Here is a 281,438-nt window from a genome sequence, read left to right as displayed (position 1 = left end):
AGAGGAAGGAAGGAAAGGAAGGAAGGAGAGGAAGGAAGGAAGGAAAGGAAGGAAGGAGAGGAAGGAAGAAAAGGAAGGAAGGAGAGGAAGGAGAGGAAGGAAGGAAGGAAGGAGAGGAAGGAAGGAAAGGAAGGAAGGAAGGAAGGAGAGGAAGGAAGGAAGGAGAGGAAGGAAGGAAAGGAAGGAAGGAAGGAAGGAAGGAAGGAAGGAAGGAGGAAGGAGAGGAAGGAAGGAAAGGAAGGAAGGAAGGAGAGGAAGGAAGGAAGGAAGGAGAGGAAGGAAGGAAAGGAAGGAGAGGAAGGAGAGGAAGGAAGGAAAGGAAGGAAGGAAGGAAGGAAGGAAGGAAGGAAGGAGAGGAAGGAAGGAAGGAAAGGAAGGAAGGAGAGGAAGGAAGGAAAGGAAGGAAGGAGAGGAAGGAGAGGAAGGAAGGAAGGAAGGAGAGGAAGGAAGGAAAGGAAGGAAGGAAGGAAGGAAGGAAGGAAGGAAGGAAGGAGAGGAAGGAAGGAAAGGAAGGAAGGAAGGAAGGAGAGGAAGGAAGGAAGGAGAGGAAGGAAGGAAAGGAAGGAAGGAAGGAGAGGAAGGAAGGAAGGAAGGAGAGGAAGGAAGGAGAGGAAGGAAGGAAGGAAAGGAAGGAAGGAAGGAAGGAAGGAAGGAAGGAAGGAGAGGAAGGAAGGAAGGAAGGAGGAAGGAAGGAAGGAAGGAAGGAAGGAGAGGAAGGAAGGAAAGGAAGGAAGGAAGGAAGGAAGGAAGGAAGGAAGGAAGGAAGGAAGGAAGGAGAGGAAGGAAGGAAGGAGAGGAAGGAAGGAAGGAAGGAAGGAAGGAAGGAAGGAAGGAAGGAAGGAGAGGAAGGAAGGAAAGGAAGGAAGGAGGAAGGAAGGAGAGGAAGGAAGGAAGGAAGGAAGGAAGGAAGGAGAGGAAGGAAGGAAGGAGAGGAAGGAAGGAAGGAAGGAAGGAAGGAAGGAAGGAGGAAGGAAGGAAGGAAGGAAGGAAGGAAGGAAGGAAGGAAGGAAGGAAGGAAGGAAGGAAGGAAGGAAGGAAGGAGAGGAAGGAGAGGAAGGAAGGAAGGAAGGAAGGAGAGGAAGGAAGGAAGGAAAGAAGGAGAGAAAGGAAGGAAGGAGAGGAAGGAAGGAAAGGAAGGAAGGAAAGGAAGGAAGGAAGGAAGGAAGGAAGGAAGGAAGGAAGGAAGGAAGGAAGGAGAGGAAGGAGAGGAAGGAAGGAAGGAAAGGAGAGAGGGCAAGAGGGGAAGTTCTTGACCAGGGCCACTTTCTGTCTGGCCAGGCAGATGCACCTAATAACCCAGCTTCTTTGGCTACCGAGTACTTGTGGGAAAACAGGCAAACGAGCAAAGGCATCTCGGTGGCCTGGTTGGCAGCTGTCCTCCTTTGGAAAAGTACGTTTCAGGGCTGGGTTGACAGATCACGAACAAACAGACCAACCTCAGAAGACCAGAGGCCTCGATGATCCCAAGTCACGTAGGTTTTGATTCAAGATCAACATACTTTTCACCACTTACTGAGCTGTGTTTGTGGGTGGATTTTTTTAAAGCCAGATTCACAGTGTGTTTGCATTTTGTGCTTTATCACAGACTCTTTCTCTGGGCACATTATTTTCTTTGCCCTGTGCCTTGAAGGTAAGTTGGAGACATCATGTCCCCTACTCTCTAGACACTTCTAGATGCTTCAGTGGGCATTTTCTTATGAATGGGGACATTATCTTACATAGCCATCAATGTGCATAACACTACAGTTCTCAAAATCGGGACATTTACCACGGATAAAATATTATTATCTAATCCATAGTTCATACTTGCTATGGGCTGAATGCCTGTGTCCCCCCTCCCCTCCCCCCCCAAATTCTTATGTTGAAGCCCTAACCCCCAGCGTGATGGTATTTGGAAGTGGGGCCTTTGGAGGTGATTGAGTTGAGATGAGGTCACAGGGGTCCCCATGATGGGATTGGGATCCCTTATGAGAAAAGACACCAGAGCTCTCCCTCTCCCTCTCCGCCTGGTGGGGACACAGCAGGGAGGTGGCCATCTCTAAGCCAGGAAGAAGGCTGTCACCAGAGCCCGGCCGCGTCAGCACCTGATCTCAGATGTCCAGCCTGTGGTGTCTTATTATGGTGCCCTGTTCAGATTCCATCAGTTACCCAAATAATAACGTCCTGCTGACATGCTGCCTGGTCCGGGACCCACCCCGGGGTCACGAGTGGCACTTGGCTGTCCTACCCTTTTAGCTTCCTTTCATCTGAAACAGCACCATCCCTCGATTTGGGTCGTTCTGATGTTCCCTCAGGATCGGATTTGGGGTGTGCGTCTTCGATGGGAAAACCACAGAAGCGACGTGTGCCCTTCCCAGCGTGCCCAGGTAGCACACACGGTCGATGTGTCCCGAGCTGGCCAGGTTCTCCCCCTGTGATGTCACGCGTGATGGTCCAGATCCACGGGCCATCCACGGATGGACGGATGGCACTCTCCCTCTCCCTGTGACCATGCATGGATGTCAGCTCCGTCCACCGCCCTTCTGTACTCGCTGACGTGAGACCATAAAGAGAAGTCTTCCCTCCACCCTCTTCATTTTCATGTACTTTGGACAATTCTCTCACCTCCAGACTCACTTGCGAACATCAGCACAGACTCAACCATGGCGATGTTTCAGACAGGGTGCCCGCTGCCTCCTTAGGGCTGGAAGACTCCAGAATTGTGGGAGATCACTTGCTTCAACGACATACTTCTACAGATGGTGCAGCTGGGTCTGGGCAGAGAAGGGACGAGGCCAGAGTCACGCGGCAAAAAGGCACAGCCCCAGGGCAGAGCCGTGAGCTGTGGTGGGGACCCTGCCCCCTCCTAGTGATGCGGTTCCTGAGCCCGAGTTGATGGAAGCCCCCCGGCCGGGGGCTTTGCTGTCCTCTCCTCTGTGGCCTCAGAGCCATGTCGCTGACCCACGACCTCGGATGCCCTCCAACGGTGGTGCATGGGGCCGAGGAACCAGTAATCGCCTGCCCGAATTTAAGAGGACCCGGATCGATGCCAGTACTGAAGAAATCCACGGCCGCGAGGCAGAAACCAGGCGCGAAACAACAGAAAGCCTGCAGCGTAACCAGCTGGGACCAACTGCCAATGATGGTGGGAGCCGTCGCCCGCTTCCTTCAGATGCATCCAGGAGCTGACGTCCAAACTGAGCCCCCCAAGTAGCCCTGATAACGCGCAGGCAGGTGACACGAAATTCTTCAGGCTTTGCCTTCCCCCAACCAAAAACGACAGCAACGGATTTTATTAGCTCGAGGCTCCTGCCCCAGCCCTCGGGTTCCGGAATCTAGGACTACGATCTACCCGGGACCTTACTGGGTTTAATTCATGCAGAATCCCTTATGCAAAACCGAGACGTGATTAGCCCCGGCAGTGGAAGCGGGAGCAGAATTGTGATTCCTGCCTCTTCTAATTGTTCTTCTCTTCTGCACATTTTCACCTCCCCTCCCCAGCCTTGGAGGAACATATGTTCTACACGCACGCGGACAAATAGAATCACACTGGGATAAATGAGCGTGATGGGGTGGGGGGGGGTGGCGCTGAATCTCAGCCAGCTGCTCCCTGGTTCCCTCCGTGGGTGTCTCTGCACTGGGGACAGAGGTACAGAATCCTGTCGCCTCGCTTGCAGGCACAAATGTGCTATAAAACACCCATAAATTCTCCTGACATTCCAGTGACCTTCGTGGGGTCTGGAAGAGCCACATTTCACACCAAAGATGCAGCTGTAAATATTCTGTCTGTGCAGTAAACAGGGAGCTGGCACCTTGCTCGTGTCCTCTCTGCCTGCCACCTCTCAGAGGAGAGATTTATTTACTGCTGTGGGAAATTCCGGCCCCGAGGCAGGCAGCTTGCTGCTTACTGCTGCCTGTTCTCTGTCTTACACACACACGCACACGCACACACACGCACGCTCCCTCCCGTGATTCTAAACCCGGGAGCAGGAAGGCCCCCGAGCAAATTACACTCAAACGTACACTATATAGTCTTATCAGTCTTTCCTGGGAGGTGATTTGAGAAGGGTTTGCATTTTCTTTTTCTTGAGTTGCTAGTCTTGAGTTTTATTTTGTCTGCGGGAGTCAAATCGATCTTCTATAATTTTTAATTTTTCCAACTGAAATATGTATTTCAAAGCGAGAGCTCCCCACCCCACCCCCCCAGGAGAAGGGGGGTCTTGGAGAAACAGGTCGTCCCCCGCCGGGCCAGCTGACCTGTCTGGGATCACCTGCCTTCAGATGAGCAGACGGGCCAAGGGGAGACGTGTGGGTTCTTGGCCGAGGAGGGTGGTTCGTGTAGCCTCTGCCTCGTACAGCCAAGAGGCACCTATGCTTTTCAGAATAATTTCACGGCGGAGTCTCCAAGGTGCTGGGTCTGCCCAGCTGGGAAAGCCATCCATGCTCGTAGCGCCGTGCGGGGAGAGAGAGCCAGACAGATGGCTGGACCATCTCCTGTCTCTTGTGGCCTCCCAGAAATCAAATCCCAGCCTCTGAAACCACTGAAACCACTTTGGCCCCCTGTTCCCTCCCCGCCACCCAGAAATCAGGGCTCCCTGTAAGCTCCCCACCTGCTTCCCAGCTCTTGCCCTCTCCACCCCCCAATTTATCTCTGCAATTGTAATTAAGGTCCTGACAGAGCGGGTTAGCCGCCCGAGTTGTTTGTTCAATTTATTGATTAGCTATTTCTCAGAAGTTCATTGCCATCTTGAAGCAGGGGCTAAGGGAATTGGGTCTCTATGGTTTCTCGAGGCTTGGGCTCTCCCGGTGATTAAGCGCAGGCACGGCACATCCATCCTGGCAAGCAGCTCTACCCAAGGTCAAACATTCATGCAAAACGGGAGGCAAGACTTGCATGTGTAAATGCCAGCGGCGGGAAGGCCTTGGAAGTCGATTCGGAAAGGCAGAAGAAGGGGAAGACGGGGGTGGGGGGGGCAAGACAGGTAAGCACGGTGGGGAGGGCGGCTCCAAGGACAAGCGGGAGGTGTGGTTACAGTGATTCGTACAGGGGGACACCCGTGGGAACACCTGGGGTGCCCCCCACCCCCTAAACAAAGGCTGCAAAGGGGGCTTTCTACACGGAAGCCGGAGCATCCGAATAAAAAGCCAAGTTGGGGATTCAAAACCTCGTGTCCCAGCTTGGGTGACCCAGAAACACAGCCTGAGTCAGGCTCGTGTGGGAGGACCTGGGGACAAGTCGGACCTCAGGGGGCAGGCGGGAGGGACCCAGAAGCGAGTGGCCGCTGTGCGGAGCCATCTGACCTCAGCACACGGGCCTGAAGCAAGTCCCAGGGGGGAAAGGTTGCCCTCAGGGCAGAGACCCCCACCCTGCTGGCGGGCACAAAGCTTCGCCCAGGTGAGATGATGCCGGGGTGTCCTGCCAGCTGCACGTGAGCTCAGGGCAATGACAGGAAGAGGTGTCAGTTACAGCCCTAAAGCCTACCTGTTCACCTGAGCAGATCTGAGCCCCTGCTGGGCCTGCTGTCACCAGAGCCACAGCCCAGGGCTTTGCAAAACGAGGCCCACCTCGCCCTCAAGGTGTGCCATCTGGTTAAGGGAGTGGGGATGTGCATTCATCACATGACCCCCCCCCTTGGGGCGCCTGGGTGGCTCAGTTGGTTGGGCGTCCGACTTCGGCTCAGGTCATGATCTCGAGGTTTGTGGGTTCAAGCCCCGCATTGGGCTCCGTGCTGACAGCTCAGAGCCTGGAGCCTACTTCGGATTCTGTGTCTCCTTCTCTCTCTGTCCCTCCCCCGCTCGTGCTCTGCCTCTCTCTCTCAAAAATAAATAAACACTAAAAATAAAATTTTTTTAATGGCCCCTAGATCCATGAAAATGCGCTGCTGTGACATGGGAAGGAGGGCCAGGGGACTGGGCGCCCAGAGAAGCACAGGTGACCCCGTCTCCCCCCAGAGGCGGAGGGCCAGGAAGGCTTCTCCGGGCAAGGTCTCAAAGAAGGCGGGGGCTTCCCAGGGGAAAGGGCAGGAGGCATCCCCAGCCTGTGCTAAGGGTAGCGGTGGAAGGGAGTGGTGTCCACGGGTGGGTGGGCTTTGTCTCCAGAGCGATGGGGACCCGCCAAGGGCTTCAGCATGGGGTAACGACATGATCAGAGGTGCACTTTGAAAAATGTGCTCTGGCTACTTCACGGAGGACGCGTTAGAAAGGAGGTCAGGATGCCAGTGCCGCTGTCCCCTCAGCAGGCGGTGGTGACTCCCATGGAGGTGGGGAAGGAGGAGACAAGGGATGGGTGAGAGGTCAGGGGGTAAAATCAGTCCTGGTGGTGGGCTGGACAGGGCGTGGAGGGAGAGGGAGACACAAATGCCCATACGGCCAGGGGCCCGTGAAAGAATGGGTCACGGCTCTTACGAAGAAGGAAGATCTCTGGGTGCAGGCTGACCGCGAAGACGCAAGCAGAAGTCTCAAAGGCTGGGCACCTTTCAGGAGGAGATAACAGTGGTTACCTCCAGGGGCGGGGACAGGGACGGGGAGAAGGAAGAGACTCCCAGTGTTCATACTACAGACTTCTAAAATGTTTGGTTCAGGAGTTGCTCATATATAATAATTCAACTTTTTAAATAATTATACAAGGGGGGCGAGATGAAAAGATGCTCAGCGTCATTAATAATCAGACAGAGGAAGCCAAAACCTTACTGGCTAAAATCAAAGGTTGACAATCCCAAGTGTCGACAAGGATACGGAGCAACCAGAACTCTCAAATACCGTCAGTGGGACTGTGAAAGGACACAGCCACATTGCAAAGGTGTTTGGCAGTCCCTTGAAAAGCTAAGCCTACACTTACCACGTACCCCAGAAACCTCGCTCCTACATACTTGCCCGAGAGAGATAAAAATATGTCTCCATACAAGGATCGGGGCAAGAATCCTGATGGCGGCTTGATTTATAATGGGCCGAAAGTTTATTATCTCGGGACTCGAACCCACAAACCATAAGATCATGACCTGAGCTGAAGTCAGACACTCAGCCACCCAGGTGCCCCTGATGATTTTATTTTTAAGTAATCTCTGCACCCAACATGGGGCTTGAACTCACAATCAAGAGTTGCTGGCTCCACTGAAAAAGCCAGCCAGGTGCTCCTCAAAAGCTTTAGACTAAATGAAAGAAGCCAGAGATAGAATAACAGCCCAAAGATGGCATAATTCTGGGATTCAGTTGATATGAAAATTCTAGAGAAGAAAAAACTATAGGGACAGTAAGCCTGTGGGGAAGGAAGGGAGTGTCCCCAAAAAGACACAAAGGAACTCTAGGGAGTGAGGTAAATGTTCTGTATCTTGACTGTGGTGGTGGTGGTCACACAAGTGTACACATTTCTACTTTTAGTTTTTGTAAAGACTTGAAGAGACACTTTAGGTTTGCAGCAAATTTGAAAGGAAGGCACAGAGATTTCCCATAAACTTTTAAGCCCGGACACACACACACACACAACCTTCCCCACTATCCACATCTCCCACCAGAGAGGGGCGTTTGTTACAAACCGTGAACCTCCACTGAAGCATAATATCACCGTTAAGTCCGTAGTGGACATCGGGGTCCCCTCTTGGTGCTGTGCGTTCTGTGGGTTTGGACAAATGTGAAATGATAGGTGTCCATTATTATAGTATCATACAGAGTCGTTTCCCTGCCCTAAAAACCTGTTCGTTGCCTATTCATCCCTCCTCCTCCCAACCCCCTGGTGACCCCTGATCTTACTCACTGTCTCCATAGTTTCGCCTTTCCCAGAAGGTCATACAGCTGGAACCACATAACATGGAACCTTTTCAAATCGGCTTCTTTCACTGAGTGATATGCATTTAAGGTTCTTCTGTGTCTTTCCCTGGCTTATTAATTTATTTCTTCTTAGCACTGAATAATAGTCCATTATTGGGTGGACCGCACTTTGTTTACTGTTTATCTTCTGAAAGACATCTTGACCGCCTCCAAGTTTTGGCATTGATGAATACAATTGCCCTAAACATCTGCGTGCAGGGTTTCGTGTGGATATGTTTTCAGCTCCTTTGGGTGGATACCGGGGAGCATGATGGCTAGATCGTATGGTAAGAGTGTATTTCGTTCTGTGAGAAACCGCCAAACTGTCTCCCAAAGTGGCTGCCCCAGTTGGCTCCCAATGGCCGAAGGGGGAACCATCGAGCAACGAAATACATTACGCATTGGATTATAGCCCAAAGTATAAAGTAAGCATCCATGAAGACGTCCATACTGGCATAAATAAATGACTGAATTCATAAGTAAAAGGTGGAGAATGGACAAATCCCCCTTGCAGGAGAGTTCGTAATATAGTTTCTGTGGAAGCTCTGTCCTCCGGTAAGCGGAACACGACTCCCCATCACTTCAGCGTGGGCGTCGCATAGCGTTTTCCTCCTAAAGAGCACAGCACGGAAAGGGATGAAACCAGCACCTTTCCCTTGAAGAAACCAGAGAAACAGTGCCTCAGCCAGCTGGTCAAGGTCCTCATCAACAGCCACGAGTCACGTTGACATGACAGGCACGCGTCTTGGCTGCTTGATAGGACACAACGTGGCACTTCAACTCTGGGCTCTGCCTCCCCTAAACCCACAGACTCAGTCTAATCCGGGGGAAAATGGCAGACACATCCCAACTAAGGAACATTCTACCGCGTGCCTCGCGAGTTATCCACAAAGCTGTCAAGGTCATCAAAAACAAGGCAAGACGAGAAACTAGCCCAGACACGGGCAGCCTGAGGAGACATGGCTCCTGAGTGTGAAGTGGGGTCCTGCATGGGATCCTGGAACAGAGAAAGGACACTGGGGGCAAACCGTGACCATCTGAATAAAGCATGGACTTCAGTTAGTAATGTCCGCATTGGCTCGTTGATGTTAACAATCGTGCTGTACTAGTGTGAGATGTTAATGGTAGGGGAAACCAGGTATTGTGGATATGAGGATTCTGTGTTATTGACCCTTTTTTGGGTAAATCTAAAACTATTCTAGAATAAAAGATTTATTAAAAAAAAAAAATAGGTGGTGTGAAAATGACTCTGGCATCGAGGCATCCCCGGTGGTGCGGCCCCTTCTGTGTCCCGGGCGTCTCTCTCCGTGTCCCCAGCAGGAAGAGCCAGAGGTCACGGGGCCATCCTGCTCTGCCCCTTGTTGGCTGGGTGACTTTGGCCAAGTCACTTCCCTCTCCAAGCCCACAATTCTCATTCAACGTGTGGCTGATGACACCCGTGTCACCAGATGTCCACGAGGACCGGACGGGCTTTGCAGTCCTGCCTGGGATGGCCTGGGGCGCTTCTCGGTCAGGCCGTGTGGCTCCATCACAGAGAATTGGGCTCAGCGGGTCCAGATAGGGCCCAGACACCCGCCTGTCCAACCAGCGCCCCTTGTGGTTCAGATGTCACCAAGGCCGGTCCTTTGGAAGGATGGCCGGCTTGCAGGTGAGGCCATTAGGATTATGGTGTGTAGTCATTCTTTTTCCCTGGTGATTTGAGGCCTGGCCGTGGGTCCTGAGGTGTTGCCTCTTCGGGCAGGTCTTGCAGTAAAGTGGACAGTGACCCACTGCCAGGCCTCTCGCTGGCCGAGGCCCGGTCTCAAGATGCCAGTGTGCTTGTGAGTATATCACCCTGAAGCTGCTATAACACAGGGAGGCGTTTGGGGGGGTGGGGGCTCTGCCCTGATCACCCTTCCCGCCACAGAGTCAAGAACCAAGACCCGAAACTGAACATGAGGCGGAAAGATGCACATAAATATACGCGGAAGTGGGAGCCCGGGCAGCTCAGTGGGTTGAGCTTCTGACTTCGGCTCAGGTCACGATCTCACGTTTCGGGAGTTCGAATCCCACATCAGGTGAGCTCGAGCCCCGAATTGGGTGAGCCCTGCTTCTCTCTCTCTTTCTCTCTCTGCCCCTTGTGGGATTCTCTCTCTCTCCCTCCCTTTTTCTGCCCTTCACTCACTTATCCCCTCTCTCTCAAAACTCTTCTCACAGATCAGAAGCCCGTCACCCTGAGCGACACCACCCTGACTCCCTTTCCCCCCCAACTGTGGATCTGCCGGTTCTGCCCATTCAGTCCTATGTCCGTGGGACAGACCTGAGCCCGGCCGGCAAGGCCGCTCCCACGGCAAGGGGCATCCAGAGGGCAGGCCACCAGCTCTGGGGGACCCCTCAGAAGGAAAGTCTTCTCATCAATCAGGAAATGCGTAACCTCTGGCCCTTCCCACCTCCTCCCCCCCGGTGTCAGGCCTTGGCCGCCCTGGGCACCTGTCACATTTTCATGCTCTGATGGGTCTCTCCTGGCGTCACTTTGAGAAGGAGGCAGGAGCTCGCTTCTTGGAGGCCGCTCCCCCTGCCCGGTTCCTGCCCTCTGCCTCGAGGACCCTCCTGTCCCCTTCCTGGTGTTCAACCCTCTGCTGAGCTAGAGCCCCCGAGAAGGTGCCCTCTTTGAGGCCAGGCGACTTCCCACGGCTTCGAAAGCCCAGAGGACACGGTAAACCCAGACGCACCACTGGGCAGGGGTGGGGGGTGGAGGGGAGACCGTGGGGCCCGCAGAGAATTAGAGCCAATGGTTTGTGGGGGGAGAAAAAAGGAGGAAGGGAAGAGAAAGTGGTTCCTGGGCCGCTTCCCTCCTGTTTTGAGCTCAGGCTGAAAGAGCATTTTCCGAGGCTGAGCCTGGGGCCCTGGGGAGGCGCTGTGGTGCGGGCTGTGGGGGTCCCACCCCGCGGGCTGTCCTGCCCCCCCCGCCCCGCCCCCGCACGGGGGAGCGTCAAAGCCAGGCCTCACCACAGTCACCAAAATGCGCGTGTGCAGGCCGTGATTGCTGTCACCAAGATGCACTATATGATGTGAGCCATGGCAAACACCATAATGACTAATTTCAAACATTTATTACAATTCTTGAGAGACTTGAAAGCTGTCCCCGCTCTTGATTTTAATAATTGCAGTCTCGAAGCAGCCGCTTATCAAAGTGACACAAATTGTGTGGTAAATAGATTATGGCACGGCTGAAATACTGGAAAATGAGATCAGAAATGCTCCTTCTCCCCCATTTAAAACTCCCTGCAATCCTTCAGCGAGCCACAGCGGCGCGGCCACGGGGGGCCTGCAGGTGGGAAAATGGTGCCTGGCCAGGCGGCTTTTATCAGCTGGCCCCCCAGAACCCCTGCTGTGGGACCCCCAGGACACCGGCTCTGGCCCCCCGGACCCCCAGACACCGGCCCTGGCCCCCCAGACCCCCAGGACACCAGTCCTGGCCCCCCAGACCCCCAGGACACCGGTCCTGGCCCCCCAGACCCCCGAGGACACCGGCCCTAGCCCCTCAAACCCCAGGACACTGGCCCTGGCCTCCCAGACCCCTAGGACACCGGCCCTGGCCCACCAGACCCCCAGGACACCGGCCCTGGTCCCCCAGACCCCCAGGACACCGGCCCTGGCCCCTCAAACCCCAGGACACTGGCCCTGGCCTCCCAGACGCCTAGGACACCGGCCCTGGCCCCCCAGACCCCGAGGACACCAGCCCTGGCCCCCCAGACCCCGAGGACACCAGCCCTGGCCCCCCAGACCCCCAGGACACTGGCTCTGGTCCCTCAGACCTCCAGGATACCGGCCCTGGCCCCCCAGACCCCCAGGACACCGGCCCTGGTCCCCCAGACCCCCGAGGACACCAGCCCTGGCCTCCCAGACCCCAGGACACCGGTCCTGGCCCCCCAGACCCCCGAGGACACCGGCCCTAGCCCCTCACACCCCAGGACACTGGCCCTGGCCTCCCAGACCCCTAGGACACCGGCCCTGGCCCCCCAGACCCCCAGGACACCGGCCCTGGTCCCCCAGACCCCCAGGACACTGGCCCTGGTCCCCCAGACCCCCAGGACACCGGCCCTGGTCCCCCAGACCCCCGAGGACACCAGCCCTGGCCTCCCAGACCCCAGGACACCGGTCCTGGCCCCCCAGACCCCCGAGGACACCGGCCCTGGCCCCTCAGACCCCAGGACACTGGCCCTGGCCCCCCAGACCCCAGGACACCGGCCCTGGCCCCCCAGACCCCAGGACACCGGCCCTGCCCCCCGGACCCCCAGGACACCAGCCCTGGCCCCCCAGACCCCCTGCTGCAGGACACGGGCCCTGGCTCCAACTCCAGCTCCCTTGGCCCAGCCTGAGCCAGAGGGGGTGGGGGTGCGGGAAGGAAGGAGAACCCGTGTTGTTGAGTCAGGGGTGGAAGGAGATGCTGGCTGGGGAGCCATGGGCAGTGACCTTCCCGGGGAAGCTTTGATAGAGAGAATCCCCTCCATCTTGTGTGTGCCACTAGTCGTGAGTTCTCACAGCCTGCCTGCTCCGGCCCCTCCTTCCTGAGTCTCTCCTTCCGCAGACTGGGCACCTACTATGTGCCGGGCATGGTGTAAAAGGTCGGGCACGGACAGGCGCAAAGCCCGGCAGACGCCCTCCAAGGGCTTCCGTCCAGGAGCAGGAGGCCGGCGTTCAGGCCCTGAAAGGAGGTGACAGGACAACCCATGTCGGGCTGTGCCTGCCGGACGGCGGGAGGCCCCAGGGCTGCTGTCCCCCTGCTCTGCCACAGCTGACCCAGCATCTCGTGGATGCTCCCCAGCAAGGGTGCTTGTGTGCTTGGGCCAGGACCCCGCCCTGCTCAGGATTCGGGCTCTGGTGTCCAGCTGCCCGTCTCTTCCTCTGAGGATAGAATGGCCAGGGCGAGCCCTACGCATACTTTTTTGTTCTGTTCTGTTTTAAAGACTTTATTTTTAAGTCATCTCTACGCCCAACGTGGGGCTTGAACTCACAACCCCGAGGTCAGGCGTCTCACGCTCCGCCGACCGAGCCAGCCAGGCACACCGAGCCCCACACGTCCTTAAAGGGCAAGAAAACCAGGGAGGGCTCACCCACCCCAAACGTTTCCCTTCTAAGTGTGTGACACGGTTAGAGCCAGGCCTGTGGGTTGTCACTTAGCGCCTGGTCTCTGTGAAAGGTAAACCACTGATCTTTGGGGAGACTCGTGGAAGAGCCCTCGGCCCGGAGGACGGCATTAGCAGGAATGATTTGTATCGGAATCCCAGGAGCAGCGTGGTGTTCCAGAACCTCACTGGTAACTAATCACGGCCTGTGCATCAATGACAATTTCTATCCAGATGGAGAGCTGGGTGCGTCTCTTTGTATGCAGTTTGTAAGAAGCCTGCCTCCTTCCTGCTCCGGCCTGTGGGGGAGGGGGATGGTCCACACCGCAGCGGCTACACCTGCAGAGGCCCATCAGCCACAGGACGTGCTCGTTGGGGATGCTTCATTGGTGCTCAACAGAGACTCGGTCTCCTTGGAGCCCCAGCTCCGGCTGAGTCTGGGGGACACAACGGGTGACCACCAACCTCCTCCAGATCGTCCCTCCCCCACACGCAGCCGGCCTGGGGCCCCCAGAGAACGGGGTGCGGGCACGGCCAGAACGTGCCCGGGCTCTGACGGCTCTAAGGAGTCATTCCTGTCTGTTCCACTTTTTAAACTAGGCACTGAATGAAGAAATTAAACAGTTTATGTATTTAAGCCCAAGTTAATAGGTATTAAATTTTACTATTTATTAAATATTAATAATTCATTAGGATTTTTCAAATTAAATATCAAACCTCCAACGAATTAAATTTAAAGAATTAAGCCTATTATTAGTGGAGAGAAATTGCTGGGGTTGGGGGCGGGGTGGGGAGAAACAGGTTCCAGAAACCATTCTTGTAGCCAAAAGGGCTTATCGCCGTTTTATAGATGGGGAGAGGAAGGCCGCCCGGAAGTTACAGCACCTGACCTTGAACACACAGCAGGTTCGTGTGTGAGGTGGGGATTCAGACCCGAGTCTGATGGTGTCCCGGATCCGATCCGCTGCTGAGAATACACACGTGCCCACCCGGATGGGAGAGCAGGACTTGCGGGGCCAGAGGAGGGCAAGGTGGGTATGCAGAGTACACTAATTTTGCAGGAAAGCAGGTCGTGGGGAGGGCTGGGGGCGGGGGGCGGCTGGGGGGTGTCTTGGGGAAGGGCGCTGACGGGCCGAGGAAGGCACCCCCTGGGAAGCTGGGTCCTGCCCCGCGCCCTCTCCTCCCCAGGCTTTGGTGGGTGCAGCGGCGCGCACGTGGGGTCCTCGTGCCCAGCCCCGGAACGGGCGAGTGTGTGGCCTTATTTGGGATAAAGGTCTTTGCAGATGGGGTCAAGGGACACAGTTCGGCTGAGATGCTGTTGGATCATGTGGGCGAGTCCCGAATCCAAAGACCAGCGTCCTAATGGGAAACAGAAGAGGGCAACTTTGCCAAGAAGCGAAACCATGTGAGGACGGGGTGCAGAGACGGGGCGGGGCGGGGAGGCAGCCACAAGGAGGGCCAGCGGCCACGGGACCTGGAAGAGGCAGGAAGAGCCCCTCCCCTGGGGCCCGGGGAGAGAGCGAGGCCCCCGGACATCTCGATCCCAGTGTTGTGGCCTCCAGAGCTGGGAGCGAACCCAGTTCTGTGGCTTTCAGCCCCCGGCTCGTGATGATTGTTTCAAGGGCCCCAGGAAACTTGCCCAGGGCCGAGGGAGCTTGCCCAGCCCCTCTCTGTGATAGTGTCAGAGGCGGGACACCACAGCCCCATCATGTCGGCTGCTGCTGCTGTCCTCCCAATTAGGGTCAACACCAGGGCTGTGAGGGACGCAGGCATCCCGACTGGGTAGGCAGGGGTGACAGGAGGGCCTGGAGGGGCTCTGCTGTCTATCTGTCAGGCTCAGGCCTGGGGAAGTGAACCGTCCAACGACAGCAGGACAAACACGGGTGACAGACGGGCTCTGATACTTTAATAGGTCTAAACAGGAGATTCAGCTTTATGAAAACATGGGTTGGTGGTAGTTCGTCTAATTGTAAGATGCTTTATAATCAGCTTCTTCTAAACAGGAAACCCCTTGGTCCATTTCCACTATGAGCGGATTTGTATCTGTTGCTCCCGGTAAAGCTCATTGCGGGGGGCCGGGGGGGGGTCCCCTTGGCTGAACAGCTAGACCCCCACCCCTAATTCGGGGCCACATCTCCCCTCTGCCTTGCTCCCCCCCCAGGGTCCTGGTCCCAGCTGCCCCCCTCCTCCCCCGCTGTCCCTCCCTTTCTGGTCCTACCCTGAGGGTGTCACTTGCGTGCTCAAAACCCTCAATGTCCCCACCGCCCGCCACACGGAGAATAGACTCGGCTGCCGGAAAGGTCGGGCCATCCACACGTGGCCCAGACAACCCTCAGGTCTTTCCTCCGGCCGCCCTCACGTAGGTGATGAGCTCCAGCACAGGGCGAGCAGGACACCCCCCACCGTCCCCTTGCTGTGCTCCCTCCAGGCTCTGCTCCTCCCGTCGCCCCCTCCGTGATGCCCTCCCTGCCTCGTCTCCTAAAGGCCACAGACCGGACGTCCTTCCTGGTCGTCTGCAGCATGACCTGTTACTTGAAGCCTTTCTGGGGTCCCTCAGGGCAATGCGGCCCCTCCTCCTTGGGCCCCGCACCCGCACTTGTGACCCTCCCCTGCTCATGCGTGCCTCCTCCGTCCAGCTCTTTTGGACACAGGCGGCCACCTGAAGGACGCAGAAGATCCAAGAGCCAACCCGGCCCTGCGTGGCTCATGGCAAGGGCCCCCTTAAGTCACGTGCCTCCCTTGGCCTCAGCCATCAGCCCAGACCGAGGGGTCCACCTTCCATTCGGCTGTAGCCTCTGATCTCCAAACAAAACCTTATGTGGCAGAGGACAGGCGTCTTATGGCCCAGAGTGCCCCTCCTCCCCTGGCTCTACCTGCGGAGAGAGAGCGTTGTCTCAGCCTCCCCGTCCCCCCGCCGCCCAAGATGGCTCAGGCCACCCCGCCGCCAGCCTAGCTCCTGGCCCCTCCGAGCACAGAATCGGCAAGAAGAAGAGAGGGACAGTAGACCACAGACATAGGAGGGAGGGAAGTGGATTCTTGTCTGTGGGGTCAGTTCCTGGGCTTCTGTTTGCTGTTGAAGAATCCAAGTAGTTGGTAAGGTGAGAGAAAAGTCCTGAAGAAGCTAGGGTGAAGAGACAGACAGACAGACAGACCCACAGAGCGAGGAGAGGAGAGAGAGAGGGAAAGAGAGAGGGAGATGGAGAGAGGGGAGGAATGAGGGAACTGGAACTGCTTGGCCAGCTGACAGGGAGATTGGTGTGTCAGCCAGGCTGCTTCGGAGGGAGATTTGTCTTCAGAAATTGGCTCATGTAGCCGCGGGGCGGGCCGGCGGGACGTCTGTAGGGCGGGCCTGGCGCGACTCAGGCAGGCGTCGCTACCTTGGTCTTGAGAATTTCTTCTTCCCGGGAAAGCTCAGTTTTGGCTCTTAAGACCGTCAACTGATTAGATGAGGCCCACCCCCGCTTTGGAGGGAGGTCTCTTTTACTTAGTCATGTCGATCGACGTCAACCACATCTTTCACAGCAGCACCTAGACTAACGTTCAGTTAAACAACCGGGGGCTGCTGCCTGGCCAAGCCGACGGGCAAGACTCAACAGCACATTGGTGACTTAGAGACTGTGGTACAGCCGAGGACCGGAGAGAGAGGAAGGAGGTTCCGAAAAGCACCGCTGGAGGTTAGGAAATGGATCCCTTTAATCCCTCCTGTCTGTCAGATCCACCTCTGTGGGGTCAGGCTGGGGCGGGCAGACCTGCTGTGCTGCCCCCTCTTGTCACCTCAACCGCCCCCTGGTCTCAAGGGTGGTCTTCCAGATGGACAAGCTTGTGCCCGGACAGAGCGGGAGAGCCGGGGAAACGGCCCAACTCCCCTGAGTCTGTAGTTCACTTTAGGACTGAGCACGGGACTCAGGCTGGAGCTCGGTTCTGTGCAGATTGCAGGCCAGGGGAGGAAGGAGCAGCCCAGGGTCCCTGCCCCCCTCACTCCTCCAAGGCTGTAGGTCGGCACGGGAGCAGAGGTGAAGCCAGCCCTACCGGCCTTCCCTTAGCTCCGCGGGGAGCCCCCGCTCGGTCCGTCGGGCCCCAAGTTGGCATTCGCAAGCTCAAAGGCAGATCCCCAGCCTCTCCCCACCACCCTCCACCCCAAATAAAAGTCTGCCAAGCGCTCTAGTCTTTGATCCATACATCTTCCTGGCACTTCCTCCCAGGAAGTAACTCTCAGGACGGGGCCCGGATTGGCAGTCGTCGCCCATCCCCTTCTTCCCCTTGCTGGCCCGGTTCCCCTCTTTGCTATTGGAGTGCCACCCAGGCCTGCGATGGGGGCCAGGAGGGGCAGAGCCTGGAAAGACTCTGGCATTAACATAGAGATGCTCACATTGGCTTATCACCATGGCAACCTGCTGGCTGAGTGGGGAGGCAGAGGGGCCAGGGCTGAGGGTCTCCACGCTGTGGGGGGTGGGTGGCTGATGATGAGACCTGGGAGCTTCTCCTTGGGGGGCCCGGGGAGGGGGTTGCTGCCTTGCCAATCTGGCTCAGCGTGGGTCTGGTCCCACCCCGAGGCAGGAGATGAATTGCATGGTTGGGATCACGAACGGGAGGAAGTTCAAATACTAACACGACCTGCGTCCCCGCCCCCTAGAGGAGAAGGGGTTCCCGTGCCCGGATCTGGAAGAGCCCAAGCCCCCCAGGAGGCAAGAGGGGTGCAGAGAGGCCAGAGACGGGCTGCCTTATCTCTGGCATTTCCCACCACTCCTCCCTGCTCAGAGAGGAGGGCCTACAGATGAATGGTTTCTGCCTCCGGTAGCCCAACCACAGACCTGCACCCCTTACCTGGGCCCTGCTGCCTGGCCTGCCAGATGTGGCAAGAAGGGGCCTCGAGGCCATTGCCAGACATCAGTCCACATCCCCATCTCTGCTCTCTTGGCCTCAGTTCCTGCCGGTGTTCTCATCGGGAGTGTGGACTTAGAGCCGGGGGTCTGGGCCCGGGGCTCGGGGTGTGGAAGGAGCAGGTGGAGGTGGGCAGGGGGCCTGGGCATCCTCCAAATGCAGCCGGCAGGCAGCATGCTCGTCCACCACGTTCCAAAACATTCTGGCCCCTCAAGAGGAGATTGATCACCTCGCTTAGGTAGGACTCTTCCATGGCTTGGATGAAGGCTCCAGAACATGGCCCAGGAGGCCTCTTCTGGGCCCTGTCTGCCCCCCATCCTGTCTTATTTCTGGAACCTTCTAACCACAGTGAAGCAGCTTCATGCTCTCCAGCCTTTGTACATGCTGCCTGCTCACTCAGCCCAGAACACTTCCCCCCTCCCTCTCCAAGTCCTAGTCTGGAGCTCACTTCTGTGAAACCCCCAGGCTTCGTGAGAGGGCACCTGCTGGGGGGGGCCCTCCCTGCCCCACTCTGCTCCCCCCTCCTTTTTCTTACACAAGAAGCACCCCCAACGTTATCACCCCTGCCCTTGCACTCATGGGCAGCATGTGCTTCCAGAAAGAGTAAGACTTTGACGACACATGGATGATGTGTGGCATCCCAGCCCCACCATTAACAGCTGCGAGGATACAGTGGTGGCCTTACCTCTGTGAGTCTCAGTTTCCACAACTGTGAGAGGGTGTGAGCCCCTGGTCTGGCCCCCAGCAGCCATCCACACACAGCCTTTGTTACACCCCTTACCTAGCTGCCTTTGGATGATGTTTGCTTTATTTCTCTCCCCCGGGGTAGGATGTTTTTGCAGATGGGGACTCTATTTTATCTGTGCCTTATTGCAAAGTAGAGACTCAATGGCTATTTGGGGATGGTGGATGACAACCCAGCCTCCAGCCAGCTAACAGGAACCAGATAAACATGACCCACAGAGAGGAGGAGATTTATAAGGCCACAAGCAATTACAGATGGTGAAGAGATAGAGTCCTTCTTGGTGTCCAGCTCAGGACTTAAGTCTTAGTTAAAAATATCTTGATTCGGGAGAACCTCTCAGCTACCCAAATCCAGCCTGCTCCCTGCCCAACTCACGGTCCTGCTGACAAGCCCCGAATGTCTGCGGTCTCCCTTGGGCCTGCCCAAGCCCCAGCTTAGCATTCTTTGTATCCAAGGAGGGAGGCTCCTGCTTCTCCCCCACCATCCCTTAGGTGAAGCTGTCCCTGATTCCTAGAGCAGCAAGCCTGCTGGCAAGTCATTCCTGCCTCACACAACTAGGTCTCACCTTCCACCTGTAATGCTGTCTCTCTTCAGACACAGGCCACTTTCTGTTTGCTCAGCTCCTAGGCCACAGCGCTCAGCCCCCGACTGGACACTGGCAAGGCAAGGTGTGGACAAGCACTCTCAAAGCACGTCATTACCTGCCCCGAGTTAAATGGAAGTCCTTCAAAAGGCATGTCCACCAGGCACCTAAGAATGTGAGTTTGTTTGGGAAAAGGGTCTTTGTAGATTATGTTATACTTATTAACAAAAGACTGAATGCTTTCCTGCTAAGACTGGGAACAAGGGGAGGATGTCTGCTCTTACCCCTCTTATTCCACATAACACTGGAAGTTCAGCCAGTGCAATAAGACAAGAAAAGGAAATAAAAGGCATACAGATCTGAAGGGAAGAAATTGAACTATCTATTTGCACGAGGCGTGGTTGTCTACTTAGAAAACTCCAAGGGATATTTAAAAAAAAAAACTCCTGGAGGAGCGTCTGAGTGGCTCAGTCAGTTAAGCGTCCAACTTCGGCTCCGGTCATGATTTCGCAGTTTGTGGGTTTGAGCCCGCATCTGGCTCTGTGCTGACAGCTCTGAGCCTGGAGTCTGCTTTGGATTCTGTGTCTCCCTCTCTCTCTGCTACTCCTCCACTCGTGCTCTATCTCTGTCTCTCAAAAATAAGTAAACATTTAAAAAGTTAAAAAAAATAAAAAATAAAAATAAAAAACTCCTGGAACTTATATGAGTTCAGCAAAGTGACAAGATACAAGATAAACATACAAAAAGTTTTCGTGTTTTTAAATACTAACAATAAATGTATGGACACCAAAATTTAAAAAAACAATACTATTTACAACCACTCAAAAAAAAAAAAGAGAAGAGAAATACTTAGGTGTAAATCTAACAAAATTTAGTGTAGGGTTTATATGTGGAAACTACACAACATTGATCAAAGAAATAAAAGAGAACCTAAATAAATGAAGAGACATACCATGTTAATGGATTGGACATAGCAGAGATGCCCATTCTTTCCGAGTTGACACAGATTTAAAGCAATTCCTATTAAGAGCCCAGCAAGATTTTCAAAAAATGTTTAATGTTTATTTATTTTTGAGAGAGAGAGAGAGAGACACAGAGTACATGTGGGGGAGGAGCAGAGAGAGAGGAGACACAGAATCCCAAGCAGGCTCCAGGCTCTGAGCTGCCAGCACAGGGCCCGATGCATGGCTCAAACCCACGAACTGTGAGATCATGACCTGAGCCGAAGCTGGACATTTAACCGACTGAGCCACCCAGGCACCCCCAGCAAGATTTTTCATAGCTATAGACAAGAGTACTCGAAAAATTTTAATGGAAAATTAAAGCAATAGCTAAAACAATTTTGAAAAAGAGTAAAACGAGGGGAATCGATGTACCCTATTCCAAGCCTACCTATCTGCGGTAATCAAGATTGTGTGGTGTTGGCAGAAGCTTAGACACATAGTCAACAGAATTAGAATAGATATGCTTGTGGCCCAGATTATAGTGATGGTTTCGGGGGTGTGTACGAATCGCCAAGCTCATCAAGTTGCATCCATTAACTATGTACAGCTTTTTATGTGTCAATCATGCCTCAATTAAGTGGTTTTTTTTTTAATGTTTATTTATTTTTGAGAGAGAGAGAGACAGAGCATGAACAGGGGAGGAGCAGAGAGAGAGGGAGACACAGAATCCAAAGCAGTCTCTAGGCTCTGAGCTGTCAGCACAGAGCCTGATGTGGGGCTCGAACTCACAGACGTTGAGGTCATGACCTGATCTGAAGTCGGTTGCTTAACCGACCGAGCCACCCAGGCGCCCCTCAATTAAGTGGTTTTGTAAAAATGAGCCCAAAGAGGGGCACGTGGTGGTTTGGTCGGTTGAGCGTCTGACTTCGGCTCAGGTCATGATCTCACAGCTCGCGAGTTTGAGCCCTGCTTCCGGCTGTGTGCTGACAACACCTGGAGCCTGCTTTGGATTCTGTGTCTCCCTCTCTCTCTGCCCTTCCCCCACTCACTCTGTCACTCTCTCTCTCTCTCTCTCTCTCTCAAAAATAAAACATTTTTAAAAATTAAAAATAAAAAAAAAGAGAGAGAAGGCAAAAAAGCACAATTCTCATCTTGTTTCTGCCTGTTCCAGGAAAGAGAATGGTCTCCAACTTGGCAAGGTTAAAACAAAGCAGAGTGTACGTTGCGGGAGCTCAGGAGCTGTGTGTTGAATTAAATGCAAAGCCGGGATTGCAACCAGATGCAAGTTAAGGAGCGAAAAATAGCCACCTGAGCTGCTATAAACGAGTCCCTTCCCCAGCCCCTGATGAATCGCCTTCCCGGGTGTTTAAGCAGCCATCATCTCAGAGCTACTACTGGTAATTTCAAGAAATTATGGAGGGTAAGGGAGGTGTTGAAACAGTGGCCATGAACCACTCCTGACCTGCTTCTCCAAAAGAAAGGAATGTAAGAAAATTCTAGAACTAAGGGGCCAGCAAATGTGTTGTCAATCTTTCGAAAAGGGCAAGACGATTACAGAGTCGGTGCGCGAGTGCATCAGGGGGGCAACACAAAATTGGAAAGTCGCTAAGACGAAAACGCACTGCGTGAATCTCGCTCCCATCTTCCGTGAGTTATCAGGCCGATAGATCCAAAGAACGTCTCCGGCAAAGACGCTGATTTGCATAAACATTTGTAGATTAGGTGGCCAAACAAAGGACTGTCGTGATGGAACCAGACAGAGAGCCATAGCTCGGTGGGCACCGTGCACAATGAGGAGGCCTGGAAGGAGAGCCCTAGCGGAGGGCCACAGGGCTCCTCTCTGTCCTGGTGCCCATCAGCACCTCTGCGGTACACGCGGGCAGACGTAGCTATGTGCTTTTCAAATTTGCAAACGGCATAAACCTGGGATGCTTAAGATGAAAAATGACAGAGTCAAGATTCAAAATTAATTAAACAAGAGGCCCCAGTGTGCAAACACCAGCGGGTCAAACGTTGTCAGAGAGCATTCGCATTTCATATTGCATCATTAGGAACCAGGGAGGCTGACCCGACAGAAGGAGGCCCCTGTGGGAAGCTGCTGGTAATACGTAGAAGGTGGCAAACTTCACGGGGGCCAGTGGGGACACCGAGGGGGAGAGAGGCGGGCCCACCCTGATCCGCATTAATAGCACCGCGGATCCAGCTCATAGGAACCGCAGGCCACTGGGCACGTCGCGGCCGGGAGCCAGCATTCGATGTAAGAAGGACACGAGCGAACGGGAACGCGTTCAGGGGAGAGGTCTGCAGGGTGAAGGGTCTGGAAACAGGAGTAATGATGAAGAGACAACGTCAGCCGGACCTGGAGGAGAGATGGCAGAGGCGGGGGGAGAGGGGGGACCTCACTGCAGGCTGCAGAGAAAACAGATGGTTATTGAAAAGCCGGAGTGAACGTGGCCGTCCTGCCTCCCAGGGAAGGTGGCATAAATCCCGTCTGCAGGAAAATACATCTCGCCTGCTCCCTAGCCTTGCTGAGGGATGCAGAAGAAAAAGATGGGCCTTAACAGGCTCTGCCAGTCCCCCTGTCCTGCTGAAGTGGGGTCCGAGGTTATCAGTTGGGGAGGGGCTCTGGCGATGCGGGGGGGGATGTGTGAAGACAGCAGGGGGTGGCGTGCATGGGCCTGAGAAATGCAGGGGGTTGAATTGCAGAAAAGCTGGCAGGGTGGAAGCAGAGGAATCTGGGTACCTGAGTCACCGGCGGGCGGACTGGCAGGGTTGGGTGGGGATCCCGGCTGGGGGTGGGGGGGAGGCCAAAGGAGGCTCAGGAAAGAGCTCTGTGTGGTTGAACCGGGGTTGACTGGCCGTGCTGTGGTGTGAACCTCCCTCCAGCCACGCAGCTGCTCACACACAAATGCTCCCCTGAATGACGTCTGGAGGAAGTGACCCCTGTTCCTGGGCCAAGGGGACGGCGAAGGGACAACGTAGGGGACCCTGAGATGTTTGTAGGCGGGACTTAGTCAGCAAAGGCGGGATGGAGGGGGAAACACGAGCTACTTTTGCCCCTCCCTGGGCCCCCTTGGCCCCCGGAATCAACAGAGGGAGGGGGGCACCCACAGGCCAATGAACCAGAGTTTGAGGCAAGCTTTTTCAAGGCTCGGTGGGCAAAGAGGTCTTCCCCAAAAGGCGTGGTGCTGCTCCCTAGAGAGAATCGGGATGCAGGAGGAGGCCACGGGGTGGGGGGGGACAGCCTTCTGGGAGCGCGGAGAGGGGCCTGACCGTGGGCCGGAACACAAGAGAACAGCCAGCCAGCCCTGGGTGGTTTTAGTAGGAAAACAGCAGTTACCCGACGTGGGTGCCGGAGGGACTCTTGATGACAAAGGACCCCAAGCTAGTTGAGTTGGCTGAAAGGAAAAAAGGAGGGGGCGGTATTTGGATCACACAACTGGAAAGTCTGGAATGTTCCACATGGTTGGACCTCGGCATGCCAACCTTGTCTTCAGGGATTGCTCTCTGTGTCTCAATTCTGCTTTCCTCTGAACCAGCTTCATGGTCACATAGACACAGCGTCTCCGGGCTCCCAGCCCACCAGCCCGGGCAAGAGTGGGAGAGGACGAGGCTTTTCCTCTGTCCCAGCAGGACTGACTCACCTTTGCCTGATCAGCCCGCCTTGGAATAAGTCAGGAGGGCGGGGCTCCCTGATTGGCCAGGCCTGGGTCAGGTGACCCCCGGAGCAGGTGTAAATATGAGGGTGATGTCAGCCCCCTGGACCTGGGGTTTGACGAGCTGACAAGTGACAAATTTCCATCTACACGAGTCTACAAGTCTACCTCTCGGTTATCTGTCCGCAAGGCCAGGACCCAAAGAGCCAAATACACAGCAAACACTGGGCAAACCGTGGCTTAGTTGCCGTTAGAAATACCTTAGCAGATTGTCTGTAGTTCCTTCCCGAGCGCATTCACGGGGCACTTGGGTGGTCCAGTCCATCAAGCATCTGACCCTTGGTTTCCGCTCAGGTCATGATCTCATAGTTCAAGGGATCGAGCCCTGCAGCCCCTGTGCTGACAGCTTCTCTCTTTGCGTGTGTGTGTCTCTGTGTCTCTCAAAAATACATAAACATTAAAAAATTTAATAAATAAAAATAATCACCTTCTTACCGGACTTGAGATTCACATCAGAGTCGCTTGTGCATTTTTAAATACTGCCCCTCCTCCCTTTAAAAAATAATTGTATAGGAAAGACATCGTGAGAACCCGTGAGGACACAGGCGCCAGACCAGAGCGGAGCGGGGCCATGGGCCTGTGACAGGCGGGACATGAGCCCCACGCCGGGCAGCGTAAAGGCTTGGCAGGAGCTAAGGGTAAAGTCTATGGGCAAAGGGGATGTTTCAACTGACATGTCATTTGGGGGGAAAAATGTATTCCTGGTGCAGTCAGCCTGTCAGAGAGAAGATTTCATTCCCTAATCAGTCACCAAGATATACCCACGGAAGTGCCTACGTATAATTTGCCATCCTTTCCCTGAACCCCACTCCTGGCTCCAGACCTCATCTTTCTCATCCAGACTCTTTTTTTTTCATTATTTTATTATTTTATGTTACGTTACGTTACGTTACATTATGTTACGTCATCTCATGTCACGTTATGTTATGTTATGTTATGTTATGTTATGTTATGTTATGTTACGTTACATTATGTTACCTTACGTTACGTCACGTTACATGATGTTATGTCATCTCATGTCACGTTATTTTATGTTATGTTATTGTATTTTATTTTTATTTTATTTTTTATATAATGTATCGTCAAGTCACCTAACATACAGTGTATACAGTGTGCTCTTGGCTTCGGGGATAGACTCCCGAAATTCATCTCTTACGTACAACACCCAGGGCTCACCCCGACAAGTGCCCTCCTCAATGCCCATCTCCCATTTTCCCCGCCCCTGCCCCCCCATCAACCCTCAGCTTGTTCTCTGTTTTTAAGAGTCTCTTGCGGTTTGCCTCCCTCTCTGTAACTATTTTCTTTCCTTCCCTTCCCCTGTGTTCATCTGTTTTGTTTCTTAAATTCCGCATATGAGTGAAATCATAGGATACTTGTCTTTCTCTGACTGGCTTATTTCGCTTAGCGTGATACATTCTAGTTCCATCCACGTCGGTGCCGATGGCAAGATTTCATTCTTTTTTGTCGCTGCGCGGTATTCCGTTGCGTACAAACCACATCTTCTTTATCCATTCTCATCCAGACTCGTAAATCCGCATTCTTACCCCCTCTACGGCTCCCCTGCCCCCTGCCTGTCACCTGACCACCCCCTGGGCAGGCTGTCTAAAAAGTCAACTGTGGTCGTCCGTCCTCTTCCGAAAACCCCTGCGTAGGTCCACCTGCCTTCTTCTTGCAAACCATTTTCTCCGCACGAATGGAAGCCTTGCTCGCGTGGGCAGTGCTCCCCAGTTCTCCCTCCTCTCGGCCCAGGCAACCACCCGTCAGCCTCCTGTCTCCATGGATCTGCTTCTCCCAAAGGGAGTTTGACTGACGGAGTGGGGCTGTGCTGGCCCGCTCCCGAGGGTGCGTGTGGGGAGGGCGTTAGAGACAAGGGGCGGCCCGTCCTCGTGCTGGAAAGACAACAGTGCAGCAGGAAGCAAGCAAGAAATGCTCAGGCGCTCATCTTCGCCGTTCACAGCGGCGACTAGGGAACGGAAGGCGGGGCCCCAGTTAAGTCATCAGGAAGGTGTCAGAGGCCAGGGGGGCCTGTAGTTGAGCGAGGCCAGAAGGAAGGACCTGCAGGTGGCCCCGGGAGGGAGGGGCAGGGGGGGCCTGAGGTCTGGAAGCACCAGGAGCTCTCTCAGAACACCTTGAGGTCACAGGTTATTCCCGCTTCCCACTTAGCGGATGGGAAAACTGAGGCCTGGGGACGGCAGAGAGAGGAAGTCTCCCGGGCTGGACATCAACCCTCCCGCCTCCCGATGGATTTGGCCACTCAGGAAGGCGGGTTCTTGCTCTCCCAGCCACGACCGGGGGGCGTCCCATCAGTCTCGATGCCTGAGCGCTGGAGAACTTTCTAGAACCGAAGGCACGCCTCGGCAGCATCTCCCAGGTGGCCAAGTTCATCCTTTCAGGTTCAACCTTTCAGGTTCCTGAAACCTCTTCAGCGGCAATTTATCCCGCCAGCGAGGCAGCCAAGCTCTGGAAATCAGACCCAGGGAAAGGACACTTCAGATTAAACACGAGACCGCAGAAGGTGTCCCCGTTCTCCAGAGTCCAAACCCAGCAGGACCCAGAAGCGTCCCGGATCTCAGCGTGGGGCTCGGAAGCCCACCTTATTTGGGGGTGACCTGAACCCCGCGTGGGGCTGTTGATTCCTCATCAGCCCGATCCAGCTGTGAACACGGCCCTGGCCCAAGAGGGCTCGCTCGGACCCCCCACCCCCGCGACTGGGCCGTGTGCAAAGGGTGGAAAGCAACTGAAAGGTTTTTGGACCTCAAATGGCTCTTACAAAACAACATTTTTAGGAGTTAAGCAATTAATCCAAACACACATGGATTCAATTTCCTTGAAGCAGGGATGGTTTCAAGACCGAGGGAGAAAAATGCCCAGGGACGGACCCCTCGGAGCTTTAGTGTGCCTCAACCAGAAAGGGCTATTACATTGCCCTCCGCTCCCCCCCTCCCCCCCGCAAAGTCACCAGAGCCCTCCACCCCCTCCTGCTTGGCGGAGGGAGAGGAGGCTCTCGGGTAACCGTGTGCCAGCCCGCTGCCCCCCGGGGGGGCCCTGGTTTGAGAAGGGGAGGAGCTCATTCTGGGGGGTGGGGCGGGGGGTGGTGGACAGGCAGGGACCCAGGCCTCCGCTTTCGTGTGGACGGTCTTCGGACAAAAGGGACACTAAGGAGAAAAGGCAGCAAAGAAACCAGCCCGATCGCGACACTGTTTCTCTGCAGAGCACTTCCTGCCTCTGGTTTTTCCTGGAGGCGAAGGAAGGGGCTTCAGGGCAAACGTTCGCTTCCCTCCTCGCAGTTTTATAACCTGGCCTCAACTGCTCGCTCGGGAGACAAGCGATTTAATAGAATTATGTGGAGACCTTTAATTGACCTCCCCAAACAAAGGAAATTAAACACAAGATGATGTTTACATAAAACTTCTACGGTCAAATGGGAAACAGGCCATCCGCTCTGGGTGCAGGAGGAACCGAGAGTTTAGAGCTCTACCCTCTCCGGGGTCCCACGTTCTGGGGAGAGGAAGGCACGTGGGTGGGGCCCACGCCAGGCCGGGCCACCGGCCTGTGTCCCCAGCAAATGGCGTCCCTCGGTTCCCATCTGGAGGGGTGGGGAAGAGACGGTGAAATAGAGGTGAGTTCCAAAAGCTAAATGTTGGGGCGCCTGGGTGGCTCAGTCGGTTAAGTGTCTGACTCTTTTTTTTTTTTAATTTTTTTTAATTTTTATTTATTTTTGAGAGAGAGAGACAGAGCATGAACGAGGGAGGGGCAGAGAGAGAGAGGGAGACACAGAATCGGAAGCAGGCTCCAGGCTCCGAGCGGTCAGCACGGAGCCCGACACGGGGCTCGAACCCACGAACCTCGAGATCACGACCGGAGCCCAAGTCGGATGCTTAACCGACTAAGCCACCAGCTGTCCCTATTAAGCGTCTGACTCTTGATTTTGGCTCAGGTCATGATCTCACGGTTCGTGGGATCGAGCCCCATGTCGGGCTCTGTGCTGACAGCTCAGGGACTCCTGGGGATTCTGTCTCCCTTCTCTCTTTCTGCCCATTCCCCATATGTACACATGTGCTCTCTCTCTCAAAATAAATTAAAAAAAAAAAAACATTTTTTTTTTTTTTAAAGAAAGCTTAATGTCTATGAAAGAACGATACCTTTGACAAACCATTCAGCCCCAAGCCAGTGTTCGTCACTGTTCCCTGCCAGGGGGTGTGGCTGTGCCCTGAGAGCCCCGGGCTTTACTTTCCACGCTCCTCTCTCTTTCCCTCCTGAGGAGAAAGCAAGCTCAGAGGGCTTCCTGGAGGAGCTCCACGCTCACTGCCGGGAAGGACGCGATCCAGGGTCCGAGGCAGGTCTCTGTCTACAGAACCGAGCTCACCGTAAGCAAGTGCCGAGCCACCCATCTCCACTTGGTCTCTCTCCCCGAGTCCCACACTCCCCAACCCAGCCATGACCTCCACAGTTTCCCTCGGACGCCTGCCGGCTGTTTCGGACGAAACAGGTGCAAACTCCTACCTGGCCGCCATAGCACAGCCACGCTCCAACCTGCCCCACCGTCTGGATTCACAGCATCTCCGGGCCTCCGGCTGCTCCAGCTGGAAGGCTGGGGCTTCTCCCGGCTCCTCTCTGCCCCTCACCCCCCACACGCAATCTGTCAGCAAATCCTCCCGGCTCCGCCTGGGACCCAGCCCTTTCCCACCTTGTCCACACCGGTCTGGCCGCCGTCATCTCCCAGCCACGCCCCGGAGGCTGTTCTCCAACACGGCGCTTCCCGGCTCTAACCCTCCGGTGGAGGGTTCCCACCGCCCAGAGGGAAGCTGCCGTCCTCAGCGGGGCCCCGGGCCTCACCCAGACCTGCACGTTCCCCGAGCCCTCACCTCCTCACCCTTGCTGTGGCCACACCAGCTCCCTTCCGCCTCCTGAGGGCCAAGCACCTTCCTGCCGCTGGGCCTTTGCACCAGCTATTCCCACTGCCTTGAACGCTGTTCTCTAAGACATCCTGCTGGTCTTTGCTCAAGCCTCCTTGTTCAGCTCCGTTTCAGCACTGGGTCCCTTCTGGCAACCAGGCCCGCTCTGCCCTCTCCCCGCTTTGTGTTCTGCCTGCAAACTCTCGCCTGCTGTTTCTTTTTCTTTTTTCTTTTTAGATTTTTTCTTTTATTTTTTAACTATTTATTTTGAGAGAGAGAGAGAGCGTGAGAGCACGAGAGGGGAAGGGGCAGAGAGACCGGAGGGGGGAGAGAGAGAGAGTCCCAAACAGGCTCCTCGCCATCAGTGCAGAGCCCGACACGGAGCTTGGCCCCACCAACTGTGAGATCCTGACCTGAGCCAGGACCAAGAGCTGGATGTTTAACCGACTGAGCCATCCAGGTGCCCCTAAAGATTTTGTGTGTAAGGAATCTCTACACCCAATGTGGGGCCAGAACCCACGACCCTGAGACCCAGAGTCGTGCCTCCACCGGAGGAGCCGGCCAGGAGCCCCCAGACCCTCACCCGATTCTAAGAAGTCGCTGTAGTCCGTCTCCTCCTCCGGTGTCAGCCCCTGGCTCGCGGGGCACCGAGGTGCCCTCGCTGGCTAGCACAGGCGTGTGATACAGGTTGAATGAATGAGTGAAAACACTGGTGAACAGGCCCCCGTCTGCTTGCTACAAGTGCTGAGCTTAGGGCCCGTTTGGCCCGTGGGGTCCGGCATCTTGGGGTCCTCCTGGGGGCGGGGTCCAGGGCGCAGAGCTCTCCCCAGGCCTCCAGGGACCCACGGCTCCCAGGGCACAAGTCGGCCTGTGACCCAACCGTCCCCTTCCCCGGTCAGGGGTCTGGGCCCGTTCACATCCCCGCTGTGTGAGCGGAGCCCCCGGGCAGTCCCTGTCCTTGTCACTTTGAGTGCCACCTGTTAGTGCACAGTCAGCAGCCAGAAGGCTGTCCTCAGGCTGCTGGAGGCTGGTGGGCGAGAGGAGCGAAAGCGCCTGGGAATTCACATCTCCCCCTCCCTGTGACCGATGGGTGAGCTGTGCCCTGTCGGCTCCCGGACCCCCAGCTGGGACCACACCTGGGTGGGACCGTTGTCTCTAAGTCGTGGGCTCAGCGTGATACTATCCCCTGGGGTGGCCTCTGTCCTTCTGTCTCACTTCCCACTCACCTGCTCTGCTTTCAAGGAACGCCTCCCAACCAGCTCCTGGGGCCCCCGCCTGTGACACACCTTCCAGAGTCACGCGAACGGAGCACAAGGGCACATCGCTGTCCCCCCCCCCGCCCCACCCTCTTTTAAAGTTTGTTCCTTTTAGGAGAGCGAGTGAGCAGGGGAGGGGCAGAGAGAAAGGGACACAGAAGCCCAGGCAGGCTCTGCATTGACAGTGGAGACTGACGCGGGGCTCGAACCCACAAACTGTGAGATCGCGACCCGAGCCGAAATCAAGAGTGGGAAGCGTAACCAACTGGACCACCCAGGCGCTCCTCGTGTGCCCCCTTTTAGAAGATGAGAAAACTGAGGCCCAAGGGCACCCAGTAAAGGCAGCAGCAACATTTGAATACCCAGGAACCCTTCCTTAAGTGCCGGAAATGCGTTCCCAGACTGCCCCTCCCCCCCGCCCAGGGGACCCCTGAAACCTCAGATACCACAGAACCCTCCGTGTAAATCCTCTATGATCACGTGGAATTTACAAATCCGGGGCAGTAACAGATGAACAGCATTACCTAACAATAGAAGGGAACAACTGTGACAATATTCTGTAACGACAATCATGTAAATGGGGTCTCTAACTGTCCCCCCGTCGCCCTTCCTCTTGCCACGGGGTCAGATGACAAACTGTCCCCATGAGACGGGAGGAAAGGGGGTGAGTGACTGAGTGACGCAGGCAGAGGGACACAACGTTAGGCTACTGTTGACCTCCTAATGCTACATCACCTCGGTGCAGACGTTGCAAGAGCAGGTGGGCACCCGGGATTTACCGCTCAGGTTACAACGTTTCAGATCAGAAGACAGGCGTGCTTTTTTCCCCTTCCAACCTACACATTTTTTAAAAAAAAACTTTAACGTCTTTCTTCTTTGCAGAATGAAACAGACTTGGCATTGTGCTCCCTCCCATCCCTGAAGGATTTGCTTGGCGAGAAGATAAAAAAAAAAGAAAGAAAGAAAAGGAAAAAAGAAAAGAAAAAAAAAAATCATCCTGCCGTATTTTTAACTGATTGCTGGCTTGTGCCTGTTTGGTGAGATTTATTCTCTCATTAATCACTGCCCTCCCTTCATTCATGTTAAATATAAAATTGATTAGGAAAGATCCCCATCATGGTTAAAAAAATAATTAGCTGCTACATCATGTTGCCCACAGAGCGACAGAAAAGAGTGATTAAATTAGGAATATTAAAACCCCATTAATCTGCACTCAACTTAAGCTCTGTTTGTTCATCTCACGGTGGGGCTTATTATTTCTGACGCTGAAAGATATTTGAATTACCGGCTGCAACGAGGTCACTCGCTGAAAGATGTCAGGCCAGCCGTTAGTCAAAGGGGACAGGGGCGACCCGAAGTGAAGGCTGCCGGGGTGTCAGGGAGGCCCTTCCCCACGGGTGTCTCTCGACGCGGTGACATCAGTCCAAAAGGTAGGTGCACCTCACGTCCGGGCTGACTGGCTGTATGAGGGCGCACCTGTTCTCTATCACCTTTGACGGGTCACCTGTGACTTTAGGGACCTCGTGGAGTCTTCTGGGCTGGTGTCCTCTGTCCCTGCCCGGCCGGGCCTCCTCTTCCTCCTGTCTGTGGGAGCCCGCGAGCGCCCCAGTCCTGTGACAGCCATCCCAGCAAGAATGGCAGGTGTCTCCTGTTGCACATGTGTCGTGCCCAGCGTGTGCTGAACGTTCCTGTCTTCCGTCTCATGGGGTGCGTCATGGTCCTGTGAGGCGGCCAGCTCGGCCGAGGGCGCGTGGCCGGGGTGAGTGGCGGCACCGGTGTTCAGGCTGGTCTGCTGGGCTCTGTCCCCAGGGACAGCCTTAGCCACTCGAGGGGCTCCTGCAGCCGACAGGGACTGGGTCCCGCAGGCCTCCCTTCGAGAAGGCGCTGCTGTGCAAGGGCCAACGGATGCGGTCTGCACAGCTGTCCTGTTTTGCACGACTCCACCATGAAATCGGCACAATCACAAGTCGCTTCCTGCTGCAAACGCCCAAGCTGGGTAGGAGGGAGCTTTCCCGGGAGCCGAAGTGAGGCCTGCTCCCCACGCCCCCCCCCCCCCACGCCCCGCACCTTCCTTTTCGGGAAAAATTTAGCGAATCTCTGCTTCTAGCTGTCTGCGTCTGAATTTATTTCTTCCCTGTTAATTCCACTTGCTACTCTGCTCAAGAGCCCGGTCACCCCAAACCCGTCGCTCCTCTGGCCGTGGAGGGAAGACAGGGAAGGGACTTCCCGTTGGCTGTCTTGTTCGCGCTGGCCGTCTGAGGGTCCCATCCCCCGGGCCCGTGCTGTTGCGGGGTCCGCGCTCTGGGGGCTCCTGGGGGACGAGACCCAACTGAGGTGTCTCCCCAGCACAGCTGGAAGCGGCAACATGGAGAGGGCAGGGGTGAGGGGTGCAGGGGGCAGGAGGGGAGGCATCCACGTGGGGTATCAGGGTCCGTGGCAGGTCTGCACAGGGGTCGGGAGGGCAGCCGCAGAGCATCATGGAAGCCGTGCGATAGATAATTCCCTAGAGGATGAATAAATGAGTGAATGAAGCCAGGCAACAAGGAGCTGGGATATCAGGATTAGCGCAGGGAGGAGGGAGAGATCCGGGGCCGGGGGGGTGGGGGGGCCAGGGGAGGGGCTGCTTGCGGGGGCATGCTGGCCTTCTGGAATCCTGGCCCTGGCAGTCTTCGGCCTTCCCACGCCTCCATGAGGCAAAACCGCTCCCCTCTGCTCCAGCCACGGCTCCCGTTCCTCGTGCCATTTCCCTTGGAGCCTTCCTCTCCGGGCCCAGCTGACCTCCGCGCCCCTTGCCACGCCTGATCCCCCCACCTGCAGGCCCCCCGGGGACCCCACTCCTGGCACCCGCCCCCTGCCTCACACCCCTCTCTCGGCCTGCTGCGTGCGAGGAGCCCCGGCACGCCATTGAGGCCGTTGAGCCGAATCCGGTGGGGCTGGAGACCCCTTGGGCTACGTTCCCCCCGTATCCCTGACGAGGAAGCAAAACCCGGCTGGTCACCGATGTGCGGGGCTCGCCCCGCGGGCTGTTGGTCATGGGCGCACGGCCCCCTGCAAGTACACAGACTTGACAGAAAGGGGCTTCTGTGACCGCGCAGACTGGGTTCCTCTCACGCAGTGCTTTCTGTCTCGGTTGGATGCTTACCAGATGTGGGGGCCAAGGACAGGCCCGGGGAAGATGCTTTTGGGCTTGGGCACCGCGGCTGGTCCCAGATGACCAGAGTCGCGTCCTGGCCACAGTGCCGGCGACAGTCCAGGGATCCTGAGGCCGGCAGGCCGGCGGCCCTGGCCTCCCGTCGACCCCTCCTAAAAGGCGGGGAGGGAGCTCCCCCACCCCCTCCAAGACCTCCCCTTGCTGTGGCCCCAGCCCAGAAGCGCTCAGCTGGATTACTGGAAAAACGAAGTCGCAAACCTGTGAAAACAGTCCACGCGAATTCCTGAGGCTGGCTATTTATAGAGGCGGTTTGGAACAGCCCGGAGCCCTCCCTACAGGTCTCCTCGGAGCCACCATGGAATCCGCACAGAGGGAGCATGTGACAGATTGGACAAAGAGTCTATTTGCGCAAGGGCTCTCGAGCCCCAGGCTAAGGCTGCCTCCGCCGAGCAGAGTATCGGATTTTATCTGCCACCGGCCGGCCGTTTTTAAGGGCACAGAGCACATCTGTGTCAGCACCGTTCTCCGGGATGAGGTCCGGAGCGGGGCCAGACCTCAGACTTCACGGAAAGCTGGCATCGCCCAGGCTGGGGACCAGGCCCGGCCACGTTTCAGAAGAGCGCACTTAGGCCCATCGTCTCCGGCACAAACACCAGGGGGAGAATTTCAAATGATCTGGGGACACCCGCTTGGATAGGTCTGTTTAACGGCAAAAATATCGCGGAGAAAAAGGATTTCGTAGGTGACTTCTGGGAAAATACACGAATCGGAGAAACACCCCAAAGGCGCCGTGAAAAGGGAGGGGGGCAGCCCAGCACCCCCTTCCCTAGGAGCACAAGGCTGGCCTTGTTTTTGGCCCTGGGATGGCGCGTGCCTGTCGTATTCTGGGGATCATGAGGTGGCCAGAAGGCAAGTTCAAGGACACAAGGCAGAGCCCGGGAAAAGTGCCCTGCCCTCCGACGGTGGCCGGAGGTCCCCGTGTTTAGCCAGAACCAGAAGAAGGAAAAGAAAATCAATGTGTAGCTTGCTCTCGGCTAATGATCTTTGAAGAAGATGGAGAATTTAATGCTTCTGTGTTCTTAGCAGGGAGGGGGACGTGGGTGGACAGGGGCAGCCCCAGAAGGTGACAGCTCAGATTTCAGAGGAGGAAGGGAAGGGTCAGTGCTGTCATTTAGAGTGTGATATGGGGACGGGGTTGTGGGAGGGCTGGGCTCCGAGAGGACCTTTCACACTGGGGTCCATGGGGGCAGGGGGTGGGCAGGAGAAAGGAGCCATGAGCATCCTTGCCTGTCGAGCCGGGCACAGGAGCCCCGTGCCCCAGGGACCTTCAGGACAGGGACCTCTGTGCCCACACAGGAAGGGGTCTGCCACCTGGGGACCTTGAATAGCCCAGCCTGGCACTAGGAAGCACAAGGGAAAGGGGTCTGAAAGGGTGGGAAGTGACACATAGAAAGTCCAGTCTGGACTGGAGGCCACTAACAAATGTTTCAAGTGAGCCCAATGTAGTGAGTGGGCTCAGACAAGCCCAGTAGACCCAGAGCAAGAACCAGCACTTGAACTTATAGGACATGGACCCCAGGGCGTCGCCCTGCCCTTTACAGGCTGTGTGACCTCCTTACAATCTTGGACCTCTGTTTCTGCACCTATAAAATGGGATGGTGAGTCATTGTGAGGGGTGAGTGAGCCTGGCATACAGTAGGTGCTTAATGAATGCCTAATGAGCCTGGGTCACCCCAGCTTTGTTTCATGTATATCCTAGGAGGGCCCATGCACTCTACCTGGGGCTTTACATTGTTACTTTTAAAATGGCACTGGGAAGTTTTCAGAAAGGTTAAAAACAAGATTCCCAAAGAAAATGGGAGACAGAGACTGACAAGAAATCTGGCCTCAGAGTCAGAAAGTTTCCTCAAAAGGGTGTGGTCAGTTGGAAAACACGCCCCCTAATCCTAATCTCCACAAGTGAGGTGTTATCTTATTTAGAAAAAGGGTCCTTGTAGGGGCGCCTGGGTGGTTTAGTCAGTTAAGCATCCGACTTCAGCTCAGGTCATGATCTCGCGGTTCATGGAGTTCGAGCCCCGCGTCGGGCTCTGTCCTGATGGCTCAGAGTCAGGAGCCTGCTTGGGATTCTGTGTCTCCCTCTTCCTCCGCCCCTCCCCTGCTCGATCTCTGTCTCTCTGTCTCTCTCTCAAAAAACAAACAAACATCAAAATTTTTTTTAAAGCAAAAGGGTCTTTGTAGACGTGATTAAGGATCTTTGGATGAGGAGATCATCCTGCATTCTGGGGGGAAAGGGACCCTAAATGCCATTGCAGGTGTCCTTACAAGAGAAAGGCAGAGGGAGGTTTGTGACCTCGGGAGGCAGTCACTGTGGGAACACTGCCACAGGCCAAGACCATCTGGAGTCACCGAGAGCTGTAAGAGGCAGGAAGGATCGTCCCCTGGAGGGAGTGAGGCCCTGCTGACATCTTGATTTCAGACCAGTGGCCTCGGAGCAGTGGGAGAATCAATTTGTGTTGTTTCAAGCCCCAAGTTTACAGTAATGTGTTAATAGCAGCGACAGGAAACCGATGCCAAAGGGAAAACAAGTTTATCTCCGGGAGTCCTACCCTTCACTGCGGAGGCCAGAGGAGGAGGAGACCTGACCCGCTCACCCCACGACGGCCCTGCTGGGACCCCTGCCCTCGCCCTCAACTGGAATTCCTCTCGGTGCACGTGCTTCAGGCGGGGCTGGCTCTCTGCCTCGGTTTGTCCTTCTGCAGGCACGGACTTCCGTACCCCCACTGGCAGGGGGCTGCTCCTGGGGGTGTTGCCTGCCCCCAGGGCCCCCTGCCTTAGCTCTGGAAAAGCCCTGAGCCAGAACACAGGAGGGCTGGAGGCACCTTCCTACACAGCGGGCCCACAGCTGGGCTCGCAGGCGGGCCAGAGGGATTTGGGCCCAGACAGCGTCTGCTATTCCCTCACCAGCCGCCTGACCCCAAATGGGTCCGTAGGTCAGGCATGCCCTGTGATTGTACAATCTGTCCAGTGCGCTGTGAGGAAAGAACAGGCCGTCTTAAAGCTGGTGAGACGAGGGTCTGGGCCGGCCAGGACCCACCATGAAAGGAAGCCCACCGGGGAGCTCGGAGAGGGAGGCGAACACACGCCTGGGCCTCACCATCTTGTTTGAGCACCAGGATCCACAACCCTTGCTTGCCCGACCTGGCAACGCCGGGCTGAGCACCTGTGCCCGCAACCGTGCGGGGCTATCGCGGTGCGGTGAGGCCTCCTGATGGTCACGGCGATGGGTCAGAGCAAGAACCGAGCTCCAGACGGCGAACTCCTTCTCGCCCAGAGTCCCAGAGGGTAGCCGCCAGGTCCTCTGTTCACTCCGTGGGGAGAGGGGACCGGGGAGGGAGGCGGGGGGAGCCCACAGGACCCCAATTACCACCTGTTGACTGGCTCAGCCCTGAGAGGCTGTTTCTCGCTCAGGGGCGGTCGCTGCCCTGCCCTCCGGGGCAGCCTAAATCTAGGTCACGGTCACAAAAATCATGCAGCATTTTATGTTATGGCTTCTACGAACGGCTCGCCTGGGCCTTCAGCACGCTGTTACCACTGATGAAGTTTTGCGGGGGGTGGGGGGAGGCCCGGAGCCGACAGCCGAGAAAGAGTTCTCGAGACGTCTTGGGTGCCAAAAGGCGTTTTGTTAAAGCACGGGGACAGGGGGACGGGACCCGTGGGCAGGAAGAGCTGCGCTGGGGTTGTGATGGGTGACGGGTTGTATCCCCTCGGGTGGGGAGGGGGGCAGGGACAGCGCACGTCTCTGAGGAATCCTGGAAGCAAGGTTTCCGGGACCTTGAGGGGCTAGCTGTTGCTAGGAAAACTCAATTTCTTACCATTTAGCAAAACCTCCGTCCTGAGACCCTTCAGATGTGTATCGGGGGCCATGAGCTCGGAGTGGGATTGCCAGCATATAGCTTGGGGCCGTCGAGATAAAGGAAGTTGACTTACAGGGTCCCCGAGGTTGGGATCACGTTAAGCCGAGATTCCCTTTTGCCCCCCGCAAAGTGTCACCGTCGAGGCAGCCGAGCTCCTAGAGGGTGGTCATTCTGCTGGTTTCCAGGACTCGTCAGCGGGCTGTAGGCAGTAAGGGAATTTAGTTTCTCCTCTGCCTCAGTTTCCCACGTCACCACGGCAAGGACTTTGACCCCTTTCCATCTCGATGAGGTGACATGAGGGCTCCAGGAAACGGAGTCGATCGGTTTCTGGAGATCAGGCTCTCGAAAAGATGGCCTTTTTCTTGCCGTTTACTAAGCTATCTGTCCGCCGAAGGAGACTCCTGTCCTGCACGACTGCGATACAGCTGCAGAGGCCCAGAAGAAATCCGGATTATCTGCCAAGCCCAGGCCGGGACCAGTCACGACCGACACTTTTCCCCGTTTATTCTCTTCGGAGGAAAAGGAAGGGAAGAAACGTTTTGAGTCTGAGGCCATTTTTGTATTTCAGAAACAAAACACACAGAACAGGATGAAAACCAAACCCCCCCACCCCACCCCCCTGCCTCGGCTCTCTTTTGTCCCAGCTGAGCTGCATCCAGCTGGCTCACAAGGCGGCAAGGAGACTGGAGTCGCGGGGCCAGCCCAGCGAGGGCGAGTAGGGCGATCAGCGCCTCCTCTCCCGTGCAGTCGTCCTGGGTTGCTGCATATTCAGGGCTGCCCCCCACCCTTCCGGCGCAGTGGTCTGCACGACCCCCCGTGACGCGTCTGATTTGCAGGGACATGGGCTCCCCAGCCCCTCGCCTGCTATGCAGACGCTGCCCGGACTGTAGGCTGAGGCGCTGACGTGACGGAGGAGAGGGAGGTCCTTCTGCGTCTCCCCCTCCCCTGTTCACACCCTGTCTCCTTCAAAAGTAAATGCACATGTAAAAAAAGAATAAAAAAACCAAAGCCTATTTTTGGGGTTTTTTTTTGGTTTTGTTTCGTTTTGTTTTTACCTTGCGAACAAGTGAGCCTATACTCCGATGTAGAGACCCAGCACAACAAGCCTCTATTTCTTCCCACGGGGTAGGGGAGCAGAACAAGAGAAATTTGGGGGCGACAGGATTAGCCACGCATCGTAGAAGAAAGTCCTGGGAACAACGGACCCTGCGCCCGACCGGGCAATAAAAGATCCACCACTGAAGGTATAAAGAGAAGCTGAGCTGTGGGTTCCGAGAGAGCCGGAAACAGAACCACAGGAAGCAGGTCTGTGCAAACAGATGTGGGGAGAGCGAGCTGCAACGGCCACACCACCGAAGCAGGACTCCGCCTGCCACGGCCTGGCTGTGTGGCTTTGTTAAGCCCCTTAACTTCTCCGGGCTTCGTTTTCCTCTGTCCAAAGACCTGGCCTCCTGTCTCCTTTCCAGCGTTAACGTCTTTGATGCAATGACTAGGAATCACGGAAAGCAGGGATTCCTAGAACACACAAAACCACCTGCTTGTTTCTTTAAACCTTGCTCTCCCCGAGCTATCTCTTAATTCAAATACTCAGGAATTTCTGTTTAAGTTATTAAGCTCATCATAACAAAGCGTTCAGTGTTTAAGTCATTTGATCTTTTTTTAATTATTATTATTATCCTCGATGTAGTAATTCCCCTTCTAGGAGTGTGAACAAAGGGTGAGCATTGAGGCACAGACTCATTGCCAAAGATGTGCTATTTGACCATGACCAGCAAAGAATCAGAAGACAAAGTCCACAAACAAACAAACAAACAAACAAAAAGACAACCAACAGATGAAGACAATCAAAATAAAGCGTAACTATTCGTGGAAATTTTCACAGTGGTATATTTTTAAACGATGAAGTATTCACAGTGTAAACGCACACACAGAAACACGCCCACACACACGACAAATATCGCCAATAGCACACGACTCTTTCCTCTTGGAGACTGGACTCAGGCTCAGGATCCTACTTAACACAGCCCTCCGAAAAGCCACCATCAGTTGGAGTCGGCGTTCAGACGAAACCTGCCAGCGACCTCAGTCTGAGACCCTTTGGCGAGAAGTCCAACAGTCAAGGTCAGGGTGAAAAAGGAAACTTAAATAGGAGCTTGGTGGAAGGTCAAATGAAGGCGAGTGCAGGGAAGTGATGGCCCATTAGGGACGAGAGAGTCACTTCCTAGGATGAGGTGGTTGGAGACTGAATACGTTTCCTGCTGCTTTGGTTGGAATTCTAGGAGCAGAAAGTTGTTCTTCTGAGGCAAATTAGAAGCTTTGGGGTTTTCTAGTCTCCCCATTCCTGGAGGGGGATGGTCCTGGGAGTCTTAGCTACTCGAAAATGCCAGACTCTCGGGGCTGAATGGATGCTGCTGCAGAGAGCATCTCTTAGTTGTTTGAGAATCGATAGGCTTTGGGGGGAAACTCCTTCAAAAGTAGGTCAACCACCGCGTGACGAAACATCACCATGATGGTGCCAGGTGCCGCCTGAGGGTCTCTGGGCTGGCAGAGGGAGGACCGGGGTCCCCCTGGGCACCTCGCCAAGGAGGCTGGGAAGAGCCATTCGCCCCGTCCCTCCTCGCGGAGGACAGATGCTCCGAGGACAGGGAGATTAAGGGGCTGAGCCATAGAAATTTACGGACCACGTGCGGGCAGGGGGACGCAATCTTGCTGCCCGGCGACACCTGGGCCCCATCGCCTGCATCCGAGATGACAGAGTGACTCCTCCCGGTGGCCACGCGCCCCCTCCCCCAACAGACGCTCTCCATTACCCTCGTGGGACTGCGTGATTTCCAGGACCGAGTTTCTTAGATTAAGTCCTTTATTAACCCTCGGGCGGGAGGGGGGGAAATGGGCGGAGACAAGAGCCTTCTCCGTGTCTTCATTTCCTCCCCCCCCACCCCCCATAAATCCATTCCGAGTCAATGACATTTGCAGAGTGTATTTTCACGGGTCTCCATAATCCCTTCAGAATATTAAGGCTGCATTACTTTATCTTTGGTTACATTAACTTCAATTTTCCTTATGAGTTAGTATTTGGCTAAAAATTAATATAGTGAAGTTGAAAAGAACCTTACGATAGGAAAAAGACTAGTTTCATCTCTGGCTGCTCAGATCCCGGAGTACACTGGGGTTAATGTAATTAACTTACAATTTGAGCCTGGGTTGTGTGTATACACTGAATCTCCCCACTGGAAACGAGATTAGATTTTATTACTCTATATATCCTGGTTATCTTCACTGTGCCAGCTCGGTGCCGCAATGAAAATGCAGAACCATCTGGTACTGAGCCCATGCAGTTTATTTAAGGATTTAATTAAATGCTCTAAATGGAGAGCTTCTCTGAATTAACATTTTAAATGTGACTTATTCCAGGTTTAATATTGTCTTAATGCCAACCTGGGAAACTCCGTGGTCAAGTTGTTGACGTTCGAATTGAATTCATTTGGGTGGCTCCGGGGGGATCCATTAATTAATCTAAACAACTAATGGGGATTGGTTCTGACTTTTGATGAAGATTATTTACTGAGACAATTTGCAATGAATAAAGAGTCACAGTAGGCAAATGCTTAATTGAATTCAAAAAAGTCTCATTGTGTTTAATATCAGGGACACATCGTGGGAGTGAGCTTTGAAATACCATGAAAGGGGCCATTGCTTCAGTATCTTCGTAGCTGTGCACTAATAACAGAGTGAATGGGTAATTACATTTTCCTGGGTAATTTGCTGCTTGCAAAAGGACAACAGGTCTGGCTGGCTAATCGCTTCCGTGGTAAGAGATTTCTAAAAGCACAAGCTTTGCCCTTGGAAGGCAAGGGACCCCACCGGTGGCCCAAAGGCAAAGCTATCTGACTCCGTCTCAGCCGCACACAGCTCTGTCCTGTCAGGAGCTCGGCCGGCTGAAAAAGCCCGCCTCCACCCCCACAAAGCCCCCAGGTAGCTACTTTGCCAGACGCCAGTGTCTCTGATGAATCCGGTTGAATTAAGTGAGGACGAGCATCCCCGGTCCGTCCATCCGTCTTTCCTTCGGTTTTCACCATCGGGGTCAGCACAAGTCGGACCTCTGCTTGGAGGAAAATGGAACGTTGCCCCAGCAACCAGTACGACACCCATCCTGCCCGGCCTTTAAGGCCCAGGGCTGTCCCTGCTCCACGCAGAATCTAAAGATCACCGCTGTTCACAGTGCCCTCTCTCCCGGCCGGTCAAGGGCTTGCCCCGGCTTCTCTGATGTAGCTCAGGTCCTGCAGCACCAGCATCACTGGGCGTGTTAGAAAGGCAGACTCCCAGCCCATGTCCAGAATCTGCCTTCGGCCAGACCCCCAGGGGGCTGTGCCCTTTGGAGTTGAGGCCACGTACCCGGGGCACTTATTCTGTGGGATAATTATGCCGCCCGGCTGAATGAGCTTTTCCTTCTCTGGTCCCCCTGGTGTCAGGGCTCTGCTTCTCTGGGATCTGCCGTGACCCCCAGGACCGGAAGAGACCTTGAAAAAGACGGAAGTGATTGGTGGTTTCTCCCCAAACCTCTCTCCAACCTGGTTGGGGGAGGGGAGCCGAGGAGCTGATTCCTCCGAACTGGGTACCACAGGAACTCAACCCTGCCAAGGCCAGCGAGCACCTGACTCCCACTGTGACCCCCCTCAGAGCCTCAGGCCTGGGGACACTCAAGAGTGAATGAGCGGTCGGTCATTACCGTGGGATGGATGCCTATAGCTCCTAGACGCCCGTTCTAGTCAATGGCTTGTCCTCAACAGAGCGGACTTGATATCCCCCGAAAAGTTCCCCGTGCTCTGTGTCCGGCCAGCCAGAACCCCCCCCCCCCCCCGCCTCCCACGTGCAGATCTGTTCACGTTTTGGTGGAAAGTGCACCTGGGTTCTGGTTGTGTAAAGCTGGGCCTAACGTGATTTTTGCCAAACAAATCAATGATGCAAAGGTGATCTGTGCGACAGAAGAGTTGTGTTCTGTAAAACGGCTCACCCCACGGAGGAGGCCTCCTCTGTGCACTTACAGTTTGTCTGAGAACACTGGAGACTTAAGCAAAGGCAGATGGCGGACGTGGGGTAAAGAAATAAAAGTGTCAGGGCACCTGGTGGGTCAGTCGGTTAAGCGTCCGACTTCGGCTCAGGTCATGATCTCACAGTCCGTGGGTTCGAGCCCTGCGTTGGGCTCTGTGCCGACCGCTCAGAGCCTGGAGCCTGCTTGGGATTCTGTGTCTCCCTCTCTCTCTGCCCCCGCCCCCGCCCCACTCACACTCTGTCTCTCAAAAAAATAAATAAACATTAAAAAAAAAAAAAAGGAAAGAAAAAGTGTTAAAAAGCCAAGTGATCAGAGCAAAGGAGACGATCCGGAAAGAAAGAAAACAAGCTGAAGGACGGCAGTGGGTATTTGCAAACCACACATCTGATAAGGAACCAATACCGGTAATACACAAGGAACTCCTATAACTCGATAGCAGAAAAACCCAAACAACCCAATTAAACCATGGGCAAAAGACTCGAATGGACATTTCTCCAAAGAAGACATCCAAATGGCCAATGGATGTATTCACGGGCATATCAAAAGATATTCAACATCGCTGATCAGGAAAATGTCAATCAAAACCATCTCACTGGGACCTGTTAGGATGGCCATTAAAAATATCTACATATGGAGAGAAAACACGTACTGGTGAGGAGGTAGAGAAATTGGGAGGCCCGTGCGCCATTGGTGGCGAGGTAAAATGGCACAGCCACTGTGGAAGACAGTGTAGTTTCCTCAGCCAGTTAAAAATAGAACTATCAGCAATGTTACTGGTGCAAATTTCTCCAAAAAAATTAGAGTCAGGATCTTGAAGCAATCATCGCCCTCCTACGTTCATCGCACCGTTATTCACAACAGCAAAGATATGGAAGCAACCAAAACGTCCACCGGCAGATGGACGGATACGGAAGGTGTGGTTCATCCATACGATGGGATATTATGTATTCAGTCTTAAGAAGGAAGGAAATTCTGACACCAGCTACAATATGCATGAGCCTTGAGGGTGTGGGGCTCCGTGAACTAAGCCAGTTTCAGAAGACCAAATACTGTGGGATTCCATTTATATGAGAGAATGAAAGCGCTCGAACTTGAACTCGTAGAGGCGGAAGGTAGAACAGAATTTGCCGGGGGCTGAGGGGAGGGGCAAGCAGGAACGTGACTCAATGTGTGTGAGGTTTCAGTTACCCAGACGAGAAAGGTCTAGAGATGTGCTGTACAATGCTGCACTTACGGTTAACAGTAGTATTCCATACACTTAAAAATTTGTCAAGAAAGTAAAAAAAAAAAAAAAGGGGGGGGGGGCGCCTGGGTGGCTCAGTGGGTTAAGCGTCTGACTTCAGCTCAGGTCATGATCTCACAGTCCGTGAGTTCGAGCCCCGCGTCCAGCTCTGTGCTGATGGCTCAAAGCCTGGATCCTGCTTGGGATTCTGTGTCTCCTTCTCTCTCTGGCCCTCCCCCACTCACGCTCTGTCTCTATCAAAAAATGAATAAATGTTAAAAAAATTTTTTTTAAAGCCAACCAATAACAGAATTGTACCAATGTTAACTTCTCAGTTTTAGCAAATGTCCCACGGTTATTTTAAGATGTTAACATTTCAGGGGCGCCTGGGTGGCTCAGTCAGTTAAGCGTCTGACTCTGGATTTAGGCTCAGGTCATGATCTCATGATTCATGGGATTGAGCCCTGCGTTGGGCTCTGTGCTGACAGCATGGAGCCTGCTTGGGATTCTCTCTCTCTCTTTCTCTCTCTGCCCTTCCCCTGCTGGTGCTCCTTCCCCTCCCCCCATCTCAAAATAAATAAATAAACATTTTTTAAAAAGATGTTACCATTCAGGAAGCTGGCGAAGGACATGTGGCCAGGCTTCTCCATCTCGGTTCTACTGACATTTTGAACTAGATCCTTCCTTGTGGTGGGGCCATCCTGTGGATTTTAGGATGTTTAGCGGCACCCCACTGGGTGCCAGGGGCAGTCTTACCTACCCATCCCCCGCATGTGACGACCCACAGTGTCCCCTCACCCTGCTGAATGCCCCTGGCGGGGACGCTCCCAATTAAGAACCACTGTCAAACAGAACCCTTTGCCCGGTCTTTGCACTGTTCTAGAAATCTAAAATTATTTCGAAATTAAAAGTTTATGCCATAACACCAAAAGGACAATCCATGAAAGAAATCCTTGATAAGCCCAGCTTCATTAAGATTAAAAACCACTGTTCTGCAAAAAGTGGGTTCAAAAGAATGAGGAGACGAGCCACAGACTGAGAGACAGTATTTGCAAAGGACACATCTGATAAGGGACTATTACCTGATATATATAAAGAACTCCTATAATTCAACAATAAGAAAACAAGCAGCCCAATTAAAGATGGGCCAAAGACTTTGACAGCTCTCCAAAGGAGATATAAGATGGCAAATAAGCATGAAAGTATGCTTTACATCATGTCATTAGGGAAATACAAATTAAAGCAACAATGAGACACCACTACATGCCTCTTAGATTGGCCCAACACCCAACGCCGGTGAAGATATGGAGTAGGAGGAACTCACTCACCGCTGGTGGGGATGCAAAATGGCGCAGCCACTGTGGAAGCCAGTTTGGCAGTTTCTTATGAAACTAAGCAGACTCTTACCACACGACCCAGCAATCGTGTTCCAGGGTATTCACCCAAAGGAGGGGAAAACTTACCTCCGCACAAAAACCTGCACGTGGATTGCTTATAGCAACTTGATTCATGCTTGCCAAAACTTGGGGGGCAGCCAAGATGCCCTTGAGTAGGTGAAGGGATAAACAGACTGCGGTCCAGCCAGACAGCAGAATGTTATTCAGCACAAAAAGAAATGAGCTATCAAGCCACGAAAAGAGACGGAGGAACCTTAAATGCATCTCACTACGTGAAAGAAGCCGGTCTGAAGAGAGTACAGACTGTGTGATTCTGTCTGACGTTCTGGAAAAGGCAGGACTATGGGGACAGTAGAAGGATCAGTGGCTGCCCGGGGTTGGCAGGGCAAGGAGGGAGGGATGAGTGGGGGGAGCCCTGAAGATTTTCAGGGCCGTGAAACTGCTCTGGATGATACCGTAATGGTGAAAACACGTCATTTTGCATTTGTCCAAACCCATAACGTGTCCAATACCAGGAGCGAAGCTTAATGTAAACTGTGGACTTTGGGTGATAGGACGCGTCCACGGAGCCTCATCCGTTGCAACAAATGTACGCTCTGGTGGGGGTGTTGATCACGGGGGAGGCTGTGCATGAGTGGGAGCAGCGGGTACGCAGGAAAGCACACGAGGCCGGGAAAAACGAGGTCAGAGCAGAGCCAGCACGGATGAACTTCCTCTAGCCCACAGGGTCTCAAATTAGCTCATACTGGAACCTGGTTGTTTCTCGGAGAGTAGCTGTTAGCAGGGTCCCACGAGACTCGGTTCCCCGGAATACACCTTGGGAAACGGTGTTCTCCATCCGTTGTCCTCAACCAGGCGCGGGCTTGCGCCCCAGCAGATAACTGACAACGTCTGAAGGCATCTGCGGCTGTCACGAGGAGTGGGGCTGCAGGCACAAAGTGGGTGGGGACCAGGGATGCTGCTCCCGCCCCGCAATGGGCAGGACTCTCCCGTCACACCTGTCAACAGTGTCACAGCTGCGAAGCCCGCTCCCCCCCGCCCCCCGAGTCACGGGACATTGGCATTTACGAAGCAGTACATTCAGCCGGCATAACTCCTTGGAAAGGAGAGCCCTGCGTCCACTGTTGCTTATCGACCCGAAGGTCTCTGGGAGCTCCCTGCTAGTGGAGGTGGCTGGGTGGGAGCCATGGGAAGAAAGGGACAGTTTGGTCGGCTTTGGAGACCAAGTGCAGGTCCGAACTCGAGGGAAAGCAGAGACGCAAAGGAACACGAACACTCGGATGTCAGCGGGCAGGAGACGTCCCTGTGCCCCTGACACCCGTGATTCTGTCCGCGGGAGAGATTTCACTTGCTCCCACTCACAGGTGCAGAGACCCAAAAGTGTGGTCCCAGAGGGGATAAAATGGAGCAGAAATATCACCCCATGGGACTCTGGGCTGACCCCTGGCTCTCTCTGGTCCCTAAGGGGCAGGCTGTCCCCTGGGAGTGAACCCTGCTAGACCAGCCTGCCCCCCATTTTTTCTCCTGCCACAACCCCGTTCCAGGGAGCTAAAGGGAAGCTTTGTGCGAGCTCCCATTTTACTACATTTATCTCATTGCCAACCTTCAAAATGCCAAACGCTGCCACTTGCCCTGGGGGAAGTAATTTCGTCTCCTACCCCGAATGTCACCGCAGAAACTCACTTCAGACCCCACTGACTGATCGGTTTCTCCTCCACCAGCATCCACCGGCACGCCAGGCGTCAAAGACAAAGGGACTCACCTCTGCCTCTCCACGCCCTCGGCTCTCTTTGGTATTAAAATCACAAGCTGCCACTTCCAGATCCTGAAAGAGACGTGGAAAATAAAGTATTCGCAGAAGAAGCTTAACTATGACGCGTCCACATTACGAAACAGTATGCAGCTGCTAAAACAATGTAAGCATGTATTGAAGATGGGGAAATGTTCACATTATGACGTCAGCTGGAAAAAAAGAAGAATACAATATGAGCTCAAGTTTGTGAAAATAAAATAGAGTAGAACAAAAACTAAAAAAAAGGAAAAAGGGCAGAAAAACATTATGTTTTATGTGCAGCCAGGAAACGTGTAGTTTGCTTCCTTCTTCTGTTCTGTACTGTTCTGTATTTTCCAGAGTACGTATGAATTCGATGATGTGTAATTAAAAGTTCATTTTTTAAAAATGTGTAATGTTTATTCATTTTTGAGAGACAGAGAGAGACCAAGTGTGAGCAGGGGAGGAGCAGGGAAGGAGGGAGACACAGAATCGGAAGCAGGCTCCGGGCTCCGAGCCGGCAGCACAGAGCCCCGACGCGGGGCTCGAACTCACGAACCGTAAGATCGTGACCTGAGCCAAAGTCGGCCGCAGAGCCCCTCAGGCATCCCTGAAAGTCCATTTTTAAAAGAAAGCTTAAATCCTAGCGTTCTCCTCAGGCTCGGGGCACTGATGCTCTAGTAAGTGACATCCCACAGGAAGGGGCCACATCTGAAGCCACCGGTCACCTTCTCCCCTGATGTATCGTCAAGAACCTCCCCACAATGAGCCCACAACAGTCATCTTCAGGGCGTTGCTTTCTGGGGGTCGAAGAGGGCAGAAGGGAGTCTCTGGGAAGAACACGGCATGGCCCATTGCCTCAAAGCCAGAGGCACAAAAAAGTTCTTCAATGGCACAAACCCATCCCGACCACAGAACAAGAGCCCCTTCCCCTGCCGTCCCACCCATTTGGACACCTATGGAATCTTCCAGAACCGACTGGTCTTGCAAGATGCTCCCTGGGCCTGGCAGCGTATCTTAGACCTGATACCAGAGTCCGGCGGACAGGGGGAGCGCATCTGGACATCCCAAACAGGAAAACTTACCCACCCCGCTCCCACCCTGACATACGCCGCCAAGCACGCAGGGGATCAATTTCTGGCGAAGCGAGCCTGGAGTGGGGCTCCCCCAATGTGCCTTTGCAACAGTCCCCAGGCGATGTGCTGCTGGTCAGGGGACCCCACCTGGAGAACCAGGGAAGCAACAATCCGGAGGCGGCCAGGTGGAAACACCAGCTCCTCCTTCTCGTGAACACGGTCGCAGCGCTCCGGACGGCCCGCCCCGGGCACGGATCCAGAGGGCGCGCACACGCCGCCCCGTGGGTGCGGACACGCCAGGCTTGTGGGCGGGGCTCGGCGCCCGCAGAGGGTAAGCCCCCTCCCCGGGGAAATCTTCTGCGTGGCTGGAGGGACAGGAGCAGGGTCCCCTCCTTTGTTCGTGCGGACGCCCGTGCCCAGAGCTGTGGTCTCCACTCAGCCCCAGCCATCTCCTTGGTGGCCAACTGGCGAGAAACTCATTGGAATTCAGGTTGCTTGTAAACACCTGCGGCTTTTGAGATTTTGCTGAGGTCCAGGGCTCGGGGATTTTGCTCAGGGAGTTTATCAGAGTTAAGTCGGTGTAGGGAAAAAGAGGTGGGTGTGTGCGGTGGGGGGAGATGGCGGGGATCAGTGAAGATTAGTAAATTATTCACACATCGCTCTCTACCAGAACGGAAGCTCGCCTTCCACTCAAGAATGCTTATCAACACCCTTAGGTTTGTTTTTCCATCCATGTTTAAAGGAGGTAGAAGGGAAAATAGCATCATTTTTAATTAAGAAATTAAGCCGTCCCCTTTCCCAAATATTCGGCTCTGAATTCATCACTTCCAGGAGCGGGGGGAGGGGAGAGCCCAAGCATGGCAAGAAAATGGTTTTTTCATCATCCGCAAAATCCGATGCCCAAAATAGCCCCTTTGTTGCCCTGGCAACTAGCATTTGCTCCCCCCCTTCCCCCCCCCCCCCCGTCCCTTTGCATATTGCTGCATATTTCTATCACCTCTTTCCAGGCACAGTTCATAAACAGGACGGCATAATAAAGAATGTTATCACCAATGACTTACAGCCCAGCTGCGCTCAGCGAGATAGAAGGCGGGAAGCAAATACAATTTCATGCAGCGAGGGTAACAGATTGATTGGGTGTCCTTCAAATGCGATGCCACTTCTTCAAGTCAGTCCAAATTCAGAAAGAAAGTTGGGCTCTTCCTTTTCCTGGCCGCGATAGACAATCCACGCGGCGATAATGCCCGGGGGTCTCATTAGGACTGGAACCATCCTGCCCCGAGACAGGGATTATTCCGACAGACTTAGCTCCTCTCTCTCCCTCCCTCCCCTCCTCCGCTCCCGTCAAAGGGCCGAGGCCCCGGGATGTGGGCCTTTGCGAATTAATTATCCTCTCTCGCTGAGGATTACTCGGGCTCCATTGCTGGGGGCAGTGGGGGCGGGGCGGGGGCTTTAGCTGATGAAGATCGAGTACGATTTTTCACATCCGTACCTGGATCCTCCCGTCTGGGGAGCGGCCGTGTCCGTTATGGGGTCTGTCTCTCTCCCCGGTTCAGGCAAGATCCCACTACGGGCCTGATATTCCTCCTGGGCCCTCGGGTAGACTTCTCAGAATCCCACGCCGTGGTGGGATTCGGCAGGGGAAGCTCTAAAGAACCTGGTCCCGGGAAAAATGAGCAGGAGAACCTCCACCATCGTCCCGGAAAAGCTTAGGGGCCGCCTGGGCCCCAGGCACCATCCAGAGCGAAGACTCCATCCTTCCTTGTACAGACACCATTTATGAAGCCGGCCTGAAGGTCGTCCCCGGGCCACTGCAGGAGAGGGAGGCAGAGAAAGCGGTCGCCTTTCTGAAGCCTGTGGAGGGGAAGAGGAGAGAGGGGCACCACGTCTCGTGGGCACCAGGGAAGCATCCCCGGAGCTCGGCTTCCTCCCGGCCGGTGGCCAAGGCCCTTGCGGGTGCCGGTTCCCATGCGGCGCTTGGCCCGGCCTAAAGAGTTTGGGCAGGTGGCTCTTTGGGGGGGGTGGGGCCCCGCAGGGGGGAAGAAGACGACTAGGGTGATGGGGTCGCCCTCCCGTGCCCCCTGGGTTCTTGGCTCCGTCCAGGCCGGTTCCCAAGGCCGGACCGGGAGGGGGTTTATGCATTACCTGATGTTCTCGCCAAGCCTTCGCTGCTGGGATGCGGGAAGCGAGAAATTCTGGAGGAGAATACAGCCAGCTCTGGTCCCATTTGCAGGAATTCACCTGGTGTCCGCCGGTTTCTCAGAGCTCACGTCTCAGGGCCCTACTGGAAGTTTTGTTTTATTGTATTTTCAATTGAGAAGCTCACATAACATAAAAGTAACCATTTTGTTATATATTTTTTTTTAATTTTTGAGTTTATTTTGAGAGAGAGAGAGAGAGACAGAGCATGCAAACCGGGGAGGGGCAGAGAGAGAGAGGGAGAGAGAGAGAATCCCAAGCAGGCTCCACGCTGTCAGCTCGAACCCACGAAGCATGAGATCATGACCTGAGCCGAGATCAAGAGCCAGATGCTTACCCGACTGAGCCCCCCAGGATCCCCTAAAATTAACCATTTTCAAGTAAATGGACAATTCAGGGGTTTTTCCTACATTCACAGTGTTGCACAGCCATCACCTCTATGTATTTCCAGAACATTTTCATCGCCCCAAAAGGAAACCCCAGACCCACCAAGCCATTATTCCCCATTGCCTCCTCTTTCCAGACCCTGGCAACCTACTGCCCTGCATTCTATCTCCACTCTCTTCTGGATGGTTCTTGGAAGTGGGATCATGTGGTAGGGACTGGTTGCTTTCACGTAGCATCTTCGAGCTTTACCCACATTGTAGCAGGTGGTCAGGACTTCATCCCTCGTGTGGCTAAATAATATGGCTTTGTCTGGATGCACCAGGCTTTGTCCCTCCATTCATCTGCCCACAGACGTGGGATGGTTCCCACCTCTTGACTTCTGTGAACAGCACTGCTGTGAGCACACGTGCGCCTGTATTGGTTTGACCGCGTGTTTTCAATTCTCTGGGGTCTATACCCTGTAGTGGAATTGCTGGGCCACAGGTAACTTTTTTTTTTTTATTTTGTGGAGGGAGAGAGCGCAAGCAGGGGAGGGGCAGTGAGAGAGGGCGACAGAGGATCTGAAGCCGGCTCTGTGCCGACAGGCTGATAGCAATGAGCCCAACCCGGGCCTCGAACTCATGAACCGTGAGATCACCGCTTAAGCCGACCTCAGATACTCAACCAACTGAGCCACCCAGGCGCCCCAGACCACAGGTAATGCTGTGTTTAACTTTTTAAGAACCCCCCCCCCCAGACTGTTTTCCAGAACAGCCACACCATGTCACATCCCCACCTGCAGGGCGCAAGGGCTCCCCTGTTTGAACACCCTGGCCGGCACCTGTTACCATCGGCCTCGATTCTAACCATCCCGTGGGCATGACGTGGTATCTCACTGCTGACTGGTCTTTCCCCGATGACCCATGACGTTGCGTGACCTCAGTGTGGGCAGTGGCTCCCGCCTGAACGTGACCCGTGTTTCTTTTCTTTTCCTCTCTGCAAAGAAACGGGGCTCTTGAATGAAGATCCTCACTCACGGCGTCCAAAAAAGCACAATGGGCCCTGGGGCACATGTGGCCGGGAACACGATCCCTCCGAGACAGACGGAGAGAGAGAACTTTCCATCTCTTTCCTCAGACCTCCCTGATCACAGAGCCGAGGAGAGAGAACCATAGCAGAAGGTGTAGAGAAATCCTTGACGTCAGAGTCTCTGCCGTTGCAGGAGCCTCTGAAACGCTCCACGGAGGGGAGTAGGAAGACACGTGCCCGTCCCTTCCACGCCAAAAGGAAGGTCGGAGACGGGGAAGCTCGTTTTCGTTTTCTTTACATGCGCAAGGAGGCTTGCAAATCCCCTGTATCCTCCTCACCTTGAGCACGTTTCCAAGAAAGGCGACACAAAACCAAGTTCGCCTTCTGCAGACAACGAGGAGTTTTGTAGGAGAGTAAGTTCACAGTTAATTTCTCCCTCTCCTGAGACCCGACGTCCTGACACCGTAAAACATGTCTATGGGCCATCAGATGATGGGGACCCAGAATCTATGGGAACATTAAATGGAGGGAAATGTGCTGAAAAATGACACTGTGTCGCTGCCCCTGCCCCCCTGCTCTGGGCTGTGTCATCACAGGTCAGACACCTGCTTCCTCTTTGTCATTCTCCAGCATGACAAACGCACCCGCACGCTGGCCCGCAGTCTCATCAGCCTGCCGGCCGACACAGCCTCACGGCTGGCCTTTCTCCTGGAGAGGAGCCCTGGTGGGGACAGTCTGTCCCCCGTCCTGTCCCCCACGGGCTCGCATCAGTCATTGGAGATTTCACTCTGGCCCAGTGTCAGACACTGGGGCTGTGACCCCAAGAGAAGACTGGGGGCCTGACCACGGGGGCAGTGAGAAGAGGGGCTGGAACTGGGCTTTAAATGGGAGGGAGGGTCGGCTGGGTGGCTCAGTCGGTTAAGCTCCTGACTTTGGCTCAGGTCACGATCTCGAGGTTCATGAGCTCGAGCCCCATGTCGGGTTCTGTGCTGACAGCTCGGAGCCCGGAGCCTGCTTCGGATTCTGGGTCTCCCTCTCTCTCTCTGCCCCTCCCCTGCTCACGCTCTGTCTCTCTCTCTGTCTCTCGAAAATAAATAAATTTCAATACATTTGAAATTCAAATGAATTTCAATAAATAAAAAAACAATACGATAATTTAAACAGATAATAAATTCAAGAAACAGTCCTGCCTCCTTGTCTCTGCTCAGACTGAGCCCCTTCACCCCAAGGCCATTCTCCTGAGGCCTCACTTCTCTGCTGCACCTTCGTGGGTGACCCGGAGCCTTCTGGAGCTCATCTGTGTGCCGCCCTGATGAGGGTGAGGGACAGGGTACCGAGGAGGAGGGCACAGGGGGAAGAGAGGGTACCAGGCTAGCCCTTCAGCTCGGTTACGGAGGACCCACTGTGTGCCGGGCACAGCGAGGGCTTCCCCTGTGTGCCCTGATGGGCTTTCGGCCACGGTAAGGCAAACACACGACACAGCTGGAGAAAAAAGGAGGCAGCACAGACACAGGGGGTGACACTCCATGATCACAGAGGCTGGGCTGCCTGATAACAGTGATTATCTTTTTTAATGTGTATTTAGTTTTGAGAGAGACAGAGAGACAGAGAGAGAGACAGAGACAGAGGGCCAGCAGGGGAGAGGCAGAGAGAGAGAGAGGGAGACCCAGAATCCGAAGCAGGTTCCGGGCCCTGAGCCGTCAGCGCAGAGCCCGACGCGGGGCTCGAACTCACGAACCGTGAGATCACGACCTGGGCGGAAGTCGGACGCTTAACCGCCTGAGCCCCCCAGGCGCCCCAACAGTTTGTTTATGACAACAAACCTTCAGACAATCCACAGGGCACACCTGCCATGAGCCAGGCACTGTCTGAAGTTCTGTCTGCGTCCTCCCGTGTAAGGCCCACAGAAACGGACAAGACAGATACCATCAGTCACAGGCGCCGTAAGTGGCGGAGCTGAGATTTGAACCCAGGACTCTCTGACCAGAGGCCTGAGTTTTTGCGCTACGAAACCACTCCTCTTCCCGATCGAGCGCCATGAGGCGGGAGGGAGAGAAGGGGGAAAGAAGACGGTCACTGCCCAAGGACCGACGCAGACACGCCCGTCACGGGGGGACCGTCCACGGGCCTGGGACGGGAGGTCCACGTGCTACGGGGGCCACAGAGGCGGGGGAGCCACTGGCCTGGAGTCCTAAGGGCACACGAACGGCCGCCGTGGAGGGAAACATCGTCAAGGTCACTGGAAAGGGCCCATGAGCACACAGGGCCGACGTCATCCACGCTGTTGGGAAGGCGCACGGTGTCTTGGGGTCAGGGTGGGGGAGGTCCGTCCATGCTGGAGGAGGGGGGACCGGGAAAGGTCCCCGCCAAGCGGCAACGTTGGCAGAGAGCCGGGAGGAAAAACTGGGGTTTCCACAAAACCAAAAACAGCCGTGCACTGGATATTGTAAGTGGTCGGGCCGGCCTAAGCCAGACCCAGGAGGCAGCCAAGCACCCGCCATCTGGGGGGCTCACCGGGTCCCACGCCATCACCGGAGTGTGGGGCCTGGGTGGGAGGGGACAGAAGCAGGCGATGGACGAGGGGGTGGGGCCGGTCCGAGGAAGGAAGGTCTCAAGAGCAGGACTTGGCACTTTGTTCTGACCTCTGCCCTGTGCCCGGCAGGAAGCGTCTGCTCCGATCGATCGGCAACTCAGAGATTCCTGAGCACCAGAGGCATAAGAGGCCCCTGTCTGGGACCCGGTGACAAGCAGCCTTGTGCCTGAGGTCTCGTGCCCTGCGGGGAGCCTACACCACGAGCCCCAGGGCCATTTGGGCTTACTCGAGTCCCCTGGGTCCCGAGGCTGGCTACCTCCCTGCCCACGTGGGTCGCCCCCCCGCCCCCGCCCCGGCCCCCAGCGGCTGGCCTCCTGCGCACGACTCTTCGTCCGCCCAGCCCTCAAGTAGCTGCCAGCCTCCTCCTCCTCAGGCCGGATCCATTTCTGTCTACCTCCCACTCACCTCCTGGGACGCAGACACAGTGATGGGCTCAGACCGGCTGGTGAGCACCAAGTCTGCAGCTGTCTTCCCAAGTCCACAGTCAGGGAAGCGTGAAATTGGCCGCGGTGGGGGTATTTACACCATGGGAATTGGCGAACATCAGAAAGTCAGTTAGACACTGACCCGCACACGGCCCCACAGATGATGCTGGCGTGGCAGGGCCACGGAGCGCTGACGAGCAGCGGAGACCCTGGGCTGGGCCGCTGAGTGCCTTCCAGGGGAAACGACCTTTCCTGATGAGGCTGCATTTAGAAGTTTCCAGGACACCACCCCCCTGGAGCTCTTTTTTTAATATATGTACGTTTTATTCATTTACTTTGAGCGAGAGAGAGAGAGACAGAGCTCGAGAGCGGAAGGGCCAGAGAGAGAGGGAGCCCCAGAATCCGAAGCAGGCTCCAGGCTCCGAGCTGTCCGCACAAAGCCCGACGTGGGGCTCGAACCCACAGACCGTGAGATCTTGACCCGAGCCAAAGTCAAGAGGTGGATGCTTAACCGACAGAGCCACCTGGGTGCCCCTCTTTATATATATATATATATATATATGTATGTTTTATTCATTTACTTTGAGAGAGAGAGAGAGAGAGAGAGAGAGAGAGAGAGACAGAGCTCAAGAGGGGAAGGGCCAGAGAGAGAAATACACACAGAATCCAAAGCAGGCTCCAGGCTCCGCACTGTCAGCACAGAGCCTGACGTGGGGCTCGAACCCACAGACCATGAGATCATGACCTGAGCCGAAGTCTGACGCTTAACCGACTGAGCCGCCCAGGTGCCCTTCCCCTGAAGCTTTTTATGTTGACTGCAGGTTCTGGAACTTTCCTCCTGTCTACTTTTCTAGGTCCCTAGAAGGCAGAGGGTCCCAACTATGCCACTAACTATACCACTCATGGCTCTGGACCTCACCTCTTGTCCATAAAAGGGAAGGCAAAGGGAAGAGCTCCGTGGGGGGCACTCTCAAACCTCAGGGTGCCCATGAGACATCTGGGACGTGCACTCCTAGGTCCAAGGTCGACCAGGAAAGCCCAGCTCTCTGCAGGGGGTGAGGCTGGGAATCTGCAATGAGTCCATTGTGGTCGTCTGAGAACCACCTCGAGTAATAGCCAGCCACCATCCCCCGATGTCCCACTCCCTGTCACAGAGGAGTGACGTGGTGACCAGCTGGTCGGGCATCCGCGGGAGCGATGGTTTTCGCCGTGGGCAGGTGCCAAAAATGCAACAGCTTCGTGGAAGGACCTGAGCCTCTTTGGCGCTGGGATCAGCCGTGGTTTCCCAGACCCCTTCTGGCCCGTGGTTCTGACCCCTATGCCGTGACGAACGGTCGCCATGCCCTCAGATGCCACTGGCCGATCGCCGGGCTTCACGGGGCCTTGTTGGCCCGCGAGCCCCATGTAAAACACTCGGAAAGAACAAACAATTCCCACACAAACAGCAAAAGGAGAGGCAATTTTCATCAGCTGCGGCGCCGTAAATCTTGATATATTTTATGACTCTCACTTACATTTCTTGTTCAACTTGTGCATAAAACTTCTCCAGATTTATACAAGCCCACTGCATAAGTCATTCCCTTCCCAAACGGGCTCTATATCTTGATGACCTTTTAGAAACCAATGACTGCTTTTCTGTTGTTATCCATAATTGGAAAAGCACCGGAGATAACAAAATTTATGGCAATGAATGATCTACCTGAGCAAAGCCATAAAGAACGCCGGATATCTAACAGAGGGGCGGAGGAGGAAGACACAATCCCCCTGTTTGTCAAACGTTATCTCCGTCAGCCAGGGTCTCCTGCGGCCGTGGCCCCCTCAGCTGACGCCTGAGACCCAGGGATATGGCTCACGTGGGGCCGGTCCGGCCACCGCCACCGGAGACGGTGGTCCAAGAGGGCCTCTGCTTGAAAAGGTCTAGAAACTCCTTAACCAAGGTCGCTTTCACGTCCGCGTCGATACAGACGGTGCCTCAGCGGAGCTAAAAGACGGGCGAAGACGAAGAGGTCGGTGGGGGAGGGCCACAGAGTATTTTCTTGTCCCCCGTCAGCTCCCTGTTGGTTTACTGAGGGCCTACTATGCGCCACCTGCTGTCGCGCGGGCGGGAGACACTCCGTGAACAAAACGTACGAGCATCTGCCTTTGGCGTACTTATATCCCAAGATGCCCTCTGACGGCTCCAGCCACAGAAGGGGCAGGAAATGACTCTGAATGGCTAGACAGGCACCAACCAGCCTTCTCTCCTCTGAACAGCCCCCTCCATGAAATTGACTGCTCCCCAGGCAAGGACTCTGAACTAAAGGAATTCACGATTTTCATCACAGCCGCCGGGAGAGCCGAGGATGTCATGCGTTGATGTAACCAGGATTCGTCAAGCACCTTTGGTACACAAAGGGCTCGGCCTGGAAGGCTCCGTTCTCAGACCCATGTGTCCAGGTCTCTGAGGAACGCAGGGTCGGTGGTTCACGGCGACACTGGGGCAAACGAGCTTGTCCCTTGCACAGAAGAGGGACAAGTGTGGCCTCTTCCCCGGAGCAGAGAGGAGCAGAGAAACAAGGACAGCCTTTGCTCCCCAGGGCTGGAAGCAGGCTTCACTCGCAGCAGGAGGAAGTAGGTCAACAGAGCCAAGAACTCTGGCTCTGCCCGGCCGCTCCAGCAGGAACGATCACTTGCTTCCCGAGCCTCCTGTTTCTGTAAGGGGAGCGGGTGGAGGCAGAGAGGAGTCAGGTGGCTGCAGGAAGAGGCACTTGAGACCAGGAGCCAACGAGTGACGACCCACCCATCGGGTGGCCCCACCGAGTGCTTGTGAGCCATGAAAGAGCAGAATGAATTCACTGGTGACTGATTGCATGACCGAGCTCGCCACTGGGCAAGTCCAGACAGCGGCGCTTGACCCCCCAGAATGACAGGGGGGCGTGGGAAGAGTGACGGATGGCTGGGAGGAGTCTGACCCCACTCCGGAGGCCCGCTCTGGGTCCAGGCTGGAACGTCCAACCGCGGCACCCTCTCACGCACACTCTGTCTGTGAGCCAGCAACTCGGGAGCCCTTTTCCTAACACCACCCGCCCAAGGAAGAGCCGTCGAGCCCCCCGGGGACATGAGCGGGCCACCCCAAAGCCCAGCAGCTGCAGTCACGGGCACTGAAGACGCAAGGGTCAGCTGGGAGCGACCTGCGGGAGGCGATGCACTTGGGGCTGAGAGTCGGGGGCCCAGGGGGCTGGGTTCCAGCCCACCTTTCACACTCACCTGGACTCTGAGCAAATCACCGAGCCTCCGTGAGTTCTGGAGCCTCCTGGTCTTTACCTGTAAACGAGACAGTCGACAGGGAGGTGCGAGAGGCCAGCGAGATGGCATGTGTCCCGTGCGTGCCCAGGGCCGGCGCCCGGCACGGGGCTGTGGTCACTACTCATCGTGGTCAGTTCCTCCTCCTCCCCCCCAACTGCCTTCAGAGACCTAAACCTTGGAGAGGGCGGAGAGAACCGGGTGACAACAAGACCGTGAGGAAGGTGGCCACTGCCCCAGGGCGACCCGCCCCGGCCAGTGCCTGGGACCGCGGGCCGTGCTGACAGGCACGAGGAAATTGCTGGGGCAACTGAAAGGCTCAGGGTCTCCCCGAGGGGCTGGACATCGGAGGGAAATGGGCAAAGACCTGACCCGACAGGGGCACCATCTGAAGTCAAGTGAAGGGCTAAGACCTCCGGAGCCAGACGGCCGGACTCCAGCCCCGTGTGACCCTGGGTGGGCCACCTGCTCTGGGTGTCACTGTCCCCTTGTGAAACATGGGAGTCCAGCAGTATCCCCCCCGCGGGGTTGACGCAGGGCCAGCTGGCTTGACGGGGTCGCGTGTTTAAGATGGTGTTGAGCTTGGGGAAGCCTCACGCCCTGGGGCCCCCTTGCAGGTGGGGGAACTCACCTGGGGGACACTGGGGGGCACCGTCCCTCGAGCCTCCGGCCCAGTCGGCAGAGGGACCCCAGTGCCACTGCTCCCGCTCTGGGAGGGGCAGGGCCCCCTCCCCGACTCTGGGCGACCCCTCCCTCCCCACGTGCCCCTTCGCAGCCGAAGAGCCTCGTAGAGGCTTCCTACGTAGAGGCCCCAGGCCCGTGGCCTCCCTACGCGTGGGGAGCCACCTGTGTGAATGTGTGGTGCGGACGTGTGAGTGTGTAATGTGTGTGGTGTGGGTGTGTGTGAGCGTGTGAGTGCACGTGTCCTAGGGAAGGGGCCGAGGCTGTCATCGGATCCTCCAAAGGCCACGACCTCCGAAGGCCGCTGCTCTCGCCCCATCACTTTCTTGGTGACACGTTGGCCTCCCTCAGGCTGGGGCAGAAACCCGGGGGATTTAAACTCCCCCTGAGCTCCAGGCCAGCTGGCAAGATGTAAAAAAGTGAGAGGCTCTAAATCCGAGGCAAGAAAGCGGAAATGGTCCCACGGAGAGACGGCGGGGAGAGGTCTTCTCCCGGTGCAGATGGCGGGCCTGTGGCTGCTGTCCTTGGATGGGCTCACTTGCAGGCCGGGCCCGCAGACTTCAGGGCCAGGCAGTTAAATGCCACCTTCTTCCACCTTCTCGTTCTATTCGGGCCCCCGGTGGAGGGGACGGTCCCCATTTGCATTGGGGCGGGACACCTGCTTTACTCATTTCTTCCAGAACCACCCTCCCGGACACCCCCAGAGATCATGTTTAACCAGTTATCTGGGCAACCGGTGGCCCAGTCAAGTTGACAAATAAAATTAACCATCACAGGGGCGCCTGGGTGGCTCAGTCGGTGAAGTGTCCCACTTCGGCTCAGGTCATGATCTCTCAGTCCGTGGGTTCGAGCCCTGTGTTGGGCTCTGGGCTGACAGCCCAGAGCCTGCTTCCGATTCTGTGTCTCCCTCTCTCTCTACCCCTCCCCCGCTCACGCTCTGTCTCTCTCTCTCTCAAAAATAAATAAACATTCAAAAAAATTAAAAAAGAAAGAAAGAAACACTAATACAGCCATGCACTCACTGCATATCCGGAACCCCTCCCTGGTGCGGACACGTTCAAAGCCGCACTCGTCATAGCAGCCAAAGGGGAAAACAACCCAAGCATCTATCGGTGGATAAACACAGTGTGGTCCGGCCATACGATGGAATGTTATTCAGCCTTAAAAAGGAAGGAAATGCCAACGCCTCCCGAACGTTCGGGATGTGATGCTCCGTGAAAGAAGCCAGACGCAAAAAGACAAATACTGTATGACTCCACTCACCTAGGGCGCTTAGAACAGCCAAATTCACAGAGACACAAAGTAGAGCACAGGTTTCTGGGGGCTGGGGGAGAAGGAAATGAGGAGGTAGTGTTTGATAGGGACAGAGATTTAATTTGGGATGATAGAAAGTTCTGGAGACGGACAGTGGTGCTTGCACAGCAAGGTGAATGGACTTAGTGCCACCGAACTGTCTACTTGAGAAATGGTTAAGAGGCGGCTCAGTTGGTTGAGTTTCTGACTCTTGATTTCAGCTCAGGTCATGACCCCAGGGTCGTGGGATGGAACCCTGAGTTGGGTTCTGCACTGAGTGTGGAGCCTGCTTGGGTTTCTCTCTCCTTCTCCCTCTGCCCTGTTGTGCACTCTGTCTCTGAAAAAAGAAAGAAAAGAAAAGAAGAGAAGAGAAAAGAAAAGAAAAGGAAAGAAAAGAGAAAAGAAGAGAAAAGGAAAGAAAAAGAAAAGAAGAAAAGAGAAAAGAAAAAAGAAAAGGGAAGGAATAGTTAAAATGGGAAGTTTTATACTATGTGCATTTTACCACAATAAAAAAAATTAAATAGCCCAAAGTAAATCACACTGGCCATTTAGCCCCGTCCCACAGTGTGTGTGTCCCCATCTGCTCCGCCCCAGAGGCCACTTTCTGCCCCTTGAGGGCTCCAGGCTTGTCCCCACCTCAGGGCCTTTGCATCTGCTGCTTCCTGGGCCTGGAAAGTTCTTCACGGGGCTGGCCCTGTTGATGAAGTCTCAAGTTAGATGTCACCTCCTCAGAGAGGCTCTCCCGACCACTCAGGTACAGGAGCCTCCCCCTGCCAGTTTCTGGAACGTCCCCCTTTTCACCGCCAGATTCTTTTCCTACTGTTTCTTTTCTGTCTCCACCAGCCTGCACAGAGGCCCCGTGAGGACGGGAGCTCGCGTCTGGCTGGCGGTGCTTGGCACACGGCCGGTGTTGAGGGGATTTTGGAAGGAGGGACGGAAGGAAAGAAGGTGCTCGGAAATCACACGCCGACACCCGGCCGTGGTTAGCGTGCAGAGACAGAGTGTCGGGGCGCAGGGGGGTCTTCTGTGCGCTTGGAGAGCTCACGCAGCCTCGGGGAAGACTTACCACCCGCCCTGGGAGCCCTGGAGCCACAGCCCAGGTGCCTTCCACCCCGCCCCCCCCCCCCCCCAGGGCACATGGGCCACCCTGTCCAGCTGCAGGCAAGGCCCCCGGAAGGGCTCCGCTGTGAGCGGGAGGCCGGTGAGCCCCAGCCGAGATCGGGCCCTGGGGACCGCCACAGCCCGTGCTACCCAGCCCGCTCTCATGTGGCCGTCACCTCATCCCTGAGGACAGCCCTTCCCAAATGTTTCCCACTGTAAGTGCTTTCTGCAGGCAGCAGTGAGGGCCTGGGAGTCAGGGAGGGGTGGGCAGGGGAGGGAGGAGTGAGTGGGCAGGGGACGGGAGAGTGGTCAGGGAAGGGAGGGGTGAGTGGGCAGGGGAGGGGAGAGGGGGCAGGGAAGGGAGGGGTGAGTGAGAAGGAGAGGGAGGGGTGAGTGGGCAGGGGAGGGGAGAGGTGGGCAGGGGAGGGAGGGGTGAGTGGGAAGGAGAGGGAGGGGAGAGTAGTCAGGGAAGGGAGGGGTGAGTGGGCAGGGGAGGGGAGAGGGGGCAGGGAAGGGAGGGGTGGGCAGTTGTGGGGACAGCTGGGGGCGCGAAGGAAGAGACAAGTAGGGGAGGGAAATGCGCAGGGGAGGGAGGAGGCGGGAGGGGGGCGGGATGCGGGGAAGGGTGGCCGGGGCACGATGGCCCGGCCTGGGGCACTTGATTGTCCTGTGGTGTGTTCGGCGTGTGTGTGCATGATGTGGGGGGTGTGCGTGTGTGTAGCGTGGGGCGGGTGTGAGTGTGGCAGGCACGGCGTGGGGTGCGCCTGCGTCACCGCGGAATGCTGCCAGAGCCATCTGGTTTCCAAGGCAACGCGTGGAGGTGCGGGGCGCCCAGCTGGAGCCCGGCCCACGCCGCCCGCTCGGTGCCCACAGCGCCCGCCGCGGAGCCGGGCCGGGGCAGGGGGGGCGGGGGCGCTGCGACCCCCGCCCCACGAGGGGCCCGGGCCGGGGCGGGGGGCCGAGGATTAATCCCGAGCGCCGGAAGCCCCCAGTGAGAGCCCGCATCCCCCCCCCGCCCCTGCCCCCTCCAAGCCCACCGTCCCCACCCCTGCAGGGTGGGGGAGCCAGGCAGGCAGCGGGCCATCCCGGGCCCCACTCCACCGCTAATTATTTTCCATGATGAACATGTTATTATGTCTTACACTCGAAATAATCAATTTGGAATCACCACTTTGATGAGTTAATGGGCACTTGGTGGGTGTCATTTGAGAATCTCTCTGCAAAGTACGGTTCTATTTTTACCAGCGGCTGCGCAGGGACACAAGAGGACGCGCCGTGGGCGCCCGAGTCCCCACCTCCCAGTCTCGCCCCCTCTCGCTCTCTGTGTCTCTCGCCTCCGACACCACCACCTCTGCTCCTCTGGGCTGTGGCCCCGGGACAGCCAGTGAAGGAGGTCCACACCCCGGGCCCAAATCGGGGTCGCCCAACCCTGGCTGAGCCCTCCGCGCGAGCCGTAGACGGAATGTTTGCGTCCTCCCGGCGCTCGCAGGTTGAGACGGCAGTTGGAGATGGGGCCCTTGGGAGGAGATTAGGCCACGAGGGTAGAGCCTTGATGAATGGGATTAGTGCCCTTATGAAAGAGACCCCGAGAGCTTCCTCGTCCCCTCCGCCGTGCGAGGACACGGCCAGAAGAAGACGCGCGTCTCTGAGGCGCAAGGGGGCCTCCGCCGACTCCGAATCTGCGGGCGCTTTGATCTGGGCCTTCCAGCCTCCAGAGCTGTGAGAAATACGGGTCTGTGGTTTCAGCCCCCAGTCCGCGGTGGTGTCGTGGGCGCCTGGACACGCTAGGGTGACGTGCGTCAGCCCCCCCCCCAGGTCCCCCAGACGCCCTCAGAAGGTAGTTTTGATCCATACGCCCGTTTCTCTTGCGAGAACACTGAGGCTCTGCCGTTTGAAGTCGGAGAGTGTGGCCTCGTGCCGTGGATGTCTGTCTATCCCAGTACCACGGCCTCGTGTTGATTAAACAAGCAGGAGAAGAATGCAACTGTTCCATCGCAAAGGCCGATGAAGGCAGAACTAGAGGAGAGCTGGGGACACGGGGGATGCGTGGGGACGGAGCCGGCTGAGCAAGGGGCTGAAAGCCATCGTCCGACGGCGCCAACAGCCCGTGGGGCAGGGCACCCACACCCCGAAGACTCACCACCATCTGCTCTTCCGAGGCGACCCTAGCCTGGCTCTGTGGGCACCTGCCACCGGCACACGACACGGGCTGTCACTCTCTATTTCCCATCCCTCTGTCACAGTGATGAGTCCAGAGGTGGGCACGTTAAGCGATCCAGCCTAATTAACACAAGCTCAGAACCTTCGCCTAGAATGCTGGAACACAGAGGCTCTCTCTTTCTTACCGGATGTGACCAAGAAAGCACGGGGCCCTGAGGACCGGCCTGCAATCATGTGGGACCTACCGGACGCAGAAATTAGAGAAGAAAACACAGGCACCCGCAGGCACACACACGCACCACAGCCGCCGTGGTTCTTGCGCGTTGGAGGGTCCTGGTTCCAGGGCACGCAGGCCCCCCCGCCTCCCCGGGAAAAGTGACCAGCAGTTGGCCCCGATGCAGCCTGTTCTTCAAAAGCTGGGCTTCTCCGTTGCAGAAGAGCAGGAGACGTCCAAACAGGCCAGAGCAGTGAGGCCTCTACGGCAACCAGCTCCTTAGGAAGCCAGAGGGCTGTCCACTGGTGAGAGAGGCCGAGGGAGAGGCCGAGGACTGGCCCCCTCCAAAGCAAATCGCGGCTTCCCTACAGCTCCACAAGTGGAAAACCAAATTCTCTGTATTGCCTGTGTCATTCCTCTGGTCTCTGGCCCGCATCCCACCCACCCCCGCTCCCAGAAAAGGAGCGTGGAGGTTCCTGCAGAGCAGTTGTCTCTAGGGTGCCTGAGCCCTTAAGCCTGCAGAGCTCGTAAAAGTCCACACTCGAGTGCTTTCTGGGCACCGGTGGGTCCACGGGGCTTTGCGGAACTCTCGAAAGCCAACGTACAGCGAGATTTCCTGGTCGCCTTTCCAAGAAAAGAGGTGCTGTATGAGAGGAAAACCAAAAGGCAGGGGGACCCAACTCGCAAACAAGTTTGCGCTTCTTGGCGTGGGGAGTTTTCGTGGCTGTCCCCCAAGCTCCTAAAATAAAGGACAGGAGATGACTACCAAAGTACGAAAAACCCAAATTCGGGATGTGACCCACAGGAAACCATGCCGGTAGGTGGGCTCACAGAGGAGCCTCATCTGCACATCCCAGGTGCCCAGGTGGCGCAGGTGTGGCTCTTAGTGAGGCTGTCCACGGGGACCCACAGGCTGGCGTCCCCAGAGCTGCCCCTGCTCTCGGTGCCTGCCGGGTGGCAGGACACTCTGTGTTTGGTACTGTCTGCGGCATTCAGCTCTGTGGTCAAAGACAGCCTCACTCGGGTTGGGTACAAGTCTCTGGGTTGGGTTGGGGGGGAGGGGACCTCCAAGGAGGAAGAGTGAAGTTCAAAGAAGCAGGAGCCTCAGGAACACACAATCTCCCCAAGAAAGGAACACCCAGAGTGCACCCACCCTAGCAAGAAACAGCAGGGAAACTGGGAGATACTATTTGAGAACATACACGTTCCCAATGTCCGAATGCAGAGATTCTCAACATCTTTTAACAGGTCGGTGGCGGCGGAAGGCTGTGGGCTGAATAGAAAATTCAAACACCTCCGGTGTGGAAGAAATCACATTTTACAAAGAACACAGCTATCGTCGGTATTCGTTCGCGCTCTGGCCCTCACCTTACCCAAGCACCACATTTCTGGTACGGTGTTCAGGGTCTAGAAAACCACCAGACGGGTGGAAAGTGCTCAGTAAAGTTGGCATCATTATTACCAAGAACAATATATCACTTGTTGGAAAATATCTCCTACGTGTGCATGCGCCCCAGAAGCAATCTCCTAAGAAGTTTTAAAATATGTTTCATAGGGAGAGTGTTGTGGGTTCTGAACTCATTTGTTAAAGATATGACATGTTAGCACACTTTCCAAGATAGGGAGAACAACCAGTTGGCATAAGGAAATGAAACCAACATAAGGAAATGAAACCTACAAACTTCAGTTAAAAAAAAAAAATCACACAAGGGTCGGATGGGATTGGAAAACAAGTATCTTGGTTTGGTAGCTGCAGCCCCCAGCTCGCTTCCTCTGGTTGGATCAACAAACCTTTGTGAGGCCTCCTTTCCACATAGGACCAACACAAACAAACACTGACATAAATGATCCAGAAGGAAGACATCACAGGGGTGCCTGGGTGGCTCAGCCAGTTAAGTGTCTGACTCTTGATTTCAGCTCAGGTCATGATCTCATAGTCTGTGAGTTCAAACCCTGTATCAGGCTCTGCACTGATAGTTAAGAACCTGCTTGGGATTCTTTCTCTCCTCATTCTCTCTCTGCCCCTCCCCTATACTCTCTCTCTCAAAATAAATGAACTCAGGAAAAAAAAAAAAAAAAAAGCATTAAGCCAAATGTTTCAAAAGTAGCGAAGCATGGTCGATTTATTTTCTATAAAGGTATGAAGGCATTTCGGTGGGGAAGGGACCGTCTTTTAAAGAAATGGTGGACCCCCTTCGGCAAGAAAGATGAATTTCAACCTGTATCTTTCACCAATAATAAAAACAGACTCACAAGCAATACTCTGGTTCGGCCGTGCTGGATGACAATGTGGAGGCATACGCTTATTTTATGACCCGGCAATCCGTCCCGGAAATGTGCGTCCCCACAGGAACTTGTATGTGTGTGTTTACAGCAGCTTTATTAATCATCCTCAAAAACCGGAAACACCCCAAATGACCTTCAACTTGGTGACGGATGAAAGAACCAGCAGTAAGGGGGAGCCTGGATGGCTCAGTCAATTGAGCGTCCAACTTCAGCTCAGGTCATGATCTCACAGTTTGTGGGTTCGAGCCTCGCATCCGGCTCTGGGCTGACAGCTCAGAGCCTGGAGCCTGTTTCAGATTCTCTCTCTCTCTCTCTCTCTCTCTCTCTCTCTCTCTCTCTCTGCCCCTCCCTAGCTCACACTGTCTCTCTCTCAAAAATAAACATTAAGCAAAGCAGCAGAAAACCCGTACAATGGGATACTGGTCCACAATAAAAAGGAGCAAGCCACCTTGCACACAACATGGCCGGCTGGCAAATGCATGATGTTATGTGAAGCCAGACTCAAAAGGCTGCATACTGTATGTTTCTATTTCTAGGGCATTCTGGAAAAGGTAAAACGTTAGGGAAAGATGACAAATTATTAGTCTCCAGAGACCAAGGGGAGGGGAGCTGTGGACTGGGCTAAGGGAACTAAGTGTTACACAGCTTGACTATGGTGTTGTGTACACGACTGAATGCAATCATCAAAACTCACAGGGCTGGTTCCTACCAAGGGTACATTTTACTATGCGCAAATTACACCCCAGAAACCGCACTGAAAGAAAAAAGAATACGATCCGATTGACCTCATTAAAATATAAGTTTGTGGAGGAGGGGGTGTGGGGGGGCTCAGTCGGTGAAGCGTCTGACTTCAGCTCAGACCATGATCTCACAGTTCGTGGGTTCGAGCCCCGCATCGGGCGCTGTGCTGACAGCTCAGAGCCGGGAGCCTGCTTCCGATTCTGTGTCTCCCTCTCTCTCTGTCCCTCCCCCCTCCCCCATTTGCACTCAGTCTCTCTCTCTCTCAAAAATAAACATATATATATGTACATATATACACATATATGTACATATACATACATGTGTGCGTACATATGCACATACATATATGTATATATACACATATGTATATGTATATATATACATATATATATATATATATATATAAATTTGCAACAGGAAGGCAACATTTATTATCAACAAATGTGGAATGTATTCAAGTCAAGGTGCAAACGCCAAGCCAAATAATTAATGTTAGTGATGCTCAAGTTACTTTCAAAACAATTTATTCCACAGCTGTGCCGTTTCGGGCTCTCAGGATGAGCCTTTTCCTCGTTCTAACTTAAACACATGTTGAGGGCAGCTCTTCATTTGCAAACCAGGGGCCTGATGGACTGGAGCGGCACCTCCTTGGCCTCTCTTCCCTGGAGGTTTATGCCGTCCAGAGAGAGGGTCGCTGCGTAGGACGTGCGCCGACGTCCTCGTGGGTCGTCCAGCATGCTGAGACTACTCCCTGGGGGCCCAGAGGGGTAACAGCTTAGGAGAGAAGGTGGGGGGTGGGGGGAAGGCACCAAACAGAGGCGAGGTGAGGATTTGGAAAAGAAAGACCGTGCGCTGAGAGGCGTGTTGAGGAACGGTGTGAGCCCATCACGGGCTGTCCATGTGGTCAGGATGACAGACGCAAGGCAGGCAAGGGGCTGAGGTCTAACTACCATGAGCCACTTCTCCCCCGACTGGGGATCGTCCTGGCCCATGAGCAAATAACCTAGTGACCCCATCACTGCAAACTAAAAGGGGTCACCAGCCCCTTGACCTCTGCGTAGTTTGACCGAAGACAAATAAATCGTCCTGTTTGTTTAAGGAAAGGTCTGCAAAGCCCAGAGCCCTGGAAAGAGACCTTTTGCCTTCCACTTAGATTAATAGACTCCCCGCACGTCCCTGGTGCCCGACCCCGGGGGCAGGTGCTGGGAGAGTGGGCAGAGGGGAGGCCCAGATCTCTCCTGTCCGTGCTTGGGGACACGACGTGGTCTCTGTTCTCCAAACACAAGCGTCTTGCCTTTAATGCAGTGTCACCTGGGGAGGATGGATTATTCCGGCTCCGAGGATGTTTCCAATATCCTAGCCCACAGCAGTGTTGGGGACAGAGGCGACGCTCTGGGAGCAAGCAGACAGAATGCCAAATGGACAGATGGGGGCACTACCCCGGGAATCTGCAACTGACACGCACAGAGATCGAGTCTTGCTCCGAATGGCTGGCCACGCGCCTACCTACAGAGAGACCACAGGACTGGTCAGGGGCCTGCTGAACTAGAGGGGCACTCGTGACTCCAGGGACACCTCCCCTTCTTACAATCAAAGCCCTTCTTGGTTTTTTTGAGCTGGTTCGGGCAGTCTCTGTTCCTTAAGGAGCTATTTCCTTTTTGCTGATAAGCTCTGAGACACTGGCCGGTGGAGTCACTAGTCCAAAGGGACACGATCAGTTAGGGGACAGCCAAGCCCCGATGGGTTTGAGTCTGAAATCTGTGTTCCCAAAACAGTGCTCCCGGCAGGGCAGCTTCCGTCGAAATCTCATTTCTGAACCCTTTCCAGAACCTTCCCTGGGGTTCTCAGCCCTGGCTGCCTGTCAGAATCCACCATGGAGCCTTGCAAAGGGACCTGATCCCTACAGAACCACCCACACACCTAGTCCTCTCCCAGAGGAGAGCACAGATCAGTCCTGGGAGCCATTGGACGCAGTCACTGGATCCAGCCTCAGCACGGTCAGCCGTCTCCATTTCTTTAGGGACTCCAGAACCCCAGGCCATGCCGAGGAAAGGGCAGGGAGGGGGCAGGACGGCAGAGGAGGGGGAGCTGGGAAAGCAAGGGTACACTCAAGGTGGCAGGCAGCTCGGGAAGGAGGGTGCCCACAGAGAGACCAGGGAACGCAGAGGGGCTGTGACCTGTTTGGAGGGGACCTCCTCCGGGGCCAGAGCCGGTGGGCGGGGCCTGCTTGAGCCGGCCCGCCTGGGGAAGGGGTGGGGCCTGGGGACCAGCTTCCAGGTGTTGGTGGCCGGCAGGCAGGAGGGAGGTGTCAAAGCTGCGGGTGAATCCCCCAAGGTCAGGCAGGGCCAGAAAGATCCGGATTGGGCTCCCCACCTGAACTCGCTGCCCCCATCCCGTACCTGGCCGTGGCCTTCAGCCTTTTGGGGCTGGGCCTGGCGGTTGCGAGGCCGCCAGTTCGTTCTCCAGCGGAAACACGAGGCTGGTCTCCTCCCAGCCTTGCCGGGTCCCGTGAGACCTCACCCAAGGCCACAAACAGGTGAGTTGTGCAGCACGGCTTCCGGAGAGGCCAGGGATTGCCGCTCAGCGGGGACGTAGTAACAAGAACGTTTCCTTCTAACTGCCAGCCAGACCTTGTCAGGAGGCGCAAAAATGCCTGTGTCGTACGGCTCTGGCTGACCCAGATCAGATGGGCTCCCCGCGAGCCAAGGCCCTGTACCTCTGGGTCAGTGACTTTGACACAGGAACTGCAGGGCCCCGGGGATTAAGCTAAGCTTCTGTTAAGTCCCTGACCTTGCAGATAACATCATCCAAACCAAACCCACGGGACACTCTGGCTGTGGATGCATCTTCGACTCGGCCAAGAGAGCTGTTGGCCTAACTTCCACGCCTGCCGCCAGCCCCTCTTCCTTGGGGACCCCTGGGGGTCCCCAGCATCGGGGACACACACACACGCACACCTGAGACCCTGAAGCTGAGGCTTGCATCTGAATCAGCCACCTCCGACCTTGGGGAGGGTTGTAACGACTGTGTCCTGATGACCTCTTCGGAGTCTCATCCCCGTGGGACAGGAGGCCCACCGTCCGCCCACGTGGGGAGGGGGAGGGTCAGGACCACCTGGGACCTTCTCTAAATACAACTCACGTCCCGCCCTTTCAAGCTCTCGATTGGCTGCTACAGTTGTCCATCACCAACCCAGGAAACCAATAGGGTGCCGGCACAGTGCACAACCTGGGCACCCGCGCGAGCGCCTCTCGCTGCAGTCACCTGACTGTTCCTCCAGGCGGAAGGCGGTGCGCGTTCCTGGCCCGGTTCCGGATCGCCAGTGGTGCGCGTCGCGCGGCTCCTGTAACCCAGTGACAGGTTCCAGGCGGCGGGATGCACCAAGTGGTCTGTCCTCACAGGAAGGCCAGGTTCTTCCCAGAGCGATGATGTCCCCTCCCCGCGGAGGGACACCTGTTGGCCACGTGTTCGTCTTCACACGCAGCCTTGTTTCTGGGCCCGGGGAAGGCCGAGCGGAGGGCCGAGCGGGGGGGTCCCAGCGAGGGTCCCCACGCCACCCCGGTCTGCTCGGTCTTTCACCTACAGCTTTAGCGTCGTCAGACAAACGCGGCCTTGCCATCACCCCGAGGCCCACAGCAGCCCCTTTCCATCCTCGGCCCATCCACGTCCTCAGCATTTCCAGACTCTGGGGGACTCTGCTCTGTTGACCCAGGCACAGGGTCACGCTGCACCCTCGCTCTGCCCGGATTAGCCCACGACCTTGGGCAGGATCTCCAATCTCCCTAGGCCTCCGTCTCCTCCTCCTCCGGGAGGTGAGTGGGGTTAGGCCTCGCGATTTCCGAGGCCGCTCTCATCTGCGAGGTCTGTGCGTTCGCAATTCCCGCACGTCTGTATCTTCTTCCTGAGTCCAAATCTGGAGGAGAGTTGGACGCAGCTTAAAACAATGCTCCTGTTTTCCAAAGGGACCCCCTCATCCCCTGGCGTCCTATGGTGCCGCTGATTTCTACCTGGCTCCCAGGGGAAGAATTGTTTAATCTCGTTGTTCGCTGTCCCGATCATTAGCTGCATTAGGCGACTGCAGAAATTCCAGCCATAAATAATAATGATTATAAATAATAATTACAGGCACAGTCCCCTCCCCATGCCAAAGCGCTGCTTGCTTCCTCCTCTTATGTTTTTTAAAATGCCACTCTGTGCCAAAGGCCTTCAGAAAAGGAGTTAATTAATATCCCTCGCTGTGGACTAATTCTCATTTCAACATGTGGTTGTCAGTTCCCTGTCATCATAGCTGATTTACAACAGGGTTTAATTAAATTCTCCGTACATTATTCAGCATTCTCCGAAGACAACGCCAGAGAGGCCCGGGGTATTTAAAATGTCACCTGCTGAGACATATCACCTCTTCTTAAATAAATATGACAGTGATCAAACTTTGGCTAATTACGGTGACTTAGTTATTTGTTTGTATGTTTTAATATTTAATTGCTTTCGTGTTCATCCAATTACTGAGCGACAGCAAATAGAAATTAACTTTTTATCAGCGTGTTCCCAGCCCCGTGAGGAAGGGCCCCCCAAAGCCTCCGGACGAGGGGCACCGCCCAACCTGAGAGACGGCAGGCAGACGTGGTCTCAGCTCGGCGCACGGGGCGATTAAATCAAGGGAGAACGTCGCGGCTCCTGCCCCAACTCCCAGCCTGCGTGGAGCTGCATGCCCAGCTTCCAGCAGCGTCTGGCTCCAGGCGCAAGAGCTGTTAGGGGAACACGCTCAGGGGTGTAATTCCACACTGCCACCCCATGGCCTCTGGGCGCAATTACCCCCGGTTGCTCTAGAGGCTCAGGATTCCCTGGAAGGCGATGAGAACTCTGGCAGTTTGTCTTGGCTTTCCCCTCGCCATGCAGGTGCTGTCTTCATGCTCCGCCAGCTTTGGGGGCCGTCGGCTCCTTGTGAGAAGTTCTGGCACCTTCTGCCAACCTCCCTGGGACAAAGGCAGCACCTGGGAACGTGTTTACTGTGTGCTACTTATGTCACAGTTTCAGCAGCCAGAATACGCACACAGCTTGTCGCGCATGGTGTTCTGATCAACTGCATTGGCCAGACCCCACCCAAGATGGCTGGCGGGGGCCCCCCAGAGCCAGTCCCTCTGGCGTTATCTTGAAAGCTCCCCCTTTGCTCCAACACATCGCCTGACATTTCGACGTTTGCTTTTTCTCCCTGTCCTAACCTCAGTATCTCAATCTCTGCAGAATTTAAAAAAAAAAAAAAAAAAAAGAAAAAAAAAGAAAAAAAAATGGTGGGGTGGGGGGGCGGAGGATGAAGAATTAAGCCCTTCCTGGAACTCTCTCAGCGATTCCAAATTGGATAAGCCAGTTCTACCTCCAGCCTAACCCCACAGCCTCATGGGATGTTGGTTTAAAACGTTCAACTTTCCAAAAATAAAAATAATCTTTTCATGTACTTACAGCTTATCTTCCCAGCTCAGCTGTAAGCTCCTTAAGGGGCGGGCCCAGAAACTAGCAGAGAGACTTAACCATGGTAAAGAAAATGCCAACTGGCTAGCCTTCTGCGAAATGGCCCATGAATGGCCTTGTGCAGCGTCTGTCTCCCAAGGGGGCAGACGGGTGTCATGGAAGGAAATGCATTCTTTCACTGAGCAGGTGACACCTACTGTGGGCTAAGCCTGGGCTCTCCAGGATGATCAAACAATGCAAAAGCCCTGTCCTTGGTGCTGGAGTCTGGGAGGAAACACAAACAATTACCAGCAGAGGTGTGTGGCGGAGAAGGCAGAGAACACAGGGGTGTGGACAGATCAGGGAACCTGGTCTGAGACACCAGCCTGAGCTTGCCCAGGAAGCCAGTGTGAGCACAGACAGCTGAGAAGAGACGAGCCTTTTTCATTGGGCAAAGAATAGGAGGCCTTCTGGAAAATTTGTCCTGGGGGCCCAGAGTTGATGCAAATGAACCCAGCCCAGAAAGAGAGGTTTTAATTGGTCCCAGCAGGTGCTTCCCTGGTCAGGGGTCAGCACACAGTTCAGCACCTGTGTGAACATCTCCATCAGGGTCCCTGAGGCCTGCACTGGCTGTCACACCCACTCTCTTCAGATCCTGGAGATTTTTACCTTAAATTCACATCAAGTCTCTATCCCCATTTCCTCTCAAGCTAATTCCCCTTGACAGTCAAGTCCTTAGAGGAAGCAACAAAGCTTCAGACCCCTTGGCTTGGTCAGGAACTACTGAGACACCGAGGCAGCAGAGAATACAGAGCAGTGAACCGAGACAAGGCATCAGGGAAGGGTCTGGACGTTAGGAACCTTGGAGGCCCTGCTGACATGGGGGTCCAGCTCTGATGGTCTCTCTGAAAGACAAAAGCACCTCTACAGAACCGAAGCCATTCAGTTTATCCTTATCAGAGCCCATCAGAACAGGGATCGTGGAGGACTCAGCTGCCCCCAAGCATTACAGGTTGTCACACAGACAGGATGAGGGACCAAAGACTCTGGCTGTCCCCACCTGAGCCCATCTGGAGGAGCGGGAGTGGCTGCATAGAACGTAGGAGGACGTGTAGGACATTTAGGACATAAAAAAGGGACAGCAGTGGGTCAGAGGGAAAAATCAGTCAGTGATACAGCTTCTGCCTGGCTCCCTCTCCCAAGACACACACCCTCGGAACCGAGCCACATGGAGAAACAACAGTCGAGGACCCAGATGACGGCCAGCATCAACCACCAGACTTGTTTTCTTAAAAACAGCCGATTTCACTTTTGTAAGTTTATTTATTTTGAGAGAGAAAGGGAGCACAAATACGGTGGGGGAGGGGCGAGAGAGAGAGAGCGAGAATCCCAAGCAGGCTCCCCGCTGTCAGTGCAGAGCCCGATACCGGGCTCGATCTCCGGAACCGTGAGACCATGACCCAAGCCTAACTCAGATGCTTAACCAACTGAGCGACCCACGTGCCCCAGCCGCCAGACTTGTAAGTGAACATCCCTTTAGATGATTCCGACCCCAGCCTTTGAGCCATCCCATCTGATGCTGAGTAGAGCGGAGAAAAGCTGTCCCCCCACTGCGCCCATGAGCAAAATTAATGCTATTATTGTTTAAAGCCACTAAGTTTGGGGTTATCACATAATACTAGGGAACCAGCACAAATACCCTTGCCGCTCTGATGGCAAAGGATATTACCCCTTTTACCTTCAAAATGTATTAATTCAGATACTTCTCATTCCAAATTCCCATATGGGCTAAGGTGAAGTGTATTTTTTCTGTGCCTGAATCAAGGAATTACCTGAGCAACTTAATAATGTACCCAAGATGACAGGGGAAAGTCTACTTTTAACTGAAACTGTCTTCAAGTACCTCTATTACAACATCTATTTGCACACAAAGAGGTAACATTCCAATATCACAAAGTAAACTTACCTGTTTGCTCTCATCCTTACCAAGTAACTTTGAGACACTTGAGTACATTAAGTAGTCACTACAGGTGCTTGAAAATAATCCAGCAGTGTTTCTTTAAAAACATTCAGTAACTAGGGGCACCTGGGTGGCTCAGTCGGTTGGGCGTCCGATTTTGGCTCAGGTCATGATCCTGCGGTTCGTGAGTTCGAGCCCCTCGTCAGGCTCTGTGCTGACAGCTCAGAGCCTGGGGCCTGCTTTGGATTCTGCGTCTTCTTCTATCTCTGCCCCTCCCCTGTTTGCTCTCTGTCTTTCTCTTTCTCTCTCTCTCAAAAATAAATAAACATTAAAAAATTAAAAAAAAAAAAGCATTCAATAACCAGCTCACCTCCCCAGCATTACTCCAAGGACCCTGAACCAAATTGTAAGTAAACCCTTGAACTTTCTCTATAGGGTGCCCTAATGAGAAGCAGCCCTGTCACAGATCCATTCCTGCAATTCATGAATATTGTCCTATGACTTTCCATTTTGGGATTTATATCTGTAACCTGTAACTGGTGTACATTTTCTCTGCCCTCAACATCTTAATATACTCAGCAGATCTCTACCAACAGTCAGGCAAACCTCCTTCTTATTGTACTTTTCTCTTCACCCTCTTACGTAGAATAACTGACTTTCTCTTTGGGATGCACCTTCAAAGGCCCAAGGAGAAGTTTACATCGACCTACAGCCTATATTTTAACTGAAATCACCATTATATGGAGATCCCAGAAAGCCCAGGCCTTAGGAGTAAAGACCATGTCTTAGAGTAAGGGCCACATCCTAGATCCAAGTTGAAAACCAAAATAGGTCTGCCCAAAGAATAAAAACAAACTTTGCAGGATGAAAAGCATTCACCAACAATCTAGCTACATGCCAAACAAAACTCAACATTTTTTAAAGGAGGGTAAGACCGTCCAGACTCCATACAACACATCTTCTGAAATGTCCAGCATACGATCAAAAATTGTCAGACATGTGAAGGAATAGAAAGCTATGGACCCATATTAAGAAAAAAGAAAAGAAATAGAAAAAGATCTGAGGTGATCCATTTGTTTGAATGAGCAGAAAAGACCTTTCTAAAGTAACTATTTAGAATGTGCTCACAAATGTAAATGAAGGTTGGTCATGAACAAAATAGGGGGGAATCTCAGCAAAGAAATAGAGACTATTAAAAAATAACCAAATTGATTCCAGAACTTAAAAGTAAACAATCTAAAATTCACTGAGTAGGAGATTGGATGTTATGGAAGCAAAGATTAGTAAGCTTGAAATCAGGTCAACAGAAATTCTTCCATATGAAGAATAGAGAGGAAAAGATTTCATAACAACCAAGAGAGACTTGGCGAGCTATAGGACAAAATTACGTGGTGTAACATATACGTAAGTAGAGTTTTTAATAGACAGGATAAAGAGAATGGGGCAGAAGAACTATTTGAAGAGATGATAGCTAAAATTTCCCAAATGTGATGAAACACGTTCACTTACAGATCCAAGAACCTTAGCAAACCTCAAGCAGTATAAATGCAAAGCGACCCATACCTAGTTACACTGTAGTCAAACTTCTGAAAAAAGAAAAACACAAGATCATGACCTGAGCCGCAATCAGATGCTTAACCGACTGAGCCACCCAGGCGCCCCGGGAGAAAATATTTTAAAGTACTGGGGGGGGGGGGGGGGTGAGGCATGGCGGGAGGGGGAATGTTGGCTCACGAGTCTAGATCAAGAGAATACTTCTTCCGAAAATGAGAATGAGTTACGCACATTTGCAGATAATGAACTCTGAGAGAATTCCTCTCCAGTAGACCCACGTGACAAGAAATGCCTAAAGCTGTTCCTCAGGAGGACAGGAGATAGTGCCGTACAGAATTCAGACCTACAAGAAGAAATAAAAAGCACCAGCAACGGTAAATACTACGGGTAAATATAACAGAACGTGTTGCACAAGGGCTCAGGTGTCCAATGGCCTGGGCTTGTGTCTGATTTAGTTTTGCCACTTCCTTAAAATAAACCTCAGTGCCCCCATCTGTAAAATGGGAATAATTCTAGGACTAACCTTGTAGCGTTGGAGAGGGATTAAATCAGAAAGCCCACGTAAGGAGTGTGGTGTCTTGTCTGATGCTGCCTTAAAGGCTTCGCGTATATAAGTTCTTTCTTAACCATTGAGCATCCTTGTTTGGTGGCTGTTATTCCCATTTTAAAGGGAGCCATCAGGTCACAGACCAGGCAGCTAGTCTATGGGACTAGGATGCGAGAGGGTGTCCAAACTCAGACACAACATAACCTCAGACACGCACACGCACACACACACACACACACACGCACACACTCGCTGTAATGCACACCAGTGGTATCTAATCGTGGCTCCGCCATGGACCCCTTCTCAGAATAATGTTTATAAAGGCATAAAATAATATACATAGAATTACAATGGTAACCAATGACATCGCGGGGGTGGGACAGAGAGAGGGGGAGACACAGAATCCAAAGCCGGGCTACAGGCTCTGAGCTGTCAGCACAGAGCCCCCACGCGGGGCTCAAACTCGTGAACCATAAGATCACGACCTGAGCCAAAGTCAGAGGCTTGACCAACTGGGCCACCCAGGCGCCTCTGGGTACCAGTTCTTAAAACACGTTTCAACGCTAGAGATACTCAAATATATGTGCCTCTTTATCAATGCAACAAATAAGGCACAGTTGCTGATTGAATAACCAACGTGATTTCTAAGTGATGATGAGCACAGAGAATATTTTGAGCTGTCTGCAACAACTTTAATGTAGTGAAGAAATAGCTGGGAAAATCGTGGTGGTGTGTTGAGTGCATTTATAATGGAAGGAAATGCTACATTTCAGTAGAACCTTGCTGAAACTGAACGTGTAAATTTGCTTCGCCCAAACTCCTGGACCCCAACCGGTTTGTGAACGCCAGATTGGGGAACTCAGGCCGTCCGGTCTGTATCGCTTTTCAACCAACATTAGCTACTATCCTTTGGGACATGGATCCCCTTCGTACATCTGCAGAAACCTCCCGATTCACTTCCTTAGGGAGAAACTAAATGCCTTATCAATGCATGTGGACACGCTTCCCAGACAATCGTAAGAAGTTCCAAGACCTTCAGAAGCCTTCCCTTGGATCCCGGATTAAGGAACCCTCCTTCCTAAGCAGATGTCAGAGTCCTTGTCTGTTCACCAGCCTCCTTCAGGAGGAAATTACCATGATCTCTCCCAAGAACACACAGTACTTTGAAAGAAAAAGAAAAAACAGAGGGGAGAAGCAACCGTTCAGGAATAGAAAGAAAACATCTTTTTTGGCCATCAAAGTCAGCAGGCAGTTGTGACCCAGCGTATCCCATTCGTGGGACTGATTACTTAATGGAACCCAGTTGCCGTTGAGACGGGGGGGGGGGGGGGGGTGAGGCCCGCGGAGGGCTGAAGGGAGAGGGGAAATATTATGTGATGCTGTTTGATCACACTAATTACTCATAATGGCCCAAACCAGGAACCCAACCACAAGCCAATTCATTGCAAAAGCTATATAATAATGTTTAGGATAAGGAATTAATTTTTATAGCCATTGGGGGCACTGAACTTCTACTGTAATGCAGATTTATTACAAATTAAATTCTCTCCTCAAGTGGTTAATGGAAAGACACTGGACGTAGCAGAAAGGACTCCCTGACCAGACTCACTTCCTCCTCCCGACTCTGCTGGAGACCAAGGGCAGGGGCTTGACGTCAGCCCCATCCACAGTCCACCGTTCCCCAGATGACACACAGCTCCCACCAAGTCCATTGCTTCCTGTTTGGTGTGGGGGGACGGTGAGTGGCACCCCCAGGCAAGGACATCTCCTTGCTTCCCACGGATGGGACCAAGGGCACCTGCAGGCCTCAGCCCTTAGGTGCCCCTTTTCCTGGCCGCCCAGTGCAGATCCCAGGAGAGGCAGCAGAAGGGTGGACGGGGGGGGGGGAGGGGGCATGCCGGAGCCCGTAGTTCCCCAGGCTCTGACTTTCGGCCTTGTGATGTCGGCCCCAGGACATTTGCATTCAAGGAATAAACTCTGGTTTACTCTGTACTGACAAGACTCCCTGCCTTTTCAGACTAGCCTTTGCCAGATGAGGCAGGTACGGAAACTGTGGGGTTCTCTGGCCAGATCTCCCTTCTCCCCCTCCGAGACAGCCGAGCCGGAAAGGTGTTCCTTGGCTGGGGCCCAGGCAGGCATGGTATTGGTGCCCCCCAGCCCCGACTCGCTCTCCCCGCACCTCCTCCCTGTCAACCTCAGCGGCACATCGGTGGCCAGAGCAGCGTTGAGAAGCAGCGTCCGGGGCCCCACGGTGGCGCTCCTGCTCGGCGTACTGGTGTGGGGCCTGGGAATCTGTATGTCAAAGCGTCTCTGCTGGTCCCGATGGTCTGCTCTGTAAGAAACCCTTCTCTCTGAAAAGATCCCAGGGCAGCCATTTGTACCACACACACCCCAGGGCAACTTTAATGGTCCACTTCCTCCCCGAAGTAAAGCAGCTTGCAGCCTGAGCGACACTGGGCCCGGGTAGGGGGGTGCCGAGAGGCGTAGCGGGGTGGCCAGGACACCTGTGCTTCCGAAACCTCCAGGTGGCCTCCTTCCGAAAGCTCACGTTCTTAGGGACAGCGTGGCCGGACTTCTCCCGTAGGGGCGGCTGGCTGTCGTCCGCACTCCCACAGGATGCAGGCGGCCCAGAAGCTGCGGCCAGAGAGGAGGCCACGGGCATTCAGGCGGGAATCAAATCCCCTTAAAGACGGCAGGCGGAGTAGTTGCAGATTTGGTCCACACCTCGGATTCTGGGCATGTAGCATTGTCCTTGACGCCCTCCACGGGCCTCAGATCACCTCCCTGCATCTTGGGCCTGTTGTCCTGGCCTCTTGTCTTCAAAGGAGAACATGAACGGAAGAAGCACCCGGAATCCAGGAGGCAGAGACATGGGGGGAAAGTCAAGTTCTGGCCGACTCACCCCTGGGATCTGGACTCGCACCCTCTGGGCCCCTATTATGTCCCATAACGTCTCAAGAGAGGCCAGGGGCTCCTGGCTGCCTCAGTCAGTAGTGCACACAACTCTTGATCTCAGGGTCATGAGTTCAAGCCCCACGTCGGAGGCAGAGCTTACTAAAAATAAATGGATAGATAGATAGACAGACAGACAGTGCTGGCTTAGTGTCTCTGGGCCACTCTCTTGCCTCCAACCCCCATGTTTTAGGACCTAATACTATGGGCCAGGCCCTGGGGACACAAGACCCAAAACACTGGCCCTCACGGAGTGGGGAGGAGAGACAGTAAACCAATAAATGAAATAATTATACATTGTTCAGGCCGGTGGGATAAAAAACTGTGGAAACAAGGCGGGGCCTGCAGATTGGGGGCGGGGGGGTAGGCGTGGCCAGGGAGGCCTCTTGATTTCAGCTGGGGACGCTGGGCAGGCCACTCCTGGCACATCCCGCTGCCTGGCCGGCCTCTCACCCTGTCTTGGGCAGACCCTTCCATGTGCTTGTGTAAGTATATCTTCCAAACTGTGTCTGGAAACCTTCGGGTAGATTCCCCCAGGTCCCCACCCCCCCTGGATTTAGTCTCCAACATGAGTGCTTTTCTCCTGCTCCTGAAAAGGTCCTAGTAACGAAGTGAAACTTTGTGGAGTTGTTTTTTTTTTTTTTTCCCTACCTGATTTTGCTAATAGGGAAAAAAAATTTTTTTCCCCATTTTCTTTGAGTTCAGCTTCTCTGGTTCCCGAGAAAGCCGAGGTCCCGAGAGCTATGGGCGCGTCACCCGCACCCCCCCCCCCCCTGCACGCACGCGCTCACGTGCCGCGGGGCGCGGCGACGCTGGGGAGACCAGAACCCACAACCTTTGAAGCGCCACACCGGATCGGCTAGAGGGCCGACACGCCGTCCGTGGCACCGCAGAGCCGGCCGCTGAAACCCTCCTCTGCCTCTGCGGAATCCTGCTCGTGTCTGCGCGCCGACTCTGGATTCTCCCGCCACTGCGTGGGCAGGGGTGTACCCCCCGCACCTCCGAACGCCCTGGACTGACGGCTCTGGACCCACCCCCGGCCGGAGGGCCTCCTCCTGTCCCCCGGGGTCTCCACGGCGCGGACTACAACTCAGCCGCCCAGAGCACACTTTAAGGGATTCGCTGTTCCAACGTGCCCTGTAGATAGGCTTTCCGGGTGAAAGCCGCCATCCCTGACCTACGCGGGAAGGATTTGGACCGATCGTGTTCTCAAAGCAGAATTTCCTGACACCGATAGCGGCGTGGCCCCCCTAGATGCGTGACCCCATTGCTAAATGGCTTCATGTCCCCAAATTTCCACCGTGGAATTTTGGGGAAGAGCGCCGGTTACGAGAGGCCTAAATACCGCACGTCCCTGAACTGGGCCACGTAACGGAGCTTCCCTGCCTCTCTCTCCCCGTCTGTAAAATGGGCATGAGGGGCCTCTTCATTTACTCTGGCGTCTAAGGTATGAGGTAAGGGCTCTGTCACTAGTAGTAAGGACATAGGACCCAGATTCTTTCCAAATTTAAAAGAGGGCAAAGGCACCCCGGGTCCCGGGCATCATCACCGAAGGTTCTGGGAGCAAAGGAGGGGGGGCTGTGAGACCGACAGAGGCCACGTGATTGTGCAGGACTCCGCGCCCTCTGCCACCCAGGTCCCCGGGAGCTAGCACCTCCCGCACATGGGTGACCACATGGGTGGCAGGGCCACACGGGCTGGTCCCCACACTGGGAGGCCCTCTCAGCAGGTGGGTCGCCGATAGGAAAAGCTGCAGGAGGCGGGGCGTCAATGGCCACGCCCCCGGGAAGGGGCGGGGCAGATTTACAATGGGGGAGGGGTGGGCAGGCACCAGGCTCGTTCCCCTCTCTTTTACTGGAATATTTCACCCCCATTCGTAGCTAGATCTGAAAGCAATGTGATATTATCATAGAGGTAAATACATAATTACATAGATGGTAGGCTTAAAAAAAAAAAACAACACCCAAGCTGATTATTTATCCAACCAACTGGAAAACACATGAGCGAAACCATGCCGTTCTGACAGGTGAACATAGTCATAATTGCTCTTTAAACACGTATTTAAGTGTCGATCTGTTGTGTAAATACATTTTTAAAAGAGCACCTCTTTGAGGGGGAGTGCGGCGGGCAGGGGGCTTGGAGCATGAAAACATCTCGGCGCGGGTGGTAGCACACATATTCCGGAACTTTCTCCTCCTATCAGAGCAGGTGTTTTTAGGGACCTGGGAGGTATCTTGCAGAGGTCCATCTTGCATTCGCATTTTCCAAAGACTCGGTGCTGGTCCGCTCAGGCGGGCTGGGCGCCAGAGAGTTCTTTTTCCCCCCATTCCGGAGGCTAGAACCTGAGCTGCAGGCGTGGGCAGCGGTGGTTCCTTCCGAGGCCTCTGTCCCGGCCTCACCGATGGCCACCTTCTCCCCGTGTCCTCACTGGGTCTTCCCCCTGTGTGTGTGTTCTCATCTCTGCTTTCTGTAAGGACTGCAGTCGTCCTGGATTAGGGCGACCCTAGTGACCTCGTGTAACCTTAATCACCTCCTCAAAGACCCTCTCTCCACATCCTGAGGTGCTGGGGTCACGGCTATCTGAATGGGGGGGGGGGTACGTGGTCCACACCAGACTCCGTCCGAGCACGCTGACGCTTCCCCGGGGACGAGGGGCTTCCTGAGGACCTGTGTCGGTCACCTGTCTGAGCACTCTCCTGTAAGAGCGCCAGGTTCCGGCCGCCGGCTTTATTTAAGGATAAATACACCAGAGGGTGGTCTTGAAATAATAATAAATACATGCCTCAATGCAGAGAAAACATTCCGGAAAGTTCCACACTTGAAGGACGGTCCTGATAAGAGAGGGCAGCAGGTGGTTTCCAGGGTCAACCTTAGACGCCCCACGAGGTGGCCGGGAGCGTAGGGGGTGAGGGCAGCCTCACCGCGGGGCCCCGCCAGCAGGCGGAGGGTGCCCACCGCCCCTGCCTGCTCCCCCCCCACCCCGGTTGGGCAACCTTCTGCGGGCTCATTAGTAGCCATGCTCAGCTTTTAGGGGCTGTTCTCGGGGCTCTGGGAGCAGCGGCCATGGCCGCTCTTCCCCTGGGGGGACGCAGGCAGGAGGCCAGGGTCTGTCTGACATGTGTCAGGTCAAATCACCAGCTCTCCCGAGAACATCTTCCTCTCTGTTACCCTCGCCTCTGGCCATGCAGTGCCAGCGGTGGATGGAGAGACAGGAGGCCCCCTAATGATGCCAGGCAGGCAGCCCCCAACAGCATGGCCCTCCCGGCTCTCCAAGGGCCGGCGGGACAGTCACCACCAGCGGCATGGCCCCTGGGGCCCTCACCCCCCCACACCCGAGAACAGAGTGGGGCTAAGAGCGAGGGTCCCCAGAGTGGCAATGGCCTGGCCCGGCTGGGAGGGGTGAGGACCCTCACCTTCCTGACTAGCCCGTCGCTTCCAGGGAGCAGAGAGGAAAGGAAGAACGCATTTCTCAGGGGACGGGCTCGCCTCTGTCTCCAACGCAGCCCCATTTTGTGTGCTATGACCATGTCTGCGTCCTATGTCGTCATCACCACAGCCACTCCAGCATTTCAAGCTCTGCGCCAAGACAGAGAACGGAAATGCACATTCTAGCCCCCCGTACGCCCCTCTACCCATTCTGGAATGCTCTCTGCTATTGTACGAGCTGGTGTTCCGGAAGCTCCCTCAGCAGGCCACGCACAGCGACGCACCATCCCTGGCCCTGGCCCAGGGGGCCCTGCCTGCGCTGCCCCCTGACAGCTGCCAAGAATGGCAGGCAGGCAGGCAGGCCTTCCTTCTCAACAACGGTCACTCTGCCCCCTCCGTCCCTCCATGTCCCCACCCCACCCTGGGAGGTTGTGGAAGGAGCGGGTAGTAAGGGGAGGGGGCGGAAGAAGGGAAGCCTACATGGTGTGACGGCTCCCAGTCATTCAGCGTGGCTGCTCGCTCGCAGGCAGAGGAAGGAGGGGCGCCAGCCAGGAGCATCCAGAATGCTCTTAGATTCTTCCCACCCTGCTGACCGCCTGGAAGCATCCAGAGAGATGGCTGGACTGAACCCCTACCCGGGCCGGCAGCACGGAGGCGAGGAAGCTAACACCAAGAGCCTTGCAGGAAGGAAGCAGTTAAAAAGCAGGGGAGGAGGAGGAAGGGCTTTTGGGAGGAGAGAGAAGGAAGGCGTCCTCTCGGCCATATTGGGCCCCAGAGAACAGCACAGGAGTGTACAAAGGCCGGGCCCTGGCTTGCCTCCCCACTCACGGCCCTCTCCTCTCCCCGCACCTTCCACCACCCACCTGCCTCCCTGGTGACCGTGGGGCACGCTGCCCGGCACTGCCACTCCGGGTGCCTCTGCCCCCAGTTTTTTCCTTCCTTTCTCCAAATAACCCTGCTTTGTTCTAAAGTGGAGGTAAGGTCCCCAGGGACCACGCCCAGACCAGGAGGGACATGACAGGAGAGGCTTGGTTGAAGCAGAGCCTCTGACCCTCCCCTTGGGATCGCCCCAAGACCACACACACACACACACACACACACACACACACACGCCCCACGCGCACTGCGCGGGCTCTGAGCAAAGCCTGGAGACAGCGCTGACACCCGGTGCCCAGATGCTGCCCCCTGGGCACCCAGAAGGGATTCGCCCTGCAAAACGGCCCTCAACAGCCCCACCCCCGCCTCGCTGGTCCTCCCTGTGGTCACTGAGCAAAATCTAACACCCCAAAGGCACCACCTCTCCTTTCCCTGCTGTCGTGCAGGGCGATTGGCGGGGCAGGTGTGGTTGTGGAGCCCATGGCGCGGGGAGGGAAGGAACATCACGGAGCCCGCTCTGGGCATTTCTGCAGGGAAGCCCAGCCCCCAGATCAGACCTGCCCGGAAACACCGCGCCTCCGCCTCCGCCTCCCCGCCCCACCCCCCTGCACCCCGGCACCCGGTCCCCGGGACCCCGGCTTGCTCTGACCGCAGGATGCAATCCCAGCCTGGCCCCTGCCCCAGAAGGGAGGCCGCGGTGCTCCCGGGCAGGGGTGGGGGGCTCGCCGGGGTGAGCATTCCCGCACCCTGCGACGGAGGCGGGAGTCGGCAGGAGGGCTCATTATACTCTCTCCTCGGAAAGCTGAGAGCCTATCACTGCTGTCTTGGTAGGATTTTTTTTTTAATCCTGGATATTACAAGAACATGAATTAAGCTCTGATGAATGCAATATTAATTAATTACATGAAGATCCACGTGGGGCCCTGGAGAGGGGGAGCGGAGGGCAGAGGCTGTGCGTGCAGACGGTGGGGAGGAGGGGCTGTGGTGGGGAGGAGGGGGCGCGGCTCGACCGGGGGCGTGGCTCTGTAAGATTCAAGGCGTGGCTCGCTCGGGGGCGTGGCTCTGTAAGATTCAAGCCCCGGACACCCGCGCAGACGAGGGAAGTTGGGGACCCCTACTGCACCTGCGTGCAGGGAGGAGGGGGAGGAGGGCCCTGGTGCCGGCCGCCATCTCCTCTTTCGGCAGGTACGGATTTGAAACCTTTGAAATCCGTTTTGGCACGTTCCTAAACAGCGGCTTGTCAGCCCTGAGCCCTGCGAGGGGCCGAGGGTCTGACGGGGCTGGCGTGCCTCCTGGGTTTCTTCTGTCCAGAACACGGAGCATAAGCATTGCAAGAAGAGTCATCATCGGCTAGAGGCAGACTGTCCCCCAAAACCCTTCCACGCCTCCCCCCCCCCTACTTGATCCCAGGGGTGGCGGCCACTGCCACAGAAACCTGGCAAAACAAATCCTTCTGAGGACGAATGTAGGACTAAACTTGAAAATAACAGCAGGTGGCCTGCATTTCAAGGACTAAACTTGAAAATATCAGCGGCCACTTCCCAGATGGCTTTCTGATACAGTCAGGGCCCCTTGGTGCGGCCAGCTTGACATGGGACAAGCACCTCCACGTTCGGGAGGGGGAGGGGGGCTTGTCCCCGGGAGCTGAGCAGGCCTCGGGCAGGATCTGGGTCTCCAGGCTGGGGTCACCAGGCTGGGCAGGGCAGTAAGAGACAGAAACAGGGCACACTGCTTCCCGGGGACGTTCCCTCCTCTGTAGGGATGTGCTCACATCCTGTTTCTCCTTGATACGAACGTTGGCAGAATTCTAGAGCCTAACGTGATGGTGAGCGACAAGGTCTCCCGTTTGTTTATTTAGACTGAATGTTTGCGTCCCTCTAAAATTCATTTGTTAAGTCCTAGTGCCCATGGAGGTGAGGGCTACCTGGGAGAGGTCCCGCGTGAATGAGATTCGCACCTGTGTCAAGGAGGCCCCAGGGAGCTTGCTCGTCCCTTCCACCGGCAAAGCCCGGCTGTAGACCTCCCACCAGGGGCCTAGGGTCTGCCCACGTCTTCATCTGGGACTTCCCAGCCTCCAGAACCACAAGGAACGAATGTCTGCTGTTTAAGAGCCACGCGGTCTACGGTGGGTTTTGTTAAAGCTGCCTGAACAGGCTCAGACAAGACTCCGCCACATCCAGCCAAGGCTTACAAGTTTTCCAGTACCGTCTGTGAGATGTCAGACGTTTCACGGGTGTTCTGGAGCCATTGCCTTTGCTTCGTCTGGGCCAGGGACCCAGAGAGATTCAAGACGGGCTGGGAGCTGGAGGAGACCTTGTGGCTCTGTCCAAAGACCAGGGGAGAATTTTTCTGCCCGTGTGTGCCGCCCGTTTCCTGTGGCGCCCGGGGTCCATTCCCACCGCTTGGCATCATGGGAGCCGGATGCACAAATCCTACATTCCCTCTCCCCATATCAAACCCGTGTGGGCTCGGAGTCCCCCGGGGTGGCTGTACGGTCGTTAAACCTCAGTCTGTCGGAGGTGCTTCCGGACGACGATGCTACGAGGTGGTCGGTGAATCCTCTCCCCAAAAAATCAGCGTTCAGCGGGCCACAGTTGTCAACGGTCCACCTTCTGGGCAGCGGGAGTCGACCGAAGGCGGACAGGATGCTGCAGGGTTCTTGTTCAGGTGAGAACAGCTCGGCTGGCCGTCTGCTCGCCTGGGTGCCCCCATCCTCCCAAAGCGAGGTCCACAAGGACAGCTGTGGGGCGACGCGATTGGGGAGAAGGAGGAACCCACAGTTTTGTAAGCTCCAGGCCGCGCTCCGAGCTGAGGCAGGCAGCCTGTGAGCCATCCATGCAGGTGTAGACGGAGGGCCCGGAGGACAGACACCGGGAGTTCATCACGCTTACCGGACACGGTGTCTGAACTGCCGGGTGCCCCTTCCTGGAGCACGTTTGTTTAACAAGTATTTGCGTGGGTGGAATACCTTGTTCTCCGCCTGGACTCATCAGCATCGGGAGCGACCAGCCCTCCCCTCCTTCTTCAGGCTTCTTTCGTGGCCGCCGCTGTCCGCCGAAAAGAGCCTGAGGCTTGTGGTGGCCAACGTACCTGAGGTCAACTCACAAGGAGAGGACCTACCGAGGAGCCAGTGCGGTGAATTTCAAATGGCCGTGTCAAGGGGTGCCGGGGCGGTTCAGTCGGTTAAGCGTCCGACTCTTGATTTCAGCTCAGGTCACCATCTCACGGTTCATGGGATCGAGCCCCACGGCGGGCTCCGCGCGGACGGTGTGGAGCCTGCCTGGGGTTCTCTCTTTCTCTCTCTCTGCCCCTCCCACGCTCGTGCTCTCTCGCTCTCTCTCAAAATAAATAAACATTTAAAAAAATATTTTTTGAGAGCGAGGGAGACAGAGTGTGAGTGGTGGAGGGCAGAGAGAGAGAGAGAGAGAGAGGGAGACAGAATCCAAAGCAGGCTCCAGGCTCTAGGCTGTCAGCCCAGAGCCCGACACGGGGCTCGAACCCACGGACCGCGAGATCATGACCTGAGCCGAAGTCGGACGCTCAACTGACTGAGCCACCCAGGCGCCCCCAGCCTTGCGATATTTGGATGTCAGAGCTAGACAGTGGCGTGAACAGCTTCTGAGAGGAAAAGAGACCCCTTGCACAGGACAGAAATGCCACAGCAGTGGGGGACTGGAAGACAAAAGAGCCATGCCTTTAGTGTTTCCAGAGCAGTGACTTTTCAAGGAGGCCCGGCACCTAGGCCAAGTGTGAAGGTGGACCAATGACACTGTCAGGTGAAGCCTCGGGACATGTACCTGTCAGGTGTTTTCGGGCAGCCCCTGGGAGACACCTGACCTGGGAAGCAGGCGTCATACGGAGGGCGGTAAAGAAAGAGAATTTGCACCCTGATGGGTGAGAGGGGTGTGGCAACCTCAGGGAACAGCCGGAGCTCAGAGAGGACGTGGCGGGGAGGAGGGGGTTGGGAATCCATCAGGTGGGGTGGGAGCGACTCCTCGAAGCACCGGATGTCCTAATCGTGGGGAAGGACAGAATCGAGTGTGGTGTTGCTGTGCTATCAGAGAATTTGGGAAGACCCCGTGACCGTGACCTAGTAAACCGTGTAGCCAAATAATAACAGCTACTCAAATATATATATTAACTCTAAGCAGAACAAGGGTACAGGGCAGGAAAGGTAACCGTAATAAGAGATTGTGCCTCGGTGGTGGCAATCAGGTGGCTTCTTCTAAGCCCTTACAGCATCATCCCAGTAAGGCAAAGGCGAAGGCATGGTTTTCACCCAATGGGGGCCATCTGAGAAGGAGGGAGAGCAGGTGAAGGGGTGGGGCGGGAGAGAGAGCGCCACGATAAATCTTCATCCTCTGCCACAGGAAGGTGAGGGGAATGCCGAGAAACGTCACACAAGTGCATTGTGGCAGGTGTGCACCGAAACCAAAACCAGGTGAGGCGTGTTTGAGAAAGGGACCGGAGAGGGGAGATGGGGCCGTGTCTTAGTGCCCTCCGGCTGCTGTAACAAAATGCCAAGGAAGAGGCGCTCGTAAGCGACCGAAGTGAGCGTCTCCCAGTTCCGGAAGCTGGAAGTCCAAGATCAAGGTGCCAGCAGGTTCAGAGTCCGGTGACAGCCCGCTGCCTGGTCCATGGATCACGCTCTTACCGTGTCCCCCGACGGCAGGAAGAGCTTCTGACGAAAGGGTACGGATCCCATTCCCGTGGCTTCGTCCTCATGACACAGTCACCGCCCAAAGGCACCACCACCTTGGAGGGTAGTATTTCCACGCACGAAAACATTCAGTTCGTTGCAGAGACAAAGGGCACGAAACGGGTGCCTTGTTGCTACTTTCCTTTTAATATTATTTAACATTTAAAACTACACACACGCTTTAGTGTGATGAAAAAATAACTTCAAGGGGCACCTGGGTGGCTCAGTTGGTTAAGCGTCCGATTTTGGCTCAGGTCATGATCTCGGGGTTCGTGGGTTCAAGGCCTGTGTCGGGCTCTGTGCTAACAGCTCAGACCCCAGAGTCTGCTTTGGATTCTGTGTCTCCCTCTCTCTCTCTCTCATAAATAAATAAGCAAACACTTTAAAAAATAATAATAATTTTGAAAATATGTAGATTTTAATGTTCTTAAGTTTACAATCAAATACAGAATTGATAACAAATACCTACAAATACTTAAGAGAATATACGAGGAAGGTACAAACACAACGTGTAGAGAAAAATCCAGAAGACTTAGAAGACACACACAAAAGAACAGAGAAGCAAAGCAGACAAAAGCATTAAAACCAAATGTGTTTGTTATAACAATAAAAGTAAATGATTAAAGCTCCCTTATTAAAAACAAACAAACAAACAAACTTACAAGTATATGCTATTTACCAGAGGCACATCCAAAACAAAAGAGAAATTAAATATTAAGGGGAGATTAAAATTTAAAACGGCAGGCCAAAATGATCAGGGAAAGGCAAATAAACAGAAGGCAGAGGCTGAGAATGTTCTTATTCATCGTCACAGCACCAGGAGCAGAAGATAGCGAAATGCACAGAGTTATTTTATATTGATCAAAAGTAGAATCCACAACGAAACCATAATGTCATTTGTCATGTTGCAGATGCATGTGGAATCAAAACATATCAACGAAACGTGGCCAAGTACAAAGAGACTCGGGATTACAGAGGCTGATGGGGCGCCTGGGTGGCTCAGTCGGTTAAGCGGCCGACTTCGGCTCAGGTCGCGATCTCGCGGTTCGTGGGTTCAAGCCCCGTGTCGGGCTCCGTGCTGACAGCTCGGAGCCTGGAGCCTGCTTCCGATTCTGTGTCTCCCTCTCTCTCTCCCCCTCCCCACTCGCACCCTGTCTGTCTGTCTCTCTCTCTCTCAAAAATAAACATAAAAAAATAAAATAAATAAAAAAAGAATTACAGTGGTTGACAATAGCCATCTCTCTTAGGATAACACGGACCAAAAAAAAAAAAAAAGAGTATTTTAAGAATACAACTCATAAGGTTAAATAAGTTTCCATCTATGTCTATGAATAAATCAAGAGGTGGATTGTGACGGTCAGCCCCCAAGAGGACTCCTGAGATCCCCGTTCCCGCTTGGTGCTGAGGCTACTCCGTGTACACGATGCCGATGTGTCACTTCCAAGGTTAGGTTATGAAACACATCCCAGCTGCTGTTCTGGTCATGTTCTTTCTCTTTTCCTTGGGTCACTCGTTCTTGGGGAGCCAGTTGTAATGTGAAGGGAGGCCCCCACGGCAAGGAACCCACATGGCTTCTGCCAACAGCCACAGGAATGAAGCCATCTGAGAAGCAAGTCATGTGGCCCCAGTCCAGCTTTCCCATGACAGCCACCTTGGCTAACATTCTATCACTTCATGAGAGACCCTGAGCGGGACCTGCTCTCTCCCTTCACTGTTCCTGAATTCCTGAGCCACAGAGACTGAAGTGAATAACAGCCTGTTGTTTTAAGCTTCTGTTGGGAATAATCTGTTATGCAGCCGTAGATGACTAACAGATCGACAGAGAGTTGGGGAGAAAAAGAGGTTCTTTATAACATTCCCACTTTGCAAACATCAATGGAAAGGTCACAAAATTGATTTTACGTTGGGTCACAACGTGGGTCTTTTCCAACTGCTTTCTTTCCTACCCACGTACAGGTCACATCTGATAAGGAATGTCGAAAACCCGGATAAAAAATGAAAATTATTGCCAGACCCCAAGACGGGGCCTTATGGTTGCCTAAAAGTCAAGACCGTAACATCTGGCTCTAATATCTGGTAGCAGTTGTATGGATTTATTCCCTCATTAAGGATATTTATTTTTTAAAAAGATATGTGGCTTGACTTCATATTACCGCTGACATAGCCTAAATATTTTGAATGCATAAAATTCTTTAACTGTTTCCATTCTTGCTACGTTCAGGTTTTCCACCCAACGGACACAACTGAGACGTGGTTATTTTTACCGTCCTCTGACCGCGTCAAGGCATTAGGCGCTGCATTTGCTAACTGAAGCGAGCAGTACATATTTAAGGGTTATGTCTGAGCCAGACACTAAACTATTCCCCAACAAACAGGAAAGTCTGCTCTGTTCACATGGGATAGATAAAACTAAATCCAGGATACAGCACGTGGCCAAGCTCATAGTAAAATTTAGGAAATACTGTCTGTATGGATTTTGGGCCACTAAATACCTACTGTACCTATGTGGCCTCCATAATAAGAATAAAAGGTTTATTGGGGCGCCTGGGTGGCGCAGTCGGTTAAGCGTCCGACTTCAGCCAGGTCACAATCTCGCGGTCTGTGAGTTCGAGCCCCGAGTCAGGCTCTGGGCTGATGGCTCGGAGCCTGGAGCCTGTTTCTGATTCTGTGTCTCCCTCTCTCTCTGCCCCTCCCCCGTTCATGCTCTGTCTCTCTCTGTCCCAAAAATAAATTTAAAAAAACGTTGAAAAAAAAAGTTGAAAAAAAAAAGAATAAAAGGTTTATTATACATGCAACAGTTTTAATTGTTAATCCTTTTAATGTTAATTTGTGTTATTAATTTTCCATCTTATTACACCGAAATCAGATGTAGTCAGCAATGTTTCTTCTTTGGGGATTTTATTGAGGTTTTCTTTTTTTGTTTCTTTTTTTTATTTTTATGTATTCTTGAGAGAGAGAGAGAGAGAGAGAGACATAGCAGGAGCAGGGGAGGGACAGAGAAAGAGAAGGAGACACAGAGTCTGAAGCAGGCTCCAGGCTCCGAGCTGTCAGCACAGAGCCCGATGTGGGGCCTGAACTCATGAACAGTGAGATCATGAGCTGAGCCAAAGTCGGACTTAACCGACTGAGCCACCCGAGTGCCCCTATTGAGGTTTTCTTTGTAGCATAGCTAGAATCAGCTTTTGTAAATGTCCATGGTTGCTTGAAGAGAAAATACACTACCTCCAGGGTATCTTTTTTATTTGTTTGTTTGTTTGTTTGTTTTGAGAGAGAGAGAGAGTGTGAGCTGGGCAGGACAGAGAGAGGGAGACACAGAATCCGAAGCAGGCTCCAGGCTCCAAGCTTTCAGCGCAGAGCCCAATGCAGGGCTCGAACTCACGGACCACAAGATCATGACGTGAGCCGAAGTCGGACGCCCCCCGGGGATCTTTAACATCCACCCATCAGCTCTGTCTAGAGCTGACATTTAGCATCTCTGCAGCCTTACTGGTTTCTAGTCTGCTTTTCCTCTTATGTGTTGAGAGAGGGGAGCCATAGTTCGCTAACCTGCTTGCTCTCCTGGCTCCTCTGCTCGGCCCTCTAGATCCCACGCCACGCTGTTTGCATGGCAGTCCCTTCCAGCAGGGTGGCCCCGTCGATCCGCTTAGCATTTCTGCCCTTGAGCTGGACGTTTTCCGGTATTAATATTACAACCCGGATACTTTTGTCTTTGGTCAATCTAGTATGTTTTTTCCTTCTTCTGTGTTTAACTTGACTGAGCTGCTTTGTTGAATATGTGTTCCTTACAAATACCATACAGCTGAGTTTGTCCTCCGATCCAGTTCTAGAGTCATTGCCTTTTAACGGGTGATTTATGCCATTTACGTTAATTGATATAAATGAAATGGGCAGTCCTAACTGTATTATTAAATATCATTAGCTTACCATTTTCAATGTTTTTTTTTGTTTTCTCTCTCTTACTCTAGGTCTGAATATTATATATATTTATATAATATATGTTTTACGTACATGTAAAATATGCCTGTGCATATTTTATATAATATATAAAATATGTTTGACATACAATAAATCATAAGAGTATTAATAATATGTGACATATATTATATATATATATATATATATATATACACACACACAAAATACATTTTAGTGTCTGTGTCTATTTAATATGTGTCTTGTTTTCTCTGTGATGCAAGACAAAGATACACCATCCACCCAGGCACATAGTAGAAAATCCGTAAGTCATTTAAGGTCCCTCCTCCATCCAAGCAATAGCCAATGCCTGATTCTTCTACGTGTCTCTCAAATCTGGCATCTCCTTTTCAGTCTCTGCCTCATGCCAGATTCTTAATGCTTCTCACCTGGATGGTCACATATCATCCTAACTGGCTGGTCACCTGCCCTCATCCCACATCCACACGGTCTTTGTGCAGCTGATAGAATACACCGTCTGAAAGTGCACTGTCCAATAGGGCAGGAAAGTTTACTTTAAATGAAATTAGGGGCGCCTGGGTGGCGCAGTCGGTTAAGCGTCCGACTTCAGCCAGGTCACAGTCTCGCGGTCCGTGAGTTCGAGCCCCGCGTCAGGCTCTGGGCTGATGGCTCAGAGCCTGGAGCCTGTTTCAGATTCTGTGTCTCCCTCTCTCTCTGCCCCTCCCCCGTTCATGCTCTGTCTCTCTCTGTCCCCAAAAAAATAAATAAACGTTGAAAAAAAATTAATTAATTAAATAAAATTAAAAATTCTGGGGCGCCTTGGTGGCTCCGCTGGTTAAGGGTCCGACTTCAGCTCAGGTTATGATCTCGAAGTTCGTGAGTTCGAGTCCCGCGTCGGGCTCTGTGCTGACGGCTCAGAGCCTGGAGCCTGCTTCGGGTTCTGCGTCTCTGTCTCTCTCTGTCTCTCCCCTGCTCCTGCTCTGTCTCTCTGTGTCTCAAAAATAAATAAATACTAAAAAGTTTTTAAATAAAAATTCAATTCTTCAGATACACCAGCCACATCTAAAGTTTTTAATAGCCACATGGGTCTCGTGGCTACCCCCTCTGGACAGCCTCCCCCCCACCCCGGAGAACACCCACATGGCTGCAGAAGGTTCGTTGCACAACAGTGTTCTAGATGCAGATCTAACCACATCGGGTCCCTTCAGGAAAGTCTTCAGTAGCTCCGGTGGTTTGCAAAACACAGCTCAGATTCCTCACGGTCGCCCTGAAGGCTCTTCTCGACGTGACCCCAGCCCGTATTCCGGCCCGTCTCCTGCCCATTTCCACATTTCCTCTCCAGCTCCACAGAATTATTTGCTTGTCTTTGACCACCAGGCACTGATTCTCCTTCACGCCCCGACGCCACCACTCCGTCAACCAAGTGCTGTCCCTTCCCAGGCCATGTCTCTCTGGCGTCCTTCCGCCCTCCCCACCCGGGGTTCCCGCATCCCCTGTGCTATCTCTGTCCTGAACTATACTTACGGGACGGTCATCTGTCTTCCCCGCCAAGCTACACGCTCCTGAGAAGAGGTCCTGCCTTTTGTGACTTAGATTCCGCACAGAAAGCATACTGCTGGCACGCGGAGGTTCTCAAAACAAACATTCCTTAAATGAACCAACAGGTGATCGCACGAACGGAGACCGAGGAGCCAAAGTGGCGCCCGTGAGCTCAGCGGGCCGTAAGGGGACCGGTTAATAACAGAGCCTGGGACGGGGGCAGATTACACCTTGCGGCCGGTTCGGTCCACACCGGTGATCAAACGAGATGCACTCGGGGCTTTGAAGGCATGCCCAATGGCAGAGAGCAAGATCGATTTCCTTTGGGAGCTGCCGAACGTTAAATTAACCTTTGTAGTCCCTGAAAAGTAACGCACACGAAGCCTGCACACTTTGTGGGCTTTGCAGCCGATTGGGGTGTGGTGGGAGCGGGGTGCGTGTGGGGGGACACCAGCCTTTGGAGCAGCAGAGAGAAAGCTGTGTAAGCTGTGTATTTTTTGAGAGAGAGAGAGAACAAAGAAGAATTATGAGAAGCCCCCAAAATTACAAGTGTGGGTTACAATAATTGCTCAATTATAGACTTCCAGCTTTATTAGACACACACCCCTTCAGCTTCCGCAGCTTTCTAGGGGCTGCCTTGAGTCGACAAAAGTCAAAAAGCTCTGTGGGAATTCTGTCAGGGAGCTGAGAGCGGGTGGTGTAACCCGTCCTGAGGGTGCGAGGCTGGGACGACGCAGAGGTCCAAGCCGGGGCCAGGGCTGTGTCTGTCTCCCGGTGGTGCATTCCCCTGGGGGACCGTCCAAAACCCTGGGGGGGGGGGGGGTTGGGGGACCTCCAAACCCTGGGGTTTGGAGGTAGAACTCGGCTGTTCACATTTGTCTACGAGGGGGAAGCAGCCGTGGCCTGTGGCCAATTGCTTTGGAAGTCCTGACGTATTTCTCAGGGTCCTTGAGGGCCCTGGATTCGGCAGAGAAGACCCTCCCATCAGGCTAACATCCATCATTATTTTCTCCATTTGCAGCGGGAACATCGAAGCTTCCAAGAGACGTCCTCTCCTCTTTGAGAATTCCCACCCACCTCCGCACCCTGGTGGCCTCCCGTTCAATAGCAAATCCCCTCCGTGCACCTGCCTCCAGCCACACCGGCCACCGACACATTTGGGGGACACGGGTATGCGGTCCGTAGCAGCTGGTGACCATGTTGGCTGACACCCGTGGAGCTGTCTTTATTGACCAGCCACCATGCTATGTGCTTCACAAGAACCGCCTCATTTCATCCCAACAGTGCTAGGAGTTACCAGGTATCGCTTTACCATCATTGGACACACGGGGGAACTGAGGCAAAGACCTCGGTGAGGTCACCCACCCAAAGTCACCCAGCTGGCAAAGAGAAGAACCGACATTCAAAGCCAGCTGCCGAGGACTCTGCCCTTGGGTGACCTTTGCGAAGGAACACAGTCCGAGGGCCTGCAAAAAGGAAGGGCGTAGGCAGCACTCAGAGAAATGAGCCTTTAGGAAAAGGAAACATAGATGAGACACTCCAGAGACCGCGGGCCGAAACTCCCTACCAAGCTCACGCTTGCTTGAGGGCCGAGTCGTACGGGGGCCGCGACGGCAGGAATCCTGGGTTCTTGGCCCGCTTTCTGTGCACAGCGGATGTGCCCTGGGTCTTACTGGGTTTTGCGAGGCTGGGGTTTGCCACGCGGGTTTTGTAACGCCTGCTGGCCGCGCGTTCCCGCGCGTTGCCCTGTAGCGCGGGCCCTGGGGGTGTGCGTGTTAACCCAAGCGCCCACACGTGTGCTCACAAACACACGCTCCCTGCTCGGAGGCCACAGGCAGCCCGGCACAGTGAGAGGTCGTCTTGCTGTGCGGCTCCTCCCAGAGAGGGGGGTGGCCGAGGACAGGGGTCCCCAAAGCGGCACCCAGAGAGCAAGACGCCTCGAGGAGGAACCCACCGGGTGAGGGACGGCGGGGGAAGGGGAGCTGCGTGGGGAAGGAGCTTCCCAGAGGATCCTTCCACACACCCACGGGCGGGAACCAGAGCCACCCAAGAGCCAGAATGGGGACCCCGTTTCCTCCTATAGGGTGGCATCCGGCAGGGGGTGGGGGGAGGCCGCGCCTGGGGCGCCAAAGGTGAACACCCAAAGGTACTCCTGAGCCCCTGTGATGAGCTGCCCGCCCGGGTTAATCTGTTTGCCAATCCTGGGACTCGGCAACCCCGCCCGAGGCCACGTCCGCACCCCCACAGCTCGCCCACTGGGAGACGCTGCTGGTCCTACCCCCCCCCCCAGCCCCCGTCTCTGCTTTCCCAGAGCAGCTGTCTGGAGGGCACGCCTTTCCTTCCCTTGGCAGAGGCCCCCTCCTTCCTCAGGAGACTCAGGGATGCACACTTTTCTCGTTGTCGTACTCGAACATGCCCGGAACCACATCCCCCGCCGTGAGACGGGCCTGTCCCAGACCCAGAGGGGCTGGGACACAGACCTCCTTTTTTTCAAAAAATATTTACTTAAAAAATTGTGCTAAAATATACCTAACATAAAAGTTGCCGTTTCAGCCTTTACAATTTTTTTTTAGTGTTTATTTATCTTTGAGTGAGAGAGACAGAGCGTGAGCAGGGGAGGGGCAGAGAGAGAGGGAGACACAGAATCGGAAACAGGCTCCAGGCTCCGAGCCATCAGCCCAGAGCCCGACGCGGGGCTCGAACTCACGAACCTGAGATCGTGACCCGAGCCGAAGTCGGACGCTCAACCGACTGAGCCCCCCGGCGCCCCTCATTTAGCCTTTTAAAAATGTACAGTCGGAGGCATTAAACACGTTCCTCCCGTTGTGCAGCCATCACCACTGGCCATCTTCAGAACTTTTCCTCTTCCCAGACAAGCTCTGTCCCCATAAACACTGACCCCCGCCCCCTGCCCCAGGCCCTGGTGCCCAAGGACATTCTGAGGGTGAGCCGTCCTGGAGCCGGAACCCCCTAGCCCCCTCCCCTCGTGGGGCTCCTGGCGGGATGCAGAGGCTGGGGCGCCACCCTAGTCCTGAGCGGTGCCCACCCTGGCCCGGCTAGCTGCCCCTAGGATTTCCCTCCGTGCTCCTGCTCCGACCCCTGGACTCAGCCCCACCTGGCTGGGTCCCTGGCCCCTCCCTCATGGGGTCCCTCCGTGTGGCTGTTTCCTTCAGGGGACTTCTATTTCTTCGTGGGACGGGCTCCAATAAAGTCATTAATCCGGGAGATGAAGGGGCCAGGGTGGGGGGGTTCTCCACGTGCCAGGACTTGCTGGTCAGCCTGATGCTGGTGTCCCCGGCACCCGAGGAGGGGGAGAGGAGAAGGGGAGAGGAGGGAGGAGGGAGAAGGGGAGGAGGGGAAGGGAGAAGAGGGAGAGGAGGAGGGTAGGGATGAGAGGAGGGGGAGGGAAGAGGGGGAGAAGGGGAGGAGGGAGGAGGGAGGAGGGGAGAGGGGAGGAAGGGAGAGGAAGAGGGTAGAAATGAGAGGAGGGGAGGGAGGAGGGGGAGAAGGGAGGAGGGAGGAGGGAGGAGGGGGAGGGAGGATGAGAGGAGGGGGAGGGAGGAGGGGGAGAAGGGAGGAGGGAGGAGGGAGGAGGGGGAGGGAGGATGTTGTGGGACCAGCGCAGGAGTTCCTGGCCCTGACAGTCTCCAAGTGATTAGTTTTTAAATCAAGCAAGCGGTTCAAGACCCACTCACTCCGGGCAGCTTTAATCACTCATACTCCCTCTTTATTCTCATTATTTACAGCCGTCCTCTCTGCCGGAAGGAAGGAAGGAAGGTGCTTTCTCCCTGGGCTCTGGGCACTCAGCTGCAGGCCCTCCGCCACCACCGGCCCCCTGCCCCAGGGGACCGGGCCGGCACTCTGCACGGGACCGCGGAGGGCTGCCCGGGGGCGCACTCCTTCCTACCTCGGGTGTCCCCGGAGCCGCCCTGCAGCCCCGCGGGAGAGTGGGGCTCAGACCGGAGGAAGGAGGGTGGTGAGGCCACCTTTGCGGGGCTGCACGGAGGGGCTGGGCTTGGGGGAGAGTCAGCCCCACCGACCTCTTAGCAGGTGTCGCTGATATTATCAGAGAAAACCCAGACCATCTTATTTTCTGGGAAGGCCGGTGCCCTCGGAGTAGGGGCCGGGCTGGGGTCTGCGGCCAGCCAGGGTCGGCAGAGGGTCAGCAGCCTTCCCGGAACTCTCCGAGGACGCGCTCTCGGGTTTGGACTCCTGGCAGCGACGTTTTCATCAGCGACCGACCCGTGTGCCGGTGTCAGGCCGGTACCCCTGACACGGGCGGGTTCCGATCCCCCGGGCCCCTCCTGGCTGGGCCTGGGGGCGGTGCACACATCTGGAAAGTGTTCTAGACGCCAAGGCAGGAAACGCATCTGGTCTGCACAGCGAGTCCCAGTCTCCGCCATCCGGGACGCCCGAGCTGGGCCTGAGCTGGGCCCAACCTAGCCTTCCTCAGGGGGAGAGGAAGGGGAGAGCAGGGGTGAAGGGGAAGGGCAGGGCGGGGGACAGAGGGCTCCTGCCCCAGTGAGGGACGAGACAGCCTCAGTCGGGCTCCCTGCTGGGTCGGAAAGGGGGTGGCTGGGGACCCCTGCAGGGTGGTACCTGAAACGGAAAACCTCCAAAGCCCTCAGCTTGCACACACTGGGGTCTAGCCCAGATGTCTGCATGGCTCCGTCTTCCCTCTCGCCCCCCAACTTCCTCTCCCCAGCACCCCCAAGCCCCGGGGGCCCCCAAATCCAAGTCAGGCAGGATACGAGACAAAGCACAGGAACATTAGTGCTATGAAACTCCGCCCCACCCCCCACCAGAGTTGGCACCAGGGAGGGGGACGGTGGGGCTTTTCGTTTCTTTGTGGCGTATTTTTGCTTCTGGCATTTTCCACGTTGTCTTTCCGCGCATAGGCTACCTTTGTAGTCGGAAAGGAATGTTTAAAAATGGCAGGGAGCACATCCATAAATACAGATCAAAAGGACACCCCTTAGCTGATTTCCACCTGGCTTCTTCCCCAGGTGGAGCCCACCTGCTCTGGGTCCCTCCCCACGGCCCCCCCACCCCCGCGGATGCAAGTTCACACACAAGGCAACTTCCCCAGCTTTGGAAAAGCCACAAAATTGCCTATTGATTTAATCATCTTCTGGCTTGTTCGGGCCCGGCAGGCCACAGCAGGGAAGACGTGAGCTCAGGACACCTGGGTGCCACAGCACCCTCGGGACGTCCCACCCCCACACAGGGGCTCAGAGCCAGCATGAGGCTATGGCTGGTCCTTGGGACCTCCTGCTCCCCCCAGGATGTGTCGGCAACAGCCTGCGCCTTGCAGCTCCTTAGGAACCCCTTGGGCCAAGGAGTCTGAGACCAGGGGCCTGAGGGGTGGGAGAAGGTGGTGTGGAGTCTACACAGGGTGAGCAACTTGTCCAGCTCGCCCAGGACCTTCCTTCCTGGTTTTAGCTCTCAAAGTCCCGCGTCCCTGGAAAACTGGGACAGTAAGCCACCTGGATCTGCAGCAGGGGATTTGCTTGGTTGGGGGAGGGATGGAGAGCCCCATCACTGCGGGCATTCACGGACTGCCCTTGGATGGGAGTGTGGACGGGGGTGTTCTGGTACCAGCCAGACGTGGTAAGTAGGCCCCCGGGGCGAGGAGCCTGATTCCTGAACTGAGACCAAGGCTGGGAGAGGGTGTTGGGCCCTGGAGAGGGTCAGGTCCAGAGACAGCAGCTGGTGCACAGGGATGTGCCAGCACGGGTGAAAATGGGGACGCTTTTCATCTGGAGGAGGGAGCGGGGCTTCAGGGTCAAGGAACCGCCAACAGCAAACAGATCAGAGCCCGAAGGGCCGGGCCCAGCGGCCCCCACATCTGGACTGACTCTCCTCCTCCTCTGGAGCCCAGACATCTGCAGTCAGTAACAGACCTCGGGATCCTGGAAGCAGGGGCCCCACGTGGCCACCGCCCAGTGAGTCATTTGGAGATGAAATCCGTTCTGCAAAATGAGCCCACCTGCCCGACAGAAGGGCTGGCTGGGGAGGTCATGCCGAGACCTCGCAGCTCGCGGGGGGCAGAGCAAACCTTGGACCCCAAATCATCGGAGTCCCAATGCGGGGACTTGTGCTTACCACCTTGCCCCTGAGGCCTGGGGACAGAGGGGGAAGGGGGTGCTGCGGGCTCAACAGCACCCACCCCCCTCCCAAATTCACGTCCTCTCAGAACCTCGGAGTGTGGCCTTATCGGGAAATGGCATGTTTGCAGGTGTAATTAAGGGAAGGACGAGCTGAGTCATCGTGGATTCGGCTGCACCCGAAATCCAATGGGAACGCCTTAGAAGAGGCAGAAGAAAAGGGGACAGCATGGCCTGCCGACCCCTCGGTCTTGGACTTCTGGCTTCCAGGATGTGAGAGGACAGATTTCTGTGGTTTTAGGACCCCCCCCCCCCATGTGTGGTGGTTTGTGATATACAGCAAAGGGCTCCAGGCCTCCTTCCCCAGGCCCGTGGGGGGTGTGCAGGGATCCCCCGAAGGCAGCCTCCTAAGCCCGTCTACTGGGGCCCATGCTCTCCAGAAGGAAGTTCACCAGTATGCAGTTACTGTCAAACACGGACCAGTTTATAGGGTTCGATCTGGTAAAATGAACTTTAAGAAAAACTTCCTTCCCAACGATACAGGGAGAGAAGCGGCTTATGGCGCCTTCCTGTGCAGACCTTTCAAAGCCTCCCGAGAAATGAATGAATTAGGAAAACTTTGCCCTTCACCTTCCACATAAGCAAGAGCTTCTAAGTCCCCTGACGCCGGTTCCCCGGCCAGAGACTGAGCGGGCCTGGAGGCCACGCTGATGCCAGCCAGCTTCCTCGCAAAGGGGAGCGGTGCCCCTGGGGTCAGGAAGAGAGAGAGAGACAACCAAAAACCCAAACCCAGAAGCCCTTTCCAGGTTTGCATTTGGAACATTTATTTCAGGAAATACATTTCCAACACTTTTGTTATTTATACAAAAAGACGAATTTCTCAGGAGGCACATAGCAGAGGGCCACTGTGGAACAGAGCCCAGTGAAACTCACAAGTTTTCAAAATCTGGCTACAGAGAAGGAAAGCGAGAAGCCACCCCAAGGCCGTGCCCACCGCGGAGGCCGCCCCGCGCCCCCGGGGCCCCGACGCTGAAGGCGGGGGTTTCCTTCGAAGTCTTGGGTCTTGGTTTTGGCAAAAACGCGGCAAGTCGGCAAGTCAACAGTTTCGCCAAGGGGTCCTTCCTGTCTCGGGTGGGGGGGTGAACGTGCAATGCAAGGACATCGTACGTGCACACGCACACGCACAGGCCTGTCCACATCCCCTTCCTCCCGAGGCTCTTCTCGGCGGCGGCAAGAAGCCAGCGGGGGGGTAAGACAGACGTGTACCTCGCCTGTGTCTCGTCTCGTCTCGTCTCATCGACCTGAGCCAGACCCCGCGCTCTCCGGGAGGCAGCGCGTGTGGTCTGCCGTGCGTGGCGCGGACGGTGCCTGCCGGTGGCCCCGTGGAGACAGAGCGTGAGGGGGCGGGGGCGGCAGAGACCGGCCGGGCCACCGTCGGGGAAAACCCGTTCTGCAGCCCGACCTTGGGCTGTGCACAGCTGACTCTTGACCTCTCCCTCTTTGGGGGTGGGGTGGGGGGGGTCTTTACCGTGGGCTCCGCGGTGGCAGGAGCCTGGGGACATCTAGGGCAACACAAAGCCTGGCCTCCCACCTCTTGGGGTCATGGTGTCAGCAAGGCCTGGGTCGGGGGGGGGCTGGATGTGTATCTGCGGTGACCACCCACGCAGAACTGAACCAGAGCATCTTGGGCCAGAGAGATGTCTAAACAGGCAGACAGACAGACAAACACACACACTCTCCCAGTCAGATGGCGGTGCAGGGCGAGGCCCCGGGGACCACTGGGGCCTCTCGGCACGGGCCCGGCCCCCTGCTGCCCGCACCTGCCACCTCTCTCTCCCCCAGATTCACTTGCTCGGACCTTCTCAGACGTGGTGGGGGTGGGCTAGAGTGGGGTGCATCCTTTTCCTTCCTTTGAGTGACTCAATCCCGGGGGGGAGGGGGGACGAGGGAGAGATAAGGACCCGTCTCCCTGTCTCCCTGCGCTGCCCCGAGTTGCGGTGGAGGGGACGGTGGGGCGGGTGGGGGGGGGGAGCGCTGGCTCGTGGACGGCTGAGATAAAGGCACTTTCTGCTCCAGGACGAGCGGGCAGGTGGGCGGGCGGGCAGCAGCCAACGGGCCTCCCCGTGTCTAAGCAACTGGCAACTTGCGTCTCACAGAATTGACTATTCTGCCCTCCGGGTGGGGCAAGGGCGGGGGCTCTGAGTTATGGCCCGGGCCTCGGAGGGAGGAGGGGGCAGGAAGGGGGTCCAGGTCACCAGGCCGGCGGCCGCTCACGGCCACCACGCTCGGAGGCTGTGGCCGAGGGCCACCAGGAGCCGGGCCCGGGGTTGGGGGCTGGCCCTCATCAGCGGGTCCTCTCCTGCTCCTCTTGGCCACGGGACGGCCAGAGAGGCAGCCTCCTCTCCGAGGCCCGCCCGGTCCGGGCCCCACAGTCAGCGGCTAACAAGGAACACACTCAGGAGGGCACACGCCATCTTGTTACTGGGCAGCGTGGAAAGGGGCGGAGAACGACGACAAAGGGAGGAAATTATATAAAATAAAACAGGGCGTGTGGGCGGGCCTGGGGGTGGCGGTGGAAGGGACTGGGGGGCGGGGTCCTGGGGGGTGGGGGTGGGGGTCTACATCTCCTGGGCTTCTGGCCCCTTCTCCTCGACGCCGTTGGACGTGCTGCCCTCGTGTAGACGCTTCACCCGGTACGCTTCGAAGTGGATGCTGCTGGTGATGTCCTTGATGTTCTGCATGTGTGTCCTGGGGGCGGGGGGCACGGGGAGGTCACAGGGCAGGCCACGGGTGGGGCGGGGGCGAGGCGGGCGCTGACCCAGGACTCCCACCGCCTGCCCCCTTCCACCTCCCTCCCCCCCCCCGCTTGGCTCTCAGGGGGCCCCCAGGAGGGCTCCCAAAGCCCATCAATGGGGCGGGGTAGGGGTGGAGGGGGCAGTCTCCGTGGCAACCCAGACCCTCTCAGCACACACTAATGCACACGCCCGCCCCTCTGTGTCAAGCCTGTGGCCAGTCCGGGCTGGGTGCACACTCCAGGGGACAGGGCTGGCCTGTCCTTGCTGCCACCCAGAAGCACCAGGCCAGTGGCTAGTGAAGAACCACCGGTCCAGGGGAGCGGCCTGAGCTGGGGTGCTGGTCGACCCTGCGGTCCTATGCTCAGGCTCTCCTCCCCCCACAGCCCAACAGGAGAGACTGGAGAGGGGGGTCAGAAGGGCTTACGGTAGGGGTCTTTTGCAGCCAGGCCCTCCAACATGGTGGGGTCACCCCTGGAAGCTACATCCCACCCCTAACCTGGGGGCCGCAGGGGCCACAGCAGGAGCCCCGCCCTCTCCAATCACTCGCCCAGGCCCAGCCCCCCGGCACCCTCTCGATGGCCTGAGGATGGCTGCTTCCGGGCAAGGAGAAGCCTCTGCTGGGTCCAAGCGGTGGGGTCCGGGGACACTGGGATGGTCGCAGGAGACACCACCCCCATGCCCGGCATACAAGGACCCCTCCCTGGGGCCCTGAATCTCACGGGCTCCGGCAGCCGCAGTCCGAACCTGGCCCCTCCCGTCCAGGGGATCTTATCATACAGATTAAGAAGGGTTTTCACTTCCTGCTTCATTTCCCCGGAGGCGTTTTAGACCACGGGCTTCCGAGGTCCTGGGGGGGGGGGGGGGGGATGTGCTAGCTGCTGTCCAGGACCCCCGCCTGCTCCCCCACAGTCCACGCTCCTGATTTAGGGCCTTCTGGGGTCTTCAGGGGGCCAAGGCCAGCACCCCACAGCCCCCTCTCACCTGATAAGGAGGTCCCGCAGGTAGGCGAACTCACAGTGGGTGGTGTTCTCAACTGAGGAGACAAAACGGGCTTTAGCGGCACTGGACGCCCCTGCCCCGGTCCCGCCTGTCCCCTGCCCCCCCCCCCCCCCCCAGTAGATCCTGGTGCGCAGAGGAGTCCCTGCTTCATCCCCGGGCACCGGGCGGCTGGCAGGCACCCGGTTCCACAGATCCCACCGTGGCGGGCCTGACCGGGCTCCTGTCCTCCAAAGGGTTCTGTCTAGCAGGGACACGGCCCAGGAACCAGCCGGGCAGCAGTGGGGAGAGGGCTCCTGTAAGGTGGGCCGCTGCTCCCGCTGGGGACCAGGGAGGTCTCCTGGGAAGAGCAGCCCGTCCCAGGGGATCCCGGAGGACAGGAGGGGCGGGTAACAGAGGCAGGCAGGAAGTCGAGCTGGGATTTTAAAGCAGCGGCCAAAGTGGCCCGCTGGGTGTCTTCCCCACGCACACACACAGGACGCACGGGGACGCGTACTGTGCGTCACCATTTACATCAAGCTCAGGAACCAGCAACGCGGAACACCCGCGTTGCCCGGTGACACCCAGAGGCCCCAGGGAGCGACAGGCCCAGCGGTCGCCGTCTGCCCTGAGGGCGGAGGGCGGAAAAGGCGCCCGGCCCTGCACATTTAATCCAGTCTTCACACACCCCACGAGATACCACTCTGGCTCCTCCTCTGTGGGCACGAGTCTGTCCCCCCCGCCCCCCCCCCAAGCCGGCAGGCAGGGTCGGGGCGCAAAACCTCCAAGTGCCTCCGCCTTGCCAAGCTTTCTGGATTTTACTCCCACTGCCTCTTGCCTGGGTTCTACCCACCTCCCCCCACGTCCCCACCCCCGCGGGGCTGGGCCCTTACTAGAACCTTCTGCCACCTAACATGGAGCAGCAGTGAGAGAAATGGTGGCAGGAGCGGAGCCCCGAAGCTGGGAATGTGAGCCTGTGGCTACTGCTTCCTGGCTTGGGGAAGTTCCCTGGCCTCTCTGACCCCCCGTTTCCTTGTCTGGAAAGCGGGGAGGAAATGTCACCCACCTCTCAGGGACACGAGAGGCCTGGATGAGCTAACTGTGTGCTTCGTGACCCCCCACCTTCCTCCCGAGACGCTGCAGGCGGTTTCCGAGGATGGGTAAAGTATCTCGGGAGGGCGCACAGCAAGTTGGAGAGAAGATCAAAGAAGCAAGACCAGGGATGGGGCAGGGTGGGCAAGAACGAGGCAAAAGCGCTTAACAACCACGCTTGCCGGAGGCGAGCACAGGGCGGCCGGTCCCGTGGCCAGTCATCAGTGCACAGGGTTCCGGGGATTAAGAAGCCACCTGTGTTCTAGGACGTGCGACGGTTCCGAGATGGGGCAGAAACCTCCTCCGGGTTCCTGGGATGGGAGACCCACCACCTCCCCGCCGTCCTTACGAGGTGCTGGGGGACGGTTTCCCAGAACAATGTCAAGGTGAGCAGGTGCCACGGCACACCGGTCACGGGATATGCGGGCTCGAGGCCCCAACACAGGTGCCGGAAGCAGGAACCAGCCCCACGAATCCTGCGCGCCTGAGCTGGCCACCAGGGGGCAGCAGAGGCGTGCCCGTCACTGGACTGCCCCTCAACCCTCTCGGAGGTCCCCGCTGGCCTTTCTCGTCGGACACCCCTCCACCCTCCAAAACACGTGCCCGTGAAAAAAGGGCCCTAAGGGGCAACGTTTCAGGACGAGCCCAGGTAAAGCCTGGTGGAGAGACTGCCGCGTGGGACACAGAGGTGAGCGGCCCCCACAGAGGCACGTCCGGGATCGAGGCCCTTAGACGAGGGGAGAGCTGTGGAAAGGCAGACCCAGCAGACGCTGGAGAACACCCAGGCAGCGGCTGGTTTAGAACACACTGCCCTGCACCGAACCCGCCAGCACCGGGCACCCCAGGAAGGTCTGGGGACTCTCCACGCTTAGAGCGTTTGCTGCCCCTAAAGCTCCAAGGTCTTTGGGACATTCTCCTGTTTTGCTAAAGTCTCGGCCCATAGTACCCATTTCAAGGATGGTGAAAACTGAGGCCACGGCAGGGGGGGGGGGTGGCTAAGGGACTTGCCCCATTTCACAGAGCGCCAGGGGCGGGAAGAACACAGTGGCCCATCTCAACCTGTCCTTTCTCCCCCGTCTGTTCTAAAGCGAGAGGAAGGAACAGAGTGGACGGTGGAGAAATGCCCGGGTACAGCCCACCTAGGGTGTTACCGCCCGAGCGGCTGACCTGTGTCTGCCAGAACCCCATACATACTTGTGAGCGACAGCTTATGTGGAGAGAACGTCTGAGGACGTAATTGAGGTAAAGAACCAAAGCGGTGGCCATCTTCGATTTCGGGTGGACACTAAGGCAATGACCAGTGTCCTTCCGAGGAGACGGAAAGACAGACATAGTCAGAAGGCTGAAGGCGGAGCGGAGACCGGGGACGCGCCAGGGGACGCGGAGGGTGGCTGGCAGCCACAGGAGGGAGGCCCGGAACACATCCTCCCTCAGGGCCTCCGCAAGGTACCAGCCCTGCTGACATCTTGACCTCTGGCCTCCAGAACCAGGAGGGTAAGTCTCTGCTCCAAGCCACCCAGTCGGTGCTAATTTGTGACAGCAGCCCCGGGACGCGAAGATGTGGGGGTCCCGGGAAATTCTGCAGGGGTTGCGGGCCGCCTGGCTCTCGGAGCCGGATGGTGCCGGAAGCCCACCCCCGCGCTAGGCCCAGAGAAGTGTGGTAGTTTGTCCAGGGTCACACAGCACGCCTCCGAATCGGCAGCCCCGGAAACCCAGAACTTGGCGGGATCACGGGGCGCCTCCTCTCTGGATGTTCCCCTGCCCCGTGGGCGGTCGGGATGGAGGTACGGTTCCATCAGCGAACGGCCGGGGCGCCCTGGACAAGCCACTTGCCCCCCTCCCTGTGGCTGAGTGGGGCAAAGCGGTAGACGCGGTCCCCAGAGCACCCAGTACCTTCGATGGTGCCCCACTTGGTTTTCCTTCCGAGGATCCTCCTTCCGTTCACTTGGTACTCGTGGTCGCTGCCCACCACAGCGAACGGGATCATCTCCTGCGGGCAGGACGGGCAGCGCGCGTCACGTGTGTGTGCACAGGCCGGTCCGCGCCCGAGGGCCCTGAGCCCGGGGCCCCCCACCACCGAGACGCTTGGCCTGAGGCGGCCACATGCGGACACGTGGGCTCTGACCCCTTCCGGCCCAGAGACCGCGTTCTCACGGCTCAAGGCCATCACACCCATGACCCCAGTCCCCCCGGACAGGGCTAGGAGAGCCCGCCGTGTCCTCTGACAGGAACCGAGGGGCCTCTGGGAACGGCGTCCGGCCAGTCTGCTCACCCGGAACTTCTCGTTCACCAGCCGGTCCTCCGAATCCTCGTCGAACTCCTTCTGGGGGTACACGTCGATGCCGTTGGACAGCAGGTCCGCGGTGATCTGGGGGCCCGGAGGGGAGAGATGTGGGCACCGTTCGCACAGCGAGCCGGACTGGCCCGCCAGTATCTGCCCATGCTGTGGCCTCCAGTAAGCGAGTGGCCCGGGCCTCGGGTCAAGCGCAGGCTCTACGGGGGCAGGTGACCCTGGTATCTCCAGTTCTGGTGCCTCTTGAGGGGAGGGGGGCAGCTGCAGGCCCACCAGGAGAGACGTGCAGCCGCCCGAGGGAGCCGGGTCACTGTTCCCGAGCCCCGGGCTGTCTACTCTCTCCAGCTCATCCCACCCCGAAGACAGCAGCTCAGGGTCGCGGCGTCCTCCCTCGAGCTCTACCTGGAAACCCTCTGTCACCGCAGGCCCCGGATGCCGCACGGGCCCGACTGTCACCGCCCTTTACAGCATCCGCTACCCGCCATGCACGACATTCCCGTGCACGGCCGTCATTTCTGCCCTAAGCACAGACCCACACCCGTGAGCAGCTTCAAGGGGCTTTCTCCTTCCTTCTCCCTCCTGCAGACACAGCCACAGGAGACAGTCCTTCCCTAAGCATGCTGGGAAAATCCCCAGCATCGGGGCCTGTGGAGCCTGGGGGATTAGACCGAAGGGCCTCCTCGCTCACGCCCACTGGGGCGGAGGCTCTGCGGGGCCCCACGCCTTGGTTCTCCAGGTGGTTCTGACGTGTGGCCGTGTGGAAGCAGCAGCCCAAGGCGCATCCTCCTGCTCGACAGCAGCCCGAAGTGGGGCCGCACGGCAGGGAAGGGAGGTGCGGCCACCTGCCCCCCCCCCCCTCCCCGGTGGAGACCACCCGTTTCGGATTTTTCTCCTCCAAGAAAAGCCCGGCGTGCTGTGTCTGATGCCCCCCGCGAGGAGGAAGGTGGAGAGACCTACCCGCTGTTTGAAGTAGACCCTCTCCTCCAGGGTCAGCGTGTCGGCCTTGGCGATGACGGGGACGATGTTCACTACTTTGCTGAGGCGCTTCATGAACTCGATGTCCAGGGGCCTGAGGCTGGAACAGAATGGCCTGGATGAGTGTTGGGCCGGCAGGGGCCGAAAGGACGGGCACGGGACGAGAGAGGGACGGCGGCCTGCTCCCGGGTGGGTGCATGTCAACAAGGCCAAGGCCGTGGGCTGAGTGCCGGCCAAGCAACAAGCGAGGGACGGCAAGAAGGAAGAGCCAGACAGGAGCGGGCTGAGGACAAGACCAGCTCTGAGCACGGTCCTGGGCGAGGAGTCCTCCCAGAGAGGGGCCGTCATTGCTCAGGTGGCGGTGGGGGCTTCACTCGGGAGGGAGAAGCAGGAGAAGCAGAGAAAGGACCCAGCAGCTCCGGGCCTCCGGGACAGGCTGGCTGGCTGCTATCCAGGGCACCCCCAGAACCTCGCCCACTGGCTCCGGCCTGCCACAGTCTGACGGAAGCTCAGCCTGACCCTCCACCCCCCAGCCCCTGACCAGGCACCTGCTCTCGGTGGGTGTGGGGGTGGCTTCGCGGGGTCCCGGATGGCGGGCACGTTCCCTCCCACCCCGGAGCAGAGCCGTGCCCTCTCTCCCCCTGGGGCGACAGCAGCAGTCACAGACGGGGCACGGGGTCCTGAACCGATGGGACAGAACCGCCCCCAACCCCTAGGCCCCGCGTGGGACGTACGAGTGGCCGGTGGCCGGGATGAAGTACAGGCAGCAGTGGACACGCGTGTCCGGGATGCGCTTCTTGCGGTCGATGCTGACCTCCTCCTGCAAGTATCTCTCGTACTGGTCGTTGATGAACTTCATGATGGGCTGCCAGCTGCACGGGAGGCCCCCGTCAGCCCGCACCGGGACCGGCGCCCGCCCCGTCCCCGCCCCCCCCCCCCGGCAGGCCCCCAGCTCCCCGAATCCCAGCCCGGCACCCCATCTTCTACCACAAGGGCCGGGGCTGCTGGGCTTTCTCAGCAGAGACCAAAGCCTTACCCGAGAGTCCCCAGACCAGCCTCCCACGCGGCCCTTCGACCCCAGGGGGTGGTGGAGGGAGGGCAGGATTCTCGGGGTTTGGGGGCCTCCGAGGGTTTAGCAGCACCGCAGGCCAGGGGCACCCGTGAGCACTCTTCTCCCAGGAGGAGAAGCCCCCGCAGATCCTCACCAGTTCTCATTGTTGATGTGGTCCCCGAACCCCGGCGTGTCGATGACCGTGAGCTTCATGCGGACGCCCTTCTCCTCGATATCTGCACAGAATCACAGCGCCCACCGAGCTCAGGGGGAGACCCCGGACCCCTACAGATACCCCGTGGGTCCCGCTTGCTAGGGACCTGACCGGTCCTACCCCGGGGCCTATACGGGGTGCCCATGGGTGGTGACCAGCGACGACTCCCCAGGTGATGCCGGGGAGATGACAGCCTCCAGGAGCAAAGCCCAGCAGGGGCCAGCGACAGTTATCCTGGGGAGCCCCCTGCCCACGGTGTCTGGTGGAAAACTCAGGTGTCTCCAGGGGGCTCCACCTGACCAAGGGCTGCAGGGGTCCCGGAGGGCATCCCTGAGCCAGACTTTCAACATGCCCAGCTCAGGGGACCCGGCGTCGACACCCCCGGCCCCCCCACCCCGGCACTCACCGTGCGTGATGGACTTGATCTCGATGGTCTTGGGGATGCGTTCCTCCGCGGTCGGCTGCACGGACTTCCGGCTGATCTTGGATTTGAAGAGGGTGTTGATTAAGGTGGACTTTCCCAAGCCGCTCTGCCCTGGGGAGGGGATGGGAGCCAATCAGCGGGCCCTGCGATTCAGCGATACCTGGGCGGTGCCCCCCACCCCCCAGCACCCCTCAGCGGGGGCCCCCGGTCAGGAAGAAGGGCCGGGATGCCCAGGTGGTGGCCCGGCTCTCGTGGTGGGTGGCTTGTAGCAGGGCAGGGACCCAGAGTACCCAGCAGGAGCTGAGATGCAGAACAGCACAGGGGAGGCCAAGTGCAGGGCCCAGAGCAGGGACGGCCACAGGCTGGTGCCCACACCAACAGACCCTGCAGCTGAGAGGCTGACTGGCCAGCGAGCCCCCGGGGCATCAGGCGGCCCCCGAGCCCCAGAAGCGCTCCTGGCCTTGCCGCGTGTCCAGACCTCACCTGACCCGAGTCCCCTCCCACAGCAGGGGGGATGTGCTGGACTCAGCTGTGGCTGGAAGGTCCCTGCTGCTCACAACTGTCAGAATCTAGGGCTGGCCTTGCTGCTGCTACTGCTGAGGACCCGCAGGTCCCGCTCACAGAGCCCTCGATGTGCACCGGGCGCTGTTCTGACTGTGGCTGTGTAACCCTCCGCATCCCGCACCCAGGTGCTGTCACCCTCCCATCTGATGGAGGGGAAAACAGGCACAGAGCCCAGCGTGGGGACCGGAATCCAGCAGCCTAGCTCCAGGGCCCCGCCCTTGACCTGGGGGCGCCCACAGGGACCAGCCGCAGGTGCTTACAGGGTGTCTACTGGGTGCGCGTGCGCACACAAGACCCACGCTTGCAGCCCCGTCGCTTTACCCCTTCCCTGAGCTGCCTCAGGCCGTGCCAACCAATATATTTAAAAAAATTAAATTACACCCATTTTCCGACTTTGATCATCTGGCAAGGAAAAGCGCGGGCTCCCAGGATGCTGGAGGCCGACGCCGGGAATCCCGGGAGACGCTGTCCAGCGGGCCAGGGATCGGCCTCCCCCGTCCACCTCCCCCCACGGACCACCACGCGGGGCGTGTCCCCGCCACGCTCAGGGGCAGAGCGACATCAAAGGTGCTGACGGCTCAGAGCCTGGAGCTGCTTCGGATTCTGCGTCTCCCTCTCTCTCTACACCCCCCACCCCCACCACCCCTGCTTCCGCTGTCTTTGTGTCTCAAAAATGAATAAATGTTAAAATAATTTTTTTTAACAATAAAAAGAAAAGGTTGGAACTGTTATTATTATCACCCTCAGCACTATTGCTTCCCGAGCGCCCATGACCACGTAGGGGCCACACACAATAACAACTGATTTGCCCCTCCCAGCCCTTTGGGGTCAGGATCACTCCGTTTTACGGATGAGAAAATCGAGGCAGGGAGAAGCCCCGGGGAAGACAGGACAAGCACCACACAGCTTAGTCCGGGCAAAAGTGGGATTCTACCCTGGGTCCACGGAACCCCCAAACAGGTGCCCTCCCACCCCAGCTGCGTCTCAGTGGTGGGGGCCCTGCCGTGGGAAGAGGAGGAGGAACTGAGCCCCCGCTCTCTCTGCTCTGTGAGCTGAGTCCTCGTCAGGCCCTCTCTGGGCCTCATCGCTGCCTATAGAGTGGGGCACCCTCTTCACAGGGTTTCTGCGAGGACTGAATGGGACCCCTAGTGGCCGTCCGGTTCTCGTGGGGCCACCGGGAAGCCACCAGCCAGGCCTGCAGAGCCCTACCCAGGGCTGGGCCTGGTGATGCTTCGGCAGAAGGTGCAGGCCACTGGTCGGAGACCAGCCGGGTGGTCTCGGGTTCTTACTACGAGGAGGCCCCCCCCTGAGGCGTGGGTGAAGCTGGGGCCCCCCTGGCAGGTACACGGGCACACACACAACGCCACACGCGCCCTGCAGGCCTGGCGTGTCCACACCCATTTTGCACAAGGGCAGACTGAGCCCCGGAGCCCAAGGGGCCGGCCCACGGGGCTGGGTCCCAGTGTGGGGCGCATGCTCACCGACCACCATGATGTTGAACTCGAAGCCTTGCTTCATGGCCTTCCTGCGCATCTGCTCCAGGATGGAGTCGATGCCCACATAGCCGAAGTCCGCGGGGGCCTTCTCGTTCCGGGGCGCGGGCACCTGCTTCAGCCCGGCATCTCTGGGGGTGTCGGCCATGTCGCCAATGCAGCCCGGAGCTGCCTCGGGGGCTGCGGAGAGAAGAGTGGGGGCGTTAGGGGGCCGGACACAACCATCGGCAAAGCGCCCGCATCCTCGGGTGGTTCCGACCACCGTGCCAGTTTCTCAGATGGGGAAACTGAGGCTCAGTTGCCCAAAGACCCCTTTGGAACACCCCAGCGCTAAAGATCCCCCCCCCCACACACACACAAGGCACGGGCCGCAGAGCCCTTCGCTCAGCTCCAGGATGGAGTTGACCCCCAGCCCTCCTCTTCCCAGCCTCCACCCTGCCCCAGGGCACCCAGGTGGGCCCTCTCCACCTCCTTCCCTGACTCAAATCGGCCCCAACACCTGCTGCAGCCAGAAGGCCTCAGGACCCTTGGGGTCAAACAGCCAAGTGTTTGCGGCAACCTGTGAGCCAGGGAGGGAGCGAGCATTGTTCCGTCACTCCTGTCATTCTCGGGTGACAGGTGTTCAATCCCAGGTACCGCCAGCAGCCCTGGACGCAGAGTAGGCTCCCCCCGGGGCCCATCTGTTCCCGGGCGATGGCAGGCAGACGAGGCCCTGTGGCAGCTCCCTACCCGCCCCCCCCCCCCCCACCCTGGACTGGGCCCGGAGGCGGAGGTCTTCTCCCTGCCCAGCCTCTGTGTGCCCCCCACCCTCAGACCAGGACGAGGTCTATGAACGGGCAGATGGGACAGAGCTTCTAGAAATAATTCCAGCTTCCTTGGTTTGTGGGTCAGAACCTGCCTCCCTGTCCCCCTTCCTCCCCTGGCCGCCCTCAGGAGTCCACACACTCAGGTCAGAGGCCTAGCGAAGGGACGAGCAGAAGGCACCCAGTGGGGACCTGAGGGGCACTCACCCAGTGGAACCGGTCCCCACCAGGGTGGGGCGGGAGCACATGGGCCGCGTCCCGGTGCAGCCCCAGACGTGCCACACACGCCCCACCACACCTCTGCTGGGCCAGCCCCTCAGCCCCGGTGGGGCCAGGCTCTTCCCGCCCCCCCAACCGCCATGGAGCCTTTCCAGGGCCGCTCATGGGTCTCCCGGCGCATCCCGAGCACACGGGAAGGAAGCACACTGGCTGTCGTGACCTGTCCCCTGGGCATCCATCGGCCCCAGGACCCTGGTGTGTGCTGGGGCAGGGAGGCAGGGGGAGGAGGCACGGCCGTGCCCTCTTGGCCCTGCCCTGGGAGGCAGCAGGCCACAGAGTCACCGCGGGGCTTCGGATGAACGGTTTCCACTTCCTGGGGAAGTGACCGGACTCTCCCCCTCCACCCCCGCCTCCAAACCCCAGTGGCCCCAGCCGGCTCGCACCTCGGCGGCCACACCTCTGCTTCACAGGCGTGTCAGAGGGAGCTGACACAGGGTGGGGGTGCCCGGCCCCCTTCCCTTCCATAACGAGGATGGTCAGCTCACACATTCCAGAAACGGGAGCGTGGGTGGGTCATCCGCAGGGTCGCTCAACTTCCCCGTGTCCTCAGCCACGCAAAGCGCAGTGATTCCTACCGCGCGGGAAGGGGAGCCAGCAAATAACAGAAGACACCGACGACGACGACGACGACGACGACGACGACGACGGCCAGGGACCGCCCGGGGCCACACTGCCCACCCCCGCCCCCCAGGCCAGGGAAAGGCCAGGGACCCGGGAAGCAGCGATGACAGCCGCGGGGCCTCCCCCCGAGCGGCGCCCGGAAGGCATCTGCCTCTGCTCCCTCTTGAGAAACTGTCCCTGCACTCCAGAATCTTTAAATAAACAAAGACAAGAGCTGCATCTGGCCTTGAACATGTGGCTGTGGGGCTGCTTCCTGGAGACAGACTTGGGGCCCCGTCTTGCAGGGCAGTTCAGCCCCGCCCCGCGTGACCGAAAATTGCTTCCATCTGCCTGCGGGGCCGGGAGCCCTTCCGTCCGGGCCTGGGCCGGACCCCCACCCCCACCCACGGCCCCCTCCGAGCCGCAGTGGTGGGGGGGCGCCCCCTGAACCCCACTCGGCTCTCTCCTCCGCCCGGCCTCTGCTCTGGCTGGGTCCCTCTGCAGGCACCGACACCCACGAAGCACAGAGCAAACATCCTGCCCACCAGGGCCCTGTCTGGGAAGTGATAATAAAGACACGCCAAGCCCCGTCCTTCCCACCAACCCACCGAGGGAAGGGCCTGGCCTCCACACAGGTGAGGATACCAAGGGCTGGGTTGTGCCCCGGCCGGGAGGCAGGCTTTGGAGTCCGGGCCAGGACCTGCATGGAAAGAGCAGAGGCCCCATGAGGCTAACTTGCCCAGAGACACTTTCTCCGAACACTTGCTTTCCCCGGACAGCCACCGGGGCCTGGCTGCAGGAACCCCCTCCTCCAACACCGTCCGTAACGACTTCTGTGATGGGAGATTCTATGCCTGTGCGGTCGAACCGGGTGGCCACACGGGGCCGTTTTTTAAATCGGGGTAAAATACGCATAACGTAAAACGCACCATCGATCCTTTTCTTTAGACGTACTCGGCGCCCTTAAGCCCAGTCACGTTGTTGTGCAACCAGTCTCCAGAACCCTTCCCCATGTCGCCAAGCTGAAACCCTCTCCCCGTTAAACACGAACTCCCCACCCTCTCCCGGGGCCCTGGCAACCTCCATTCTACTGTCCCTGAACGTGGCTACACTAGGGGGCCCCGTATAAAGAGGCTCTCGTGATATTTGTCCTTTTGGGGGTGGGTTTATTTCCCTTAACATAAGGTCCTCAAGGTTCACGCGTGCTGTATGTAGCAGGTATCGGGACTTTTTGTTTGTTTTTTTTTAAAGTTTATCGAGAGAGAGAGAGAGAGAGAGAGAGAGAGAGAGAGAGGGAGTGCACGCACACGGGCAGGAGAGGAGGAGAGAGAGAATCCCAAGCAGGCCCCGCACTGTCAGCTCGGAGCCCGACGCGGGGCTTGAACCCACGAACCGTGAGATCATGCGCTGAGCCGAAACCAGACGCTTAAGACTGAGCCACCCAGGCGCCCAGGATCTCCTTCCTTTTCAAGGCAAAGAGGTCCCCGTGTAGCTAAGGCACATTTTGTGCATCCGTTCATCCCTCGGTGGACACCTGAGCTGCTCCTACGTTTCAGCCCTTGTGGATGACACTGCCACGAGCACCGGCGTGCAAACATCGAGACCCTGCTTCCAGTTCCCCCGGGGTCACCCCGGAAGTGAGATGGCCACATCACACGGCAGCCGTATTTTTAATTTTTTGAAGACCCGAAGACCCGCCCACTGTTTTCGCCTGTGACTTCTGAGCACTTGAAATGTAGCCAGGCCAACTGAGGAACTGAATTGTTTGTTTTGTTTCATTTAAATTAATTTATGGGGCGCCTGGGTGGCTCAGTCGGTTGAGCGTCCGACTTCGGCTCAGGTCATGATCTCGCGGTCCGTGAGTTCGAGCCCCGCGTCAGGCTCTGTGCTGACTGCTCAGAGCCTGGAGCCTGTTTCAGATTCTGTGTCTCCCTCTCTCTGACCCTCCCCCATTCATGCTCTGTCTCTCCCTGTCTCAAAAATAAATACACGTTAAAATAATTAATTAATTAATTTAAATGTAAAAAGCTGCGCGTGGACAGCACAAAATTCTAGTCCAAACGACTCCTTTTACAAGTAGGGAAACTGAGGTCCCCAGAGTGATTTTTTTTCCTGAAACGTTCGCTTCTGTCACCTGTGATCACTGTCCGTGTCCCCCACACAGACCGGGAGCCCCAGGGAGGATGGCAGCAGACCTGGGGGGATGCCCCACGCCATACCTCTAGAAGTGTCCAGGGAGGGGACACTCGACACCCATGGAATGAATGGGGTCTTGGGAGTGTCCCCCTGGTGCAGGGTGGGTGGAGGAGGGCTCTGCGGCCGAGGCTGGCCCACAGCCCCTCCATGACCCTGGTCAGGCCTGTGTCTAATTCACACCCCCCAGTGACTTCTGCCTGGGGCCTGGGCCTCATTCTCTTTCAAATGGCCCTGTCACCTCAACGTCTGTTTCATACCCAAACTTCATGAGATGCTATTAATAGGAAAGGGGAGTTCCCCACACAGAACAATTAAGTTTCACATTTGTGTCCCAGATGACACTCACTGCACCCTCGTGAGCTAAAGGGAACCGCGTATTTTAAAAGTAGAAAAGTCAGGTTCAGAGAGGTTAAGTAACTTACTCAAGGCCACACAGCACCACCTGCCTTTTCTCATTGTTCCTGGCTGCCTCTTGGCCAGGAGGCGATACAGAGAGAGGACAAGCTGCCGCACCCTCACCCTCCCTATGCCGCCTTCCCGGGTCTTTCCCCTCCTCTGAGGATGGAATGTTCCCTGGGGCAGCCTCACCCCGTTCCAGGCAGCTTGGGCCAACAGCTCTGCCCCCAGGCTCCCAGGCCCAGGGCGAAGTCACTGCCCTCCATGCCCCTGGATCTCCCCGATGGAAGGAAGGCCAGGGACCACACAGGCTGAGGTGACCCTACACCCTGGCTTAAACTTTCCTCCAGCCTAATTATTTCCTTTGTTGTAACGGACACAGGACGTAAAGTTTTGACCATTTAAACCCTGTTTCGCTGTTTGGTTCGGCAGCATTCCCAATGACATGCAACCGTCACCACCATCAGATGGCAGAACCTTTTCGTCGTCCTGGATAGAAACTCTGTGCCCATCAAACACTCAGTGCCGCCCCGCTCCCCCAGTGACCTCCAGTGGACCTTCTGGCTTTGTGAATCTGACTCCTCCAGGGGCCTCATTCGGCACGGTCCTTCTGTGTCTGGCTTTGTTCACCGAGCCTAACGGCCTCACAGCCCGTTCCCGCCGTAGCAGGTGCCAGACCTTCCTTCCTTTTTCTGCCTGATAACATTCTGTTTATCCATTCATCCGTCAACGGACACTCGCGCTGTCCCCCCGTTTTGGCTGTCGTGAATAACGCTGCTACGATCACGGCTGTATGAGGATCTGAGTCCCCGCTTTGAATTCTTTTGGGCATCCAGCCTCCTGAGGAAGAGAAGCCAGTCGACCGTCAGCAAGGCTGTGGTTCGGGCAAGTGCCACGGTCATCCTGTCGTCAGAGCGAGGCGCGGTGATTCCCTGCAGACCGCACGGTAGGCGCCAGGGGCCTCGGGTCGTGGCCCCAGCTCCACGTGGCCTGTGGCCGGTCCCCTACCCTGCTGGCATTGCCCACCTGGGAAAACGGGCCACATGTGGTTCCTGAGCACACGGCCTCTGCCACTGCTCTCCGCTCTGAGAGCCCCTGGACCCTGACGCCACGGCTTGCTGGGGTGGCATCCCTAACTCCTAGCCCCGAGAGTGGCTCTCTAGAAATATGCAAAACATCCACCAGGACGTGGACGGATAAACAACATGTGGCAGGTATACCAGTGGCACATTAACTACAAAAGGCCGTGACGTCGTCCTCCCACCTGCCACGACACGGACGAACCTCGAAGACATTATGCTCCCTGAAAGAAGCCGGTCGCCAAAGGTCACACACGTATGATTCCATTTATGTGAAATGCCCAGAATCAGGCAAATCCATGAAGACAGAAAGCAAGCACGCACGGCCAGGGGCTGGGGGAGGGAGAGTGCTTGCTCAATGTGAAGGGGCCTTCTTTTCGGGGTGATGAAAATGTTCTGGATGCGGACGGAGATGACAGCTTGTGAATACAAGCCACTGAACTGGACACTCTCAACGGGTGGCTTGAGCGATGGGGGAACTGTGATCTCAATAAAACTGTCATATTACGAAAGGAAAGCAAAAAGCTTGCCTGGGGAGCTGGATTTAAAAGAACCCTACTGGGCCCACGAGTGCCCGCCGGCCGGCCCCACAGCACAGCGGGCAGCTGAGGCCCAGATGCCACGCTCAGGCCCGAGGTCTGGAGGCCGGGTATGGCCAGGTGGCACCCCCGGGGTCAGCAGCCCTGCATCTCCCAGGAAGGGCGATTTCCTGGGGGGGGGGGGGCGGGGGGGGGCGGGGGCGGGGAGCCAGGGCAGTGGGGAGGAAATCTTGCCAATTTCTCTCCACTGGTCCCCGTTTTGAGCCCTGCCCCACTGACCGCTCCCTTGCTGGGGAAGCCCCGCCACGCCTGCCCCCTCCTTCAGCACTGATACCTGCTGGGTGGCCTCTTCTCAGGAGTTGGGCGGCAGGGCCCTGAAGCAGGAAGGAAGCGCAGGGCTCCGCCCAGCCCCAACCGGCGACCTCGCTCTTGTGTGTGCCCGCAGCCGGGGCTGTGACTTGGGCGCCGAGTGACAAATTCTCCCCCAGCCCAGGGCCGGCCAAGGATGACGGGATCGGATGGTCGCCTGCAGCTCCCCGGGACCACCAGGGCTGTGGGCGCAGCTCTTCGGGCTGGGACACCTCTGGAGCCCCTCACGGCACCCCAGGCCTGATGGGGAAACCAGCACCCCGGGGTCCCCCCTTGGCGGCCTGCTGCCGGTCCCCACGAGTCCCATCCTCCCGGAGCATCAGTTGTCAAATGCAGATGTGGCTCTACTGGGGCCACGACCCCGGGCCACTGCCTGACTCTGCTCCCAGCAGGAGAGGGGCATCCACAGGGCACCAGGCTCTCAGGACAACACTCTCGGGGCAAAGCCAATGCCACTTCCCTATCTCACCCCGATCCTCTCCGTGCCTGGCTCCTGGAGCCGGGGGTCACTGATCCCGGTGTCTGAACGTGCCTTGCTCAGTCACCACCCACAGCGCCTGGGCAGAAAGCAAGGCCAACCGGTCCACGGATGCCTGGAAGGCTACCCAACGGCCGACAAAGGGAACCAGAGTCACCAAGGAGATCCAGGTAGACCCACTCGGGGCCAGATGTCGGGGTTCCCAGGGCACCAGGGACTCCTCTTGCCCCAAAGCCCCTAGACTTCTCTCCTGGAGGAAACCACATGTCCAGACATGTAAGCCTTCTGTCTCCCACCCCACCCTAGCCCAGGTGACCCAGCAGTCAGTCCAAGTTCACCGCAGAACAGTGTACACAGTGGGGGTTCTGGGACGGCTGCCCCCCCCCCCAAGCACGTGGAGTCCACCCTCGGGGACAGTGGCACAGGCTGCAGTGAAGGCTGAGGGGACATCTGCAGACCCCAGCAGAGCACTCAAGCCCATGGCCAGGACGCAGACAGCCCCTGCCCCCTGCCCCCTGCCCCCTGCCCCCCGCAAAGAGGCTTCTTGAAGGTGGGCGAGGACCCAATGCACGTAGTGCCCGGAGTGACCAGAGCTGCTCCTTCCCTCCCGTCTCCCTCCCCGGGTGGCTGCCCAGTCCGGCAGCTCCTGGCCTGTCCCCGCTGCTCTCCTGCTGAGCCCACACCCAGCCTTGGAGGTGTCTCCACAGTGACTGAGTAACGCTGTGTGTGGTTTCCTCTCCCCACATGTCCCCCGACGTGGCAGTCAGGAAACCAGTGCCCTCATCCGCCACGCCCACTCGTGTATTGCCACGTTTAGAGCGGTGCCTGGCACGAGGCAGGTCCACAACGCGATGCTGAATGAACGAAGGAACAAAGGGAGGCACTGATCACAACAGCCGATGTCTCCCGGGGACTAACCATGCACTGGGTGCTACCGTGAATGCCACACCTGCACTAACTCACATGACGTGCACGGCACAAGGACCGGGTAAGCTAGAGACGGGCATTACCCCAAGTCTCCGATGAGGAAGCTGAGGCCCACTTTTGTGGCTTATTATGACCCAGCGCGAGTGGATGGACGGCAGAGCCAGGATTTGAACGCAGGCAGGGTGACCCCACAGGCCAGGTCCTCCAGCACCACGGAAAAGCAGAAGGAGGGGTGCGTTCCTGACAGCAGAGCCCGAGCAGGTGCCGCTGGGGCAGGGACTGAAGCTCTCGCCCCCCCCTCTCCTCCCAGGAGCCGCCCATCCTGTTTAGTGAGGCACCAGGCCTCTCACGGGGCATTAGGAATTTTTTATTTTTAATTTTTAACGTTTATTTATTTTTGAGAGAGAGACACAGAGACAGAGCGTGAGTGGGAGAGAAGCAGAGAGAGAGGGAGACACAGAATCCAAAGCAGGCTCCAGGCTCCGAGCTGTCCGCACAAAGCCCGACGCGGGGCTTGAGCCCATGAACCGCGAGATCGTGACCTGAGTCCAAGCTGGACGCTTAACCGACTGAGCCCCCTCAGGCGCCCCAAGGGGCATTAGGATTTTAATCTTCATAAACCTGGGAGCAAAGTCATTCAAAGGTCAAGCCTGGTTGGGCAAGCTCTTCTAAAACAGCTGCAGGGAGCAGTGTGGGGGTCCCAGATTCCAGGGGACTCCAGGGCAGGGGCGCTGATGTAGAACCCTGGTACCGCAGAGGCCCCCCCGCCAGGGGCCCCGTCAGAGCTCCCAGATGGACCCATCCTAGCAGGCAGCAAAATGCCCATTTTCATCCTAAAACCCCAGCTCCTAGAGGCCGCCCCAGGTCCAGGTGGAACTGACAAAATTCACAGGGGCCTCCAAGATGACTCCCCACTTCTGGTATCAGTGACACGGGAGGGAGGCGCTATTCTTAGTCAACCTGGGGAATACAGGTGAAGGAAAGAGAATGGCAAGTCCGTGGGGCCAGGCACACCCACATTCGGGGGCTGCAGAAAGGCCCTGGACCGAGACGTCAAAGAAATGGCTGCCGACAATGATCGTGGAAAAAGATCCCGGGGCCCTAGGGGACCAGGACCACAATGTAGATTCACTCAACAAATATTTGATGGCCAGGGGGTCTCCCTCCCCGAGCTGCAACAAGGACCAGCGAGAACAAGCAGTGTCATTCGGGACGGGGCGTCACTCCTGCGGGGCTCTGAAAACAGGACCCTTTCCCATTCACTCGGCTCCTTCTTCCTCGGGTCCCCCATGCACCTACGCCGGGGGCTGTTACAAACTCCCCATAAATGTCGCAGGGGAACTTCCTGTTCCCTTCTAAAGATGGAAACACTGAATACAAATGGCCGAATTTTGCAAATTTGTGCGGGTGGGGATCGAGGAGGGAATCGGAAAAGCACACATGCCTCATCTGATTCGAGAAGTAATTCCACATCAAATTACACTTCACACTTTGTCCGGGGCAGGAAGCGGCTCGTCACAGTCTGGTCAGGAACGGGGCTGCCAGAAATCTGAGACTTTGCCCTCTGGCCTGAAACTCTGCTTTAGAAACGGAGCCCAGAGGCTGGAGCCTCTCCGGAGAAAGGAGGGATTTGCAAATGCAAAGGGCTGCATTTTCCCCCCCCCTCGGCCCTCCTTCCCTTTTCCGAGGAGACCGAAACTCCAGTTCTAAAGCTTCTGTGTGAGGAGACTCAGGGGAAGTGTGCATGAATAAACATCTCCAAGGACCCCATGCCCTTTGCGGACCCAGGAGGGGACACGGCAGGGACAGTGCCATCCCAACCCGACTCATTCATTCATTCATTCATTCATTCAGGGGCCCGAGGCGCCCCGGGGCGGGGAGGGGGGTTCCCCCACTCTCACTGCCCGCCAAGGCTCCTCGGCTTGGCTTTTCTCCCGCCAAACGCGTTCAAGCAAGCTTCTCCTCTATTGTGCAGGAAGGAATCTCAAGAAGCTCTCCCTTTCTGCCAACACGGTTTCAATTGGCCCAAGTCGGCGAAGTCAGATTTGGACAGCGGCCACCTCTCTCCCCATGCCGCCCCACCCGCTTCTGGAAGAGGCCTTCTTCTGTTCTCTATTTGCAGCCTGGCCACCTCTTTCTCCTCCTCCAGGGAGCTCTCAGCTGGGCTGGGCGGCCCTTCGGAGACCCCGGGCTTTGCTCAGGGCAGGCTCCGAGCTGCAAGAATGGTTCACTTCCTAAAAAGCAGTCTGCAGAAGGGCCAGGGCCAGGGCTGAGCCCTCCGACTCCCTGCATCAAGGATTCATTTTTTATTTCATTTTCCACTACCCACTGGCCTCGCAGGATCAGGGACTGTGCCCCCCCCCCACCCCCAACACAGAGCCTCCTCCCACCCCAGAGAACCTTCCAGCACAACGGGTCCCCGCCCCAAAGCAAACCCAGAATCCAACCCCGGGCCAGCCCGCCCACCGGGTCTGAAGGGGCCGGCTGACCACAGAGATTCTGTTAGTTCTTGGCAAATATTTGCCAAGTTAAAAGCAGAAAGAAAAGATTCTCCCCCCGTGGATGGGTGGAAACTGGCCATTTGTCACAGGGTAGAATTTCCTCTTATCAGGGATGTCCCGCTAAGGAGGGGTGGGGGGAGGCCTCCCCTCCCCCTGTCCCCTCTATCAGCGGGACTGTCAGCAGATCCTCACCAGAGGGACAGAGGCTGGGGGCGCTGGAGGTCCCGCCTCCCCCAGCTGATGAAGTCATCTGAGGAAACAGGGCTCCCTGGGGGCCACAGGACACCCCCCCACCCCCCGGCCAGGGGCTAAGCAGAAGATCTCCCTCGTGCCCAGGGTGCTGCAGGAGGCAGAGTGTGGCCCGCGGGGGCCATGCAGGGAGGGCCACATTCCTGGGCCGGAAGCCTGACCAGATGACCCCTGAGGCAGGGAGTCAGCAGCCCTGGACCCCCTTGAATCAGGTCCCCCATCCCTTTGTCGCTCTGGCTGCGGGCTGAGGAGTGGCGAGAGAGCTGGAGTCATCTTCTCTCCCACCTCTGGGCCCTTCCTGCTCAGGAGAGCAGAGGTTCTGGAAGCAGTGGGCTCGGGGCCTGGGGATTAGCAAGGACTCCTACTCGGACCGCGTCCCCCCCCCGCCGGCGGGGCCGCTCCGATTCCACATGTCCCAGACTCCACTGCTCCCCGGCGCTCTTACGGGAGCCACTCGTTCCGAGGATAAGCCCAAGAAAGGCCCTGTGAACTCTGAGGACACATCTGAAGCCAGTAGGGGAACGTGGGACGGGGAGCCCGCCCATCGGAGGAATGTCAGAAACATAGCCACCCCTCTACCTGGGGCCCTCCCCCAGGAAAAAGCCATGTGCAGGGACAGCTGCCCAGTTACCCCTCGGGGCGGACGTTCCATCGCCCTTGAAACACCGCCTGGGGTCGGGGGCGGGCGGGGGTCGCTGGCCGTGGGCAGGGTGCAGACACCCATGAGCCCAGGGCTGGGTCATACACCAGAGAGAAGCGGGCACAGCCCATTTCCTGTCTGCACTGGGGCGTAAAGCTGGGGCGTACTTCTGGACTGGTGGTTCTGAGTGCACACGGCTGCCAGACCTCTGCGGAACAAAGTACTGAGGGGTCACCCCTCACCCTACGTTGCAGGGAGTGAGCCCTGAGCACCCCAGTCAGTCTTTTCCTTCCTGCTACGCTCTCTTCTCTTAGCCGCGCAGGCCTCCGCTGCCTTTCCTCTGTCCGAGGCTGCTGGGGGGCTCAGCCTCTTTGCTGGCTCTCCTTCCACCTGGAAGTCCTGGCCCCCGGCTGGACACTCTCTCCAGGCGACTCTGCCCAGCCCCTGAGCGTCACAGGCCAACCTCTGTCCGGTTCACACACTGATGCCAATTGACCGTCCCTCTGAGTCCGTCCCAGCTCAGCGGAGATGCCCCGAGGCCCCACCGGCACCAGCATCTGTGGCTCCCGCCCAGTGAAGTCTGGAGGTCTCAGACCGAACGTGCCCCAAACTGAACTCTGACCCTCCAGGCCGCCCCCCAATCCCTCCACGTGAGTAAATGGCACCTCCAGGCGTCCAGTTATCACAGCTACAAATCTGGGGGGCCCAGCCTTGGTCCTTCCCCTTCCATCACCCAAACCCAACCACCTGTCCCAAAGTCCTACCAGTTCCAGCCCAACATCCCTGCAGGTGGCGGCCTTGCTTGCCCCCACCACCCAAGCCATCACCATGCCTGCCCTCCACCCTCACCCCCCACCATCACACTCGCTGTGTGACCCAGAGCAAGGAACTTAACCTCTCCGCACCTCCATTTTCTTCTGTGTAGATTGGGACAATACTACTGCTTGCCTCCCGAGAGCCCTGGGAGAATCAAACAAGATTGTTTACGAAGCACACGGAACAGTGCCCAGTCAGTGCTCTAAGTAGCTGTACCAAAAACAGAAGCCCATACCCAGCTCTCCAGCTTGGGTGAATGGACTGTCTCCCCAGCTCTTACCGGCTCTGCGAACAAGGCTCCTCACAGAGGTTCTCTCCTGCTCTGCTCCTGGAGGAACCCCTCATTTCCCCAGTTGTTGAATGAATGAATGAGTGAGTGAATGAACGAACGAATAGGAAACTCGCTACCCTTCCTTCCTCCTCTCTTCCCAGAACACTGTAAGGGGCCGGCCCCTGCTCCCCGGCCAAGCCGGGTGGCGCCTCTCGGCCCGGCCCCAAACTGCTGGCCCGCATCCTCTCCCACGGGCTTCCCCACGGCCTTCGGCATGTGGCAGGATGGGAATGGGATGTTAACCATTTCCAGTCTCCGTCGTCCTCTGGAGCCACAAAGCACCGAAGAGGAAGGATGGACGGATGGACGGACTTCCGAGGACAGCTCCTGCCCATTCAGGAAATTTTGCTCAGGAAATGGGGGGGAAGGGCGCCCGGAGGAGGAGAGGTGGGCAGAGACTGGGCCTGGGGCAGGCATGCCGGTGGGCAGGGGCTTGGACCACCCCGGTCACTGCCCCAAGCCGCTCCCCACCGCTGCAGATGGCCTGGCCAGTGCAACAGCGACAAGCGAGTCCCCAGCGTGGAGGGACCAGGCTGTCGGTCACCGGGCAACCCCGGAAGACATGCCCTCCTGGGAACTAGGGTCAGTCGGTTAGTTTCATAGCCCAAGGGTGACTCTTCCTGCTGTCCCCTAATCTGTGGTCCAGCAGCTACACGTGACCTGCCTCCAGCCCAGACTGAAGAGTGGTTAGAACAACTGGCAAAGAGAATTTATTAACTCTGACACAACCAGTCTTGGAAACATACCCAGTCCCGGGGCCCAGGGGCTCAGCCTGGACCAGACGCAAGGGGCCGGCTGGGCCCAGTGAGCAGCGCTGACCCCCAGGGCTGGGCTGGGCTTGGGCACTTCTCAGTCTGCAAAGCGCTCAAACTCGCTTTATCACACGGGATCCTGGGCTTCCGGGGATAACGGGCCGCGACTCTCGAAACGAGACCAAAATAACAAGATCCACAGGGCTCTTACACAGGTGACGACGGAAGAAAGTTAAACTAGGGAGCACACCAGTCCGGGGGGTCCCACCCTCACGGGACCCTGCCCGCAGGCAGACCCCAGGAGGCCCCGCACCCTCCACACCCCCCGGGGTACCTGCCGGCAGATGGGAACGGTCTGAGGCGTCCTCCCCGAGATCGCAGCAGCTGTGGAGGCCACAGGGGTGGGAGCCCGTCGCCTCCCAGGTCCCCTCCCAGGTCCCTCCGCCCCGAGGCTCCGGGAAGGAGCCACATTCATATGGTAATTTCTGCCTGTGAACTGGTGCGGCACAGAGGGCCCTCCAGCTGCGGGCCGGGAGGAGGGGAGCCTGGCCCGGGCCTGACCGCTCGCTCCCGGCCCTGCCAAGTGGGCCCTTCCTGGGGCGCTCAATTCGGGCCACGGGGGGAGCGGGCGCCTTGGTGCAGGCGGGGCAAAGGGCCTCGGCTTTCTGCGCTCACGCGGTGGTTTCAGATGACAATGGACACGGGTTTGTTTCACTCCACTTTTCGGTGGCTCTCTGCAGATGATGCCGTGGCCCTCGCCCCCTCCCTGGACCCCAGAGGCAGCCCCCCGCGCCTCCACCCTCCCTGGAAGGAAAGGTCTCCCCGGGGCCAAGGCCGGTGGGGGAAGGGGGAGCGCGTTCTCTCAGGAAAAAAAAAGGAAGGCCGCTCCCACACCCCAGTCCTCCTTTCCCTCAGCTTCCTCTAGGGGCGAAGGGGGAGAGGGAGGAGGAGGGGGTCACACAAAACCCAGCCACTCCCTCCACCCACTTCCTCTCTCACACTGCGGGAGTTCACTGCTGCAGCTGAGAGAGAGAGAGAGAGAGAGAGAGAGAGAGAGAGAGAGAGGAGAGAGAAAAGAGAGGAGAGGGGAGGGGAGGGGAGGGGAGAGAAGAGAAGAGAAGAGACATGCAAACCTTCCTTAGTTCTGGGCCCACGGAAACCAGAAGTCGGCTCCAGGACTCAGCTGCAGACCCGAACGGCTTCTCTGTGCCCCCACCCCCATCCCCACCCCCAAACCCATCCACAAGCCCATTCACCGCTGGATGCAAAAGGAAACAAAAGGACCCCTGGCGAATCGCCCAGACACAGACTCAAGACAGGTCATGGGGGAAAGCGCAGGAGAGAAAGAAGCGAGCAGCGACTGCCCCCTCCCCGCCGCCCCCGCCGGGGACACAGGGCGCGCCCCCGCCCGCGCTGGCGAACCAACTATCGCACGACCGGCAATTCCGGGGAGAGGTGAAAACCCAAGTCCGCACCAAGACAGGGGCACCAACATCGAGTGCTGCATGATTCACAGCACTTGAAAAACAGCGACAGCCCCGATGCCCGGCTACTGATGAAGGGATAAGCAGCACAGGACGGGACCACCGCGTGGAACACTATTCGGCCAGGAAAAGGAACCGAGCGCTGACCCCTGCTACCACGTGGACCTTGAAGACACCATGGCATAAAAAGCCACCTGTCCTCTGATTCCACATTTATAAAACGCCCAAAGCAGGCAAGTTCACAGAGGCACGAGGCAGCTTCGTGTTGCCAGGGGCTGGGGGCAGGGAGCTGTCCGTGGGAACAGGGTCTCTTCTGAGATGATGAGAATGTTCTGGAATTAGTCGTGGGAACAGGGTCTCTTCTGAGATGATGAGAATGTTCTGGAATTAGTCGTGATGACTGGGTAACGTTGGGACGCGCTAAAAACCTCTGAATTGTACACTTTAGACGACTGAATTTTAACGGCGTGCGAAGCGTATCTCAATAAAGCTCCTAACAACAGCAATATAACAGGTAACCTGCTCCCCAATGACCAGGGGTGAGGGCTGTGTCCTCGTCCATGGCCAGCTCCCAGCACCGATCCAACACCCCGCCTCCAGGTGCCCCCCAACTCTGCAGCCCGGCGAGTGGGGGCGCTGGCAGGCTCCCTGGCCCTGCGACTCCCCCCTTGCCCTCTCTGCTCCTGACCCCACCGGTGCTCATTAGGAGCCCCCTTTAATACAGAAGGAAACCAAAACCTCAACCTGAAGGGAGGGGAGACTGGGATTCAAACGCAGCCAATCAGCAACCACAGAGGGTCCCTGGGCAGGAGGGACAAGGGAAAACCCACTCAGCACTCCCCTCCCGGATGCAGGGACACCTGCGACCCCTTACACGTACCGGAACCAACTGGGTGAAGCAGCAGCAGCAGGCCCCAGGCCCCCCCCCACACACGCGCACACGCACACACCGGGCAGGTGTTCAGTCTTCTGCGCGGGCCCAGCCGACCCAGCGGAAATGATGGCAGGAGCCAGCAGCTGCCGGGGGCGGCCGCCGGATATCCTGGGCCATCTCTGGTACGACCCACCCCAAATCTGTCAGAGGCCCGAGCTTCGCCCTGTCCCGTCCCAAACCCGAAGGATGCTGCTGAACGAGCCTCCGTGGAAACAAGTCATAGAGAATTCACCGAAGCCCCGCTTTTACGGGGCGGCAAAGGCCCCAGAGAGGGCGGGGCGGGAGGTCTCTGGCGGCTCAAGGTTAGCGCCTGAGTTTCCGAGTGCCCCGTGGCGTTCGTTAGGGCTTTACTCCCCAGCCGTCCCCAGGGAACCCCAGGGCAAGGGGCCAGCTCAGGGCGGCACACACGGTGGGACTGTCCTCACCCCAACCGCCCCACAAACACGGAGGCCCTCGGAGAACCAGCCTCTCATCCCTGACTCACACGTCTCCCCCACAATCTGGGATCTAGCAGCCGACAGGTGCAGGGAGAGGCCACTGGCTCATCCTCCCGCGGGCCCACGATGGGCCCCAGGAGATGTGAGCAGGCCAGGCCTGGGTTTCAGGCCCAGAAGCATTTCTGCCCCTTCCTGCTGAGTGGTGTCCAAAACGCGTTGCTGGGCAAATGTATAAGGAAATAATGAAGACAGAAGTGGCTGTTGGCACACGGGCAAGGTGTGACTGACCAGGTGCTCCGGTTCTACTGTGAGCCCGGGGGGAGGCTGGGGAGGCAGCCAAGACCTTTGGAAGGATGGCGAAGGTCAGCTGAGGAACTCTGTGCAGGAAGAGCAGGAAGCAGGAAGCAGGCACCTGCTGAGGGGTGCCACCTCCATGTGGACAGGTGAGCACCACACCCCCCAGCCCCTCCTCTGCCCCACCCCCCCACCAGCCCCGCCCATGCCCCCGCCCCACCCCCACATGTTCCCTGAAATTTCCCCTGTGGTCCCAGCCGCCCCTGAGCTGCTCTCCTCTGTGTCTCCAGCGAAATTCCAAAGAGCCCAGAGGGAGCATCTCAACACTCCGGGCCCTGAAACCTTTGCTGAGTCCCAATTGCAAAGTAGCTGCTTCCTGGGACCCCCCCCCCCCCAGCAGGTCCTAGGACACCTTCCTAGAGCCTCTCATCTTACAGCTGGTGCATCTTTTTAAATGTTTATTTATTCTTGAGAGAGAGAACGCAAGCAGGGAGGGGGAGAGAGGGAGAGAGAGAGAGAATCCCAAGCGGACTCCAGGCCGTCCGCACAGAGCCCACCTCGGGGCTCGATCTCATGAGCCAAGCCAAAATCAAGAGTCGGACGCTTCACTGACGGAGCCACCCAAGCTGGTGTGTACTTGCCACCTAACTGGGATGGAAGCTTCTGGAAGGCCTGCCTCGTGGATCCCCCTACCCTGCTCAGCCCAGGGCCGCCCCGAGGTCAGGACTCATGAGAACGGCAGGTGAGGGGCTGCACGCACTTGGCACCTCCCCGTCCAGGTTCTGTGACCTCCGTGCTGACCCCGTGAAGCGGTACGCCTTCCGGAAGCCGGACGGCGGCTCAGAGGTGACGCGGCACGTGTGTAAGGCCGCGGGGCCATCGACAGGTGCACGGCAGGCACCAGGCGTCTCACTGGCCCCACGTGTGAAGCTCTCCCTGCAATGTCCATCCTCTCGCGGAATCTGGGGAGCGGGCCGCTCTCCCAGCGAGCGAGCAGGTCGACAAAGCAGATGTGGGGGCTGGTCAGGAGCCTCAGGAAACGCTGACCCGGTCATAGGTGGCCGGCTGATGCCAAGTTCACAGAGGTGGGGCTGGTCCCTGGGCCCAGGTCTCCACCAAAGAAAGACAGGGGTCTCCTGGCCGCCCCACCCTTGCCCGCCTCTCCCCTCACCTTCCACAGGAACTTCCGCCAGGCTCCTCACTGTTCCCCAACCTCCCGGCTTCCACCCAGAGTCACCGCCCGCCTCGCTGGGAGCCTCACCTGGGCGCTGAGTTCCCTTGGTTCGGAATGGCCCCCACATCCTGCCTCCAAGGGCCTGCGCCCGCTGGGGCCCTAAGAGGGGACTCGGGGAGGGCTCACTCTACACCTGAGTAGGGGACACATGGGAAGGTGGGGGGGGGGTGTCCCAGCTCCAGTGCTGCCAATCTGGCATCAGCAGATAAGTCACTGAACCTGGGGGCCGACCTGCTTCCCAGGCCTTCGTCCTGGCATCTGCCTCCAAGATGGGGAGGAAAGCACCAGAGGAGGGCACAACGGGCTTCTGCCCTGAACTGGAACATTCCGGACGTGCGGGAAGACCAACAGGAAGGTGCCAACAAGGCTTGTTGGGCACTATTCAGCAGCAGAGAGGAAGCATGAAGCGGCCCCTCGGCTGGCCAGGTGGGCTCTGGGGGGGCGGTGAGGAGGGCACTCGGATCGACGTAGGTCAAACCGGCCTTGGGCTGAGGTGGCATGGAGCAGAGGTGGCTCAAGGAATCAGCTTAAAACTCATTTATTCTGGGGGTGCCCGGGGGGGCTCCGTCGGTTGAGCGTCCGACTTTGGCTCAGGTCAGGATCTCGCGGTTCGTGAGTTCAAGCCCCGGGTCAGGCTCTGTGCTGACGGCTCGGAGCCTGGATCCTGTGTCTCCCTCTCTCTCTCTGCCCCTCCCCCTGCTCACGCTCTGTCTCTGTCTCTCTGTGAAAAAGAAGTAATTTTAAAAGACTCATTTATTCTGTAATAAAGAAACTTATTCCTAATAGGCAACCTTACGTGTTCCCCAAAGAGAAACTCTCTCAGTTTCCACCTGTCATGTAGGGCATGAGGCAGCCTCATCACCTCAATAAATTCTCCAAGAGGAAGACTGAGGGCTCCGCACACCGGGCCCGGAGTCAACTGTGGTCAGCAGGACGGGCCCTGTTGGAGGGCCCAGCCCTGCATTAGCAGAGCATGTGGTCTGCAAAACAGCAGTGACTCTTCCTCCGACCCAGGGGGGCCCCCGCCCCCCCCCCCCGTCATGGGTCTTTGGAGCCCACAGCTGATACCCGCCAACGGGTGGCAACGTGGATCCTGTCCTCAGTCCCCTACTTCCCCAGAACCAGGGCACAGAGTGGGGGCCGGGCCATCGGTCCAGTCCCCTGCACCGGGAGGATGTATTCAGATCCCAAAGAAAGAAACACTCCAAGGAGAGCACGTATAAAGACAGTAGGGCCACGGGCTGTTCTCGTAAGGCTCTCCGGAGCTGGTCGTACAGAAACCAGAGGATTTGGACAAAGGATGAAAAGCTTTGGGCAAACCGTGCTGACCGTGCATGCATTCAAACGTTAACTGAGCAAGCTCCTGGGAGGTCCGGGGCCCGCAGACAGAGATCAATAAAATGTAATCTCTATACAAGTCCACAGTCTAGGGAAAGACAGGACACAATGTCCCCGTCCGGTCTGTGTGTTTGTGTGGGGGGTGGGGGTGGGGTTCTCCACGCAGGAGAGTGAATTTGAAATCACCATCCCGCTCCAAGCTAGGAAAATCTTATCTGTGGTCCCAACGTCGAAGGCCTGGTGACAGGCACCTAGAACCTAGCCTGGGAGATAAGGGAGGAGATAAGTATCTGGGAGGTAGGACACACTCCGCTGGGGACATCAGCAAGGACACTCCAATGACCGTTCAGATGACTGGGCACTCGGTGCCTGGCATTTGCAGGGCAGGGCAGGGGCTGGCAGGCCTCTGGGGACACAGGTCCCGGAAGTGGGGATTGCAAGCCAGGTGCAAAATGGAGGAAATCAATGCCTGGTGAGCCCTTCTTCCCCAAGGCCAAGTGTGGGGGCGGGGGGGCGGGGGGCGGGAGGGAGGGGCAGGGTCAGTGTCAGTGACTCAACCCCAGCCTGGAGCTGGGGTTCCGAGGGCCACCTTGGCTGCTGGGGAGCCAACATCTCCCCAAGGGTGGCCCCCCCACCCCCAGCTTCAGGAGAGGCACAAGAAATTTGGGGGTGCCTCTGCCACGATCCAGCTAAACTAAAACGTTTAAAACTCACATTTCGGTTGGAACAGCCAGGAAGAGGGGAGTGAGCTGACGGGTTCACCCTCGCCTTTCAGACTCTTTGTGAGAAGCTGCAGCCCCCCAAACCAAGGCCCAGACCCTCTTCCTGGAAACCAGCTTCCGAGGGCTGAGCACCAATTCTGCTCTCAAGGTGGGAACGGGCTGGTCCAGAGGGCAAGGGCCCGAACTTAGAATCAGAACTCGGAACTCCCGGGCCCGGCGGCCCGGCCCTTCCCGGTGGCGCTAACAGAGAAAGAGAGGAAGGGGCATTTGGACCCCACTCACCCACCCCAGCCCAGGGACAAGCCAAGGCGGGCAGGCTGGAAGGCCTATCATTAGCTGTGGGCCTCCCCTGGCTTCCCAGCCTGCTCCTCGGAGAACGGGCTGGCCCGCACAGATGACTTCACTGCCTGCCACCCTGGGGAGCGTTCCTGGGAAGGCCTCGCAAGGCTCCACTGAGCGCCTGAGAGCAGGTCCCTACCTGTCCAAGGAACCAGGATGGCTCTCAATAAACAAATCAAAGCCTGCCGCTGGAAGGCAGAAGTCTGGGAATGGAGTCTTGGCCAAGGGCTGCGATTTCTGCTGGAAGCGTCTTCCCCGAGAGCTCGGCTGCGGGGAAGCGGGCAGCGGTGATCTCCGAGATCACCAGCCCTGAAATAAAGTCATCCCTCCTGTGCACCTGGCCAAGGAGAGCAGGAGGGAGCCCAGAACGCCTTGGGTGGCCTGGGAAAGCTGGCCCGAGCCTTAAATGTGCAGGGGGCATTGGATAACGGAAGCTCCTAAGCCTTTGACAACACAGGAAGCTAGGCTAGAGGCTGGCGGGGGTGCTTTCTTAAGGATAGGGTCTTCCCCTTCTCTGAAGGCCCCTGGGGAATGCGTCTCATCCTATCTGACAAGAACAGCTCAGGCTATGACACAACAGGAAGTGGGGAGGGTACGTGGCTGGGGAAGAGGGGAGGGGGTGGTGGGAGGTAGGTCAGCCCAGAGACTCTGGTTGCCTTAAGGGGTGCGGGGCTTCTGGGGCTTCTGTTCTCGAGGCTTGGGGCACTCAGGGAATGACCCACGGGCCCCAACCTGGGCTGTCTTTGGCTTGGGTGGGCGGGGCCTTGTGGCTGCCCCCTTCCCACGTCTCAGAGCACCCTGTGCCCCACACAGAGTAGGCCCTCCCCACACGCCAGCTGAACTGGCCACCGTCCCTGACACGATGCCAGTCAAACAGAGCAGTCTGTCGGAAATACAAACAGAAACCAGCAGACACATTAGTGATGCAGGTGCCCCAACACAGAACTAATCGGGGGGGGGGGGCAGTGGGGATGCCCAGGAGGGGCCACCGACAACGCAGATGTTAAAAGGGGTCAGCCACAGAAGAGGCCTCCCTCCGTAGTCTCACCTGAGCCCGAAGGAGACCCAAAGGGACAGAAGCAAGCGTCCCACCCTTCCAAAGAGGTCCCACACAGACACTGGTCCTCCAGCCCCAAATGGTCAAACAAACTCATTCTGCTTCCTATTTCCTGAAAAGGAGCCCCCCTGGGTTGCCACGGGGAGCCAGCCAGAAGAGAAATGACATTTATGTAAACACCCACGGAGGCCAAGCGCCCATGAACGAGGTGGGAAACCCACACGTGATTAGAAGGGATTAGAAGGGGACATAAGGGATTAGAAGGGAATGGGGGGCTTTTTCTCCGTCCTTGCCTAACAGGATTTTCCGTGCGGGATCCAAACCAAATTCCTGCTAGGGTGCTATCCCTACCGCCAGAAGCCACTGCCTGGGCGGCACATTTTCCTCCAGGAAAGGAATTCCAAACTTCTCTTTGGTGGGCAGAGATGCTCCCCCAAACCTCTGACAAAAGAGGCAGACTTCCTGGCAGAGAGGAAGCAGAGGGACACCAGGACTGGCTGAGTCGATCCCCAGGGGACAGTGGGATGAAGTTTTGGGAGCAGAGGGCACAGGCTCTGAAGCACCCCGGCCATCCCAGCGCTGGTGCACGAGTGGGGCGGGGGACTCGCCCGGCTGGCTGTGGGATTTAGTCTGGGGGATTTCCCATCGTCTCGGCTGGAAAGTTCTTTGGAAGGCACGTCCCCAAGGAGCTCCTCCCTCACCCCCACCCCCCCACAGCCCCGTTCCTTGACAGGGAGTGGCATCGGCCCCCCAGGATGCTCCGGGCACAAGCCGCCTTCCAGATGCCCACCCCCCACCCCCATCCCCAGGACCCGGAGACAGCGCGGCAGGGTCCCCCGCGCCCATACCAGATGGGACACCCGCATGTCCAGGGTCTGCCAAAGCTAGCCTCCCAGCCGCCCGCCCCAACGGCTGACCATCTGTGCGGAACGATTTTAAGAGGCAGCGGTGGCCAATCCGAGTGCCTCCCGGGCCTCCTGGAAGCCAGGGAAGCCCCACGCGAATGGGAAACCGGCTGCGAGAAACTCCCCGCCGCGGGAGGACCTGGCCACTCGGCTTAGCTGGCCCAATATTTACAAAGAGATAGCTGTGGCCACACAAAGCCCTTTTCTCCTGCTCCGCGGCCGAAAATCTGGGCCCCGCGTGGAGACCGAGCTCCCGCCGCCCCTCTCCCGGGGACCCAGAGCCGTCCCGCCGGCTGGTGGTGGGGAGCGGGGGGCCGGGCCCGGGTGGGGGACAGGGACCCCCGGGGAGGCGCCGCGCGCGGCCCCGCCACCGGGCCGTCGGAGGACCGCCGGGCGGCCGCACCACCTGAGGGCCCCCGGCCACCGCCGGTGCGAGGCCGCAAGGAACAAAGGGAGCGGAGGACTCACCCCTGCAGCTGAGTCGGGCTGCGCTGGCTGCCGGAGAGCGCGGCCCGCCCACCGGGTCACATGGCTCGGAGCCGAGCAGAGGATCAAAGGGGCTTTGTGGCCGCGGAACAAGGAGCCTCCCAGAGCGCGGGCAGAGGTAGGAGGGACCGCCTGAGCCCAGAGGCTCGGGGGCAGGGCGAGGGGAGCAGAGTCGGGGGCGGGGGGGGGGGGGGCAGGGGGCGGAGGAGAGAAGGGGCGCCCGGCTGCAGGCCCGAAACCAACCGGGGTGCATTCTGTGCGTAAGAAACGCCAAGGAGCCGAGCTCCCGAGCCGGCCTCCAGGAAAGCGACAGGGTCCCCCAGGAAAGAGCTCCGGGAGGGAGAGAGGGAAGATGGCTCACCTGGATGTCCAGTCCCAACTGCCCCGGCCACAAGTCAGGGCGCCCGCAGAGTCCCCTCCTCCCAGACTGTCCTGCCCGGGGGAGGCGGGCGGGACGGGAGTGCAGGGTGGTGCCGGGAATCTGACCCTGCCCGGGGGCGCCCTCGGTCCCTGCTGCCCCGCCCAGCACCCCCCTCCCTTTGCCAGGTGAGCCCCAAACGGGTCCTGACCCCCGGCCGGCTCAGATAACACACCCAGGCTATCGGACGGGCTCCCTCAGGTCGGCAGACCTCCCCCAGGAAAGCGGTCAAGGGCCAAAGCCTCAACTGCCTAAGCGCGCCCTGGTGGAGACGGCCCCAAGGGAGAAGCCTCGAGAAGGGGAACTGGGGCCGGGCGGGGCGGGGAGGTACGGGCGGGGCCAGCTCACCCTGAGCACTGTCTTTCTTCCCGGAGCCGCGGGAGCCGCGGCTTCTACAGCCCTCAGGGCCCTGGCAATGAGTCACCCTCCCCCGCAGAGCCTGGTGTGGTGCTGGGACCCTCAGGGGGGGATGGGCTAGGTGGTCCCCCAGAGGGAGGAGCTTGGGAACCACCCTGTTTGGGGCTGGGCCTGGACGCTGGGATCTGCCAGACCCATCCCGTGCCACGACCTCTGACCCCTGAGTGAGTCACTCCCAGGCGCTGGAGTGGCCAAGGGAGCCCCAGGCCTCCTCCCCACTAGCAGAGAGCTCCCGCGGGTTTTGGGGGGATTTGCAGGGGCGGGGAGTGAGTCGTTCAAGTGCAGAGGGGCCCTGAGGGACACCTTGAGAAGGTGGTGTGAGGGCCAGCTGGCCCAGACCCGCTCCCCAGGCCGGCTCTCCTTCCCATTCCCATGTCCCCCACGTGGCTGGTGGACGAGGCCCCCAGGCACCCACCCACTGGCCACACTGGCAAACCGGCCACATCCAGCTGGTCCCCCTGGGGTTCCTCAGAAGCCAGCTCTCCCCAGCAGCACCAGCCCAAGCACTGCCCACCCCTGATGGCCACGGACTCCGAACCATGAAGGCTTCAGGGGGCCGCTGTCCTCCCTTCCCCACCCCACGCAGAGTGCAAAGCCGCCGCCGTGGTCTCTGGGCACCTGGCCAAAGATGGGGAGCGTCCAGGGGAGGGATGTGTGTCCGGAGATCTTGTTCCCATCACGGCGGGAGGGGGGACGGTGGTGGATCTGAGACGCGGGCCTCGGAGGCGGACGCCAGAATCAGGCCCCCTTCCCGGGAGATAGCTTTGGCTCATGACCCAACCCTGCGGGCTCGGGCCCTCCCCACCTGTAAAATGGGCCCATCAACTGTAGTCATGAGAACTAAAGTGGGACAGGACGACCAGAATCAGGAAGAGTGGCCACTCAAGATTGACGCCTCTCTTTCCTCCAAGAAGGTGGTTTCCTAGGATGGGGAGTCAAGGGTCGGGGAGCGGGGGAGGCTCCTGCCACCCCCTGCCCACCCTGCTGGGCCCCTGTCACTGGGGCCCCGAAGGACAGTTTCAAGAACCATGGACAAAGGATGCCGGGGGGGACTCCTGTCCCAGGTGTCAAGGTTAACAAGGAGCCTGGATATGCACCTCCACTCTGCACCTGTCCTGTGGGCAGAGGGCCGCCTTCTCAGTACTCCCCTTAGAAGCTCCTTCTCTGCCCCTGACCTAGCTTTGCCCCCCAGGGCCCACCACCCCTTCCTGGGCCACACGTGGGCAAACCTCACGCTCTCCGAGGCCGCCCCTTGCCCTACCTCCTCCCCTCCCTGCTCACCTCTGGCCCAGGAGACCCCCCGGGTGCTTTCCACATCGCTCACCCGATGGGGGTCTCCAGAGCACAGGAGGAGGGGGTCCCCGGACTAGAGGAACAGCCTGAAGCCTGCAGGGCTCCCCGCCTGATCCCCCAGCAGAAAACAGAAGGCAGGTCCCCGATAAGCACCCCACGTCTGTAATTCTCAAGTTTCCAGTAGCCACATTGAAAACCGTAAGAAACAGGTGACGTGTCATACATTTCACTTAATGGAGCCAGAATATTATCAACTCCACGTGTCATCAACATAAACACTTTTTAGGTATTTTACATTCTTTCTGCTTTCCGTACTGAAGTCTATGAAGTCCAATGTGCACCGTGCACATTACGGGACCCCCCCCTCCCACCCGCCCCCGGCTTGGACTAGCCACGTTTCAAATGGCTACCGTCCCGGACGTTCTCGATTTCACCCTGGTTACACCAGACCCTTGGACAGCTGTTTACGTAGACCGTCTGATTGTAGCCCCACACCCCCTTTTCAACAGCGGGGGTGTGGCTACTTTGGGGGTGCTGCAGGGCACAGCTTGATGGGACCCACCGTAGCTTTACTGAAAGATATCGCTGAGGCCACCGACCTCTACATCACAGTGTCCCCCTTCTGCGGATGTACTGGGGCCATTTGCAAAGGGAGAGAGTGGAGAATGGTGGGGGGCGGTGGGAGCCCAGGCGGGGACCCCAAGAAAGGAGAAAGGGAGAGGAGCGTGCGGTCCAGCTGAACTACCACAAACCCTGCCCTTTCTGAGCCCAGGGATTCCACGCTCCAACATCCCCTCGTGTATGTCCTTCCAACCACGACTCATCCTGCCTTTGTTTACTGACTTCAAAGTCACAAACAGCTTCACTGGTTAGAAAAGAAATCTATAAAGACAGAAAGCAGATTGAGGTTGCCAAACTGGGGGCGGGGGGAGCAGTGGGAACTGACTGCTTAATGGACATGGGGTTTCCTTTGGAGCTGATGAGAATGTTCTGGAGCTAGATCATGGTGCTGTTGCACAACACTGTGAAAGTGCTAAGTCTTTTGAACGGTAAAGTTCACATCCTGTGTGTTTGATGCCATAAAAAAGTATTTACAGAAAAAAAAGCAAGTTTAATGCATCCTTTTTTCTCTTGAGCGAGGGCGCCCTACTCCCCAGGGGCCTCCCGGAGGAGCCAGCCCCGCCCATACCTGTCCCCAGGCCTGTGGCCTCCACAGCTGCAGGGGCACAGGTTTCTGTTGTGTGAGGCCTCTGTCGCAGCGGCCCCAGGACACTCACACGGCCTGCAGTTCTGACCCGACCACTGTAAGGGGGGAGCTTCCTCGCAGGAACAAAGAAAGGGGACACTCTGGGCCAGAAGGAAACTTTCGGGTCCAGGAACAGCAAAGAGGATCCCTCCCAGCCCCAACGAGGGGGATCTAAGTCGAACTGTCCAACCCTGAACTCGACCGACCCTTGCCCACAAAGCCAAGGAAGCCCCCCTACTGGGCACCAGGAGGCTGTGCGGTGGAGTGGGGGGGGGGGGGGTCCCCTGCTGACAAGGATGCCCTAGACCATTTCTGCCAGTGGGTGCTGCTCACCCACTGGCCTCCCTGGGGGAGCCGCCAGGGAGCTGGAGGTACTGGTCAGCTGTCCTGCCACAGGATCCTATTCTGAAAGCCACAGGGGGACAGCTGGGTCAGGCTCCCACTTCCAAATGGGCCCACTGGGAGTAGAGCACGGTCCGAGGGCGTCACCCACCCTGCAGTGCCGGGATGCCCACGTGATGCCCACGTGATGCCCCTGTGATGCCCGAGACCCTCATGTGGCTCACAGCAGCAGCAGAAGGGAAGGGAAGTGGTCACACCACACCCTCCCTCTCCCTCTCTCTCTCTCACACACACACACACACACACGCACACACGCACGCACGCACGCACACGCCCCAGGGCCCGGGGCCCCCAACTCGCTCCTACCAAGCCTCAGCCCTCCTACAACCTCTTTCCCAACCCACCCTGGGCAAACCCCGCGGGAGACAGCCGATGCTTCCCATCAAAGGCCAAGAAGAAAGTATCCTTCCCTCTCCTCTGCCGGACGGTCACTGGACTCCCACATGGGAGGGCAGGGGGCTGCCGCTGATGTGGGAAGCCAGCAGGTGCAGCCACACCCCCCCGGGGGGAGGGGAGCCCACACAAGGTCCTGCTGTCCCTGGGGAGGTGGGGGCTCCCAGAGGCCCCAGGGTGAGGGCTCAGGCCTGCCTGCAGGGAGAGAGGCCTGCAAAGTCTCTCTCTCGCCGCAGGCTAGCGTTGCAGGCTGGCGGTTGAGTCACATTTGGCTGAAGTCTTTCTTCTGGTCCCTTTGCAACCTGGCCGAGGAGGAACACGGGCAGGCTGCCCCCCGTCTCAAACACAAGCCCCCTCCTTGGGCCCGTGGGCTCTCTCCCCACCGCCTAACAGTCGGTCTGCACTGTGGCTTCTATCTTTCCACCACCTGCTGGCATCTTAACCTCCGTCTGGCTTCTGCCCATCTCACTGGTAACCGACCACTGGACAAAATTCTCAGGGCCGCCACCTGGCTCCGCCCACCTGGCGGGCCCCTCCCCCATCCCCCAAGGGAGGGGTTTGCACAGCACAACAGCACGGGGGGGGGGGGGGGGGGGCTCCTCCACCCTCATCCCGGCCCCCCTGGAGAGAGAGAACAGCTTCTCCTCCGTCCCCAGCGCCACCCGAGGGACCGTCTTCCCAGCTCGGCCACCTCTTACACATGCTGTTTTCTAATGAGCCTACACCCCCTGTCCAGGCCCTGCCGTCTCCCAAACCCCACCTAAAATCCACCCCCACCCCCTGCCCCACTCCCCGCTAAAGGCCACCGCCTCCAGGGAGTCCTCCAGATGGCCCCCCTCAGCCGGGACCACCCTTCGGTCCCCCGGATCTGGAGCACTTGCCAGGCTGACTTACTCACCCGCTCCTGGAACGTGTTTGGGGAGCGCAGGGCAGGAAGGCCCCGCTTCCTCCTTTCTAACAAGCGTGCCTCCCGCCTCCACTGTCCCTCAAGGAGGCTTTAATACACATTTCTTTCTCCTCTAGAAAAGCCACCGTGTCAACAGCGTGTCTTAGAAACGATGTTATGATATCTTAACTTCAGGAAATTGTGCTCCTCGTCTGCAGCCACCGCTCGTCATCCCATTATCCCGGTGCATTATCCCGGCTCGAGGGCCACTCAGTGGGATCAAAGAAGCTCCAGGCACACTCCCAGCCCCACCCACCCCACCCTCCCTCGGTAACTGCGCGCCCTGGGGCTCCGAACTCCCAGCGGATACAAAGCCAGAATCCTAGACGCCCAGCATCGGAACACTCAGACCCTACAAAGACCCGTAAAAGCCCCCAAGGTGTCTATGGAACACTCCGGGGTGTCAGGAGGGAGGACCGCCAGGTGGGGGCGCTCCAGGTCGCCTTTAGGGGTGATACTGTGGGTCCTCCCCTCCCCTTCGCTGAAACAAGGGCCCAAACCAAAAGCCCAGCAGCTAAGATGATAGGATTTTGAGTCAAACCATAGAGGGTTTCGTAGTTAGAGGGGGACCGAGGCTCTGGGCCGCGGGGTGAGAAAGGGCAGGATTATTGGTTTTCTGGAAACAGGATCTCAATCCTAGCAGCACTCCATCCTTCTTAAGGGGGGCGGGTAAGAAACAGAGACGCCCGGGCCCCACCCCAGCAATTCTGATTCAACTGACCTAGGGCTTGGTATTTTTGGAAAATTTCTCAGGGGACTCTAACGTGCGGTCTGGGTTGAGAAGGACCGTTGAGGCCTGATAGATGCATACACACACACAGCTGGGATCTGGCGAGATCCTGACAGCATTTGGAGCGGAATGTACCCAAGAGGCACGCTCGGATGAGTGCAGCTCTCAGGGTCAACAGCTCCTTCAACCGTCCGGGGGAAGCATCCATCCCCAAGAGGGAAACTTGGTTTTAACCCCGAAGGTCCGCGCAGTTCTTGCTGATGGGGGGGGGGGGGGGGCTGGAGATTCAGCGGGCCAGGCTCGGGCTTTTGCTAAAGGATCTCCACACAGCCCACGGCCTGGCCGGGAAGAGCAAGAAAAAGGACATCTGAGCTCCTGAAATCTCTTGATCTAAAAGCAGAACTCGCAAAAGAACACGGTTGCCATCATTCCCCTCCACGAAGCAACCAGGGAAGTCGGACTTTATCACAAGAGATGAGAAGTCTTTGCACCACACCTAAACAGACACTCACAAAGCTATCGACTTCCCATCTGTCCTAAGGGGCCATTTATCTTTCCAAAAAGTCATTTGTTTTCCAGGAAATGTTCCTCTCCCCCTCCCTTTCCCCTACTAGGATAGTATAGAAGCTTCAAATTCTAACTGGCCATCTGAGTCATATTTTTCTGCAAACTCCCATATGTACATGATTAGAGCTATCTTTTCTCTGGCTCATACGTATGGCTTTTTATTGGTTTAATTTGGGGGGCTGGGGGGGGTGCGGCGCCTGTCAGTTTAATTTGCAGGCCCCCAAGGACTGAACCTAAGAGGATAGAGGAAAAGGTTTTCCTCACCAGCACCTACTAAAAAAAAAAACCCAACCCCCCCAAAAAAAACCCTCTCTTCACTGCAGATCCACACCTTCCACACCCACAGCCAGGAATTCAGACCCCTGGTTCTCAAAGTTTGTTAAAGCAGGAAAATTTGCCCTGCAAGATACCCCCATCCTAAAAGTTTTCCACAACTATATCGATCAACTGCTACCCTTCACCATCGCTCTTTTGAGGTTTACAAGTATATACACCAGCACATCAAATGTTTGACATTTTATAATGTGAGGGTTTTTTAATTTTAACTTTTTAAAATATTTATTCATTTTTGAGAGAGACAGAGCGTGAGCGGGGGAGACACAGAATCCGAAGCAGGCTCCAGGCTCGGAGCTGTCAGCACGGAGCCCGACGTGGGGCTCGAACTCTCAGACCGCGAGATCACGACCTGAGCCGAAGTCGGACGCTCACCCGACTGAGTCACCGGGGCGCCCCCCCCCTTTATTTTTATTTTAAACTCTTTAATTCCCAAACTTTTCAGACGTGGAACCACTTTGCCTCTACAGTACCTTCTAAGGGCCCCAGAGAGAATGAAGTGGGACACAATGGGTTCGACTTCTCAGCCCGTCCGTTCTCTCTAGGCCAGGCATCAGATCAGTCCAGACTCTCTGGACACAGGCTGGGGCGGGAACAGAGATCACAAGCCCCGCAGGTAGGCTACAGGTTTTTACAATAATATTTCTAAATCCACATTCCTGGGTTACCAGGGGACACAAGAATGGGTACGCAGCAGTTTTTCTTTCTTTCTTTCTTTCTTTCTTTCTTTCTTTCTTTCTTTCTTTCTTTCGCATTGTTTCTAACGGCGAAAACTGGAAACAACCCGATGTCCATCGAGGAGAGAACAGAAAGCTGTGGTATATCCACCCACCGACGACCACCTGGCAGCGAAAATGCACAAACCAGAACCACAGGCATGAGGCGCAGGACCTTAATTTGCAAGCACGAAAAACTGCGCAAGGATGCTACTCTACGTGACGCGCTCCCAGTTACGGGACGTGCAAAACAACAAACAGCGCGTGTCGCTGCCCGGGCTGGACAGAGGCTCCAGCTGTTCACTGTCCGAGATGGTACACGTTTACTAAAAACTCAAGAAATCTTCGGGGGCGCTTGGGTGGCTCAGTCGGTTGAGCGTCCCCCTTGGGCTCAGGTCACGATCTCGCGGTTCGTGAGTTGGAGTCCCCTGCGTTGGGCTCTGAGCTGACAGCTCGGAGCCTGCTTTGGATCCCCTGTCCCCGTCTCTCTCTGCCCCTCCCTGGCTTGTGCGCACGCTTTCTCTCTCCCTCCCTCGCTCTCAAAAATAGATAAAAAACACACACGCTGAAGAAATCTTCGCAGGCCCTAGGGAATAACGAGGCGTGAGCTTTTCGGTGGCTAACCGGCAAAAGTCATCACCTCCCTGAGCCTCAGTTTACTCACCTGCAAACCGAGGGCGACAAACCACCTGCTACTGGGCTGCTGGCAAGGAGGCTGCTCAAACCTCCTGCCCTCCCCCCTTGTGGGGTTCTGAGCAAGATGATAACAAGCTGACAACCTCAAAGGGCTTTGAAAACCACAGGACGCTCCCACCTAAGGGGAGCCAGTGACTCCTGGGCCTGTTTTCACGACCTGGCAGAAAACATCCCAGCCAACGGAAGCCTTGTTTTTTCCTCTGAGGGCAGAGGCCTCGGTCTCAGGCCTGAGGTCTCAGGCTACCTGACACGAGGCTTTTGTCAGCCCCAGAACCCGCTTGTGGTGCGGGGTCCCCGAAACCCCTCACGCCTTTAGGTGAAACCACCATTCCCGTAAACAAAGCGGCCTGAGTGATCCAGGCCTGAGCCGGCCCGGCTCTTTCCTCCTCTGTCTCCTCCCAGGACCAAGAGCTCAGGAAATCACAGGCTGGGAAGCTGCTGGAACATCATTCAGAGAGGGGACGCCGACCCTCCCCGGGCTCACCCCGCACACCTGAGCACCCCAAGTGCCAGCCCCCCCCACCCCCACCCAGGAGCCCACTTTGCTCAGGCTGGACAGAGGCTCCAGCTGTTCACTGTCCGAGATGGTGCACGTTTACTAAAAACTCAAGAAATCTTCGGGGGCGCCTGGGTGGCTCAGTCGGGTGAGCGTCCCCCTCGGGCTCAGGTCACGATCTCGCGGTTTGTGAGTTTGAGCCCCACTTCTCTCTCTGTCCCTCGCTCACTCGTGCACGTGCATGCTCTCTCTGTCGGTCTCAAGAAAATAAAAGTAAAAAGCACATGAAAAGAGGAATACACAACATTCAGTGAAAGAAGCCAAAATGAAAGAAAAAATGTGTCTAATAACAGCATGCTCTGTAGCACCATTTAGGTAAGTTCAAAACCAGGCAATATTCTTTGCGGGGACTGAACATCTCTGTTTCCCGACTGGGGTGGGGGGGGGGGGTGGGGAGGGGGGTGCCCTACATGAATCCAGGTAGGTGGTAGCATCTCACAGACCCACACACCGAAGACAGTAAACGCCCCGAAAGCTGGTAAGAGCTGAATGAGACCACCGTCATTTCCTGGCTTTGATAATGAACCAAGCTTTCCTGAGGGAGGATGCTGGGTAAAGGGTACGGGAACTTTCTATGGTTGCTTCTGTAACGTCTTGAGAGGCTAAGGTAACTTCAAGACAAAGCTTTTTTTTTTTATTTATTTAATGTTTTCTTTTTAACGTTTATTTATTTTTGAGACAGAGAGAGACAGAGCATGAACAGGCAGAGAGAGAGGGAGACACAGAATCCGAAGCAGGCTCCAGGCTCAGAGCCATCAGCACAGAGCCCGATGCGGGGCTCGAACTCACGGACCGCGAGATCACGACCTGAGCCGAAGTCGGACGCTCAACCGACCGAGCCCCCCAGGCGCCCCAAGACAAAGCTTTTAAAAAGTACATCAAACATGTAAAATGCCGGCAATACTCATCACAGGAAATAATGAAAACGGAGACTGGATGGTTCCCTTCCTTCGGCCCCTCGTGGGGTACGCTGTGTGCTCCGTCCCGAGGGCGGGCGCTGTCCCAGGTGCGGGGGCCCTGCCCGCCCAGGCCTCGGAGTCCCAAGGTTAAGATTTAGCAGTAGGCGTGGAACCCACGCAGATGATCTGGCAACACTTAGCAAGGGCCCGCAGCACCTGAGAACAGGCCAGCGAGGCTGTTCTTAATGAATCCCGAAAGAGGCCCAACCCCAGTGGGAAGGCAGGCGTTCCAGGCAGGGGGGGCCTACGGGGGCCAGAGAAAGGAGTTCTGGGAGTCAAGATGGGGGGGGGGGGCGCGGCAAGTGATGAGGCTGGAGGTCCCGTCTGTCCTAAGGTGTGATTCGCAGCTATTTCCAGACCTGAGAATGCGGTGCTCACGGTAGTGAGGGGTGGGGACTTGCTCACCGGGTCCCCACTCAGCTCACAAAACGACTGTTTCATGGTCAGAAGCGAAGAGCCTAAATTCTAACTTCTGGCCACAGGGGGGCCCGCGGGGTCAGCGGGCATCGCACACCCACTCGCCAAGGTCTCAGGGAGCCTTGGGCAGCCTAGTGGCACCGGCAGGAGGTGGAGGGCAGCAGCCTGCCGAGGAGGCCCCCACACCCGTGACCATCTACCACCACTGAGGACAGTGCTTCGGGGGACGGGCTGAACACCCGGCCTGAACTCCCTGCAGACCCCTGAACCCGCCGCTGAACTTCCCTGGGCCTCAGTGTCCTCACTCACAAGTCAGGAAGTTGAACCCTCTTCAGGCTATAGACTTAAAAAAAAAAAAACAACACAAAAATGAGGCCAGTGCTCTGACCCTCACCCTCGCCTTCACTTGTGAAAAGGGGAATAAATAGGTTTCTCAACTGGTGTCTTTCCTGCCCTGCCCCAGGGGAGCCTTCCTGTGGGGTCTGGAGCTGGGAGAGGCTGGGAGAGCCCAAAGTGGGCACACAGAGGCTCGGGACATGGAGGATGCCTCCGGAATTTTTCCAGAAGATCACCACTTCCTGACTGTATTAGCTTCCTGTTGCTGCTAAACTACCACAAACTTCGGGACTTACAACAACATAAATCTGTCATCTCCCAGCACTGGCCCCTCTGGGCCTCTCCCTTTCTCCTCCCTAAAGAGAGAGTCCACCAACTGCACCCGCAGAGAACGCTTCCGGAACCCAGTGGGACCCCCTGCCCTGAGAAACGCTTGGGGACACTTCTTTGTGCCCTGTCCCACGTGGTGGCCCCCTGGCCGTCTCCCCGGGTGTCCTCCCAAAACCCGGACACTCGGCCCAGCCCGCAGGGGCGTCGGTACGTTTCAGCTGCTCCCAGGCCGAGGGCGGCTGCCGGGAAGCCGCTCTTGCCCACGCCCGGCCCGGCCTCCGTGAGAGCGGCCAGGGCGGCGAAACAGGAGGCTGGAGGTGGCAGGGGCCGCAGAGGCCAGGCCGTTCTCTCCGGCAGAGGCCGGGGAGGTGCCGGGGCAAGCCGGGCACGTGATTCCCGCCTGCGGTTCTCAGGGGAAGGGTGAGCCCCGGGAACGGCGAGCAGGGGCCCCAGGAGCTCGGCTGTGGGGGATGGGAAGGGGCTCTGGCCCGACAGCCCCCACGCCTCCGTGGCTCCGGCCCAGGGCCTCCCCGCCCCCGTCGCATCTCGGGGGAGAAAGTGAGGCTCCTCGCCCTGCCAAATTCCAGTAATGAATCCCACATTCATTCCACCCTTTCTGCTGTTGGAAGCTCTCCCTCCAACCTTCCGGGCTCGCTCTGAACAGCTGGCCTGCAGAAGTCGGTGGGATTAAGTATGCGGGGTGGCTCGAGGTGCCTGTGCAGAAAGCCTGTTCTCACTGCATCCCCCCACCCACCCCTTCCTCCGAAGAGGCCTCTCATTCCCGTCCTTTTCCCTGGGAAAAGCTGGAGGAGCCACAGGGGCGGCGGGATCCAGCATTAACTCTTTGCTGCCCGCCAACTTCCTGCCGGCACCCTCCCCCTCGAGGCCGGAGGGGCGGGAAGTTTCACTCCCTCCCACCACGCCAGTCCCCTGAGCCTTCGTGCATAAAAGCGCACACGTGCGCGGTCAAGGCCACGCGTGAGAACACACACACCCCGGGGGGGCACAGCGCTTGCCTGCAGCCCGGCCCCCGAGCTCCGGCCCTGCCCCAGGGGACAGTGTGCGGACTGCGGTGCCCTGAGAGGGTCACGCCTCACCAAGGACACAAAGGCAGGGGGCTCACAGGGCACCTGGGTGGCTCAGTCGGTTAAGCGTGCGGCTCTTGATCTCAGCTCAGGTCTCAATCTCATGGGTCATGAGTTCGGGCCCCACATCGGGCTCTGCACGGACGGTGCGGAGCCTGCTTGAGATTCTCGCTCGCCCTCTCTCCCTCTCTCTCTGCCCCCTCTCCTCTTGCTCTCTCTCTCTCTCTCAAAATAAATAAATAAACATAAAAAAAAAAAAAAAAAGAAACAAAGACAGGGCTCAGGAGCAAACGTGCTCAGATGCCCACGGTGCCTCTCTGGCAGTCTCCCGCACACACACAACGTACCTGAGCTGAAGGCCGCCCAGTGCCCGAGTGCGGGACAGAGGTGGGAGGCCCAAGGACACTCTCAAAACCATAAAGGATCCAATGACGAATAGCTGTGGTCGTTAGCCCAAAGGGTGTCTGTCTCCCTCAGGTGCCCCATCTTTCTGGAATGATGTGTGGGGAGACTGGGCTTCGCTGACCTGCGTACCCGGCCCCACCCCAAGGATGGGTCGTTCCACCTCCAAACAGGCAGCCACTTAAGGGGAGGCCACAGAACCAGGGCCTGGGGGCCAGGCCTCCGGCTCGGCCACCAGCCTGCTGTGTGACCCTGGCCAACTCTCACCGCCCCTCTCTTGGCCTCACGGTCTCCGCCATAAGGAGAGAGTTAAGTCAGAGGTCCGAGGAGGTATGTCAGGGGCTCGGGAGTCGGGCTTCCGGAATGCAAACCCTCCCTCCGTGACGCCCACTTAGCTGTGTGACTTTGGGCAGGTTACTTAATCCCTCTGCCTTGAGCTCCTCGGCTGTGAAATGGGAATACTAACAGAATTGACTTCACGGCAAAGATGATGGGATTAAAGGAGGTGCGTATGCCAGGTAAAGCGCCCTCAGGCCACGCGGAGTCCCAGGGCAGCCCTGGTCACCATGAACGGACCCCCACACCCCCGTCCGCGTGGTCGGGGCCCCGTCCGCCCTCTGCAGCTCGAGGCCCCAGCCCACAGAAGGTGCCGCCCTCCCCGCCTGCCTCTCTCCCTTCGGGTGAGAGCAGCGGAGAAGCTGGAAACCGGCCTTAGTCCCCAGTGACCGACCACCCCCCTGAGTTAGGAACCACGGAGGCCCCAGGCCACCACCCTCCGTCCACACTCGAGGACGGTGAAAGATCTCCTTGTCGTCTTCAAAACCACTCCTCTCCCTCCCTCCTCCAGACGCGCCTTAGCTTCCTGCACGAGAGCCAACGCCAACCCTCAAGGCCGGCCAGGGGTGGGGCGTGGGGAGCCCAGGAATACCTGGGACTCGGGGTTTCGCGGAGCCAGGTGCTGCTGGGGCCGCCCGCCGCCCCACCCCCGCCCCACCCATGGCTCCCTCGCGTCCTGTTCCTTTGCCTTTTCTGCCCCCTCCCTCCAGCTGAGGACGGGGTGAAGGTGGCCCAGGTGGGCAGAGGGGAGGGGAGGGGGTGGGGGGACAGCCGCCCGAGGGCCTGGGCCGGTCTTGCCTCCTCACTGCGAGGCCCTGTTCTAGGGAGCCTTCCACAGAAAGCAGGCCGGAGAGGAGCTGCCTGGATGGGGGACGAGGAACCCTGCCTGTCCCAGGGAGCGTGGGGAGCACGCCTGCGAACCCCCAGCCAAGGGGCCCCCCCAAGTCGAAAAGCGCGACTCTCGGACCCACGCAGACGGGCAGCGGCTCAGTCCCACACTGTCTCGAAACCCACACGCACGCGCAAAATGTCGGGTCTCTCGCGAGCCAGAAGACGAGGGGACCCCCCCCACCCCCACCCCGGGGTCGGGGGAGGCCCCACACAAGCTCTGCTCTCGGCGGGCGGAAGGACTTAATTAGTACCATACGGCGCCGGAGGGAGGGGGCAGGAAAGGAAACCAGCAGGAACACGAAAGGCGGGTGGGGGACCAGGAAAGGGCAGGGCGCACCCCCGGCCAAGCCTGCAGAGAAGGGGACGCAGAGGGGCACCCAGGCCTCCCCTGTCCCCCACCCCCCTGCAGATTCTCCCCAGCGTGGGCAGCTACAGCCTGTCCCTGGGACGGCTGGATCCGGCTTGGAGGTCAGGCCCCGGCCCAGCCCACCCTCTCCGGCCAGAGCGCCAGTGCCCTGGGCCGCAGCTGCTGGTTTTCTGGCACGGAAGGGGTGGGGGTGGGGGGGCTGGGCTGGCAGAACCCGTCCCGCCTCACTCGCTCACCCGGTCACCAAGGACTGGCCCCGAGGTGGCCCGTCTCTGCTCAGACGCCAGCCAGAGTCCGGGGGCCTCTTCCGCGCTCCCTCGTTCGGCCCCACCTGTCCCAGCCACCCCTAACACCTCGTGTAACAAACACCTCGTGCTCCGGGGCAGGAGCCACCAGGCCGGGTCCCGGCCGTGACCCGGAGCTGGGAGGCAAAGGCTCGGGGGAGGAAGGGTGCCTGAAGGGGCACCCTGAGGGGCTGGAGGTGAGGCTCACAGGACAGGCTCTCCTTCCTCCGGATGCGCAGCACCTTGTGACCACGGGAACGGGCCCAGAGCAAAGCCACACCTGACGACAGCTGAACGGGGCGTCGCTCGCAGCATCCCCGAGCGGCCTGGTCTCCCGACTTCTCGTTTCGGGCTACAGCCGATTCCCGGGCCACTGCGAGGCGGGGGTTCCGTTCCGTGGCCCCGAAAGCCTTCTGCTGGAGCAGCTGAGGACACAGCGGGGACCCGCGAGGTGACAGGGGGCGAGGCCCCTCCACATCCGAGCAGTAACACCCTCGGAGAATGAGGTCCCCCGCAAAGGGCCGGCAGCCCCCCACCCGCCCCACCGCCCCTCCTCAGGGCCGAGGACTCAAGCTGCTGGGACAGGGGACTGCAGGGCTGGCCACCTCCCCCTAGAGAACAGTGACCGTGCTCCGGGCGGCGGCTCCCGGCCGGTAACCGTTCCTGCCGCCGCAGCCGTCCCTCCGCGGTGGCTTCCGGAGAGAGCATTCGATCTGTGGTGGTCAGGGTCCCGAGATCCAGGAAAATTCTCGGGACGGCAGCTACGAGAAACGCTAACGCCGAGTAAGAGCTTATGAACCGCAAGCTCTGTTCCCAGAGCATCACATGCGTCCCCCACCGCAATCGACTGGCGCCTTCCTGGCGCCTTCCTGTGGCTCTCCTCCCCTCCTTCCAGGGATCAGGAAGCGAGGCACAGAGGGGCTAAGCAACTCGCCCCAGGGCACACAGCGACAGGGGGGTAGGAGCCGCCCCTCCCCCTCCCCTGCTAGCCTGGCAGGGACCGCTGAGGACGGGGCGGTGGGGCAGCCGGGGCCAGTCCCTGGTGTCCTCGTGTCCCACCCGGAAACCCCAGTCCTCGGCTCCTGGCCTGGCCCCTCAAAAGGTGAACGAATGACAGCCTGATGACAGAGGAGGGCGATGGGAACAGAACACCCCCAAAGTGCCCGTGACCCTGACGGGGACAGTGAGGTGATCCGCTCTGAGGCCTCTGCTCCGCTGGATGAACTCACCCGTGTCTCACTGAGCTCTCCTGACTCTTTCTATGAGCCCATTTTACAGAAGGGAACAAAGTACCTTGGCCAAGGCCGTGCCTCCAGGAAGGTCACTCGGCCCGGCTCTGTGGCCACACTCTTGCTTGAGCCACTCACAGACAACCCCGCGGGATGACGGGAGACGGCATCCAAGGGGGTTCGCTCCTCGCCCGCTGCCCCCCGCCAGGGGCCAAGCCTCTGCCGAAAGCCTCCCCGGCCTGTTCGTGAGTCCCAGCGGCCCCAAAGGTGGTTTTGGACCGGCTGTGCCCTGCTGGAGCAAGCGGGCGCAAACCTGTAGAAGCGCCAGACGCAGGCGGAGGGAGGAAACCCCCCCCGGGGGGGGAGGCACTCCCGTAATGTGGCAGAAAGAGGCGTCAGACCCCGTTTCGACTATTTTTCAAAAGGCATTTGTAGGAAGCGTACGGGGAGGGAAACAGCCGAGAGAAAATGCCAGCCGTGCTTTATTATTTCCTTCTGACGCGATCATTAGTGCCGGTTTTCTCTAGAGTGTTCCAATTTAAAAATTGCCTTTGCCATGAGTTGGCATAATTTTTAAATAGCGAGAAATACGGGTTGTTTTCAATCAGGAAGGCAGATGCCTCTTAGCTACTCAGCAGCCCCCCTCCATTGGCACCCTGGCTCCACCAGCCCGGCACACGGAATGTTCCAAAGAGCTGTCATGTCAGCCAGGCCCTGGGCTGGGTCTTCCCCAGACGGCTCCGAGGGGCCGGGTCCCCTCGCCTCCACACGCAGGGCTGGGTCCGGGACCCCCCCCCCCCCCCGGTGGGACGTGTGGTGGGGGCTCCACAGGCCCTGCCATGAGGTCACTTCCCGCTGGGCTGCAGGGATCACGTGACTTCAACTGGCGCTTAAATCAACACAGCTCTGCCTCATCCCCAGCCTGGTGGGGACCCCCCCCCCCACCCCGCCCCCGCCCAGCATGACAACCCCCAGGGCAATTGTTAGCAGGGAGGGAAGCCGCTGCGGGTGTGACAGGACAGGCTTCCCAGGGACAGATGTGTGACAACTCTGCTGTGTCCAGGCCTCTCCGGGGACTCGAGGCCTCCACTGCCCCCTACCGACCAGCCACCATCCAGGGAGGAAAAGGGGGTGACGTGCCCACGGGGGCTGCGGGCCCATGGAGGCAGGGAGCGGAGCTGGGGGCACGTGGGACCAGGAGGGTAGTCTCTTACGCGGGTCGGCTCCTGCCTCCAAAAACGTCACTGTCCCCCTTCCTCGGCGACAGAACGAGGCCACCCGGGACTGAGCACCCACTTCTCCCAGGCCTCCTCGATTGCTACGAAGGTTACAGGAGAGGCCTGCAGAGCTCTGAGCCCAGCGGCCCGCACATCTGACATCCGCGATGCCAGCAGTGACAATGAACAGATCAAACCAAAATGGCCTGGGGACGGGGCACTGGTCCGACAAACCCAGGCTGCTCGGGACGCTCAGCCCGATGAGCAGAGCTCCAGCAGCAAGCAGGGCAGGGCCTGAGTACCGTCCCGGCCCCCTGTCCACCCCGCACCCCTGGTCTCCCCCTGCTCTGGCACGGACTGCCCCCTGGGCCGTAAGTGGCTCCGACGGGTCTCCTGCCCCAGGTCAGGGGCAGGGGCAGGGGCAGGCAGGCAGGCAGAGAGTGGGGACCCCCGACCCGAGGCAGACCCCACCAGTCTAGAGCAGAAGTCTTCCCTCCCGACCTCGGATCCTCAAACACAGGTCTTCCAGCAGCCAGGACCGCGGGACTGGGGCCAGCCCTGCAAGTGAAACACACCCACCGTGCCAGGCCGGGAGGCAGGGGCGGGCCTGGATGTCTCCAGGATCATATGGCCAGTGTCCAGCAGGGCTGGTTAACCCTGCAACTTCTGGCTCCGAGCCACAGACAGCTTTGCTCCCCACATGGACCACAGAGGGCACGTGGACGTGTCCCCCAGGTGGGTCTGGGCAGGTGGGGGACAGAGGGACAGGTGGGCAACCGAAAGGGCCTGCGCGGCGTCGGGTGAGGGCTGAGGGACCCCAGTCGGAAGTCTGGCCCGCCCCTGCGCGGAGGGGGCCCTCGGCCAAAGCGAGCGCTCAGTCCATTCCCGGCGTGCGGCCCCCTCCCTGCCGGCCGCCCTGCCCGGAGCAGTGCCGACCCGCGCCACGTGACCCAGCCTGGGAAGACGGTCCCAGATGTGGGAGGTCGGACCCGGGACCGAGTGTGCGGGGGAACCCAGCTGCACAGGAAGCCGGGCCAGTGGCCTCCGGAAGCCTCCAGGCTTCGCAGTCCGGACTCCCAGGGTCTGCCGCTGTGGGGCCCTCTCCTGCCTGTGGCTCAGAGCCCCGACCTGGACCCGTGGGCTCCAGGGGCCCAGGAGGGAAGACGTGGCCTTGTCCCCAGGGTGGCTGGCTGCCGACCACCGGGGAGTGAGCCTCTGGCCGCAGCCCCTGCCCCTCCGGGCCCCAGTTCGGCCACGGCGACACCGCCCTGGGGCTGCCCTGACAGGGAAGGGGCCTCTCTGAGCAGCCTGAGTGGCACAGAAGCCACGCACGAGTTACAAACCCGCCAGGGCTCTGGGGTCTAAGAGCCTCCGTGTTCAACTTCAAAGCCAGGGTCTGCCACATCCAGCTGTGTGACCTGGGGCGTTTTTCAACCTCTCTGTGCCCCACTACCTTCTCGACAACAGTAACAGTAAGTGTTCGCTGAGGTTGCCGTGCGGATCCGTCCCACGGAGCACGTGAAACTCGGGGCTCTAGCCCTCGGAGCGGTCGTTGTGATTGATGGCATCTCAATAAAGGCTGGGAGGAGAATGACAGCCTCCCCACTGGGTCCCTAAAATGGAAACAACTCAGCTCTCAGAGCAGCAGAGCTCTGGCCAGGGGCGAGCGCCCAGGTCCCGGTTCCAGCCAGCTGTCGCCTTGCAGAACGCTCCCCGCTGCTCCGTCAAGGGCCGGCGCCACCCTCCAGGGTATCTCCTGGCTGGCACCTGCTTCCAAAGCACTCATCGGGACTTTCCAGATCTTTCCTCCTCTCCCTCTGACCTTCCCCTACTCGGTTACCCCGCCCCCCACCCCCCCCCCCCACACACTTTCTTACTCACTCTCTCCTTTCAGTCTTGTTCAAAAACAAACGATCCAGGCCAACTGTGTCAGCTGGCTCCCTGGAAAAGTTCCCCTGTAGCAGGAACATGTGGCGGAGGAGGGGCCTTGGGAAGGATTACTCACCGCAGAGCCGCGCTCTCGGGGCGCTGGGGCACTGGGCAGTGACCCAGGCCAGCCTGGCCCCCGCACCCTCCGATTAGGAACTGGCCCGGGGTGGGGGGTTGCATCTCTAGTCTCCTGGGCCAGAGACGCTGCCCACAGTCGCGTGGTCACAGCCAGCATCAAGCCTGCCCCTCTCAGGGTCCCCGCGGTGGGCTCCCGAGCCCCGGGTGGACAATGTGCTCAGAAGGACTAGAGCTCCTCGCACTTATCCACAGCCTGGCCCAGAGGCAGGTGTGATCTCAGAGCCCACAGCTGTCATCTGGGGCCGACACTGGTGTCCCGACCGAGACCCCAGAGGAAAGGGGAGAGAACCGGAAGGTTCCGGGAGGCGGTTTGCTGCGGTGTTCTTAAACTCCCCTTTGCAGAGGTGGCTCTCCCCAGAGGCCCTGCTTCCCAAGGGTGGGTTTGGGCCCAGGAAGCCACACTTTCAGATTCGGAACCATCCAGAGCCTGGAAGGTGGAACTCGGGCCCTGCCAGGAGGTAAGGCAGCAAACGGGCACGTCTTCTGCTTCAGGGACCCCTCAAACGGATCAGCGTCCCCATCGGCACGTGCGGCCAGGAGCCTGCTCTGAGGGAAGGGCTCTGGGGGGTGAGGACAGCCGGTTTCCCAGGGCTCCCGGCTCACCCCACCTCGCATCCCCAGGCAGAACTCTGGGGCCTACTCCCAAGGCCCAGAGACCAGAAATGAGGGGACCCGAGGACGGACGCTCCCCACCGCCATCCCCAGGGCCGTGCTGACCGGCTGGCCTCCCAGAGAGCCATGGGGCCATGCTCCAGTCCTGGCTGCCCTGCCCAGTCCCGAGGTGGGGTGCTGAGAGGAGTGAAAACCTGCTGGCTTCTCCACCCAACATTCTCTCTGATGTCCCGAGGGACAGTGTCCAGGGAACAGGGACAGGACCCCGTGCTGCCGAAGGCCACCCTCGTCAAGAGCTGAGCTCAGGGCCCGTGGCTCAGGAAGCGCCCTGGGGCTCAGCAGGGCCTCTGGAATCATCGTAGAAGCAGCCAGTCCCCGCCACCCACTCCCGCCCTTCACCCTGGCAGGGTCGGGGTCAAGAAAGCTCCCTCCTTGCCCAGCCCAGCCCAGCCCAGCAGGAGGGTGGAGAACTACTCTGAGCTCCAGAACACTCGACAACCCGGGTGAGCCTCTGGAAGCCACCACCGCACGGGACGGAGTGCTCAGGGACCTGCAGGGACAGCCGCTCCAAGGCCTGGGAGCAGACCTGGCAGGCAGGGGGCTGGCCTGCAGGCCTCCGTCTCCTGCTGGTCCCAGGCTGGCAGGGGTCTTCTCTTTTTTTTTTTTCCTAATTTTTTTTTAAATCTTTATTTTATTTTTGAGAGAGAGACCGCGTGTGATCAGGGAAGGGGCAGAGAGAGGGAGACACAGAATCTGAAACAGGCTCCAGGCTCTGAGCTGTCAGCACAGAGCCCGACGCGGGGCTCGAACTCACGAGCTGTGAGATCACGACCTGAGCCGAAGTGGGATGCTCAACCCACTGAGCCCTCCAGGTGCCCCCCAGGCCAGCAGGGGTCTTATTTCAGCCCCTCCCCAACCGCAAAGGCACGCCCCCCCCCCTCCCGCCCCCAGCCCAAACTTCCCCCAGACAATTCTGGCAGCACTGGGGCTGGTCTTGTGAGGAGGGGAAGGAGGGGGGCAGAAAGAGGGGGGAGCCGTGGGCAGTGGGCCAGGGCCGGGCCGGGCCGGCCGGGTGGTGGCGAGCAGCCACACGGGGCTCCCTGCAGCTGTGATCCAAGAGAGAGAGAAAGTGGGACTTCCAATCTGTTCCCACTCAAGCCCCTGACGAGTATCTTATTTCAAAACCCAGGGCAGCTGAGGGTCTGGAGGAAAGGAATCCCAGAGCCTCTGCTCTCTAAACGGGGTTTTCTTTCATCATCTCGTGGCGCCTTGCAAAAGAAAGCAGCAAACGGAGGGTGCCGGTCTGGGTTCCTCTGCACCCCAGCCAAAGCTTCCGGGCAGGGACCCAGCTTCCCGCGCCACCCCCACCACTGCTGCCCGCCTCCCCCGCCAGTTCGGCAGCCGGGCTCCCCCAGGAGCCGAATCCACACTTAGCTGCGGGGGGCGGGGGGGGCCCTTAGGCCAGGGGCTAGGGTCTCTCTGACTTGAGGTTCTAATCTAGGAAATGGGATAAGGAGAATTACTATAGCCGGAAACTAGCCTTACCCCGCTGGGATGGTTAGGTGACTGTCAATGGATTGGCCACCCCCGCCCAGCGGAGATAAGGATGTGGCTAAGTGCTGAGACAGGGATCCGGACCTCCAGGGCCAGAAGACTCTTCCAGTTCAGAGTCCCATCCCGTCCCATCCAGAAAGGAGGGGCTTGTGCCAGATGGAGTGCCTGGGGGTGGGGAGGGAGTTGAGACAGGGAGGATCCTTCCAGGACAGTGCGTGCGACCACGTGACCGGAAGACTCTGAGTGCCGCCCCCCCACCAGCCCCCAAAGACTCCTCTGGGCACCGAGGCTGAACATTCCCAGACCTGCTGGGTCCAAACAGAATCGGCCACCGCCGGAGCCGAGCGTCTCCCGGGCTTGCAGGCATGGGGGGTGGGGGGGGCTGCTGTCTAACGTGGGGTGGAAGGGGTGGGGAGGGCAGGCGCCAGGGCCAGGGTGGCTGGGGGCCCACACCGCCCACGGAGAGCAGAGCACCAATCCCCTGCCAAGAACACGCGCGCACAATAAGCAGGGATTTGGGCAGAGGGAGGCTTGCTGCTAAATTAAATCTCGGGGAGCTCGGCTTCTAACTCTCGGAGCTGGGCCATCGCCCCAGGACAGAATGTCCATTGCTGCTAAACCACGGGCAACACGGGAGGTTGGGTGTGAGGTCGGCCTCTGTGCGCGCAGCAGACGGAGCAGCTGTTACTCCTCCGTAGAAGCAAAAGGAAGTGGCCGAGGCTCCCCCGGGGGCTGCCACAGGAAGAAGGGGGAGGGCCCAGGGGACAGAGCAGGGCCCGCCCTCTCCCCCTCTCCCCGCCAAGCCCCACACCACAAACCCACCGCACTGGCCCTGCCACAGCCAGCCTAGACTCACCTGGTGAGGGCGCAGGGGCCGAGGGCCTGGAATCCAGGCTGCGCCGGAGGGTCTGTGGCTTTGGGGCCTTATTTCAGGAGGTGCCTCAAACCCTCGGTAACCTGAGCTCTGTGTGACAGGGGCTGCTGCCTCACCGTGCGCCCTTCCTATCGGGCAGCAGACAGGCATTAGTCAGCAGGCCAGCAGGCAGGGAGCCACGGACCTAAGGGAGGCCTTCCCTTCGACCAGAATGAAGGGAGGATGGGGATGACCCCTGAGGATGAAAACAGAGCCCTCCCCCCCCCACCGCCTTCCCCCTCAGGCTGGGCTACTGGGCCCTGTAGAGAAGCAGACGCTGCCCCCGGGGGCGCGGGCAGGGATCACACCCTGACTCAGGCAGGCTCTGGGGTGACCGGTGACTCCGGGGACTGTGGGTGTCGCGTCCCTTCTAGGCTCAGTTCCCGCTCCGTGATATATCCTCCCCACCGGCTCGCCATCCCCGCGCACAAGAGGGAGCCGACCCCCCAAATTCTGCAGGACCAGGAGGCTACGTCTGCCAGGTGTGACCCACCTTAGGGGAGGAACAGAGAAAAACCACTGCAGCCCAAGCCCCTCTGTTCAAACAGCACCCTCCTCGCGGACCCCCCCCCCCCCCCCAGGGTCGCCTGTTTCTGCCCGCTGAGAAGTAGGGCAAGAAGCAGGGACGGACAGAGGAAATGTTTCTGGAGACAGTGAGTGAGCACAGCAGCTTCCGGGCTGGGAAGCTCAGAGGCAGGGAGGGGCTGTCCTGCCTCCTAGCGGTGGTCTCCAGGGTGATGGCCCCTCCAGAGGGGGCGTCGGCTCGGACCACACAGGCCCCACCCAGACACGCGGTCCAGCTGGGGCAGCAGGCCCCACAGGTCTCGGGTGATGGTGGGACTGTGCTCCCACTGGAGCCCGGCTGAGCCAGGGGGGCCTGGAGGCCAATGTCCTGTCGTGCGCGCTCAAGATGCCCCCGGGAGGAGGCGCTTCTGGCAGAGCCTCTGGAGACCCCGCTGGGGCACTGAGGAAAGAAGGACTCAGCTGCGTCCGTGGGGCCTTGGATGGCCGAGCAAGCAGGGCCAAGGCCAGCGGGCAAAGGAAGCCAGGGAGGGAGGGAGTGGGCAGCCCTCGGTCAGGAGAGGGGCCAGCACAGGCCCCACCGAGCTCTGGCCTGCAGCAGACCCCCCCGCCCCCCTCCCATGTAGACCCCTGGGCAGGCCACCCTCTCCAGGAATCAGTCTGGCCCAGGAAGCCAACCAAAATGCCTCTGAGTGTCGTGTGGGAAGCCCCACCTGAGTTGGGGGCTTCGACGTATGTGATGTCACCAGTGCAACATGTGCCCTTCCTTAACCTTCACAGCCAATAGCTGAACACACCCAGGCAGCGGGTGGTCTCACGGGGAGCAGGGGATAGGCACAGAAGGATTCAAGACGGAGGAGAAGGTATTTTGGGGCAGGGAGTAAAGCCTGGGGGCATACCTAAGAAAGCCCCCCGAATGACAAGGAACATACAAGTGCATTTGTAACAGGCAAAAGGCAGAAACAGCCCAAATGGCCATCAGCTGATGAGTGGGTACACAGATGTGCCCTGGTCACACGGTGTAACCGTACTCAGCCGTAGAAAGGGACGAAGTTAGGGGCGCCTGGGTGGCTCAGTCAGTTGAGTATCTGACTTCGGCTCAGGTCACGATCTCATGGTCCGTGAGTTCGAGCCCCGCATTGGGCTCTGTACTGATGGCTCAGAGCCTGGAGCCTGCTTCGGACTCTGTGTCTCCCCCTCTCTCTGCCCCCTCTCCCCACCACTCACACTCTCTCTCCTTCAAAAATAAAAAAATAAATTAAAAAAAAAAAAAGGAAAGAGATGAAACTCTGATCTGTGCTACCTTGAAGACATTAGACAGAGTAGAGGAAGTCAGTCATAGAAAACCACCTACCATATGGTCCTATTTCTAGGCAAAGTTCAGAACAGGCAGATTTAGACAGAAAGGCCAGTTGCCGCTTAGGGCTGGAGAAAAGGGGGTCGGGGAGATGGCTAAAGGGGACAGGGATTCCGTCTGAGGTGATGGAAATAATCTAAAATGGGCCGTGGCCATGTCCGTACAACTTTGCGGATAAAACCACAGAGAGGTACCCTTTGGATGAGTGCCCTGCGTGGCATGTAAACCATATCTCAAGAAAGCTGCTTTAAAAGAAATAAGAAAAGCTCTCCCCACCCAAAAAGAGAAAAGAACAGAAAATCCCGAGAGTGCGGCAGGCACAGTAAAGGTACGAATCACTCCCGCGAAACGCTGCATTTTTATACCCCCCCCCCCCCACATTCATCTAGCCACACATCCGCGTGTCCCGGTCGGTGGTGTAAAATGTATTTCTTCCCAGGAGCTGCAGCCCAAGAAAGTTTGAAAGGCTCTCTCTGGGCAACACCAAACTCACGATTCCTGAAACCCAGGCCCTTCACCTGCCTGGACTACTCTGCCCCCCTCTGAGACCCGGGGCCCCCATCACCACCCCTGAGAGCTCTGCCAGCAGGGTAGGGGGCTCTCTTCCCCCGGCGGGGGAGGTTGCTGTGGTCCTCTGGACTGGTCCCTCCTGGAAACCTTGCCATGCTGCACGGCTCCCATTTCAGAGGGAGGATCCCCGGGACAGCGGCCACATCCAGCGGTCTCTGCCCCTTGCCTTCTGTGAACAGCGTCCGGCCCGGGGAGGGGCCGAGGTGCACAGGGTGATGATCCCAGTACTACCTTTGAACCGTCCAAGAGATTTTAAATACCTCAAAGGATGATAGTTTAGTGGGGGGGGGGGGGTGGGGGGGGTGGGGGGGGGAAGGTATAAAATAAGAGAAAAGCCAAGAATTCAAACGAGCCCACGGAAAAAGGCTCCTTAAGGTTTTTAAAGTACAAGGGCTCCCACGAAAATATCGGGCTCGGATGGTTTCACCGGTCAGTCCTCTCTAAGTTATAACACAGAGATGACTGTGCTGCTGTTCAAAACGTTCTTAAATGTTCCAGGACACAGAGGAAGAGAGAAACACATCCAAATTATTATTGCTGAGCCAGAGAGACACGGACACTAAAGCTGATAAAAATAGCGCGCACACCCCCCACCCCATGCGGCCTGGGGACCGAGCTCACGTGGATACATCCGTGCAAAACCGCATGTCCCTGGCTCCCTGTTTACCCCCTAATAAATTCCAACAGATGAATGACGTCCGTAAAGACAAAACCATAAAAGTGCGAAAAGAAAACCTGGACGGACTGTTTTCTAGAATTCTGGAATGCACAACGCCTCTAAGCAGGGCATAGATCCCAACAGAGAAAAAAATAATAACAAGAAGAAGAAGAATGCACTTGACAAACCTACGGGTTAAAAACCTCTGTTTGGAGGATGGAAGAACATGCTATAAATAGAATCGAAAGTCAACAACCGGGAAAAAGCCCTCAGAGCAGCTATAGTAAAGGTGCACGAGGGTCTCTTAAGAAAATGTCAACCTAGGGGCGCCTGAGTGGCGCAGTCGGTTAAGCGTCCGACTTCAGCTCAGGTCACGATCTTGCGGTCCGTGAGTTCGAGCCCCGCGTCGGGCTCTGTGCTGACGGCTCGAAGCCTGGAGCCTGCTTTGGATTCCGTGTCTCCTCCTCTCTCTGCCCCTCCCAGGCTCATGCTCTGTCTCTCTCTGTCTCTCAATAATAAATAAACGTTAAGGAAAAAAAAATTTTTTTTTAAAAAAGGAAAATGTCAATGAGAGAAGGATGAACAACCCGAGTGGGGCCAAGAAGGAACCAAGGGCAGGAATGAGCCGCTCAGGGAGAACCCAGGGCCCTTGGTCTGTAAACGTGGGAGAAGACGCTGCCCTTCGCACGAAGAAAGACGTACAAAATAAAACTGCGGTCAGCCGGGGGCGCGGGCACAGAACCTCTCTGCTACTGGCACTAAAAACCAGTGTGACTGCTCAGAGGCCAGTTTGGCCACACAGATCAACGTTTTATTTAATTTTGCTTTTTAGTAAATATTTATTTTTGGGAGAGAGAGAGAGAGAGAGGGAGCGGGGAGGGGCAGAGAGAGAAGGGGACAGATGATCTGAAGCAGGCTTAGCAGAAAGCCCGACGCGGGGCTCGAACACACGAACCCCGAGATCCTGACCTGAGCCGAAGTCGGACGATCCACCGACTGAGCCACCCAGGCGCCCCACGGATCAACCTTTTAATTTTTTTCAAATTTTTTGTTACGTTTTATTTATTTCTGAGAGTGTGAGCGAGAGCGAGGTAGGGACAAGAGGGAGAAGGCAACAGAAGATCCAAAGCAGGCTCTGCACGGAAAACAGAGAGTCCGACGCGGGGGCTCGAACTCACGAGCCGTGAGATCATGACCTGAGCCGACATCTTAACCAACTGGGCCACCCACCCAGGTGCCCCACAGATCAACACTTAACATGCACACATCCCGTGGTGCCGAAATCCCACTCCTGAAGTCGGACAGTCCGCTGGGCACAAACAGAAACGTGAGTGTGTTCATGGGAGCCTCGTGTCTCACAGTGAAAAGCGGGGCGGGGACCGACAGCGGGTCGGAGGGACTTGTTGGACACAGAGACACAGCATCGGGAAAGCGGAGCGATGAAGAGCTAGTTGCAGGAGTCTGATTTCACTTGTGTTTTCAGAAAGGGTCTATGATATTCACACACAGACTTCTCTCCACACGTGCGCCAAGCCGAGTGACCATCTAAAGGGGCGAATCCCGGAAAGACGCTCGATGCGCCCCGCCAAGAACACGGGTGGTCCTGGGGACGAGGGTGGGGAGGGGGCGTCCAGAAAGACCAACTTCCTTCTCAGATCTCCTGTGATCGCTATTTCCCGTCTTCGAGCCCCGGCCGTGCGCCGCTCTCGGGGACACGGAGAGGAAAGGGAAGCGGGGCCCGCCTTTGGTCTGCGTTCGTGTGCTTGTTTCACAAAAGCCTTCCGGGGGCTGGGCCCGTGCTTGGCCATCTTCCCCCCACACCAGTGGCCAAGGCCCCCCGCAGGGGAGTCTCAGCGCTCAGCCTTCTACGCTTCCAAGTCGGAACCTCTGGGGGTCACTTTGGAAGGAGGGGGGACGGCAGCGGAGGGAATGGGCAGGGGAGGCCCAGCGTGGGAGCGCCGTGCCCGCCCCTTAACGAAATCGCGTCCGCTTTTCTCCCCGTCCACCGCTCAGCGAGCTGGAAGCTCCTTCCTGGGCACCAGCTGCTTGCTCACCAGCTACAAGCCAGAGCTCCAGCTGCCCCTGGGGTTCCGGGGTGGGGAGGTTGGGGGGGGCACCAGTGATGCCCACGGAAAGTCCCGGGGTCAGGGAAAATCAGAGGAGACCCAGGGAGAGGAAGTCACATCCCGCCCAGAGAAGAGGCCGCGTGACGCTCCTCCCGCGCACCCGGCCGCCCCGTGGGGGTCCGCGCGAGGCCGGCGGGAACCGAGCGGCCTCCTCGAGGCCAACCGACAGAACCCGGCTTCTGGCCGGGGCTGCCCACGCTCCAGGGCACCAGGTGGGAGTCTGAGGGTGCCCCTCCAGCGCTCAATGTGTCCTCTGTCCCTGCCGCACAGAGCGTGGCTGTCTGGCACGGGCACGTCCCCCAGACAGCGGCCCCATTGTGCGGACCCCGGCTCGCGGCAGCTGTCCTGGGCCCGGGAGGCTGAGGACGCAAAAAGTTCCTCTCCTGGCAGCTTCCCGGAACGAGCACCCGGGAGGCCTCACCTGGCACCATGTGTCTGGAGCCCGGCTTCCGTCCCGGGGGCCCCGCCGGGTGGTCAGGGCCACGGCCCCCAAATGGGGAAGAGCTGGGCCCCGCCCCCAGCGCCTGCCTCCCTGCCCAGCCCGCCCCGCAGCTGCGCTCGGCTCTATTTAAGGCATTCCGCAGCTGCTGGGGCTGCATACCCTGCGTGGGCCCTGGATCCTTCTCGGCCCTGGGCTGGGCTTGGCAGACAGCTGGGTGGGCCGGCGAGGGGGGCCGGGTTCGGTCCCCGCAGCCCTCTACTCCGCCTCCCCTCGGAGGGCACACACCTGGCCCCAGCCGCTGTCACCCTGCACCCGCGTGCCTGGGGACGTCCTGCCTCAGACCTAACGGGAACGGGCTTTGAGAGTGCTTGTCCTCAAAAGGGGGAAGGAGAAAGAGACTCCATCCCGAAAAGTAAGCGGGTGCCCGGACACTCTCTGGGGCCAGGGCAGGGGCAGGGGAGGAGCTCGGGGCGGAGGAGTCGGCCAGGCAAGACAGCTCGGTGCACACACCCCTACCAGCGGCATGGCCTTTGTCTTGCCACAACAGAGACACTGAGCCCCACGCAGAAGGGCCCAAGGCATGGCGAGAGGCGAGCCCCCTGCGCCCAAGTGAGTCCCTCGACGTTTATCAAGCTCCTACTGTATACCGAGTGCCGGGGTGAAACTTCACCGGGGAGTTCCCGGCCCAGCGTCAGGCCCAGAGCGGACACCCTAGTTGGTGGGGTGTCCTGTAAATATGGTGAGGGAGTCTAGGCAGACTTTGCAGAACCTGGGCCTCTCCTCCCTGATCACACGGCGGTCACCCTCTCCCCCACCTCCCCGCTCCGGGCCTGGCACATTCCTGCCCCTTCACCAGCGGACCCCTCCTCGCCCTTCACACCCAGTCCACACCTCTCTTCTCCTGAAGCCTCCTCTGCCCTGCCTCCAACGTCCCTGTGTCCCTGCTGGGGGTCCCAGCAACCCCGCGCCTCTAGCCCCCACTGTCCCCTGCAGAACTGGGGTCCGCTCCGTTCGGTCCTGGCCCCCGATGCAGCAGGCAGCCAGGTGCACCTGAAAGATAGGCAGGTGCAGCTGGGGTGTCAGAAAGCCACGCCCACCGCTAGAGGCTCGGGGACCTTGGTGTCGACCTTCCTCGGTGCTCCCTCCCCCCACCACCCGAGCCGAAGACGTTTCTAGATGTTTTCAGTCAGAGGGAAAGCATATCGAGACCCCAGATGAGCCTGCCCTCCTCCCCAGTTTCACATCCACCATCACAAGCCATGCCTGGCACCACCATGGAGGACACACAGCGGAGTCCGAACCCTGCTGCCTTGGGACAGAGGGTCCTCGCTCTTTTGACAAATCAAGAAACTGAGGCTGGGGGCGGGCAAAGTAAAGGCTCAGAACCGCTTGGCATGGGGGGTGGAACCGGGGGGGGGGGGTGGCGCCGGTCAGGGTGCCTCACCCCCCACCCTGCCCGGCCAGCCCCATGGCCTCCAATCAGCATCTGGAGACGGCGAAGAACCAGACCCACGAGTGAGGAGCCAGTGCCCGCCTTATAAGGCCACCTCGGGGAAACTTGGCTGGTGTCAGCCGTGGGAGCCAGAGGTGGGTGGTTCCCAGGGGGAGGGGAGGGCGGCGGGGGGGGGGGGGCAGCTCACTGCACAGACACGGTTCTGGGTCCTGCAGCCCAGCCCCACCCAGCGCCACCCAGGCAGACGCAGGGCAAGCCAGGGACCTGGGAGGGGAGGCGGGCCGGACTGCCCCAGAGACCGAGAGAGAAGCAGAGATGACCGACGCATGACAAGGAGGGCCGGGGGCCAGCAGCCTCTGAAACAAGGAACCCCGTGTGCCAGAGTGGAGCTTGTGAGACCCGGGGGTTCTTGGCTGACCAGGAAAGGATCTGCTTGGTCCCTGCAAGGTCCCACGGGGTCCCCAGGGTCCCTGTGTCTGCCTGCAGGGGGGGCACGAAAACCCATCTCACTCCTCCTACATTGTTTTCTTGAGCACCTACTAATTCTATGTCACTCAGGGGGGAAGAAAAAGTTAAAGAAACCCGACAACAGCCTTACTCTCAAATAACCTACGTAGGATCTAGCGGGGGGCACGGAGGGAATTCTGAAAAACACAGAGTAAACACGAAGAGGGGGTACCTTTGGGATTACAGGTGAACTTTAGATTCTAACTTCGACATTTTCTGAATTTTAAAGGAAAGGTACGCTGGGAAACTTTTCCATTAAAAAGTCCAGCAGAGGAAAAAAAGGGGGTACAACACAAATAATTAACATTCCAAGCCAAACATAAGACATCACACACACACGCACAGATGCCGAAAGGCATGGGAGTCCAAGGAAGGGAGGCCACTTCCAGCTAGAGGGAGGGCTTCATGGCAGAGGTGGCGTTTGAGCTGCACTTCGAAGGATGCATAGGAATTCAAAAAGCAGTGATGTGGAGAGGAAGGAGGTCAGGAGTCAGGAGGTCAGGAGAGGTGGCCTGTGGAGGCCACGGAAGGGCCAGAGCAGGAAGAGCTGGGGAGCGGGATGTCTGAGCTGGACAAGAGACTGGATGGAGTGGAGAGCGGGCCAGGGAAGGCTCGGGCCTGGCACGGATTTCGCCAGTGCTGTGCTTTAGGGAGGCCAATCTGGGAGCGACTCAGCTCTGGTCCCAGGAGACCCCGACGTGCGCCCAAAGCCACGGCCCAGAGGGTTTCTGTCGGAGCAGGGGACCCCCAGAAGCCGTGCCATGGGTTCCAGGAACACACCTCCACCGGGAAGGCCCTGCCTGCCACCCAGACTTGCCCGGGGCACTGAAGAACTCGACATCCGAGGCAGCGCTGGTCAGAGCCAAATTCCCCAGCCGCACTGGGTGAGCCTTCCTCCTCCTCGCCCAGCCTCTCGCCCGGCGTCACTCCCGGGCTCGAGGACCAGGCCACTCTGCAGTGACCTCTGTCGTGCTGTCCTAGGTGGGCAGGATCCTCCCAAACCGAGCCATCCGAGCCCCCAGCATCCTGCCTCAGTGCAGCCGCCCGGTCTCACTGCATCGGTCTGGCCCTAAAGGTTCTCACCCTGTGAGCACTGGTCTCAGAGCCCTTCCCCACCCGGCCACTGAGACACAGGTAGGTGGGGCACGGGGCGGGGGGACAGCCACCGGCCTCTGACCCTCCCCACACAGAGCTGGGCCCACCCGCGGCTCTCTGAGGGGACCAGGGTCTGGGCTGCTGACGACATGGCTTTCACGCCGGGCTTGGACTTCTTTTTTTTTCACGTTTATTTATTTTTGAGAGAGAGAGAGAGAGAGAGAGAGAGAGAGAGAGCGCGAGTGGGCGAGAACAGGAAAGGGGCAGAGAGAGAGAATCCCAAGCAGGCTCCGCACGGTCGGCACAGAGCCCCACGCGGGGTTTAAACTCACGAACCATGACTTCGTGACCTGAGCTGCAATCCAGAGTCGGACGCTCAACCGACCGAGCCCCCCCAGGCGCCCCGGACTTGGACATTTAAACTCTTTTCCGCGGAGAAAGCGTGCAGTTCCCCAAGTTCCAGGCTCCGGAGCACCTCCGGGCCGCTGCCTTGGCTCCCCTCCTTTGCCTGGTTAAATCCCACTTTCTCCAAAGCTCGGATCGAGAGGCTGGGGATCTGGGAAGGGCCCCACAGGACCCTCGACTGCTCCACAAGCAGAGCCAGCCGGACCGGCCCCGGTGGCCAGCCGGCTGCCAGCATGGCCTCTGGGTCGTGGGGCCCGATGACCCAGGGCGGGACCACCTCCTCCCACGTCCAGCACGAGCTGCCATCAAGATCCACACGGGCCTGGTGCCGACCACGCCCCCAACCACATCCTGCTTGGCTCAGCTGGGCGCGAACACCTCACCCACGGGAGGCAGAGGCCCTGGACCAACAGGGGAACCAGTCTCCAGGCCACTGGGCGCGCCTTCGTTCCGACGCACCAACACCACAGGGACCCAGAGACTGAGAGAGAAGTCTCGGACCACAGGGACACCACAGGGTCCGAGAGAGTGGGTGTGGCTCTGCAGGGTCAGGTTTAGGCGAGCGGGCTGAGGTCAAGTGCTGCAGCAAATTCACAGCCCTCACTTAAAGGCCAAGGGAATCCCCACACCTGCCACACCGTAGATGGGCCGTGGGGACACGAGGCTCAACGAGGTCAGCCAGGCACAAAAGGACCGAGGACCAACACTGTCTGATTCCACCTGTGTGAGGGAGCTGGGGGAGTCAAGTTCATAGAGACAGAAAGTAGACGGGGGCGCCAGGGGCTGGGGGAGGGGCACGGGGAGTCAGTATTTAGCGGGGACACGGTTTCAGTGTGGGAAGCTGAGAAAGTTCTGGAGACGGATGAGGGAGCTGGGCCGCATGGCGATGTGAACGTTCTCAATGCCACCACGCTTCACGACGCTTCGAGCAACAGTCGATTAACGTTACATGCATTCTACCCAAATTAGAAGCGATTATGATTTAAAAGGTAAATCAAAACTCCAGAACGTTCTGTTTACCTAACCCGAAGAACACTGAACGCTTCTGAGTTCAGTTCCTGCACTTGGAAAGGGACCCAGCTCTCATGGGGCTTACAGCCCAGCCGGCCCCTGACCCGTGGGGCCAAGATCCCAGGACCAGATGTTCCCAAGCTGGCCCCGGTGAGCTCCCCACGTGAGCACAGCTTCCGGGTTTGGGCCCCCCGAGGACGGTACCCAAGCCCCCAGCCTCCCTCCCTCACCAGAAGAGCACCCCAAAAGGAGCTGTGGCAGGTATCACAGGGCTCCCTGGCCTACGGTCCCCTCCCTAGCGGCCCTGAGAACCCAGGCACACACAGCCTGGGCGGTCTCGTTTCCCCTTGCTTCTGGCCACGACCCCCCTCCTTCAGGAAGAGCTGGAGGGAGCCCCTGCAGTGCGGAACCCAGGAGGGCACCAACCCCTCCCCCCACCCGAGGCCTCTCCCTCCGGCCTGCAGATCTGAGCAGGAGCCTGCCTGTCCACGGCCCGGCAGCCACCGGCACGCGGACGCCCGCGCTTGGGTCCCAAGCCTCTCTGCCCCCCGCGTCCCGACACGAGCCCGTCGCCCCCTCATTTTCCAGGCTTCCAGACCCCCGCCGGCTGGGGCTCTGACAGCAGAAACTCCACACCACGACGCATCCTGACCAATAAAGGGGCCCCTCGAAACCCGGAGGGTCTTTCCAAAGCCAAACGCGAGCCCAGCTGTGGCACCCGGGCCATCCCCAACGGACAGTACCCCTCCGCCAGCCTTGGGACCCCGGCCCGGTGTCTTCCTGGCCTCCACGGAAACTGGGTCTCCACCCACCTGCGACCCCCCCCCCCCATTCACAGCTTCTGCCTCCAAGATGCCAGGGCAAAGCCAGCTCCCGTCCCCACGCGCCCCAACAGCCCCGCAGACTGGCTTTCGCTACTCACCCTCCTGGCTCTTGGGTGGGGCCTCGGCCGCCGGGGGCTGGGGCTTGGGCTCCAGCCTGCTCTGCAGCTGAGACACCGGGGCGTGTTCCGAATTCTCCAGGGTCTGGGGTGGGACGGGGGAGGCGGGCACCTCGGCTGGCTTGGGCACCTGGATCTCGACCCTCTTGGGGGCTGCGTCCGAGGTGGGGGCGGCGGGCACCTCGGGGGCCTTGGAGGTGGGGGTCTCCATCCTCCGGTGCGCTGACTCCTGGGGCTTGACTATGGTGATCTCCGTCCTCCGAGGGGCGGGCTCCAGCGTCTTGTGGCCCAGCGCCTCGGCTCGCTTGAGCCCGAAGCGGGACGGCCCAGTGGCGCTGGCGTTCTCCACCTGCTTGGACGAGATGTCGATGGAGATCTCCGTGCGCCGGGACACGGGCTCGGCCTTGGGCCCCGAGAGCTCGACCCTCCGCAGGGCGGCTTTGGGGGATCGCTGGCTGAGGGAGTCTACATGGCGGGCTGCGGGCTCGGCATTCTTCGCACCCAGGTCCTGGAACTTCTGGGTGGAGCTGGCCACCGTGGCCCGGAGCAGGGGGGTCGGGAGCCTCCGGGACGGGGTGGAGTTGGGTGTCTCGGCCTCCTCGACCTCAAAAGATCTTTTCAAGGCTGGAAGACAGAGAGAGGGGGACGTGAGGCGTGGACGGCTCGGGAACAGCCAGGAATGTGCTGCTAAGGTAGCTGTGGGCCCCCGGAGACTCTTGCACCCTCCCCCTCCCGGGCACAAAGGGGACAAGCCCCACTCCCCCGGGGGACTCCAAGGTGCTAACAATCACACACCCTGGGGGAGAGAAAAGGCGGAGCTTGGAGGACACCAGCCCCCCCCCCCCCCCCCCGCCCCCGTCCACCATGGCCGCAGCGAGGATGTGCCAGCTACGTGTTCTAGAAAGATGTTCTGGCTCAAGGGGACGTCGGAGTTCTTTCTCGTCGTGGTCTTCCCTTATCCTCCCCCCAGCACAGACGCCACGGGGCGCAAACCCGCCACGACCACCAGCAACCGGGTGGGGGTGGGGGGCACGTACATCCCCAGCAACGGCAGCCACAACCATCACCTGTCAGAACCACGACCGCAGTGACATCATCACAGCAGCTCAGCGTGGACCGCCGGCTCCGGGAGGCCTAATACGGCCCCTAGGCCCACCATGGACATTTACTCCTCACGTGACCCTGTGCCCTAAATGCTGCTGTCATCCCCTGGTCCGGATGGGGAAACTGAGGCCGTGGTGCCTGAGCAAGGTGCCCAAAGGCATGGAGACAGAGCGCCAGAGCCGGAAGACGCGTCCGTCCCACCCCGGGGCACAGGGTTCTGACCACTTGGCTGTCCTGTTTCAGGTAAACAACGGAGCCCCGGCGTGGTCCACGACTCTCTCAATCTTCACCCTAGGACGCGTCGTCGGCCTCTCTCCCACACTGCTTGTCCCAGCCAGGGCCCCGTGGGACGCCGGCCGCCCGGCTCCCACCCGCCAAGCCCAGCCGCCCACCGTCTCCGCCAGGACCCGCTGCTCCCTCCGAGGCCAGGGGACGACGGTGCCTGGGGAGCTGCCAGCAGTCCCCGCGGCCCCTGCCTGCGGCCGTGCTCCCAACAGGAACCAGCTGCTCCCGTCACGAAGACCAGAGCAGGAAGGGCCCACAGCGGGCGCTCAGCGACCCCCAATGTCTCTGCCACCCCTCCCCCCACCTCGCCTCCCCAGCTCCCCAAGCCTGGGGCTTCCTGGGACCCCGCCATTTCCTCCCCGGCCCCCCGCTGGCCCGACAACAGCGATCTGGGGCCATTCTCGGGGGCCCCCTGCCACGTGTTCCCTCCTCCAAAGTCCAGGACAGCTCTTGTCGCTTCCCAGTGGACAGGACTTCCCTCACAGGACCAGGGCCTGGCGGGCAGCAGAGACACACAGGCCGCCTGGCCGGCCTGTGCTCCCGACGCGGCCAGAGCTCCGGACTTCTCTCGGGAGAATCTGGAAATCTGGACTTTCCTACGGGATATCTCCTGATCTGTACACGCTCGCACAAAGGGAAACAACCCCCTTTCAAAAAACACCGTGTGGTCAAACAGGATCACGTCTGCAGGCTGCCTCTGGCCTGAGGTCCAGCCTGTGACCTCTGATTGATAACGTGGCCAAGGGGGCAGGGGGTCCTGTGCTGGAGGGGCAGGGGACGAGCCAAAGTGGGGATGCCAGCACCTCAGCACCCCTCCCCTGGGGGCCTGCCCCCAAGATAACCACGGAGCATAACTGCTCATTCCAAAAAAGGTCGAGGTGACAAAGGCCAGGTTCGAGGGGGTGTTAAAGTGGCCAGAAAGCCCAGAGGTGGATGCCTGGAACTGTGACCTCATGTGGGGTCTCCTGAAAGCACCCGGTCTACCCGCGGTCTCCAGGGTACTGTCCACACTGTCCCTGAACGGTGGCTCCTGTCCATGAACTCCCTAGAGGAGGGGTCCACACCCAGCCCACCTGGGCACAAGTATTTTAAGGTGCCCAGGTGGTAATTCCCTGGGGCCGAGCTGGAGAAGAGAGGTCAGGGGGATGGGCCTCGTCCCATGTTGGCCCCAGAACGAGGCGATCCCCTACCTGGGAAGCCCATTTGGAGGTGCCCTCAACCACCGACTCACAAGTTACGACCGCGCAGAAGAGAAGCCCTTTCTGACTCAGGCACCGTCCGGGGACAGCACTGAATTCGAACCCGACCCGCACACAGATCACTGCTGAGCCGAGTGGGCCCGCTCCCTGCAACCCTCCTCCCTCTGAGGGTCCACGTGACTCGGTCCTCACGGCCAGGGTCATCCTGCACAGACGCACACGCCGTCCCCACCTGCCACTCTCTCCTCTCTGACAGCTCTGTGCTCCTGCATGGCACATGTCACCCCCTGGCCCTACAGCAGCTGTGTGTTTATCGCCTGGCCACGTCACCCACCTAGGTGCTCACCCTCGGAACTGTCCCATCTGGTCCCACCCCCGGCTAGTCCGAGGCCCCAGGAGAAAAGGAGCTGTTCCCACCCGCAGGGCGGCGACTGTCGGAAAACGTGCAGGTCGTTAGGGGTGTCCTTGATGATTTACGCCATCCCCCCCCAAACAAGCTGCCGCCGCCTCTCCCCAGCCCCAAAGCCCGGCTGGCTGTCACCTGCCCTGGCCCCGTGCAACTCACACTTCTCCCCCTCACATCTTGCAGGCCGTGTCACGACTACTGTGACTGGCTTCCGGGATGGGGGAGGGGGCGTGCTTGTGGTCCCTGGAAACATCCTCCGCTTTGCAACTCCACGAGCCACCTCCACGACCTTCACGGGCCTCAGGTGCTTCTTCTACACAACCCGAAGGTGAGACCAGGTCACAGGGTTGCAGCCTGTGGGCACGGGGCCCCGGAGGAGCCCCCATTTCCGCCTGAGAAGCTCCACCCGCTCTAAGGTTCTCTGGTGGACCGTGTCCCCCACACGATACGTCCCAGTCCTCACCCCCATAACCTGCGCATGTGACCTTACTTGGGAAGAGGGTCTCTGCAGATGTCATTAAGGTGAGGATTCGAGATGCCAGCATCCTGAATTCAGGACGGGCTCTAAATCCTACAGGTGTTCCTATACAGGAGAGAAGAGGGGGACTTGGGGCACGGGAGACACAGGAGAGGCCACGTGAGGCCAGCAGAAACTGGGGCGATGCGGCCCCGGGCCCAGGGATGCTTAGCGCCAGCAGCAGCTGAGAAAAGCAGGAAGGATTCTTCTCTCAAGCTTTTGTAATCCGTGTGAGACTCTGTCAACACCTTGACTTTGGACTTCTGGCCCCCAGAAATGTGAGGGAATCAAATTCTGTGGCTTGAGCCCCACAGTCCGCGGTAAATTGTGACGGCAGCCCCCAGAAGTACCCCGGGGCCCCCCGGAAGGGGGAGAGACCTCTGGGCTGCAGGACTCTGTCTGGGATCTCCCGACGGTGCCGCCACCCCAGCCCCTCTCCGGGGACCCAGGAGAAAAAGTCACCTCCTTTTTCCTCCCCCGGAATCCCACAAAACCCCCAGATGGTGGGAGAAGTCGTCTGGAGGGACCCTGCTCTAGATTTACACCGCCATATCTGGCAACGAAACAAGATCATTTTTTAAGGTAGACTTTGCCAGGGACGCCCTGTACGAAGCTGCCTCCCCCGCGGAGGATGTCACGGTGTAAGCAGCACCCGGCGGGGAAAAATCAGGAAGACCGGCTGTCACACACGTGCAGCCACCGTCCTTGGAAACACGCTCCACCCGCTCCAAGGGGGGAGCGAGCGTCACCCGGCCCCACGGCAGGTGCCTCTCACCTTCCCCACCTCCCCCCTCCCTGCAAGGGTAGAGGCAGCCACAGCTGTCCACGAGCAGCCACAGGAGGCAGCAAGAGTGCTCATGAGCTGGTCAAGTTGCAGATTTGAGGCCCTACGTGACGGACCGTACGTGAGATCCGACGACTGGGCAGAGGAGCGGCCTTTACTGGACCGGGGGCGGGGAACAGTGCTGGGCTGCCGCCTCTTTTGTTCGCAAGACGTCACTGCAGTCAGAGGGCACGTGAGACACCGCTTACCATGTCAGCTGGACACGACATACCCTCAGAGCGCCAGACGGGCCCGGGGCCACCGCCTGGGAGGGAGACACCGCCATCATCTCAAGATCGCCCCGCTTCTCTCTCCTCTGCATTCAAGTCCCCCCACGGCCAGGCTCAAACCTCACCCGCTCCCAAAGGCCCTCAACCCACCCTCCCCGACGGGCGCCAGGAGCCTGGAGCCCGTTTGCCCGCCTCGGCCCGCCCGCTGCTGGGAATTTATCCCACGGAAATCATCAGAAGCGCGAGGACTGACGTAGGGGGACGTTTGCATCAGCCTTAAAACAGCAAACGCCAGAAACAATTCCGGTTTACGGAGATTTCCTAAACCCAGACGCCGAAGTCCCGCGCCCGTCATCAAAATCCCGGCTTTGAAGATGGGAAACGTTGAGGACGTGAAGCCACACCGGCAGCACACCAGATGCGTGCGAAGAGGGGCGCCTGGGTGGCTCAGTCCGTTGGGTGGCCGACTTTGGCTCAGGTCATGATCTCGCGGTCCGTGAGTTCGAGCCCCGCATCGGGCTCTGTGCTGACAGCCCAGAGCCTGGAGCCTGTTTCGGATTCTGTGTCTCCCTCTCTCTCTGACCCTCCCCCACTCATGCTCTGTCTCTCTCTGTCTCAAAAATAAATAAAACGTTTAAAAAAAAAAAAAAGATGGGTGCGAAGAGACCCTCGCGGGGTCTCACACGCACGTGTGCGACGTGCCCGCGCGCTCGCACGACTCTGGAAGGAATCGAGGTGGATGACTTTTTTCCCATTAGACTCTCCTCCCTCTTCCCAACGTGCCTGTGCTGCGCGTGGGTCACTCGCTATTTTCAGGGCCTAAGGCCATCAACGCTGCGTTTTGAGAACCGGGGCAGGCGAGGCTGTGGGCCTCGCTGGCCCAGCCCCACTCCTCCGGCCCCAGAGCCCGGCCCTCTCCAGTCCTTTAAACACCTACAGGCCCAGCCGCCTCGCCAGATGTACGTCCGTCTGTGCCCGTGGGGGTCGAAGCGGGAGCCGCCTGGGTCTGGGCCTGTTGAAGGAGGAAATGTGCACCACACAAGGGGCCATTGTAAAGCTCTCCGCTCCGACCACAGGCTGCCGGGCAGACCTTTCCCCACTCCCGGGTGCACAGAAGGGGCCGGTCCGGGGAGGGGAGGGGGGGCGTCCCGGGGCAGCCACAAAGCCCTGCTCCAGCGGGGGGACAAATGTCACGCAAAGAATGTTACAGGCCAAGATCAAAACAAACCCCCTCCCCCCGCCCTCCCCGCAAGACTCCCTCGGGAGGGACACTGCCGATCTGGGCTCAGGCCCCAGGAGCGCCGGCCCTGGCCCAACGCAGCCTCTTCCAGGGAGCAGCAAAGAAGGTTTCATCCCTGAACGGGTGGCCCCAGGGAGCCTAGAAGGATGGTCCCAGGCGGAGGGTACTGCCCTGCTCCCCGCCCTGAGCCTGCAGGACCCCCATCCCGAAGGTACCTACTCTGCCAGCTCGTGAGCCCCCGGGAGTGAGGGCCGGGCCCTGGCACCGCCCCAGGCTGAGTCACGGGCTCGGGCAAGGCTCGAGATAGCAGAGAAGGGCTGCAGCAGGCAGGAGGGGGGCCGGGGCCAGGAGGAGCGCCACCGAGCAGGGCAGGGCAACGGGAGAGGAGGCCGTCCGTTAAGCAGCAAATCCTCCAAAGGAAAAGCAGCCGAGGCCACGAGAGCCGGACTCATCCCCACTAAGGACTGAATTACCTAGGAAAGGCGGGGGCGACTCCGGGCAGGGGCTGAGACGGGGAGGACACGACCTCCATCACCCCTGGGCCTCTGCTTCCTCGTCTGTCCTACTGTGGGCGCTGACGGGATGGCACAGTGGGACCCGTGCCCCGATGATCGCCGTTGTTCACGTGTGCACCCGGTGCCCAAGCCCAGAAGGCACGAAGCCTTCCTCTCCACGCCAGCAGCCTTTACGCAGCAAAGGGACAGTAGATACCCAGCTGTTTCTCCTGGGACAACCCTGGGGTGCACGGTACGGGGTCCCCCCCAGCACCCCCAGGGGGGCTGAGCCGCACGTACCCTCCAGGCCGCCCCCTTCCCTGCCTCCTCCGCTCGGGGAATGCCTGGATCACCTCCTACAAGAACCCTCTCAGGAGCTGCCTCCAGGGGCTCGGCGGAGGGGAGATGGTTGGGGGGGGGGGCTCCACACAGCCTACGTGGCACCCGGCCCTTCCCCGCCCAGGACATGCTCAGGCACAAACAGAATGCAAAAGTCAGATGCGGAGCACCAGTGACCCCCAACCCTCCAGCTGGGACAGACACGCACACGCGCACACAAGACCCCTCGGCCAGGAAGAGGCCCAGTGGCAGCGAGGGTCTACAGCGGCCCCCGGATCCCAGACATCCTCTTAGTCCCCAAATTCACTGGAGAAAGCTCTACCAAGCAGGCATGGACACAGGTGAAGCCAGTCCTCCCCAGCCAGGATGGGACCAGGGCCCCTATCGGATTCCTTTTTTTTTTTTTTAATTTTTGTTTTTAACATTTATTCATTTATGAGAGACAGAGAGCACAAGCAGGGTAGGGCAGAGAGAGAGGGAGACACAGAAATGAAGAGGCTCCAGGCTCTGAGCTGTCAGCCCAGAGCCCGACGCGGGGCTCGAACCCACGAACCGTGAGATCATGACCTGAGCCGAAGTCAGACGCTTAACCGACTGAGCCACCCAGGCGCCCCTCGGATTCCTTTACAGGGGCTTTCAGACTCCGCTGTGCTGTCTGCAGAAGACACTGGCCGAATGGTGGCCCCCCAAAATGATACGTCTGAGTCCTAACTCCCAAAACCTTTCACGGGGACCTTGTTTGGGAAAACAGGTCTTTTGCGGGATAAAGGTGAGGATCTCGAGACGAGATCATCCTGGATAAAGGAGGGGCCTAAATCCGACGGCAGTGGCCCTCATGAGATACAGGAAAGGAGAAGACACACAGAGGAGGCCGTGTGGAGGCAGGGCGGGGTCCGGAGGGGCCTACAAGCCAAGGACTGTCACCGGAAGCTGGACACACACCTGGAACAGACTCTCTCGCAGAGAGCATCCGGAAAGGACCAAGCCCTGCCCACACCTTGACTCCGCAGCACCATGGCCTCCAGGACTGGGACAGGCTGAACATCTACCGTTTCAAGCCATCCACAGGGTGTGGCACTTTGTTACAGCTGCCCCGGGGAAACAAACACCCCGACGGGACACGGATGAGAGAGGGGAGGCCTTGCAACCGCCGTGACCTCCTTCCGTGGATGCTGAAGCCACTTCCTGCTATGACTCACCAGCTCTGAGAAGGGGCCAGGGGCACCCTGGAATCGGTCCGGCCTGGCGGGAAAGGCCTGCATCAGGCCACCGGCTGGCCCCAGCCCTTTGCTGGGAGCCCCTTCCTGCTGCCTGTCCTCGCCCTCCCTGGCCTCAGAGCTTCCCCCACGTCCCCCACCCCCGCCCCCCGCCGGCCAGGACCCATGCATCCAGCTCACCCAGAGGATGCCCCATCTCACACCTGTTGCCCCAGTGTCCCCAGACAGGGCACCCCGGGTGCCCCCAACACTGTCCCACTTGGGGCAGGAAGCTCTCTGGTCAGCCCACCTTCAGAGGACTAATTACTGGTGTTCACCTCTCCCCGACCAGAGAAGGGCCTTGGGGTGACAGCTGTCCAGTCGGGGAGACCCCGGCAGGCAGCGTGGGACAGCCATGTAGCGACTCCTGATGCAACAAATCTCCACCCGGAGCTGCTCCCGGGGGGGGGGGGGGGGGGGGGGTTGGTGGCGGGAGGCCCCTCTGTGCCTATCCAGCCATCTCCCCGATGCCCTTGGGTCTCGGGACACCAGGGTCACTCTAGGCAGGTTTAAAAGTCCCCTAAGATGCTGGGCCACCTTTTTCTCTTGAACGTGTGCACACGTAGACCAATTTGCTGCAGGCGGAAGTTTCTGCCCCCCCCCCACCCCCCTCAAACCAGCTGCGGGTTCTCCACACCCGGGAGGGAGCAGAGCGAGATCTGGACGAGATAGCAAGAATTTCCTGACCAGGGTGGGGACGCCTGCCTGCACAGCTCTCTGGAAGGCGGGAGGAGGACCTAGGTGTGGCCTGGCCCCGGGGCCCGGAGGGAGGGGAGGGCGGGAGAGGAGGGGATGTGAGACCTCCTGGGGACCTCTTGGGGCCTCTGCGGGTCAAAGGTTCTCAGATAAATGGCAGTCCAGGAGGCAGGAGGGAGCCCCTGGGAGGGGACTGACTTCAAAACCCCAAATCCCCTGGGTTACAGCTTCAAGGGCCTCAAAGGTCACAGAGCCCAGAGCCCTTTAACCTGCAACCCCCTTCTGGGGCAGCCCCAGTCGTCCCGAGGGGGTCTCCAGGGGGTCCTGTCCCAGAAGGAGCGCTAAGCCGCTGGTTCCGGGTGGGAGCATGGCCGCTCCCCCCACCACCTCTCCTCCTTTCTACCTGCACCCTCTCCCCGCTTCCCCAAATCCGCAGGCCCCGTAAGTGCTACTGCTGGGGATGTTGCCCCAGCCCTGACCCGGACGGCGGAGCAAGGACGCCCATGAAAACCAGCTGCCCTGCACCCACCTGTCCACGCCCCGGGTGGCTCTCTCCCACACAACACGTGTGGTGTGGACCAGGACCGCGGGACCTAGGGCATCTGGGCTCCAGGGCACAGGCTGAGCCGCCCGGCAGGTCAGGGTGACCCTAGGGTGGCCACCTGCCTAAGGGGACCGCTCCTCCGGTCTCTGCTCACAGCTCGGGGATCCCGGGTGCTGGCTGTTATCTGCCCGGGGGTGGGGGTCGGGGGGAGGAATCACCTCCCGTTCCTCACCTCACTGGCTACTGGGGGAGGTGGTAAAACCACTTAAAAAAATGAAGGGAAAAAAAAAAAGCCTCATACTGGGAGCCAGTCGGCCCAGGTGGAGCCCTCCATTAATCACGCCGCCTGCCAAGGGACCCCAGAGGGACAGACGGAGCCATCTGTGTCGTGGCCTAGGGGTGCTGCCCCGGCCCCTAATTACAGGGGACAGTGACCCCGGGGAGCAGGGTCAGGTGCCGGTCAGAGCGGCACCCGGGAGTCCAGCTGCTCCCCAGGCCCCCGAGGAATGGGGGTGGGGGGTGGGTAGAGTCGCCGTGACACAAAGCCCTCCGGCACCAACGTGGACTTTCGGGTTCAGGTCCTGCCAACCCAGAGGGTGACGCGGCCTTGGTCTTCACCCTCAGGGACGTGAGGGGTCTGCCAGAGGAGGAGGGGCACGGAAAACTAGGAGGAGGAGGCGAGTCTTGTGTGGAAGAGACCACAGCCGGACATTGAGAAGATTCTGGAAGGGGCTCCCAGGGAGCAGTAGCACCTCCACCAGGGAGGCCATCTGGCCGTTCCAAAGAGCCCCCGGTGGAGGCTGAGTGAGGCGGGCTGCAGGGCTCCTGCTCGGGGCCTGACTGGGATCTCCCCAGGGACCGCGAGCTCTCCACCAATTCTAAGCACCCATCCAGACCTTGACGAGGCCCCTGGGAACGCGCGCAGGAGGGCCGTGGGCAGCTGCTCAGGACTGCAGGCGGGACGCAACCACATTCCTGCCACACGGACGTGGAGGCCGAGGTCCGGGCAGGCCAACGTCCCTCCAAGTCACGCCCTCAGGCCCGTCCAAGCCTGCTCTCCCGACGCCCGCCCGCCCGCCCGCCCGCCCGCCATCCCACTCACTCCCCAGCCTAGAACACTCTGCTGCCCTAAGACGTGCCGCGGTAGCGGGCTGGAGAGTGGCCCCAAAAGGACACGTCCGTGTCCTGGCCCCCAGAACCTGTGAACGGAAACACGGTCTTTGCAGATGTGATTAAAAATCTCAAGATTTGGGGCGCCTGGGGGGGCTCAGTCGGTTGAGCGTCCGACTTCGGCTCAGGTCACGATCTCGCGGTTCGTGGGTTCAAGCCCCGCGTCGGGCTCTGTGCTGACGGCTCGGAGCCTGGAGCCTGCTTCGGATTCTGCGTCTCCCCCTCTCTCTGCTCCTCCCCTGCTCATGCTCTATCTCTCAAAAATAAACATTAAAAAAAAAAATCTCAAGATTTGATCATCCTGGATTTAGGGTGGGTCCTAAATTCAATGCCGAGTGTCCTCGTATGAGATAAGGAAAGAAAAGAACAGGGACACACAGAGAGGGGGCCACGTGAAGACCAGGCACCTGAGTGATGTGTCCACAAGCCAAGAACGCCAAGGACCGAGGGGCAGCCCCAAGAGCCAAGACAGAAGGGGACACATTCTCTCTTGGGACCTCCGGAAGGAACCAGCCGCTCCGATGCCTTGACCTTGGACTTCGGGCCCCTGACCTGGGCTTTACGCACCCCCTAGCCTGTGGAACTCTGCTGCGGCAAATTCACGCTCACACTGACTCCCTGCCCACTCAGCCTTCCGTCTCCTTCCTACCAAAAGCCCCTGCCCCTGCCCTGTGCCCCAAGTCCCCCCCTAGCTGATCGCACACACTTGTTCTCTTCGTGTCCCCCCCCCCCCCCCCAGTGCCCACCCGGCCACGGCACCCAGGCAGTGGTGAACTTACTCTCCTTCGCATTTTCTATTCGGTCACAGAGCCTCCAAGGGTTCACCTGCCCTGCACGGCTTTGGGAGAAACACCTCCTGAAACGCAGGACAGACCCCTCCTCTGGGCAGAGCGGGCAGTGCGTCCCAGCAGCCAGGAACGTGACCCTGCAAGGGCACCCTCCCTCTGCTGCACGTTCCTCCCGAGAGATGAGGGCCTCTGGGACAGGCACTGTGTGACCCTGTGACCTGGCTGGCCGGTTGTGGGTGGACAGATAAATCACCCCCAGGGCCACACCCCATAAAGAGACAACCCTCCGTTAAGCATCGGGCCTGTGGGAGAAGGAGAAACAGAAGCTCCTGTGCAGCGATCTCTCAATCCCCCTGTGCCAGAGCTCCGGCCGGCAGACCACCCCCACCCCCACCCCGACGCCCACCCCCCATCGCCCTCACAGCCCCACAGGCAGGGCCCAAGCTGCCAACTGCCTCTCCCGATTCCCACCTCCGGAAGCCTCCAAGCACCAGCTGCAGGAGCCCTCACCCGCCCAGAAACTACCCCGGGTGCACCTCGTGAGCCCACCCCACCCCGCCTACTGCCCTGCAGGAATGAGTCTTGCCTTAACCAAAAACAGAGAATTTTAGCTCAGTGTGGGAGGGTCAGGGCAGTGCCGAGCCCAGAGCTGGGGCGGCTCATGGGCCACAGAGATGACCCCTCTGGCCTCGGGGTCCTGGTGTCGGACCAGATGGGCAGCACTGAAAAGCCCCTCCTGGCTGTGACATCCCACGACCCGAGGGCCATTTCTGAAGTCGGCCAACAGCTCCCGGTGTGCTGGCTGCTCCTGAACCAGCCAGGTCCAGCAAGTTCCCAACACTCGGAGCTGGAGGGGCCCGGCCGGGGATGGACAGGGAGGGCCAGCCCACCTCCCCCAGGGGGGGGGAGGGGGGGGCCTGAGGTCGAGGACCACGGCTCTGGCCACATTCCTCTGCGGCCGAACACGCAGCTGGCGGCCTGGGAAGGTGGCTCCTGGCCCGCTCACCTTTGAGCAAAGCTGCCTTCACTCAACCCAGCAACCCAAACCTGGAGCCGGAAAAGCCAGTGGGGGCCCGTCTCTCTGGCCGGGGTGGGAGACCGGGGTGAGTGAGAGATTCTCCTTTTGGACGATAAACTTGCAAGGATGATATCTACTGCTCTCTTCCTGACTACAAAAGCTATTTATTACGGACGACGTAGAAAATCTGTCAGCGGCGGCCAAGACAGAAGAAAAGACATCGATACACCCACGACTCCGATAACCACGGTCAATACTTTGGCAAAGGGCCTTCCACTCTTTCTGACGTGCGTACGTATGAGCGCGTCTCTGAAGCGGGCTCGTGCAGGGACACGCTCCGCGCTTCTCTCCGGGCAGCATTTCGAGGGCCACATCTCTACGCATTCGGACACTGGTTCTGTGAATTCCTCTGCAGTTCGAAGGCCCTGCTTCCAGATCCTTCTCAGAGGCTCTGACCGCCGGTCAGAAGCATTTCTGGAGCTTGTGAGAAAATAGACTGCGGGTCTCCGCCTCTTGGAGGTTCTGGTTCGGGAAGGCTGGGTGGGTCTGGCGCCTCGAGGTACGTCCGAGGGGGAGGGCAGGGGAGGGGCCTCACCAACCTCTCCACCACCACCCCACCCCGAGAATCGTGCAAAGGGAAAACCCCAAGTACCAACCATCCTGGGAACAGCCCAGCAGCCCCACCCACCCCTACCTTCCCCGAAAGTCACCCAAGGTCGCGTCCATCCAGCCTCAGCCGCCACCACTCGGCTCCCGGATGCGTCATGACCCGAAGGGCACACTGGGCACTGCTGGGGGGCAGAGGCACATGTGACAAGGGGGCGTGTCGGTCACGAGGCCTCAAACCCTACCGGACGGACGGACGGACGGCCACACTGTGTTTACCCTTGACAGAGAAGGTCCAAGCAGCGGGGTGGGGAGCGAAGGGGGGTGTGGGCTGCACAGCAAAACACGGTTTAACTCACTTGCTGCGGGAGACACAGGCAGGGCAGAGGTGCGGCGCCACCACCCCCCTCCCCCCCGCCAGCCTCCACCGAATCTGCCTGCTTCCCCCGCCCCCCAGGACGGTGGGTCACGTTCCTCCCCACAGCCTGTCACCCTCCTGCAGGCAAGAGCAAAGCTTGTTCCTGTCTGTCCCAGCCGTACGTTGAACATCTGTGTCCCCGCCGTCATATTCTCGTATTGAGTCCTGCCCCAGTGTGACGGAGTGAGGAGGTGATGTTGCCACCTGCTTACGACACACCGGGCACCATTCTGGGGCCCGTTCGGTTATCGTGACTGCCCCAAGACACGTGACTTTACTTGTTCCCTACTTCACAGATGGGAAGCCTCGGCCCGGAGAGGCAAACATCACAGCCTGGGCGTCCGTGAAGCCCGATCCCAGCCGGCCTGCTAAGGGCCACACCGCTCTCCAGACCCCACCGGGCCCCCGAGAGCTACGCCCTATGGGGGAGAGGGCCCGCCACACCGGGCCCTGTGCTAAGCCCCAGGCCCCGGGCCGCCTCTCCCAAGCTCCCTGCCGCCCGGCAAGGTGGGCGCAGTCGTTTCTGTCTCGCAAACAGAGGTCTCGGGGCTGGGGGGCCGCGAGGCTGGGGCTAGAGGAGGGGCGGATTTGCTGTCCCCACCCACCGCCGACAAGCAGCCCGAGGTTTCCATCACAGCGGCCCGGCAAGGCCAGGCCGTGTAGGGTGGCACCGGGGAAGGCCAGAGGGAGTAGGGAGTGAGGGCCAGATGCAGGGGCGGGGCAGGAGAACCTGGTCTGCCTTCCAGGGTGGCCTCGGGCCAGGGGGCACCTGAGTGAGCCTCGGAGGCCTGTCCACCTTGCCGGACTCTGGGGGGCCCGGAAAACTCTGCATGTAAAGTGCCCAACCCAGTGGCTGGCACGCAGTGAGTGCCCGATAAAGGAGACCGTTTCGGAAAATAGTAAGAACCCGTGCGGCCAGAGGACGTGTCTCTGTGAGCAGAGGGCGAACAGCTGGAAGGAGCTGGAAGGGACGGGACTTGGGTCAGAAACAAAGAATGCGGGAGGGAGGGGGCCGGAGCCTGACAGCTGGCTCCCGGGCAGAAGTCTGCAGGAACCTGGCTTCATCATTTAAATATCAGGAGAGATCTAAATATTTGAGCGCACAGGGCAGGCGCAAGGTTTCCTCCCTCAGCAGTGTCCCCAGCACCCCAGCTGCCCCACCACTCGGTGTCCCCGAGGGTCCAGGGGCTGGGCTGGGGACAGCGGCCCCAGGAGGGAGGGAGACGACCCTGCTCCCCCTCCCTCCTCTCCGTGCACTGGGCCCACCAAGGTGTGAGTGCGTGAGGGTCTTTCCCATCTCACCCCCAAGGGGCCCCAGGCCTGCCAAGGGTTTCTTTTGTAGCTCAGCAAAGCAGGCCTTCCTGACTTGTTCCGGTGAAGGCCCAGGACTTCAAGCTCAGCCTCGCCAACCTGCTCCCCACCTCTCCTCCCGCTAAGTTAACAAATCGGGTGCCTCTCTCCACCTGGATTATTCACCACCCGAGTCCCTCCCAGCTCACCCAGCCTCTTGACCAGGAGGAGAGACGGAGCCTGCGTGCTCGTCACACCTCCACGTGGGCCTGCCAGCGTGGCCCCCTCCCCCCTCAGGGCCCAGGACACCCTCTGCCAGGTGCGGCCACACCAGGTTCTCCCACGCAAAACTACCAGTTGGCAAAAATCAGAGGAGAAGCCGGCTAGCACCATCTGCCTGGAGACCCTGCCTGGTAAACTCCCACCTGGGACTCTGGTTACGTGCTCCTTCCTCCAGGAAGCCCTCCGGAACCTACACCTCTTAGGCCCGTGCCTGGATCCCCAGGACCTAGGACAGAGCTGGCACTCAGCTGGTGCCCACAGATAAACCAATGAGCTGGCCGCCTCCCCCCCCCCCCCCCCTCACTGATCCTCTCCCGGCCCTCCAGAGAACACAGGGATTCGAGCACTTCATTTTGAGCCGGAGGAATAGCCAAAACCCAGCTACTTTACAGAGCACGCCTTCCCCTGGCTTTTTACGGGGGACAGGAGGCAGGGGACAGCAGAGAAGACCGCCCCTCCAGGCCTGGTTTGAAGCCAGGAGAACTTGAATGCTTTTACTGTAGATAATATCGGTCTCCAGGGGACACGGGGCAGGGGCCTGGCCTACCACTTGAAGGGAAACCGCCCACCCACATGGAAAGGAGGGCCAAACAGCCCTGCTCAGAGCCGGCTTCCTGCACCCAGGGAGGGGGCCGGCCCGGGTACAGAATGAGATCCTGCCTGGGACAGAATGGGAATCTGCCAGACTGCTGGCCCTGACGGTCAGAACCAGAAACACCTCCATCTTCCAGGTCAGGGCCCAGGGGAGGGGAGACAGCAAGGTGGCCCATGTTGGAGACTGCTCTTCTCTTCCCACCGAAGAGAAAGATGATGCTGTCCATCGCCCAACTTCCCACGGGCAGAGAGAGGCCTGGGTGGTTCCCTTCCTCGATTCCAGGGGGACCCTCAGCTGCAGCCACCCACAGGGAGGTGCCCAGGACCCCCAGGCCCTGCCCCAGGGGACGGCCTAAAGTCCAGCAGCAATGACAGCTAGCCATTAGCCAGAGCTCCTAGAAGGACCAGGGAAGGAAGTGGGTTTGGGTCAGGAAACAAGACAGAGGATCATCAAAAAAGACCGGACACCGGCTGCAAAAGACACGGGTTCCAGCCCCTCCTTGGACAACTGAGAAGGCTGGGAACGGCGGGGTAGCCGCCCTGGAATTCTCCACTGAGTCCAAATAAGCCCCAGGCTGCAGGATAAACCCACCTCCCCACCACCTGCAAGACTGGACCTGAGCACCCCCGCCCCCCACCTGTACCCAGAGAATAACCATGGAACCCCCAGCCAGACAGCCCGCCCCTCGGAGACCAGAGGAGGAGTGGAGTAGATGGGAGATGGGTCCCCCCCCCCCACTTCCCCTTCCCCATCTCCACTGGCTTTCCCAGGAAGCTACTCCAAGTGTGTGAGGGCAAAGGCTCCCGGCCTTGGGGACAGGGACACAGGAGGCTCTCAGCCACGGGTGGGAGGACACACACATGCAAGGCCAGGGGCCCTGGATTTTCTGGATTTTGCAACTCGGTCCAGTGGAGGGAGAAGGCCAGAGTCTGTGGAAGGTCACCCTCCCAGGAGGGGCCGTTAGAGACTCAGGAACCCGGGAGTGAGAGTGGACAAGGGGAAGCAACCAGACACAAGAAAGAGGCAGGCCTGGGCTCCCCTCCTCCTCTGCAGCTCCACTCTTGCAAGAGCCCCAGGGTGGGCGTGGGGACTCCACAGACACCGGCGCTGTCCCCTCGTCCCTCCGCCTAAATCTCTGGGCGCTGGCGGCACTTCAAAAAATGACGACAAACTTGGGAGTTTCTAGAATGTCTCCCGGTCCGGGCTGAACGGAGCCTCCAGACTCTTGTCGCGACCAAATTAAACAGCCTGTGCCCAGAAATGCCCCAGGCGCCGGGGGTGTCTAGGGACCGACTGCTGGGTCTGTTTGGCTGCAGATTACAAACCCCGAAGCTTCTGGGACCATGTTCCAGAGAGTTCCGGACAGTTTGGTCTCGTAAGCAACTCAGAGAGCCTCCAAATTTGGGAAAAACCGAGAGGTCTCTGGAAAGAAAGCCACTGTTTGACCATTTTTCCTTAGTGGCTTTGTCAAGAGAAAGCGCAGGAACTCATTTCTGGCTGAGTTTCTGGGATGAATCAAAAAAAAAAAAAAAAAAAAAATCTCCTGGGACCTAAACCTCTGATGCATCTCCCACCGGAGCCCCCCGGTTGCCCAGGGCCCCTCACTGCAAACCCAGCCCACCATGCCATGCACAGCACCACGTCTTTGAAGGTGTGCGGATTGCAGCCCGCTGTCGCGGCCACGGAACAGAGAGCAGAGGCACAGGAGCTCCGAGCCCAGCCGGGAGCACCTGGTCTGGCCAGGCAGGCAGGTGGGACTCCTTCCTGGGTTTGGGGACCGACACGGATCCCTGGAGCCTGGCCCCCGGGTCTTGGCTGCCAACCAAGCAGGGGTACTCCTATCTGCACCCCAAGGAGCCCCTGCCCAGCAGCACATCAACCCAAGTCCGGGGTGGCTTGGCCAGTAAACTAAGGAGGGGCGGCAGCTGAGCTGGACGTCTGAATGCGCCTCCCCTGCCCTCGGGGCACACATGGAGGAGGAGGAGGAGGAGGAGGAGGAGGAGGAGGGGGGGGGCCCCCCTCTGCCCTGCAAGTGCCAGGATATTAGTCTACAGCACTGAGGGGCAGGCTGGGGCCACGGTTGCTGGGCCGAGAGGTCCCGGCTCCTGCGGGGCGGGTGCGCCGTCTGCATGTCGGGGTTTGCCTTGGAGCCACCGCCGCCTCACGCGGGGGCCACCATGTCACCGCCCCCCGCCGGCAAGACGGCCTCCTCCGCAAACGTGGCCTGAGCGAGCGTGCACCGTGTGCTGGGCACCGTGCCGGCCGTGGCCCCCGGCCACGGGAGCTTGAGCTGTGGGCTTGCTTCTCCAGGCCGGGGAGCCCCCCAGGCCCCCGTCCTGTGCCCAGGCTCCTCATGCCCTCGGCTTGCCCTCGCCGCCCCCCTCGGTCCCAGATGAGGCCATTCTCCTAGCTCAGTGCCCACACACAGTCGGGACTTGCACAGGGCCACTGGACCCAGAGGACGCCCCCGCCAGCACGTCCCCTCCCTGAGACAGGCTCCCCGCCTGGCTCACCTCTGAGGAAGGCTGGCGGCCCGACCCCCCTGCCCGTCTTCAGCGAGGCGGTCCAGCACGAGCCCATGTCGCTGCTGTAAGGCAGGCCCGCGGGTCCACCCACCTGCGGTGCTTGGGGGTGGCAGGCGGCAGAGGGGGCTGGGTGACCTCTCCAGGGAAGGAGCCCTACAGCCCACGTGACCCCAGCCTCCACCCCGACAGGCAGAGAGCGGTGGCACCCTGGAGGGAAGGTCTGCCAGGTCACAGGAGGGGCTCTCTTGGATTGGCCAGCAGCCTGAGCGTGTGCCGGAACCAGAGGGAGCCTGGGCGGGCTCCACAGGCGTGACGAGTCTGCAGGCTGACCTCACTGTCCGGCCTCACCCCCAGGGGGACCAGACTGGCCCTCGCCGGCGGCCTTGAAGCACCTTCCATCACCCAGGCGCCCACACTCACCTGCCTCTTGCAAATACCCGCCCCACCCCCCAGCTCCAAGAGCGGCACCCACCACACCCCCAAGAGCAGAACCTGTGCCCAGTGCTGCCGGCCAAATCCGCCGAAACCCCAGGGCAACGCTCGCAGGGAGGGGAAACTGAGGCTCAGGCTCGGCCGCTTCCCCGGTGCTTCCAACGGCAGCATTACACCACGTGGGCTCTCTCAAAGGCCTGCCCCCTGTGGACCCCGACTTCCCCCGCCTGCCTCTCCCCGCCACCCCCCCTCCATCCCCCAGCCCAGGTCTGACGCTCAGCCCAGCCCCGCGGGGAAGCCGATGACAGAGACGCTTCTGCTACCCCGTGGGTGCCCGGTCCCGTGCTCTGGATGCAGACAGCACCAGGCCAGTGCTGCGGGTGGCAGCGGGACCCCCAAGAGGGCCGCCCCTCGCAGCTGCAGAACAGACACCGGCCAAATCCCAGACCCGGCTCCTCCAGCCCACGTGAGCGACCCCACCTCCGCGCGGCTCCCGCCTCCCGCCGCAAAGGTGCGACCTGCAGGGAGGTGGCGTTCACCGGAGGCCTCGAGTCTTGCTGGAAAGCAGGGTGCGCCGTCACTCAAGAGGTCCACGGGCATTAATTAGGGACAGGTCTGCACCCGTCACCAAGCAACGGGCCTCGTCCTTCTGGGAGGAAAGGTGCACCTGGACCCAGCCGTCGAGGGTGTCTGGGCTCCCAGATGAGCAGGCTGGTCCACGCAGTCCCATCTCCCTGCCCCCAGCCCCCCACTCCCCACCAGCCTGCTCTTCTGGGCCCAGAGCCTCCAGGGCGCGCCTGGGAGGGTCCTCCACCCGACAGGCATCCGGCGAGGCATCCGGAAGGGCGGACACAACCCGTAGGCGACAGAGCACAGCTGTGGGACCAGAGCACCTAGGTTCTGGGCCGCACCGAGTTTCAGCAAACATGAAGCACTTTCAGGATTCCTCTACTGCATGCAAATACGGTTGCAGCAAACAGCGCTGAGGAAAACAGGCCAGCAGCTGGCACTTGGAAGGGCTTTGTTACACAAAGGCCGGAGCCGTAACAGCCTTCACGATAACAGATTTGGCCCCGCTCTCACTCGAGAACGGCCTGTCCAACTGCTCCGTCCACCGACCCGGAGCGAGATCGGGGACGGAGCCGCCCCTCCTGTCCCCCCCAATCGCTTGGGGCGCTGAGGTCACCTCCAGGCCTACTTTCACGGGGGGGAGGGTGAATAGGGAACAAAACTCTCTAAAAAAAAAAAAAATCACAAGAGCAAAACACAGAATCCTTTTCTTGCCCCTTTATGGGGTCCTCCAGAGAGCTCTGAGTTCACCCTTCAAAAAGGAAAGGCCAGGGTGGGAGGTGCACGCCCACGGAGGGCACTGCTGCCCCCTCAGTGCCCGGAGCAGACGCGAACCTGACACACACATCCACAACAGAAGACGGGCTGAATCCCCACCTCACCTCCACCAGGTGACAGAGCCAAAGAGAGAAGGGTGCTGCTGCCCAGGGCAGGGGGCAGACGTGCCCTGGACACAGGGCACCCGCAGATCCGCACACCCAGCACACCCACCCGGGGCAGCTCTCTGCCTGCCCCGAACACCCGCCCGGCACCCCACAACGGGAGCCTTCCCCTGTGCCCTGGCCTGGACGGCTCACTAGCTCCAAACTCCCCAAGACACCGACGAGGGCCCTCTGGCCGCCCCGCAGGATTCCAGCCTGCTAGGACCAAAAACCACGGCCAGCATCGCCACGGCTCCCGACCGGCCGGGATCTGGCGGCGGCCCCTGGAGCTTCTGTTCTTCGGCAGCGAGCACGTGCCTGGCGACCTACCCTCTCCGACCGCCCCGAAACTATCGGGGCGCAGCGACTGCTGCGGGGCCGGCAGTGCCCTCCCCACCCCCCTCGTCCTACCTTGCGGAAACCCAGATGGCACGTGGGCAGCCCCACGGACACACACCGGCGCTCCCCCGGCTCTACGCTGCTGCCTCCCTCCCCAGGACCGTCCGAACTCCCGGCGGGCACGCCTGGCCCTCCGATCCGCTCCAAAGGGCCCCTTCTTGTGCCCCGTTCTCCAATGGGTCGGCTCATTCCGGCCTCCCCCACTTCTGCTTTGCCGCCCGGGACCCGAATGCTCTTCTCCTTCCTCGCGCAAATGAATTCCAACTTTCGCCCAAGGTCTGCCTCCCCCACAGCGACCTTTCTCAGCCGGGGCTCTGCCAGATTGTATCACTCACTGCAGCTCTGGGTCTTCCACGGTCTTCCTCCGCCGGCTCCTGGCCCACGTTCGTCCACCCCAGGCCCAGTCGCCAACGCCCGCTCCACTCCAAGCTCCTGGGGCACTTAGGGAGGCCATTCTGGTCCCCGAGCTGGGCGAGAACGGCCCTAGCACACGCTTCCACTCGGAAGCCCAGAGGGCTCTAACACCACTCCTGTGCCTTTGGGGCACTTTCGACTGCCCAGAGCACACAGCAGGGGGACCGGTGCACGCACGGAACCACACGGAACCGGAGAGTCCCTAAGAGCGAAAACTCTCCCCCTGGAATCATAACACCGCCAACTGTCGCAGCAGGCTGGTCTCAATGAGGCCATTGTCTCCGACCAAATGAGAGGGTCAAGAAGCCACCTGGGAGGCAGCACAGAGGCGGCCTGCATCTCCAGATGGGGCAGGTCAGGGTCAGGATGGAGTTACACGTGGGGACCCCGAGGCAGAAGTGCTGTAACAGCTGTAGGACCACACCACCCCCAAGTCTCCGCCTCCCCATCCGGCCTCGGGGTACCGTGGAACCCTGCTGTGCCCCCAGAAATCCCAGCCCGCCTGGCCAGGCCGTTTTCATCTCAGGATCTCGCAAGCCAACCCAACTCCCACAGGCCACCAGGCGAATGTACACACAGCGCGGGGCCTGAAGGGGGCAGCCTTCTCCAGACGGGGCGGGTTCTGCCACCAGGACACTTAGGACGTGAAACGCCCTAAGTGCCACAGTGGGAGTCCCAAGGCAGCGGCTGCAGGAGAGCTAGCTCTGGGCAAGCAGATGTGGGGAGACCCCAGTATGAGCACGCTACCCGCAACGTCCAAACAGCAGGGTATGAGCCATCATGGCTCCGCTGAACCGGAACTCCCCTAGTTCCCCCGGTGCTCAGCTCCAGAATCACAAGAGTGTTCCCACTACGGAGTCAGCCAACAGCGGGCGCGTCCTCCGCAAGGGTGTGCCGGCCGCTAGACCCCAAACCCTCTTGTCTCCTGACACCCCTGCTCAAGCCAGCCCAGACCCAATCCCGAATCACAGCCGCTAGGGCTCTGCTCGGGATCCAGCCAGACTCTGGTCCCCAGGAGCGCGCCCGCAGACGCGGCTGACCCCGGGTGGAACATGAGCACTGCAGAGCCCCGGACACTCAGATGCCAGCCCTGGCTCTGCCCCCCGGTGGCTGGACGACCTCCAGGCTCGGCCTGGCACCCGGACGTCCAAAACTCCTTCCAGCCTAGCCTCCCCAAGGCCGGGCCCACCGGAGGACTCCGCCGGAGGCCGCCGGGAGCCCCTTCGAGGGGCGTGGGCTCCAGGTCCCAGCAGAGGTAGGCCCGCCCCTCAGAAATCCGGCCCCAGGAGCGCCGAAGACTATTGTGTGAGCTTCCCTCCCGACCGCTTTATTTACTCCCCAGGACGCAGGACGCAGAGCCACAGGCAGTCACGAGGACGCACGAAGGCGCGCGCGCGCGCACACGCGCGCGCACACACACACACACACACACACACACACACACACACACACAGGGTCGGAGCTGGGAAGCCCCGCGCCCTCGGAGGGCAAAGCCCCCTAAGTCTCGGCACACTCTGTAAACCCCGAAGGGGGGAGGGGACCAAAAGGCGCTCCCTACCGGCACGCAGGCCCCAACTCCCCAGGAGGCGGAAGGGGAGGTGTCCCCAGGCCTCGATGGGGGCCCCAGGGGCGCCCCCCTCTAGACCCCGCCGGCCCGGGCCGTGTCCGCTCGGCGGCCTCCCCCAGCCGGAATTCGACTCGGTCGGGCCCCCCGAAGCTGGTGTGGGGGAGGGCGGCGGCGCCCGGGGCAGGACGCAGGGGCGGGGGACAGGCTCCCCGACCCGCCGCGGGGCCGCGGGGGCCCGAAGGCCGACGGGGGAGCGCCGGAGGGAGGGGACCGAGTGACCCCCGAGAGGGAGCCGCGCGCCCGGGCCGGTGCCGCGGGCGCCCCTCGAGCTCTCGAGGGGGCTGTCGCCGCTCGGGCAGATACAATAAAAGGAAGGAAGCGGGGAGGCAGCGCGGGGCCCGCCGAGGCGCGCGGTCCCCCGAACCGGGTCCTCCACGTAGGCGACGAGGGCGCGGGACCGGGGAGGGGGGGGGGGCGCGGCGGCAGGGCGCCCCCTCGGGGGTCCCGCCGGCCCCTCCGCGCGCCCGGCACCCACCTTCGAAGTCCGAAATGATCCCGTCCAGCTGCGCGTTGACCGCGGGGTCGGACATGGTGGCTCGCGCGGAGGGCGGCGGCGAGGAAGCGCCCCGGAGGCCCGGGCCCTGCGCCCGCGCTCCCGCCGAGCAGAGCTGGCCGCCCGCGCCCCTCGGCCCCCGGGCTCGGCTGAATGAATGGGGGAGGCGGGCGGGCGCCGGGCCTCGGCTCCCCGCGCCCCCGCCCCGCCCCGCCCCCGCCGCCCGGGCGGATCAGGTTCCCGCACCCGGCCCGGCCTCCGCGGCTCGCACTGGCTGCTCCGCCCGCCCGTCAAGGCCTGGGGCTGGGGTGGGGGTGGTGGAGGGCTGGGGCCCGAGCGGCCGCCGCGGGGACAGGCCGAGTCCTGGGCGCGCGACCCGGCGCCCCGCTCCGCCCCGCCTGGCCCCGCGCCCCGGGACGGCGACCGACGCGGCCCGGCCCCTCCCCCCCGGACGCCCCGCCGCGGCCAGATGTGGGCGGATGTGGGGGCCGGGCGGCGGCGCGGGGGCGGCGCCGAGGGGGGGAAGAGATTCCTCCCCTTCCCTGGGGCGCAGGGTTCCTCCTGCGGGAGGTTTTATTTACGCAGCCAAACAAAGTTCACCGCCGCCCGCCGCCGCCGCCTTCCCGCGCTCAGCGCCTGCAAGGGTTAAGCGCCGGAGCTGGCGGGCCGCGGGACCCCCGCCTGTTGGCCCGGAGCCGCGGGGCGAGGGGCGAGCGCGGGAGTCACGTGGCCAGGCGAGAGGTCCGGCCCTCCGGCTACTCCCCACCCCCACCCGACCACCCCCGGGGTGACAGAAAAGGTGCCGGTCTACCGGGGGCGTGGGGCAGGGAAGAAGGAGCGCCCGGGCCACAACGGCCAGGGACGTGTGCTCACCCCCCCACCCCCCCCACCCCCCCCACCCCCGCCTCCACACTAAGGGCCTGCTTGGTGGCCCAGCGTAGACCCCGGTCTTCCCCCTGGTAAGGCGGAGATATTTCACAGGATCTGAAGGAAGGGGTTCCGGAATGGGAGGCAAGGGGTCTCCCCATCTCCTCTGGACCTCAGGCGGGGCCTTGCCCTCCAGGACACAACTTCTGCACTTCCCGATCCATTCCCAAATACCGATTAAATGCGCAGGCAGGTCCTCCAGGAGGCTGGGGACAACAGGAGGGGTTGGCACTTGAGAAGCAACACAACAGAGCCCCCAGGACCAGGACGGGCCCTCCAGGTCTGGCACCTACAGCGGAGGGGACCTCCCTTCCACTGCCCTGGCTGGTTGGTTGGGCGCTCCTGTCCACTCTGCCCCTTGTTATCTTAGACCCAGAACCTCTGTCCCAAGTCGGGCCGGGTAGCAATACACCCTCCGGGCTGGCCACCGTCCCCTCCGTGTGGCATCTGAGCGCCCGAGAGCTCATCCTGGGTCTCAGGTTGGTGACTGCCACTCCTCTCCCAGCCCCTACACCCCTGGTTCTGAAAGATCCCCTGAGGCCTGCCTGCCACCCCAGTGCTTCCCCACCTCTTTGAGAGAATACACCGGGTTCAGGGGGGCCTTTATCAAATAGATGAAATCAAGTCCTTTCTTTTTAAAGAAAAGCGGTCGCTCCCTCCCTCACGCTTTGGATATTTTGAACTATTTTCAACCAAGTGAGTTTGTGGATGTGCAAGTGCAAAACCACAGACATTTCGGAGGCGCAGGCCCCGTCATCTGCCTGGGAGCCCGGGGTTCAAAACCGGAGTCACCAGCGGCATTAATGGCCCCCGGATGGTTCCCACACCAGCCCTGGCCGCTTCCAACCCTCTGGGCCACCTGTCCGTCCCGCATCTGGGAGTTTGGGGGTCCCCCGCCCATGAGGCACGGGCTAAGCACACGGGCCCCTGGAAAGATGCCGGTCCACAGCGTTATTCGCCAGCGTTTTTATAAAAAGCACCTGGCGAGCGCAGACACACCCACGTGATTGTTCTCCCTGAGAGCTGGCATTCAGTACCACCAGACTGGCACAGGGGCGGCTTCTTGGGCATTATTCATTTCCACTCACAGCGGAGCCGAGCAGGCTTAGGCTTATCTCCTCGAGGAGCCCGGCCAGGGTGTCCGCCTCACCCAAACGCTCCCCTGTGGGAACGCAGAGGACAATGGCAGGAGGGAAGCGACCTCCGCGGCCAGAAAGCGCCCCACGGCGGCACGGCCGAGCTCGGGAGCCCATCCGGGCCGCCCCCCCCTGCCTTCGGCTTAACCGCTGGGGCTCCCGTTGCCAAACCCTGACACCTCCAGGTGAGGAGATTCCCCACACTCCCTCCAGCAACCCAACCCAGCGCTTGGCCACACTCCCAGCCAGGAAGTTCACCCTTGTATCTAACCAGCTTCTCTAATTGTACATCGTTTAGTGCCTCCTTTTTTCTGTCCTCAGAGGAGATGGGAAACAGCTGGGCGCCACCCTTCCCATAATAAGCACCTTCTCCAAACTCGAAGATAATCCGGCCCGCTGCTGGGCCTTCTCTTTCTCAGCTTGGATCATCCATCTGGCCCTGTCTCAGCCCTGCCTGTGATCACCTCTGATCTCTGTGTCCAGCCTGTAGGTCTAGGACTTGAGGAGGCCTGATGCTTATGGGGAGGTGAGGGGCCCCCAGCCCCCTCCTCGGGGCAGAACGGTCCAGGCCAGGGGCAGGACGGGCAATCCTGGCGGGGACGCTGGGCAGAGAAAGGTGGCAGCAGCAGAGAGAGGACGGTGAGCTGAAAGGTGGCAAGAAAAACAGGACTGTAAGGCCTCCGCGTTCCGTCACGGCGCACTCTTCTAAGACCACGGGAGAAGGTAAGACTGTCTGTAGGCCTGGCCCGAGGGGAAGGTGTGACCAGAGGGACAGCGGAGGGTCCACCCACCTCACGGGTCCCCCGTGACACCCTATAGTGGGTGCTCTGAAAACACACGCCCACCCGAACCTCGGAATGGGACCTGATCCGGCACACGCATCTCTGCTGATATAATTAAGGGGAGGATCTCGAGATAGGACCACCCTGGGTTAGGCTGGCCCCTAAATCCAATGACAAGTGTCCTCACGAGAGACCAAAAAGGAGGAGATGCAGAGAAGGCCATGGCAAGTCAGAGGCAGAGCCCGGAGAGATGTGGCCACAAGCCAGGGAACACTTGGGACCCGGGAGGCTAGAAGAGGCAAGGAAGGCGTCTTCCCTCAGAGGGAGCAAGGCTCTGCTGACACCTTGGCTTCCCGCTTCTGGCCTCCAGAACGTTTGTTAGAGATAACATTTCTGCTGTGTTAAGCTCCTCGCGTGTGGTCCTTTATAATGGTGGCCCCCAGACACTCTACGGGGACCCCATCGACCCCATCGACGCCTCCCCAAGAGATCTACAGACCGCAAAACCTGCTGTAGGTCAGGGACGCTGCCGGGCAGGTGGCAGTCCTCGGGGGACTGGGGGGGCTGGGGACACGTGGGACAGCAAGCAGCAAGTTTTAGTAAGAACACCTGGGGGCCAGGGATGGGCAAGAAAGGTGTGAAACGAAGTCCAGTTCAGGCCTTTCTGGAAATGGGAAGAGAAACCCCACAGGTCAGGCCCCGGTGGGATGAGCCTTGGGAAAAAGAGAGAGGAAATCGATGGGAGGAAACAGCCGTTTGGCTCGAAGTCAGTATCCATGACCCCGGGCTCCGTGTGGGGATTGGGGAGCAGAGGGAGGACAGTGGCTTTGTGCCTGCCCGCCCGCCCTGGGCCTTTGGACAGGACACCCTGTTAAGTGGACCATCTGTTTCCTCATAGACCAGGGCGAAGGCCCATGGTCTCAGCTCTGCCTGGGCCTGGAGCCCAGTAGGGCCTCCCGGAGCTCCAGAGCCTTGGACCCATCGGCTGCCGGACCTTCCACAGCTCCCAAGTTCCCTCAGGCCGCCATCTTTGTAAATGGTTGCACCATCCACCCAGCGGCTCAGGCCGAGTGTCCGGGCATCGCCCTCGGGTCCTCTGTTGCCCTCACCCCGGCATCCAGGCCATCAGCGAGTTTCCACCTCCAAGATATCTGCAGGCCAGGCTGCTTCTAACCTCAAGTGCCCCCAACACGGGCGGAGCAACCCTAATGTTTAACAACCTGCCCGCATTTAACACCGCATAGCATTTCCTACCTGCAGATAAGGCAAGTTGTGGACTTCCAGAACACAGAGGATAGAGTAAAGTGTAATAAAATACTTAGGAAGTGTGGATGCTATATATGTGTTTCCTTCATCTTTGAGGCGATTACTTGTCAGTAATTCCTATTATATAAGTCTAACGGATGATTTCATCATGCAACTTGTTCCTAACGGGGGCATTTTGTTACTGTGCTAAAATACACATAACATAAAATTCATCATTTTAACCACTTTTTTTTAATGTTTACTTTTGAGAGAGAGAGAGAGAGAGAGAGAGATGGGGGGGAGAGGGGGAAGGGACAGAGAGAGAGGGCTCTGAGCCGGCTCCGAGCTGTCAGCACAGAGCCCGATGCGGGGCTCAAACTCACCAACCGTGAGATCGTGACCTGAGCGAAAATCGGACGCTCAACCGACCGAACCACCCGGGCGTCCCTTAAACCACTTTTAGGAGCACTAAAGCACATCACGCTGTTGTAGACCCGTCAATACCAACCACCCCCAGAACTGCTGTCGTCGTCCCAGACCGAAACTCTTATTTCCATTAAACAATAACCCCGTTTTCCCCTCTGCGCCCCCAGCCTATGGCAGTCACCGTCTTGCTTTCTGTCCCTGTGAATGTGGCTACTCTAGGGAAAGTCCTACACGTGAAGCCTTAGTGTATTTGTCCTTTGTGCCTGGCTTATTTCACTGAGCGCAATGTCCTCAAGGCCCATCCATGTTATCGTCTGTCAGGATTTCCTTCCTTTTTAAGGCCAATGTTCCAGTGTAGGTACATTCACACCACACTGTGTTTATCCAGTCATTCATCAGTGGACGTCTGGGCGGCTCCCACCTTTCTGGGCTGCTGTGAATAACCCCGCACAGAACGTGGGCGTGCACGTATCTCTTTGAGTTCCTCTTTAATGCTTCTGCGTATTTACCCCGAAGTGAAATTGCCAGATCATACAGTAATTCCGGGTAATTTAATTTTAAGCGGTTAGTTACGTCTATTTTTTGTTTTGTATCTTCCATAAAACAGTAAGTTTTGTTTTTTGTGTGATACGTGATTAAGTTTCCAATAACGGCTGCGTCGAACGCCCAGCTCACGAAATAGCTCAGAACGTAAGAGCTGGCTGTCCCCCTACTGTCGCTCTCCGCCCTGCATTCCTGTGGAGCCTCCTGACCCACCTGCTGGCTTCCGTTCTTGCTTCCCTCCATCCAGATCCCAAGGAGGCTTTAAGATCAGATGACGTCACCTCCCATGGCCTTGTTCACACTTAGAAACAAGTTGCAAACTCCTTCCCTGGGTTGCCAAGGTCCCACACGCCCTATCCACCCTGCCTACTCCTTGGCCTCCACACTGCCTTCTGCCCCAAGACATCTGCCTTAGCTGTTCTGCCCAGAGAGCATCCCCTAGGTCTCCCCGCCTAGGTCTCCCCCACTGCTGGTTCCCTGTCTGTCATTTCTGTCTTAAATATCAGAACCACTATCCCAGGGTCCCCCCAGGAGACCACCTGACAAAGCTGCTTCCCTGCCTCCAGGCATACAACCGGGGACTCCCCGAGAATGCATCCAATCCCTTTGGAATGGCAAAGTTCAGTCTCCTTCGCGGGACGGCAGGGTCGCGGTGACTCCTCACAGGGAGTCAGCCCACAGCGGGGCACATTCAGAAGTGACTCGGCCACCGTGCGGACCTCCCCAGCTAGACGGTCAGGATGACAGGCAGGGCGCCATCTGCACCCGGCCCGAGGCTCTGGGACCCCATCTCCCTTCCCACCGCCCCGCGACCCCGACGGCGGCCACGCTTCAGGCCGCGGAGTCTCTGAGGCTGCCCGATTTTGAATCTTCCCGTGAAGCCTGTCTGTGGGTACAGCTGACATTTAATCAGTGCGTAGGTTACACAACACCCTTACACCATCTGCCCGGCCGCTTAAATGCAACCAGAAGGTTTCACTTCAAAGGGGAATGCCGTTTTCTTAGCACATGATTAATCTGTTCCCCAGACTCCCCAGTTATCGCCCCGGCCTGCTTTGTTCAGAAAATTTACAGCGAACCCTGACCACAGCAGCCTGGGCCTTATCTCTGAGGCAGGGAGCTTTCTAAACAAAGTAGGGCTCTTCTAAATTCAGGCTTTCGAGTCACCGGAGAGAGCGGCTGGTCTGTAGGCCCCGGGCAAGCTCTCAGGCCTCCCGCCCCAGCGCCCCCTCCCAGCCCCGCTGACAGGTGCTCCCGCGTCCAGCCTCTGGCTCGGCCTGCAGCCCCACTGTTTTCAGTTTCACTTGTAAATTTTACTGCAGTGACATGGAAAAACCACTGGGACCGCGGGAGCCAAGGAAGGGGCAGCGGCCGCTCGCACGGAGGGACAGGACACTCGTGGGAAACCGTGAGCCTCCAAGGCGACTCCTCGCCGGCCGAACCCTAGCTTGTGGCTCAGGCACGTCACTTATTCCTCGGCCCATCCGATGGGCTTGCGGTTGGCAAACCCAGGCGTCCGGGTCCCCACCGTGGGCTTGGTGAGTTAGCACCCAGATGGGAAGCGGGAGGAGGAAGACGGCGATGGATGTTTTAGTCCTGAGTGCTCCCTCTTTACACGGTCCGTTGCTACTCCGGCCCCCCAAACAGGGCTTTGGGACGGACTGAGGTCCCCAATTTGCTAGCAGCCGTCTGAGGTCAGAGGTTCGGAGACGGGCGGGGGCACACGGCGTCCCACGCGCCCCGGCTGACGCGGAGGCACCCCCTTGCCCTCCCGGTGGCTCCAGAGTCACACAAGGGGCCTCGGAGGAGTGGCCAGCCTGGTACCAACCCAGCCTCGAAGCAGCAAGCGGCTGTCCACCCGGGGCTGCCAGGACACCTGGCTGGGCCACACACCCGGGAGGACAGGCCGTCCCCTCGGCGTCCCGACCTCCTCGCCGCTTTTCTCAAGCAGGCACCCTGCTCTGCGGGCTCAGCGGCCGGAGGCAGCGTGGGCACAAGGGCTGAGTCACCGGCCCACCCGAGCTCCACGTCAGCAGGAACAACAGAGTCTGAGCGGGATCCGAGCTGAGAAGAAAGAACAACAGGCCCTCTGCGGCCAAACTTATGTTTAAAGTCGCCGCCGTGACCGAGGTGACGTCGTCCCCAGGGAGCCGCCCGTCCGCCCGCCGCCGTGGACTACGGCCACATGCCCTGACAGTGTCCCCGTCCGCTGCCCAGGAGACGGCCAGCAGGTGGGAGGAAAGCACGCTGAGGTTCGGAGAGGCGGCCGTCAGCACAGGAAGGGCAGGAAAGGGGGAGCCTTCCTCTCTGCGCCCTCCTTTCTAAGGGTCTCCGGGGCACATGTGGCGTGCACAGCTCTTGCTGTGCCGTGCCCGCCCCCTAAACGCCCATGCGCCCACCTCCGGTGACGGGCAGCTCAGTGCCTCTCAGCTGCCTCCTCGATCTTCGTCCAGTTGGGGCTGCTTAAAAAAGAGATGGCCGTAGAAATTTCGAGAAAGGGGCTGAGACGCCAGCCCCCCAGGAGGGGGCTCCTAGGGGGACACCAGCTCTCATGCGTCCCTGGCAAAGGTAGAAACCTGACTGCAGAAGCTTGCAAAGGAAAGATCAGGGCTTGCTCTGGGACCTGGAAGAGCTTTCCATCAAACGGTCACCGTGGGGAAACGTCCCCAGAAGCCAGCCTGTAAGCCCAGGGCTGCAAAGCCGGAGGCAGCTCCAGAACTCCCCCCAGGGGGTAAGCCCAGGGTCAGGGCGAGAGGGGAGAAGGCTGGGTGCCTCCTCCACGGTCTGTGGCAGGCGGCTGTGGGCTCAGCAGGGAAGCCACGCGTATCTCGGGACAGACTCTTGAGCCGGCAGGTCCCCAGCCCCGGCCTCTCCCAGGTCGCTGCCGCCTCCTTGCTTCCACTGAGCATCTCGGACCACGTGTCGCCTTCCCTGCACCTCCACGGAAGGACGGCGAAGAAAAGGAGGAGACAGCCAGCTCACGAAGGAGACACACGAGCACGTCTGGCAGACGAAGGGACCGGCGTCAGTAGCCAAAAGGTGCACGGGGCTCCCTGCGGGCTGGGTTTTCCACCTTCTCCTGCCCACCACGAACCGAGAGAGGGTTCTGTACCACCAGCGGCGCCCCTTGCCCGGCGTGACCCCCGAGGGGGGGAGGGTAGCCCCCGTGCCACAGCGTACCTGAGACGCACCCTCTCGGTCTTGGCCCAGAGCCTTGGGGACAGAAGGCTCCGTGGCGGAGGGAGGCCGGCTGGGCCCCCTCCCGACAATCTGGTATTGCTTTCCGGGATAATGAAGTCTCCCCACCGCCCTTGCTGCTGGGGCCGACCGGCAGCCACAGCAACCTCAATGGACCATTTGTCCCTCGTGTGAAGTGACCTCAGGGACGGGGACGTAATGGGTTTGCTGTTAACACACCCCGCCTGGTGCTCTCCCCCCGCCCCCAGCCCCCAGCGTGAGTCATTTGCCAAGATGACAAGGCTGGGCTGAGGGCCCTGATCAGGGGGATGCCAGCTCTGGCCGGGCTGTGAGCAGACAGACCAGGACAAAGGACAAAGGCTGCCGCCCAGCACAGAGCACCCCCCCCCCGACTGTACATCTGGGGCCCCTGAAGCAAGCGGAAGGTTCCTTGGGCACCCGGGCAGCTGTGTGGCCCTGCCCGTTTAGGGACAGACAGTCTTCCTGGAGATCCCTGCAAATGGGGAGCTGAAGGGGCGAACCAATGTGGACCTGGCCAGGGAGGACAGGAACAAGACGCTGTCGCCCTGGTGCTCTGAGACGGCACCAATCAGAGGCAGCTTTGGGGTGTCACAGTCCCTCATTAACACTGACGGTCAGGCGCTCTCGTGCACTTGGCCGCGGGCTCCAGGGAGGAAGTGTGCAGGCTGCAGGCCGGCCTCCCTGCTCGGGGTGCCTGCTACTCCCAGCCTTGCTCGAAGCTGCCAGTGGGACACCCCTTCTAGAATGTGCATGTGACCCGTCACCTGCTGAATACGGCGAGGGGGTCCGCGAGGCTGTCCCTGGCCCTCTGTCTGCACCAGCCGCTCCTGCCTCCTGTCCCCGTGCGTCTCCACGTGCTCTGCTCCCGCCCCGCTTTGCCAGGTCCCGGACAAGCCAGTGTCACAGATCTGTCTGTGCCTGTTCTCTCCTGTTCCCTCTGCCCAGGAGGCCCTCCCACCCTCCTCAGCCCGGCTCATTCTCGAGCCTTCAGGTACTCAGCTCAGGTGCCGCTTCTGAGGAGCCTCCCTGGAACCCCTGGGTGGAGGGACTCCTTCCCAGACCCTCCTGTGGGTTTTCCCAGTGACGGGCACCCCGGACGGCTGGAGGAGGAAGCCGGGCGGTGGACATCAGGAGGTGGGGCTCGCGGAGGAGAGAATCAGCCTGGGGAAGCGACAGTCCTCTCCTGCCACGGCAAAGGACACAGCCAGAGGAAGAAGGAAGTGATGAGCATCACCGTGTCGGGGGCCCCGCCACCCTGCCGGCCAGATGGGCCACCTCCTCCTAAGAGCTGTTCTCCAGCAGAGACAGACGTCTCACCTCGTGGACAGGGCGGGGATGTTCCAGAGGGGGCCACGTCTGCACTGGTCCCAGAGACCGTGGAGTCTGGATCTCTGGGGCTTGTTCCAGCCACGTGGCCGCAGACCTGGCCCCGGGCCCGCCATCCCTGCCCAGGGGAGCACACATCTGGAGCTGCACAGCCCCAGGGGCAGGGCGGGGCAGGGAATCCGCCCGGCTGGCCAAAGCCACAGCACAAGTGGAGACAGACGGGCGCGCGAACCCAAGCGGAGCCTTTGGTCCCGCGGGCATCGTTCCCGAGGAGGTAACTGCGGGCGTTCCAAGGCCAGCGACGCACCGGACGTCAGCACACCCCCCAGGCCCCTGGCCCAGCCCACCGCCGGAGTCTATGGGGCACATGTGGTCTTCTGGGCCGGCGGCGTGTGCGAGGCCCGGGGTGCAGAGGCTCCCCCTCGGTCATGAATAATCTAGATCGTCGGTCGAGGAATCGTCCAGCGCCGCAGTCCCCTCGGGGAACCCACGATCTCAGAACCACACGGCTTCCCTGGCGCCCGTCCCACCCGCACAGCTGCGGTCATCCGGAACACAACAGCAGCCGGTGCCGATCCAGCAGGCCCCCCGAACCTCCTTCTGTGTAGGACGAACGGACGTTCAGAACACTGACCCCGGGATCTCCAAAAGGAAGCGAGCGCTGTGCGATCGGACCCCCTATGACAACAGAGGTCCGTATGCAAACCTTGCAGGAAGACGTTTGTCACCAAAGGATAACAGACCGGGCTACAGCAGTGGCCTGCGGCTAAATGTTTAACGACCTGCCCTGGTGGCCGGTGGCTGGGGCCGGGGGTGGGGAGCCTGGTTGATAACATTCGCCCATGGCCGTGATGTAAATGGTCCCCACCAAGGCCGGGTTCGAGCTACCGACACGACGTGACTGAGCACGGACTTGGCGAGGGTCGCGCGCACCGCTAGCCGTTAACTGTCACATAACCCCAGGTTCTTCTTCTCTGGGGACAGTGAGGCGCCTACGGTGCCCTTTTGCGGCACAAAACAGCCGCGGCCGGTGGGGTTCACCCGGCAAGCCAACCCGGTCACCGGCCCACCGGGGTGAGGCAGGCAGGTTTGCGAGGCTGCGCGGGGGCTCAGGGAGAGAGACGGCTAGGATGATCGAGTGATGACGTCTGCCCCAGCCTCGGGACAGGAGGCTGGTGGAACCTATGCCCAGCATCGGCCATTCCTGACCTGAAGACGTCGTGCAGGCTCCGTGCAAACGTCACTTTTCCCCAATCTCGCCTTTCCCCGGAGCGATCCCTGCCACACGACCGGCCACCGACTCTGTACGTGCAAAGGGGGCTAGTGGTGTGTGCGGCACAGACCCTAGGTGCCCTTCATCACATCTAATCTCCCTCTCTTCCATAGTGACAAAAGTTTCAGCTGGGCACACGGTTGCCCAACGAAAGAATACATTTCCCAGTTAGCGTTGCTGCTTGCAGTGGCCCTGTGACTAGGTTCTGGCCCGCAGGAGGGGAGCTGAAGTGTCTAACTTTCAGGACACTCCTGCCCCTTCCCCTCCCCTAACTGGAGTGCAGATGTGATGGCAGGAGCCGGGGCAACCGCCTTGTTTCGTGAGATGGATGCCGCACGTTGAGGATAGCAGAGCAGCAAAGAAGGGACACACCGTGTCCCCGCTGCCCTGGGCCACCGTGATTGCTCACGCTTGGATTGGGAAGAGGGAGAGAAATGAATTTCTCTCTTGCATAAGCCTTGTTGTTTCAGTCTTTGTTACACAGCCAGACGGCTCCCTGACTGATAGCAGCGTGTACCCATCCTCCTTCCAGTCTGGGAGCTCCTTGAAGGCAAGGCAGAGGTCTTAGGCTTTATGCCCCAAGCCCCTGGCAGTGTCTGATACGATAAATATAGTCAGAGCAAAATGAACCACCTAGGTCACCCACGGTTTGTTTTGTTTGCTTGTTTTGGTATTTGGAATGGGAACGTAAAGGTGTGAGCTTGGCAGAGGACAAACAGCCACATCGGGCAGAGGCGACACCGAGTAAAGTCAGGCCCAGAGTAGCCTGGGGACTGCTCTGCGAAGTTCTGTATTGAGATAGATCTTGAGAGGTCACCAACACCAACAGTCAGATGTGTGCTGGACGGAACAGGATCGGCCACTTCAGGGACAGAGCACGCCCTCAGAGCACGGGCGGGGGCTGAGGCTTCGGCGCTGGGTCACACGGCTGGGTCCAGAGCCGCGTGGCCATTCGCCGGGTAGCATGACCGCAGGGCAAGTTACCTCTCACCTCTCTGAGCCCTCACTGACTCCCCCGTATGTTAGGAACGACAATGTCCAGACTGAAGGGATTGGTGACAGTAAGGGTCTAGCATGAAAGAGGAACTTGGTAGGGGCGCCTGGGTGGCTCGGTCAGTTAAGCGTCCGACTTCCGCTCAGGTCACGATCTCATGGCTCGTGGGTTCGAGCCCCGCGTCAGGCTCTGTGCTGACGGCTCGGAGCCTGGAGCTGCTTCGGATTCTGCGTCTCCCTCTCTCTCTCTGCCCCTCCCCGGCTCGCGCTCTGTCTCTCTTTCCTCTCTCAAAAATAAAGACACGTTAAGAAAGCATTTTTTAAAAAAATGGGAACTTGGTGATCGGTAGCTCTCATTACCTATAACGTCTAGTGGGGCCCCGTCTGCAGCCGGACCTAGAGGAGCAGAATGGTTTGCGGAGTGTCGCGCAGCTGTTAGCGACAGAGCCAGGACTGGGGCCTGGGCTCCAGCTCCCCCCGCCGCGCCCCTGCTGTGGAATGGGTGGCCCCGGCCGAGCACAAGCAGTGGGTAGTCGGTGAGAAATTCTGAGAGTGAGACCGGAATACGTGGGATGATCCTGCGGGTAACTGGGATGATCACGCCTTACTTTGAAACGCGGCAGAGAGAACAATACGGTGAGCCTACAGGCGGACGGAAGGATGGACAGATGGACAGAGAGGTGATAGAGCAAGCCTGATTCGGCGTCAGCGGCGGAACCTGAGGGACAGGAGTGTGGGTGGGCACCGTAAACTGCTCCCGGCTCCGCCGCGCGTCTGACAACCCTCACAATCCACGTCTGGAGGAAGGGGGGGGGGGGTACAGGGAGCCACGGCAGCTGTCGGAGCGAGGGCAGACCCGCCGAACAGAGCACGTGCTAGGACGCAGCCTGCGAGCCTGGATGCCTCTCCTGTCTCCTTCTGAAGATCGAAAGAGGGATGTTGACTGAGCGTATCCCTTAGAGGTTTAAAGGCTCTTGCTTCTCAGTCCTGACTCTCCTCTCCCCACGTGCACCTGGAAGGTTCTGGGGGTGGGCGGGTGGGGGCCAGCCCAGATGCCGGCTCTCCTTCCGCCCTTCTGGGCTCAGTGCTTGGCACACGACCGATGCCAAGCAAACGTCAGCCTCTGCCCCCATGCCTTCCTTGTCTGCCTGCCCGGAGCATTGCCCCAGCAGCCTGGTCCAGCCACCCAGCGGACACTTCTGGACAGCCGGCCAACAGCTTCTTCAGCTATGCTCCGGTCACGCCACAAACATCCTAAGTCATAAATAGAGCACTAGGGACTGTCTCACTAGCTTCCCCTCCCGTGGCGCCTACCCCTCTCCTCACAGGGTTCCATCCTGGCCCTGACCCCTTGGTCCCGGAGCCCCTTGCTGGGGTTGTGTCCCCTGAGGCTGTGCCCCAGCCCACGGCAGGCCAAAGGTGGACAGAGAAGCAGGCTGAGGAGTGCAGCCAGTCCTGTGGGAGCCCACCGGGGGGACAGCGCCTTTCTGTGCTGGAGTCCCCACTTGGGGAATCAGACAGAAGACAGGAATGGAGGGGGCCGTGGGGGACAGCAAACTGTAGTGTTAGTGGTAGTGCATGGAGGGGGAGGAGGGGAGAGGGAAAGGAGAAGGGGGAGAAAGAGAAGAAGGGGGAGGAGGGAGTGGAGGAGAAGGGAGATGGGGAAGAGGGGGAGGGGAGGAGGGAGAGGGGGAAGAAGGAGAGGAGGAAAGGGGGAGGAAGGGGTGGAGGAGGAGGGGGAGGAGGGGGATGAGGGGAGGAGGGGGAGGAGGGGAGGAGGGGGAGGAGGGAGAGGGGGAGGAGGGAGGGGAGGAGAAGGGAGATGGGAAGAGGGGGAGGGGAGGAGGGAGAGGGGGAAGAAGGAGAGGAGGAAAAGGGGGAGGAGGAGTGGAGGAGGAGGGGGAGGAGGGGGAGGGGGAGGAGGGAGAGGAGGGAGGGGAGGAGGGAGGAGGGAGGGGGAGGAGAGAGAGGAGGGAGGGAGAGGAGGGAGGGAGAGGAGGGAGGGAGAGGAGGGAGGGGGAGGAGGGAGGAGGGAGGGGAGGAGGAGGAGGGAGGGGGAGGAGGAGGAGGGAGGGGGAGGAGGGAGAGGAGGAAGGGGGAGAGGGAGAGGAGGAGGGGGAGGAGGGAGGGGAGGAGGGGGGGAGGAGGGAGAGGGGGAGGAGGGAGGGGGAGGAGGGAGAGGAGGAGAGGGGGAGGGGGAGAGGGAGGAGAAGGGGGAGGAGGGAGAGGAGGAACAGGGGGAGGAGAGAGAGGAGGAACAGGGGGAGGAGAGAGAGGAGGAACAGGGGGAGGAGAGAGAGGAGGGGAGGGGAGGGGGGAGAGGAGGAAGAGGGGGGAGGGGGGGGAGGAGGGAGAGGAGGGAAGGGGAGGGGGAGAGGAGGGAAGGGGGGAGGGGAGAGGAGGGGAAGGAGGGAGGGAAGGAGGGGAAGGGGAGGGGAGGAGGGGGAGGGGGAGGGGGAGGGGGAGGGGGAGGAGGGGAGGAGGGGGAGGGGGAGGAGGGAAGGAGGGAGAGGGGGGAGGGGGAGGAGAGAGGAGGGAGAGGGGGAGGGGGAGGAGGGGGAGGGGGAGGGGAGGAGGGGGAGGGGGAGGGGGAGAGGAGGAGGGGGAGGAGGGGAGGAGGGGGGAGGGGGAGGGAGGGGAGGGGGAGGGAGAGAGGGGGAGGGGAGGAGGAGAGGAGGGGGAGGGGGAGGGGAGGGAGGGAGAGGGAGGGGAGGGAGAGGAGGGGGAGGGGAAGGGAGAGGAGGGGAGGGGGAGGGGGGAGGGAGAGGGGAGAGGGGAGGGGGGAGGGAGGAGGGGGGGGAGGGAGGAGGGGGAGGAGGGGGAGGAGGAAGAGGGGGGGAGGAGGGAGGAGGGGAGGAGGAGGGGGGAGGAGGGGAGGGGAGAAGGGGGGAGGGAGAGGAGGGGGAGGGGAGAGGGAGGGGGAGGGGAGGGAGGGGAGAGGGGAGGGGGGAGGAGGAGGGGGGGAGGGGAGGGGGGGAGGGGAGGAGGGGAGGAGGGGAGGGGAGGAGAGGGGGAGGGAGGGAGAGAGGGAGGGAGAGGGGGAGGAGAGGAGGGGAGGAGAGGGGGAGGGGGAGAGGGAGGAGGGAGGGAGGAGGGGAGAGGGAGGAGGAGGAGAGGGGAGGAGGGAGAGGAGGAGGGGAGGAGGGGGGGGGAGGAGGGAGGGAGGAGGGGGGAGAGGGGGGAGGAGGGGGAGGAGAGGGAGGGGGAAGGGGAGGGGGAGGAGGGGGGAGGAGGGAGGAGGGGGAGGGAGAGGAGGGGAAGGGGAGGAGGGGGAGGAGGGAGGGAGGAAGGGGGGAGGAGGGGAGGGGGAGGAGGGGGAGAGGGGAGGAGGGAGGGGGGAGGGAGAGGGGGGAGGGGGAGGAGGGGAGGAGAGGGGGGAGGGGAGGGGGGAGGGGAGGGAGGAGGGGAGGGAGGAGGGAGAGGGGGAGGGGAGGGAGAGGGGGGGGGGGAGGGAGAAGGGGGGAGAGGGGGAGGGGGAGGAGGGGGGAGGGGAGGGGGAGGAGGGGAGGGGGAGGAGGAGAGGAGGGAGAGGGGGAGGGGAGGAGGGGGAGGGGGAGGAGGGGGGAGGGGGAGGAGGGGAGGGGGAGGGGGAGGGAGAGAGGGGAGGGGGAGGAGGAGAGGAGGGAGAGGGGGAGGGGAGGAGGGGAAGGAGGGGAGGGGGGGGGGAGGGAGAGGGGAGGGGGAGGAGAGAGAGGGGGGAGAGGGGGAGGGGGAGAGGGGAGGGAGGGGAGGAGGGGAGGGGGAGGAGGAGGAGGGGGAGGAGGAGAGGGGAGGAGGGGGGGGGAGGAGGGGGAGGGGGAGGGGAAGGGGGGGAGGGAGGGGGAGAGGGGAGGGGGGAGGGAGAGAGGGGGAGAGGGGAGGAGGAGAGGGAGGGGAGGAGGGGGGAGGGGAGGGGGAGAGGGGGGAGAGGGGGAGGGGAGGAGGAGAGGAGGGGAGGGGGAGGAGGGGGAGGGGGAGGGAGGAGGGGGGAGGAGGGGGGAGGGGGGAGGGGGGAGGGAGGGAGGGGGGAGGGGGCGGAGGGGAGGGAGAGGAGGGGAGGGGGAGGAGGGGAGGGGAGGGGGAGGAGGGGAGGGGGGAGGGGGAGGAGGGGAGGGGGGAGGGGAGGAGGCAGAGGAGGGGGAGGGGGAGGAGGGGGACTAGGGAAGAGGGAAGAAGAAGAAAGTGGAGAAGAAGGAGAGAAGAAAGAGCAGAAGGAGGAGGGAGGAGAGGGGAGGGGAGAGGGAGGGAGGGGAAGGAAGGACAGAGAAAACCAGAAGGGGGAGGAGCTGCTTCCTGAGGGAGGGCCGGGTGCCTGCACCCCATTACACTTGTCACACTTACGATTACTGTTAATTACCACCTACGCCATCACCCCCTTTAATCCTCGAGAAACTGCCACGAGGGGGCCTCTCCGTCCCCCAATCTCTCCACGGACGGCAGAGGCGCGAGGAAGGCGGGAGCCTGCCCAGGCCCAGGTGTCAGTGGAGAAGCTGGCACATGAACGCGGCCCGCCCCCACGCCCATCCTCATGGACCTAAACGCAATCAAGGGCAGCAGGGGCTCTGGCTCCGAGTCCTCGCAGAAGGTTCCAGAGGCCAGGGAGCTCAGACCGGAGGCCGGGCCTGGTGCGCGGCCCCTGTGATGTTCGGGAGGCGCCGTGTGGCGCGTGGCGGGCATTCACCAGGCTTGAATGGGGCCAGGATGCTACCCGGCTGTGCCGGGTGAGGCTTCCCGGGCACCTCCGTCCTGGCCACCCACGCTGGAGCCCCTGCGTGCGTGGCATCGCGTCCCGGCGTAGGAACGCCCTCCCCGGCAGGGGGACCCCACCCACCCGGCCTTACTCGAAGATCCAGATGCTGCCTCTGAGGATAGGCACGCAGGGCCCTGCCGGGGAGGAAGAGGCCTTAGTGCCCCTAAACCCCACCGCGCATGCGTGGGTCCTACGTTAAGTCCTTCACCGTGGAAGGGCCTTCAGATGCCGCAGCCACCGTGCGTGGGACGGGGGTCTCCGCCTAGGATGCCCCAGGTAGAAGCAGCGAACACATGCGTGACCCACGATCCACGTTCAGGCTCTTTGCACACAGCCCTGGGACCTAAACCAACAGCCACACAGCCAGGACCCGAGGCAAGACCCCCCCCCCCCCCCCCCCGGCCCCCGCCCCGTTGGCCAAGGTTCCAGAGCAGAATCTTGGCAGCCGCCCAGGGGGCTTGTGCCGGGGGGGGGGGCGGGGCGTTTGCACAAGCCCTACACGCGCAGCTCTTCGCACACAGGTGGCTGACAGTCACCCACACATCCGTGCCAGGAATCTGGTGCCCAGCCCGCCAGCCACAGGGCGCGGGTAATCCCCAGCTGCTCTCCTAACGCCACTCCGAGACGCTGCCCGAGGCACGATGGGAGGGTCCCTGTTTTCAAGGTCACATACCCCAGAGGGAGACGCTGGGCAAAGGATTAGAGGCAGGCATTTGGGTCAAAGCCCTTAGCTCTCAGTCCTGCGGGTCAATGGGGGAGCACCCGCCCTTCGGTTCAGCATTTTATTGAGCAGCTACAACGAGCCAGGCAGCACAGAGCACCTGACAGATCAGCTCATGGAAAAACATCCTGATCCCTTCCTGGACCTGACGTTATAGGAAGAAGTTGGGCTTTTCGAGTCGCACGGCTCGCATGAGAAATCCCGGCTCAGCTAAGCTATTAGCAGGTGGGGTCTGGACCAGTTTCTCAACATCTCTGAGCCTCAGCCTCCTTGTGAAACGCCAGGTCCCGGCGAGATGGCCCTACAATGTCTGTGGGCATCCAGCACCGGCCCGGGTCGGGTGGGTGGCCAGCCCGGAGGACCAGACCAGTTCCCCGCTGACAGATGGGTGACAAGCTGGCATCATGCCTGTGTACTCCCCGGGGCAATGTTCGAGTGGTCATTCACTCATGCCCGTCCTCAGGGGCAGGGAAATGGCGGCAGGAGGCGCACGTCCCACACCTGCTTCTCCCAAAGCTTCCCGGAGGCTCAAGTGTCATTTCCTTCCCTGACAGCTGCCGGGAGCCTGGGCCCAGGAGCAGCCAGCAGAGCGGTGGTAGGAGGGGCTTGCCGGAGGGGGTCTGAACCTGACCTCGACCTCCAGGGAGGAATGAGTCGTTCAGCCCTCCCTCCCGGCTGGGCCAGGGCCATGGGGGACATCCAGCTCCTGGGAGATGGGCCAGACCACAGGGGTGAGGCCACAGGAATGCCCCTCAATGCCCACAGCAGAACAAGGCCAAGGTGAGACCCAGACCCTGACCAGGGCCCTGGCCATTCAAGAGACCCGCGTCATGTCAGAGGGGAATGAATAGCCACCCCAGAGCAACTGTGTGAGAGCGTGCCTGAATGGGTGCGAGTGTGCATAAGGGAGAGAGGCAGGTCTTGGGCGAGTCCCTGTACCCCTCTGTGCCTCAGTTTCTTCATCTATAAAATGGGGATAACATTGCCTTCTTTGAAGGATCACCATGAAATGAAAATGTGTTAATATATTGGAATTTATGGGCGCCTGGGGGGCTCAGTAGGTTAAGTGTCCGACTTTGGCTCAGGTCATGATCTCACAGCGCGTGAGTTCGAGCCCCGATGCCGGGCTCTGTGCTGACAGCTCAGAGCCTGGAGCCCGCTTCGGACTCCGTGTCTGTCTCTCTTTCTCTGTCTCAAAAATAAAAGGAGATGCGTTAATACTGGTAAAGTGCTTGGAACAGTGCCTGGCACAAAAACAAGCGTTATAGGTTTGCAAAATAAGTAACAAAAAAAAGAAACTTTTTCCAAACACGACACGCGTGACTATGTGCTTAAAACAGAGCTTGGCATATGGCAAGCAGCAGAGCCGGTGTTCTCGAATGCTGCCTGAGACCCAGGAGAGAGGCAGATGCTGGGGCCCGGCACCAGGGACCCCCACGTGCAACACAAAGGCATGTGTCCACGCACACGTATGACTGTCTGCTTCATGATGACGTCTGGGCTCGGGCAGGTGGGCCACAGGGCGGAGGCTCTGTTTCCGTAGGAACCAGAGACAGCCAAAGACAGATGCCGGGGCGGGGTGGGGGGAAGCGCTGTAGGATCAAGCCCGGCCCGGTCCCCAGCCCCAAGGACAGAGCAGAATGTGGAGGGCCTGAGCGGAGGGCCCCCCTCTTAGGCATGTTCCCCACATCATTACATTTTGAAATTCAAGTCCTTGTAAAAAATAACGGACCCCTGGTCTCGACCTCAGAGGTCCTCTCTCCAGCTTTCCTGAACAGTCGTTACACGGTCCCTGCTTGAATACTTCTAGGCATGGGGAACTCACTACTTGGCGAACTGGCCTGCTCCATGGTCAGATAATCCAGGTTGTGGGCAAAGCGCCTCTTTAGGTAATGAGTGAAGCTGTACTTCTGACACCAGCTGTGCATTGGGGAGGAACTCAGACTAAGTCCTTTCCTCCTTCTCTGTGACACCCCCCCCCCCCAACTATTCGGACACAGTGACTGTAGCTCTCTTTTCTTTTTTCCAAGTAATCTCTATACCCAACGTGGGGCCCGGACCCACCGTCCTGAGATCAAGTCGCGCACGCTTCTGACTGAGCCAGGCAGGTGTCCCTAAAGCTCTTCTCTTTCGGTGCCTCCTGTCCAGAGAACCCCGCAGCCCCCTCCCCTCCCCCGCCCTGACTTTGCTCCAAGCCCTCCCTGGCCACGCAGGTCCTCCCCCGCCCCACCCCGGGGCTCTCACCCGTCCACCCACAACCTCCTTCACGGCTGAGCCCTGGAGAGGCCCGTCTGCAGATAAGGGCCTGTTGTAGCTTGAACTGAGACCCCAAAAAGGTTTGTCGAAGCCCTAACGCCCAGGACCGTGAAAGCGACCTTATCTGTAAACTGCGTCTTTGCAGATGGGATCGAAGTAAGATGGGGGCGTCCTGGATCAGGGTGGGCCCTAAATCCAGTAACGAACAGGTGTCTTTGTAAGAGAAAGGAGCGGCACTGTGGACAGAGGCACTCGGGGGAGACAGCCACGTGCAGCAGGAGGCAAGACCGCGACAAGGTGTCTACAAGCCCAGGAAGGCCCCCAGCAGCCACCAGAAACAGGGAGACGACGGGGACGCTGCTCCTGGCCTCCGGAAGAAACCAACTCTGACTTCGGACTTCTGGCCTCTGGAACCGCGAGTGAATACGTGTCCGCTGTTTGAACCCCCGCTTCGTGGCCGCTTGTCACGACGGCCTCCAGACCCGTCCAGGACCTGAGCGAGGATGGCCCGCTGGCCAACGTCCCCACCCGAGGGCAGCCAGAGGCTGCATCCGCTATTTTGTCTCATCGGCAAGGCCGCACGGCTGGTCGCCCCGAGCTTCGGTCTGGGAGTATGTGCAGATCTTCCCACGCCCCACGGTCACAGGGCGCTCGCCGCGGGGCCCCCTTTCCCTCCGCACACTCAGCACCTCATCTGACCTAGGGGTTCAGAGGGGAGGCCCGGACCCTGTATTTTCACACGTTGCCCAGACAACTGAATCAGCCGCCTGCAGTCACCACTTTGGGGAGCCACTGGGCGGGATGCTGGCCAAGGCTCCTTCCTGTGCTAACCCCGCGATCCTGGCCCAGAGCGCCAGAAGGGCCGGCCCGACCCGCGAGCCTCCCCGGGCACAGATGTGTCTCCCGTACCCCCGTCTCCGCAAGCTTGGGACACAAGCCGCCAAAACGGGCCCTCAGTTGCACTGGCACTTGGGGCAAACTTTGCCCTCCTGCACGTCAACTGTCCCGCCCCCACCCCCCCCCTTCTGTTCCCTTGAACGCACACAACAAAAAGCATAGTTTTGTGCCAAAGGTGGGGCCTGAAGTTTCCCAGAGTCCGGTTTCCTGCCAAGCCTAGGTACAATCTGTAGGACTGCCGGCCCCTGCCTGTGTGTGTGTGTGTGTGTGTGTGCAAATGCATGTGCACACGCCCCTCCATGCGCAGCATGGGGGTCAGGAAGATAGAAAAACGGGAAACGAGAGCTGTGTTCACATGTGCGCGCGCACACACGCGCGCACACACACACGCGCACACACACCCCCAAGGGGAAGTCCTTTTCCTTCCTTTCATGTCAAAGGATCCCGGGCTTCATGGAACAAGACTGAACTTCAGAAACGTGCCCGAGGCTCGTCCCGGGCTCGCAGAAACCTCCCCCACCAGGCCTCCTAGGGGTGCGGAAGGCGGCTCTCCAGGACCCGCCGCATCTCCTGTCCCCACCCCCGCCCCCGTTTCCTCCTCCGGGCTCCTCGAACCCTTGGGCTGCCTGCTCTGACCCCCACCTTTGCACTTGGGTGTGAATCATTTCCTCTGCACGCACACGGACACACACACGATGCTGGAGGGGAGAGGAGGGGGAGGCTTCCCTTCCTGGCCCCCGTGCGCCTGAGCGGCACGGTGCTCCCTCTTCGCAGGCTTCCCCTGGCACCCAGAGGCCCCTTCCTGTGCGCCAGCCCCCCCGGAAAACTTCTCGTGGGCCAGCTCCAGCCTGCCCACACCCTCCAGAAGTTTCTCTGCCAGCCAGTCGACACCCTCTGGGAAGAGCGTTTTGCCGCCAGGAGGCCCCGGGGTTTCGGAGGCCGCCACACGCTCTCCAGCAAGGCCTGGACCCCAGACCCAGTGAGGCAGGCGGGGCCGGTGCCCCAGTTCTTCATTCCTTCCCAGGTACCTTCCCGCAGCCCCAGAGGCTCAGTCCTTCCTTTCGTGCGTGCAGTGAAACAGCCATGGCTCTCACAGAAGTCACCGTGTTCACAAATCTAGGCACCCGTTTCGGCGGCCTTAAGTACATCCACCCGGCCGTGCAGCCATCAACATCAGCCATCTCTGGAACTTTCCGTCTTCTCAAACTGAAACCCTGTACCCCTCAAACACTAACCCCAGCCCCCAGCAACCACCGCCTTCTGTGAACGTGTACGCACATCTGCCCCAGACCCTGCTCGCGGTCCTTCGGGGCACACGACCAGAAGTCGGTTTGCCGGATTCACGTCAGAATTCTGTGTTCAACGTCTTGAGGAACCTCCATACTGCTTTTCACAGCGGCTGCACCGCCTTGCCTTCCCGCCGACGGTGCCCGAGGGCTCCGGTGTCTCCACATCGTCCCCAACGTGCGTGCGTTCGTCTCTGCCGTCCAGAGGGTCGCCATCCTCCTGAGTATGAGGTGGTATCTCACTGCGGTTTGGATTTGCATCGTTCCAACGATTAGTGATGCTGAGCGTCTTTTCCCGGGCTTGTTGGCGTCTCTGCGTCTTCTTCTTCTTCTTTTGAAGTTTATTTATTCATCTTCAGAGACAGAGAGAGCAGGGGAGGGGCAGAGAGAGAGGAGAGAGAGAATCCCAAGCAGGCTCCGCGCTGTCAGCACAGAGCCTGATGCAGGGCTCAGACTCACCAACCGTGAGATCACGACCCAGCCGAAACCCAGAGTCAGACGCTGACCGACTGAGCCCCCACCCCCACCCCCGGGCATCTGGTCTGTCTTCTCTGGGGAAATGTCTATCTGGAAAAACGTCCAGTCCTCTGTCAGTTTTTTCATTGGGTTGTTTGGGTTCTTTGCTGTTGCATCGTAGGAGTTCTTTATATATTCTAAATAGTAATCCCTTATGGATAGATGGTTTGCGACTATTTCTCCAAAATTTGGGGATTGCCTTTGCACTCGGAAGAGGGCTTCCCTTAGCACACACAAGTTTTCGATTTTGGTGCAACACAATTTATCTACTTTTTTCTTCGGTGGCCTGTGCTTTTGGTGTCCCTTCCGAGCAACTGTTGCCAAACCCAATGTCACAGGCTTCCCTCTGTGTTTCCCCCTAAAGCAGCTCCTTCTCTACGGGCAGCTCTACGTTCCTCAGAATCTTTTTTTTACCCTCTTTGTCGTTAGTCAGCTTTTGCCTGTTGATGATTCTTTGTATTACATTTTGCTGTTCAAATTACTGGTGTGGTGTGGTTTTCTGTTTCCTGCCTGGGCCCTGACGAATACACCAAAGTAGAAGGGAGGAAGCAATGAAGATAAGGACAGAAATAAAGGAAATAGAAAACAGAAAAAAAAAAAAATACGGCAAAAGTTCGTTCTTTAAAAAGATCTACGGATCAATAAACTCATAGGCAGACTGATGAGAGAGACGGAGAGCATAAATTAGGAAAGATATTAGGAAAGAAGGGTTATCCCTAAGATCCTACAGACATTAAAATGGTAATAAAGGAACATTATGAACAACTTTATACGAATCAGTTCAACAACTTCCGTGAAATGGACACATTCCTTCAAAATACAACTTACCAAAATTAACACCAGAGGAAGTAAAAACTTTGAATAACTCTCTATATATTAAATATATGCAATATGGTTGATTAAATATTAAATGTGTTCAACATATTTGACACAAGTACTTCATTTGTAATTTAAAAAAAAAAAAAAAAACTTTCCAAGAAGAAAACTCTAGGGACAGATGGCCTCCTTGTTGACTTCTACCAAACACTTAAGAAAGAGTTAACACCAGGGGCGCCTGGGTGGCTCGGTCGGTTGAGCGTCCGACTTCGGCTCAGGTCATGATCTCACGGTGTGTGATGTCGAGCCCCACATCGGGCTCTGTGCTGACAGCTCGGAGCCTGGAGCCTGTTTCAGATTCTGTGTCTCCCTCTCTCTCTGCCCCTCCCGTTCATGCTCTGTCTCTCTCTGTCTCAAAAATAAATAAACGTTAAAAAAAAAATTAAAAAAAAAAAAGAAAGAGATAACACCAGGGCACCTGAGTGGCTCAGTCAGTTAAGCGTCCAACTTTGGCTCGGGTCATGATCTCACAGTTCGTGAGTTCGAGCCCTGCATCGGGCTCTGTGCTGATGGCTCAGAGCCTGGAACCTGCTTGAGATTCTGTGTCTCCCTCTCGCCCTGCCTCTCCCCCACTCACACTCTCTCCCTCTCTCTCAAAAATAAATAAACATCGGGGCAGCTGGGTGGCTCGGTTGGAAAGGCGTCCGACTTCAGCTCAGGTCATGATCTCACAGTCGGTGAATTCAAGCCCCTGCATTGGGCTCTGTCCTGACAGCTCAGAGCCTGGAGCCTGCTTGGGATTCTGTGTCTCCCTCTCTCTCTCTGCCCTTCCCCCTGCTCATGCTCTGTCTCTGTCTCAAGAGTAAATAAACATTAAAAAAAAATTTTTTTTTAAGATTTTTAAAAATAAATAAACATCAAAAAGAAATTTAAAAAAAGAATGTCCTTTCAACAAATAGTGCTACAGAAAAAAAAACCAGCAAGCAAAATCCAACATAACGAACCTCGGTGCTCTCCATCACATACCATAAGCAAAACTTAATTCAACATGATTTCTAAACCTAACATAAAAGCTATAACTATAAAGCTTCTAGAAGAAAACACTGAAAATATCTTTGCCACGTGGGAGCAGGCAAAGCTTTCTTATAAAGAACACAGGAAGAGGTAACCACACAGAAAGAAATTTATTAAGGTAGATCTCATCAAAATTAAAATTTAAACTTCTGCTCCTCAAAAGATATCATTAAGAAAACGAACAGGCAAGCCACAGAGTGGGGGGGGGGGGGGGGGGTAGGCGGAATATTTACAATCCACGCAGCTGACCAAAGACCGGCATCCGGAAAGAATAAAAGCCAAGCAACCCACTTTTAAAGTGGGCAGCAGATCTGAAAAGACCCTTCCCAAAGGAAAAGTAGATGAGCACAGGAAAATGCGCTTAACGGCATTAGTCACCGGGCAAATGCGAGTTGAAGCCATTAGGAGATACCATGAGACACCCACCAGGAGAACGGAACCACCAGTGACAGCACCAAATGTTGGCGAGGACACGGAGCGACCAGAACTCTCCTGCATGGCTGGTGGGCAAGCAAAATGGTACAGCCACTTGGGGAAAAGATCTGGCAGTTTCTTACAAAACTAAACACACGCATACCTACCTATCCTCTGGCCCAACAATTCTACCTCTTGGTAGTCACATAAGAGAAATGGAAGCATGTGCACACGCACACACACACACACACACACACACACACACACACACACACCACGTACAAGAATGCTCATAGCAGGGATGCCGTCTGGCTCAGTTGGTGAAGCGTATGACTCTTGATCTCGGGGCCGTGAGTTCAAGCCCCACGTGGAACAGAGAGATTACTTTAAAAAAAATTATTTTTAATCTTTCAAAAAAAAAAAAAAAAGAATGCTCAAAGCTTTATTCGTAAGCGCCTTACACTGGAGACATGAAATGAACACCACTCAGTAATCATGGGACAAACCACCGGTGTTCGCAGAAACACGGAGAGAGCTAAAAGACACGCAAACCGGCAAAACTAATCTGTAGTGTGAGGAAAGACCCAGAATTTTGGTTGCCCCTAGGCCGGTGGAGGCAGAGACTGACTGGCCGGGAGCACCGATGGTGATGTTCTCAATTCTGATAGGAGTTAGGATACACAGGGCAAGCGCACGTCCCAAGATCTGGGCGTTTCACGGCACATCAATTTTACCGCCAAGAAAGAAAAAGAGCCATAAACGAATACTGGCCTCTCGCTGGTGAAATGCAAGCCGGAGTGTTTGCAGGGCGATGTGTATGGATATCTGCAACTTAATCTGATCCCCCAAGTCACGGGGACTGTCGGCAGAGGGAGGGACAGACAGGTGTCGAAGCCAACAGGGCAAAACGTGCAGCATCTCGGTGGCGGGCATACGGGTGTTGGCGCTCGAATTCTTCAATCCCTCCTGTGCGTTGGAAGTTTTTCATAGGGAGAAGACGGAAAGACTTAAAAGAGACAGAGACATATCAACCGAAACTAGGGGAAAAGAAGGAGAGGGAAGCAGGCGGTCAAAGCCAGTTGAGGAGGGAGCCCTCTCTCCTGCCGCGGTGCCGGAGGGGTATCTTCCCATCCTTGGGCGTTTCCTGCTCTCTCCACCCGTCACTTCCCGCACGCACCCCAGCCAGCAGCCACGGGAAGTGGAAGTAACACGGGGGGGGGGGGGGGGGGGGGGGGGGGCAGAATGGGAGCCGGGCAGGGGCTGGCTCTCCAGGGCCTGCAGCGCCACCTCCTGGAGGAAAGGCCTTCTGCAGCCCAATCCCTCTCCCTTCTGGGGTTCACGGCCTCCTCCTTCCCCAGGCTCCCCCGGGGTCGCATCACTGCAGCAATGGTGGCGGGGGTTGGGGGGGGGAAGGGGGGGTGACACTGATGCATGGACGATGCATGTTTCCAGAACCCAGGCCCCCTGACCACTCCTCGCCAGAGAGGTGCAAGCTGGGGCAGGCGCTCCCCGGTGTAGGTCCCCTACCCTTAAACACACATCACAGAGGCACGGCCCAAGCCCACCCTCTCTGGGTGGCTCGTAAGCCCCTGGCCCCATCCCTCCGCCCTGGACATGGCGTCATCGGGATGGGCACACACTGAAGATCCTGGGGCTTGGAAGCGTGACGAAGTCAGCCCTTCCAAAGCCATCGTTCTGTGGTTACTATCAGATAACAATGCCCCATGACCTGTCAGCAGCGCCATGGCCGAGAGCCCTGCATCCTTGAAGCGAAATGCCACCTGGAGAGGGCACCTGGCAAGGGCGGACAGCGGGGGGCAAAGGCACACGGACGGCCGCCCGCGTGAACGGCACCGGAAGCAGGGCCAGAGCGGGGCCCGGGCCCGAAGCGAAGCGAAGCCACGGAAAGGCAGGGTCTTGGGCCCCGGGTGAGCCTTCTGCGCTCCACACTCACACCTGTGCTGCCCCCACTGGCGATCCTGCGGATGGCCAAGGGACACACTGAGCAGCGAGCAAGGCTTGACCTGAACGTCCCCTGTGTGGGCCGGGGTGCACAGGCACCCACTGCCCGCTGTCCTAGCAGACGGCGTCTTGAATCTTTGTCTCCCTCCCCAGCCCCCGCCACGGGAGCAGAAACACGGCAGCTGGAGAAGCAGCAGGTCCGTCCACACCAGCAGGAGGCGGTATCAGTCCCTGGCAGGCACGTGGGGTCGCACCAGAGCTCCCGCCCCCTCTGCCCGGAGACCCGGGGCCTTGTGGGACACGAAGAACAAGAGGCTTCCCCCACGCCGCATGTCCTCTTGAGGCTACCCCCTCGGGGGTGCCCTCTGGGCCCCGGGTAAGTGCATCTTCTGCCTCTTCAACCGCCCGGCTCTGCCCAGCAATCAGAGGGCTGCCTTCTCCCGCTGCAAAGAGCAGCCTCGGTGCCCTCCTCCCCTCCGGGCCTCCCCGCTTCCCTTCCCTGCCCACCACAGGTGACTCCTAGCAGCCGCCAGGCATTCAGGGCCTGTGGCTCCCTCCACGGGGCACCCAGCATGCCTCCCCGGCACAACCCAGCACACCCCACCCCCCCGCCCCTGGCCGCTCCCTCTTCCGATGACACTTTGGCCACGCGCACCTTCATGACGACCCGACCTCAGGGCCTTTGCATTTGCTGTGCTTCTCTGCCTGGAAGCTCTTCCTTTGGAGGCTGGCCTGGTCGGGCCCCCCCCCCCCCCCCGCATCATACAAATTTCAGCTCCGTGTCACCTCCTCGGGGAGGACATCCACTGATTCCCCGACACACACGGCCATGCACACCTGGTGATGATTGCATCACCTGTCCTAGGCTTCTTTCAGCCCTCATCCCAACTCACGCATCGATGTGCTTTATTGGCTAACTGCTTGACATCTAGTTCGGACGGAGCCCCAGGGAAGCAAGGGCCGTATCCCCCTGGTGCCTCGCCAGCGGCCAAGAACCTAGGCAAGCGCCTGCCCACTGCAGGACCTGAGTAAATACCAAAAAGTGCGTTGGAACGAGCTGAGCGTTAACGGTCCTGCGCACAGGATCCCGGCGACGGAGTGACAAGAGGTAAACTCAAAGCAGGAGAAGCAACACAGGTAGCTGACACCGGTTGGCGGGGGGGGGGGGGAAGGCGGGGAGAAATGACATGCTGGGCTGGGCGTGCGGGTCCCTGCCACCCGAGCCCTGCAGCCCCATCACACCCGTCCTCTCCCGCAGATGCACCCAGCCCCAAAGCATGTAGTTTTCTACAGCAAAGTTTCAGAGCTGGTGCCTCTTCGCTCATTTCCTAGGGGTGTGTTGCTTTGTTTGTTCAGCTTTGCTCAAGTCAGAGTTTCCTCATTTATTAAAAAAAAAAAAAAAAAAAAGGAGGGGGGAGGAGCATCCGAAGGTCTAAAGACAGAAGCCTTCTCCACCAGGAGCTGAAATCCACATTGCTGTCTGTCCAGAGTTCAGGCTGTGGCCAAGACCGTTCTCCAAGTTCAGGCCGCTTGTCAGAAGGAAATCTCCCCAGTTTCTCCGTCAGGTCCCACCCTGCCTGCCGCCCGGTCACATGCGCAGCCTGAATGAATCCACAACTGCCCCTGTCAGCGGAATCCTCGTTGTGGCTGGTGAAGGCGTGCCTGGGGCTGGAGGGCCTTTGGGCAAAGGGGTTCGAGTGGCAACCTCAGCACAAAAGTTTCTGTCCGGATCAGATGACCAACTCAGACCAGGAGAGAGAAGCTCGGACGGCAGAAGGCAAGCAGAAGAGCGTGGCTGGAAGAGGCTTCCTGAGAAGGAGCACGGGGACAGGCTAACGGACAGTGAGCCCCACACTGACACACAGACAGCCAGGGTCACATGCAGGCCGGGCAGGGGGACCAGACAGAACAGGGGGTACGTCGACACGGCGGAACCCAGAACGTCCCAGGCTGGCCTCCGTCGTCAGCCCAGAAGGGCCCGGCCTGGGCTGCCCTGGGCGTGGCACGTGTCCAGCTGTGTTCTGGGCCAGAGTTGGGGCTCCCTGGCTGGCCTGGGGCAGGGGTGGGGGTGCAATTTAAGGCCTGGCCCAGCCCAGGATTTCCCCATTTCCTGCCTCCCAGAGGAGCCAGCCTGGGTGTGAGGAAAGAAAAAGTGAATCAGGAGCCTTACCTCACACCATGTGCAGAAATTAACTCAAAATGGATCAAAGGCCGGGGCCCTGGGTGGCTCAGTTGGTTAGGCATCTGATGCTTGATTTGGGCTCAGGTCACGATCTCACGGTTCATGAGATTGAGCCCCACATCAGACTCTGTGCTGACGGTGCAGAGCCTGCTGGGGATTCTCTCTCTCCCTCTCCTTCTGCCCCTTCCATGCTCGTTCGCTCGCTCTCTCTCTCTCTCTCCTCTTTCTCTCTCAAAGTAAATATTTTTTTTTTAATGGATCAAAGTCCTAAACGCCAGAGCCAAAACTGTACAACTCTTAGGAAAATACACCGGGGAAAAGTTTTGTGACAACGAGTATGACAGCAAAAATACAGGCAACAAAAGAAAAGAACAGTAAAATTGGGTTTTGTCAAAATGAAGAACTTCTGTGCACCGAGGAACACCAACAACAGCATGAGAAGGCAACTTGCAGAATGAGACAAAGTATTTGCAAGTCACATATCAGACAAGGGACTAATATCCAGTATATATAAAGAACTCCTACAACCAATAACAACAACAACAACAACAACAAAACAATAAAAGACTCGGCAAAGGACTTGAAGAAACATTCCTCCAAAGACAGACACCAACAAGCCCAGGAGAAGGTGCTTGGTGTCACCGAGCATTAGGGAAATGTACATCAGAGCCACAGAGAGACACCGATTCGCACCCCTCAGGACGGCTGCCGTCCACATAAATAAATGAATTAAATAACATGTGTCGGTGAGGCTGTAGGGAAGCAGCACCCTTGTGCCCTGCTGGTGGGTAAATGAAATAGTGCAGCCGCTGGGAAAGCAGTGTGGAGGTCCCCACAAAAATTAAACACAGAATTTCCATATGATCGAGCAACCGTGTTTCTGGGTATGTACCCCAAATGTCTGAAAGCGGGTCTGGGCTCGGGTCATGATCTCATGGTTTGTGGGATCGAGCCCTGCATCAGGCTCCCCATTGACATCACCGAAACTGCTTGGGATTCCCTCTCTCTCTCTCTCTCTCTCTCTCTCTCTGAGCCCTTCCCCGCTTGTGCACACTCGCTCACCCTCACTCTCTCAAAATAAATAAACTTAAAAACATAAATAAATAAACCAGCTCAGAGTCTAGCACAGGGCCCCTGGGGGCCCCCAGTCCAGTGATGGGTGTCCTCCTAAGAGGAGAGATTGGGGACACGGAAGGCTGTGACAACAGGCAGAGACTCGATGATCCTTCTAGAAGCGGAAGATGGATGGCAGCCTGCTTCCCGGTGGCAGGGCGGGGAGGTGCGGGGAGACCAGCTCCTCCCTCAGGGCATCCGGAAGGAGCCAGCCCTGCCCACACCTTGAGTTTGTACTTCCTGCCTCCAGAACTTTGAGACCGTGGCCGGCTGTTGTTTTAAGCCACCCAGTCTGCGGCACTTGGTTTCAGCAGCCCTGAGAAACTACTCGGAGGACCAAGTCCCTCGCCACTCAGAGCCAGAAGAGGAGGAGGGCCAGGAGGGCGCCCGGCCATGCCTCTCCTCTGGGAGATGAGGAAAACCAAGCCGGAGAGGGCCAGGCAGGTCCAGGCAGCTTGTGAACCGCAGTGTCCGTCCAGGACAGGGGTGAGAGGTGCCCGGGGACTCAGACACAAGCAGGGACGGGTGAGAACACAGGCACTGTCCCTATGGGTGTGGGTGTCCAGCTCCCTGCCCCCACGCCCCCATGACAGCGGACACCCCTGAGAAGAGCAGACCACCAGTCCCCTCTCCCCAGGCAAGCGCCGTGTACCTCCATGCGTCGGGCAGACGCCCAGGCAGGGGCAGACGTGACAGGGCAGCTGGCCCTCCCAGGACCCCCACACCGACGTCCACGACAGAGCAGAGGGACTTCCACGTTCCCCGCCTGCAAGTCACCCGCGAGGCCCGTTCCCACCCTCCCCGGGGCCCAGCTGAGCTCAGTAACAGCTCCCCAGTGGAAAGTTCCCTTCTTGGAGATTCTCTCCCTGCTGAAATACAAGCACTTGGAATGAGATAAAACTGCTTAATTTGTAAAAGCCACAAAGCCGATCCAGAACAAGGGAAAAAACCCGACCCTTGGCTGGAAGGCGCGGCCTTCTGTGTCTCAGCGGCCAGTCACTGCTCCGTGACTCATCCCTGCCCTGCTGACAAGCCCTCCGGCATCTTCTCGGGGTGGGGGTGGGGGTGGGGGAGCAGGCAGCCCCTGAGGGGGCCGGGGGTGCCCCCCCACCCCCCCACTGAGGAGGACCCCGGGCCCCGGACTCACACACCGGGCAGGGGCCCAGCGGGGCCGGGAGAGGGAGCGAGCAGACGTGAGGGTCCCGCGGCTGTCCGCACCTGCCCCAAGCCCCTCCCCTTCCCCAGCGACCCCTCCTGGACAGAACCGGGCAGTGGCCGAAGGCCCACCTTAACCACCAGCCCCCGGGTATGAGCGGAGGAGCCCTGTCTGGAAGGCCCGGGTGGGGCGCTGGGCCAGGCAGGCGCCTCTGCCCGGTGTGGACTGAGACAGCTGTCACAACCGCCTAACGGCAAGACGCGGGGACGTGTCCGGCGAGAAGGAAGGAGGGTTCAGGGCCCCCCCAGAACAGACTCGGAGGCCCCATCGGCAGTGGGGCGCTGCCTCCGGCCACGCTGGCCCAACTCTTTCAGCTGACAGGTTAGGAAACTGAGGCCCCGGCAGGCACAGGGGGCCCCAGTTAAAGGTACCGTTAGAGGCCAAGATCAAGATCTGAGCACGTCTGGGGAGCACATCGGGGAAAAGGCAGGAGGGTCTCCACTTTCGTCCCCATCTGTAACCAGTTTCTAACTGAGCTTTGAAAGAAGTAAGCGATTTTAGGGACAACGCAGCCCTGAGAGGATGTCCTCGATAGTACTGATTGTTCCACGGGCACACCCTGAGAGGAGGTCCCCGTGTCGTCCCTCGCGGTGCAGACCTGCCCGATGAGGGCAGCGGTGCCTCGTGCGGCCGTCGAGGTGCAGAGCTGAACGTTTGCAAAGGCAGTTTTGTTCAGTTCATGAAAACCTCCCGGGGTCTGGTCAGCCCGGAAGGTTCCAAGAGTGCTATCACCTCCCAAGAGTCTCCCCCCCCTGCTCTCCGCTCCCCTGGTGTCACCCATGTGGGCGGTGGCTTGGCCGGCTGTAAAATGAAGGCCGGACCTGGTGCCCCACCACCACCCCCCCCCTGCCCTGAGGCCCCGCAAGCCAGGCTGGTGAAGTGAGGACCATCGCAAGCCTGCAGGGGTCCCGCTCAGGGCGCCCTGTGCCCTGCAGCCCCTGCCAGGGGAGCGCGGGGAAGTCTGGCTCCACACCTGTCTACCCCAGCTGGCCCGTGTCACTCAGCTCACACCTTGCCTTCCGCAGGTCTCCACGGCTGCCCCTCCTCCCGTGGTGGCCCCAGCCTTGTACATGTGCACGCACACGCACACACGAGTGCACACACGCGTGCATGCACACATATGCACACGCACAGACGCATGCACACATGTGGGCACGCCGGTCAGCAGCTTTCCCCCCAGTGGCTGCCCCGTCAGCCCTGACCTCACGTCAGGATCAGATCAGCCCCTGGAGCAGCAGACGAGGAGCAGCCTCGGGACGGGCCACCCTTTCCTCTGGCCTCTTGGGGAGCCCCCCAACCCACCCAGTGGCACGCAGGCTATGCACCTGTGCGGTGACATTCTGAGCCTCACCGGGACCACCTGGAGCCCTAGAAGGCCCCAGACCTGCGCAGTGTACCCAGGACACTCGAGGGGCACGCTGAAAGCGGCAAGCACCACGATGGGCTAGTCACGAGGTCAGACGCCGACACAGTCACGGCGTGCCGTGGCTGGCCGGGGGACTGAGCAGCCTCACCTCGGACAGAGGGCCACCTAACCGGATGACTCAAGGTGGGCTGCCTCCCCTCTCTCCAGGATCGGTTCTCACGCCACCCCGACGGCTCTGTGCCCGCTCCGTGGGGACCGCCAGTGAAAACGACCCGTCTTTGAAAGGCTGGACCCACAAGGGGAGCAGGGAGTGGTCCAGACCCGCGAGGCCCCGCTGCCCCAGGACCAGCAGCCATCTGCCCTCACTCTGTGCCCTGACGTGACATCAGCGACTCTGCTGAGGAATCTGAGCCGAGCCCACGTCTGCTCATCCTCCTGGCCTGACGCGTCCCTCAGTGACCCTGGAAGACTGCCACTCCCCACCCCGTTGCAGGGTTCCCAGGTGAGTAGGGGCTCCAATGACACCAGTCACCTGGGTTAATGCCCCAAGCTTCCAGGGAACAGGACCAGGTCTGTCAGCTGTGTGCGGGCGTGCGCGTGTGTGTGTGCGCGCGCGCACACACACACACACACACACACACACACACGTCTGCATGTCTGCCCTGAGCCCCGGGAGCTCCACCCCGGCAATCAGCTCCTGGGAAGGCACCAAAAGGCTATTTCAAGGAGGAGACCACGGCGGCCTTGAAGACGGACTTTGGCTGGCAGCAAAAACACAAACCACACGGGGGACGAACCAACCAACTAGCGACCCAGAGCCGAGCACTGGCCGCGGGTCCCCCCACCCTTTGCCGGGGAGCTCGGCGCCAACGTCCCCGTCCCTGCGCCCGGCGTCTCGGGACGCAGAAGTGGCACGCTGGGAACCGAGGGGGAGAAGGATCAGGGAAGCAGAGCGGGCTTGAAATAAAAGCCAGACTTCGTGAAGCTCGGCTCTGGGAACACCGCGTCCCACGACCTCAGAACAGCCAAAAGGAAAGAAATATGTCCACAGAAATGAATCCCAGTGACCCCTGGGTGCTGACTTCCCGAAGCAGCGACCCAGCTCTGAGTTAGGGGAGGGGCGGCGAGCGGCCTACCTGTGATCCGGTCTCTCTCCATTACTACGGATATATTTAGCAGCAGGCGGGAGTCCTGGCGTCCCCCTTTCCAGAGGCTTCCTCCCCTTCTCACCCCCGACGCCCTCCCTCCTTCTGCCTCCTCCTTCTCCTCCTCCTCCTCCTCCTCCTCCTCCTCCTCCAAAAACACTCTTTGTCTGGTCTAATTTCTTCAATCTGTTGCAATCACGAATGCATCCAAATTACCACGTTTCCATGTGCTGATCATATGTTTGTGCTCCAAGCTGAACTAGCATTGTCTCTTTGAATCGGGAGGGAGAAGGGACCGAGGCAGAGAAATAGAGGCGAAGAGGCGGGGCGGGGGCCGGACGTGGGCCGCGGGCCTCCCGCAGCCCCAGGGTCCCGGCCGGACCGGACTGCCGTCTGGGCTTTGTGCGCCCGGTGGCTCCAGAGGTGCGGCGTGCGAGCGGCTTCCGGCGGCCTTCTCTCCACCCCCTCCAGCCCCTCTGCCAGGCCTGCTGCTCCTTTTTAATATCCACTTGGAGAAGCTTAACTTAGCCTCTTGGAAACCAGCTCACAGTCAGATTCCTGGCGACTTCCAAAGTCTTTCATTTTCCCGTCCCGCGATGCTAGATGCTCCGTTTCCTTTGGTCGAAAAGCCTCGCTCCCGCGTGCCTGCCTCTGCCTGCGGCCCCGCAGCCCACCCCCGACCCCAGACTCGACCCCCACCCCCGGAGGAGGCGGCAGGGCCCCGGAGCACCTGCCCGAGGAGCCCAGCGGGATGTCCGGGTCCTGACAGAGACGGCCGGCCCTCCCTCCCGCCTGGGCGAGGAGGGGGGTGGCGCAAGAGAGACTTCCTGGAAGGTCCCACACACTCATGAGTCAGTGCGTCCCCAGCTGTCCCCAGGGAGTGAGCTCCTCAGCGCGACTCCCCACACTCAGCCCCTTCTCGGGGCCTGGCTGGGGGCTCTTCTCCTGGGGCCCGGGGTGGCGGGGAGGGGTCGCTCACCTGGCAACCTCAGGGCCCCACGGGCACCTGGTCAGAGTCAGGGCTGGGGGGCTGGGGAGATGGAGGCATCCCCTCTGCCCTTTAGGCTTCTTTCCCTCGAAGGCCCTTGGCCCCAGACAGACACGGGTTTTGTCTGCCGGACCCTCTCGAAAGAAGACGCGCGTTGGGGCCCCTGCCGCACCACTCGGGCAGTTTTGCAGAGAATCTGCAATTTCCGCGCTTGTCTTGGAAAAGACGGTCATGTGGCCGCGTGGGCTGGTGTGAAGAGCGTCGCCCCCTATTGACGAAACCGCATTTTCCGGCTTGCCCTGGTCCCCCAGCCCCTTCACTCATTGTCATTATTCTGAGCTTGCCATCCCGTCCCACATGGCCATGTGAGCCGTGTTACCATGGGCGGTCCGGGCACGCCTGCCAGACGGCGCGGTCAAGGTCCCCCCCCCCCCCCCCCGTCCCCTCCCGCCTGGGACAAGACCCCAAACGCAGTCCCCTATGTCGCAAGGGTGTCTTCTTGGGGGCGGGGGACGCCCAAGGGCAAGCACCTCCTCACCCCACCCCCCAAGCAGAACCTGGAGGAAAGCCCCAAAAGCGGCCCACATGGTGATGGAAGGTGGGGGCAGTGTCTCAACCAAGGGGGGGTCCAACAGGCTGAACAGTGGCCCCCAAACACATCACAACCTAATCCTTGTAAAGGGGACCTTATTTGGAGCGTCTTTGCAGAAGGGATTAAGTGCAGGATTTTGAGATTAGCCTGGATTATCAGGCTGGGTCCTAATCATATGGGGGGGGGGGGGAGGCGGGAGAGATTTGCAGACAGTGGCTTTCAAGGCTGGGTGCGGCCACAAACAGAGGGGCCGCAGCCCCCAGGAGCAGCAAGAGGCCAGAGAAGGATCTGGCAACCCTGCCCTCACCTTGCTCTCAGGCGTCCAGGTCCACAACCTGGAGAGAACTCACTTCTGTGGTCGTGAGCCACCGAGTCTGTGGCCGTTTATTACGACAGCCCCAGGAAACACACCCAGACACCATAAACCCAAGAGCCAACATCCCCGTATAACGTTTTCCGGCCATTACGTTTCATTCTAAAGCATTACGTTCAACCAACCATTAACAATCCTTGGGTTAGAACAGTGGCAATCGTGGGGGCTTTGGGGTTTATTCCTTCAGTCTCTTTTCTGATTTTGAAGAAATACTCCTTACTGTTTTTTCTGCTTATAAATGTAATCTTTGGTCATCGCACTGGATTTAGAAACTGCAGAAAAGATATGAAGAAGAACCCCTCTAATACCACACGAGACTCTCAGGCACCAATTCCCGCTGGGGCCGAGCAGGCCCAGGAAGGCCCCCCCCTCCCCGAGACAGGCCAGCTGGCGGAAATTCGGGCTAGGCCAGGACACGGGGCGACCTCGTCCATCCAGGCCGCCTCCTGCAGGCGCGGGGCGCACGGGCTGTGATTTCACAGCCGTAGTTGGTGCAGCTGCTAAGCACAGCTGACCTGGGGTTTGTCCCCGGCATAGTTTGGCTCGACGTCCGTCCGTCCCCCCCACCACCGTGCCTAAAAATCCGAGCATTCTGGCCCAAGCAGGGGATCATTTGAAACCAAAAACCTGGCAGCACCGATCGGCTCCGAGGAGGCCCGTATGAGTCATGAGCCAGCTCAGAGGCCAGGCGCAGAGGTGGGGTGAGGCCAGGCCGGACCTGCATCCCGAAGTGGGTTCCCCACATGGCTCCATTATCCTCGTCTGTGGTTACATAAAACCCGATGCCCCCCCCCCCCCCCCCCCCCCCGCGTTAGAATCTGCCACCACATTCTAAGCATACGAAAGGCGGTGAGCGATGCCAGTGAGGGGGCAGGCTTCCTTTAACCCAGCACTGCCCGGATTGGACACCTGCCACCTGGGGGAGGCCGACCCCCCAACCCCCCCCCACCCGCCCCGGGCCATAGCTTTGGGAAACTGCCTGGAGCAGCCAGCAAGTCCCAGCCCACTCCTGCCAGCCCACGTCCTGGGGTGGGCACCAATGCACAATAGCTCTTTCCAGACGGTTCTCAAGATGGTGCCTCGGTCCTTCACCCCCCTTCCCCCACCCATAGATGTGTACCTGCCATCTGCCTGCTCCCAGCCACCTTCTCTTCAATGTCACCATCACCAGCGAGGGGCCTGGTACAGGGTGAGGCCTGTCTTTAAAGATACCGCCCTGCACCCGCTGGGGAGGGGACGCCCAAGCAAGAGGCGCTCCCAGGGTGCCCTGAACGCCTGCCACCGGGCCAGGAGTATGATTCTGATGGTGCGGGCAGCATCGAGAAGGGGCTGACAGGAAGGACCGACTGGGCCTTGTTCCCCGCGCCCCTTCTGAGGAGGGGCTGTGAGGAGGTGGGGGGAGAGGAGACACTCAGAAAGGAAGGTCACGTTCTGAGGCTCTGGGCTCACACTTTCCGCCCCCGCTCACCCCCCTCCCCCAGCACGGATGCCTGCGAAGCCTCCATAATCGACTCCGAGCTCCCAGGGAACTCTCCCTCTAAAAAATGACTTTTCCGTTCATTTCCCGCTCATCCCCAGACTCACCACTGGAGTCTGCCTCCCTGAGTTACAAGTAAAGGCGTTCCATCCTGACCCCCTCCCGCGGCTACCTTACCCGCCAGCAGAGCGGGCAGCCTCCCCGAGCAACACAGATTCCGGGCTGGGGCCAGCCGCATTCCTCTCCGGAACCTTCTCCCCGCTTTTTATCGTGCGGCTAACTTTCGGCTGCTCCTGAGCAAATGCAACCCGGCTACTCTCTGCCCTTGGGCCGGCCTGTTGCTTTGGGAGGAAGGGAACCAAGACGAGAGGAGACGGGGGAGGGCAGCGGCCCAGAAGGGCCTCACGCTCAGCCAGCCATCCCAGGCTGCAGCCCGGCCGGAGCCGGTGCTCCGCTCCTACAGGAGGCCCCGGCTGGCCGTGTGGTGCAAGGGGGGGCCTAGGGGTTTGGAGGCCAGGTTCTCGGTAGAGTCTGCCCCCGGGGCCCCGGGGTTGGAGCTTCTGCCCAGAACACTGAAAACTCCCCCAAAGAGCTGGTGTCTTACATTCACCGCTGGGAGCCCTACATTCTGCCTGCTTGGCAAGCACCCAGTAAACGCTCACCGGGTGAACAACGAAATTAAAGACCCAACACGTGGACTCTCCCGACCGGCGCTGCCCAGCAGAACGCTCTGCGATGATGTAAATGTTCTATATCTACCGCATTCAATATGGCAGCCACGTGTGCCTACTGTTGAATGGGTTTCCTCCTCCTCCTCCTCCTCCTCCTCCTCCTCCTCCTCCTCCTCCCCGGAGACATCGCATTCTCCATAAATGTCTTCACCAGAAGACAAACAAAGAGAAAAGCTACTTTTCAGCCAAGGCAAAAGAAGGCGGAAACTTCTATTTTAAACTCTTTCTTTGGCCCATCGTCCCAAGCTTCTCCTATCGAGTTCAAGTCCACAGTATTTACAGCCTGCTAGCTAGGTGCCGTAAGAACATGGAGCCCTGTGGGTGGGGAGGACCCCGAAACCCCCCAGGCCAGCAGGCTAACGGAGACTGATGGGCCGGGTCAAAGTTACCATGGAGAGAGAACACCTTCAGAGACGAGAAGGTGCACAGCCCGTCCCAGAGCGTGGTCGTCAGATGGCCAGGGCACCCCGAGCGTGGAGGGAGGAATCGGGAGAGAGGGCCTGGAAAAGGGGGCCGGGCCAGGCTGGGAAGGGTCATGACCACCGTACTTGGGTTCCGTTTAGCCTGTGGGGGGAAGTGAACCAAGGTTTCCTTAATAGCAGGAGGATCATGACCAGGTCTGTTCTGAATAATCACACGGACGGAGCCTCTGGCCCAGGCCCGGGCACACGGCCGGGTCTCAGCGAATGCCACCGAATGCTGACGGGACCAGGGCAGCCTCCGTGTGGAGAAGGGGTTCCATGAGGAGGGTCACCGAGGCCTGACCAGGTCCAGGCCAAGAGGTGGCCATTTGAGGAGAGGGGGGGTTGACAAGAGGGTGTTGGGGGTGGTGCAGAGGTCAAGGAGACACAGATTTCTTGCTTGAGTACCTGGGTGGATGGTCAGGCTGAGACGTGACAGAAACAAAGGAAAAGAGGTGTCATTGCATGGGAAAGGGAGTACTATCGAGGGGAGCCTCTGAGAGCCCAGGGTCCTGCCCACGGTCAGCCAGGCTCTGGCAGTGTCTTCCTCGACCGGGTCCCTGCCACAGAGGCACGCTCTCTCCCTCTTGCCCGTGTGGCCACAATGATGGCAACGGGGCCCTGCATACAGCTGGGAGTCCTGCACGTGAGGCTGAGGGCTCACTGGGCCCGGGTCAAGGAAGGGGTGCGTGAGCCTGGACAGAAAGACGGGCGGGGAGGGAGCGTCGGAGGAACCCGCCCGAGATCCCAGGGGGCACCCGCTTGTGAGGCGTCCCCCGTGAGGGCAGAGACACAGCCCCCATCCACCCACAGCGGCCCAGCGGGAAGGTACGTGAGGTTCCCGTAACGAATCGCCACAAACAAAGGGGCTTAAAATAACAAAAGCGGTTCTCTCCCGTTCTCTCTTCTTCTGGAGGCCGAAGTCCAAAATTAAGGCATCGGCGGGCTGAACTTCTTCCAGAGGCTGTGGGGAAAACCCTTCCAGTCTCTTCCAGCCCCAGTCCCGGCATCCCCCGGAGTGGTCACCTTACTTCATCTCTGCCTACGTCTTCACGCGGCCTTCTCCCCCCGTGAACGTCCCCTGTGTGCCATGTCCCTTCTTGGAAGGACCCCCAGCCGTGGGGTTTAGGGCCACCCTACCAGGAGCAGAACTTCATCTCGAGATCCCCAACCAACGACGCCCAGAAGAGACCGATGTCCAAGTCAGGTCACTCTCTGAGGCTCTGGGTGAACGTGAATCCTCAGGGGACACAACTCAACCTCCTACAGAAGGGATGAGGCCACCAACCTCAGAGGTGTCTGAAGGAGGAAGAGAAGGACCCAGAACACACACGACGGGCAGAAAGAGAAGGCTCTGAGGGATCCCGGCCGGGAACAGTCGGGCAGGCTGGCGGGCCGGGCCGCAGAAGGTGAGGGAGCTGACCGGGTGCACTGTGGGAACCAGGGCAAAGGTTGGCCCGAGACAGTGGCCCAGGAAGCGGCTGCCCAGAGACGCTGCTAGAGGCCCAGAGTGTGGGAAAAGAAACCGGAAGGCCACTTGGGAGGTCTGAGTGTGGGCATCCCCACGGCCCAGACGATCCGCCTGGGGTCACACACGTGGGCATGGGGACACGTGAGGATGTTCCCAAAAGCGCCTGTAACAGAGGAACCTTCCGTGGAACCCCGGCAGCAGCAGGCCCGCGGGTAGGCAGGCAACTCGGCCTGCCCACACGGAGGAGCCCTTGCCCGCGGTCAGAATAAATGAACTAAAGCTACGTGGACCCTGCGTGGACAGGTCTCAAAGCCATCCCGTCGCGTGGAAAAGCAAAAAGCAGCAGACGGCCACCGCCCCCTTGGACACCTGATGTGATGCCGCTGGTCTTCAGCACGAGACCACGAGAGACCACACGAGACCACGAGAGACCACACGAGACCACGTGTGTTGACCACAGACACGCCCAACGGGGACCGGTTCTAAATTCAAACAAGTGGTCACCCTGGCGGGGGTGGGCACGGGGAGGGTCACCCCAGGGGTTCAGACTGCACCCGTGATACCCTATAGCTCACGCCGGATGGTGGGGGCACAGCCGTTCTGTTACTTTACTTTTCACATTTATGTGTCAACCAAGTTCTTTTTTTTTTTTACTTTTTTTAACGTTTCTTTATCTTTGAGAGAGAGACAGAGCGTGAGCGGGGGAGGAACAGAGAGAGAGGGAGGCAGAACCCGAAGGAGGCTCCAGGCTCCGAGCTGTCAGCACAGAGCCCGAGGCGGGGCTCGAACTCATGAGCCGCGAGATCGTGAGCTGAACTGAAGTGGGACGCTTAACCCACTGAGCCCCCCAGGCGCCCCAGTACCAATTCCATTTTTATAAAAAAGAGCAGCGAGTGAGTGAGCTCGTCAAAGCATTGACCTGGGTGTGGCTTGTGCCAGAAACGGCCGTCCCCGGCCTGGTCCCACACACAGCCCCAAGGTCCCAGACACGGGAGACCAGGCAGGGTGGGGGACAGGAGGTCAAGCTTCGGGGAGGGGAGGGAGGGCAGCGGCTCTCAACGGGGATTCTACAAGGGTCAGAGGGGCAGGGCGAGGGGGCTGAGAGGCTGGGGGTCCAGGGCAGGGCCCCCCACAGAGAGGATTCCGTGTGTCAGCAGGCGGTCCCATGCGAAACCCAGATCACCGACTTGCAGCTCTGGGCTTTGGCAAATTATGCCTTAGGCTTCCAAGTGGAGCCGTGCTAGCGGCTGCCAAGGGCTGACGGCACAGAACTGGCCAGTCTGAGCGCGGGGAGGCGCTGGCCAGAGGAGGCTGCGTCCACGCGGCCCGGGGCGCCAGTCTCCCAGGACCTCAACCCCCGAGCTCAGGAGTCAGTCTCCAGCCCGTCACAAGACCAGGCCCCCAGACCCAGCCCCGCTGGCGGAAGGGAGGGAGACCGAGAAGCGGCCCAGCTGCAGAGGCAAGGGGTCCCGGAGAAAAGTTCCCCAGGAAGGCAGAGGCGGCCGGGCGGTCCAGTGGTCAGTGGCCTGACGTGGCCCCGGGTGGGCGGAGCTCCTGCTTAACCACGGATGTGAATCATTCGGCCGCCCTGCAGACCTCCAGCCGGGCGTCACCCTTCCCTTCCCACACCCTGCCCCATCCTGCACCACACAGGGCCTCAGACACAGCCGTGTGGACGTCCCAGCCTGTACAGACACACCCCGCCGACACCACCACCCCCATTCCCTGCAAAGAGCTGCCCCTGGCCTCCCCACGAGCCTGGAGGTGTCCCACCCAGGGGCAGGTGACACCTCTCCCCTCGGGGATGTTTGCGCTGGCCCTGGAAGTAGGCGCAGGAACGTCTGGGCAAGGAATTCTGGCATCGCCAGAAAGATCTGGCTGCTAGCTACATGAAGACCTTAGCTGGAAGTTCGTCTAACATAAAGTAGTTAAGGGGGCGCCTGGGTGGCTCAGTCGGTTAGGCGGCCGACTTCAGCCCACGTCACGATCTCGCGGTCCGTGAGTTTGAGCCCCGCGTCGGGCTCTGGGCTGACCGCTCAGAGCCTGGAGCCTGTTTCAGATTCTGTGCCTCCCTCTCTCTCTGCCCCTCCCCCGTTCATGCTCTGTCTCTCTCTGTCTCAAAAATAAACGTTAAAAAAAAAAAACTTTTTTTTTAATAAATAAATAAATAAAATAAAGTAATTAAGGAATTCTATGCAAGCGACCGGACAAATAAAATAAACTTAATGGATTCTTCAGACGGTCAACAGTCACGTGTAGCTAGCGGCCCCTACACGGGACAGCGCAGATGCGGGGCCTTTCCAGCATCACAGGAAGTGCGACTGGGCAGGGCTGGTCTCGGAGGTGGGACGCGGGCCCTGGGAGAGGCGAGTCCCTTCGTCTCCGGGCCCCAACATCCTCCTTGAAAGGGGGCCACCAGCATGAACACGCACAGAAAGAGCCAAAAGAATGCCTTGGCCGTGACCATCATGAGCCTGCTAACTTGACACTGGTTACCTGTTCGCTCTGTCGCGGGAGCACCTTCCCTTCTGCAGGGTTACAGGGGGCAGGCGCAGGGGTCACGGGCCGATTGGCTCAGAGGTGCTCAGAGTCAAAGCCGCCCTCCCGAGGGTGGCCCGCCCTCGGCACCCCGCGCCTTCCCTCCGTGCTACCTACAGATGGGCGGCTGCCCCAGCCCCTGGCGACACGCCCCTGCCGGGCCCGAACGCGACCTGCATCAGAGCCATCGAAGACGGTGTCTCCCTGGACAGCAGGGGAGGGGCCCTGCTCACCCGAGAGGGCCAGGCCAGAGAGAGGGCAAGGCCATGACTGAACACAGCGCTTACCTGGGCCCGTGGGGTCACCAAGCTTCCGGAGACGGTTGCTGGAGGTCCGCGTGACTCCTAAAGACAGGGGCAGAAGGCACAGGTCACACACGGCCGCCGGCGGGTGGTTAGCACCGGGCACGCCCTCACTTCTGCTCCTACAACGGGCTCCAGAACCAGACACCAGAGGTCCTCGTCCTCCCCGGCGACACCCAGGCCCAGCAGCCACCTGCAAGGACAGCCGGCCACTGGCGGCCACCGGGCCAGACTCTTTACACCCATTTCTCACCTAACTCTCACCGCTGCGTTTTGCAGCCGAGTTTCAGTCGGGTCGAGGAACTTGCCCGAGGTCGCACAGCTCCTAGGAGTTGAGCCCAGAATGAACCCAAGTCCATCCAGCTCTAAACCATCCTGACTGCCCGCAGGACGGTGAGGGGTGCTGGCTCCCGGTCAGGCACTAGTCACCCCCTGGGATGGCACACGTCGATCTGCATTGTGAATTGGGATCTCCCCGCACCAGGGTCCCTGACGCCACCCCCCTCCCCCCCACTGCTCTGAGGCTGGGCAGGGCGGGGCTGGATCCGGGAGGGTGGAGGACGAGCGGTCCTCCCCCACACCCCCCAGCGGGGAACAAGAACGGAGCCCCAGATTAACACCGCCTCGTGCCGCACACGCTCCACCCCGGCACCCACCCCTCGGGCCAGCGCGTGCTCCCTGGAGAGGCGTATGGCAGGCAAGTCCCGACTCGAGGAGATTTGCGGAGGTGCTAAGCCGAGCCCAGCCGAAGCTGCCAGGAAGGGTATCCACGGGAGGGGCAGGGGAGCGTGCTACCGCGGCCAGATCACGGAGCTCTGGCAGTGTGCCGCCTGGGCAACCAGGCCATCCTTCGGAGAGCCGCAGGGACACCCCAGGTTGGCCGGCAGAGGCCCTCCCCACAGACAGCAAGATGAGTGGGGACAGGACCCACTCATCAGGGTTAACCCGGAAACCTGCCCGCACCCTCCGCCGTCTGACAGCCACCCAGGATGCCGGGGCCAGAGATGCCCGCTCCCGTCTCGCAGTCTTCCGGAGAGGCTCTTACAATGCTCACTCACTCATTCGTCCCACAAACCGCCCCCCCCCGACCCTGTGACCACCGGGAAGCGGAGGCAGCCAGCACTGTTCCTGAAGGTTCCAGAGCCCCACGCAGGGTGACCCACAGACCTGGCTTCGTGTGCAGCTCCCCGGGGACACCCATGCTCTGTACATCTGAAGACAGTGGATTTAGTGACAGCAGAATGGGCACAGTGCATCCTTCAGGGCCTTCCTTACCTGCCGCTAAGCCCAGGCCTCTTTCTGGGGCTGGGGAGGACCCCAGGATGTGCCCCAAATGTTGAACCCACACCGAACAACACCAAGAGATGCATGGACACGAGACTCAAGGGCCTGGAGTGACCAGCGAGGCCTCTGGGAGGCAGGGACGACCAAGTTGACCCTCGAAGGAGGCAGGGAGGAGGGGGGACGCTGTGAGGTCACGACCACTTCCGCTCGCGGAGGCTCTATGACCACTCCCCGTGCACCCCACGACGCAGGTGCCACCAGGGCCATTTCAGACAAGGGAAGCGAGACCTGGAAGGCCCCCCCGGCCCGCCCCAGCCACGTCGGCGACCCGGTGGCCGACTCTATGTGTCATCATGACTGCATCCCCCGGTGCCCAGGTATGCAGCCAAACGTGATCTCTGGGTGTTTCTGGGTGAGCTTAGTGTCTGGATCGGCGGACTGGGCACAGCAGGCCGTCCCCTCGGCATGGTGGGTGCGGACACGACCGAGGAAGGGGGTCCTCTTCCTGCCCACGGGCTGGGACACACGGCGTCGGCCCCCCTGGTCCTCGGGCTGAACTGCGGCACCGGCCTCCCAGGGTGCCCGGCTTGCAGCCGCAGCCCTGGGGTTCCTCAGCCTCCCTCATCACGTGAGCCCGTTCCCCACTGCTCTGTGACGTCACCCGGCAGACACGCGAGCACCCCGGGTGCCCGGCCACCCCGGTCAAACGTCTGCTCACCGCCGAGTGATGGAAACCGTCCCTCCTCGACTACCGCCCAGAACACGAGGATTGCAGGCCACCCCTGCCCGACGAGGCTGGACGGTGGCCTCAGGCCCTTGGGGGCGGGAACGTCCCGCACTGGGCTTCCAGGACTGACTGCTCCCTTCAGACCCGGAGAGGGTGGGGGCCTCAGTGGCTCTGGTGGGCTCCCCAGGGCTGGGAGCAGCAGGAAGGAGACGGGCCCTGCCCCCAAGGCTGCTGAGGCGGGAGTGTGGGCATCCCCAGCCTCCGACGGCCACCACGACGGTTGTGAGCTCTCTCCACACGCCTGAGTGGGAGCTACACTGCATGTGACAACCCACGAGAATGATCATCACCCCCCAACACACACACACACACACACAATAAGCCACTCAGAGGTCCCGCCGTCGGGCTAAGAGTGGCACCAATGAGCCACAGCTGTGCCTGTAAATCCAGCAAGTCCCCAATATGGAAACAGTACGGGGTGAGGAACAGAGAAGGAATGGGCCCAACATTCCTGTGGATTGACTCACTTCCGGCTGCGACTCGCCGGGGGCCAGCTGGACGCCCACCCGTGCCCCTGTGGCGGCTTCCAGGCAAAGGTAGAAGGGGAAAGGACCCGTTCAGGCTCTTCAGCCACCCCCCCCCCCCCAACCAGGGCGTCTGGTCCTCAAGCCCCATTCTGGGTTGGTTCCTCCCCGAGCCCCCGGGTGGGGCCAGAGCAACAGCATCTGTCTCAGATTTCTTGGGTGGAGTTTGTGTTTTATTTGTGCTGTTTATTTTTCCGATTTCCCCAAACACGCGGCTGGTGCCAGGCAGCCCCTGGCGCAGACAGGACGCCGGGCACGCTGCTTGCTGAGCCGGGGAGGTGGCGGGCCCGGGGTTCCCGCCCTCCGACGAACTCCCCGCCCGGGAGACACCCGCGGCCAAGAGCTACTGAAATCCAGCTCCCTGGACCTCATTCCTCAGGCCCGCGCCGGAGTCCGGCGAAGAGGGAGCTGGAAAGGCCTCCAGGACATCCAAGGGCTCCGCTGTTCCAGTTGAGAAGGGAGTTATTTTTATGCGATTTTAAAAGAAAACATATTCAGAAGGAGAGGAGGCCATGTGACATCCAGAGTTCACCGGGTGCGAGCCGCACACCCCGGGAAAATAACACCCCCCCCATCCGTTCCAGCCTCGCCACTCCCCCCAGCCCCCCCACCCCGGGGCGGTGGCACGGGGACCAAGACGAAATGAGGTCACACGCCGTGGCACTGGGCACAGTCCCGAGCTCAAAGGAAGCACCCGATAGATTAGACAATTATTACCATTGGCAGTAGGTTCATCACGGTCATAACAATTTTTAAATTATTATCGCTCACCTGCTGCATACGCCAACCTGAACCTGGGGACCTATAATTAGGAGCTAAGAGAGCTTGGCTGCTCAGAGCCGATGCATCTGAACGAAGGAGAAGTTGTAACCGAGGCCCCCGGCACGTTCTGGCCAGGCCGCTGCTATGCCCCGACCACCGCCAAAAAAAAAAAAAGGTTCTTCCAGGAGCTCTACCTTACTCCCTCCCAATTCAGGGAAGCCCCCAGACCCTCCTGGTCTCCACAGCCATCTGCACGTTAGGGGAAGGTGGGCAGTTTTCTAGATCCAGAGAAAACAGCCAGGCTTTGGGGAGCTCAGACTCCGGGTGCTTGCCCTCCCAGACCCGGCCGCCCCAAAGATTCGGAGGCCGGGCCAAAGGCTGTTTCCCACATGGGCACAAACTCCAGACCAGTGACCAACGCCAGCAGAGTGTGGCAGATAGAGTCCGCGAGATTGAAAGTCGCTTCAGACGAGACAAAAGTCAGCAGAGAGTGGAAAGCGGGACTCAGCCCCGGCCGGCAGCTCCAACAGAATGAAAACGCAGCGTTGCAGAGCAGGAAAGAAGAGGCCAGAAGATGCGCGGGGCCTCCTCGGGCCTCAAGAGAAAGACGAAGATCCCACGCGAGGCTGGGAGAACGGGGATGGTCCACGAGGCATTTTCCTCGCAGGAGCAGCGTTTGGGGTGGGGGCCGCCTCCAGGCAGCAAAAATGGGTCCAGGTAAAGCGCCTGGTGCCCCTCTCGCCCCTTTGCCACACTCCCCGGCGGCGGCACAGCCCGGGTGCCTGCATCACGGAACTGGGGAGCTTGCCCGGGGAAGGGAGGGCAGGGTGCGAAGACATTTTATCTTTCCCTTCCAACCATGTTTTTGTGATGGAACCCAGGAAATTACAAGGTTGAAATGGTTAAACAGGCACTGAGGAACCTCACTAGACTCTCGAGTTAATATGTTATTATTCGTGATTATTTTTAATGACTGGAACACCACACGTAGTCTCAGAGCCGCTGCCTCCGCCCAGGATCTGGCAGCTGGCCCCAAGCCCCGCTGGGGTCGTGCACCGCCCAGACACCCTGACCCCGGGGGAGGGGACACCGCCCCCCCCCGCCCCCGCCACACACACACACACACACACGCACCCCGTTCTGCTCTGTGCCAACGGCGAAGGAGGTCTGGACAGGACCTTCCTCCAATTAAAAGTCACCATTTTCTCAAAAGGGAGCCTTGCAGGAAGAGGTCCATTTTCAATAAAGAATCGGTTTTCAGTTTTTGTCTTCAAACTCATGAGAGACTCTCAGGAAAGGACGGGGAGGTCCCGGCGACCTTGGCCCAGAGCTGCCTGCCCCTACCCAGCGGTCCCCTCCTCCTTCAAGCCTGGGGCGGAGGGGGGGTAGGGGGGGCCCAGGACACACAGTCTTTACCCCCCTTTCTCCAAGCTCAAGTGCTCACAGAAGCTGTGAAGGGCTTCCCCCAAGTCAAGGTTGCAGGTGGGAGTAAAGAGTCAAATTCCAGGCTTATCTTCAGAGGAACCTGAGATAAGGAGATAACACCTCCTCCCTCCTCTCCTACCCTCTGCCCTTGGCCTTTGCTGCCAGGAAGTGTGTGTGCTCTGGACAGGCACACTAGGGAGGTGCGGATGCCCTCCTGATGGTGCCCCAACCACCACCCCACGCCCCTCAAGAGAACCTTCTCCCCACCAAGGCCGGCAGCTGGGGCTGCAGATCGAAGCAAACCTCAACGTATTCTCCCACGTGGCGAGCAATCCTTTTGCCTTTGGAAACGTGCTCGGGCAAGGGACGCAATACTGTGGGAAGTTCTGTTTTCTGCAAAGCCTCGGGCCTTGAAGCCAAGGGTCCCAGTCCCTCCTCGGACTCCCGCCCCCACCTGCCATCCCCTCTCCGGTGTTGACGGTGCTCCCAGCCCACGGTCCGCCCGGCTACCAAGCGCCAGCGGAAGGGCCCGCTGGTTCTGGTGTGGTGCCCTCGGCCGCGGTTGCTGAGGCTCAGGGTTGGGGCCCGGCTGCAGGGCCGGAAGAGAAGGCCCCAGGCGGTGGCCGCGTCGCGGGCAAGGGCTCTGCGTGTGCGGCAAGGAACCAGGGCGCACGTCCTCCTCCAGCTCGGACCACATCTTCGGGCGGGTGTTCAGCCTGTCTGAGCATCTTGGCAGATGCAGACTCGTGAAAGATCACTGAGTGCCTCCTCTGCACCGGGCACTGTCCAGGGAGCGGGGGACACGACGGTGACCCAAAGTGCCCTGGCTACTCCTGGGGCCCCTCCACGCGGGCATCTGGCTCACACCTCGGGAAAGAGGTGTCACCAGATGGCCACGTCTGTCACACAGCCATCGGTGCTGACCAAGGACCCACAGAGCCCGTCCCTCAAAGGTTCACCAGCGGGGCATCTGGACTCTGGGCCCCACCCGTAGAAACTACATTGCCCTGTGAAATCCGAAGTTCAGGGGTGCCTGGGGGGGGCTCAGTCGGTTAAGCAGCCAACTTCAGCTCAGGTCACGATCTCACCATTAGTGAGCTCGAGCCCCGCGTCGGGCTCTGGGCTGACCGCTCGGAGCCTGGAGCCTGCTTCGGATTCTGTGTCTCCCTCTCTCTCTCTGCCCCTCCCCCACTTTCTCTCTCTCCCTCAAAAATAAACAAACGTTAAAAAAAAATTTTTACATCTGAAGTTCAGATAAACAACAGATAATCTTCAAGCATTATCCCTTGCCCTCCCAGGCTCTCCTCTGAGTGACAGAAGAGATGCCGTCCACGGGACGAGGTCTCCAGGTCCCCCGGTCTGCCACCCAGCGAGGGGCTTGGGAGGAGAGCGGAAGGTGGGAGCAAGGGAGAAACGGGGTACCTCCTTCCCGCTCTCTCTGCCTTGGGAAGTCACGTCTGGCCTCTGCCGAAAGCTGCAGCCCCTGTCAGGCAGGCCCGCCTTCGTCCCCAGCGTCGGGGGACTCTGGACCGGTGACAGGACCTCCTCCCTCTGACCCTCCGATCTGGCAGGGAGGGGATGGGGGTGGCCTCCTGCTGCGGAAGATCTATAGGTCGTCTTGGCAAAGCCACCGAGAAGGGCCCTGACAACGTGTCGACACGGTCAAACGTTCTTGCAAAATTTGCGAACCAGGAAATACCTTAAATCCAATCGGCTAAAATCCCTGTCTGTGTCCACTCTGAGCTCCTGCCCAACACACTCGTCCTGTGCAAGGAGCCACCAGAGGGGTACTGCCGTCTGGGGGTGCCGGCCCAGGAGAGGTTGGATGGAAAGCTATGTAGTTGGGACTCAGCTGGGTTGCATTTACACAGCTCGCACCTTTCTGCGTCTGCTTAGGTGACCGCTGGCCATTCCGCGGAGGGAGCCCAGTGATGCGCCTTCTGGTTCCCGTCCCCACCCGTGTGCTGCGCAGGGCAGGGGCGTGGCCCGAGTGCATGCCAGAAAAATGTGGGCAGAGGGGGAGAAGCAAGATGTGGCATGTATGGAGCCAGAAGCTCGTCTACGGAAAACCATTCCAATCACCAGACAGAGTTGTAAGCAGAGAATTCAGTTCTCGTCCACGTTGAATCAAAACGACAAGTATCCCTGGCCAGGAATAAAGGTACAGTTATAAATGCCCTGTACTTTTATTTTTAAGGTTTATTTTTATTTTTGAGAGAGTGAGAGAGCGCACGCAAATGGAGGAGGGGCAGAGAGAGAGAGAAGGGGGGGGGGGCAGAGCATCCGAAGTAGGCTCTGTGCTGAGAGCACGGAGCCCGCCGCGGGGCTCGAACTCACGAACCGCGAGATCGTGACCTGAGCCAAAGTGGGACGCTCCACTGACTGAGCCACCCAGGTGCCCCGCAATGTCCCATACTTTTCTGTGTCTTTCTTAAAAACAGAAATTATCTTCAAGATAGAATTTATCAGAATTCTTGTGTTTAGAGAGCAAAAATCGTGGCAATATCACAAACTGTGAAGTCACACTTTTTAATGCATCCCAACTACTGAAGATAAAAAAAATAAACTTTGAGTAACCAGGAAGATGAATGAAATTTCTCTTCTCTCTCTTTCTACCTCTCTCTCTCTCTCTTTCTGTTCGGAATAAATGATATGACCAAGTCCTCAGGTAAAAGAAGCGATCAGAGCGTGTAGCCAAAACGGTAGGAAAAAAAAAAAAAAAAACACTGCTTTGGAGACAGGACAAGTAGTTGATTGATAAAAGCATTCTTGGGGCGCCTGGGTGGCTCAGTCGGTTAAGCGTCCGACCTCAGCCAGGTCACGATCTCGCGGTCCGTGAGTTCGAGCCCCGCGTCGGGCTCTGGGCTGATGGCTCGGAGCCTGGAGCCTGTTTCCGATTCTGTGTCTCCCTCTCTCTCTGCCCCTCCCCCGTTCATGCTCTGTCTCTCTCTGTCCCAAAAATAAATAAAAAACGTTGAAAAAAAAATTAAAAAAAAAAAAAAAGCATTCTTACGTTTCTGGATTTTTCTGGTGCTTATGGTATATGCCAGCTGTTTAAAATTTACAGTTTGGGGGCACCCGGCTGGCTCCGTTGAGGTTGTGAGCTTGAGCCCCACGTTGGGCACAGAGATTACTTAAAAACTCAGATCTTTTTGGGGCGCCCAGATGGCTCGGTCGGTTAAGCGTCTGACTCTTGGTTTTGGCTCAGGTCGTGATCTGGTGCTTCGGGAGTTCGAGCCCTGCGTCGGGCTCTGTGCTGACAGCTCAGAGCCTGGAGCCTGTTTCGGATTCTGCGTCTCCCTCTCTCCCCCCCTCCCCCGCTCACACTCTCTTTCTCAAAAATATATACACGTTTCAAAGAAAAGAAACAAAAATAAACAAACTACAGTCTTCTTTAAAAATAAAATAAACCTTGTGATGTGTTGTCACTTCCTCCCTCATCCTAAACAAGAAATCACGTTCATACTTTTCAAGAGCTGTATACACCCCACGCCACCTGGATCTGCCCCCGGCTGCCCCTGTCCGCCGCCCGTGTGACAAATTCCCCACCCTGAAGCCCTTCGGTTCCGAGTCCTCAAGCGATTTGTTTCCTGGTGAGACACCAGTGCAAACGGCCCACGCGGGAGACAGAAGAGATTAACAAAGGGCCGACGGACCCCCGGGAAGATCTAGGGTAACGTGGAGAATGGTTATAATCAGAAACTGCCGACCACGGCAAAAAGGGGCAGCAGGAAGGTGCCCCAGAACACGGTGAAAGGCTTCGTCCGTCTCCGGGCCCCGCTGCTTAATGGGCCCCCGAGTCACCCAAAAGGCAGCGGCGTTTCATCCAAGCTTTGGATGGTGGTCCGAGCATAACCGGAGGACAAACCACAGAGAGAGGTGGGGTCAGGGGTGCAGAGGCCCGGGAAGAGCTGGCGAGGGGAGTCAGCACCCACAGAGGCCCAGCGGGCAGGCGGCGCTGTTGACCGGCCTGGAGTTCCAGAAGTCTCTGCGGGAGTAACCAGGCAGCAGAAGGAATGGTCATCAGGAGAGGTGACTGGTCACCTGGGGCGACTGGCCCCAAGACTAGGGCACACAGGCTGGCCCAAGGAAGCCGAGGGACACCTCCCAGGGTCCAGACGCACCTGTTCACGGGGCCAAAGGAGGGACAAAGAGAAGGGGGTACTCCTGGCATCACTCGCCAGCCAGAGACAGGAGTCAAGCCCTGTAGGCAAGTGGGCCAGTCTTTTCCTGAGCTTTAATAAAAAACATTCTCTATCCTCACATGGCGGGTAAGGGGACACTCTGGTCTCTTCCTCTTCTTACGGGACACCAATCCCACCAGGGGGGCCCCACCCACAAGGCCACCTAAACTGAATTACCGCCCAAAGGCCCCACTTCCAAACACCACCCCCCTGGGGATCGGGGTTCGGACGCAGGGACTTGGGGTCGATGTTTCAAACACGCGAATCCTCAAAGCTCACTGAGAAGCAGAGCAGATGGCACTTTCTGTTCTTCCGATGTCCTTACAAAACGCAGCGGTAGGAACCCTGGTCTGGCCACGGAGGCAAGCCCAGGAATGAAGGAAAAAGGGCGGCGGCGTGCGTGACGTTTTATGAAGCTAATTACCTGGAGACATTTCCAGAAAGCAACAGCCCGTGTCCCACAGCTAGAAGCACACCTACTGTTAAGATCTTCGGCTCAGCACAGAACCCTCGACCGGAGTCCTGGGCCCACTCCCAGCCATCACAGAAGAGGCTGCAAGTCAGCAGCTAGGAAGGATGGCTACATCAACCACGGGACATCCACTCCGAGAGCCACTGAAGTTACAATTCTGGGATCCACGCAGGACATCTGACTTCAAGCGGAAGGAGCAGAATTAAAATGGTTTTTCCAGGGAACACGAGCCTCCTCTGATAATCAAATCAAATGATACGTAGGCCTGTGCGTGTGGCCAAGGGTGCACGAAAAGCAAAAATTATGACCAATGGGACTGAAGAATCTGTCCTTCCCACTTCCTGTTCACAACGGCCATAGGTTAGGAGCCAAACAAACAACCGGGGGGGTCGAAAAGGCAAAAGACAGAGTAAGAGGCACGGCGTTTATTTTTAGAAAGTTTTCCTTTAAGAAAACAACAACAGGGGCGCCTGGGTGGCTCAGTCAGCTGAGCGTCCGACTTCGGCTCGGGTCATGATCTCGCGGTCCGTGAGTTCGAGCCCCGCGTCGGGCTCTGTGCTGACAGCTCGGGGCCTGGAGCCTGCTTGGGATTCTGTGTCTCCCTCTCTCTCTGCTCCTCCCCTGCTCGTGCTCTGTCTCTCTCTCAGAAATAAATAAACATTTAAAAAATTTTTTGAAAAAAAAAAGAAAACAACAACAAAAAAGGTACACACGCAAAGGTCTGGCCGCTCAAGTGTCAACCCCCGGCTCCCAGGAAGCTGCGACCATCCAGAACGGACTAGATCTCCAGGGCTGAGGGTGTGCCGCAACTCAGCACCCCCCCACCCCATGCCACCACCTCCCCCTCCCCCTCCCTGGCCTCACAGCGCCGCCTCTGTGTGCGATGGGATGTTTCTCCCGGACCTGCGTTCCCCACACTGTCTACACTGGGGCACCTCTGTGCAACAGAAGTCACGGTGTTGTTAGCGACTTTCACAAACTAACCCCCAAATCCGTCTGAAGTTGATTAGCCGGGTTCTTAACAGGCTGATCAGGAAGGCAACGGGCGTTGGATTTAACCCACTTCCAAGTGGCTTGGGTTACAGGAGCTTTATTCTCCCGCTGGGATCTGATCCCCGGTGGAAACAGGAGGCACGGTCCACCGGGAAGGCTGTGAAAGCCCCAGGATGCAGGTCAGATTGAGCCGCGGGCCAAGCCCGGGGCTGCCTGCCAGCTCGCCTCTGCCCAGCCCTTCCTGGTAACCACACTCCCCAGGAGCGGTCTCCAACTGGGGCAGGCAGTCACTGCCGCCTGCCTTTCAGCCGCTGCCCCAACACGCCTGGCCCGGCCGGGACAAGGGGCCCTGGCACAGCCCTCGGGGACTTCCACGGGTGCCGTGGCCAGCCCTGATTCCCAGGTGCAGCCTTGAGGGCCCCACAAGGCCCAGTCACCGCCTGGGCATCCCCGCACCACCCCTTGAACCGCCCAGGACGAGCAAGGCCTCTCCAGGAGCCAGAAAGGGGGCAGTGGACAAGCCCCCCCATCGCCCTAGCTCGGCCCCACTCTGAAACCCCCAGCCAGGGAGGACACAAGACGCGGCTCTCCGGGGGGTGTCAGTCAGCAAGACAGAGGTCTTTCCTGCCCTCCTCGCCCCACCCAACACTGGGGCCCACACCTGCGGGCCGGGGTGGCCCTTGGGGATCCCTGTTCCCCAAGACGACAGGCCTCTGCAGGTGTGGAGCCAGCATCGCTGGGAGCGCGACCGGTGACGTGTGCTCCCGCCAGAGGAGGCGGGCGGCCGGGCTCGGGGCCACCCTGTGACCCGGATCATCTTACTGTCCCCGCCGCTGCCCCTTTCCCCGCCCTGGAGGCCCGCAGGCTGCCAGCAGTCACGCTTCAGAGAACCAGGTCAGATTAGGACGGGAACAAAGCCCGGCTCTTACAGAGCTCCAAAAGGCCCGAGAGGGCAAGACGCCTGGGAGCCGCCACCCCCTTCACCACTGCAGTGGACCTGGGCGCCGGGTGGGGACAGGGAGATAAGGCAGAGAGAAACTGGTTTGGGAGCAGAGTACCACACTCAACCTTGGGGACCCAAGGCCAGGCCACCCTTCCCCAGCTGCAATGGGGGCCACCAGAGTGCAGGAAGGACGCTGGGAGCCCTTCCCAGCAACTCAGCAGCGCCCGGTAGACCCTTCTGGAAGGAGCGACGGAACCCACAGGGAGAGTTGAAACGGGCCAGGAACCTCAGGGGGGACAGGCACCCCACAGCTCAGCCAAGGTCGCTCTGGGAGACCGAGTCCCTCAGCACGGTGGGCGCCGTGGTCTCGTGGGTTCTGTGTGGTCTTGTCTACAGGTTCCCAGGGGGCTGCACCGCCACTTAACCCCACTGATGTCCCCAAACACCACCCCCCACCCCGGCCACACCTAGAGCTGGGCATTCCTAGATAACAGTGCCAGCACAGAGGGCTGGGAACCCAGCCCGTCACCTCCCTCCACAGCGAGGCTCGCACCCCGGGGGCCTTGGGCCTCTCTCTCCAGCCCTCCCTCCCCCAAGGCCACCAGCTGGATCCGCCCCGGAACTGGCGCTCCTCACCCCTGGCTGGGCCCTGCACTGCCGTGGGCTGAACCTTCCTTATCGAGTACATCTTAGGCAAACTGCATATCCCACACAACAGTACCCGTGGACAAACAGCCTTGCGGAAATAAGGTCCCGCCCCCAGGTCCCATCCACGTGGGGCGGCCTGGGGCGGGCAGGAGAGTCTCGCCAGGCTGCCCAGGGAGTTGCGGGGGAGGGGACTGCCTTCTTCCTCCTGGGGTCCCTGGGTCTCCAGGTGAGATGTCCTCTGCAGACGCCCACCTGGGAGCTCCACGCCCATGGCCGGCCCCCATTGCCACCTGGGCCGGGGCTCTGGGCCTCTGCTCCTGAGAGGCAATCTCACGTCCCCTCTGCACCTGTCCTGGCTTGGACACGGAGGTGGGTGGGCAGAGCGGGGCTTCCAGAAAGACGGTGGGCGACCTCCAACTCAGGTCCCTCACACTGGCCTCTCAGAACCCCGCTGGCCTGGCTGGGAGGTGCTGGTGGGCAGGTATCTGTGAGCTGGGGCGAGCCAGAAGGCCAGGCAGGGAGGTCACCCCCGTCTCTGCGGGAGGCCAGGAAGAGGGACGGCCCCCGGTCTCGGGCTCAGTCAGCTCGCTCACATTTGTGGGGTTCAGGGATCCCCAAGTTCCGTGGTCCTGGGCACCAGCCCGCAGTAGTACAGGCTAACTGCACGAGGCAGCTCTTTCTCTCTGCCCACGTCCCCAGATGAGCCAGAGCAAACAGGCCTGGCCCCCAGGAGACAAGGGATAGCAAGGACAGGGCAGGGGAAGGGGCCAGAACAGAGAAGAGGAAGAACCTTGTCCACGCTCACCCGGCAACCCAGCCACCCGGGGTTAGCTCACTGGGGAAGTGTTCTCGGAGGTTCTTTGCCCTTCCCATAAGTCAGCTCCTAGGGCACTGGGTGTGGAGAAGGCCGCCCACTCCGGGGCCCGGCTGCGGGCGTAATCTCTCTAAGGCCATTGCCCTGGGGTCCAGCCTCCTACCCAGGCCTCTGGAGAGGTCACTACAGGGCAGAGCTTTTTAACCCCTGGTAGGCCAGGTACCCCTCTGGGAATCTCCTCAAAGCCACAACGAATCTCCGAGTAATTCCCTACTGTGGCCGGTGCACACACGGACCAATGCCCACCCCCCTGTCCCCTGTTTCTGTGGCTCGTGGGCCTCAGGGAAGCACCTGTGCCACTGAGGGTTCCCAGGGGAGCCGGGGACACTGGAGGGCAAGGTCTGTGTGACCTGGTGTGCAGCGAGGAGCCCCAGACTCAGAACACCAGAAAACCCGGGGGACTCAGGCAGCAGGCGGCTGCAACACCGAGGGGCTGCGGGAGAAGCCTGGGCCTCACTCCCGGCCTCTAAAGCCGCAGAGGTGCGGGGAGGACCGGACAGCTCCTGGACTTCCTGGCAAAGGCAGGGACACGCGGCCTTCTCCTCCTTCCTCCTGCTGATGAGGACCATGAAGACAGGGGCGCCCGGGTGGCGCGGCCGGTTAAGCGTCCGACCCTCGGTTTCGGCTCAGGTCGTGCTCTCACGCTTCCGGAGTTCAAGCCCCGCATCGGGCTCCGTGCGGGGCCTGCTGGTGCTTCTCTCTCTCCCCCTCTCTCTTCTCCTCCCCTGCTCTCTCTCTCTCTCTCTCAAAATAAATAAATTTACCCAAAGTCACTTAAGAAAATAAAAGAATGATGCTGACCGCAGCCGCCAAGGCACAGAGCAGGCCTTTCTAGGCCTTTCTACGCACGAGCTCATGCGGTCTTCGCAAGTCAGCGTCGACCCCATGTAACAAATGAACCAAGCGAGACCAAGTACCTTGCCCCGCAGTGAGGGAGGTGCCAGGCTCGGATTTAATTCCAGGAGCCCCGCAATGAACCACGGGGCCACGCGGCCTGTAGACTGACATCGGTCCTGGCCCACTGGAGCCCACAGGGGAGGTGGGCCTGGGACAAGCCTGGAGCAGCACGGGAGCTGCTGTCCTAAAGCCCCGTCTGGGCGTCTGCCATGTTCTCCACCTGGAAAGATCCTTTTTATTCTCCTACCCACTCACAGCTTCTCACTTCTCAAGGCCGCCCACTCAAACCTCCCGTCACGCCCGTGGTCCCCGCTTCCAGGGTATCGGGTAGCATCTGGAGCCCGTGTGGCGCAGGAACACAGGCAGGAAGGGCGTCATCCACCTGCTTCTTGCCCCTCCAGGGAGCATGTGAGCTCCCTGCAAGAGGGGACCACGATCTTTCCACCACCTCTGTACCCTCGCGGCCCTGCCTGTGCACGCCCAACACATGGTGTGTGTTCAACGAATGCGTACGGACCCAAGACACTTGGGATCCCCCCACAAAACATATCTTCAATTTTTTCCTCTTTCCAGGGGCGCCCGGCTGGCTAAGTTGGCTAAGCGTCCAACAGCGACTCAGATCACAGTCTCACGGTCTGTGGGTTCGAGCCCCGTGTCGGGCTCTGCGCTGTGAGCCCAGAGCCTGCTTGGAATCCGTCTTCCTCTCTGTCTTTCCCGCGCTTGTGCACACACCTGCTCTCTCTCTCTCAAAAATAAACATTAAAAAAAATTTTCCCCTTTTCAGACACTCACGAGTACTCAAAGGCAGCTCTACAGAGAACACCATCATAATCATTCCATTTATTTCCGAGCCCGTAAATAGGTCCAGAAGCAACGATCCCACTCAATCCAGGAAAGAATAAAAGCCTTCTTCATTGTCCTTGGATTTTCAATACTGGGGGATTTTTAACACCGTTTGAGGCTCCTTAATTTCGTGGCATTCATGCTACATAGGGGTCGGTCTGACTTCTGCCAAGCAGCCCTGTGGAACCGGGGCACCAGGGGAACGGGAGCGTGTTCAGAATGGGGCCGAGAGGCCACCCCGCCCCTGGGCCAGTCCCCTCCAGTCCGATCCCACACAACTACAACGGAGTGACCCAGCCCACCTTGGACCGCTGCCAGCAGGGGAACAAACTGGAAGGGGTCCAAGCCCTCCACGCACCCATCGTGCAGCACCCCGCCCCGTTAGGTACACACAGGAGCCACGGAAGCTAACTTTACAAGAGCTGGTTCCTACTCACCCCCATAAACTCTCCTTCCACTGACTGCACAAAGCTTCAGCTTTGTTGTTTTTATCTACCTGGGGGGAGGTGGAGAAGGCGTGGAGGAGAGGAGAGGTCGAGCCAGCTTGGGGGGCCCTCTGGCATCCGTGTAGGACAGCCTCCCCAGGGAAAAAGCCAAGGACCTGTGACCTGGGAGGACCCCGATCACACCCACTGTCCAGACCCACCGGCAGGACGTGAGGTGTAAGGAGACAAGGGCAAGAACAAACAGGGGTCCCTGGGCCGCACGGGGCTAGTGATCCCAGGGAGAGGGCCTCACGCAGCAGCAATGCCCACAACCATCTCAAGTATTTGGAGCATGCTGGGGAGGGAGGCCGCGAGCCAAAGCCCAGGATATGCCACCTGGAAGCCCCCTCCTCTCCCACCATCACATCAACGCACCCACGCTTCCGAGATAGAGCCGGGTTAGGGCCGCGCTGTTGGCCACAAGGGAGTGAAACTTGACATTCTAAGCCACTGACCCAGAAGGGTATTTTAAAGGAAGTTCTGAGTAACCCTCTTTGAGACACGTTATTCTTTATTACTCATTTTGGTTCCTGAATGTGGAAAGCAGGAGACTGAGAAATGACCCACAGGCAGGGGGGTGGCCCAAATGGCCTCTTCGGTTCCCAGTGAGTCCCATGATTCTGGCTTCTTATCAGTAAAAATCAAGTCACGGGTCCCTGGCAGAAAACTTCATGTCCAAATAGATTAAGAACGCAGCTAGCAAGGTGAGCAAAGGGCAGATGCCACTGAATTCAGGGCTGAGGATCCTGCCTGGACCCTTTAGGGGTGAGGGGGGAACCACAAAGAAAAAACAAGAAAAGAGAGAGGACGGAGATCTGGATTACCCTGCCCTGCCCTTCAGTGCTTGTGGCCTCAGTTTGCCCATCTGTGAAATGGAACTTCAGGGTGATGAGAGCCAGCGAGGCCTCCTCCACCCGAGTGAGGGCAGGCCCACTGGTGGAGTTAGACTGGGCGCCAGGACGCGGAGGTCGCTGTGAGACCCACCGGATGAACCCTCGTTACCCACCCCCCCCCCCCGCCCCGCCCCGCCCCCAGCGCTGCTGGGCGGTCCCATTTGGCGAACTTTCACGGCATCCGCTGGGTACAGGCAGTCCATCTGAAGGATGCTGCGCGGCCTGGACCACCAGCCCTGGAGGCTGAACCGGAGGAAATCTTCCACCAGCTCCCCCCTCCCCCCCGCGCACACCGGGACCCCAAACTCCCCGACCGGCCGGCGGCGCCCGCAGAGCCGGCGAGGATGCAAGGGGCCAGGAGAGCGAGCAGGAAGTAGGGCCAGCCCGGGGCAGCGGCCCCCACGGCAGCCCCCTCCAGAACTCCGGGCGACCCGCGGCTGACGGCGCCAGGGAACCGTGGGCCAGGTGGGGGGCGGGGCCGGCCGTGCAGGGGTCAGAGGGCCCGGGCGCCAGGACCCCCGCCCCGACCCCCGCCCCGGTGTCCCGCACGTGCGCGCGGGCCCCGCGGCCTGGGAGCAAAGGGGGGCGCCGAGTCCCTCGAGGGGCTCAACGCCTGGCGGCCCCTCGACCCCCACCCGGGGTGGGGGCCGCGTCCACCGGCCGGGCGCGAACTCCCCACCCGCCACAACCCGCGCCTGAGTCCGGCGGCCCGCCCCGGCCCAGGTAAGGAGGGCGCGTCCCGCGACCCCGACCTCCTCCCCCACCCCCACCTCCCCGCGCTCCGGCCGCGGCGCCCACCTGAGTACGACTTCTTCATGGTGCCGCCGCGGCCGCCGCTCCCAGGAAAGTGTGGCTGCGGGGCCGCGGGGCGCGGGCTCCCGGGTCGCTAATCCCGGGCCGGGAGTGCGCGGGGTGGGGCGGGAGGAGGGGCGGCCCGGCCCCGCCCCCGGGCCCGCCCCCGCCGGTGGAGGTGCGCGCCCGGCCCCGCCCCGCGCTGCACCTGGCGCGGCCCCGCCCCCGGCCCCGCCCCGCGGCCCCGGCGCAGCGTGTCCGACGGTGGGGGGTGGGGGCGCCCACATGGTCCGCGCAGGGCCCCACGCCGTCCCCCAGCGTGGAGGGCTGGCTGCGGGGGCGTCCGGCCACCTCCCTGCCCAGGGGGCGGAGAGGGCCAGGTGACCCCGGGAGAGGAGAGAGCGCGGGCAGCGGCCTCGGCACGGGCGGGCCAGCCCGGGGTGGGGGGACTGGGGGGAGGCGGTTACACAGGCTTAGTGGACCCGGGCAGGGCGAGCGGGGAACCTGTCCCTCCACCCTCTGGTAGTCAAAAGCGCAGACTGCAGTGACTCCTCCGATGAGCCCATCTGTAAAATGGGTGCGTTGGATCCGGTCATTTCCCTTCCGTCTGAGAAACATTGGTCCGCTTTGCGCCAGGTCCTGTGAGGAGGGCGGACACGGGGCGCGCGCCTTTCCAACCCGCTTAATACACGCAGTGATGCGGGCGCGCGCGTCCTGGCAAAAGGTGTACAGAAGAATTCTGTATCGTTAAGGAAATTTTCCGTAATGAAAAAAAAAATGTCTTAACGTACAGAGGTGAAAGCGATACATTTTGTCTAGAGGGTGAGGTCAGAGCTTTATTAAGGCGGTGCCAGCACACGGTTTTAGAGAATAAGCAGGAATTTGCCAGGTAGCCAAGGTTCAGGGAGGCGGGCTGTTCCTGGCAGAGGAAAGGGCGAGGCGGGGCCGCAGGCAAGATGTATCACAATCGTGTGGGGACACACAGGGCCAGGCCTTCCAGGTTTGCCAGCGCAGGTCCCCGGGGGGGGGGGGGGGGGGCGGGGAGACGGGGGGGGGGGGCGGGGAGACAGGGGTGGGGAGCAGATTCTCATAAGGGCGCAGCTGCGGGCCCCTGCCCCCACCCCCAACCAACCCAGGACAAAGTATGCTTGGCCTCACCAAGAGCCGCTCTTCCCCATTTGTCCTTTACTTTCGGGGGAGGGAGGGGCAAGAAGCATTTTTATTTCCTGCCAGAGAGTGGGAAACTCCTATAAATGGGAACTGAGGCACGGGTGGCTGGGTGCGTGAGTCCTTCCCACCGACTTCCCTTCTTCTTTTATTTACTTTTTAAATTTTCTTCATGTTTTATTTATTTTTGAGAGAGAGGGGGGCAGAGGCGTGAGCGGGGTAGGGGCAGAGAGAGGGAGACACGGAATCCGAAGCGGGCTCCAGGCTCTGAGCCGTCAGCACAGAGCCCGACGCCGGGCTTGAACTCTCGAACTGTGAGATCATGACCTGAGCTGGAGTCGGTCGCTTAGCCAACTGGGCCACCCAGGCACCCCTTCCCTTCTTTAAAAAAAAAAAAAAAAAAAAAAAAAAATTATTTATTTTAAGAGAGAGGGAGAGACAGAGAATCCCCACTAGGCTCTGCACGCATCATGGGGCTCAAACTCACAAACCAAGAGATCATGACCTGAGCCAAAGTCAGACGCTTAACGGGGCCACCCCGGCGCCCCCGCCACCTGGTCTCCTTCTTAAGAAATCTGTCCAGCCAGGTGACCTTCCCCAGCCCCTGGTTAGAGCCGACCCAACCAGAGTGGACACTGGGCTCTGCCTGGGTCAACTAGGGGCTGGAGGCTGAGGCAGGGCAGGGCTGTGAAGGAGGGGAGCAGCCCCAGGCCTGGGGAGTAGAGGTGAATTATGAGCAGGTGTCATTAGATTCTGGGACGGCCGCACCCGCCCCCCCTCCACACACACACACACCCCCGATCGCCACTTGCCGTAAATTCCGCTCTGGCCAAGGCAGAAGGCTTAGCTTTGTTCTGATTCTGGCCATGTGATACCACCCTCTGCCGCTGAGGCCTCTGGGAACCAAGGATCTAACTGTTGGCCAGAAATGCTGCGGCGCACATCCGTCCTCAGGGCGGATGGATCCTGGAGTCACGGAGGACCGTTGGGTGTTCTCTGTGTGCTTCGCCTCTCTCTCAACGCCCACCTTTCTGCCTGTGGGTGTAACTCATGTGTACCTGGGCACCCAGGAACCAGGGTCACCTGTGTGGCAATGCTGCCGGATGTACGGCCTTCCCAGTACTCTGAGGGAAGGACAAGAGAGAGGGAGGGCGGGAGGGACAGCGAGGTGTTCCCTACAAGAACTGCACGAGTGAGTGCACGATCGAGATGCGCGAAGGGTAAGTGCTTAAGCGCAAAAGCGTTACTTGCATTCTTTTCGTGGACAACTCTCTAGAACGTGTAACATAATCACTTGCCTTAATAAACAGAGTAGGCCAAGCTTTCTCCTGGCTAAAGATCATTTAAAAAAAATTTTTTTTTAACGTTTATTTATTTTTGAGACAGAGACAGAGCATGAACAGGGGAGGGGCAGAGAGAGAGGGAGACACAGAATCGGAAGCAGGCTCCAGGCTCTGAGCGGTCAGCACAGAGCCCGACGCGGGGCTCGAACTCACGGACCGTGAGATCGTGACCTGAGCCGAAGTCGGATGCTTAACCGACCAAATCAAGATCATTTTAAATGACACCCATAGGGGCGGGCACCTGGGTGGCTCAGTCGGTTAAGCAGCTGACTGCAGCTCAGGTCATAGTCTCCCCGTCTGTGGGTTCGAGCCTCGCTCAGTGCCGACAGCTCAGAGCCCAGGACCTGCTTCCCATTCTGTGTCTCCCTCCCTCTCTGCCCCTCCCCTGCTCGTGCTCTGTCTCCTCTCTCTCTCTCAAAAATAAACATTAAAAAGAATTTTTAAGTGATACCTTTAATGGTTATTGACTCACACACTGCTGTGTTACTCCTTCACGAAATGTCCCCAAGCCCCCGGGCTAGCCAACTTTTAAAAAATTCTATTTCAACCCTCAGCTCCCTCACTATGTGGCTTGTGACCAGCCACATGACTCCTCTGAGTCTCGGTTCCTGCTCCTACAAGTGTAGATCACAATACCTTACATAGCTTGCGAGGCAGATGTACCGATTAGAAAAGCAATGTATAGGGGCGCCTGGGTGAAGCGTCCAACTCTTGGATTTCGGCTCCGGTCACGATCTCACGGTTCTGTGAGATTGAGCCCGTGTCGGGTTCTGTGCTGACAGCAGGGAGCCTACTTCAGATTCTCTCTCTCTCTCTCTCTCTCTCTCTCTCTCTCTCTCTGCCCCTCTCCTGCTCACACACACTCTCTCTCTCTCAAAATAAACCAACGAACCTAAAAAAAGAAAAACAACACACATCAGCCGCCTAAGCAGAGTTAGGCAGACAACTGAGTTAGCAGACAACTCTGCTGCTGTCCCCAGAACCTAAAACATGTGGCATTGGCTGGGAGCAGGTGGCGGGCAGAGAAGCCTGAGAGCCTTACAGGAGGCCAGGGAGACCCCGAGGGAGGCAAGAAAGCACCATTGTGCCCTAGAGGACCAGAAGCCTTCGCCAAGTGGTGACAGGCAGCTTAGCAGAGCTGACGTAGGAGACTGACCTCAAGTGGGCCTCATGAACTTGATGATCTCGCTGAAGAGGGTCTCCAGGCGGAGGATGGAGGGTTCTGCCTATAATAAAACGAGAAAAGGAGCCAGATGGACTAAGAGCAAACTGTTCAAGTTCAAGTGAAATTAGGGGGAAGGGGCAAAGCCAGAACCATCCCGCAGATGTGACTGTGACATCCGTGGTGAAGACCGGGGGCGGGGGGGGGGGGGCGGCCAAGGTGCTTCATAAACCCCTTCCGATGGACAAAGGCACCCGCAGGGTCCTGTCTTGCAGGCCCTTGCTGTTAAAGCGTCCTCCAGACTCTCAGGGGGCTTCTCCCACCGCATGCTCACCGAGGGCAGATAAGTTCTGTGGAGCCGAGGGAAAGAAGTCGGTCTGAAAAGGCTACGTGCTGCGTGACTCCAGCCGCACGACATCCTGGAAGAGACAGCACCGTGGGGACAGGAATCGGCGGCTGCCTGGGGTGGGGGGGGAGACGGGACGGAGGGAGGGGCGAGCAGGTGGGGCACAGGGCATTTGTAGGCCAGTGAGACCTACTGTGTGTCATAGCATCGCGGGGGATGCACGTCACCACCCCTTTGGCCAAACCCGCAGAGTGAGCCCTCGTGCGAACCACGGCCGCCAGTCAATAACCACGTACCAATACTGGCCCATCGGTTGTAACCAATGCACCAAATGCAAGATGTTAAGAAGAGGGGTGGGGGTGGGGGTGGGGGGGTGCCTGGGTGGCTCAGTCGGTTAAGAGTCCGACTTCCGCTCGGGTCAGGATCTCACGGGTCTGGGTTCAAGCCCCACATCCGGCTTCACGCTGACAGGGCCAACCAACCCTCTTCGGGATTCTCTCTCTCTCCCTCGCTCCCTGCCCGCCCCCCCACTCTCTCTCAAAATAAATACACTTAAAAAAAAAAGAAGAGGGGAAGCTGGTGGGTGCAGAGCACATAGGAACACCCTGCACCCCCTGCTCAACTTTTCTGTAACCCCCAAACTACTCTTTAAACACAAAGTCTATTAATTAATAAAAAAAAAAAAAAAAAAAAAAGTTTCGTGGGTCAGGCTTTTATCACCAGGAGCGGATTTTACATGAACACATAGGCAGCCCCCAGGCTTTTAGAGGAATTAGGTTCTCGGGCTCAATGGGATGAAGGCAGGGCAAAATGAAAAAAGAGGCTTTTGGGCTCTCAGCCTTTTAGGGGAGGAAGCGGACTGGAAAGTTATGAAAAAGGAAGTGTGACCCAGGAAAAGCCGCAGGTGGGCGCAGGACTGGAGGAGCCCTCCCCAGGAGCCCCCACGGGTCCTGTGGGTCAGGAACATGCGCACGGCTGGCTGGGCTGTGGGCCGCACAGGATCTCACAGATGGCAGTCAGGGAGCTGGCTGGGGCTGGGTCTCATCTGAAGGCTCAACTAGGGAAGGGTCCGCGTCCAAGCTCACGTGGTTGCTGGCAGAATTCGGCTCCTTGGAGGCTCTTGGACCGAAGGCCTTGGTTTTGAGACCCCCGACGTAGCAAGTGGTCCATCAGAGGAAGACAGTCTGCTGCAAAGATGGAAATCGTGATCTCGTAATCTGATCACGGAGGTGGCCGCCCCGCATGCCAGGGGGCAGACGTCTTTGGGGCCATCTTAGAAACAGCCTGCAGTGAGGTGGCCACAAGCGGAGATCTGGCTGGCAGTCCCGATCTCTGGGTCTCCCCAGCCCAGGTGCTAGCAAGGTGGCCCTTCCAGGGGTCCCTACGCTGCACCTGCAGGGCTGAGACGGCCTGCTCTGGCCACTGCCCGTGCCGGCTGCCTCTGCTCGCCTTTTCTCCTCCGTCTTCCGGCAGCGTCCTGCTGGTCCCTTCCCCAGCCGTCCCGCCCGGGTTTCCAGGCCGAGCAGGGGGACCGCTCCCATCCTCTGACCTGGGAGGGGCCCGGTCACACCGGGTGCCTACCTCTGCTCTTCAGCGGGGCTCAGCCATCTCTCCTGCTGACTCTTCTCCAACTTGTGTTGCTCCCGAGCTTGAACCCGTCAGAGGACTGAGGCCTTGTTGCAGGTGCAGACTTTACGGTACGGGTGTGGCCACTCTGACGCCCGTGTAGGTAGTGTGGGAGTGTCCAGAAAGAAAGCACTTTGGTAACACGCATCAAAAGCATAAAATGCCCATGTGCTTTGTCCTTTTAATTACATTGTTTTTTCCTCGGCTGATTCAACATATATTTCTTGATTACTCATGATGGCCCCTGCCCTCCAAAGCTTATACTTTGGTAGGGAAAACAGACCTCAGTCAAACCATCGTGGAGGAAAGTGCCATGTGGGGGCGCCTGCAGTCGGTTACGCGTCTGACTCTTGACTTCGGCTCGGGTCATGATCTCATGGTTCGTGAGTTCGAGGCCTGCGTCGGGCTCTGTGCTGACAGCCTGCTTGGGATTCTGTCTCCCTCTCTGTCTCCCCCTCCCTCACTTGCTCTCTATCTCTCAAAATAAATTAAAAAAAAAAAAAAAAGAAGAAGAAGAAGAAGGTGCAATCAGAGTATACACTAAAAGCTTCACATCTGGTCTGGGGTCCAGGAGGACCTCTTGTAGGAGGGCATACTGGGTTGAAGTCAGAAGGATGAGCATGGATTAAACAGGAGAAAAAGAGAGGAAGGAGACTACAGGCAGAGAGCAGCCTGTGCAAAGGCCCTGTGGTGGGAGGCAATGTGGTCCCTGCAAGGAACTGGAGGAGGACCCAGGAGCCTTGCTCCCAGAGAAGCTGGAGGGATGGTGGAGGAAGCGGGCCGTGCAGGCACGTCAGGGACTCAGATCTTTATCCTAAAAAGAATGGGAGGTCACGGGAAGGTTCCGAGAGGGAGGAGCCGGGCTGGCATGAGCAGACCTGCATTCTGAAACTGCAGCTCCAGAGGTCCCCTCCATGTGACTGGAGGGGACCAGAGTCCAGCGGGAGCCTAAGGCAGTGTTCCAGACCGGGACCATGCTGGGGTGACAGAGAGAGGAGAAGAGAGAAATTCCAGAGTATCTGACAGGATCTCTGGAGATAAAGTCACCTGGACCCGGGGATGGGCTGTGGCAGGGATGGCTCAGAGAAGAGACAAGGACAGAGGACAGACGGGCTGGGTCCCAGGAACACGATACTGGGGAGGCTCCCAAGCATCCGAGGGGAGCCATCGGCTGGGCGGTGGTGTTTATTCCCCGGGAGTCAGAGGCGGATCGTGGCGTAGAGGGAGCTCCCTGAGCCCTCTGGGCAGAGCCGGGAACTGAGCTACAGGAGGCAGATGGACAGACACACGGACAAAAGGTGGGCACGGGACGCGGTCAGCAGCCTACCGGCTGTGCAGGGGGTTTAAACAAGCATTCGATGACGGGTTTGGAGTTAAATTCGTCACAGCCCCCTTCTTTGGCGGAAGAGCGCTCCCAGCCACGGTGAGGTCAAAGGAAGACTCTGGGAACGTCTCGGAACTCAACAGAGCTGCTATTTGCACACCACGAATGCACTGAACGCCACTGAACTGCTCGCCTTAAATGGTCATTTTGCTTTATGTGATTTTCACCTCAATAAATTATTTTTTAAAAATGAAGGTCGCAAGGGGCTCCTGGCTGGCTCAGTCGGTCCGACTTCGGCTCAGGCCATGGTCTCACGGCTCGCGGGTTCGAGCCCCGCGTCGGGCTCTGGGCTGACGGCTCGGAGCCTGGAGCCCGCTTCCGATTCTGTGTCTCCCTCTCTTTCTCTGCCCCTCCCCTGCTTATACTCTCTCTCTCTCAAAGATAAACATTAAAAAAATTAAAAAGAAAAACATCAAAACATGGGAAATGCTACACCAAGTGCTAAGAGCAGCTGCCCGCCCGTTGTGGGATGACGGGCGACTTGTGGGTCTCTCCTTTGTATTTTTCTGTGTTTTCCGTAAGAAGCACGTATTGCTTTCGTAACCTGAAAAAAATAGATACCCGCGCTATACCTACACATGTGGACAGAAATGCATCAATGGATGTTGTTACTGGTGGGCACACTTTTTTCGAGGTCAGTGTTGGTACATGTTTAAAGCCTCTTTGTCTGATGTTTTAACTTTTCGCAAACTCATTGCCAGGAGGACCAAAAACGAGCTTTTTCCACCTTTGGGCAGCTTGGCCCTGCTGATCTTCAAAGTGTCCGTAACCACTGATGTCAGATGGGCGGTTGTCACGTGGGACCACGTTTTACAGAATAGGTGACACGGAGTCCGAGGTCACCCAGTGCTCGCACTCTAGGGCTCCCCTCCCCACGAAGCACGGCTTCTCCCAAGGCCACGAAAGCCAGGGCTGACCCCCCGAATCCCGAGAGTCAGAATCTCCCGTTCTCCCAGGTTAGACAGCAGACGATGGCTGAGTCTCTGCCGGAGAGAGATGGGTCTGGGACTCGTGCAAAGTGCTTCCCCAGAGAAGATGCTTCCCTCCCTCACCAGCAGCCTGAGGAAGGGGGGAGGGCCCTTCTTCTGGAAGATTAACCTGGACAGCACAGATCCTAATGACACCCCACGTCCCCCGCTGCCCTCGGGAACCATTCACGAGCTTTCTGCAGCTGCTGCCTGTCTCCAGCATGTATCCGCAACGTCTACGTTAAACAAAACTAACTTAGCTGCAGGACTTCTCAGAGCCTTTAACGTGCCCGTAGAGGCTGTGAGTCTCCAACAAGGTTTAGAGTACTCGTGTGTCGCCAGAACTCGTTTGTCACAAGCACCTCGCGGTTCCATGGGGACGTCCTCTGGGAAAGGATGCTTGTACGAGGGCAGTGGGTCACTGGGGGTGGGGAGGGGCACCCACGGGCCAGGGAAGTCTGCCAGGCTCCAAAAGTCAGCTGCAAGTGAAGGCCCCTCTGACCCTGGGCCTGCTCTCCTTTCCCTTGTCCTTTCCTGCTGGCCTTGCCCCCTGCCCCTCTCCCCTCCACTGCCCTCCAGGAGGAGGGGCCGGGATGAGCTTTTTGGCAGGAAACTGCCAGTCGAGGGCGTGAGGCAGGGAAGGACTGGCATCCCTGTGACGCTGCATCCGAGCTTTTGGCTCAGGGGAAGCTGGGAGTCCCAGCAACATGGGTAGCAAGGCCCAAGGCAAGCCCGGTTTGGAGCTCAGCCCTCTATCTCGTCACCCAGGGGTACATCCCCCTGTGCCTCTGCTCACAGCCTCCCGTCCCCCCAGCAGGCCCTCCAGCCTCGGAAACCCCGGATTTCCTCCTCCTCCCCGTCCCCCTCCTCCCCGGTGGGCCTTCCTCAGAGCACACGCTGACCTTTGTCACAGGGAGAAGCCGGATTCGTCTCTGTCCACGGGCATCTCCCAGGGAGCTGTCAAAGCTTCCTCCTCCCAGGCCCCGGGCCAGGCCCCTTCAGTCAGGATCTCTGGGAACCCCAAAGTCTGGGTAGACATCCCAGGGCTGCCAGGTATCAGCCCGGTGAGCTTCTGCATGATTACAAATCTCCGTGCCTCAGTTTCCTCAACTGCCCCACGGGGACAACTCCAGCCCTGGGCTGCTGTGGGGCTGGGGGACAATACGGGGCGCTCTCACATGTGACTGAGTGAGGGCAGGAGCGGCCTTCCCGCTTGGAGCCCTGAAGCCTCCCTCCCCCAGCACTCCAGAAACATTTGAAAAGCGGCCTGCGGGGTCCGGGGGCCGCTGGAACCCGAGCCCCATGCGGGACGCGCCGGGCCGAGAAAAGCCGGGTGTCTCCACCTCCCGCAAGGGCCGTCACGTCACAGTGGTCAAGAGTGGGTCAATCTTAACGTGCTTTCACTGAAAGCATAAATAAATACAGGGCCTGCCAGGGGCCACGGCTGCCGGGGCCTCGGGTCACAGGGCAGGGGTCGGCGTGGCCCCTCGGGGCCCCCTGGCCCTCTGGACACACCCTGCTCAGCCCTCATGTTCGGCAAGTGTCCCTCGGCAAAGCTGTAGGACCAAACACGGGATGCCCAGTTAGGTCTGAACTGCAGAGAAGCAGCAAGCAATTCTTGCAGTATGAGCACGCCCATGTGGTATTTAAGACATAAAGGTATACTTTACAAAAATTATTGTTTATCTGGAATTAGAAGGTAGCTAACGGGGCATCCTGTGTTTTTACTTGCTGAATCCGAAAGCTGTATGGCCTCAGCCCCCGGGGACAGACTGGCGGTCCTGGAAAGGAGCCTTGACCATCCCCTCCCCCGCCGCGGAGTTCCCAGGCTGGGGGCTGGGGCCGCCCTGGGACCAGTCGTCCGCGGTCACCGGTCAGAAGCAAAATGACACACGTGAGGACACAGCAAAGTGGTGGGTTCCTCGCTTTTTGTTTTTTGTTTTTCTTTGGTAAGAGCCTGAGATGTTCCAAGGACCCGTCTTGATTCTGAAATGTTCCTTTCTTGTGTAAACGTTCCGGCCAGGAGCAGCAGGGGCGCCGGCCTCTCTGAGCTGTTCCCTGAATGGGGGACCGGGAGGCCTGGCTGTCCCCTCCGGGTGATGTCTCTTCCGAGCTGGGGACCTTGGAAAAAGCACTTAACCTCTCTGCTCTTTCATTTTCTTACCCTTACCCATGGAACGGAGATCCATTTTCTTACCCATGGAACGGAGATCGTGACCTCCCCAAGGCCACGGGCTTGCTTGGGATTGGATGGAGGCTACTGGGGTACGTCCACGTGCAGATGCTGGTCACATGGCACACTTGGGACGTGTGCCCTTCTCCGTGTCAACGCTGTAGCGCAGCAAAATAGTTTATAAAACAATTAACAAAGAAGTTTCCCATAGAGAGAAACCGACACCATTCATCTTGCGAGGAGATGTTATTACCTTCCAACTTTTAACCGGGAACAGTAATTTATTATCTGTTGCCTGCGTGCAGCTGGCAGAGCCGGCCACTGTGGGCGAAAAAATGTTCAGCTGAGCTCGCATTTCGGTCAGCTTGATGAGGTTTCATTTTTTAAAGTTAACCTTCAAACCCATTACATTCCAGGAAGCCGAAAATTTACACTGGTTTTCTATTTTTAATGGGTTTGCAATAAAAGGAAATGTTTAAAGCTTAAAAAAAAAAGATAGATGGCACTTTAAGTTCATTTTCCAAGTCATCCCATACACCAAAGACAGATAAGCTATGAAAAGAGAAACTGAAAAGACATCAGCCGTAAGAAAAAACTAAGACGCTCATCTCCACGTAATAGATACGGAAAGGAAGCAGAGGCTGGAGCCACGCTGTGCACAGGGGCCGGGGCAGGGCTCCCGGCTGTGTGCCTGGAGAAATGGAAGGGAATAACCATAGTTTCCGAGCCACGACAGCCAGGGACTCAGCAGCTGGGTCCCCAACAGCCTTCGCAGGAGATAGGCACTCCGAGACAACAACACATGGCTTCATTGTTCTGGAGTGGAGCCCCCAGGCGGCCAGGTGGAAGCTGGGTCGGAGGTGGACATATAGGGGAAGAGATCGGAGGGACAGGGACATCTACTCAAGATGCACCCACACACCTGATCCCCAAAACATGGGCAAAGCTAATGCCGATAATGACCATCAGGAAGATCGACCGTGGAGATACGAAACCACCCCCAGTGAAATGGAAATAATGGAGGTATCTGAAAATGATTTTCACACAAGAGTGCTGAGGATCATCGGAGAAAATTTAAAATGATGAAAGAAAACCGGCTGCAATGAAACAAAACTGAGCGGTCGTGATGAAGGATGAACTGGCAATCCTGGAAGTGATAAGTATGATTATGGAGAGTTCAAGCTCGACAGACAGAGCGTACGTGGTTGGACACACGGGAATGAGGTAGCCAGCAGACAGCACTGAGAAACTGGCCCAGAAATAAACAGATGAAGCAGATAAGAACAAGAAGCTACAAGTAAGAAATACAGACAGTGGATTGAGAAGTTCCAGAATAAAACTCACAGGTGCTTCAGAAGAAGACCACAGAAGGAAGGACACAGAAAATAACGTCCTAAAACATAACTGCTCAAAGCTTTCAAAAACTAAAAAGAAATTCGCTGTGCTGGAAAAACAAACACCGATTTGGAGTTAGAGACTTCACAGTGGGCCCCGCAGCACGTCCGCGGGTCCGGGGAAAAGGCTGAAGGGCTATCGGGCACAAAAAGATTGTCCACGGAGAAATGGGGACTCGGCGGCTTGCTTGCAGTCTGGAGGAGTCACCCAAGGGCTGGAGGGACCCAGCTGCCGTCCTAGAATTCTAGAGCAGCTAAGCTATCCCTCAACAGAACAAAGCGCGTTTCCAACATTCGAAGTCTAAGAAAGCGCTCCCTTCCCACAAACCGTCCCTGAAAAGATTTACCAAAGGGAGAACTTCAGCAAGAGGGAAAGCTGGGCCAGGAGGGAAGAGAAGGCTGCAAGAAACAAGGGTCAACACAGAACTGTGTTGGTGAATTTAGTTACTACTGGATAGTGAAAATACCTGATTTCACGTGTTTCGAAGAACGGAACTGAAATTCTAAAAGTGATAACAGTGCGGGGGCGGGGGGGGGGAAGGGGATTATGTTCAGGGGGAGTTTCAAGCTGGCAAAGGACGAGAGAAATACTGCGTAACTTTCAACTGTGTTACAAAAAAATGTATATTTAAATTTTTTTAATGTTTACTTTTTAAGAGAGGAGGGGGGAGCCTGAGTGGCAGAAGGGGAGAGAGAGAGGGAGACACAGAATCCGAAGCAGGCTCCAGGCTCTGAGCTGTCGGCACAGAGTCCGACACGGGCTTGAACTGACGGATTGAGAGATCATGACCCGAGCTGAAGTTGGACGCTTAACCAGCCGAGCCACCCAGGTGCCCCCCAAAACTTATATTTAAATACCTTCCCAAAGGGTGCCTCCTGTGACTACTTAGCCAACAGAGAAAAAAAAAAAAAGAGAACGTTGATGGGGCCCCTGGATGGCTCAGTTGCGAGAGACTGCGACTCTTGATCTCAGGGTTATGAGTTTGAGCCCGTGCTGGGTGTAGAGATGACTTAAAAATAAAACCTTATAAAAAAAAAAAAAGAGAGAGAGAAAGCCAAAACCCTTATCAGTCCAACAGAGAGGCATGGTAAATAGAAAACATAAAAGTAAATGGCAGAGGAAAAGTCCAAATAAGCCGGTTATGGACAATGACAGGAGCAGGAAGGTTAACACATACAATTTCAGGTATTGCTCACAGAGATTTATACAAGTTAAAAAAAAAAAGTATAAAATTATAAATGCAGAGACATTAGGGAATGGAAGGAGGAAGAATGGGGTCCCTGGGGGTACTGAGGGGCCTTCACGTTATTGTGGGCTTAGCATTCCCTGGAAGGAGGGAGGGTCTGAACCCCACACGGCGGGATGCCAGTGCTCGGCAGCGGGCACAGGTGTCTGTCGTGTGGCTCTCCGCTTTTCTGACGCTTGAAATATTTCATCTTCTGAGTGTACGTTCCGGGGCCCCGATACACCCTCTTCCCTGGGTCCCGCCTGGGCAATTCGGTGACCCGGTCGGGCTCCACGGCCTGGGGTCCGAGGCCCGATGTCCTTCCTGTCGTGACTCCTCCCAAGGGCTTCTGGGAGGTGAGTGAGAGTCATTGGGGGCGGAGACGGAATTGGGAAGATGCACGGGGGGAAACCCGCCTTTAAAAGGACTGCAGAGACAGCGCAGGACTCCCCTTCTCGGAGGCCCCTAGCGCGGTCAGAGTCACAGGCACTCTGGCCGGCCGTGGTCTCGTTGACGAGCAGCTCCCAGGGACGGACGCTCCTTCTGGAGAGAAAGGGGTGGTGGTGGCAGCTCTCGGTCTTCACAGACACCCATTTAACGTTAAATTAGCTGAGCGTCTCTCTCGGGGGCCTCTTGCTGTCCCCCCGCCGCCCAGTTTCCCCCGAGCCTCCCCTCCCCGCCCCAGTGTGGGCCCCGGCTGCACCCTCCCCCCCCAGGACACGCGAAGGCCCTACCATCCCCAAGGCGGAACGCTCCCTGTTCGTGGGAACACCAACAGACCTGGGGGACCCCTGCCGGGGGGGGGGGTTCCCGAGACCTTACTTTACACATGTTCTAAGGTGTCAGGGATTTGGGATGGGGCCGAGGGAGAACCGTGGTCCCCCCTGCATTTCGAGAAGAGCTTTGATCACTGCGTGGGGTGGGGGTGGGGAGGGGGTGCCGGAGGGAGGGGTGCCTTGAGAGAGACCGAGAAACAGGAGACGAGGATGACTCCTCGTGGGGACATGGGTGCTGCAGGCCAGGCAGGGCCTGGCCGTCTGCACCAGGAGGGAACAGCCGTAGGGGGTCCCCGGGAGGCCCAGAGGCAGAGCTAAGAGTCAGAAAGGCCCCTGAGGTCACCATGGTGGGCAAAGCGGTGACCAGGGGCCTACCCGGAAGGCCTGGGACCTTGGCCCAGCCCATGGTGATAGCGACAGCGGAGGGGGGGGGGGGGCTGGGGGGAAGGGCAGGAATCCCGAACGACAGACACTTTGCTGTTAAAGCTGGGGGCTTAGGGTCAGCTCCGAAGACGCAGAGGCATCGGGCTTGCTCTGGGCCTCCCACGCTTGTGGGCTGAGGTTCAGCCCGCTCCCACAACACTCAGATGCAGCGTCCCCCAAACCTGGGATGGCCACCTTCTCGCCGTGGCTTGGCCACCGGTGTGGGGGGCTGTCACGGGCTGCGGTCACTCCCGAGCCGAGGCCGAGTGCAGCAAGTGAAAAGGACGCCCCATCGGGGGCCGGTGAGCAGGCTGCCCTGGGGGCTTCTGGGAAAGCGGCTCTTTGCTGACCCGTGAACTCAGAGGGGCTGCTGGACCTCCGGGAGCCTCGTTCCTCATCTGTGCAATGGGCTGACAATTGCTGCCCGGCAAGGGGGCTTGAGGGACTGAGAAAGGACCCGGCACCGGGCTCCCAGCAACAGGTGCGCCTGCTGGGGGACACCTTCCCGCCCGGCCGCAGGACAGGTTGCTCCTCGACTGCGCACCCCCACACCTTGGGCGGAGACACCCCCACCCCAGCGGGGCATCCTTTCCCGGGATGTCGGGCGTGGCAGGGGCAGGTACAGGGGCTGCTCTGACTTTTCCAGTTAGGAGATGGTTTGGACCGGTGCCTTTCAGGGAGGAGCACAGCAAGGTCAGGAAACAGCTGGGGAGGGCAAAAGGGGGTTGTTTCAGGAAATGTTGAAACTGGGCAGAGGTGGTACAGGATGTGGAGGTGGAGAGAGGAGATGGGGACCAGGGGGATGGGGATGGGGGAAGGGGGATGGAGGGGAGGGGGACGGGGGATGGAGGAGAGGGATGGGGAATGGGGGCAGGGGGAGGGAGGGGGAAGAGGGCAGGGGGATGGGGGCGGGGGGGGAGGAGGACCAGGGGAATGGGGATGGGGGAAGGGGGATGGGGGATGGAGGAGGAGGGGACAGAGGGGAGGGGGATGGGTGGGAAGGGGGAATGGGGGCAGGGGAGAGGGAGGTGGGGGGATGGGGACAGGGAGGATGGGGATGGAGGGGAGGGGGACGGGGGAGGGGGACAGAGGGGAAGGGGACATGGGGATGGGGACGGGGGGATGGGGACGTTGGAGATGGGGACGGGGGAGCGGGATGGAGGGGAGGGGGATGGGGGATGGGGATGGGGGAATGGGGGCGGGGGGAGGGAGGTAGGGGGAGGAGGGCAGGGGGATGGGGACGGGGGGAATGGGGATGGGGGAAGGGGGACGGGGGATGCAGGAGGAGGGGACAGAGGGGAGGGGGATGGATGGGGAGGGGAATGGGGAAATGGGGGCGGGGGGAGGGAGGGGGAGGAGGGCAGGGGGATAGGGGCGGGGGGGGGGGAGGAGGACCGGGGAATGGGGATGGGGGATGGGGGAAGGGGGACAGAGGATGGAGGGGGAGGGGACAGAGGGGAGGGGGATGGGTGGGGAGGGGGAAGGGGGAATGGGGGCAGGGGGAGGGAGGTGGGGGGATGGGGACAGGGAGGATGGGGATGGAGGGAAGGGGGACATGGGGATGGGGACGGGGGGATGGGGACGACGGGTGGTGGGGGGGTGGATGGGAGGAGGGGGATGGAGGAATGGGGGCAGGGGGGAGGGAGGTGGGGGAGGGGTGGGGACGGGGGAGGGAGGTCGGGGGATGGAGGGGGAGGGGATGGAATGGATAGAGGGGGAGAAGGGGGGTGGAGTAATGGGGGGAAGGCAGCTGATGGAGACCCGTCCTGTGGCTGGAGCTCGAGTGGCGGTGAGGGTGACCAGCTTCCTGCAGGGGCCAAGCTCAGCGGCTTACTTTTCTCTCCACTCTGGCCCCCTCCCCCTCCTTCACAGCTCAGGCAGTTCACAGACCTTCCGTCCATGCTCAGCGCTAAGAAGCACCTCATCTTCGCCAGCCTAGACTCGCTGTCACATATTCAAACCACCAGACTGGTCTAAACCAACACTTCAGTGTCCCCCCCGCCCCGCCACCCCCGCGGTCACAGCTGCGGGGCCCTCCTGTCCACACTCCTCCCGCCCCCCCACCTCTGCTCCCAAAACCTCGCCTCCAGATTCCGGCAGCCTCTCCAGCCGGTCCTGTGTGCCCTACACGCCGCGACTCACTGAAGCCCCGTCACAGGCCCGTTTCACCGATGAGGCACATAAGCACAGAGGGGTGATGTTGCCCTCTCAAGGTCACACAGCCACTCGGTGGCTTGGTGCCAGGCAGCCCCCCCCCCCCCCCCGGGCCCCGCGCTGGAACCATCGTGCTGTCCCGTAGCCTCTGCTGGGTCTGCTGTCACTGCTGGCCAAGCCCGGCGCCCTCTCCGAAATGTGTAGGCTTCGCCCAAAGCCCCGGGGCGTCAGGGGGAGCCCGTCGGACATGCTGGAGCCTAGGCGGAGGGAGCCCGGTGGCCCCTGACGTGGGCGGGGCGAGGGAAGGAAGGCGTGGTCATTCTCCGCCTTGCTCTTGGCATTTAAAGGCTTATTCACAGGCAAGGCTTCCTGGCAATCCGTCCCTGGGCACCTAACCGCTGGGCACAGGCCCCGGGAGCTGACTTCAGTGCCCGTGCCGGGCGGCACGTTGACCCGGCTCTAGCCAGCCAGCGGTGACTCAGTCCTGCGAAATTACAGGCTTCCGCGGAGCGGTGGGCACCGGGTGGGGAAGGCCGCGAGCAGGACAGAGCCGGAGGCATCACGGGACGCCGGGGGTGGGACCGGGGCCTCTGCCTGGGGAGCCACAGACAGGCCCCGGCAGGAAAGACGTGGGAGGGGCAGGGCACAGGCCTGGGCGTGGGGGCTGGGGGCGCCACGCCCCTCGGAGCCTCGGCCTCCCCTGCCGTCGTCGTGGTGACAGGGGACCCTGGCGTCTGAAACCTCCCAGTGTCCCGAATGGCTGCCGCCCGGGGCAGGACTGAAAGCTCCTCTCAAGTCATGGTCGCTGTCCTGGGCCCGCTGAGCTCCTCCCAGGGCTGAGCGGGTGGGAGTCACCTGTGTGCACCCCGTCCCCCCTTCCCTGCAGCACAGAGCTGGGTGCAGACGATGTGTATGGAAAGAGATGGAATAGAAGGGATAAGAACTGGCCTCCTGGGGTCTCCCTTTCTTCTGGCCCCCATCCCCCCAAAGTTGCCCTGCGAGCCTCCCTGGGATGGGGGCAGAGGGTGGGGCACAGAAGTGCTCACACACCCATCAGCAGCTAGACGAGACGGGAAGGAGCCGGCGGCCTGATGGGTTTGGAAAGACAGCAGCCATCTCCTCTGGGACAGAGACCCAGACAGAGCTCCCAGTGTCCCAGGCCCCCAGCTTAAGGCCCAGGATGCCCACAGGGCCGTCGGGACCATGGGGCCCCCACCCTGTCTGCTGCAAAGCAAAGTCACCGGCAGCAGGGAAGGGCTGGCTGGGGCGGAGAGAAAGGAGGTTCTGTCCCGGAGAGGCTGTCACATCCATCCCTACAATCGAGTGGGTGACGTCTGCTACGGGTGGCAATGCCCCGCCCCGGAGGGGGCAGGGGGTCTGTTTTCCAGGCGTCTCCCTGCTGGGGCTTCTTCCCTCTCCCTGTCTCTCTGCACCCCATAGCTGGGCAGCGGGTGGCTGTTTCTCTGCGGTCCCTCCTGACGCCACACAGGGCCTGGGGCCGCCGCTCCTGCGCCGCGCTGGCAGTGGGGCTGTGACAGAAGCTGGCTGGCCTTGGAGTCCAGCCCGGATCTCAGGGATCTGGCTTCAGGCACTTACTCTGCGTCTCACAGAGAAAGGTCTTTTCTGGCCCAGGGTCCTGTGTTCGCCTCTCTGCTTCAAACAGACGCTCAGTCACTCAATCACCTAATTAGGGACTTCCCGTCTGGAAAGGATGGTGTGGGATTCGTGTCTTCCTGCCCCTCTCCACTGAGGACAGCCACACGCCCTGGGAACGGTGCGAGAGAGGCCAGCAGAAGGGAGGGAGCAGGTGAGCTGGCTGGGACCCCAAGACTGAGTCAGGAACAATTTGCCGCAAGGCTCCGTAGGACCCCCTACGCTCCCCAGGCCTCCGGCAGTAAGTGGCCAGGTAAGTGGTCCCCTTACTCACCCGGAGACAACGATGGCCAAGGGAACACCCACACAAGACGCACGGGCCCCGAGAGCGCTCTCTGTGCGAGCAAGCCGGAGGCCCCCTCCCACCCAGAGGCACCAGGCGGCTGGGCCTCGTGCCCCTTGGCAACCCCGCGGAGACTCTGAACCAGATTGGCACTGGAAGCATGTTTCACAAAGGTGCCGACGGAAACCGAGCCTGGAGTCTGGCAGAAATACCCTGTTAGGAACGGAGGGAAAAGAATAAAGACATCCTCTGATGGAGCAAGATGAGAAGAACGCTGGCAGGCAGGGACCTCCTTAAAGGGCAGCTGGAGGAAGTTCTGCAAACGGAAGGGAGAGAGGAAAAGGATGGAATCTTCGAGCATCGGGAAGGAATAAGGAATAATGGAAAGCACAGCAGACTTTCCGCCTCGTGTGTTTTCTGCATCCCACGTGGTGAGCGGAACATCAGCTATAGCCCTGGCTGTCGGACGGACGCTCCAGATTTTCAGAAGAGGGGAGGGTGCGGGCGCCCGGGGGCTCAGTCGGTGAAGCGTCAGACTTTTCTTTAATTTTTCTTAACGTTTATTCATTTTTGAGAGACAGAGACAGAGCACGAATGCGAGAGGTGCAGAGAGAGAGGGAGACACAGAATCCGAAGCAGGCTCCAGACTCTGAGCCATCAGCACAGAGCCCGATGCGGGGCTCGAACCCGTGAACCACAAGATCATGACCTGAGCCGAAGTCGGACGCTCAACCGACTGAGCCACCCAGGCACCACCAAAAGGTGTATTTAAAAAATAATTTTTTTATTACATTTCTTTATTTTTGAGAGGCAGAGAAAGGACAGAGCACGAACGGGAGAGCACAGAGAGAGAGAGACACACACACACACACACACACACACACACACACACACAGAATTGGAAGCAGGGCCAGGCTCCGAGCCGTCAGCACAGAGCCCGACGCAGGGCTCGAACTCACGAACTGTGAGATCATGACCCGAGCCGAAGTCGGACGCTCAACTGGCTGAGCCACCCAGGCGCCCCTTAAATTTCTTTAAATGTTTATTTTTGAGAGAGAAAGACAGACAGAGTGTGAGCAGGGGAGAGGCAGAGAGAGAGGGAGACACAGCATCCAAAGCAGGCTCCAGGCTCCGAGCTGTCAGCACAGAGCCCAATGCGGGGCTCGAACCCACGAACCGCAAGATCATGACCTGAGCCGAAGCCGGACGCGCAACTGACTGAGCCACCCAGGCGCCCCTATGTCCGACTCTTGCTCTCGGCTCAGGTCACGACCTCAACGCCTCGTGGGATCGAGCCCCGCGTCAGGCTCTGCACTGATGGTGCAGAGCCTGCCTGGGATTCTCTCTCTGCCCCCCACCCTCTCTCTCTCAAAAATAAATAAACATAAGAAAAGAGGGAAGGTAAAAGGACCTACACGGAATAAGTTTTGAACATTTTGCACACTCCACTCGAAATGGCACCGGCATATTGCGGTAAGTTGTGCGCACGTGTATAGCAACAGCCAAGTTTGTATAGAAAACTACACAAAACTCCCAAGAACACCGTAAAAAATCAAGACGGGGTCCCAAAATATTCTTGTCGGCAAGAAAAGAGAAGCAGAGAAATGAGAAATAGATAAAAAGAAAACAAACAAAAAACGACAAAATAGCAGCCTGAAGCCTTAAGTGTACATAAATGGTTGTCAATACAGTCACGCGAGGCAGAAATTGTCAGAGTGGAAAAAAGGGGACCCCAACTCACTTCAAACCCAATGACATCGGCGGAACGGAAGTAAGAAGGATGGAAAAAAAAAGACTCGCCACGAAGCAATCTTTTAAAGCGTGCGTGCCTATAATACGAAACAAGTCGGCTTCAGAGCAAGTTACGAGAGACAAAGGAGGACATTACATAATGATGAAGAGATTAATTCACCAGAGACATGAGAATCCTAAATAAATCTGTGTGTCCTCACCAAGCAACAGAGCCTCAAAATACACGAGGGAGAAAAAAAAAAAAACCAAAAAACAAGAAACGAACGGAGCTAAATAGAGAAATGGACCCACACGCGTATCTGGGGACACACCCCACCCCCAGCAACGGAGGAAATTACCAGACGGAAAATCAGGGGGGAAACAGAAGATCTGACGGCCCGATCCACCACGGGACCCGCTGACAGATACGGAAGACTCCGCCCACCAGTAGAATACACAATTTTATCGAGTGCCCAGGGAACGTGGGGATCGACCCGTCCTGGGCCCCCGGATAAACCTCAACACGTTTTCTACCATTGAAATCACGCAGGACGTGTTCTCCGACGGTAATAGCATCCAACGAAAACTCAGCCACAGAGAGACCACGGGGAAACCCCGAGACCCTTGGAAATTTAAACGACACACTTCTAAATAATCCATGGGTCAAAGAGGAAGCCTGGAAGGAAATTTAAACCCAGAGCCGGTGGAAATAAGTATCCGATGTGCCAGAGTACGCGGGATGCCGTTAGAGCAGCGCTGGGAGGGAGATGAGGGGCACGGTGTGCGTGCGTGGAGAAGGAAGCCTCGAGTCGAGTCGCAGGTGGGTGTGGGCAGAGGTGCAGAAGTGACAGGGGTGACAAGCGGTGACGGTCTCCCGGCCCAAGGGGCTCGAGCCCGGACGGACACGGAAACAGGGAAATAAAGACCAAAGTGCAGTGTGGTCAGGGGCTTCCGTCGGGCGCGGTGCAGGGTGCCAGGAGACCACAGGCAGCCTCAAGTCCAGGCTGGGGGAAACCAAGGGAGGCTTCTCAGAGGAGGCGATGCTGAGCTGAGTCCTGGCAGCGGAGGTAAGACCCTCACCTGGGGGGTGACACCGGGAGGTGCTCCAGGAGGGACGCCCCAGTGTGCTGAGGGGAAGGAGAACACGGCCCAGGAGGGCACCGTCAGTGGGGTCAAGGGCATGAGGGGAAGGAATTTGGGCTTGATCCTAAGGCGACTGTGTTTGCCAATACTTCCTCCCCTGCCGCAGGCTGCCCTTTCGCTCGGCTGATTGCTTCCTTTGCTGCGGGCACCCAGATGGAAAGGGTTCTGTGCTTAGGTGTGGCCCACCCTGGTAACCTCCCTGTTTTAAGGTGAGCTGCCCGGAGACACGAAGGACGCTTGCAAACTCATCAGCGCAGTGTCTACACTGGCATTTGGCTGAACAAGTGGAAGCAGGAGACAGACGGTGCACCAGGGGCCGGGAGCCAGGACACCTTAGGATTCTGCCACCACACGGGGTTGAGGAGGCTGATTCAGCCGAGGCCGTCGGCTAAAGCATCTGTGATCTCGAAGCTGTTTATGAGGATGGGAGGATCGGGCCCAAGGGAACACAGTGAGCCCTTGAGAGGGCGCTGGAGGCTGAGCCCGAGGGGAGCGCTGGCCTCTGGGGGCGGGAGGGCAGGATCAGGCCCGGGAGCAGCGTGGGGAGCCAGGGCGTGCGGCCCGTCCCTGGGGTACCCGGCACCTGGGGGCATCAGTGGTCACCACCTCGAAGGGCTGCAGAGGACATCTTCCTGGGAGGAGCACTTCTTGAGGAGTCCAGGCCAACGCAGTTAAGAGATGGGCTTTCGGTATTCCCTCCGACCTGGTTCCTTCTTCACAGCCGTCCGACCCCCATAGTTAACTAGAAATCGTGCAGTTAAAGGTTCGGGTCCTTATAAGGGGCAGGCGAACAAGACAGACACAAGAGTGGCCCCTTCGGGAGCTCCCGGACTCGGGGGGAAGGTAAGCCGTGAGCCACGTAAGGACCTGGAGAGAACTAAAATGGGGAACACAGGCTGCTAGCTGAGCACAGGGCAAGAGCACCCACACTAATGTGGAGAGCTCAGGGAAGGCTTCCTGGAGGAAGTTCCTCAGCTTAGGCAAAGCAGAGAGAGAGCCTTAGGTGAACAGAGCCCACTGGCCTGGGCCAGAATCCCAGCCCTCTGCCCACTGGCCGCAACGTCTCCGGGCCTCAGTTTCCCGCCTTCAACCTGGAGAAGGAACAGCCCCTGCTGCAGGGCAGGGTCCCTCCACCTGATGGGAGGAGGCTCGGTAAAGACCAGTCCCAGAGAGTGTCCCCTGAACATCGCAAGGCCCAGCGCTGGGTGTTGGGACTGCTACCCACGTCGCCGGGTCTCCTGGCCTCCAGCCCTTCCTGGGGGGGATTCCCAGGACACCTTCGGGGATTCCCAGGACATCGCCAGCGGGAAAGGCCAGGGGTTCCCCGCCCTCAGGCCGGGTCTGGGATGGCCCGCCACGTGCGTTCCAGCAGGTGGCGCTGTGGCCCGTGGGAACGTGGCCTGGCAGCTCCTGGAAGGTGCCGCGGAAATTACTGGAGGCCCAGGGCAGGGGCTGGGGCCACGTACACACACACACACAGTACACACACGCGCACAGAGAGACACCACTGTATGCACGTGTATGCGCATGCGTATGCACGCTCGTGTACATATGCACACACATACACACATCCGTACACGGGAGCACACACACGCCCCGGACCGAAGGCTGGTGACGGCAGGGGGGAAGCCCCTCGTTCGCCCCTCCCGGCCACCCTCAGAGACAGCAGGTGCCAAGCGTGTGCCGGGCAGAACGAGGGCCAAGACCTGGGGGCCCGCCGGGCGACTCCTCAGACCAGGCCTCCACCCGCGCCAGCAGCCCGAACGGGCGCAGAGAAGCCGGGGCTCCCGGTGGCTCCACGTCTGTTCCTCCCACGTACACCGTCTCGTGCCGTCCTGAAAACAGCCCTCAAGCGGACAGGGCGAGCAGGCCTCAGCCGGGAGTTCCCGCGTTCACAGGCCTCGAGGAAACGTGTCCGTTCCGGACGCATGCCCCAAATGCACTGCTTCTGGGCTTTTCACTCCTGTGGCCTGCAGCGACCAGACCCATGGGCTCTAAGGCCACATCCTGAGCCCCCTCCCCGCCCCTCCTGACTGGCCCCCCCCCCACATCCTTCCAGCCCTGCCGATCTGTCCCCCCCCGACTGTCCCCCAGCTGGTAGAGACTTCGCACTTCGGTTCACCTCACTGGGAGCTGGTGGCAGAGGGGCTGGGCTGGGGCTCCCCGGGGGCCAGGTTCACATGAAGGACTGACGCCCAGCCCTGGCCCCGGGCAGCCCGCCCATCTTAGTCACCGAGGCCTTTGCCTCTCCTCGTGGCCTGCCCGGCGACCGAAGCGATCTGCTCACTGCGGGAGCTGACCAGTCACCTCCACGTGACAAGAGCTGCATCTGTGATGATCCTGGAGCCACGGTGGGCAGCGTGAGGACAGAGAGGCCGCCGTTCCTTGCCCTCTGCATGGACCTCTGTCCCAAGGACCCCCCTCCAGCGGCCCCTCCCGGGGCTTCACCTTCCGAGCAAGGCTCCCTGCCCTGCAGGGAAAAAGCTGGGACTCACGGCTGCTGGGACACTCACTCGGGGCTCACGGCCTGGCGGCAGCCTGGAACCCTAACCTCACCCAGCCCCCGCCAGCACCCTAGACCACACGGTCTGCAGCCCCCAGACCCCGGGAGGGCCTGCAGACCAAGCCCCACCCCCCACAGCCTTCTCACGTACCTAAGGACCTCGACCATCTACCTTCATCCATTCCCCCATTCAGCCGCTCCCACTGTCTGGCATTCTTCTGGACTCGGGAGCCATAGCACAGAACACAGCACGCGAGGCTCCTGATCCCATGGGGTGCGAGTCTGGTGGGGAAAGACACCTGGGTCACTTAAGAGCAGACTGTCAGAGTGCCTGGATGGGCAGTGCCATTAAATCAGGTAGTCAGAGAAGGGACTGCCGTGTCAAGACCTGGGAGAGAATGCCACAGATGGAGAGACGGCAGGGGCAAAGGTCCTGGGGCAGGGGCCAGCCTGACTTGCTCTGGGAGGGAAGGGAGGCAGGGGAGAGGGTCTTCAAGGAGGCTGAGCTGATGGGCAGAGCGGGTGTGTGTTAGCTGCTCACAAACCAGGTTGGCACAGGAGACCGGCTTTGGCAAAAGCAATCTTCTACCTCAGTGCTAGGCAGGGAGCATTGTTCTATTTTGTAGATAAGAGGCATGAGCTTCCGAGAAATTCACGCCCCCGAGGCCTCGCAGCTAGAAAGTGACGACCTGGGATGGGCTGACTGGAAAACCTTGCTCTCTTGCCCGGGATGCGCTGTCTCGGCCCCCAACTCCTCATCGGCCCTGAACTTTGCAGAACTTAGCTGCCCGTCCCTCCCCCGCACGGACGCCTCCAGCCTTGGGCCCTCCACATTCCCTTCTGAGCGCTGCCTCTCCCCTTGCCCCCAGGCTCCTGTGCCCCCAGCACTCCGCCCTGGGTCTTGACACGCTGTCCCCAACTCCAGCTGGGCTCCCTGCCCCGCCCCGCCCCACCGCCGTCCACTCTCACTGCTCTGATCGAGTCAACCCCCCAGGCTTCACATCCACTGGGGGCCCAAAGGCCTGGTTCTTAAGGAACCGGGTTGATAGACCCTCATGAACAGCTTGGCCTGAGATCTGGAACCAAGGCTGCAGAGACACGGGGAGACCTCCTTCCACGGAGAGTCCAGGGACCAACCTTGGAATCCCCAAGAGGGGAGACACCTGTCACCATGAGCCTTAAGACGTTCCCGCCAAAAGCCTTCTAGCCACACCTCGTTCAGATTTAATGTCCGATGCGTGGCAACGTGCAGCGACAAAGCAAGACACGGCAGGGAAGCGGAAGCCATCAGACAAATCCTGAAGGGGGACACGCCACGAGTCACTTGCCCAGGCTCTTCCGCGGCCGATGCCATACAAACCAAAGGGGCGTGGTCTTCGTCTATGTGACAAGTCACATAAGACACCTGATGAAGGCGCCATCCTTCATCAGGTCCGGGTTAGAACGGCCAGCTGACAAAGACACTTGGGGGGTCACTGGGCAGGCCTGAGTATGGAGCAGGCATTCCCTGACATCAGGGAATTGCGGTCGGTTTTGTTAGTTGTGATAACGGTCTCGTACGAAGTAGAAAAATGTCCTTCGGTTTTGAAATCAGGCTGTGCCCAAATACTTGAGGCAGAAATGTCGTCAAGACGGTAATTTACTTTGAAGCGATTTAGAGCTCTCGAGAATGAAGCAGGTATGGCAAGATGTTAGCAACTGTTAAATACAGGCGACGGATATACAGGCGTTCATAATGTTACGCTCTGTACTTTTCCGTGTTGGAAATTTTACATGATAGCTTTTTAGACTTAATAAAAGTACGGATCGCCTGGAGAATGTGGGATCCAAAATAGATGTACAGAGGAAACAATAAGGAGTAATTTATGGCTCTCACCAGCCATCGACACGTGGCTGTGTCGGGAGATTCCACGTGCGTGCTTGTCCGAGGGCGGAGCCCTTGAGCCCCCCCGGGGGTGGGGCACTTTCTCAGACTCCCGGATTCCCACACAGAAGCTGCTTGGGACAGCGGGTGACCCAGGATGGCCCAGAGGATTCTGGAACTGTGGGGAGGCTGCTGTCCTTGGGTAACAGCCCCCCCACCCCAAGACCTCTACTGTCTTCATCCATTGGCTGCAACACCAGGCTGCTGTTCACCTGCTGAGGCTTCTGGCCAAGTTCAAGGCGTTGAATCACAGGCCTGTGCCCTGACTCACCTCCAGTCTCATGGGGACGATTTCCTCTGTTTCTGGAAGGAAGCCGTCATTTGAGGCTGGCGGAATCTTCTGGGGCACAGCGCCACCCCCACCCCGCCCTGGCCACCAAACCATTTCGGTTGAAGAGCCTCTCAGCTAGTTCCCACAGGTGTGGGAGCCTCTCCAGGAAGTGATGATACGTTAGTTGCTGCATCTGAGAAAAGTCACTGGATTAGAAGCTCCCTGGTGACGGCGGCGAATGGAGCGGCCTGGCCGCTCCGTGAGCCCTCCCGGGCCGCCGCACCACAGCGTGCATGGCAGTCCCTGTCAGAGGGAGGCACAGCGAGCTGTCCCCACGACAGACCCCGCCCCCCGATACCAGACTTAGGGACCAAGGTTTCGTGGGTGCTTCTGTTAGCACGGGCTCAACGCAGGCCCCGTGCACCTCCGCAGGGTTCTCCTGAAGGCCCAGACGTGCTGGGTAACGAGCAAGCCTGGAGCTGGCCCTCTGGACACGCCCAGGGCATAATGTGAAGTCCCAAGTCAAGGGGAGCGTCTCCAGGAGGGAAGGCCCGTCTACGGGGCCAAGTTCATTGATCTGTGATGATCTCATGTAATTCTGCCACAGACACGGGAGAGTGCGGACCTTCACGTTGTTACTGTTTTAGTTTGTTTCTCAAATACCAGGTGGCCCTCAAGGGGGCCTGAGCCCCTCGGGAGGAGCCCCCCCCCCTTTGCTGGGCCACGAGGGGCTGTGCGGCGGCCCGCAGGGGGCTTTGGGCCACTTTCATCCTGTATCCCGTCCCGGACCAGAGCTGCCAGAGAACGGCTCTCACCGGGTGCACAGCCAGGCTGAGTTTTGCTCCTGTGTCTCTCTTATCTCCCCCCTGAGACCAAACTGGCCTCCACCAGCTGTGAAGGAACCCCGAGGACAGCAAGGCGCGGCAGAGAGCCTGTGACCGCACCCAGCCGGCGAGGGGAGCGGCTCCAGGGTCCGAGCTGCAGCCGAGCCCTGGAAGTGTCGGGTCAGTTGTGGTCACCTCTGAGTGTGTGATCGCAAGGGCCTCGAGCCAGCCTCTCGTTGCCATCATCTGCCTCCTCCCAGCAGCGACGGTTCCAGCACACTTCCCACGCGTGTGCCCGGCTCGATGCCTGGACGCTCGTTTCACCCGGAGAATAACCCCCCTGGGATTCAGAGGTCTGACATTCAGTCAGTGGCGGCGCTGAGGCCTGGAGCCCCCGTGCATGCACAGGCTCCTGGCAAGAAAATCCAGGGGGGCTGCCTGCGTCTTGGTCCACAGACGGCCAGGCAGGACGCAGCCCAGACCCCGGGGCCCTGGGAGGGGCTGGGACAAAGATAAGAGACCCGCACGTGGCTCTGTCAGATGGCGTCCCAAGGGAGGCAGGAAACCGGGGCTGAAAATAGAACCTGAAAATAGAACCCAGGTTTGCTCATTTGCATGCCATTTCCCTCTGATTTGCATATCGTGTAGCAGAGCCGCTAACTCTAGGACAGTAAAATCAAATGCATGAATGAATCTATGCACAGGATGTTCTAATCCAGACAAGCTCAGTCTGTATGTCTGACCGCTTCCAAACCACACACACACACACACACACACACACACACACACACACACGGGTCAGTTATCCCCACCTCCAAATAAATGTGTTAGTGCTTTCAGAAAATTGCACGCTGTGCTCCGTTTCATTTGTTTCATCAAAAATCAGGACGTAATCATCAGGGAAACCCGGCATCACGTGGGGATTCCTACAGGAGTTCCTTTCAACAGCTTCACCCACGTTTTAACCTGCGCTCTGATCTACCGGGAAGGCATTTACTGGACAGGCCGTAGGCCCCCTGTTTCACAAGAACGAACACGTCAGGCACTTGGGGTTTGCAGGATCTATTGTTGATGGTGACGACGATGATGACGACACCGCTGTGACGTGAAACACAACAGCCAGGACGAACGCCGGCATCATGTGGAGGGGAGCCCTTCGCTATTTCGGCCAAGTGTCCAGGCTCCCGAACTGGAAGGCTGTGTTTTCCGTGCAGGATCGGGTGGGACAGGGTCCGTGTTGGGGCCTGGCTCTCTGCACAGCCAAGGACGTGAGTTTTCTGCGCTGCCCGAGCACTCAGGACCCCCGTGATCTCCAGGGGAGAAGAGGACCCTAGGTGAATTCCAGCTGCACCTTTCGGTAAAATTGTGCTCGTCACATACTATATAGCTCACAGCAAGGAGTTACCCCGCCCGGAAGGTCAACCATGCTGAGGCTGAGAGACCCTGGAGTAGACAAACCCCTGCCCACTCTGAGTCAGTATCGGGCCATGGGGACAAGGAGACAGGACATGACTTACTGGGCAGGATGTCAACTGGGGAAGTGGAGAAGCCTCACTCCCCAATACCATGCTGCCCCTTTAAACTGATGGAGGCCCACCGTGTATTTCCAGAGGGAGAGAAACCAATATTCTTTATTTTGTTTTGTTTTTTTAATGTTTATTGTTGAGAGAGAAAGACAGAACACGAGCAGGGGAGGGGCAGAGGGAGAGAGGGAGACACAGAATCCGAAGCAGCTCCAGGCTCCGAGCTGGCAGGACAGAGCCCGACGCGGGGCTCGAACCCACGAACGGTGAGATCATGACCTGAGCTGAGGCCTGATGTTCAACCGACTGAACCACCCAGGCGCCCCACCTTCCTTCATTTTAATGACAACCTGCGTGCGTCTTCCCGTCCTGCGCTGGGGATCAGAGCCTGCGCAGGAACGTCCACCAGGTCCAGACGCCCCGAAACCCATCCCCGGCGGGGCAGGCTGGCATCCCGGGCAAGGGCAGCCAAGCATCTGCCGCCTGCCGTTTGGGTCTTCTCTTACGATTTTCCAAACCAAACAGCTTCTTGGGAGGCATGTTGAAGTGTTTAAAAATGAGGCAATAAAATAAATCACTCGTTCTCGGAGGGCCACCTGCTGGTTATTAGGCTGCATGTTTCTGCTGACAGAATGCTGACCTAGGAATGCCGACGGCAGGGCCTGGGGGCTGCACGCGACCTGCACAGGCAGGGGCAGCAGAGGTCGGCGGGCACGTGGGCCCTCTTCACATCCTCTCTCGGCCGGGGCGGGCTGTCACGGAAGGTGTCTGGGGTGGACCCCGGGCTGACTGGCATTTCTCCTGCACGACTTCAACGCTTCTGAGGCTCGAGCTGTCCACGGGCAGCTGCCAGCCGGCCCTGCCCTCCCCGGGCACTGGCTGATGCCCACCTGCTCCTTCCCGCCCCGACCAGCCGCAGACCCTAAGGATTTCTCCAGAGAACTTTTTTTTTAATGTTTATTTTTGAGAGAGACAGAGAGAGATAGCAGAGAGAGAGAGAGAGAGAGGGTGGGCAGGAGCAGGGGATAGGCAGAGAGAGAGGGAGACAGAATCCAAAGCAGGCTCCAGGCTCTGAAATGTCAGCACAGAGCTCGATGCAGGGCTCAAACTCACGAGCTGTGAGATCATGACCTGAGCCGAAGCCGGACCCTTAACCAACCGAGGCCCCCAGACGCCCCAAGAGGGCTTTTTTTTTTTTTTTTTTTAAGAATTTTACTTCTGGGACGCCTGGGTGGCTCAGTCGGTTGGGCGGCCGACTTCGGCTCAGGTCAAGATCTCGCGGTCCGTGAGTTCGAGCCCCGCGTCGGGCTCTGTGCTGACTGCTCAGAGCCTGGAGCCTGTTTCAGATTCTGTGTCTCCCTCTCTCTGACCCTCCCCCGTTCATGCTCTGTCTCTCTCTGTCTCAAAAATGAACGTTAAAAAAAATTTTTTTTTAAAAGAATTTTACTTTTAAGTAACCTCTACACCCAACACGGGGCTCGAACTCACAACCTCCAGATCAAGAGTTGTGTCCTTCCAACTGAGCCAGCCAGGTGGCCCCAGGAGGGTGTTTAAGGGCTGGCAGCGAGCTTGGTCCAGCGGCCACAGAATCTAGAAAAGCACTCAGGATTAATCAAGTCATGACGTCACTCTTGGCCCAATGTCAGATGCATCAGAGGTTTAAACGTGAAAAAATAAAACCACGAAAGTGCCCGAAGAAAACGGAGAAGAATTTCACACGGGGAAGTCCTTTCTGAGTTAAGATGTAAAGCCCAGAAGCTGTTAAGGAAAGGAAAATAAATTTGATGTCGTAAAGATTAAAATTTTCTACTGAGGAACAAACGAACAGAAGTCCGAGCCACATGACAAACAGAAGCCAGCTGCTCCCCGTCGCCGGCAGAGTTGAACCGGCCAGCTGGTGGCCTGGCAGGACCTGGCCACCCTGCCCCCCACCTCTGGCCTCACCCCTGTACTTGTCAGCACGGGCTCCTTTCTGCAGGGGTGACGAGCAAACCCTGACGTAATGCAGCACAGATTTACTTCCACTCGTGCAAAGTCCTGGGGTCAGGCAGCTCCCCTGGGTAGCAGCCACGCAGCCACCTGGTCGCACCGACCCCCAGAAGCGACATCGCCCACTGGCAGGAGCTGGGCACGTGGGTTGCTGGCTGCAGGGGGCAGGGAGGTTCGGCTGGGCACGGGGCCTGGTGAACTGAGCCTCCCCTGCCACGGTCCCCCCCACTCCTCCTCTTTCGCTCACTCATCCAGCTACATCCACGTTGATGCCGGGGCTCAAATGCGGTCCTGTGGCCTGTCCTGTGGCCTCTACATGAGTTCCTCCCTCTTTCTAGAATGTTGTTCTCCTGGAAATCTGGTAGGCTGGCTCCCTCGCCTCCTTCAAGTGAGGCCTTCATTTCCCGGTCACCCTGTTGAAGACAACAACCTCCCACGCCCGTCCCATCACCGTCACTCCCGCGCATCACCGTCCGGGACGGCATGCCGGGCACGGTCCAGTCAGGAAAACTGAGATCAGGTGTCCCAAACAAAAAGATTTAATAGAGAAAACGGGCTACTCGGGTGCAAAAGTGGACGGGAACACCGTGGGACTCGAGTCTGTGGGCCGCAGTGGCTCACCCCAAGGCGGTGGGGCTTCTGGAAGCTGGGCCTTGCCTGCGGCTCAGGGCACGGCACTCGACCGTCTGCGAGCACCGTCGAGGGCACTCGACCAGCTGTGGGGTCTGAGGGGGCCCAGTCTGGGGGCAGATCTCAGGGAGGGCCGGAGCCGGCAGTGTGGTGCACTTGGTGGGTCATGGTCAGGCCCGGGCTAGACTGCGAGGCTCTCGTTTCTAACCAGCGGCTCTACCCACCCTCCTAGAGCCGCCCAGCACGCAGTGGACATGAACAAAGGCGGGCGTGAATGAACAGACCGATGGGTAGCTCGGAAAATAGCTGGACCCCAGGAGGACCGAAGGACGCTGTCCTGAAGACGTAAGGAGCGCTCTTCGGCCTGCTTCCTGGCAGCCGGATCAAGAAAAGGACCCAGGAGGGGCGCCTGGGGGGCTCAGGCCGGTTAAGCTCAGGTCATGATCTCACAGTTCCAGGGTTCAAGCCCCAGATCAGGCTCTGTGCCGACAGCTCAGAGCCTGGAGCCTGCTTCAGAATCTCTGTCTCCCTCTCTGCCCCTTCCCCACTCACACTCCGTCTCTCTCAAAAATAAACATTAAAAAACAAAAAAAACAAAACAAAAAACAAAACAGGCAGAAAACAGGAAGGGACATCTCCCCACAAAGGCCACCCCGATGGCAGATAAGCCACAGAAAGATGCAGATCTATGGGAACGGCCAAAATGGGAAACAGCGGCAACACCCAGTGCTGGTGAGGACGTGGGGAGACTGGTCCTCTCACCAGTGGTGGGGATGGAACGTGACACGGCCTCTCTGGAAGGCAGCGTGGCAGCTTTTCGTGAGAGCAGACACGGAACACAGATGACGTGGTGTGCATGCACGCACGCGGGCGCGCGCACACACACACACACACACACACACACACGATGGAGAATTACTCAGCCATCAAAAAGAACGAAACCCTGCCATTTGCAATGATGTGGATGGAACCAGAATGTATTGTGCGAAGCGAAATAAGTCAACCAGAGAAAGACAAATCCCGTGTGATTTCCCTCATATGTGGAATTTAAGAAAAACAGATGAACATACGGCGGGGGGGGGGGCGGGGAAGAGAGGGAAACAAACCACAAGAGACTGTTAACGACAGGGAACAAACTGAACGTTGCTGGAGGGCCGTGGGTGGGAGACGGGCTGGACGGGTAATGGGAGTCAAGGAGGGCACTTGGGACGAGCGCTGGGTTTGTACGTAAGGGACGAATCACGGAATTCTACTCCGGAAACCATCATTGCACTACATGTTAGCTGCAATTTAAATACTAAAAAGACGCCACCACATCTCGAGAATTAAAAAAAAAAAAGGAAACAGGCAAGCAATTACCGTACGACCCGGTAAGTGCACTCCTGGGCTGTTATCCCAGAGACAGGGAAGCTTCTGTTCACGCAGAGCCTGGAGGTACACAAACCAGCTGTCTTCGCAGCACACAAAAACGGGGGGCAAGCCCGGGCCCGTCCGTGGGCGAAGGGCTGCAGACACGGGTGGGCACGTGGTACTCGCTCCTCCGCCACGAGGCACAGGCCACCGACACGCATCACACCCCCGGGGAGTCTCCACGGAGGTGTGACGAGCGGAAAAGGCCAACTCCGAAAGGTTACAGGCTGCGTGGGCCTCCTCGCGTGACATTTTCGAGATGGCCACGTTTCCGAAGCGGAGGACGGTGGGGGTTGCTGAGGGCTGGGGACCGTGGGGACGGCAGGAGGCGAGGGCAGCCAGGAGAGGGCGACGAGGGACGGATCCCTGGGTTCTACTCCCGAAACCACTAGTACACTGGATGCTAACTGACTTGAATTTAGATAAACACGTTTAAAATACAAATTGAAAAGGAAAGAAAAAGGTGACGCAGGGATCTCCAGGGAAGGAGGTGTTCTGTGCTTGGACTACGGTGGTGGGGGGCACATGAACCTACACGGGGTAAAACGGTATGGAGACAAATACCCACCCACACAAAGGAGCGCCAAGGACACGGGGGGGGGGGGGGGGGGGGGAGGGTGGGAGAGGACGGGTGGGCTTGTGTCAGCTGGATGACCTGGGTGTGACTGACAGTGACTCACAGTTTTGCAGATGTCACTGCTGGGGGAAAGTGGGTAACGGCTACGGAAGATTTTTGCTTTCGGTGTTATTTCTCCCAACTGCATGTGACGGCATCTGTAATTATTTCAACACAAAAAAAAAAAAACCAAAAAAAAAAAAAAAACAGGCACAAGGCTTCTCCTTCTTTACTATGACACCTGATTCAAGTGATTCATTTGGATTTGCTATTGGAAAAAAATAACCCAAAGTGATGTCATCAGCAAAAAAAAAAAAAAAACCCAACCAAATTTGCATTCTTACAGTGTGACTAGAAATGCTGGCTTCTTACAGACTTGGGTCCCTGTTTAATTTGCCTCTGGGCCTTGGCGGCAGGAGGCGCTCCATGGCACTATGGTCTGAGCACGTCCACAGGCGGCTCGTCTGCTCAGTCATGGGACCCCATCCCTAATTAGCTCGGTCCTGCGGTCACAGAATCCACTCACCCGGTAGGGAGAAAATATTAATAGGCGCCTGTCACAGAATCGCAACAGAACCCGTCCTGCTTCGGTTTCCCACGCAGAACCCAGACCTGCCCTCTCTCTGGTTTCCAAGCACGAGGGCTTCCCGCCTGTCTGTCTGTGGGGGGTCCGTGGGGACAGCAGAGAGCAGCAGTTCTGAACACAGGCGCACCTCCCACCGTGGCCCCGAGGTTGTCTTGGAAACGTCCCAAGCCGGAAGCCACCTACTCCTCTGTCTGCGGCCCCGGCAGGTGTCAGCCGGCCCGGAGGCTGAGAAGCAGGTGTGGGGCTCTCTCCCCCGCGGCCCAACGGTCGTGGGAGCCCGGGGGCCGGCACCGGACACGGGCACACCAGCGGCAGTGCCTTGACAGGTGCGCAGCCTGGGCCGAGGCCCCCAGGGCCGGGCACGAGGCAGGGCTGGTGCAGGACAGGAAGTAGGACACCGGCTTCTTGCGAGGCCACGCTCAGCAGGGACGACGTCCTCTGTCCTGAGATGAAGTCCATCCTCC

General features: G+C 58.8%; 1 protein-coding gene and 3 long non-coding RNA genes across 13 annotated transcripts; 1 reads left to right on the top strand and 3 right to left on the bottom strand.

Moving 5' to 3' along the window:
- Positions 1-44,190: 44,190 nt before the first annotated feature.
- On the bottom strand, positions 44,191-48,691 carry LOC128313386 (uncharacterized). The gene is made up of 3 exons (XR_008294026.1): positions 47,642-48,691; positions 46,410-46,472; positions 44,191-45,820 (listed from the first exon to the last, which is right to left on the bottom strand). It is a non-coding gene; the product is annotated as an uncharacterized LOC128313386 (long non-coding RNA).
- A 31,470-nt stretch (positions 48,692-80,161) lies between these two features.
- On the bottom strand, positions 80,162-83,163 carry LOC106981907 (uncharacterized). Of its 2 annotated transcripts, XR_001431285.3 has the most exons (3): positions 82,232-83,156; positions 81,739-81,901; positions 80,162-81,156 (listed from the first exon to the last, which is right to left on the bottom strand). It is a non-coding gene; the product is annotated as an uncharacterized LOC106981907 (long non-coding RNA). The 2 variants fall into 2 exon arrangements; XR_008294022.1 differs by having other exon boundaries at positions 81,739-83,163.
- A 16,541-nt stretch (positions 83,164-99,704) lies between these two features.
- SEPTIN9 (septin 9) lies at positions 99,705-247,889 on the bottom strand. Of its 9 annotated transcripts, XM_027052326.2 has the most exons (12): positions 247,753-247,887; positions 230,926-230,982; positions 165,747-166,388; positions 110,770-110,961; positions 108,707-108,835; positions 108,241-108,322; positions 107,770-107,907; positions 107,018-107,135; positions 106,040-106,135; positions 105,661-105,757; positions 102,682-102,733; positions 99,705-101,653 (listed from the first exon to the last, which is right to left on the bottom strand). In XM_027052326.2, exons 1-12 carry the CDS (start codon positions 247,769-247,771, stop codon positions 101,524-101,526), a joined length of 1,752 nt encoding a protein of 583 aa, XP_026908127.1. In that variant the 5' UTR covers positions 247,772-247,887; the 3' UTR covers positions 99,705-101,523. The 9 variants fall into 9 exon arrangements, with proteins under 9 accessions (XP_026908127.1, XP_026908129.1, XP_026908130.1 ...); XM_027052328.2 differs by lacking the exon at positions 230,926-230,982 and having other exon boundaries at positions 247,753-247,889; XM_027052329.2 differs by lacking the exons at positions 230,926-230,982; positions 247,753-247,887 and adding an exon at positions 221,999-222,644.
- LOC128313385 (uncharacterized) lies at positions 218,931-222,153 on the top strand. The gene is made up of 2 exons (XR_008294025.1): positions 218,931-219,817; positions 221,070-222,153. It is a non-coding gene; the product is annotated as an uncharacterized LOC128313385 (long non-coding RNA).
- Positions 247,890-281,438: the final 33,549 nt, after the last annotated feature.

The sequence above is a fragment of the Acinonyx jubatus genome, chromosome E1 (genome assembly GCF_027475565.1).
Source record: "Acinonyx jubatus isolate Ajub_Pintada_27869175 chromosome E1, VMU_Ajub_asm_v1.0, whole genome shotgun sequence".
Classification (NCBI taxonomy): Eukaryota; Metazoa; Chordata; class Mammalia; order Carnivora; family Felidae; genus Acinonyx; species Acinonyx jubatus.
This window is presented reverse-complemented; position numbering and strand designations above follow the sequence as displayed.

Coding starts and splice junctions, on each gene's coding strand:
- SEPTIN9 (XM_053211738.1), bottom strand. CDS start 169,011: ATGTTTCCAGGGACCACAAGCACGCCCCCTCCCCCATCCCGGAAGCCA. Junction 105,758..106,039: donor TGGTGAACGAGAAGTTCCGG/GTGAGCAGACTG, acceptor TCCTGCCCGCAG/GAGATGATCCCGTTCGCTGT. Junction 102,734..105,660: donor CAAGTGGGGCACCATCGAAG/GTACTGGGTGCT, acceptor TTGTCTCCTCAG/TTGAGAACACCACCCACTGT.